Source organism: Mobula hypostoma, chromosome 5 (genome assembly GCF_963921235.1).
Source record: "Mobula hypostoma chromosome 5, sMobHyp1.1, whole genome shotgun sequence".
NCBI lineage: Eukaryota > Metazoa > Chordata > Chondrichthyes > Myliobatiformes > Myliobatidae > Mobula > Mobula hypostoma.
This window is the reverse complement of record NC_086101.1, coordinates 18,009,167-18,252,959: the sequence shown is the minus strand read 5'-3', so window position 1 is coordinate 18,252,959 and position 243,793 is coordinate 18,009,167. Positions and strand designations below refer to the sequence as shown.

The following is a 243,793-nucleotide window of genomic DNA, read 5'->3' as shown; positions in this document are numbered from 1 at the left end:
GAAGATCCATATTGTTTCATGACTAATTAATTATCCAGATTAACTCTTTAGCTTTGAAAATAGATTTAGACATAATGAAAACATTGCAATGGAGTTCACCAAGCCGGTTGCCTGAATCCTAAAACAGGGACCAAAGTATAATGTCGAGCGTATTAATAAGTTAATTTGTAAACTGCACCCCACAGACACACACACACAGCGCTCATTTTCACAACTTCAGTCACTGGTGGACAGGACAAGGTGGGCTCTTTATGAAGACACTAGTCCGTTTTGCGTGCACGTCCCTGGCTTGTTTTCAGTAAATTGTTGGCAGTTTTAGTACTTACAACTTCTCTAGTTACAGTACTTGTACCGATTTTACACTTGAAACTAGGGTTGATTGAAACGCACTGAAGCATCGATACAACATTCATCATTATGTTCTAATGGATTAACTATTATCATAACGGTAGGATGTTAATAGAGGAAAGGTAATCAACAAATCTCTTAAAATGTGTTACTTGAATATGTCAGGTCTTGAATCAGCTTTGATTATCAAGTCTTGATGACTATTGAAGGTATGTGCTATGTGCCTAGTTTTCAGCATCCCTGATTTCCGGTCACGACCAACACCGCCCCCCGCCAACCCCCAGATTAAAAATACCTGTGGATACGCAAAACCCTCTTTAACGGCGCACAGCACTTTACTGAGGTACGAGTCTGTGTATTTCCATGTGGAAATGAAGTTGGCCCCCGTGAAAGAGACATTTTCAAAATGCTAGTTTGATCGTGAATTCATCGCAAGCAGCAGTTCATTCAATCAGTGTGGGTGCAGTTTGACAAATTAACAAGGAACAGCTCCATTGTTTCAATGTTTTATTATTAAAATATAAAAATTAGCAAATACTGTACTAAAGGTACAACCAATTTCACAAAAATAAACTCCCAACATTAACTATGCAGATGCTGGAAATCCAGAGTAACACACAAAATGCTGGAGAAACACTGTGGGTCAGGCAGCATCTATGGAAAGGAATAGATTTGACCCTTCTTCAGGACAGAAATGTCAAATCTATTCTTTTCCACAGATGCTGCCTGACCCACAGAGTTCCTCTAACATTATGCATATATTACTCCAAATATTAATGTGTCTACCAAAGAGACAAACAGCAGGTTTTCACAGAAAACAAATCTCATAACTCACTGACCTTGCAGTAAGTCACATGTTTGAAAAGGTAGATCAGCCATTTTCAAAATACATTTTATTGGTTTATTTAAAAAAACTTCCAGGTTATTTATAATTTTAAAGCACAATGACAAAATTTGTACAATATCCATTTGTTCAAAAGAAAGTGAGCTGTAAAATGATCAGTAGCAGTCATCATCACCACATCACCTATGATGGGGCATTTAGTATATATATTTATATAAAAAACAAAGAGGACAAACATTGGACATATACAAATGTAAATATTAAACAATGTTCTGAAGGGAACTGTCCCATTCTAGAGATTAGGCTGCCAATGTTCACGTACCACAGTACTGTTAGTGCAATGTTGACTGGGTTAGCTGTTCCACCATCTCCCTGCCTGTACAGAGTGCTTGTCCTCCCTCCTCTCTCCCAAGTGCTGTTGAAGCTCAGCCACTCTTGCCATCAGGATGTTTCTACACTGACAAGCATAGTTTATGCTTTTTTGAAATGCCCACCAAATTTGTCAGCCATAAGTTGCTCACTGGAGACGGTAATACCACCCAATCAGGGGTTTCATCCCAAATCTGTTATATGCCAGAAACAAAAGTAACTGCCCCAATCAACTCCCGTGTTGGGTATTCAATTAAAGAAAAAAATGGCTATCACAGCCTCAGTTCAAAACTAAGCCTAATTTTCTCCACCCCCACCCAAAAAAAAGAAAAATCTATACCTTTGCACAAACCCAAGCAAGGACAGTGCCTCTCTGCCTCCTTAACAAACCTCACTAATCGTAACAGATGCCCAATGGAACCTATCACCAAGCTCACTTTTAAGGAGCTTCCACAAGATGTGCTGTTTATAGAAGATATTTACTGATGGACCCTTGGGTCCAGAGTGAGAGGGGTCAAAGCCTAACAGAAAAAAATAACTGCAAGTAGAGATGTCAGTCACACTGTGGGCAACAGGACGAGGGTTCTTTCAGGGGGAAAACCCACTGACTGCTTCCATGGGCTCTCACACTGCCTCAATGAAAGCAGAACTCCTTAATTATCTTCATACAAGCTTAAGGGAGACTGCAAGGTTGTGCTACCTGGCTTTATGTAATGCTTCAAATATCCTTAGAATAATTGTCCCCGAAGGCTTTTGGGGGGTGTCTTGGTGGGTTATAAAATAGCTGTTTCAGAATCGCTGTGCCCCATTAACCAAATGCATTAAAAATCGTTATCAATTGCAAAGCTGTGCTTACACCCTGGCTGGTCATCATTAGCCAGCAACCCCAGGATCGAGGGAGAGGAGGGATTAATATATATATTTTTTAAAAATGAGGTTATGACTGTACTTTTGACAAAGGGGTGTGGTGGATGTCATGGGATTTGCTATGTCAAATTAAGGAGGGAGGGGAGGGGGGAAAAAAAGAGAGGGTAATGCAAAGAGTGACTTCATATTGATGGTTGCTGAACACAGACTTTATGCTCGGCCAGAAGACGACAGCTATCAGGCATACAGCACCGTGCCTGTCAGTCGTGCAGTGCACATTTATTACAAAATAGATATTTACAAAAATAGTTGGAAAAGATTTCAGCCACTACACAGTATGGAAGCGACTGGAAGGTTATCAGCACTTGTGTTGTGGAGATGGGTGGGTGGATGGGAAGGGTAGGAGCCAGAAGGAAAGCAATTGAAGCGACTTGCCAAAGAACAGGTGGTGAACTTGCTGCAGAGAGTGGATCCATGCCACTCAATGAAAAGCAAGAGTCCGGACATTGAGTGTCGAAAGCAGCGCTGAAATAGTTGACTGGCACTTTGCTCATGCAGAGGTAGAGGTTTCGGTCGTTGCCTAGTCCGAGGAGGCACCTCTGCTCTGCCCATCTCCGATGTAACAGACTCACAGACGGGGAGGGTGTGAGGGAAAAGACATCACCCAGCTTTCAGAACACATTTGATGCGCTTCTCTCTGCTTCACCAGCAGTTGCAAATAACCAAATAGGTCGAGGGGAGCTCTGTTTCTTTGTTGTAGTGGCAAAATAGTATTTGGCGCAGACTCGAGGGAAAGCAGTTTGTTTATGTCACCCCTTCAGGAGTTCAGCTGCCTTATGTCAGCCTCACAGAGGCAAACAGGAAGAGGGAAAGGGACAGTGAGTGGAAGGAAACAGCTGAGTCTAGTGTGTCTCTGCAACACTAAACACTTTGTAGTGGTCTAAATCCCATGCCTGATGTCCGTTCAGTTTCATTGTTCTGAAGTCTGTGTAGACTGCGATGGGAGACCCAGACAGGGTCCTGCACACTCATGATACAGCAGTGAACTGTTCAAACTTTCCACAGGATGGAGGGAGACCAGCCCGCTCGCTCCGATGTCAGGAATCTCCACAGGAATCTGAGTGCCTGGTCCAGCCAGAATGCTCTTCAGCAGAGGTTAGCTTAACCGCTTCATAAACCAGACACAGCGGGCCTCAGGGCAGCGGGGGGCCATTCACACCAGGGTGGTAGAAGGCACAGTTGCTTTCGTAGCGGCAACTGCCTTTCATCATGAAGTGCCGACATGGGGGCCTGTTGGACATGTCTGCTCGGGTGGGGGTAGAGGTAGAGAAGATAATCAATCCGTTAACCTGATGTCGAACTGTCACTCTACCGACATAGCCGCTCTTCACTCCTCCACCCAACCCAAACCCTCGTCTTCCTCCCCCCACCCATCACTCCCACTTGCCCCAACCTGCGACTCACTTCCCACACAATTCACCATCCCCTTACCTCACCCCCTCCAACCATCACCTGCGTCCCTGTTCTCACTCTGTCCTCCCACTCACACCCACTTCCATATCTACACCAAAACTTCCTATCACTTCCATTATGTCCCACATCCCAATGGTCCTTGCTCCCCCCTCCACCACACTATAATTGCTCCACCATGGCGCTGTGCTGATACTACCCATTAAAAACCGCTTCCATCTCCACCTACCTCCACCATGGCCACCTCCCATTCCGTTGCCATGTCCTCCCCTCCCCCCGCCATGGGGGGGCCCTCTCCCACAGCGGCCCCTAAAGACTGGCTCATTGTTGCGGCCCCGGCCCCGCTGGTAGGGCCCGCCTCGCATTCCGTGGGGAGGACCCCTCATGTCATTCGGCTGGTCCCAGTAACCATCTCGCTGAGGGGGGCCCATCATCCTCGGGCCGTGGGGTCCTGCAAGGGTTGGGGGTGGGGAAAAGAGTGGAAGGTGAGACAAACAGCAGGAGTGAATGGCCAGGCACGTGCGGAGTGGGGCAAGGGTGTGCACGGAGTGATGGATGCCGAGAGAGGTGTGAAGGGTGTCAACCCACCTGGGAAAGGTCCACCCGGCCCGCCAGGACCACCGGGAGGGAAGTGAGGCATATTGTTGGGGCCTGGGGGAAAACCGTTCATGGCTGGAGGAGGGCCCATCATCTGTGGACCTGGGGGGGTGAAGATAAAAGCATTTAGACAAGACAGAGGGGCAAAATGACCGTTTGGCCAATTGGGTATTCTCCACCATTTAATTAGGGCTGATTCTTTCTCAACATCATTCTCCCACCTCCCCACACTATAACACTTAGCCCCTTATGAACCCCTCCACGACCTCATCAATCTCTGCCTTAAGTAAACCCAATATCCCGGCCTCCACATCAGTTTATGGGAACAAACTCCACTGATTCACCATCCTCTGGCTAAAGAATTTTCTCATCTGTCCTAAACGGACATCCCTTTGTTAAGGAGTCTGTGCACTCAGATCCTATCAATAGAAACAGCCACTCTATCCAGGTCTTTCATAATCTGCTAGGTTTCTAAGGAATTTGGTATGTCACCAAACTAGCACATTTCCACAGCTGTACTGTGGAAAGCACTCCGACTGGTTGCATCACCACCTGGCATGAAGGTAGCACTGCACAGGATCCAAAAAGCTGCAGAGAGGGTTGTATACTCGTCCAGCCTCCCCACCATGCCCTTTTCTCATTACTACCATCAAGATGGAGATTCTGGAGCCTGAGACCCACACTCAAGTGTTTTGGTAACAGCTTCTTTGCATTTGCAGTCAGATTTCAGAACAGTCCATGAATTCATGAACACTACCTCACTTTTTAATAAAAATATTTCTTATTGTATCTCAGTATTTTATGCACTGCTCTGTATTGCTGCTAAATAAGAAATTTCACAAGATACATCAATATAATTAATCTGATTCTGAATGCCACGAAGTACAGGCCAAGAACCAAGCAGAACTGTTCATAAGCGTACACTGAACCTTTCATTCTCTGAATAATACATTTGCAGACAACAGAGGCTTTGCTTCTGATGAGCTGCGGAGCAGATAGAATCTCCCAAAGGTTTATGTTCTACCATTTGGAATAGTAAGTACAAGGGGCTGAATGGGCTCTTTCTGCCATGGAGGTGAACTAGCACAGTATTCTAGTGACAAGCCTTGACAGAGACACTATTGTTCAAGCCTGTGAGAGTAGTTTCAAGGTGAGGAAGGCTATGTCAGTCCTTTTGTGGGTGAAATCTTGTAGGGCAAGACTCCCCAGAATGCAAGAGTATCCAGAGACTCCACTGGTAATGCTGGCCTCAGAACACTCAGACATGATAAATTAAGAGCACTCTCAACGGCAAACTCCAGGTTCCTACTTCACCAAATTCCCAATCCTACTCTTCTCTTCTGAACACTCCACCTCTGCAATTCGCTCTTGGCAGAGGGAGTGAGAGAGAGAGAGAAGAGAGCTGCTCTCCACTCTTCCACTCATCCCCCTTTGCTCAGGGTGAGAGTCAGTGGATCACAGGGATTCCTTTCCATCTTTACCAATGCATTTTTACATCTAGTAGGAGTCACTGGGTAATGACCAAACATTGAGCAAGTTTCTTATCCAGGGGAGAAAGATCTCTCCTCTGGGACCTGTTCAATCAGGACAATAGGGATTAATCTCTGGGCTTTCTGGTGTCAGATGTTTTGAGAAATTCCCCAATCAACTTACTGGGTTAGCAAGGGAAGAGGGGATTTCCAAAGTTCCTTGAGTTTTAAATGCTTACAACACTGGGTTGGAATCAATTGTAACTCTGGGTAACATACCTGAAGGAGCCTGTTGCTGTAGAGGCCCAAGCAGCTGTTTGATTTTATCTGAAAACTCAGGCTGCTTGACCAACTCCTCGATGGGCTTTTTGTTGCTCTGGAATATGTGAGGGGGAAGACAGAACAAAACTTAGTAATTATTAATATTTCAGTAATCCCTGTTACTGTAAAGAATTAAACAAGGTTAGGGTGAACAGAACAACACATATTCAGTAAACTGAACACAAACTGCACCATCTGGGTAACTGTGTACTGAGGGGTAAATACAGGTCTGGACACCAATCACTTCCCAAACAGTACTTTAAGAATTCAACAAGCTGCCTCAAAATCTTTCAATGACCTTGTCCTCAGGAGTGGCAAACTGGAAGAAACTAAGGGCTGAAGCGATGGCTTCTCTTTTCATGATATTCCAACAGGAACGGATCAGGGCAGCACAGAAATGCAGTGAGCAGTGTGTTGCCTCAATTCCAGCATCCGGTGTTTCATTCTGCTCTCTAGTACTGTTTATGTGGAGTCTGCATGCTCTCCCTGTGGGCTTACTCTGAACGCTTCGGTTTCATCCCACATGAAAAAGATGTGTGGGGTAATAGGTTAATCACCCTTCAAGTTTTGAGTGTTAACAAATAGCAATAGTTTAAAAAAAAGTTCGAAGTAAATTTATAACCAGAAGTACATGTCACTATACACAACCCTGAGACATGCTCAAATCCATACTAAAAACAATGAAAGACCGCATCAACTGGGGCATTTAACTAGTGTGCAAAAGACAAGACTATGCAAATACTAAAAATAATGACAATAAACATTGAAAATCTGAGATGGAGAGTCCTTGAAAGTGAGCCCATAGGCTGTGGGAACACTTCAATGATGGGGTGTGAAGGTAACCTCACTGGTTCAAGAGCCTGATGGTTTTTTTTGGGGGTGGGTGGGTTTGAAAACAGCTACTTGTGTCTCTTTGTGCTCCATCTCCAAGGCCCCAATCAGAAGATAATATAACCATATAACAATTACAGCAGGGAAACTGGTCATCTCGGCCCTTCTAGTCCGTGCTGAACTCTTACTCTCACCTAATCCCACCGACCTGCACTCAGCCCATAACCCTCCATTCCTTTCCTGTCCATATATCTATCCAATTTAACTTTAAACGACAACATCGAACCTGCCTCCACCACTTCTGCTGGAAGCTTGTTCCACACAGCTACCACTCTCTGAGTAAATAAGTTCCCCCTCATGTTACCCCTAAACTTTTGCCCTTTAACTCTCAACTCATGTCATCTTGTTTGAATCTCCCCCACTCTCAATGAAAAAAGCATCACGTCAGCTCTATCTATCCCCCTCATAATTTTAAACACCTCTATCAAGTCCCCCCTCAACCTTCTACGCTCCAAAGAATAAAGACCTAACTTGTTCAACCTTTCTCTGTAACTTAGGAGATGAAACCCAGGCAACATTCTAGTAAATCTTCCCTGTACTCTATTTTGTTGACATCTTTCCTATAATTTGGTGACCAGAACTGTACACAATACTCCAGATTTGGCCTCACCAATGCCTTATACAATTTCAACATTACATCCCAACTCCTATACTCAATTTATAAAGGCCAGCATACTAAAAGCTTTCTTCATCACCCTATCCACATGAGATTCCATCTTCAGGGAACTATGCACCATTATTCCTAGATCCCTCTGTTCTACTGCATTCTTCAGTGCCCTACCATTTACCATGTATGTCCTATTTTGATTAGTCCTACCAAAATGTAGCACCTCACATTTATCAACATTAAACTCCATCTGCCATCTTTCCACCCACTCTTCTAAGTGGTCTAAATCTCTCTGCAAGCTTTGAAAACCTACTTCATTATCCACAACTCCACCTATCTTAGTATCATCTGCATTCTTACTAATACAATTTACCACCCGATCATCCAGATCATTAATATATATGACAAACAACACTGGACCCAGTACAGGTCCCTGAGGCACACTAGACACAGTCCTCCAATCTGACCAACAGTGATCCACCACTCCACCACTACTCTCTGACGTCTCCCATCTAGCCACTGCTGAATCCACTTTACTACTTCGATATTAATGCCTAACGACTGAACCTTCCTAACTAACCTTCCATGTGGAACCTTGTCAAAGGCCTTACTTGAAGTCCATATAGACAACATCCACCGCTTTACCCATGTCAACTTTCCTAGTAACCTCTTCAAAAAATGCAACAAGATTTGTCAAACATGACCTTCCACGCAAAAATACAGACCCAATAAAATTTTTCCCGCAATAATTCATTAAAGCAACCAACCAGGTTTAAGCTCACAAGTATACTTCCACGCACTGTTCAAACAAAAGCAGCTTTGGTCTGAACTTGACCAGGCCCAAGCAGCATCTGTGGAAGGAGAAAGAGGCCAACGTTTTGGGTCAGGGTCCCTTTCTCCGCCTTTGTTTTGGATTCCAGCACCCCTGCAGTTTTGTTTTCTACAATCACTAGTAGTCTCTCTTTCCACAGATGCTGCTGGACTTGCTGAGTTTTTGCCCTGACTGCTCCTTCTACTTACCATGATGGAGGTGAGCAGCTCCTGCACGTTGATGCTGGAGTTGGAATTTGAGCCAGCCTGTTGTGCCTTCACACCCATGCTGCCCATGAGGTTGGCTAGCACTGGAGGCAGTTTGGAGCTCCCAGAACCATCTGGGGACTGAGCACCAGTGATTGTCTGCATCGGTTCCTCGTACAATGGCTCCTCCACACCGTTCTCCTGGGGAGAGAAGCCACAAAGAGATTGCCACAGCTGAAGGATTGCAAGCACTTAATAAATCTATTCTCATTAAGATAGAACAATACAGCACAGTATAGGCCCGCTGGCCCACAACACTGTGCCGACTTTGTATCCTACTCCACGATCAATCTAACTCTTCGCTCCTACATCACCCTCTTATTTTTCTTCCATCCACATGCCTACTAAGAGTCTTTTAAATATCCCTAATGTATTTCTTTACCACTAGCCCCAGCAAAGCCTTTTTATACACACACACCATTTTCTATGTATAAAAGCTACTGACATCCCTCCTTTACTTTCCTCCAAACACCTTAAAAGCAGTAGCCATTGCTGCCCTGGGAAATGGGTGCTGGCTGCCCACTCTATGTAGGCCTCTTGTACACCTCTATCAATTCACCTCTCATTTGCTTTCACTCCAAAGAGAAAAGCACTAGTTCACTCAACTGTCCTCGCAAGACATGTTTCTAATCTGTCTGGTACAGCTCCTCTGCATCATCTCTAAAACTTCCATACTCAAGGCCAGGTGCTGCACAAATAACCTTTTCCTCAACATCAACAAGACAAAGAAAATGGTTATCAACCAATATCCTGGGAGTGCACATTTCACACCACTCCTGGTCCCAGAACACATCCTATACTATTCAGGAAAGTTCACCAATGCCTCTTATTTTGAGGCTGAAGAAAGCCGGACTATGCACATCAATAATCATTTCCTTCTACAGATGCACAGTACAGAAACTACACTACTGTGCACAAGCCTCTACAATGGGTAGTCAAAACTGCCCAAGGCATCACTGGGACCCCACCATACAGAAAGATGCTGGGAAAGGGCCCACTCAACCTTTGTCCCACTCCCATCAGGGAAGAGGCTATGTAGCATCCACACCAGGACCCACCAGACTCAAACAGTTACTTTCCCCAAGCAGGGAGGCTGATCAACACCTCCACCCACTAACCCATACCTTCACACTCTCCACCAGCAACACTACTTTATCATTTCCTGTCTGTCACCTTATGCGTCACTTTCTGGACATACATTTGCAAACAATCTTATGTATTTATATTTATTATGTTTTTTTTTATTATTGTGTTCTTTATCCTATTGTGGTTTATTCTGTGCTGCATCGGATCCAGAGAGCCAACTATTTTGTTCTTCTTTACACTTATGTTCAAGAAATGAGTTGTAGGATAATAGTGATACAACCCAACAAGCTGACAAAGTAGTTGGCCCAGAGCACACTGGCTTTCATAGGATACAAGAATACAGAGCTGGGATGTCAAGTTCCAGCTGTATTGGATGTTGTGAGACCATATTTGGGAGTATTGTTCGCCAAACTATAGCAAGGGTGTGAAGATTTACAAGGATGTTGCTGGCACTGGAGGGCTTGAGTTATGAGGAAAGTGGACAGCTGGAGGTTTTTCCTGGCGTGTAGGAGGTTGAGGGGTGACCTTATAGAGGGCCATAGATAAAATGAATGATATTCTGTCCCATGGTAGAGCAGTCTAGAACTACAGGACGTGTGTATATTTAAGATGAAAGGGAAAAGATTTACTATTTAACAGGGTCTGAGAATCAGGGTTTTCCAGAAAGACATGGGTACGTGGAAAAAGCTGCCAGAGGAAGTGGTAGAGGTGGATACAATTACAATATTTATAGGGCCATAAGCAGGAAGTGTCTAGAGGTAAAGGGATAGGTGGGACAAGTGCCTTGGTTGGCATGGGCGAGTTGACTTGAAGCTTGGTTGTAATTGTAACAAATATGCAAAAAGGCAGAAGAGCTCAATTCCATCCAGTTACCGATAACTGTCACCTGAAAGGATGGTGGTTGTCAATTTAGTAGAAATTTTCAAGAACTAGCCTGACGTGGGACAGGATAATTTTGAAGGGGTTCAGGGAAAACAGTTAAGGAATGGGATACTTAGACCTCTTTCTAAAGGTGAAAATAACCAAATACCCCATCCTAAATAACATACCCCAAGACTAAAGGGCCAAAACAAAAAACTAAATTCAAATGTCGGACCAGAGATTGTGGTGAGAGCACTAGTTTGTTACATAATGGGCAACATAGATGGTATGCAAAGACAAATGAAAATCCAATTCCCTCTGAATACAAAACATTTTCTTCAGTAAATAACAGAGCAGAGAAGAGGAAACTTACATCATCCAGCGGAATGACCTTGGGTGGAATAGTTTCGTAGGATTCTGGGTCAGGCTCATGGGGGCTCTCCGGAACACTGAGGGTCCAAACAGAAGCACATCAGTAAGCACAACAAAAACTCTTCCTAAACGGGCACCTTGGTCAGACTGCGTCAGTGAAGAAGGTAACATTCAATTCTGCTGGTCTTTCACCAGCTCTGATCAGATCCTCACACACTAAGTGTGTCTGTCAACACATCCTATTTTTATTTTACACTTCCAGCATCCAGTACTTTACTTTGTGTACTTGAGTTACTGGAAGTCGGGTATTAACTTTTATGTTCTGCAAATGAAAGGACAAGCTATGAGCTAGCAAGGATTAACATGCACATTATATCTTGCGTACATGACCACTGACTCATCATGCACACTGCCCGTTGTTTTGTGGGTGCACTTGAAGAGTGAGGTTGCTACACTCAGGGTTGGGCAGGATGTTAGAGCTAAATCTCAAAGCAAAGGTTATACAACCCCAAGAGGAACACCAGAGGAACTATAACTGCACCATCTGGGTAACCCTGCATTTGGGGGGTAAATATTGGTCTGGATAACTTCCCGAACAGTACTTTACTTGTGACTTGGCGTAGAATTACCAGGATTTTGGCTGTTCACAACCCACACAGATCGCTGACAGGGAACAGAACGTACCAGTCTTTAGACAGGAAGATTTCCTGCAGGATTCCTTTCTCTCGCTCCTCCTGAATGAGCTTCTCCTGACTGTTACTGCCCCGCTCTGCGAGCTGAGGGCCCAAGTCGATTAAAACTGGGCACGTCCAAGGGATCTTCTCCTCCATTGTGTCGTGGCTTAGCCTTCGAGCCGTCTCAAACGCCTGCCGGTCCATCATCATTTCGCGCTTGGCAGCTTCACCAAAGTCTTTGATTTTGTTCACGTTAACTGAAAGGGAGGGAAAAAAAATAGGACCATAAACACCACGCCCTGCTCAAAGTTGGACATGATAGAAAGTAATGCCCAAACAATGGATAAAAAAAGTTTAATCTCACATGTAGAGTTAATCAAGGCTCCATCAGAGAGGCACAGCATGGAAATAAGACCTTTGGGCCACAATGTCTACACTGAACATGATGCCAAATTTTTGCCTGTATATGACCATCCCCCAATCTTCCACATCAGGGGTTCCCAACCTGGGGTAGACAGACCCTTCCGTTAATGGTAGGAGTCCACGGCATAAAAGTTGGGAACCCCTATCTACACATTCTTGTGTCTATTGAAAAATCTCTCAACCACTACCCCGCAGCCTTTCCGGTTACCTACTACTCTCTTACTCATCTTGCCTTGGCAAGTTCAGGGTTGATGGCAACAAGGAAATTTCTTCACTAGATGAGGCTGCTCAAAGGCAAAGATTCAAATCATTGGATGACATCTAAGGCACCCCATTCACCTGTGTATATCTTTGCAATTTTAGCAATGGGAGTCGAAAAGAACAAATGAGCTGAATAATTACACTGCCAGATTTAATACAGGAATGGTCACATTAGGGAAATGAACAATTGGAAGGAGACCGAGGCACAATTTCAGTCTTACCTCGTTCTGTTTCGTCCAGTTCAAAGTAGAAATACTCCCGCAGCTTTGATTCCTCACGCCATGACACTGTCTTCCTTTTCTTTCCCTTCTTGGTCAGTTTGGCTGCTTCTGGCGCTGCCTCAGGGACAGACGGTTCAGCTGCTGATGCGGCCACAGTCGCTGAGTTATCCTCTTCTGCTATCGCTGGATAGAGATAAAGCACAGAGGTTACACCTACCAGAAACAGGCACTGGCTTATAGCAGTTTGACCCTGTTGTTTGTGTGTGCGATGGTGGTGGGTGGACTGGCAGCTAAAGTGGATCAGAAAGACAGCAAAATCTGTGTGGATGCTGGAGATGTTCAGAATTCCTAGATAGTATAGGTTCTTGCATAGACTGCCAGGAGACCATCCTTGTGGCAATGTCAATTTGAGATTGCTTGGCGGGGACATCCCTCCTAGCACCTCAAAAACTTTGACACTAATAAATCCAGATAATTCCAAAGAAACTTTATCCAAGAAGATGGACCTCGCCACAGCATGAGTAAATAACATGTCTTTAAGGGGAAGCGGGATAGACGATGGAGAAAGGAATGGAAAATGGTGGGGGGGAAGAGTACAATGAAGTGGAGATAGGGTGACTGGTGTGCAACCAGCATGACAAAGACTGAGTGGAGAGGAATAGCTTTCCCTGCTGTCACTGAATAACTCCCAATGTATTATTAGAAATGTTACAGAAACCTATACTGCCAAGGGTAATTGAAAAAAGACCATCAAATCCAGAGTAAGAACAGCTCAGGGAACACTTCAGTTCATTAACAATGCAGTGACTGCAGAGAATTACTTAGCTACGATATTTCAAACATTGCAGAGACTATTCTACAGTACTCACTAATCTCTAGAGGTTCGGGCACCTCCTCCAGCGGCACTGGTGTGGCAGACCTTTCCACATCCATGGGCTCAGTGATGGCAGCTTCTGGAGAAGCAGGCTTGGTGCTGTTCTGTTCAGGGCTGGCTTTTGGATCGAAGGGATTGGACTGAGGGGCGAGAAAAAGAATGTTAAAAAACCCAGCATCAGTGATAAAGAATACAAAGCACACCGGTAAAATGATGACATTAGGTGAAGAAGCTGCACCACAGAACAAAGCACATCTGCACATAAGTGACTAGAAGATGCCTGCAGGGTCTGAAATCATTCCAACCACTACTTTATAATACTATTGGCACACCATAACATCACAAGAAATTGAAGCAGAATTGGGTCATTCTGCCCATTGACTCTGCTCCACCATTTGATCATAACCAATTTATTTTCCTCCTCAACCTCATTCTCCTACCTTCTCCCCAAACTCTTTGACACCCTACTAATCAAGAACTTTTCAAACTTTGCTTTAAATATACCCAATGACTTGGTCTCCACAGCTGTCTGTCGCAATGAATTCTACAGATTCATCATCCTCTAGCTAAAGAAATTCATCTCTGTTCTCAAGGGACATTCCTCTATTCTGCAGCTGTGCTCTCTGGCTCTAGATTCTCTCACTACTGAAAACATTGTCTCCATGACCACTCTATCTAAGAATTCAATAGTTCCCCCTCATTATTCAAAACTTCTCTGAGTACAGGCCCAGAGCCATCAAATGTTAATCCTCTTGGTACACTCATTTACTACTACTGGTAAGGCCTTTTACTTTAAGACATTCCCAATGTACACCTTTCTGCAATAATCAACCCCACTTTGCTTGCTTTCCATGACCACATCCAAACGGGAACTCAGCATCCACTCACACTGGGTCTTTCCCTTCTCTTTGAATACATTACTATGTATAGCCTCTTATAAGAACCAAAGCAATCCTGCACTCTATAATCAATAGCTAAGACTTAGCATCATGAGCATTAATCAGAAACCAAGCATAACCCTCCGGTGAATTATAGCCTGCTGCATCTGCTCACACAAGCAAGTTACAGCAGGCATCCATCAATTTAAAAAGTGCCAATGAGATGAAATAGATTAATTCTGGAAGCTCAAATACACCAAGAACTTATTAGCTAGCTAGTGCAGACTAATCACCAAAATTTAAAAACTAAGAGTATTTCCATATGAAAGGAAAATCACTAGCTCAAAAGATTTTATCAAAACCCCAGTCAAAAGTATATATTTTGAAGGACTAACCAAAGAGCTCCTTACAGATTACTCTAAAGGCTACTGAGCTACTCTAATTCATTCATTGATTATAGACAAATAAATAGAGCCCACACTCCCATTGTTTAGTACCTTTACACTGGTTGGGGATGTTATCTTCTTCTTTTTCTTGATTTTCAGCCCATGCACTGGGGCAGAGTTGAGTGCCTCCAGAAATCCAGTACTCTCAATAGCTGTACAAAACAAAAAGCAGGTCAGAATGTAGCTAATCCATTGTTAGCAGCATCTAGTTTATTCAAAATCAAAGGAAAAGTCAATATTCTGGAGTTGGAGGCAGCAATGCATGCATTCACTATCAATGTTCAACAATACTAAAAGCTCAGGCCATTTTGCATTTAGTAAGTTATTAGATTGACAAATTGGTTTAATATTGTCATATATACCAGGGTAAAGTGAAAAACTGGTCTTGCATCCAGACAGATCAATCCACTGGAGTAGCACACTGAGTTAGTACATGGTAAAATAACATCAGAATGCAAGATAATGCTTTACAGCGGCAGAGAAAGTGCAGTGCAGGTAGGTCGTAAGTGGCAAAGTGATAGATGGGTAGACTGAGTTTAAGTGTCCATCTTATTGGATGAGTGGACCATTCAACAGCTGGGTAGTAGCTGTGCTTGAACTTAGTATGTGATTTCAAACTTTTCTATTTTCTGCTCAATGGAAAGGGAAGGGAATGGGATAGTTGATCATACTGGCTACTTTACTGATTAGCCAGAAGTGTAGACAGAGTGAGGCTGGTTTGACAGCACCTTATTTGTTCCCATTCTGCATGGTTGAGAATGCATAGGATCCTCACCCTACTCAATGGATCTGTGTTTAATTAGACACACAGATCCTGAACCTTGCCTGGAATTAACTAGCTGTCCCCACGTGGTGCTTCTAGAACACCTTATCTCATTCCTACGATGACTGCAGTGAGAAGTAGAAATGAGAGAAAGGTGACTACACATTAAACTGCTGAGGATCAGGAAGACCAACTGAACCATTATGCAAACTCAAATACATTTAGCATTTCAAGCATAGTATTGGTGTGTGCACAGCACTCATGAAAATGCATCAACAAGCACTCTCAGACAGGCAGTTAGAAATTTTAAAAGCGCTGAATACTCACGTTGGGGGGGAATGATCTTGACTTTGATTTCCTTGGTGGCATTAGGAGTCACATTCAATGGTTTGTACTTCTTTTCCACTTGCGGTGCAGCGCTGCTTGTTAAAGAGGTGCTAGGAAAAAACAAACAAAAAGGCTGTTAGTGATAGCAAGAGTTCTGGTTCACTAGCAAAACAAAAAGACAGTTGTCTAAAGGAATGAAAACTACAGCTGCGGAAATCAAAGGAACCTAGCTCATTTTGGATCAAGGCTACCTTGAAAAATTACCTCAGTTCAGTACCAAGGGAGCCCTGCTGCATGGAAAAGGTCGTTTCTTTTTATGACATGAACCATGTCTGTGCCTCAGCTGCCGACTTTGAACAAGAGCAGAGACATTTCCAGTGACCTTGTCAATCTTTACTTCTCTGCCTTGTTCGAAATTTTTAATATTAAAATTACCCAAAGCTAGTTGTGAATATATTTGTTGCCATATTTCCTGCCTTTTGACTATACTTTGTATTTAGCTAGATATAAACCACTTTTGTACTGGCTTGAGAATTGAAAAGGTATCCCATCACACTAACGTTTCAATTTTGAATGCAAGAAAAATGGGAGGAGGACATATGGCCCCTCAAGCCTGCCCTGACATTCAATGTGATCTGCCCTCTTTGGCAGCCTCAACTCTTTCTTTGCCAATTCCTCCACAGCCCTTAAATTATTGATATTTCATAACTCCATTTTAAATATTTTTCATGGGTAGCATTTCTCCAATGAGAAACTTCTGTACGTCTTAGTTTTAAGTGATCTGTCCCTCATCTTGCAATCACTTCCGCTATATCGATATTCTCCCATGAGTGGAAACTATCCTGTCAAACCCCCTCAGGATCTTATAAGTTTGAGTAAGGGCTCCCCTCATTCCTATAAACTCCAAGGAATATTGATCTAAACTGTCTAGTGATAAATGCACACAATAAAATAAAGATCTCGATGGATGCTGCCCACCCCAGAATGGGTTTATGCCACTGACACATGAGCACTTAGAACCATTGTTGCAATATTCACCCTCAGGCATGTACAACCCCACGAAGAGAATCTGTTCATAAAGGTACACTCCTACTCTCCAACACTTGACCATTTCTAGTAATGCATGATGAAATGCGCATCACAATAGAGGTCTTACTTTGGTCTCTTCAGAGGTGCTGGCTTGATGTTGTACTTGTCAGAAATGACTGGACCAGGTGTCATCTTCTTCGGCTGAATGGGAGCTGCTGGTTCCATCTCCAAACCTTCAAAAATAATTGGGTGACGTTAACATACACTACATCAAACAATCACATACAGCTGTAAACCTTTAAAACAAAACAGGTTTATCACAAGGCTGTTAACTGCAACTCAGGGAAATTGATAAACTCTCTGCCTACAGAATAGGTGGTATCCAACATATCTCAGTATCACAAACGCTGGTTATGTGACCAATGACGTCAGGCAGCCAATCTCTGAAGAGTATTGCTAAAGGCTGGGGTCACCCATCTTGTAAAGACACTGCCCAGAAGCCTGCTATGGCAAACCACTTTTGCAGAAAAATTTGCTAAGAATCATGGTCATGTGACCATGACCACCTATGTCATATGACACAGCACATAATGGCGAATAGTGGAGCAGACTCGATGGGTTGAATGGCTAAATTCTGCTTCTATGTCCCTTGATCTAAATAAACCGAAAGTTCTGATGTGAGTTGGTACACTATCTGCTCCATTTGCTCAGTAGTAGGTACACATCTTAACATGAGAGTAAACCACAGAGTGATGAGTCAGAGACGTTAGCCAAAAAAAGTCTAAGCTACTTTATCCGGTTCTTTGAGCAAGCACCAAGAACTCACCTGTTGACCGGAACTTAGCGTGACTGGGTGCTGTTGTACGCAATGATTTGGGCTTTTCTCTTTTCTTCTCTGTTTCTTCCTCCTTGACCTCCACTCGGAGGTCTGACTTGGGTTCTGGAACTCTCTCGGAAACTGGTGCCCGAATCTTGCCTTCATCCTTTTTCTCTTCTTTCCGCTTTTTCCTCTCTGGCTGTTTATCTACAGATTTTCAAAGTGAAAACAAAAAAGACTCTAAATCAATTCATCATGCTTTGTACTTGGGACAATTTATCACTAAAGCATTAAAAAAAAATCAGAGACCAAATCAGTTAGCACTTAACCAAGCATCTACAATTGACACCTTGCTGTATTACAGTAGAGTTTTAGCTTTGAACACAAGCTGGCTTGCTCATTTAGACATTAAAGATCTCCGATTAAAATACACTTAGAACTATCAAATGCTTATCACCTAATGCCGTGCCAGTTCTGAGAGGCATTTGTAGAGAATATTTAATCTACTAAAAGCAGCAAATCCCTGTCTGTGACTTCAATCAGAACAGTCAAATTTACGATGACTGAAAAATAAATTGACACTGTCCAAAAAAGGCACAAAGCAAGGCCAGAGGCAAAATACATGTAGCCATTCTGAAAACTAATACAATTTGTGATTTTGCATGTCAAATTAACAGCAATTCAGACTGCATAATTCAGAACCTTCATGGCAAGGCGCAATATTCCTGTCTTGAGAATACTTGAGCCCATGTACAACACAGCTCGCAGATGCAACACACAGAATACTGAAGTCAGGCGACATTTACTGAAGGAAATGGATGCTCAACATTTTAGCAACATACATCAAAGTTGCTGGTGAACGCAGCAGGCCAGGCAGCATCTATAGGAAGAGGCGCAGTCGACGTTTCAGGCCGAGACCCTTCGTCAGGACTGGTCGAAGTCCTGACGAAGGGTCTCGGCCTGAAACGTCGACTGCGCCTCTTCCTATAGATGCTGCCTGGCCTGCTGCGTTCACCAGCAACTTTGATGTATGTTGCTTGAATTTCCAGCATCTGCAGAATTCCTGTTGTTTGCGCTCAACATTTTAGGCTGAGACTCTTCCAAGTGGGTTAAGAGATAGAAGTAAGGGATAGGAGAAACCACCTAAACCAGATGGGCTTCAGTTCCTCCCGGCTGTGCAACAGTAATCTTATAAAGCTACTCAGGTTAAGTTTTAAACTACTGCTCTGAGATCAAGAGTTATATTTTATTAATTACTAGTGGACACAAGGTAATAATGAATTTTAGTAAGTAATCATCTATTTTAACAAGAACTGAAATGTACCCATCATTCCAGGGCCCAGACTTTGAGATCGAATGACAGTCATCCAATGGTCAACCAATACCTGTGCCAACTTCCTGAGTTCTGAAAGAGAAACCAGAGGAGACTGAGAAATACAATTCTCCTAATGAACCCTTCATTATGTAAAAATCTGTACGGGGTGGGGGAGACGGACGGGGACACAGACACAGACACACACACACAGTCGGCCCATGGTGGATTGGTTCCGGGACCCCCCATGAATACCAAAAAACGCGGACACTCAAGTCCCTTATTTAACATGTCTCAGTGCCGTGGACTTTAGGACCCGGCGGAGCTCAGGACCTGCTGCCCGTGGCTGCTGCTGAATCCGCAGTGTTTCTGTTCCGCTGACGGAAAATGATCATGATTGAAAATAAAGTGGAAATAATAAAGCGATTGGAAAGAGGTGAAATGCCATCGGTCATTGGAAAAGCTTTAGGCTACAGTCGGTCAACGATCGGAACAATTTTAAAGGATAAAGTGAGAATAATGGAGCGTGCAGAAGGCCCTGCCTCGATGAAAGCTACAATTATTACTAAGCAACGCAATGGTTTAATTATTGAAATACATATGTTTCTTAAGTGTTTTATATGAAAGGAAAGGTAAAATGTATACTATATACTAAGACAAACATTTGACTAACTAACGCTAAATAATACCGGATGTACCTGTTGCAACTTACGTACAAATCCAACTTAAAGACTGCCTGTACTTTAAATCATCTCTAGATTACTTATGATACCTAATACAATGTAAATGCTATGTAAACAGTTGATATACTGTACTGTTTAGGAAATAATGACAAGAAAAAAAGTCTTGTCATATAATATACCCATAGTGTGTGTTTAATATATATATGTTTGTATGTGTGTGTACATACACACACAAACCTGTGTTTGAAAAGTAGTCTTGCCATCCTCCATTGTGACAAATAAAATCAAATAAAAACTTGTACTAATCACACAAATTTTTCTCAACCACACCACTATTTCCAAGGCAAGCAACTGTGAAAAAATGTGATTAAAATCTATAGTGTACTGGCAACAAACATCAATACTGTTCAGAGCCTGTAGTTTATTTCCTAAAGCTGTTGTGGGAGTCCATTATAGACTAATTAGTAAGATGGACGCATAGCAGCAGTAAAGAGAAGATCGATATAGCCTGCAAACTGATGCAGCCCCAGTATTAATCAGCCAACGTCCATTTTTGGAATATGCAAGAGGATTATTAGCTCCTTTCAACCCACAAGAGCACAAATCAATTTGATTTAAAGTCTAAAACATGCAGCAATTATACAAATATTCCTCACTTACCTTCATCCTCATAGCTCTTGCTCAATTGTTTCACTATCTTAGCTGTGTTATTCTGAAACAGAATGAAGCACAGTTTAACAACCTGCTAACTGCATTTAATATTAAATTCTGCATTCTGGAACTAACCCCTCCCCCAAATAAGACTATAAAACCCATGACTTGTACACTTCTCTCCGTCCCAAAACAAGTCAAGGCAACTGATGCTACAGGTGACAGTTCAGAGGCTGCAAAGTCTACTGTTCTAGTCAACTCTAAGTTTTCAGCCGCAAAGATGTCCATGATGACCACTATGACTTTCAGTAACAACCTCCTTCAAAAAAATCTTTTTATTAGACCCACTTTTCCTAATCTTTTTCTCAACAGCCTTGCAAAGTTTTAATTGAAAACCAAACTCCATTTTTAAAAGCTGCAAATGAAACTATACCTATTACCCTAATAGCATTTTGATTTTAAATAATCTTTTAAGCTTTCAAACCATCTTAAACTTGTTCTCTGGTTAGACCATAAGACAAAGGAGCAGAAGTCGGCCATTCAGCCCATCAAGTCTGCTCCACCACTTTATCATGAGCTGATCCATTCTCCCATTTAGTCCCACTCCCCCGCCTTCTCACCACAACCTTTGATGCCCTGGCTACTCAGATACCTATCAATCTCTGCCTTAAATACACCCAATGACTTGGCCTCCACTGCCGCCCGTGGCAACAAATTCCATAGATTCACAACCCTCTGGTTACCAGTGAAAACTGTCACTCCTTACCAATTGTTCATATTCTGGTTCTGTACCAAGGGTCTAATGTCAAACTACTGCACAGAATGCAAACTTAAGAGAAAGCCATGGTCATTCATTGCCACCACCTTAATGACAGCTGGTTTGTTCAGGGTTTTATTTACCTGTTTTAGGTGGTCCACAGTGAGAGGTAGCAGCTGCAAAGCCAGCAAAATTTGCTGTAACAACGGCACATTGCTGGTAGTTTTGGAATAGGTCAACCAATTATTCAACAGCTTGTAACCACCAATACTGATGAACCTTGAAGAAAGAAAGGAACAGATGACTATTAGCATCTCATGACATAACAGACATTACAAGAAGCTCAGACAGAGCTGAAACGTAATGTAATGGTAGAGTACATGAATTTAAAGGCAAGACCAAGATCAGAAGCTGTAACCACAATGAGAGATTGAGTGAAATAGGCTTCTGTCCGCTAGCATTTTGAATAATAAGAGATGTCACTGAAAGGAACAAAATTCTTAAAGAGGATATAACAAGATAGATGCTAAGAGGGCACTTCCCTCGGATAATGCGTCATTTGAAGCTAGGAGTCACATTCTGAAAGTAGGGCGAAGATTATACAGGCCAATCGGGGAATAATTTTTTAAACTCAAAGAACAGAGAATTTTTTCGATTTTGACTGTAGAGCACTATGGAGATGCATTGATTGAAAGCAGAACAAAAATTGACAGATTTCTAGACATTAAAGGATTTGAAAAATACAAGAATAGGGCAGAACCACTGTGTTTGAGTTACAAGATCTGCAGTGATCTTAATGAATGGCAAATAGGACTCAAGTGGCCATACATGTTTGACTCATGCACTTTACCACGAGTGAATTTACAGAAAACTGCTTTGTGTTGAATGGGTTAGGAGGGCATGTTATTGGCAACAATGCTGAATATAAAGATTACTCATCAATCCTTCTCTTGACATAGAGAAGGAATCCCCCGACGGACTGGCACCATCATCCACCTTGAGATTCACGTGCAAGAGTAACTAATGCTTGTCCTTATAGGAAAGGACATATGCCTTTCACGGGGCAGTGGATTCTCAGTGGTCGAGTATATTCCAGACTGACAAGAAGTATTTTAGTACCAGTGGGAAATTAAAGGATAGGAATATCAAGAAGGAAGATAGACCTGCAGTAGATCAAACATGGACATTAAAAGTTGTACCATTTTGTAAATTTTTGGTACTTTTTTCTCTTGCTGGTGGTTTGATGTTTATCTTTAGCTTTTTGTATGACACATGGCTCCGGGGTTGAACACCTAATGGGGGTCCCCCCCCCCCCCCCCCCACACACACACACACACACACACTTTTTCTTGCTTAGGAGGGTTTTTTAAAATTATCACCAAAAATTTTTCAGTCTTTAAAATAATGTTTTTTTTCTTGAGACATTTTAAGTGTTGCTTACTTCAATGTACTTGTGTTAATTTTGGATAATAATAATAAAGATTTGAAAGGAAAGAAAAGTTGTACCATCTTGAAGGAGAAATGGACAATTCCAATTTGTTCTTAGGTACATTAGACAGAAGTTGCAGGATTACACAACACCTGCTTTTAAGACTGCATTAATTTAGATCTCTATGCTATACCATCAATTTAGAAGTAAAACAAAAATAAGTTGTTTGGATTGGGCACAGGCCTCTATTTAGAATTGTGCTCAGCAGTAACAATAGCCCAAATGTACAATTGAACCTGCACATGAATTTAGCTGCTGACCAAGGAATATGAATTTTACAACTTAATGGAAGTATTGGGTAAAGGTTTGCTAAGAAAAACACCTAATTTTTAAATCAAAGGCAGCATAGTGAAATACTAATGAACCAAGGAAGCACAGAATTGTTGTACATAAAAGGCAGTACATAGAAGAAAACAAGCTTGAAGACAATACCAAATTAGACAAGGCAGAGAATTAAAAGAAGAATACTAATAAACAAGTTATCATGCTTACTGATTTAGGATCTCCTCAGACCTGGTCTGAAGCAGGATATTTAAGTACATACACCTGCTCACTAGCTTTTTTGATTCCTTCATCAACCTAAAAGTAAAAGGCAAGGTGAAAAACAGTTAATACACTTTGCACTGGAAATGTGGCCATTATCCAGACATACAAGTGCAAACGTCTGAAAGACTGAAGTGTTCAGTGAAATGCAGCAATCATAATGAACAACTTTCATGTGGTCCAATGGAATCTAGAGCCTTGTGTTAAAATTCATCATAGAAGAATCTGCCCAGACGCATGAGAATTGGTGGGAAGCAGGAGGTAGGGATGTGTCATCATTTGGTTGAAAACTGACTGGATTAAGTGGAGGACTAATTCTGCACACTTTCTAAATCATTATTAAGTCAATAAAGCCTGTGACGTCCCACTAGATCCCAAGGGATTTCCACTCAACTGATATCATCCCCAACCACTTTGATAGTGAACGTGGTTTATGGAAACAATGTCAGGTTGACAGGTAGGTTAAACTATCATTGCGCACACAAGAGTGGAACGATATTTGCTATCAGCTTCATAAAAATAAAAGGTTTAATGAAAAAGAGTTAGAGCCACACAAAAGCTCATTGGACAGTAGCCAGCTTTTAGCTTGGGTATGACCACCAGCACTACATACAACAGTTACAGCCACATGCCAGCATGGAACCTTAGGAAACTGCACGAGTCATACTGAGGATGCAAGAAGCAGAAACAAAGACAAGTCCCCAGGAACAGCTGTCAAACATCTCCATCACACTCCCTCAGCCTATCAACAATGTAGGTGTGCAGAGAAGGTGTTCCATGTTCAAACATACCACATGCATTACAGAATTTGTACAAAGAAACATGTAGTTTGTGTATAATTACATGGAATGGTGAAGATTTACCTGTAAATTCTAATAACACCATCGGCACTTTTAATTTCCCCATCTTTACCAAGCAGGCAATCCAACCCTATTAGGAGCTCTTTTGGATCTACAGGCCCAGAACCCATTGTATCAATTACCTTAAAAAAAACACAAAATAAAGAGGTCAGTATTTTGTTTTCCTCTGGTCAAAAATGTAGTCAGAGTACCATTTGACTCTGAGGTACATGAACTTTATTAGATTCATGACACCATATGTTCGTTGAACAAGGGGAAGAATTAAATTTTCACCCACCCTGCCTCCTAAATCAGTTTTACAAAAACCTGTGTTCTCCGTGTTATGAAATCATTGTATTATTTCTGAAAGTGTAATTGTTTAAGAAATGTATTTGTTCTATTGGTTGAAAAGTAAATAAGTAAGAAGCAAAAAATCCTGGCAAAGTGACAGGCTTTCTTATGTACCTTATATCAAGACAATTATATAAAACTAAACTCTTGCATTTGCTCAGAGTAGCAGCATGTCAAAACTTAGTACAAAATATTCCAATTTTGGCTCCGGGAATCGAATTGTTACTAGCAATTTACTGGGCCTAAACTTAAATGGATAGCATGAATGAATTTCTTGCAGCTTCAACCAATGGGTAAGACAAAAAAAAGCATTAACGTGAACATAATGCTTTTACAGTACTAGGATACAATCTGATGTGCTGTATCATTTGGTTGATATTTACTGCATACCACCCTGTACAAAGCAACGTTTTTGTATACTGTTTAGATGTGTAATTTAACTGCGCACATCTATTTGTACTATTGTGGAAGCATGGTATCCAATTCAACCATCATAATAGGAACCTCCTCTCTTTATTCTGCTACATACCCCATGCCCCAAGTGCAACACTCCACACAAGAACAAACTTAAGACAGCATCGTGGTTGGTAATTTCCCAGATATAGGCATAGTCTTATTAGCTCCTTCTTGGCTCAGAAATGTTTTAATACTGCACAGTTGACTTAAAAGCCATTGCTGTTACATGTACCCCATGGTTAACAAGACACTGGCTTCTTTAACGATGGCCTACAGAAAACAAATACAACTAAATGCTACTTCAAAGTTGCAGAGAAAAGTTGTACAGATGGATTAATGTGGATGATATTCTAAGTTCAAAAAAAAGCAACAAAGAACTGAATTGTTTTCCATCAGAAGGCACTCATATGTTGCCACATGTAACATTTTCCACATGACTCATACAATATTGTTCTTAGAATTTATGCACTTTCCAGTTAGTCTTGGTTCAGGAGTTCCACATTTAGAAAAAAATGCATCTGCACACATTCCATGATGCTGTAAAATAAAAGGAATTTTGCTTTACTGCACCAGTCCATTAAGGACATGGGCACCAAAACAAAATTCCAGTATATACTGCAAACTTACAAGACTGGGGATACTGATTTCAAATTGACTTGATTTCAGTAGGTGCAAGCAAACTTGGTTAATGAGGTCACTGTAATTAACTGCAGGATCATCTATGCTGATCCCAGCAAAACGATGCCATTACTGCTATAATAGCTATTTTGCCAAAAATAATCAGAGGCTAATTAAGTGATTTAGAGTTTATGTTCTATTTATACAGAGGAGGATAAGGATTATACAGAATAAGGATGTATGTGGTCAAAGTTCATTCAAATTGAGAAAAAATGGCCAACATAAGTGCTCGTCTTTGCAAGTGATGTGCAACTGCTGGAGCCTATTTCAAGTGATTTAATGCCTGTATAATCATGTTCTCAACTGAAACAGCAAGGTATACTGTAATCATATCCCCAACTATAACAGCCGAGGAATTTATTGGGGTAGCATGGTCTGTTGCTAGATGATGCCTCAACCCCAATAATCTAGTTCAGGCTCAGGTGCTGTGGCTTCCTCCAGACCAAATCTTCACCCCAGCTGTAAAAGATCAGCAAACAAGGGAGAATGGACAAAACAAAGAGCAGTCACAGTTCAGCAATCACTAGTAGCTGAATACAGGAATCAGTTCTGCAGATCTCCAGCCAAGGTCCATGAAGACTACAAGGGGGAAGGGGGAAAGAGGATAATATTAATAGTTTTTGCCCCTGTTATCAGAGGGGTCTCTCCACAATGTACAAATGCCATTAAGAACAGCTCGAATAAAGCAGATACCTGCCAATGAAATGTTTAGCTTTAAAACAATTCATGAGGTAACTGGTTGTCTTGTGTAAATATGATTACCCGCATTGAGGTGAACTAGCATTGTCCTCCCAGATAGCAGAATAACTGAACTTAAATTCATTTGAGACTGAACATTACTGCTATTTATACAAAACTGATGTTCTCAAAATATTCTGTGGGTTATAGGACTGAATAGTCAGATTATAAAGTATTCAAAACCCTAGGCACAGGGATTTACAGACTAAAGTAGCACCCACAGACTTTGAGACCAAGCCACTCACAATGACAGGCATTAAGGGTCAGGCCTGCACTTAGTGGTGCAAAAGTCAGGACAACCCAATTTAATCACCTGTATTTTAAATGGAAAGCACAAGACTGTCTACATCACCTTTGAAAATAGCATTGCTAAATATCCAATATCAGAAGCTAGAATTTAGCCTTCTCATATTTGAAAGCCCTTTCCTGGAGTTAGATGGCAGGAAAATATATTGGCTAGTACACCTCACCAATAGTAGTTGGCTTCACCTTCTATTTATATTTCAGTTCTGAAAGGGCAACAAGCCAAAGCTCAAGACACTGCTCAAAACTTACTAGTCTCAGAACAGCCTTGATCAAGATTCCAGAATTTCATTTGACTGAGGCCTCCCATCTAACAAACTAATTTATTGCAGCTTCAAAAGAATACTGCACTATCTAATGGAATAAATGCAGCAATGAATACTGTAGTAATGATTTGTAAACCAAGTCACCTTGCAAGGACCATAAAGCTCATGGATGTGCCTGCGTAGATGCAAATTGCCAAGACTGAATAATATGTCTGCACTGTTTTTTTTATATATATATATATATCATGCAGCTGACAGAAAACAAGCTGTTACCAGGTCCCAAGGTTAACTTGATGGATTTAGTCTCCTATTTTTGACTTTATAGCATGTGAAAACTTGCACCATTATTAAAATGGCACTGTTCATTGGAGAACATTCTCCTAAATGAGTCATCTGCAAATATAATTTCCTAACCTACAGTAGATTTGGAACATCTACTTAAATGGGGCACAAAGTACTCCCATTATATGCTGAATTAATTGACTCACCCCTTCACCATACATGCACTAATCACCAAGGGGTCAGATTTCAATGTGAAATGAAACATGTATGTTTTCTAAAACTACTTCAGAATTAAAGGCTCATCTGCAGTTCAGATGCCCTCTCTTAAAACACATAGCTATAGAAATAGTGCAGTGCAGGGAAAGTGAACTTGTCAGTCTGCTGGCACAGCTAAATGCAGGTTAATTATGCCATTCAAAAGTAAAATGAACCTATACAACTGTAAACTATCATAAAGTCAGCCTTCTCCCACCACTTCAATCTTACTGGTAGACAAAATTATATCTTGTGAGTAATCTATAAGATGCATCCTTTTAAATAGCATCAAGCAAGGCACTGACATCTGTGGGCTTCCCAAGGTAAATTGAAAATCAGTCTAATTCATGGCAAACTAGGGAGTAAACTATTTTGTCTTATTCACAAAGCAGCTCTGACCAGCTTTTGCTCATCTATTTCAAATCAGCTGATGGTTGAGCAGTACTCACAGGAAACACTGCAGCACAGCTTGCATACTATGAAAATGAATGAATATAATATTTGGAAGGGTGCAAGGCAATTGGCTAGATACAACCCTCATGTTAGGTAGTCAGGCCTAGCAAAATGAATTTTTAGGCCTTTATGGCTAGTTGCAACTAATGTAAAAGTTCATGTAATTATTTTCAGTGCTTGAACTATGGTCAGCATGCAACTTATGCTTTTATTGTGTTTTAGTGCTTAAATTACATTGATTACCCATAGCAGTGCCTAACTACTACAGAAATAAATCTTCAATCCCTTCCAGAACTTTGAACAGGACCAATTTCAACATTTGAATATAAAGCAAAGGCTTCCTGTAAAATATGATATATATAACAAACAGCAGCTAATGAGCAACGTTTTTAAAAATGGTTCTTGCTTTCCATTTGCATAATGTAACAAGTGATGCAAGAGATTCTTATATTGTCAGATCCATATCCACCTAGAAAAATGGCTTGTACATCAGTGCAGTGGAGTACAGAGTGGAATACAGTCTAACAAAATTAAACCAATTTTAAGTGAAAGGATCACTGTACCTGTTACCACTGTGCCAGATAAGAGGGTTACAATGATTAATTTATTCAAATGGTTCGATATGCAGGGCATGTCAGCAAGAACTGTTTTCTCCAAACTGCACATTTAGGTCCTTACCTCAGGTGCTGATCTGCCCTAAACCCCTAAAGATAAAAATACTAACACGACTCCATTGCTAGTCTGCAGGGAAGCCGAAATCATTCGTCTTTTACGTGTAAGAAATCATTGGTGGCGCTGGCTTTCCACATAGTTTGTAATGAAAAGGGGCGGTGATTCGCCTAGCGGCTGCAGAACAATAACCTCGCTCCTTCGCACCCGGGAGTGGGCGGGCGAAGTATTGCGAGGTAAAAAAATCCAACTGAATGCCAATTAACCATGTCGGGTTCAAATTACTGACGCTGCGCCGCATGCTGGAGGTTAATGAAATTAATACGAAGAACATTACCCGCCCCTGCCCCATAAAAGTGAACACGCATCGTGGAAATAGCTTAAACGCCGACTCTCGGCATAACCGCGGTACTCTGTAATCCCACTTCTGCCTCCGAAATTGTACCGGCATAAGGGGATGTGGAAAGCAAATGGGTACTTCAGAAATTAAAAATTTGATCGTGAAGCAAGCCCACTGGAACAATGCCGACAATATTTTTTTTATGCATGCAGGTCTCGAATATTTCACTATGGATCTGTTAGAATGGCAAACGTCACACTCGCTCAAGACAGCAATGAAGTCGTGAAATGCAATTAACGTTCAGAAAGGTTTGCTTACCAGTTTGCATGTGGCTGTCACTGATGAGTTTTAAAGTGCAGGATGTTTTTAGCTTCACCTCCCCCTATTCATCAGCCCTACTGTGCTGGGACCTAGACAGTACAAAACCGTGCAAGAATGGCACATAGCTCCAATATGAAAAGTTAAAACCGCTTTCCATATGAAGTTGCTGTCTGACGAGAGTTATACATCTATACAGAAGACACATTAGATTATGGCCTGCAACCCGTTTACCTACGGCCCAGTGGTAACCTGGTCACAGCTACGTTTTTCATGACATTCAATCGATTTTAATTAGAGCTAAGAGGTTGATTGATACCTTGAAGCTAATCGCGTTTTTTTTTATAGTTACACACAAGCTTTCACTACCAACCCCACCGCCAATGAGGTACCAATCAAACCCTTAAAAAAAACAAATTGACATTGCAAAATGGGTCCACGGTTCCTTGATGCGGGAGAAAGAAAATAATTATTTTTATCGCACTACGGCATCTGATCGCCACCTAAGACAAGTAGTTTCCAGTTATTCCTCGAAAGGGGGACGGGGTGGGGTGGGGGGGGGGAGGAGAGAGGGTTGAAGCACCTTCCAATTTAAAATTGCTGTTCTTCCCCACAGAGCAGCAGCTTCCGATGTGGGGCGGACGAGTGTCATTTACAGACAGAGTGGAATCGCCACAGTAAGAGGGGAGAGGGCTATTACTCTCCGGGATTTGCTGCAGACAGGCGCCTCTTCCTTGCTGAGTCCATTGGCTAAGAGAGAAGTGGAGCTGTGGGGTGGGGAAAGGGGGTGGGGGCTGAAGGTTACGTCACCTCGGTCTGATCTGAGTCATCCGGCCTCTCTGTGGCTCGGGTCCTTGTGGCGTTTCGGATAGAGGAAGGAAAACATGTTTTAACAAGGCAGCAAAAAGCAGCCGCCACCGCCATCTTAGGACAAGACGGCCAGCGACCGCCATCTTAACGAGCAGCCACGGCAAAAAATACATTTTAAGCATTAAACCGAACAGCCTGCTGCAAACTTCGTCCCCCGTCTTGCTGCGTTTAAAACGATTTTTCCCCTTCCCTGGGAGAATTACTTGCAGCAATCTTTATTTACAGATTGCACGACCTTCCTTTTTTTAAAAAAAAGTATTTTTAACGCATTTCCTACCCCCCGGTCTCACACACACATACACAAAGCACAATAACTTTACGCTTTTTATTACCACTTAAAAGTGTGTGTGAGCTCATTGTTTTGCAAACCCTACCCCTTCTCCTTTTAACACTGCCCCTCCCGCCTCATCCGAGCCCTTCATTAATAGGCATATAAAGAAAAATATCGATTTCATTGCAACCCCTCCCCAACCCAAAGTAACTTTCCTTTTGTTTGCCAAAAATCGAAACTTACTATCAAAACTCTCCTTCAGCGCCTCGAGTTTTTTTATGTGCAAACACAACACAAGGTTGACAATTTTTTTGTTAAAGAGACTTTCATGACTTTGTTTGCAAAGAACTCGGCTTATTTTTTTGTTAAAAAGGAGCTTATGGGTAAGTAGGTATATTTTTGCTGATATTTTTCTCTCCTTTCGCAAGAATTGCAAATATTTTTTGGAAAAAAGTGTCCCAGTTCATCAAAAGCACATGAAAAGGAATTTTGAGGTGCGGCTGTTTTGTTTTGTTATCCTCACACACACACACCCACACAAAGGAGAGACTTCTTCCCCCGTTGTCTTCGCCAATAGCAAAAACCTGGAGAGAAAGAACAAGAGAAACAAGATTAAGTAAACAAATACGATAGAACATGCTTAGAAGTCAAAGTATTTTTCAAAAATTAACATCAAACCGTTTTCTTTGGGAAAACCCCAAAATTTGCTAGCAGTATACCCTCCCACTTCCACATACCTCAAACCAGACGCGGAATGGCGCTGCCGCATGCGTCTTCCCTTTTATATCAGCATTGCGGACGTCACAGAAGGCCATCACGTCACGTGAAGAAAGCGGTTAGCGTTTGAATCTCATTGGCTAACTGGCAGCATCTCCGGCCACCTCCAAATATTATCGCTCTTTATTTTTCAATATTAACTCCAGAATCTTTATTAACAATCTGAAATAATCGCAATAGTTCCGCGGGAAGACTGAGAAAACCGGATTTTAAAATCATATATCTCTCATCCCATTACGAAACGACGGGTGACGTCAGAATGAATTGCAGATATTTGTTGGCGCACGCGCATTGAAACCGACGTGAGACACTCCAAGTTTATGCTTTAATATCAAATAATTTAGTATGTTTCTTACTTATGTCCAATAAATTGCGCGCAGTTTGCTTTGAATATTAATGGCGTTAATGAATATTAACACTGTTCACGAGCAGAAATTTCCCCTCGGTAAACTGCCGAGAAAAATAAACGAGTCACGTGATACTTAGGCGTTGGTCAAAGATAGACCGACAACTTTTGCACAACTATAACCGAAAGACATTATTACTTCAGATGTTGAAAGTCTGAAGGAAGTCCAATGCAGTGTTCGCCATTATTTTTGAAGCAGAATCGACTTTTTTGAAAGCCTATTTTTGGGCAATACGGCGACGCTGCTGAACTCTCGTAGGTTTTAATTAGGTTAAGTTTCGTTTTTTATTAAAAACAGAAGTAAATCGCGCGTCTTAGGCGGTGAAATCGTTGCAAATGTGCATATTTTAGTTTGGAATTTTTTTTTGAAATATTGGCGGGGAGCGTGACATTTCAACTTTTGGGGCGAGAAGATGGCAGTGTTGGTGAATGGCTTGAGGCTCCAGCTTAGGGCTGTGGTTGGCAGGACTTTACTGGTAAGATATTTGTCACGTGGCTATAAAAGTTGTTTTACCCTTGGCTGAAGACTTTGTGCGGTTAAACATCTTTGAGCTTGCTGCGAGATCACATTTGTAATATTGTGTGCAATTCTAGTCGCCCATTCAAAGGAAGGATGTGATTCAGCTGCCTGAGGTTGTAGAAAAAGATTCATGAGGATGTTACCGGGCCTGGAGGGGGCTTGAGTTATAAGGAGAGGGTGGATAGACAGGGATATTTTCCTCCTGGAGAGTAGAAATCTGAGGGGTGATCTTTAAGAGGTTTATAAAGTCATGAGGGGAATAACTAAAATGAATGGTCAGAAGTCCTATGTTATTGAAAGTCGAGTTTATTGTGGTTATGCACCAGCAGACAGGTGCAATGAAAAACCCACTTGCAGCAGCATCACGGGCAGATAGCATTATGAGGGCAGCATTTACAAGAAAAACGAACTTTTTTTTTACAAGAGAGAACATGGTAGCAGCTGGAACAGTTTGTGGTTGGAGTGACTCGGGTCCCCAACGCTCCTTCAGGCCCTTTTAAATGTCCTGAATAGTGGGAAGTTCACATTTACAGATACACTGGGCTGTCCGCACCACTCTCTGCAGAGTATTGTGATTAAGGGAGATACAGTTCCCATACCAGGCAGTGATATAGCCAGTCACGATTCTCTCAGTTGTGCCCCTATATGTTTGGGAGGCTAAAGTTCAAGGGGGATAGATTTAAATGGGACGAGGGAAAACTTGTTCCACACAGAAGTTAGAAGGTATTGAATCAGTTGCTAGAAGATGAATTTTGGGGGTGAGAACTACATACATAATTTGATAGTAAATGTACCTTGAATCCTTTGAGGAAGCAGTAAAGACATGTACAATGTCAAGACTCAGAAGACATTTGGATAGGTTTGAAGGGCATGGGTCAAATACAGCCATAGAGGACCAGCTCAGGTAGACAACCTGGTCAGCATAGATGAATTGGGCCAAAGGGCCTGTTTCTTGGCTCTAAGAGTCTCAATCTTTAATTTCATGGTTTTCTTGTGATTTCTGCTTGTATCTGTGATTCTGCTGCAAGTTTTTCATTCTACCTGTGTTTGTATTAAAGATTAGCTTTCTTTATATGCGCATACACATATGATAATAAATGCAACTTTGACTTTGTAAAGATAAACTGAAAATGCTTTTGATAAGTTGTTCTGTTTAAAAGATAAAACATCTTTTCTAATTCTGTTTCTTTGTGCAAAGGTTGTATGCAATGTATGTTTTTGTGTGAGCGTTGTGCAGCTGATGGTCTGTGTGTTTGGCATACCGCATTAGCTGTGAATAATGTTTTTCATTGCACCTATGCATATGTGTAAAATTGTTAGATTGGTTTGGAAACAGTGCCAAACTTTGCTTTACTGTTATCCATACAGATCATTTCATCATGTCAGTATATTTAGAACAAAGGGAACAAGCTATAACAGGATACAGAATAAGTGTTAAGACTATAAGCCATTTGGCTCATTGTGTCTGCTATCATGACTGATTTATTATCCTTCTCAACCCCATTCTCCTGCCTTCTCCCCGTAACTGATACTCTTGACTAAGCAAGAACTTATCCACTCCACTTTAAATATATCCACTGACTTGGCCTCCATAGCCGTCTGTGGCACTGAATTCCACAGGTTCACTATCCTCTGGCTGAAAAATTTCTTCCTCATTACAAATGGGCACTACTCTATCCTGAGTCTTAGACTCCCCCGGTATAGAAACGTCCTTTCTATTTGCGCTTTACAGTGTTACATATTTCAGTGAGAGCCCCCATCATTCTTCTAAACTCCAGCGAGTACAGCTGCAGAGCCATCAAACACTCCTCATATGTTAATCCTTTCAGTCCAGGAGTCATTCTTGTGATACTGCTCTGGGCCCTTTCTAATGCCAGCATGTCTCTTCTGAGATAAGTGGCCCAAAACTGCTCGCAATACTCCATGTGTGGTCTGACCAGTGACTTATACAGCCTTCGCATTACATCCTTGTTTTTGTACTCCAGTCCTCTTGAAGTGAATGCTAACATTACATTTGCCTACTTGTACAGAATCAACCTGCAAATTAACCTTCAGGGAATCTTGCGCGAGGACTCTCTGCACCTCTGATTTTCGAATTTTCTACCAAATTCCTTCTACCAAAGTGCGTGACTGTACACTTCTCTACACTGTATTCCTTCTGTCACTTTCTTGCCCAGTCTCTCAATCTGTCTCAGCCCCTTCTCCAGACCCTGTGCTTCCTCAACACTACCTGCCCCACCACCTATTTTCATATTGTCCCTCAATCCTGGCCGCAAAGCCATCAATTTATTCATCTAAGTCATTGACATACTGTATTATGTGAAAATAAATGGCTCCCAACATCAACTCCTGTGGATCACCATTCGTCACTGGTAGCCAGCCAAAAACTACCCCACTTTATTCCCACTCTTTGCCTCCAGCCAGTCAGCCAATCTTCTATCCTTGCTAGTACCTTTCCTGTAGTACCGTGGGCTCTTATCTTGTTAAGCAACCTCATGTGTGCCACCTTGTCAAAGGCCTTCTGAAAGTCCAAGTAACAATATCCACTGACTCCTTTGTCCTTAAAGAATTTCAATAGATTGGTCAGACAAGATTTCCCTTGAATGAAACCTTGTTGACTTTGCCCTACTTTATCACGTGGCTCCATGCTGCCGAAATCATCCGTAATAATAGATTCCAACATCTTCCCAACCACTGAAGTCAGGCTAATTGGCCTATGAGCCAATAGGCTGGTCCTGGACTTAATCTACATATTACTATTTAACTATTTATAGTTTTATTATTAGTATTTAATTATTTATGGTGCAACTGTAACAAAAACCAATTTCCCCCGGGATCAATAAGGTACGACTATAATTTCCTTTCTTCTACCTCCTTCCCTGCTTAAAAGAGTGGAGTGATATTTGCAATTTTTCAGTCCAATAAAACCATTCCAGTAACTAGTGCTTTTCGAAAGATCTGTACTAATGCCTCCACAATCTCTCCAGCTACTTCTTTCAGAACCCTGGGATGCAGTCCATCTGGTACAGGTGACTTACCACCTTCAGACCTTTCAGTTTCCCAGGCACCTCCTCAGTAATAGCAACTGCACTTACTTCTGTCCCCTGACGCTTTTGAACTTCTGGCAGGCTGCTAGTGTCTTCCACAGTGAAGACTAACATAAAATACTCATTAAGTTCATCTGCCATTTCTTTGATCACATAACTACCTCTCCAGCATCATTTCCCAGTGGTCCAATATCCACTCTTGCCTTGCTTGTACTCTATATTTCTGAAAAACTTCTGTTGGTTTTTAATAGCTTCCCACTCATCTTTGCTGTATTATATGTCCTCTCTTTTGCTTTTATGTTGACTTTGACTTCCCTTGTCAGTCACGGTTGCATCATCCTCCCCTTAGAATACTTTCGTTTTCTTCTGAAATTATTTATTTAGTGATGCGGCATGGCATAGGCTCTTCCGGCCTTTTGAACCACGTCACCCTAGTAGCCCCTCATCAGCCGTAACCTAATCGTGGGACAATTTACAGTGAACATTTTATCTTTCCGGTACAACTTTGGACTGTGCCTGGGAGAAGCCACACATTCCATGGAGACGATGTATAGACGGCAACAGAATTGAACTCCGCTCTCTGGAACGCACCAAGCTGGAATAGCATTGCACTAATTGCTACACTACCGTGGCACCCAGAAACTAACCGTTGCATTTCTGCCATCGTCCCACCTAGTGTCCCCTTCCCATAAACTGGCCAGCTTTTTTCTCAGGCCTCTGTAATTCTCTTTACTCCACTGTAATACTGATAAATCTCACTTTAACTTTTCCCTCTCAAAATGTAGGGTGAATTCTATCATATTATGATCACTTCTGCTGAAGGGTTCCTTTACCTTCAGATCCCTAATCAAATCTGGTTCATTACACAACACCCAGTCCAGAATTGCCTTTCCCCAGTGGGCTCAAACACAAGCTGCTCAAAAAACACATTCTTGTAGGCATTTTACAGATTCTGTCCCTTGGCATCCAGCCTGATTTTCCCAATCATTATGATCCAAGATATCCCTAACCCTGGCAGCTGCGAGGCAACGTACCATCTGGGTGTCTCTTTCATGTGCATGGACTCTATTGTCTGCTTCTCTTACTATGGGATCCCCTATTATTACTGCAGTCCTCCTCTCCTCTGCCCTACTAAGCCACAGAGCCAGAGACCTGGTCACTGGTAGGTTGTTCCAAAGCGGTATATTTATTACTGAGGGCCACAGGGGTATTCTGTACGAGCTGCCTATTCCCTTTCCCTCCTGCAACTTGGGCTCCTCTCTATCACCTCATTCTGCCGAATGAGCTGCTGCTCCAGTTCCTTCACCTCGCTCCTCTTTATTGGCCTTTGCCCAGTGCCTAAGAGATCATTCTGATTGCAGCCTGCCAAAATGAGAAAGCTGCGAAGGCAGGCTATAAGGTGTAGACCACAAAGATTCTGCAGATACTGGAAATCCAGAGTTGGAGGAACTCAGCAGGTCAGGCGGCAACGATGGAGGGGAATGAACAGTCGATATTTCAGACCGAATTCCTTCCTCATGATTTATGTGTGTGTTACAATAAGGTGTAAATGTAGATTGTGATCTCAAGAGTCCGCATCTGGTCAATCTAGTGCTCTGTTCAACAGTAGGATAGAAGCTGTCCTTGAGCCTGCTGGTGTGTGCTTTTAGACTTTTGTATTTGCTCAGTAGGGAGGTAGAAGAGGATGACTGGGGTGTGAGGGTCTTCATTATGTTGGATGTTTTCCTGTGGTATTGAGAAGCGTAGATGGTGTTGTGGAGGTTGTAGACAAGAATCTGCAGCAACAATCTGTTGAAAGAACTTAGCAGGTCGAGCAGTGTCTGTGGAGGAAGGCATTGTCGACATTTCAAACTCAAACGTTGGCACTTTCTTTCCTCCCACAGATGCTGCTGGATCTGCTGAGCTCTTCCAGCATATTGTTTGATAACAATAAATTCAACTTTGACTGCTACTTTGGGTACTCTGTGTTTCCACTGTGAAAGAGTGTAATGGGGAATGTAAAGGTTAGGAGAGCAGACTCATTTGTGCTACTTTAAAAAAATAATAATGCATGGAGCACGAAGACGCTGAGGTTTATCATCTGAACATGGAAAATATGGGTAGGAAATAAAGATTACACAAACGTTTACGCCCATCATGGCTGACCCATTTCTCCTCTCAGCCTCAATCTCCTGCCTTCTCCCCGTATCCCTTCATGCCCTGACTGATCAACCTCTGTCTTAAATATACATAAAGACTTGGCCTTGACAGCTACCTGTGTCAATGAATTCTACAAATTCTAAAGAAGTTCCTTCTCACCTCTGTTAAACAAGGATGCCCCTCTATTCTGAGGCTGTGTCTTCTGGTCTTAGACACTCCCAGCAAAGGAAACATCCACTCCATCAGGTCAGGGCATCAAAGGATATGGTGAGAAGGCAGGTGTGTGGGGTTGAGTGGGATCCGGGATCAGCCATGATGGAATGGCGGAGCAGACTCAATGGGCCGAATGGCCTAATTCTGCTCCTGTGTCTTATGGTTGTGGCCCTTTCGCCATTTGATAGGTTTCAATGAGGTCACCCCTCATTCTTCTGAATTCCAGTGAATACAGGTGTAAGCCATAAACGCTCTTCTCATATGATAAGCTGTTCAAACCAGGAACCATTTTTGTGAACCTCCTTTGAACCTTCTGCAGTTTCAGCACATCCTCTCTAAAATAAGAGGCCCAAACCTGCTCACAATACTCCAAGTGAGGCTTCACCAGTACTTTATGAAGTTTCAAAATTACGTTCTTGCTTTTATACTCTAATTCTCTTGAAATGAATGCTAACATCGCATTTGCCTTCCTCACCACAGGCTCAACCTGCAAATTAACCTTTAGGGAATTCTGCACAAGGGCTCTCAAGTCCCCTTGTACCTCGGGGTTTTGTATTTTCTCTCCATTTAGAAAATAGCACTTTCATTGTTTCTAGCAAAGTGCATGACCATACACTTCCCGACACTGTATTCCATCGGCCACTTTTTTGCCCATTCTCCTCATCTGTCTAAGTCCTTCCAGAAATCCATAGAAAAACTACAGCACAGAAACAGGCCTTTTGGCCCTTCTTGGCTGTGCCGAACCATTTTCTGCCTAGTCCCACACACCTGCATACAGACCATATCCCTTCATACACCTCCCATCCATGTATCTGTCCAATTTATTCTTAAATGTTAAAAAAGAACCCGCATCTACCACCTCATCTGGCAGCTCATTCCATACACCACCACTCTCTGTGTGAAGAAGCCTCCCCTAATGTTCCCTTTAAACTTTTCCCCCCTCACCCTTAACCCATGTCCTCTGGATTTTTTCTCCCCTTGCCTCAGCGGAAAAAGCCTGCTTGCATTCACTCTATCTATACCCATCATAATTTTATATACCTCTATCAAATCACCCCTCATTCTTCTACGCTCCAGGGAATAAAGTCCTAACCTATTCAACCTTCCTCTGTAACTGAGTTTCTCAAGTCCCGGCAACATCCTTGTAAACCTTCTCTGAACACAACTGAACACAATACTCCAGATTCGGCCTCACCAATGCCTTATACAACCTCATCATAACATTCCAGCTCCTATACTCAATACTTTGATTAATAAAGGCCAATGTACCAAAAGCTCTCTTTACGACCCTATCTACCTGTGACGCCACTTTTAGGGAATTTTGTATCTGTATTCCCAGATCCCTCTGTTCTACTGCACTCGTCAGTGCCCTGTATGTTCTACCTTGGTTTGTCCTTCCAACGTGCAATACCTCACACTTGTCTGTATTAAACTCCATCTGCCATTTTTCAGCCCATTTTCCCAGCTGGTCCAAGTCCCCCTGCAGGCTTTGAAAACCTTCCTCACTCTCCACTACACCTCCAATCTTTGTATCATCAGCAAATTTGCTGATCCAATTTACCACATTATCATCCAGATCATTGATATAGATGACAAATAACAATGGACCCAGCACTGATCCCTGTGGCACACCACTAGTCACAGGCCTCCACTCGGAGAAGCAATCCTCTACTACCACTCTTTGGCTTCTTCCATTGAGCCAATGTCTAATCCAATTTACCACCTCTCCATGTGTACCTAGCGACTGAAGTTTCCTAACTAACCTCCCATGCGGGACCTTGTCAAAGGCCTTACTGAAGTCCATGTAGACAATATCCACTGCCTTCCCTTCATCCACTTTCCTGGTAACCTCCTCGAAAAACTCCAATAGATTGGTCAAACATGACCTACCATGCACAAAACCATGTTGACTCTCCCTAATAAGTCCTTGTCTATCCAAATGCTTGTAGATTCTGTCTCTAAGTACTCCCTCCAATAATTTACCTACTACCGACATTAAATTTACCAGCCTATAATTTCCCGGATTACTTTTCGATCCTTTTTTAAACAATGGAACAACATGAGCCACTCTCCAATCCTCCGGCACCTCACCTGTAGACAGCGACATTTTAAATATTTCTGCCAGGGCCCCTGCAATTTCAACACTAGTCTCCTTCAAGGTCCGAGGGAACACCCTATCAGGTCCCGGGGATTTATAGCAGTGATAAGATTGGGCCGAGCCAGCATGGATTTACCAAGGGCAAATCATGCTTGACTAATCTATTGGAGTTTTTCGAGGATGTAACCAGGAAGATAGACGCGGGAGATCCGGTGTATGTGGTGTACCTTGACTCTCAGAAGGCATTTGATAAGGTACCACATAGGAGATTGGTGGGTAAAATCAGAGCTCATGGCAATGGGGGGAGGATATTGACATGGATAGAAAACTGGTTGGCAGATAGAAAGCAAAGGGTAGCAGTGAATGGGTGTTTCTCGGAATGGCAGGTGGTGACTAGTGGGGTGCCACAGGGCTCGGTATTGGGACCACAGCTGTTTACAATTTACGTCAATGATTTAGAGGAAGGCATTGTGAATAACATCAGCAAGTTTACTGATGATACTAAGCTGGGTAGCAGTGTGATATGTGATGAGGATGTTAGGAGAATTCAAGGTGACTTGGATAGGCTGGGTGAGTGGGCAGAAACTTGGCAGATGGCGTTTAATGTGAATAAGTGTGAGGTTATTCACTTTGGGAGCAAGAACAGGAAGGCAGAATATTATCTGAATGGTGTGGTTAGGTAAGGGAGAAATACAAAGAGATCTAGGAGTTTTTGTTCATCAGTCTCTGAAGGTGAATGAGCAAGTGCAGCAGGCAGTGAAGAAGGCTAATGGAATGTTGGCCTTTATTACAAAGGGAATTGAGTATAAGAGCAAGGAAATCCTTTTGCATTTGTACAGGGCCCTGGTGAGACTGCACCTGGAGTATTGTGTGCAGTTTTGGTCTCCAGGGTTAAGGAAGGACATCCTGGCTGTGGAGGAGGTGCAGCGTAGGTTCACTAGGTTAATTCCTGGGATGTCCGGACTGTCTTACGCAGAGAGGTTAGAGAGACTGGGCTTGTACACGCTGGAATTAAGGAGATTGAGGGGGGATCTGATTGAGACATATAAGATTATTAAGGGATTTGACAAGATAGAGGCAGGAAATATGTTCCAGATGCTGGGAGAGTCCAGCACCAGAGGGCATGGTTAAAGAATAAGGGGTAGGTCATTTAGGACAGAGTTGAGGAAGAACTTCTTCTCCCAGAGAGTTGTGGAGGTGTGGAACGCGCTGCCTCAGAAGGCAGTGGAGGCCAATTCTCTGGATGCTTTCAAGAAGGAGCTAGATAGGTATCTTACGGATAGGGGAATCAAGGGTTATGGGGACAAGGCAGGAACTGGGTATTGATAGTAGATGATCAGCCATGATCTCAGAATGGCGGTGCAGGCTCGAAGGGCCGAATGGTCTACTTCTGCACCTATTGTCTTTTGTCTATTCACTTTAATTTTCCTCAAGACAGCAAGCACCTCCTCCTTTTCAATCTGTACAGTTTCCATGATCTCACTACTCATTTTCCTTAATTCCATAGACTTCATGCCAGTTTCCTCAGTAAATACATACACAAAAAGCCTATTTAAGATCTCCCCCATTTCCTTTGGTTCCGCACATAGCCGACCACTCTGATCTTCAAGAGGACCAATTTTATCCCTTACAATCCTTTTGCTCTTAATATATTTGTAAAAGCTCTTTGAATTATCCTTTACTTTGACTGCCAAGGCAACCTCATGTCTTCTTTTAGCCTTCCTGATTTCTTTCTTAAGCATTTTCTTGCACTTTTTATACTCCTCAAGCACCTTATTTACTCCCTGTTTCCTACACATGTAATACAACTCCCTCTTCTTCTTTATCAGAGTTGCAATATCCCTTGAGAACCAAGGTTCCTTATTCCTATTCACTTTGCCTTTAATCCTGACAGGAACAACACAAGCTCTGCACTCTCAAAATTTCTCCTTTGAAGGCTTCCCACCTACCGATCACACCTTTGCCAGAGAACAACCTGTCCCAATCCACGCTTTTTAGATCCTTTCTCATTTCTTCAAATTTGGCCTTCTTCCAGTTCAGAACCTCAACCCTAGGACCAGATCTATCCTTGTCCATGATCTGTAGCCTATTTCCTCAAAACTACCTGTCCCTCTGCCTAAATTCATATCGACGGCAAACTTTGCAACAAAGCTATCAATTCTATCATCCACATCATTGACACATAACATAAAAAGAATCAGTCCCATTATAGACCCCTGTGGAACATCACTAGTCATCAGCAACCAACCATAAAAGGCTCCCTTTATTCCCACTCTTTGCCTCCTGCCAGTCAGCCACTGCTTTATCCTGGAATCCTCCCTGTAATACCATGGGTTCGTCGCTTGTTAAGCAGACTCGTGTGACACCTTGTTAAAGGCCTTCTGAAAATCCAAATGCGCAACATCAGCTGATTCTCCTTTGACTGTCCTGCTTGTTATTTCTTCAAAGAATTCCAACAGATTTGACAGGCAAGATTTTCCTTTGAGGAAACCATGCTGACTACGGCCTATTTTATTATGTGCCTCCAAGTACCCCAAAACCACATCCTTAACAATCAACTCCCAACATCTTCCCAACCACTGAGGTCAGACTAACGGGCCTAAAATTTTCATTTTTCTGCCTTTCTCCCATCTTGAAGAGAGGAGTGACACTTGCAATTTTCCAGTCTTCTGGAACCATTCCAGAATCTAGTGATTCTTGAAAGATCATTATTAATGTCTCCACGATCTCTTCAGCCACCTCATTTAGAATGCTGGGGTGTATACTATTTGGTCCAGGTGACTTATCTACCTTCAGACCTTTCAGTTTCCCAAGAACCTTCTTCCTAGTAATGGTAACTTCACACACTTCATGCCCCCGACACCCAGAACTTCCACCATTACTACCTCTCCAGCATCGTTTTCCAGTGGTTCAATATGCACTCTCAACTCTCTTTTACACTTTATGTATCTGAAGAAACTTTCCTCTTTAATATTATTGGCTAGCTAACTTTTGTATTCCACCTTTACCTTCTTAATGACTTTTTTAGTTGCCTTCTGTTGGTATCTGAAAACTTCCCAGTCCTCTTAACTTCCCAGTAATTTTTGCTCTATAATATGCCCTTTATAATATGTTGACTCAGGAATGAGGGTGATCAACCTGGAAAAGAATCATATTTCTCCCGTGTGATTAGGGGTGTGAAAAAGTCAATAGGCGCAGACGGTTATGAATCGAAACAGAGGTGGTACACCTCTTGGTAGTCCCCATTGTTCATCAGCAGAGTAGGAGCTGAAAATAACCAATCGGAGGAGGAGTTGACGATAGTCATAGATGATTGCCTAGGCCACTCGCCGGTCATCAGAATTGGTGATATCCCTCCTCTAACAATGCGGCACGTCGTTCTCGAGGGCAAGGGAAGCAGCCCAGTGGTGGAAAGCAACAACACTCGGTAGTGTTGGATGAATTGATTGCCTGGCTTAGACATCACTCAGAAGTTCCTGTGTGCGATTCGGCCAGGGCAATTTATGGAAGAAGTTAATTTTTAATCATGGATATGGAAATCAAATCTGAAATCCGGACCTGGTGGTGTGGGACCTCCTGCCTCTCTGTAATAGAGAAGAGCGCACTGGAAAAGGCAGGAGAATGGGGTTGAGAAGGAAAGAAATCAGCCATGAAGAAATGACAAGCAGACCTGCTGGGCCAGACGGCCCAATTCTGCTTCTATGTCTGATGTTCTTGTGGCCCGGATGGTGCTGGCGGTGGGCAGGGGGAGGGGGTGTTGGGTGCTGGTTTCTTATGGCAGTGCTCCATGTAAAAATGCTCAATGGTGGGGGGCGGGTTAACCTGTGATGGAGGTGAACAAGATTGAAAGATGATGTACAAATTTATTTTTGTCAAATAAAAATGACCTCCGCGTTAATGATGACTGGGGGCATCCTTTTGTAGTATTTATTTATTTTTACTTAGAGGCATACAGCAGAGTAACGAGCCTTCCAGCCCAACGTAGCTTTACTGCCCAATTATACATGTGTGACCAATTAACCTACTGACCCAGGGGTTTCTCTCGGTTAATGGTAGGGGTCCAGGGCATAGAAAAACCCCTGTACTAACCTAGACGTCTTTGGACCGTGGGAGGAAACTGGAGCACCCTGAGGAAACCCACGTGGTCACAGGGAGAATGTACAGACTCCTTACGGACAATGCTGGGATTGATCCTGGGTCACTGGTGCTGCAGTAGATAACCCCAGTGCTGTTGTGTCTGGTTAAAACCTGGTACAGCAAAGGATTAAAATGTGGCAGTGGCTGTGTAGCAAATCGTGCCTCGTCCAGTGCTCTTACCTTGCGTAAACATGCAAAAAGACTAAACTCGTTACTCACCTCAAAGCTCTTTGGCCTGTTGCTTTGTGCCAAGTCCCTTTTTGCCCCAATAAACTACTTCATTCCATCGGAAGCTGTTCCCTTTATGAAAGACCTTAGAATGTTTTGAGATACAATCACCCTTGAACACGCAAAACTAGGGACTTTTTAAATTGGGGGATTTTTTTCGTCATTTCTAGAGTCATAGTCATGGAATAGCAAATCGCAGCATGGGAAACATGTCCTTTGGCCCATCAGGTCCAGGCAGGTCATCATTTTCTTGGTTCTAAGGGTGACACGCCTGGCTTCTGTAGAACTGAACCCACCCAACCACCCACCCCACCTCCGGAATCCGTTTTCCCTTCTCTCCTCTTCAGAACAATGATTTTGAGTAATCCTAACCCTGAAAGTGTTGTTTACACATTCCCCCTGCGACTGTGTGGGGTTTCCAAGATCCTTTGGGCTCCACCCACATTCCGATGACAGGCATTTGTAAATTGGCACTTTTGTATTGGTGAGGAGTAAAATCTGGAGGAAGTAGGTGTCCCCACCGTCAAGGACATCTTCTAAAGGTGGTGTCCCAAGGAGGCAGCGTCCATCGTTAAGGACCCTCACCAGCCAGGGTGTATCCTCTTCATTACTACCATCAGGGAGGAGGTACAGGAGTCTGAAGACCCAATGCTCAATGTTTAGGTACAACTCAGAGTCAGGGAGCAGTACGGTACAGAAACAGGTCTTTTGACCCATCTAGCTCATGCCGAACTATCTTGCTGCCTAGTCTCACCGACCTGCCCCTGGACCGTAGCCCTCCGTACCCCTTCCATCTATGTATCCGTCTAGACTTTCCTAAATGTTGAAATCAAACCCCCATCCAATACTTCTGGCAGCTCGCACCCTCTGAGTGAAGATGTTCCCCCTTAAACATTTCACCTTTCCCCCTTAACCCATGACCTCTAGTTCCAGTCTCACGCAGCCTCAGAGGAAAAAGCATTTACCCTAAATATACCCCTCATAATTTCATATACTTTATCAAATCTCCCCTCATTCTCTGATGCTCCATCAGCGGACTTCTGAATGGTTCATGAACACAAAGTTCAAAGTAAATTTTATTCTCAAAGTACATATATGTCACCATATACAGCCTGAGATTCATTTTCCTGTGGGCCTACTCATACACCACTTCTCTATTCCTCTTTCACACTTTTTTTGTTGTTTTCTTGTAAGTTAGAGAAATTTTTTATTTCATGCACAGGGCTATTGTCACAAAACAACAAAGTTCATGACGTATGTGGGTGATAAACCAGATTCTGATCGGGTATGTGGAAGAATCAAGTGGAATCAGTGTAAATGGGTACTTGATGCAGACGCTGTGGGTCCAAGGACCTGTTTCTGTGCTGGATTTGTCTGTGGCTCCAGATTAGATTTACTTATCACGTGTACATCAAAACACACAGTGAAATGCATCATTTGTGTTAACAGTTTGAGGTTCTGCTGGCAGCAGCCCCCACGTATTGCTGCACTTCCTGCTCCAACGTAGCATTCTGACGGTGTTCATCATAAAACCATGCAGCCCACGTACAACAAATTGGGGCAGCACAGTAGTGTAGTGGTTAGCACAACGCTTTACACTGCAGGTGACCCGGGTTCGATTCCCAGTGCATGGAAGTTTGTATGTTCTCCCTGTGATTTACTTAAGTTAATTGATCATTGTAAATTGTTTGGTAATTAGGCTAGGGTTGCTGGGTAGCGTGGCTCGAAGGACCAGAGGGGCCTATTCCGTACTATATCTGAATAAATAAAGATCAAAACAAAGCACTTCGCACCCCCAACCCTTCCATCATGAATCACAGGTCCTAGTTCTCGGGGCCCACCAACCACGGTCCTGTTGTGCCTTTAGGAGACCTGCAGAGATTGTTTGTTGCTCTGTGGCTCCTGGAGGACTAGGGCCAGTGATCCCTGATTGGAGGGAGGGGAAGAAGTTTGTTTTGCTGTTGTTGTCTCTGTCTTGTTGATGAACATTGTGGGCACGCTATGTTGGCGACACTTGCAGGCTGCCCCCAGCACATCCTCAGACTGTGCTGGTTGTTAATGCATTTCACTGCGTGACTCAACGTACATGCGAGCAATAAACCCATGCGCTCACATTCTCGTGAGCCTAGAACAGGGGCTCCCAACCTGCAGTCCATGGACTCTTTGCTTAGTGGCTTTGGTCCATGGCATAAAGAAGGTTGGGAACCCCTGCTCTACAGCATCTGTGTTTTGGTTGGCTGGAGCAGTGATTGAACGCAGGTTGGAGACCGGAGATTGCAGATGATGGAATTTGGAGCGAGAAACGAGCTACTGGTTTGCTGCATGGGTTGAGCAGTGTCTGCTGGGCTGGGGGAAGGAATTGCCAAGGTTTTGAGTCAAGACTCTGCATCAGAACCTCTGTGGGGTAAAGGAGGGTGGTGGACCTCGAGGACACATATAAACCAGTCGCTGTTGAGGGAGAGCTGACCAATAGTAATTGATCTGAGATAATTGATTGGTGAGTGTGGAAGGTCAGCCCACTTTGCCCATGCTGATTATCAAGTACCTTACTGTACCGCTCCAATAAACCTGCACTTAGTCCACAGCCAACTTACTAATGGCAATTCAAGTGCTCAATCACATCTTAAATATTATGCTTCCATAGTTAGAGATGTGTAGCAGAGAGCATATTGTCTGGCTGTATCACACCCTGGTATGGAAACACCAATGCCCTTGAATAGAAGATTCTACAAAAAGTAGTGGATAAAGCCCAGTCCTCCCCTCCACTGAGCACTGAGCACTTCTACATAAAACGCAGTGGCAGGAAAGTGGCTTCCATCACCGGGAACCCCCACCACCCAGGTCGTGCTCTCTTCACGTGCTGCCATCAGGAGCCTCAGGACCCACACCACCAGGTTCAGGACAGTTACTACCCCTCAACCTTCAGGCTCTTGAACCAGAGGGGATAACTTCACTCAACTTCACCTGCCCCATCACTGAAATGTTCCCACAATCTACGGACTCACTTTCAAGGACTCTTCATCTCTGTTGTGGTGTGGATGAAATCACTGGAGAGACAGAGTCACTGGTAGATACAAAGCAGCTTCTTTATTTGACACAACAAGGTACAGCAGGCATCATACGGACAGAGACACTTTCGATAGAAAGGTCTGCTAGCCCAATGTGGGCTCCATATTTATACGTTAAACACAAAGGCAATTGCTACTTAAAAAGTTACAGACAAATGCATAGACAATACTTCCTTTTGAAGCTACCTACAAACATCACACCTTCTGACTTCATCGTTTCCTTCCAATGCCAACATGTCTGGGTTAGTATTCACTGCCTTTAGGAATGCAAGTTAAATCCACAATACATTTATTTGGCATTTTACGTGCTAACATAGAAGACAATTAATATTTATAAAGTATAGATAATACTGTCTTCGAAACTACAGCATCTGATCAAACTACGGTGCCAGAAGCATCTGGTATTCACACCTTTTTAGGAAGCGCATTGTTGTGGACTCAATCCACAGTACTTTGTCAAATAGAAGTCTGGTGGCCAAAGCCATTTAAGTGTAAGTGAATCATCTACCCAAAAAACTCACTCTAATGATCTCATGTTCTCTATTATTTATTTTCTTTTTGTATTTGCGCAGTTTGTTGTCTTTTGCATGGTGGTTGAATGCCCAAGTTGGTGTGGCCTTTCACTGATTCTGTTATGGTTATTATTCTATAGATTTATTGGGTGTGCCCGGAAGAAAATAAATTTCAGGACTTATACATACTTTGTACTATGTGTTGGGCACGTGGCCAAGTGGTTAAGGCGTTCGTCTAGTGATCTGCAGGTCGCTAGTTCGAGTCTCAGCTGTGGCAGCATGTTTGTGTCCTTGAGCAAGGCACTTAATCACACATTGCTCTAGTGTCTGTGCGAGGAGTGTCGCCCCACATAGACTTCCAATCTGCACCTTGTAAGGCATGAAAAATGCCCGACGTAGGCCTCTCATGGTCTGAGTCGACATTCCCTGTGCATACTTTGGTAATAAATTTACTTTGAACTTTGAGGTCTTTGCCTCCTCCACCTTCTGAGGTGGTACATTCCAGATCCCCAGCACCCTTTCCAAGCTCTCTGACTCTATATTCCACATCCTCTAATTGCATTTAGCTTTATACAACCTGAATGTGTTTATGAATTTGAATTTATTTGAATCTTACATCCGTCCCACAATGTGAGGGAGTAAAAATCTTTGCGTTGTGACTCCGTTGCAATGTACAGACGTGAATTTATAAGTCTAATGGCTTGCAGAAAGAAGGTGTCCCATAGCCTGTTGGTGCTGGCTTTAATGCTGCGGTATCGTTTCCCAGATGGAAGCAGCTGAAACAGTTTATGTTTGGGGTGACTGGTGTCCCTGATGATCTTCCAGGCCCTCTTTACGCACCTCCTGCTGTAAATGTCCTCAATGGAGGGAAGTTCACATCCACAGATGCGCTGGACTGTCCGTGCCACCCTCTGCAGTGCCCAGCGATCAAGGTTGGTGCAGTTCCCATACCAGGTGGTGATACAGACAGCCAGGATGCTCTCAATGAAATCCCTGTAGAAGGTCTTGAGGATCTGGGGGCTCATGCAAAACTTCTTCAGTTGCCTGAGGTGGAAGAGATGCTGTTGTGCTTTTTTTGCCACAAAGCCGGTGTGTACAGTCCGGGTGAGATCTTCAGTGGTGTGTATACCGAGGAACCACTCACCCTCTCAACTGCAGTCCCATTGATGTTGACCGGGGCAAACCTGTCTCCATTCCTTCTGTAATCTACGATCAGCTCTTTTGTTTTTTGGTCATTGAGGGAGAGGTTGTTACCTTGGTACCACTGTGTCATGGTGTGAACCTCTGCTCTGTAGGTTGTCTCACTACCACGAGATATAAGGCCGATCAAAGTCGTGTCATCTGTGAATTTGATCAGCAGTTTGGAGTTGTGTGTGGCAGCACAGTCGTGGGTGTAAGGGGAGTAGGGGATGTATGTATGGCAGTGATCTGTCTGGATGCTGTGCAAACAAAAGCTAATGACTGTATCTTGGAACATGTGACAGTAATAAATCAATTACGTCTGTTGAAGGTACACAGGACTTGGGTGACCTTGCCTGGATTACATTCTCTGCTTTGCTTTGCTTCCCCCAGAATAACACGGTTCCGCAATGGAGGACCCAGCAACCGAGTCATCGACCCTTCAGCACCGCGGCAGACCAGGCTACCTTCGATATGATATCACGCTACAAGGAAAGGCCGTGGGAGTACCTGGAGAGTGAAGGTAACTGGTACCTTTAAGTCCTTCACACTGCACTGTGCACTTCCTCTGCTGCTCGGTACGATCACTGCCTCAGGGAGAAGCCTCTCTCAAATGCATAGAAAATAATAAAGTGCAGCTCCTTTTATTTTTAACTTGGTGGCACCAACATGGACAAAACCTCTGGGCCAGTCCTTTACAGGCAAAGCCCTCCCCACCATTAAGCACGTTTCCATGGATGCACTGCCACAAGAAAGCAGACCCCCACCATGCACTCTTCTTGCTATTACCATTGGCCTTACATCTCACACCACCAGCCTCAGGAATAGTTATTACCCTACAGCCGTCAGGCTTCTGAACCGGCGTGGATAACTTCACTCAACGCAACTCTGAACTGAGTCCACAACCTACACGCTCACTCGCAAGGATTCTGCAATTCATGTTCTCAGTGCTGTTATTTTGTTTTATTAGCACAGTTTGTCTTCTTTTGCACATTGGTTTGTCATGAATGTTTATGTCTAGTTTTTCACAAATTCTATTGTTTTTTTTAATTTTCCTTTAAATGGCTGCAGGAAAATGCATCTGAAGGTGGTACATGGAAACGTACAAGTCCTTTGATAATAAATTTTCATTGACTTTGAGAGTAACTGCTGTTTCCGCAAACCTCGGGTCTAGAACTGGGAATACAAGAAATTGGACATTTTGGATCAGGATGAGGAGAGATTTTTTTCCATACAGGGTTCTAAGTGTTTGGAGTTGCCACCACTAGGTCTGTAGACACTTGTTCGTCAGTCTATTCCAGGCTAAGGTTTTGCATTTCTAGATGCCGAGGGGATCGGGTGAGTTTTTTTTCTCAGGCAGGGGACAGAAACAGTGGGCCCACTTTCAGGTACCCCACGGGACTTTGCTTGATTCTTCCATGGACTGCATTAAACTAAGGATAAACACGAGATTCTGAAGATGCTGGAAATCTGGAGGATCACGTACAAAATGCTGGAGGAACTTAGCAGGTTAGACAGCATCTATGGATAGTATAAACAGTCGACGATTTGGGCCGAGATCCTTGATCAGGACTGGGAAGGAAGGGGGCACAAGCCAGAAGAGGTAAGGGGAGACAGGTGAGACCACATGTGAGGGAAGGTAGCCCTTTCACCACTTCTCCTCCCTCACCTTAATGACATGCCATCACCTTCCTCTTATTCCCCACCTCCTTCCCCTTTATGCCACTCCCTTCTGTTAGATTCCTTTTATTTCAGCTCTTTACCTCTTCCACCCACCTACCTCCCCCACCCACCTACCTTCCCCCTACCTGGTCTCACCAGTGACCGGCCAGCTTGGACTCTTGCCCCTCCCCCACATTTTATTCTAGCTTCTTATCCGTTCCTTTCTAGTCCTGACTTTTCAGCGCAGTAGGAGGGGTGAGGGAGTCAATTTTAGAAAACCTAGTACATTTATTTTTCTTAGGTTTACACACACAGTCCAGCAGTCGTGGAGCATGTAATGGGAGCGGTATACTCACCTCCTTCTACCTTAGAACTTATCAATCACCCCTCGTAACTGACCCCTCCGACCCACTTACACCCATTTGACCAATTAACCTCTGACCCATACGTTTTATCAATCACCCCTCGTAACTGACCCCTCCGACCTACTTACATTCATTTGACCGATTAACCTCCTGACCCATACGTCTTATCAATCACCCCTCGTAACTGACCCCTCCGACCCACTTACACCCATTTGACCAATTAACCTCTGACCCATACGTTTTATCAATCACCCCTCGTAACTGACCCCTCCGACCTACTTACACCCATTTGACCGATTAACCTCCTGACCCATACGTCTTATCAATCACCCCTCATAACTGACCCCTCCGACCCACTTACATTCATTTGACCGATTAACCTCCTGACCCATACGTCTTATCAATCACCCCTCGTAACTGACCCCTCCGACCCACTTACACCCATTTGACCAATTAACCTCTGACCCATAGGTCTTATCAATCACCCCTCGTAACTGACCCCTCCGACCTACTTACACCCGTTTGACCGATTAACCTCCTGACCCGTACATCTTTGGAACGTAGGGGGAAGCCGGAGCATCTAGAGGAATTCCAGGCAGTCACGGCCAGAACCTAGACACTCCTTAAAAACAACGGCTCAATCGAACCCAGGTCATTTGTGCTCTAATAACTGGAACCACTACTCTACAGTGCTGCCCAAAATTTATGAAGGGTCTCTGTCCAAAAGGTTGACTGTTTATTTCCCTTCATAGATATTGGCTAACTTGCTGAGTTCTCCCATCATTTTGTGTGCACTAAACCAAGGATTCTGATAGGTGGACACCTACAACTTGTTGCCGTCTGCCAAGCTTTCATTGGTTCAGGAGTGAGCTGAGTTGCAGGGAAAGACGGGGAAAAAGGCTAACTGGATTGGACCAATCTGTAATGAGTCTGTGAATGTCTGGCTCAGCGTTTCGACTAAAAACAAACTGCTTTGAACTTGATCATCTTTTTCCTTGCATTAGGCTGGTGGATCATTTAGTTGATTAAAACATTAGGAAGGTACATTGCACACACAATTCTCTCTCCCTCTGGAATTTGGAAGGGGGTGCTTGGTGGCCCAAGGTGGGTCACAGTCTTTTCTTTTCCCCTGTGGTGGAGCATTGGGTTATGATTTCCTATCTCCCTCCATTCGTAGGACATAGACATAGAACATAGAATAGTACAGCACATTACAGGCCCTTTGGCCCACAATGTTGTGCCAACCCTCAAACCCTGCCTCCTATATAACCCCCCACCTTAAATTCCTCCATATACCTGTCTAGTAGTCTCTTAAACTTCATGTTTGTGAAGTTTGTGCATGTTTGTGTTGCTCCGACTTACATCTCAAATTACTTGTTGGCACATACACCTCACCACGTTGTAACCGTATTTTACTCTGCTGCAGAGTACTTGGAGCGATATGGCAACCGGCCAGTGTGGGCTAACTATCGGAGGAACCACAAAGGTCTAATCCCACCGCAGAAGACCAGGAAAACCTGCATAGTAAGATTTGCACTCTCTCTGGTTTCGAGCTCGTCCAGTCCCTGCTGAATATTTGCATTTGCCTGGTTGATGGCATTCCGACCTTGGCCTTGAGAAAGGTGGACTGAGTGTAGAGGAGACTGAGTGGAAACCAGTTAATTCAGGCTGGAATTGGCTTGAGCCTCCTTGGAGTGGACCCACTGAGGCAGTTAAAATAAAGCGTTGATTCGGAAACCGTTTCTGTTCTGTGAAATGCAGAACGGAGGAAATGGCGTGAAAGTGCAAGCTCGAAGTGAAATAAGGAGTCACTCTCACTCTGAAGACACAAAAATTGGGAACATTTCCAAAACGTGTACAACGAGAATATCAATATCTGGTTTATTATTGCGGGCTTGTATGATGTGGAATTTGTTGTTATGCAACCTACTCTAGAAACTGCCTAGAATCTCCCCAGCACATAGCCCTCTATATTTCTAACCTCCATGTACCCATCTAAGAGTCTCTTAAAAGACCCTATTGTATCTGCCTCCGTTGCTGACAGTGCATTCCATTCACCCACCACTCTCTGTGTGAAAAACATACCCCCAACATCCCCTCTGTATCTACTTCCCAAGCATCTTAAAACTATAGCCCCTCGTGTTAGCCATTTCAGCCCTGGGGAAAAGACCTCTGGCTATCCACATGATCAATGCCCTTCATCATCTTGTACACTTTTATCAGGTCATGCCTCATCTTCTGTCGCTCCAAGGAGAAAAGGCCAAATTCACTCAACCTGTTCTCAGAAGGCACACTCTTCAATCTGGGCAACATCCTTGTAAATCTCCTCTGCACTCTCTCTATAGTATCCACATCCTTCCTGTAGTGAGGTGACCAGAACTGAACACAATGCTCCAAGTGGGGTCTAACTAAGGTCTTGTAGCTTTAACATTACCTGAGGGCTCTTGAACTCAGTCCCACGGTTGATGAAGGCCAACACACTATATACCTTCTTAACAATACTGTCAACCTGAGCAGCAGCTTTGAGTGCCCTACGGACATGGACTCCAAGATCTCTCTAATCCTCCACACTGCTAAGAGTCTTAATATTATATTCTGTCTTCAAATTTGACCTATCGAAGTGAACCACTTTTCAGCCTAGTTCTGCATTCTATCAATGTCCTGCTGTAACCACTGACAAACCTCCAGACTATCCACAACACCCCCAACTTCTGTGTCATCAGCAAACTTACTAACCCACCCTTCTACTTCCTCAACCAGGTCAAATTTATAAAAATCACAAAGAGGAGGGGTCCCAGAACAGATCGCTGTAGAACACCATTGGTCACCGACCTCCATGCAGAATACGAACCATGTACAACCACCCTTTGCCTTCTGTGGGCAGTTCTGGATCCACAAGGCAAGGTCTCCTTGGATCCCTGATTACTTTCTGAAGGAGTCTTGCATGGGGAACCTTATCAAATGCTTTACTGAAATCCATATACACTACATCCACTACTCTACCTTCAGCAATGTGTTTTGTTACATCCTCAAAGAATTTATTCATGCCCATGACAAAGCCATGCTGACTCTCCCTAATCAGATTATATCTCTCCAAATGCTCATAAATCCTGCCTCTCAGGATCGTCTCCAATATCTTGCCCACTACTGAGGTAAGACTCACTGGTCTATAATTTGCTGGGTTATCTCTACTCCCTTTCTTGAATAAGAGAACAACACTTGCAACCTCCCAATCCTGTGATACTTCTCCTGTCCCTATTGATGATGCAAAGATCATCGTCAGAGGCTCAGCAATCTCCTCCCTCACTCCCCACAGTAGCCTGGGGTATATCTTGTATGGTTCTGGTGACTTATCTGACTTAATACCTTTCAACAGCTCCAGCACATCCCCTTTCGTAATGTCAAAACACTTTCGGTCTGCTGTAAGTCATCTCCACAATTGCCAAGGTCCTTTTCGCTGGTGAATACTGAAGCAAAGTACTCATTCAGTGCCTCCTCCGGCTCCATGCACGTTCCCACTGTTGCACCTGACTGGTCCTATTCTCACATGGCTCTCCTCACACACACAGTTTTTGTCAATTTCTGACCTCCAAACAGTTCGGGTCAGGAACAGAGCCCTGTTGTAACCTTGAAACTGCCTTTATTTTATCAGAGATATCTTCAAGTGCTCAGATCCCTGAGTGTCTGTCATTGTCTCATTGGAAACCCAGAACATTTGGAGCTGGACAATTGAGAACAACAATCTAAGCCGTTGACCCATCCTTGCAGAACAATGCAGTTTCTCTAGACTCTCCCTGTGACTAGAGTGCCCTGTATTATTCTCCTCCGCTACCTCTCTCTAAAAGCCTGTACTTTCTCAAGGGTAGTGCCCAGATATGAACCCAGTATTGCAGCTGAGATATAACTTGCTAACTGATCTTAAGTACCTGTGGTTCTGGATGCTGGAACTCAATGAGTAACACACACACAATACTGGTGGAACTCAGCAGGTCAGGCTGCATCTTTGGAGGGAGATAAACAGCATCTCAGGCCGATGAAGCATTTCGGCACGAAATGTTGACTGTTTATCCTCCTCCATAATGTGCCTAATTTGCCGAGTTCCTCCAGCGTTTTGTGTGTGTTACTCCTAACCGACCTGCTATGTCAATAAAATTATATAAAATCAACTTGGGGTTGCAGGAGTATTGTACTTGTGACCTAGGCTGTACATGATCATTGCTCATTTATACCACTTTAACAAACTGTTTTTCCTTCTCCTGCAGAGGGGTGACAAGATCAGTGGCAATCCCTGCCCCATATGTCGAGACCAAAAGATTCAGGTCGACTACAGGGTAAGCATCTCTACTTGCATGCAGGATTTATTTGGTAATGGGCTCCCACAAGGCTGCATTACTGACCTTTCTCAATTGTACAAAGAAGTCAGTGTTGGGCTCTAAAGTTTGCTTACAACTGACTGATCACTGTCTGACACACTGTTTGGAGGTGTACGGTTAACCACACATCCGTGGACTCCAGACCGACTAAGCATTTGTTCTGCATGAAGACTATTGGATTAAGACCTGGGATTTGGTAGCAGTCTTGAAGTTTTTGTGATCAAGTGTCCTTTTCTGGAGCCTGTGTGAGATATCCTCCGGAGTGCCTGTCGTGGCTGATTGGAAACTGCACTACCTTCTGAGCCAGAATTCCTGAGCACAGGAATCAAATCACAGTGACCCACGTGCTGACAGATTGCTGCACTATCTGAGGTGCCGTGCTCGGCAGGAGATGCTGATGAAAGGCTCTGGCGACTTGCTTGGGTGAGGCATAACAGTATTTAGAAGGAGAGCACAGATATCATCCCTCATGTTCTTATCAATTTCGGCCGCTCGAAGACTTGCAAATACTTGTGTTCGGTTGGTGGGTTAATTGATTGCTGTAAATTGACCCTAGTGTGTAAGTGAGGGGTGAAATGCTTTGAGTTGATAGGAATGTGCAGCTGCGTCAGGGACAGTCCCAAACCCAGCTGCAAAAGGAGGAGGGGAGCTGTTGTTGGCAGTCTGTGCCACAGTGCGGGTGTTGGGCATTAGAAGAAAATGGGAACATACAGAGAATAAAATGGCATAGGGTTTGTTGAGTGTAAAACTAAATGATGGTTGGCGTGGTTTCAATGGGTTGAAGGACCCGTTTTGGACACCACCTCTCTCCATGACTGGTCTGCACTGTGATTATCACTGTCCTGGTTATCTGGCATGCCACTGAAACTGGTTTGTGTGTCCTACAGAACGTGAAGCTCCTGGAGCAGTTCATTTGTCCCCACTCCGGTGAAACCTACCATTCCACCAGAACCGGTAAGGACCCGATTAATTATTTTGACTGGTATTCAGCAAAAGAAATTTCCACAGAAGTTGTGCGTGATGTTGCTGTGATGATTGGGCCAATCCCAGATGAAAGTGGGGTCTATGATCTTTACAACAGTACATCTTTCTTTCCGCCTCTGGAGAAGTGGGGTGGTGGGCTAGATTTTGACTTGTCCTCATTGGGGACAGGATATGGACTAGGTCAGGTAGTGGGTCACACACTGTCCTCTCCCCCTCGGGGACCGGGTGGGGTAGGGGTCACACACTGTCCCCTCTCCTTCTGGGACTGGGTGGGACAACAGTCACACACTGTCCTGCCCTGTCTGACACTGGGTGGGGTAGTGGGTCACACACTGTCCTCTCCCCCTCTGGGACTGGGTGGGACAACAGTCACACACTGTCCTCTCCCCGTCTTGACACTGGGTGGGGTAGTGAGTCACACACTGTCCTCTTTCCCCCTCTGGGACGGAGTGGGTTAGTGGGTCACACACTGTCCTCTCCCCCTCTGGGATCGGGTGGGGTAGTGGGTCACACACTGTCCCCTCCCCCTCTGGGACCGGGTGGGGTAGTGGGTCACACACTGTCCCCTCCCCCTCTGGGACCAGGTGGGGTAGTGGGTCACACACTGTCCCCTCCCCCTCTGGGACCGGGTGGGGTAGTGGGTCACACACTGTCCTCTCTCCCTCTGGAACTGGGTGGGACAACAGTCACACACTGATCTCTTCCCTGCCCCCGCCCCCCTGCCAGGACCGGGTAGGCCTGAGATTTATTTCTGTTCAGGTGAGGGGTCTGATGGTACATTTGCTTTTGATACAGTGTGGGGCGTGAAGGCGCAGATGTGCTGTGGGGGATATGGACAGACAAAAGTGACTGGGTGAGGATGTGATAGATGGAATATGATTTGTGAAAATCTGGGCACGTTGTCCACTTTGGCAGAAAAATACAGAAATTGTGAGAGATTGAAAGGGGGACTTGGTAGCAGTAGCTGGTAAGTTAACGTTTAGCAAGGGCAAGAGGTAGGATGGTGCAGTGGTTAATGTGGTGCTATTACAGCTCAGTCAGAGTTGGAAGTAAGGAGTTTGTTTGTCCTCCCTGTGGAATATGTAGGTTTTCCCCGGATGCTCCAAAGATGTGGTGAGTAAGCTAATTGGTCATTGTAAATTGTCCCATGATTAGGTTAGGGTTAATCGGGGTTGTGGGGATGCTGGGGTGGTGTGACTTGAAGGTTCTAGTCTGTGCTACATCACTAAGTAAATAAATACATGGTATGTTGGCCTTTTACTGCACGAGGTGTTGACTGCAAGAGTAGAGTTCTCTGAATTCAATCCTTGCTGTGACGGCTACGTGAATACTGTGTACATGTTTCATCTCCCTACTCAAGGAGGATACACCTATGGTAAATGGCAGGCAGTGAAGATTCAGCAGATAGATTCCTGGGAAGAAGGGTGGGAGGAGCGTGGTGGGTTTTACCAACAGGAGGATGATTAAGGGAAAGGGGGATTCTCAAGATTCCTGTAAACAATGGATTCAGTACTATGTCTGTGACTGCAGTGTGTTTGAATAATGTCTCACAGCTGCTTTCTTTGGAGCAAGATGATTAAAGTTTGCCCAGATTCACATCAGATATCTCTGGGCTTTTCACACCTTTTGATTTTGACAAAAAGCAGTACCTGATGGAAATTAGAACATTCCTTTCTTAATTCAAGCATAAATTTGACGGATGTTCTTATCTTTGTAATTAAGTTGTGGCTCCAGCAAACCAGGTAGGGCATTCTTTTCTTTAATTAAGGTGGCTGGAGTGTCTAACAAATTAATTGAACTTTTGTATCAATAGTCCATCGACTTGACCGGAATGGTTATCAAACTGACTGTTCTTTTGTATCGGTGGCCTTATAACTTCTGACATCAGGCAGTGAACTTGTAGAACCGCCAGGGAGATGAGAAAGGGTCTCTCCCTGATGTCGGGTCCGAGTTTACTCGCCGGCTGAGCTCGAAGAAATAAACAGGTGAAAAGATAAGTAACAATCTTTTTGTGCTGTCGTTATTTGATCCAGCAAAGTTACGTTTACAAGGAGATACTGACCTAATAAAAACTGCATTGAGTTTCAGATGAGAAATGGCCTCCTTGAAATGTACAAAAGTCAAGGGGAACCTCACAGGGATGACATCTAGAAGCAGGATCCCAAGAAAGGCAGAGGCAAGGAGGAATTTTTTCAGCCAGAGAGAATTGGATTTTAGTAATTCTGCAATATGGAGGCTGAGTCACACTGAGATTCTAGGCTATAAGGAATTGAGGGACTAGGGGAGAGAGCAGTGTTGCCGAGGTAAAAGAATGGTAGGATCTGCCCCCCGTTCTCTTCCCTGGGATTTAGTTTTACTGATGGTGGTTGGTGGTTCTGTTACTGAGTCTGACTCCTCTGTGCATATCGTTCAATCCTAGGAGTGTGCATGAAACAGTACAAGAAATTGAGCAAAGCAATCCAGGATGCAAAGGATCACGGTAAGATGGGGGAACATGCCATAAAACTGTGCAGTTGCAGGGGGACAGAGCAGTGATTGTGGAGAAATGAATTTAAACTGGACTGCACATTTTGGATGGTCCTGCAAGTACGAGTTTGATTTAACCTTGGACTTGCAAGTTGCCTTTCTGCAGGGATTTGGTTTAAAGCAAGAGTGGAGATAACAGATGTTTGAATCAGGGATTTGTTTCAAGACTAATTGGTGCAAGACATCAGTACAGTTTTCTTATCCACTGAGTACGCCAGTTTGTTACTACTGACATCATTCTATGATCATGTATTACTTCCCTCTCAATCAAACCACACTGATCCTGATGAATGATCTGGGTCAGAAACATCGACTGTTTAATCCCCTCCATAGATGCTGTCCAATCTGAGTTCCTCCATCATTTTGAGAGTGTTGCTCAAAATTTCCAGCATCTGCTGAATCTCGTGTCTCTGATCCCTTATCTAGCTAAGTGCTGTTCCAGCTATTGAACCAGTTGTTGCAGGTAATTAATCACACCTATATTGTGGAAGTCTCATTTTACTACCAATGATTTGAGTTCTAGACTTACTTTCAAATTACTTAGTAGCCATATGGTCATACAGCTACTACCTTCAGGCCAAGCAGTCCTCCCCAAAAACAGTGCCCACCCACTTAATCTGCATGGCCGGCTGGTGGCGCAATGGCATCAGCGCAGGACTCCGGAGCGAAGGCTCCCAAGTTTGAATCCAAGTCCGGCCCCCCTTCCGAGCACGCTTTCCATCTGTGCCGGGTTGAGCGTCGAGCTAGCCCCTCAGCCTCGTTAAAAAAAAGGGGAGGGGGGGTTGAGGCAGGATTGTTAATATTCTGACCCGGTTAATCCAAAGTGAGACCAATCCCAACACCACGCGCCAGACAAGAATGGCTGACCATCTGGTGCGACATGCTAAAAAAAACTTAATCCCAATTTCCTGCATTCAGTTCATATTCTCGCAAGCTCTGCCCCTCCATGTACCTAAACATTGTACCATTTGCCTCGACCACTTCTTCTGGCAGCTTATTCCAAGTAGTCACTACCCTTTGCATTAATTCCACTCTTGCTCTCTGTTGCAGGGTTGCTCAGGTTCCAAGTGCCCCATGTTGAGATACGACTGGAAGACTACTGTGGTTCCCATGGTGCAGTGGGTAAAACACCACCCCCACCGCGGCAGGAGGGACCGTGGTACAGCTGGTATGAGTGGCAGGCACCACCCGAGAAGGACGTTGCTCGGATTCGGCAGATGTACAAACCTTTCCTGAAGGATGATATCATTTGAAATTCCACAGAGAACATGACTTTCAAAGTGATTATGCTACTACTTGTGAGCATGACCACAAGCCCAGAGTGTGGTAGTTACGCTAAGTTAATGTTTTTCAATAAAATTGTGAATGAATCTTTTTATTGCAGTTTGTGAGAGCCAGTGAATGGTTACAAATTGTCCTCAGTTCCATTGTTTGGAAACTCAGCATGTTACTTGACGAAACAAATTTACTGAATTGGAGAGAAGTTTTACAGGTGTCAGATAAGGGAATTTTATTCACAAATGAGGTAATCATTGGTTGATGTGAAATGGACGTGATATTTGGCAAAATTTATAGGAAAACTTATTAATTACATTAAATTGGTACAGACTTAAAGCAAGAGCAACCAGTTTTCCAACTCTTATTCCAACAACATGTGGGTGTGAATGCATTTATTTTTGGTGCGGAGGTATTCACTTACTGGGCAGAAGCTGACAGTTTTGGCACTAGATTTACTGTAGTGTGGCAGTTAGGTGATTAATCAAAACATACTGTTACCCTTGAATACATGCTGTGTGCACTCAGACTCCCCCCCTCGCACTGGTTTTGACCTATTTCTGCACAGCTCGAATGTCAATTAGTGGAAAGTAGGTCGAAATAAAACCAGCAAGGAGGGAGTGAATACACACCGTATATATTCAGGAGTAATAAAGTTTTGATTAACCACCCATCTTCCACACTTTCTTCACTTATGAACTACAGTATGTAAACTGTACTGTAGATCTATAGCCAAAACTGAAGCCTCTTGCCCAGTAAACAAACCTAATGTATCACCGGCCTAAAAATAAATGCAGTTACACCCACACCTGCTGTGAGAAACAGAAGTGGAAAGTTAACCCGAAAGATCCTCCATCAAAGAACCAAATACACTGATGTGGTTGTTTTTAGAGCCTGTGAAATTTAAGCTGGCAAATACAGAGCTATGAAATAGGACATTCAGTGAGATTACAGCCTGCTCAGCTGTTCCTTCTGCACACCAGTCTCACTTTGGTTGGCACCTAGAGAAAAGTCCCTGGAAATGCATCAGGAGAGGGATCTTGCAGAAATTCCAAATCAATGGGTAGTTTGCCTTCTTCCTAACAGTCTCAATTTTACCCAGCGTTAATGAAGTGCTGTGCTAAGTGTTTTATTCAAGTGTAAGATGTGCAATGACAGTCCAGAACCTTGGCTCACCAAAGGCCCGAGTTCATTGTGTACTTTTTATTTTTATGCTATTTATGTGGCATCCATTTGCCATCTGATTAAAAAGCAGTCAAGGGAAGAGAATTTAAATCCAATGCTTGTTTCCACTTTGCATTCACACTAATCCTGTGCCAAACGGAACCATTCCTGGTCATGGAAAAATAAACAAAAGGTCACTGTGCAAAATGCAGATCTGATTGAGGGGGCCACAGATTTCAAACTCACATCAGGTTTTAAATAGGGCCCATCATGCTCCCTTGTGCTGGGGTCCACAAGTCACATTTCACATCTAGTGCACTCAGTACAGAGACCGGAACATCTCTGCCTCATTTCATCCTCCCACTGGTAGCAGGAACCCCAGGGCAGGCACTTTGTCTATATAACATGTACAGGGTATTTCTGGCCAGTTTGACCAGAGTGTCACTTTCCCACGAGCAAATCAGCACCAATCTGTCCTCCTTTGACCCCAATGAAGGTTAATTTGTGCCAAATCTGCGCAAGCTTTTTCACCGAGGAGCAGCCTCCAGCTGGATTTCCTAAATTTCATTGTAACAGATTCTAAGTACCACTTGAGTTCATCCCAATTTTGGTTGACTTAATATTACATTGGGAAAAGTTTGGTATCCAAAAGACCTCAGTGGTGCCACAGCCTCAGAGCTTTCAGTATCTTTTCAGCACATGTGAAATCAGAGCCTGCAACTTGCCACAAAACCCCATGACAGTGCGGCTCTGTTTGGCAGTGTTCCTTTAAGTTGGCGTTGCAATTGCACCATCAGCGAGAGCTCTCCAGCAAAGCTGGGTGCCCACACACTGGGCTGAAAAAGATCCAGGAGCTGAAAACAAAGCACCACAGTCAAGGGACCTAATTATTTAAAGAAAACAAACTCAAATGGATCTCTACGCTAAACCAACTGAGACTGCCCACAATGCACACCAAGTACATCAGTGTCTGTGAAAAAAGATTTAGAATCCCGAATCCATCACTCCACTGTTTAGCTGCTCTTGCCCAGCACTATTTGAATTTACATTTCCAAGCCATCTTTCCCCTCTGACCCCCAGAGGCACTCATCACTCAAAAAAATAGATCATAAAATTCTCCCTTGTTTGGCATGTGAAGTGCAGGTGAGGACAATTGAGCACATGGCTGTAGTTTGTCACGGTTAAATTGCTGCACTGCAATGTGAGGTCCCTGAATTTCCTGCTGCAGTTGGTGTCACTGTTCATTTGCATCGCGCTGCCCGCCAGGTTCGCCATCCACACAGCACCGCAGGCTCAGTCCTTCTGGTGCTTGCGGTTAATGGTCTCTCCCAGTGCTTCCAGCACCTCGCGCTTGTAGTCGTCAAAGTCACCATCAATCTGGTTGATGGTCTGCTCCTCCACCACCCACAGCTGACAATTGGTCTCGGTGATTAGCCGGGCGTCGTGGCTCACAATTATGACAGCTGCAAAGAGGGGGAGGAAAGAGATGATACCACAGGTGACTGCTTGCTCGTACTACTGTGATAACAGCAATATCACAGGCTCACTCCGGGCTATGAATGCCGGATTTACATACACCCCATACCTAACAAGCTCCTACAAATACTAAATTCAAACGAGTCTGTAGCATGGAAACAGGCCCTACAGCCCAGCTCATTCATAAACCTCTCCTATCCCCATCCACTTATGAGTTTTAAATTTTGCTAGTGTGTGCTTGAGCAAGGCATTTAACCACACATTGCTCTGCGACAACACCGGTGCCAAGCTGTATGGGTCCTATGCCCTTCCCTTGGACGTGGAGAGGGGAGACTTGCAGCATGGGCGACTGCTGGTCTTCCATACAACCTTGCCCAGGCCCGCGCCCTGGAAACCTTCCAAGGCGCAAATCCATGGTCTCATGAGACTCACGAATGCCTATATATGTGTGCCCATCTCAACTACTATTTGAGGTAGTTCACTCCAAAAAACACACCATCTCTTGCATGAAGATGTTCCTTCTGAATCTCATGCCTCTAATCTTAAACCAATGCCCTCCTGCTTTTAGCATCCCCTTCCAAGGAAAACACACCACGTGCTTCAAACAATCAGTCCCAGGAAAAAAATAAATGGTTCTATGTAACCACCCCACTGTAATCAGGCACCAGTTTCTTAAGGGCACAGACTGTCAGTTTCACCATGGAAGGCCAAGCAAGAGCTGATTTGAAGATTAACAAGTAATTGCTTCTATTGCTACTGTGCAGCCATACTCTTCAACAACGTACTGTCCACCCATAAAGTGCACGGGACATCCTGAATGTACCACTGCAAGTAGGCAGGCAAGGACAATAAGTATTCATGTTGACTAGCTCCCATCAACACCACTCTACAATACCGTGGAGGTATGGTTAACAAGTGATTGTGTACTTTCTGACTTGAGGCAGACCCTTTAGCCTATCGAGTCCACACTAATTATTGGCCATCCATTTATACTAGTCCTACCTTAATCCCAGTTTGCTACACTCCCAACTCCGCTCACCTGCCACAGATATTTAGTGGCAAATTAACCCACCAACCACATGTCTTTGTGATGTCGGAGGAAGCTGGAGCACCCGGGGAAACCCACACGAGAACCCCACCCAGGGGAAACCCATGTGCTCACTGGGAGAATCAGCAAACTCCACACACTCAGCTCCTGAGGTCAGGACTGTACCCAGATTTGTGGAGCAGTGATGAAGTTGCTATTGAGCAGCTACCCAAATGGTTAGCTCTAGGAAAGTGAGACGTGGATCTACCATCTTCTGTCTCCAAATGCAGCCCATGTTCGAAACCCAGGTAGAGGGAGGGCATTACCTTCCCCACACTCACCTCCTTTGTAGACATTAATTGCATCAGCCAAAGCATCAATGGATTCTATGTCCAGATTGTTTGTAGGTTCATCCTGCATTTGAAACAAACAACATTGTATTAAAATAGAAACTGGAGAGCTGGAAAAGTCCCCAAATACCTAGAGTGGGAGCTGGTTGAATAAATCTGCAGTGCAGGGTGAAAGGGGAAATAGTGAATCAACTCCATTTCAGCTTTTCATTGATTTTACTGTTGTACTGTGAATGGCTGCAAGTAAACGAATCTCAGTGACCTCACTGAAACTACACTGGTGACTACGCTTCGATAATAAATTTACTTTGAACTTCTAATATCAAGCACCTTGACCCCTTCCAGCTGTAGGCCAGGATGCAGAGGGGAGCAGGAGTGGTCAAATCCCAACTTGAAATTGGCAACATTTAATGATCAAGCTATAACTTCAGTAATTCCATAACATCACAGGATACACGAGCAGAATTCAGTCATCTGGCCCAGAGTCTGCTCTGCCTTCCCATCACAGCTGCTTTTTATTTTAAAGCCCCATTCACCTGTCTTCTCCCCATAACCCTTAACCCCCTTACCAGTTAATCTCAGGCTTAAATATATCCAATGACTTGGCCATCTGTGGCAATGAATTACGTAGATTCACCATCCTCTGACTAAAGAAATTCCTCATCTGTTCTAAAGCTGTATTCTGAGGCTGTACCTCTGGTCCTAGACTCTTCTGCTATTTGAAACATTCTCTCCACATCCACTCTATCTAGGCCTACCAGATTCCAATGAGATCTCCTCTCATTTTTCTGATCTCCAGTGATAACAGGCCTGGAAACATGAGGTCATTCTTGTGTACCTCCTCTGGACCCTCTCCAGGGCCGGCTCCCAAAACTGCCCACAATGCACTCACTCCCTGGCTGCAGACACACGGTATTTCTGCCCTTGTGCTGTACTCTGTGCAGCCATCAACATAGAGGAGAAATGCAGAACCAGGCCTGGGCAGTGCTCTGCATGTGAAAGGGAAATGAGTGTTTCACTGGACTGGAACCTCTGGAGAATCTCCTCTGCAACCTCTCTGGAAACTTCATCACATCTCCTTCAACCCTTATCAACTTTTATTGAAGTACCCTATCTGGATGCCCCACAGCTTGATACGGCAAATGCATTGACTGAGACCACAAACTGCAGAGTCGTGGACACAGTGCAGCACATCGCAGCAACCAGCCTCCCCTCTATCGATTCCGGCTATATTTCTCAGTGCCTCAGTAAAGCAGCCAGTGCAACCAAAGATCCCAGCCACACTCTCTTCTACTACCACACTGTGTAATGAATTGATCTCTGTGAACAATATGCAAGGCAAACTTTTCACTGTGCCTCAAGTAAATGTAACAGTAATAAATCAACCCACTGTGTCACTGTGTGGCAATCAGAACTGCACATAATGCTCCCAAGTGCGCCCTGACCAGGAAATGAACGTAGGGAAAGTGTGGTGATTGGGAATGTAACAAAGTACCGGCAGGTTACAGCAACTCAGGTAACTGGAGTGTCAGATTACTTACCAGAATCAGGACGTCAGGCTGTCGACAGGCCAGTTCTGCAAACACCACTCTCGCTTTTTGACCACCTGCAGATAGAAGCAATGATCTGAGCAAGCTGACCCCCACACGTGCATGGACTAATCGAGGCGGCAGAGAATGGTGAGGGAACGGTGTCAGTGAGGCTCCAGGCTGTGGAGTAACCTGACAATGGCAGGTATTACTTCTGAACATTTCCACCCAGCTAGGTCATGGCTGCTAGTCCTAGCCTGTAAATCACTTGCAGAGCTAAGGACCTGGATACAGATGTGGTGAAGAGGGAAATGCATAGCTTGATTCTCAACTGCACTGCAGTGCATTAACTCGTAGATTTTTGGACGAATTTGAAAAGCGAATATGCCTTTTTTCAGAACAAGCCAACAATATTGGCCAAGCTATTGTAAACGGTGTTAAGTCCCAGCCCCGAGGAGCTACAGCAGATTGCCATTTTTTAAAGTGCTGCGGGGAACAGCCATGGTTCCGGTATCCAATTAGTCAGAGGACTTTAACAGTAAGCTGTTACTGAGACACTAGTATAAGCTTCGGAGGCACGCAAGATAATGACACCACTGTTATCAAACTGAAACACTGTTGTTTGTTTCCCAGTTATTTACATTTGGGGAATGTTGGAATTTAAAGGGGGAGAAGTGTTGTAATGTGAACATTATAAAGATAAGTTAACAGACATCCCACCCTGCAAAAACTCATTTCAGGGAGGTGGCACCATCAATTTGCGGGAGACTCCCGGAACTTCAGGGAGAAGTGGGATGTCTGCAATAGAGTAGCTCCTTAGCAGCTAGCCAGCTAATTTAAATAACGTTAGCTATGCTAATGAACGAATGACACCTGTTAAACTCACCTCAACATGTCTTTTACAGTCTTAACCCACCACGGGCAACAGAAAAGTCACTGTTGCAAACAGTGCAGCGAGCAACACTGTCATTATTTTTGACCCTTATTAGGCAGGGGTACACTTTAGTGTAGTCTGGGGTGATGTACGTTTTATATTTTCTTTTTATTTGAACACTCTACCATGGCACTCTCTCTCTCGCTCTCAAAAAAATCGATTTCCAGGATATTGTATATAATTTGCGGGCATCAGGGCGCCACCATCAATATGCGGGACACTCCTGGAACTTACAGGAGAGGCGGGATGTCTCAGTTAATACAAATTAGGATAATGGTAATATAGCAATACTCCCGCTACGGAAAGCTGTTTGTAAAGAGAGGTTGCTTCCAGGTTGCGGGATTTTACTTCCGGTCTTTCCTACCGCGGTGCATGGTAGGGGAGCTACACACACGCGTACTAGGCAGAAAGAACGGAACTAAAGCCCCGCAACCCAGAAAGAATCTCTTTACAAACAGCTTTCAGTAGCGGGAGTATTGCTATTTATCCTAATTGGTATTACTTAATTTTATAATGCTCACATTACAACAGTATTTGTGTATTTATTTTTCATTTTTTTCGGGATCTACTGGGAAAGTCTCAAAGATCGACCACTAGTTGACGACCACTAGTCTAAGTCTTTCTAAAACCCACTAACCCGCACAGATTTGGGATATGGGAGGAACCTGGAGCTCTGGGAAACCCATACAGTTGCAAGAACTATGACCAGACAGTGCCAGAGGTTGGGATAGAACCCAGATCACTGTAGCTGTAAGGCAGCAGTTCTACCAGCAACATCACTGTGCTGTCCAGTGGAAAGAACACATGGAGGAAGACAGATCAGGGCAGAACGAGATTCAGCAGCAAATCCAACATTCAGTGGGGAAGGATTGCAAAATCAGTGAGCTACGGCTAATATTCAAAAGTCCAGGGAGTGGGACATGAATGGTTTTGATTAATAGGGCCAAACTGTTTTAAACATTACTCTGCAGCTGGCATGCACAGCAACCATTTTTCCCAAACACAGACTAAATCAGGTCCCCCAAATTTCTTCCTCCCCTCCCAGGCTGACCCAGCCCATTCAGTACCAGAGAGCTTGCTGATCTGGATGGTGTGGGCATGGCTCTCCAGGCCAAAGCGTCCAAGACATTTCCGCCCGTCCTGGTACGGTAGGTTGAAATTCCTCATGAGGTACTCCGTTGCTGTCTCCTCCATGTTGAGCTGGTCTGCATACTGCTGGTTGAAGAATCCTATTTTCTGTGCACAAGGGAAGGCGTAGTTTTATTAGAAGACCGTAAGTCATACAGTACTGTGCACAAGTTTTTGGCATATATAGCTAGGGTGCCTATGACTCTTGCAAGGTACTGTAGTAATTTTATGTATTCCGCTAAAAAGAACATTTCATGACATATGTGATGATAAACCTGATTCCAATATGGGTCTCTACTGTGGACTGAGAGCAGGAAGAGGGGAATCATGGTTGGGAGAAAGGGGAGGGAGTGGGAGGCACCAGAGAGACATTCTGTAATGATCGATAAATCCACCCCTGTCCGATACTCCTCTGCCACCTGTCCCACACTCCTCCTGTGGCACTCCACCCTCGCTATTCCTAACATCCTTTGCTCTCGCCAGATTCACCCTCTGTTCCATGTTGACAAATACAGCATTGTGCAAAAGTCTTGGGCACATTAACCCTTTCAATCCCAGGATCATTCCATGAACCTCCTCTGGACCCTCTCCAAAGCCAGTACATCCTTTCTTAAATATGGGGCCAAGAACTCATAATATTCCAAGTGCTGTCTGACCAATGCCTCATAAAGCCTCAGCATTAAGTCCTTGCTTTTATATTCCAATGCATTATTTTATTAAAGGGGATGTGTAAAATACGACAAATATTTCCCTGTGGAGTCTCCCCCTACACACCCGAAGAATATATTGAGACAAAGGACTACAGATGCTGGAGTCTGCAGCAACAAGCAAGGCACTCAGATGGATCAGGCAGCATCCTTGGAAGGGAATGTCAGTTGATGTTTTTGTATCAAGCCCCTTCATCAGTACTCAAACTCAACAACTGAGTTTCTAGACCATCTTCTGCCTTGCAGGAATAACTCAGTCAACACCCGAAGCGGGTCAACTCAAATGTAGTCCAGATCATCCCCCACCCAACCCAAGCCCTGTAGCATGACAAATGCAGACTTCCAATTCTTTCCCTGTGGGACAAGGGAAATATTTTTTAAACACTATTCATTTTCACACTCCACATCTGGCATTGGTAAACCAACATCCAAGTGTTTGCTTAAGTGGGCAAGCCAAACTGCAAAGATTCCTGCCTGCTTTAGCCATGAGTGGCTCCTGAGAGGAGGCTGAAGGTGAAAAGGGACAAGTGAACTGGTCTCCACCCAGCCTTTTGGCCATGCGAGCAGAGGGCAAGTACTCTCTCAAGCTTCACTTCACCGGCCACAACACCATTCATCAGCTCTGTAATCACGCTAGTCTACAAGTTGCTCTGAGACACTCACCAGCCTGTGATTTTTTCTCTGTTCACCCATGGTCTGAAACAAAAAAAGGAAAATTATATTTCACAGCTGTTAAGCAGATTCCTACAGAGGTGCAGCATGGAAACAGGCCCTACCTGAGTCTCTGCCAACCAACCACCTACCGGATATCAGAGCTAAATTAGGCTATTTGGCCCATCCAATATGCTCTGCCAGTCAATTGTGGTTAAGCTAGTTCTTTTATTTATTGTGTCTTCTTCCATTTAGATTAATCCACCTCTCTTTTCCCTGCCTACTTTCTTCGACTCAACACCCACTTACCTATACTAGGGACAATTCACAGTGGCCACTTATGACCCATACGTCTTTGGGATGTGGGAAGAAACTGGAGCACCCGGGGAAAACCACACGGTCGCAGAGACCTAGGGAGCATGGTAATGTAGTGATTAGCACAAAACTTTCACTACCAGTGATCCGGGTTCATTTCCCATTGTCGCCTGTAAGGAGTTTGTACATTCACCCTGTGACCATGTGGGTTTCTTCCGGATGCTCCAATTTCCTTGCAGATTCTAAAGACATTAACATTGTTCATTGTAAGTTCATTGGTCATTGTAATTGCTCTCCTGTGATTAGGCAAGGATTAAATCCGGGAATTGCTGGGTGGTGTATCTCGAAACGCCGCAGGGCCCTATTCATGCTGCATCTCAGTAAATACACAAATAAACAAGTAGATAAAGGAATGCACAGATCATACTGGAGGTTAATATTGAATCTCGGTCGCTGGAACTGAAGTACATGTGACAAATAAAACTAATCTCATCTTTACAAACTGGTACCATTGTGACACTTTCCTGGATCCAACTCTTCTCTCATGTGGCTCTACGTGCAGCCCCATTATGCTGCTGCTCTTGTTAATATCCACTCAAAAAGAGAACAGCAGCACAGGAAGCTGTTCATCTGGCTCGCGCTAGCATCCAATGTGCATGTACCCTCCCTCTCTATCACTTCACTATCTCTGCAGAGAGCATTCCTGGTGAGCAGCCAGGATGAAGGTATAACAGATGGAGCCACTAATCTGTATTGGTGCAGATTGACTGACATATTTGCCTGCAAACACCTTCAAGCAGTACAACGTCTGTGAAGTGTTTTGAATAGTTTTTAAGTAACTGAAGCACGCAAAACTACCTTCTTCTAATAGAACAGTTAGACAGCATTCTACTCTTGGATTTTCGTATCCCGCGATGGAACACAAGGTGTCAGAGCACCCTATTCCAACACTAATTCGCCCCACAATCCCATCAGCTGCCACCAACCCACACACCAGGGGCAATCCACAGGAGCCAATGTGAGAGGATGAGAGAAGAAACTGGAGAACCCAGCCAGCCACAAACTCCAGACAGACAGCACCGGAGGTCAGGATTGAACTTAGGTCACTGGAGCTCCACTGGCAGTGTCACTATGCCATCCATAAGGAGGTGTAAAAGATAGGTCACAACTCAGTACGATAAAGCATCAATGACTGGGGCTCTCAAAGAGAGACAGATGATAGCCATGAGTGAATTTGGTTCCCGTAGGCCCTCAAATTAAAATACAATTACATTATCAGACTGTCAATCCAGAAACCTGGAGTTCACACCCTTCTATTCGATGTTTTAATACACTTTATTAAGTCTCGACATATTTATTATGACGAGTCCTACAGAGACACGGCATGGAAACAGGCTTTTTCCGAGTCTGTGCCAACCATCGGGAATGTGTCACGATGGAACCAATTTATAAAGATAAAGAGATTGGCTTTACTTGTCACATGTACATTGAAACAGAGTGAAATGCTTCATTTTTGTGTCAACAGCCAGCCCAGTGCAAGGATTGTTCTAAAGGCAGCCTGCACGTGTCGTCAGGCTCCCAATGACAACATAGCATGCTGACAGCTTACTAATCCTAAGACATACAATTTTGGAATGTGAGAGGAAACTGAAGCACCCAGAGGAAATTCATGTGTTCATGCGAAGAATGAACAAACTCCATACAGACAGTGGTGGGAATCAAACACCGAACAAGTGATGGTTGGCTGGTGCTGTGAAGTGATTGCACTAACTGCTGTGCCACCATGCTGTGTCACATATGCCACAAGAAACCAATATGCTCTCTGAAGTCCTTCAGGATCCCCTCTGACACGATACGTCAGAAGTCACTGAGGCTGACTCAGCTGCCCTCTTAAAGTGGCAAATCAGTGGTTCAGTGTTCAAGGGGGTCCATTATTTATTCATGTTTATTTCTCGTTGTCTAAGCTTACTGAATGAGGCTCTGTGACAGTGGTTCACTTGGCAGGAGTAGATGGCGTAGCACAACTTACAGGGGTCAACTTTCCGCTGAGCAGCAGCAGCAGCGTACTCTTCCCAACTCCATTGGGTCCCACGATACAAACTGAGAGGAGGAAAGAAGGGTGACACATCAGCAAGAGTTCACTGGCTTTTCACTGCAAGTCACAGGAACGAGCCTCTTTCCCCCACTCAATAACTGATGTCACGCGAAAGCCAAAATCCAACGTCACTAAAAACCCCTGAACTTCACCACAGCAATCACTCATCCATTAATATCAAAGAAAGGCCAAAGTCTTTTAGGAGTTGCTAAACAACCATGACTACATTTCAACCTAAAACACACATTCACTCGAATTATTATAACTGTAAATTATATAATTCCTTTAACAAGATGCAGTGTGTAATTCGCCAAAGATATCAGGACATTTATTTATTTGGTTAACAGCCCTTTCCAAACCAACAAGCCTGGGTCACCCAGTTATGTTCATGTAACCCACCAACCCAAAACACAAGAGATTCTGGAAATCCAGAGTAACACACACATAAAATGCTGTAAGAACTTAGCAGGTCAGGCAGCATCTATACAGGAATAAACAGTTGACATTTAAGACCAAGACCCTTAATAAGGAGCTCGATCTGAAACATCAACAGTCTATTCCTCTCCATTGATGCTGCCTGACCCGCTGATTTCCTCCAGCTTTTTGTATGCACTAACCTATTAACCCGTACGTCTTTGTACGTAAAATTCAAAGTCCTTTATTAGATGCATCCTGCGACTCAGCTTGAAAATATTTTAACTTGTCTTTTTGACATTCCCTCAGAGTGGAGGATAATTTGTGTTTGCTCCACCTCTGTGGGCTCTGAGACTGAAGTGGGATCCAATGCCTCTGACACAGACAGGGCAGGTGGGGTTTGAGGGGCTAGGTGGGTATCAGGGAAGGCGATACAACCCTTCCACTGGGTAAGTATCTACTGCTCTTGAAGGGGAGCTTGGTGCCACCCAAAATGTTCTGCATGCAATGCTCCCAAGTGCAGCCTCATCAGGAATTCAGTGAAGGTGGGGAAGGATTGGTGTGGGTGAAGGAGACCTCAAGGCCACAAGACAAAGGAGCAGAATAAGGCTACTCAGCCTATTGAGTCTGCTCTGTCACTACATCATGGCTGATTTATTATCCCTCCCAATCTGCCTTCTCCTCATAACTTTTGACAGCCTGACTAATCAAGAACCCATCAACCTCTGCTTTAAATATACCCAATGACTTGGCAGCCAGCAAGTGCATCAGACATTCCAGTGCCAACACAGCATGCCCATGATGCTCAGAACAACAGTGAAACAGCAGCAGGACAAGCCCCTTGCCTCCCTCCTACCCCACCCAAACGCAAAGACAGTCCTCAAACCCCAGTACATTGAGTATCCAGAAGGCAGGGACCCCCAGGAGGTGAAGAGGACATTAGATCTTTCCAAGGAGGTACCTTGAAATCCCTAGTTTGTCCGCTAATCCCCTAACAATGGAGCACATGTACTGTGTTTGTTTGGGGTGGCTGGTATTGGATGTGCGATGCACCAATCTGAGCTTAAGCATAGCCTGAGACTCCTCACGGGAGACGATGGCTGGGGAAATACATGCTGTGTTGGAGGATTTTGTGGGAACAGCACTGCTAGCATCTCCTTCAGACCCACTGTAGGTGAACAGGAAGGCATGGGCCAGTGATCCTCATTAGACTACCAGATTTAAGCCAGTTTGAAATCTTGATTTTCAAACAGCTGGTTAAAACCTGATAGACTGGAGTTTGCGATGATTGTCTGTCTTCACTGAAAGGATTCCAAAGTGCGGAAACTGCTCAATATGACTTTGAGGGTGTCACTGTAAACTTTCTTCTTATTGGACATAGAGAAGTCAGCATTTCATTGATGTGTTGTAAACACAGCATGTGACTTTGACGTTGCCACACACATGCAGAATGGATCACATGATGCATGAGTCAGAGAATCACACTTCCCCATCTATGCTACTGCCATTTGCCCACATTTGTCCCCTATCCCTCTAAACCAGGATTCATGGATCCCTCAGTTAATGGTAGGGGCCCATGGCATAAGAAAGGCTGGGAACCCCTGATCTAAACCATAGAAGGCAAATTTTTTTTTTTTTTTGAGACTGTGTGCCTAAATTGGTGATAAACTTCTAAAGAAATTCTCTGAAGTGCCATGGGAATTTTTTTCTTTTTCTGGGGAACCATAAAAAGAAAATGAACACATTCAAGCTGGGATTCTTTAGCATATTCCCCGTTACTGAATCATTCACTATGACATTTGATAGTAAGGTTAATCATTATGCGTCTTTTTATTATGGGTGAGGTTTAAAGAATCACTGCATGTCACATGCCAACAAAAACTTTTGTGCCATAGGTTTGCCACCCTAGTTCTAAACCTTTCTTATGTACGTGTTCAAGTTTCCTTTTTTTTTTAAAAATGTACCTGCCTCAACTACTCATCTTTTAACTCATTCTATATATTGACCGCTCTATGGGTGAAAGAGTTGTCCCTCAGGCTCCTATTAAATCTCTCGCTATTAAGTCATTCAACAACAGTTAAATGAAAGTAAAAATGAATGCTTACTCCTGGAATCCATGTCAATACCAAAGTCCAGGTTCTTGAAAATTGGCTTCTGGTTTTCATATGCAAAATCTACAGCTGGAATTTGAGACAAAGAATGCATCAGTTCAGGACTACAACACCCCATTAACCTTGTACACAGAGAGCACTGGGAATGGACAATATACTGGAGTGGCTGCACAGGACAGGAAGGGGGATTGCTAAAGGTTAAAGGTAAAGCATTTCATGGACTTGAGATGAACCAAGAACACAAATGGAAGGTGCTGAGAGCGCACAAAAGTACATTTTTAACCGAATCTGGGGGTGCGAAGCATTGCACTGTAAGAAAACCCAAATAAAGAGTATCACTATGGAGGTTAAAGAGACAATTGACAAATAAGTTGGATGAGCTTCACTTCCCAAATATTCCCTAGGGATACCTACTGGGTATAACCATGATAAAGAACATTAGATATTTGGATATCAAGAGAATCAAGGGATTGATAAGGTGGGGGGGGGGGGGAGAGAGAGAGAGAGTCAAGATAGAAAGATCAGCCATAAATTCACTGGTCTGAGGTGTTTAAGGGGCCCAATAGTTCATTTGTGTTTATTTCTTATTATGGAATGAAGGCCCTGCCCTGTGAAAAGGGAGTATGCCTGAAGAAGAGATATTCCAGGTAGCCCAAGGGAAAATCTTAACGGAGTTTCTTTCATTCACTCCAACGCTTACCATGAAGTCCTAGGATAGGGGGACTCAGCGGAGGCGGATTTGGGAATGTAAACTTCACTGTATACTCCCGGGGTCTTTTCAGAAGCTCAGGAGCTTCATTTGACTCCTCGTCTGTGTTCTTTTTCCGGCATTTCTGCTGCTTGCGTGTTAGTGCCTCCCTGGTTTGTTTTTCCTGCAAAATAAAATTTGCTTGAGGAGGAAGCTTAAAGAATGAGAGCATTCATTGAACTGAAATGAACTGACACTCAGCCAGATTTTTATATTAATACATATACAGAGTGGTGGGTGCCTGGAATGTGCTGCTAGAGATTGCAGTGGGGGCAGATATGAAATATTTTACAGAGGTTCTTAGATAGGCTCATGAATGTGGAGAGAATGGAGGGATGGGGACCACGTGCAGCAGAAGGGATTACTTTAATTACTAAGAACGTCACTGGCCAAAGGAGTGCTCTACTATGGAACATGAAACAATGTTCTACAGAAGTCTGTGTAAAACTACATCCATCTGCTGTGCCTTCAATGGTCACATTAACCAATGGAAAATAGGGGAAGACGACACCATCAGGTGTTATAATCCTTTCTGAGTAACCAAAGAGGCCTGAAGACACTGACAGGACAATTTCTGTTCCTGTGATACAAACAGAAAATGCTAGTAATTCTCAGCAGATCAGGCAACATCTGTGGAAAGAGAAAGAGTTAACAGTTTGGGTCAAAGACCCTTTGTCAGAAGCCTTTAATTTCAGGCTTCCAGCGTCCACAGTTGTTCTGTGATTTTTTAAAAATTCCTTTTAATCCACTTTTTTTTTTTACTTATGATCCAGGTTTTTAAAATGCTACCGTGCTGCCCAAGGTCAAATGGTTTAATGTTATTACAGCACCAGTGGCCCAGGTTCAATCCCCATTTGTACATTCTCCTTGTGACCGCGTGGGCTCCCTCCAGGTCCTCCGCTTTCCTCCCACATCCCGAAGATGTACAGGTCAGGAGGTTAGTTGGTCACATGGGTGTAATTGGGCAGCGTGGGCTGGCTGGGCCGGAAGGGCCTGTTACCCTGCTGCACTTCTAAATAAAATAAATGATATGCACCTGGATTTTCAAAAATCCTTGGATGAAGTTCTACGTAGAAGGCGCCATGAGCTGAACTGAAACGGGAGTATGGAGGTTAAGGCAAAAGGTGGGAAAGTGCTCCACAATGATGAGACTATTTTAACATAAAAATCTGGTCTCAAGTCACAAGTACAAATTCTTCCATCACAGATAAAGTATTCCAGGAAGAATTGCCAACATGTAATACTCCACACAAACCACTTACTGCCTGCTTGGTCGATTTGCCGCCTGCCTTCAGATCTTTAAGCCTTTTCTCTTGTTTCTCATAGAGTTTCAGCTGTTCCTTTTGTTTCTGCTGGTACATCTTCTTAAAGGTATCTGGAACATACACAAGGCACAGGAATCAAAAACAGCACAGAACTTCTCAGAGACTGTGCATAGGCACACCGACACACAGCTGTAAATTGAGGCAGGAGGGGATACCCTTCCAGGCCACTATTCATACCTGTTACTATCATGCAAATTGTTGCTCTATCACCTGAAGTAAAACTGGGAAAGGCAAAATCCGTCAAAGATGCCGCAAATTCTCTTTTGAGCTTGGAGTTGAGGGGAGGAAAGCAGGAAATTTCTGGACTTTTGCTCTTCTGAATTGTCATTGTTGTGTTAAACATCATGGCTGTTCACAGCTCAAACTTTATTTTGAGTCAATTCAATTGCAACCATCTTCTGACTCTCCCAGTATTTGAGTTTATTTTACAATCCAAAAGGATGCAATTATGTGGCACTGTCAGCTTTCCGGAGGGCACTTCAGTATGTTGTTGGGCAGTTCACTAAAATTGTGGAAATGGATGTGGGTTTGATCACAAAATTTAACAGGAATTTGGACAACTAGGTATATGTATGGGAGAGGTACGGAGGGCTATGGTCCAGGTGCGGGTTGATCCAACTGGGCAGAATAACAGTTTGATACGGACTACATGGGCTGACCTCTGTAGTTTGTGACTATGCGAGAGAAATGATGGGAAAAAAAAATAGAAAAGAGGAATGGAGAAATAAAAGATAAAATTAAAAGTAAATGCAGGAGACTAAAACTTTGGGCCAAACAGAGAACATGCCCAGTAATAATGGAGAGAAGTAGAGAAGCAAAGAAAGATTAAAGTCTTCAGAGGTAATTCTGCTAAATGGAGAAAGCAATTTGGTAATAATTCAAGGCAATACACACAAAATGCTGGAGAAACTTAGCAGGTCAGGGAGCATCAATGGAAATTAATAATCGATATTTGCAGCCGAGACCCTTTATCAGGACTGAAAAAGGAGGAGGAAGACGCCAGAATAAAAAAGTGGAAGAAGGGGAAGGAGGGCTAGCTAGAAGATGATAACTGAAGCCAGGTGAGTGGAAAAAATAAAGGACTGGAGAAGGAATCTGACAGAAGAGGAGAGTAGACTATGGGAGAAAGGAAAGAAGGGGCAGAGGAGGAGGAGTAGTAAGAGGCCAAAGGGGGGAATAAAAAAGTGAAGGGGGAAGGAAATTATTTTTACCAGGAGAAATTGATGTTCATACCATCAGGGTGGAGGCTACCTAGACAGAATATGAGGTGTTGCTCCTCCAATCTGAGAGAGGCCTCAACATGGCAAAAGAAGCCAAGGATCAAGATGTCGGAACGGAGAACAGGGATAGGAATTAAATGGTTGGCCACAGGGAAATTACACTTTTGGCGGATGGAGCAGAGGCTCTTTACAAAGCGGTCCCCTAATTTATCACAGGTTTCTCCTACGCAGAGGAGGCCCATCGGGAGCACCAGATACGGGAGACAACTCCCAAATGATTAGCAGAAGTGTTGCCTCACCTAGAAGGCCTGTTTGGGACCCAGAATGGAGGTGAGGGAGAAGATAAATAGGCAGGTGTAGCATTTCTGTCGCTTGCAGGGATACATCCCAGGATGGAGATTAGTGGGGGAGGGAACAGTCCCTGCAGAAAGGGGAGAGTGGTGGGAGGTAAAGATGTGTTTGGTAGTAGAATCCTGTTGAAGATGGCGGAAGTTGTGGAGAATGATGTGTTGGACGCAGAGGCCCATGGGGTCTCTTAACTATCCCAGTTAAGGCTGTGGGAAGATGGGGTAAGTGCGGATGTCCAGACAATGGAGGAGATGCAGGTGAGAATTATAAATTATATCAATTTATATAATTTAATATAAATGTAAATTATAATTCTGTTCATGCAATCATTCAAACACCATCTTCAGTTACTCAGATTACAATGCAACCTCTTTTGTTATTTCAGTATTTTCATTTATGCATCATGTGTGGTGTTAATCTTGTGCAGGGGCTTTCCCAAACACACACACTGGGTATGGAAATTCTGATGCACAGGAACACAGAAGTTGCTCAGAATAGTGCACACAGCTGGTTCATTATGGGCACAGTCATCCCCACCTTTAGTCAGAGTCACAGAACAGCAGCACAGAATTAGGCCCTTCTGCCCATCTATTGATCTACCTAGTCCCATAGACGTGCACCCAAACCACAGTCCTCCATACCCCTCCCATCCATGTACCTATCCAAGTGAAATACTGAAGAAAATGGCATCTATCAAGGATTCACACTTGGGTCATGCCCTCTTTTCTCTGCTAGCAACAGGGCAGGAGGTACTCTGAAGTCCCACTCCATCTGGGTTAGGCAACAGCTACATTCCTACAACCACCTGGTCCCTGAATTGACCTGCATAACCCTAACCCTACCTCAGCAACAGGAAACTGCAGACCACCTCTTGCACTACCATGGACTTCTGTGTTGTACAAAGCAAGACATTAGTGTAAATTCTTTAACGTGTCTTGTATAATTTATGTTCTATGTGCTGCCTGACATCTGTGAAGCTGCTTCAAGCAAATTTCTCTTTCTTTCTTTTCTTTTTAAATCTTTTTATTGAGTAAGTATACAAAAAAGGTAAGCCATATAAACATTAATACAATGTTAAAGTATAATAAAATTCCAAAAGATAACAATACCAAAAAGAAAATACTACAATGTAATTTAAGCATAAGAAACCAAGATAACATAATAGTATACTAAATTTTATATATATCAATAGAAAAAAAGAAAAAAATAAAAAAAACCCCCAAAAGAAAACCCACCGTGCAACTAACTAAAAGCAAGGCAAAGCAATGGGCTAACTTGAAACCAAACAGAGTTAAACTTAAAATCACGTCCTCAATCCCGACCTCCATTAAAACAGTGAAAAAAAAACAAGAAGGGTAAATATTACATTAAATGAAAATATCGAATAAAAGGTCCCCAAATCTGTTCAAATTTAAATGAAGAATCATAAAGGTTACTTCTAATTTTCTCCAAATTCAAACATAAAATCGTCTGAGAAAACCAAAAAAAGGTAGTTGGAGCATTAAGCTCTTTCCAATGTTGTAAAATACATCTTTTCGCCATTAAAGTAAGAAATGCAATCATTCTACGGGCTGAAGGGGAAAGATTACTAGAAATTTTAGGTAGTCCAAAGATAGCAGTAATAGGGTGAGGAGAGATATCTATATTTAATACCTTAGAAATAATATTGAAAATATCTCTCCAAAAAGTTTCCAAAGTAGGGCAAGACCAAAACATATGAGTTAAAGAGGCTATCTGCCCCGAACATCTATCACAGAAAGGATTAATATGCGAGTAAAAACGCGCTAACTTATCTTTGGACATATGTGCTCTATGAACCACTTTAAATTGAATTAGGGAATGTTTAGCACAAATAGAGGAAGTATTAACTAATTGTAAAATCTGCCCCCAATCATCCACAGAAATGGTAAGCCCCAATTCCTGTTCCCAATCTACCCTAATCTTATCAAATGGAGCTTTCCTAAGTTTCATAATAATATTATAAATCATAGCCGATGCACCTTTCTGACATGGATTAAGGTTAATTATCGAATCTAAAATATATATAGGAGGAAGCATTGGAAAGGAAGAAAGTATAGTACTTAGGAAATTTCTAACTTGTAAATATCTAAAAAAATGTATTCTTGATAAGTTATATTTATTAGATAATTGTTCAAAAGACATAAGGGAACCATCTAAAAATAAATCCAAAAACCGTAAAATACCCTTAGTCTTCCAAGTTTGAAAAGCGCGATCCGTAAAAGAGGGAGGAAAAAATATGTTACCTAGAATAGGAATCGCTAACCCGAATTGATTAAGATCAAAAAGTTTTCTGAATTGAAACCAAATGCGCAAAGCATATTTAACTATCGGGTTAGAGACCTGCTTAAGGCGTTTCGAATCAAAAGGAAGAGAGGAACCTAAAATAGAACCAAGTGTATAACCCTGAACAGATTGTAATTCCAATGCTACCCATTTAGGAATAGATAGTATGTCCCGGTCAAGTAACCAAAATTTCATATGTCGAATATTAATAGCCCAATAATAAAATCTAAAGTTAGGTAATGCTAAACCTCCATCTCTCTTAGCTTTCTGTAAATGTATTTTACCCAGTCTCGGATTCTTATTCTGCCAAATAAATGAAGAAATTTTAGAGTCAACTTTATCAAAAAAAGATTTAGGAACGAAAATTGGTAATGCCTGAAACACATATAAAAATTTTGGCAAAAAAAAACATCTTAACTGCATTAATACGACCAATCAAAGTTAAATATAAGGGAAACCATTTAGATGAAAGTTGAGTAATATGGTCTATTAATGGTAAAAAGTTAGTCTTAAATAAATCTTTATGTTTACAAGTAATTTTAATCCCAAGATATGAAAAGTAATTATTAATCAATTTAAATGGAAATTTATAATATAAGGGAAGATGTTTATTAATCGGAAAAAGTTCACTCTTACTAAGATTTAATTTATAACCTGAGAAAAGACCAAATTGTGCTAATAACTCTAAAACAGCAGGAATGGATCTCTCAGGATTAGAAATATATAAAAGTAAATCATCAGCATAGAGTGATAATTTATGGGACTTTAATCCCCGAGTTATCCCAGTAATATTTGAAGATTCTCGAATAGCAATTGCAAGAGGTTCTAATGCAATATCAAATAATAGGGGACTAAGAGGACAGCCTTGTCGAGTACCACGAAAGAGAGGAAAAAAAGGTGAGTTTAAAGAGTTAGTACGAACCGAGGCTACAGGGGAGTAATATAACAGTTTAATCCAGGATATAAATTTCAAGCTAAAATTAAACATTTCAAGCACCTTAAATAAATAAGGCCATTCTACTCTATCAAAAGCTTTCTCGGCATCTAAAGAAATAACACACTCAGGAACATTTTGTGAGGGAGTATAAACGATATTTAACAATGTACGAATATTATAAAAAGAGTAACGACCTTTAATAAAACCCGTTTGGTCTTCCGAAATAATAGAAGGAAGTACTTTTTCTAGTCTATTTGCTAATAACTTAGAAAAAACTTTAGAATCAACATTTAATAAAGATATTGGTCTATAAGATGCACATTGAGCAGGGTCTTTATCCTTCTTTAGTATTAAAGAAATTGATGCTCTATTAAAAGATTCCGGAAGTTTACCAAGTTTCAAAGAAGCCTCAAAAACCTTATAGAGCCAAGGAATCAATAAAGAAGCAAAACATTTATAAAATTCAACGGTAAACCCATCAGGGCCAGGAGCTTTCCCCAGATTCATAGAAAAAATAACATTCTTAATCTCATCCATTGTAATGGAAGTATCTAATAAAGAAGACATATCCTGTGAAATCTGAGGGAAGTCTAACTTATCTAAAAAATCATTCATATATTTAGAATCTCGAGGAGACTCTGATTGATATAAAGAAGAATAAAAATCACAAAAGGTTTGATTAATCCCCACATGATCCAATATCAATCGATCATTTTGGTTATAAATCTGATTGATTTGAGATTTAACATAATTAGATTTCAATTGATTAGCCAGCAGCTTGCCAATTTTATCACTGTGAACATAAAAATCACTTCTTGTTTTCTTTAATTGGTTTACAATCGAGGACGAGAGTAGTAAACTGTGTTCCATTTGAAGTTCAGTTCTTTGTTTGTATAGCTCCTCGGAAGGAGCCATAACATATTTCTTATCAATTTCTTTAATCTTGTCCACAATTGCCATCTCCTCCTGCTTCTGTTTCTTCCTCAAAGCAACGGAATACGAAATAATCTGACCCCGAATATAGGCTTTAAAAGTGTCCCAAAGAGTGTTAACCGAAATATCTTCTGTATAGTTAATTGTAAAAAAAAGCTCAATCTGTTCATTCATAAAATTAACAAAGTCCGAGTCCTGAAGCAACAGCGAATTAAAACGCCATTGTCTATTGTTTGGTATATTGGCCATAATTTTAATAGAAAGCTTAAGTGGAGCATGATCCGAAATGGTTATAGAATCATAATCACATTTAATCACTGAAGGAATGAGACGAGAATCAATGAAAAAATAATCAATTCTTGAATAGGAATGATGAACATGTGAAAAGAAGGAAAAATCTTTTTCCTGAGGATGCAGAAAACGCCAAATGTCCGTCGACCCAGAATCAGAAAGGAAAAAATTAATCAAATTTGCAGATTTATTAGGTAAAGTCCGTAAAGGAGCCGAACGGTCCAAAGCTGGAGATAAACAGGTATTAAGATCTCCGCCCCAAATCAATGAAAACTCGTTCAAATTCGGAAACTGATCAAACAATGATTTATAAAATTCCGGACAATCCATATTAGGAGCATAAACATTAACCAAAACTACTTTTTTATTAAATAGTAAACCACTAACCAATAAAAATCTACCATTCGGATCAGAGATAATATCCTGTTGTATAAAAGTAACTGAGGAATCTATAAAAATAGAGACGCCTCGAATCTTAGCATTGGAGTTCGAATGAAATTGTTGTCCCTTCCAGAATTTGAAAAAACGTAGTCTGTCCCCCCTCCGTACATGGGTCTCTTGTAAAAATAAAATTTGTGCTTTAAGTCTCCGGAACACTTTAAAAACTTTTTTCCTTTTAATAGGATGATTAAGACCATTAGTATTCCAGGAGACAAAATTAATAATAGACTCCATAAATCCTAAAGTCAACCCACAACAAGGAGGATTGACAATAGGCGCGACCCACAAACCCGGAGAGGAAACAGAACATACAAAAGATACCGGGGAAAAGGACGCAACCAGTACTTCAATAATGTATATAGCCCAAAGAGAAACAAACTAAAACGTGAAGCCCCTCCCACCACCCCCCACCCCCCACCCCAAGACCCCAAGGCAAAATCTAAAGCAGACCCGCCAGAAAGAAGCAAGCGCTAAAACTACCCCCATGACTTCCGGTATACGCTCCCTAAAAAAAAGGTATAAATATGAAAAAGATCAGCTAATTGTAAAACAGTAAAAAAATAAGTAAAAAAAAGTTAGCTCAATTAAGATACATACAGAACAGAACAAAAGCCGGAAAATATATATTAAAAAAAAACCACAATAAACCTCAAACTCATGAATAGACACAGCAACAAAAAAAAAATAGGATTATTAACATAAAGTGATTATAAAAAGCAAAACAGAATAAAATTTTTTAAAAAACTACAAAATTTAAGGCCGCACAGGAAATACGTAAGATGACAAAAGGGAAGTAACCACCCAGAATCCCCTGGGAAAAGAAAGAAATGACGCAGTTAAAAAGAAAGTTTAGCAGCCATATTAAGAAATCAAAAGTAAACTTTTCTGCCCAAATAGGGCACAGAAAAGTTAAAACCAACCAATTCACAGCCTCCGATCAACGGAGATAATTAAAAAAAGGCAATTAAGATGTTGAAGATGAAAGTTGATCCAGATAACTCTGGGCATCCGATGGAGAATCAAAAAAACGAAGGGCTCCATCTAACAAGCGAATCCTTAGACGTGCAGGGTACAGCAGCGCTGGTCTTAAATCCATCTTATAGAATTCTGACATCACGGATCTGTAACGGACCCGTTGGTCCCAGATTGGTTTACTGAAATCTTCCACGAATCGGAACTTAAGATCCGAAAAATCAATGAAACCTTTAGATCGAGCGAATCGAAACAGTCTCTCCTTGTCTTGAAAATAATGAAAACGTAAAATAACATGCCTAGGTCTATCTGACCTAGACGAGTATGATGGGATTCTGTGAACACGATCCAGTAGCGGTGGTTGGTCAGGAAATACAGTAGGGAATGCATCTTTTAAAAGTTGAGAGAAATATTTCATGGGGTTGTTGGCTTCAATGGCTTCCCTCACGCCGATCATTCGTAAATTCTGCCGTCGCATTCTAGATTCCAAGTCAGAGTTTTTAAAAGTCAAAAAGTCCAGTTTCTTCTTCATTACATTAATTGTTTCTTCGATTTTCCCCATCTTAAGCTCACTTTGTTGCGCGAATTTTTGAAGATCAGATATAGCCGACTGATGTTCCGCAATACATGTTTGCATCTTATCAATTAAATCGGCAATTTTCTGGAAATTAGTTGAGATTTCCGTATGAATCAGGTCTTTAACAGAGCCTGCAATTTCCGTACAAATCATCTCCCTAACAGAGGTTGAAATTTCCCTCTGAATTAACTCCGATATCGCTTTCAAAGTCACCGGTGATTCAGTCGGGGGGAGATCCGTAGCTTTCGGTTTAACCGGAGGTTTACCATCCTTGCCGTTTTTCCCGTTCTTAGACATAGCAGATCTAAGTATCATCCAATTGTCAGAGAATTCAGTTTAATTCAAAGTATTATAAAAATTGATGCCTTAATGGTTAATTAAAGTATAGCTGACCATAGAGAAAAAAAACTCAGAGGTAATGGAGCGAGTCAAGAACGCGACTTCACTCCATGAGCGCTACCGGAAGTCTCCTCAGCAAATTTCTCATCGTACCTGGATCTCACTGTGCTTGTACACGGGACAATAATCACGACTTGACTTGAATTCTACTTTCCATTCCTCCCTTTTAAAGATCGTGTCTCTTACTGGCTGACTGTCAAAAAGAAACATCAACAACAGCTTCTGCAAGGAGCAAACTTAGCGTTTCCAGTTCTTGATTTAATTTTTCTAGCACGTTGCTTGGTTTCCTGTTCCCCACACTCATGCTTACAACTTTGCTTTTCCTGACACTTTTCGCTTGTTTGCGAACTCTTCACTTTCACCTATTTGATGAATAACACGTTTGGTCAACTTTGAAATGACCTGCATTCATGGCAAGATCAAATCTGTCCAAGCATTTCCCAAAAAGCATACTTCAAAGCCCAAAATCATCCTCATTGCTCATCACTTACTGTAGTTCCCTCTGTAGTAAAAGAGCTTCTGCATGTCCAGGTGAATGATATCTGTGCAGACATCATCCAGGAAACCTTGGTCGTGGGACACAATGAGCAGCGTCTTCTTCCAGGTTTGCAGATAGCTGGTAAGGAGACACATAAGTGGATCTCAAAAGGTATATAAAAGGAGACATACAAAGGCAGTTCCCAGTATATTATTGTTACACTCTATTCCTCCAGGAGTGGGCACAACTCCCAACTTAACCAGAAAGTAACTAGATTTATTGCCGTGGGTAGTGTACGGAAGAGAGAAAATGACATTTCAGATTCTGCTTTTATACTGCTTCAATTTCAGATAGACGTCGCACAAACATTAGGTTTAGGAACAGTCTGATTTGCTTGCTGCAATCCAAGCAAGCTTGATTTTATTACATTCTGAAAATCAACAGTTTGATAATGCCATCTGAAGCAGGAATGGTGCTTGACCATCAGGAGAGAACCTTTAAACAACTTTCAAGCCACATTAATGCAATAGCGTATGTTCTGAACATCAGAACTTCTTCCAAAGGAACTTCAAGGAGAGGAGATTTTCCACTGGTTATCTGTGAATGGCAACTTGAATATCAACTTTAATGGGTTCCTTTGTCAGTATTTGTGGGAGTGTCTGAGGATGCAGCACCTCTGCATGCTGTGTCAAAGTGAAAGCAAAGTGTCTGATAATCCCAAAACCATGCCCAATCCATGAAGGACCAAAATCAATTGACGTGACTTGGCAAAGTAGCTCGACCACATCAACTGGGAGAACTGTTCTCATACCTATGCCTATTGAACTGTTTGACTTCAATGTGCAAGATACACAATTTAATGGATCACCAAAATACCAGGTGTGATTATATTTGAAATAGATCCTCATCACCTGTTCAAAGATTCATGGCTCATTGGTTGTAGTTTGAGGAAGTACTGAGTATTGATTCTGAAACTTTAAACATTAATGACTCTGCAGGTTATAAAGTCATAAACTTACTTGTTAAGCCAGATGACCGCATTAAGGTCCAGATGGTTTGTGGGCTCATCCAACATCAGTAACGTTGGCTCCATAAACAAGGCTCTAACAAAGATAAAGGACACCATAAGGACACAGGCGCATGTACATTGAAACATATGTATTTTGCATCAAGGATTGTGCTGGTAGCGCCTCTCAAATGTCACCCACATAACTTTGCTATGCTGGCACCCACATAGCAAGCCCACAATTTATTATCCCTAACTCACAAGTCTGTTTAATGTGGAAGACTGGAGAACCCAGAGGAAATCCAGACGGCGAAAGGGAGAACATACAAACTCCTTACAAACAGCAGTGGGAATTAAAATCCGATCTTACAAACTGCACTGTAAAGCCTTATGCAAACTGCGTAGCCATCATTCCATCCTTATTTTATGCACAACTGTCACCATTTATTCGTGTAATCCACAGATAAAAACAATTCTACAATTGATGTTAGAGGTGTATTAATCTTATATGAAATTATGTGGGGCATAGATGAGATGAATGGACACAGAAAGGGGCTCAAAAATTAGAGGGCATAGGTTTATGATGAGTAGGGAAACATTTAAAGGAATTCAAGGACAAATTTTTCAAAGGTTCGATGAGATATAGGAGCTGATTTAGGCCATTAGTCCATCAGTTGGTGGGTATACAGTATGGAACAATCTGACCAATGAAGTGGACAGGTAGGTAAAGATAACATTTAAAAGGCATTTATAGTACACAGGTACAGTATATGGAAAGATTTAGCAGGATATGGGCCAGACAGGCAAATGGCACTTGCTTGGCTCAGCACTTTGCTCTGCGTGGTACAGTTGTGCTGAAGGACCTGCTTCTGTGCTGTATAATTCAATTTAAAGGAGTAACCCTAAACCCAAGCAGCTCTGCACAGAAGCAGTCTTTCTATAAAATGCACCGTTCTTTCAGCATTGTCCTTACCTAGCCAGAGAGACACGCATTCTCCAGCCTCCAGAGAATTTCTTGGTGGGCCGGTTCTGCATCTCGGGAGTGAAACCCAAACCTGCCAGGATTCGGCGGGCTTTAGCTTCCGCAGCAGCAGCACCCGTGGCACGCAGCTCCTCGTACACCTGCAGAAGAGTGTGGTTGAACCATGGTGACCAGGATGCCACTGAACAGCAGGGTGCAGGTACAGTCTTTTGCTGGAGACATTCATTGCCTGGAACTTGTGTGACACAAGAGGTACTTGCTACTTATCAGAACTCATCTGAATAAGTAGCAGATCTGATCTTCTTGCAGACAAGCATTACTTTGTTTCTGTTCCTTGTTCTGTGCGGTTAATGAACCTTGCCCACTTTTTATTCTTTTAATCAACGTGGGTCATGAACACTATCCCCACTGATCTCCCTCCTGGCACTTCTCTCTGCAAATGGCTCATTGTTACAGCTGTCCCTACACCATTTCCCACACCACCATTCAGGGCCCCATTCAGTCCTTCCAGGTGAGGAAACAGTTCATGTGCGAGTGGTGTTGCTGGTGTAGTCACCTCTACGTTGGTGAGAGCCGACGTAGATTGGGAGACCACTTCGCTCCATCCACCAAAGCAGGCAGGATTTCCCAGTAGCCACCCATTTTAATTGTTCTCCCCATTTCTGGTTCATGGCCTCCTCTACAGCCACTCCCAGGCTAGAGGAGTAACACCTCACCTGGGCAGATTCCACCCTGATAGAAAGAAAATCAATTTCTCTAACATGGTAATTATTCCCCCCCCCGCACCCCCCCCACCATTCCTCATTCTGGCTTCCCTCTTCTCCTCACCTGCCATCACCTCCCTCTGGTGCCCTCTTTCCCTTTCACCCATGGTCCACTCTCCTCTCCTATCAGATTCCTTCTTCAGCCCTTTACCTTGTCCAGCTTCTCATTTCAACCCCCTCCCCCACCTACCTCTCTCTCACGTTGTCTCAAATATCACCTGCCATCTTGTACTCCGTCCCCACTCTCCTCCAGCACCACCTTATCCTGGCTTCTATCCCCATCCTGTCCAGTCCTGATGAAGGGTTATTTCCCTCTGTAGATGCTGCCGGACCTGCTGAGTTCCTCTAGCAAATTTTGTAAATTTTTTTCCCTGAGGGATCTAACTGGCTGCTAAGCAGAACACAGTCCCTATGGAAATGAATGCTCCCCACGTGTAAACAAATGGTAAATAATGCAAAGAGGAAGACAACACAAACCCCAAGAGCCACCAGTTTACATTCAGCAAGAACTGACAAACCTGGTGAATCACAACAGACACACATCAGGAGTTACAACACTGATTTAAAATTAATGAATGTGTTGAGGGCTTTCTTTTGAAAAGTGGAAGAAAAAGGGTGATGTGACAGATTGCTTTAAAACTTTAATATGGTTTGATCAACCGAACATTCCAAAACCCTTCAGTTTTCAGGCAGATAAACACCAGATTCATAAATATCAGAAAGGAGCAGAAATAAGGGCCCAAATGGACAACTTCTACGCTAGGCATTCTTTACCACAGCATGGACCACATACGTTATTATATTGTTTTATTATAATCGTGCCAGTAACATTATACTGTCTTACATAAACTGCACCTCACACTTCATGTCAACCTGTCCATCTTCAGGCCAGGCCACTCAGGGACCTGTGCTCACATTACTTTGCGACAGTATATTCTGATCGTAACTATACGTCCTGCGTGTGACTATATTAGCATTTTGCACCTCAGCCCGAGGAATGTTTCATTTATCTGTGTATATGTGCATGGATGAATGGCAATAAATTTGAACTTGGATCTGACAACTGCGCACCACATCAGGAATGCCGATGACACGGAATACAAGACAAAGTGGGTTGATGAGTTGGCACTAATGCTATGACATCCAAGTTCTACCAATGTAATTACCTGTTATGTAGATTAGATCATTTGGCAGGTGGGGCTTGTCAGCCATGGTTGGCAGTTCATCTAGAAGGAAACCTCTGATCTCAAACCTCCACTACTACGCTGCTATACCCAACTCCATGGGAAAGGCTTCACGAGTAAACCGAGGGAAAAGTGCCCCTAAGACAGCCCTACATTCAGTGCTGACTGGCAACTCCTGCGACACTGCTGCTGCCGTTTCTTTGGGTTCGTCAGCTACGTGGAGAGGGGATGCTTGCTACATGGGCAAAAGCTTGCTCTCCATACTGGACTGGCCCGGCCTGCATATCTAAACGCACTGGATGCAACATCTATGGTCAACTCTGACCAACGGAGGCCTCAGCTCAGCTGGATTAGACCAGGAGAGGCTATTGATAAACGACAGAAAATCTGCAGATGCTGCAAATCTAAAGCAACACACACAAACTGTTGGAGGAACTCAGGTCAGGCAGCATCTATGGAAATTAGTAAATATTCAACATTTTGGGCTGAGACTTCTTCAGGACTGGAAAGGAAGGGGGAAGATGCCAGAATAAAAAGTTGGAGGGACGGGGAGGGAACGAGGAGAGCTAGAATGTAACACACATAAAAGTTGCTGGTGAACGCAGCAGGCCAGGCAGCATCTCTAGGAAGAGGTGCAGTCGACGTTTCAGGCCGAGACCCTTCGTCAGGACAGCTAGAATGTGATAGGTGCTATTTATGATTTTCACACCTAGGAACCTGAAGCTCTCAACCTCAGCACTGTTGATGTGAGCAGTAACTATGTACCAAACGCCTTTCTGAAGTCAATGACCAGCTCTTTTGTTGACGTTGAGGGGAAGGTTGTTGTCATGACATCATGTCACTGGGCTCTCTATTTCCTTCCTGTACTCTGACTCATTGTTATCTGAGATTTGTCCCACTGTGGTGGTATCAGTTACGAACCTGTAGATGGAGTTAGAGCAGGATCTGGCCATGTAGTCATGACCGTTCAGGGAGTAGAGTAGGGGCCAAGGACACAACCTTGTAGAGCAATGTTTAGAGTAATTGTGGTGGAGGTGGTGTTGGTGCCTCTCCTTATTGATTGAGGTCTGTTGGTCAGATTGAATGTTGAAGTTGCCCAAGGCTTGAGCACTCACCTTCTGCAGTCTTTCACCAGCGCGGTCATCGCCTTTTTCTAAGAGACTCTGGAGCTGGCGCTCTTCTTCCAGAAGCTTCAGCCTCTTTGTATCGGCTTTCAGGACGGCATCGACTGCTGCTGTGTCATCAGCCTTCACCTCTGAGGAGAGATTCCACAAGATTTATTAACTGAGTGCCTCACTCCCGAGTGAAGCAGAAGCTTCTCAACAACCACTCCTTGCATGCCAAATCTTGGGGCACTGTGTTCAGTTCTAGTTGCCCCATCACAGGGGGCTTTAGAGGGGGGGGATTAGAGGGATTTAGCCATAGAGGTTGGGGCACCATGGTAGCGTACTGGTTTGCATGACACTATTTCAGCTCGGGACGTTCCGCAGTTCAATTCCGGTGTCATTCTTTAAGGAGTCTTTGTACATTCTCCAGTGGGTTTTCTCCAGGTCCTCCCACAGTCCAAAGTCGTATTGAGTCATTGTAAGCTGTCGTATTGAGTCATTGTAAGCTGTCCCATGACTAGGTTAGGGTTAATTGGGTTTGTCGGGGTTGCTGGGGCAACGGGGCTTGAAGGGCCGGAAGGGCCTAATCCAAGCTGTATTGTTAAGTAAATAAACACACCAACCTGGATTGTTTCCCCTGGAGCACCAGAGCTAAGTGGACGTCAGATAGAAGTTTATAACATGAGGGGGTAGACATTCAGAGGTAGAAATTTCAAGTACTAGGGAACATCATTAAGGTGAGTTGTGCAGGGCAATACAATTTTAATTACAGAGTGGAAGATACCTGGAAGCAGACACAACCGTGGTGTTTAAGCAGCTGCTAGTACATGGAACACATGAACATGCAGGATATAGACGGATATGGATCATGTTTAGGCAGAAAAGATTTAGTTTAATCTCTCAATTCTTAAAGCATATTCAGTGCAGACATTACAGACTGCAAGGCCCGTTCCTGTGTTGTACTGTTTAATGTGTACACCTTTACCAGCCCCACTGCCCTATCAAAGTGCATTCTGGATTCACGCGCCACTAAAAGCAACAAATAACTGCGATTGAAATATATATGGATCCTACTGTCTTTATATATAATCTGGAAGGAACATTGAAAGCCAAACTTGCAGAATGGCACCAAAGTTGGCTTTATACAGAGAAATGCAAACTGTTTGGGAACGGCAGTTAACAGATAATAAAGCCTGCCCATCTACTCTCAATATCCATGCAGGAACATTTGCCAGGTACACCATGGTCACACAAATAATATGGGTTCAGCTCACCTTGTTCACAGAGGAGCACGTCAATGTTGGGTGGGATGTTCAGTACTCTATTCTGGATGTGTTTCAACAGTGTTGTCTTACCCTTGCTGCAAAAGAAGGGAAAACTTCAGTGTATCAATCCACATTTTCAAGAGTAAATTTTAAAAAGTGGGAATTTTGAGGGCCTGTACTACACCTCTGAATAGCCAAGAGAGTTTGGTTTTCACCAAAGCTTCCATTGATCAAGGCACGCACTCCATGTTTGCTGAACAGAAACTATTGGAATTCCCCTTATCTCTTGAAGATTTCTTTAATTATGGAAGTAAATGGCTGCTCTGTGCACAAGTTCAAATTCAGCTGGTGTTAGTAATACAGAACAGAAACAGGCTGTTCAACCCAACTGACCAAGATACCCACTTAAACTAGTCCCATCTGGCTCATGTACCACCCAACCTTTCCAAAAAGCACACCTGTCCAAATGTCTAAAATGTGACTCTACTTGTCCCAACTGCTGCCCCGGCAGCTCAGTCCGTGTACATATCATCCTCTGTGTAGTTACCTGAGATCCCCTTTAAATCATTTCCTCCCACCTTAAACCTATGCCCTTTAGCTTTTGATTCCCTTTCCTTGGGGGGGGGGGCGGGAATTCATGAATTCACCCCACCTACATCTCTCATGTCTTTATAGACCTCTGTAAGGTCACCCCTCATTCTCCCGTGGTCAAAGTCTTAGCCTCTCCTTTCAACTCGGGCCTTGAAGTCCCAGCAACATTCTTGTAAATCATCTTTGCACTCTTTCTAGCTTAACACTTTCCCATAACAGGGTAACCAAAATAGTAAGGGAATGTTTGGCTCAATAAAAGGGTTACCTAATTTAGTGCTACTTCCTGCTATAGAAATTACCACAAGCTGGTAAGTTTGTTAATATTCAGAAGAAAATACTTGCATTTATGTGGGGAAATTCCATGCCCCTTGGATGATCTAAGGAGCTTTAGAAGCAAAGGAAGCCAGATACAGAAGCAGCAAGAGGTCTCAAGCCAGTTTCACCAATGTGATTTATGATTCATAACCAAAGTACTACCTCTGTAATTGAAATCTATCAATCTAAAATCATGTCTGACGAATCTCATAGAATTTTTTGAGGATGTAACTAGTAGAGTGGATAGGGGAGAACCAGTGGATGTGGTATATTTGGATTTTCAAAAGGCTTTTGACAAGGTCCCACACAGGAGATTAGTGTGCAAACTTAAAGCACACGGTATTGGGGGTAAGGTATTGGTGTGGGTGGAGAATTGGTTAGCAGACAGGAAGCAAAGAGTGGGAATAAACGGGACCTTTTCAGAATGGCAGGAGGTGACTAGTGGGGTACCGCAAGGCTCAGTGCTGGGACCCCAGTTGTTTACAATATATATTAATGACTTGGATGAGGGAATTAAATGCAGCATCTCCAAGTTTGCGGATGACACGAAGCTGGGTGGCAGTGTTAGCAGTGAGGAGGATGCTAAGAGGATGCAGGGTGACTTGGATAGGTTGGGTGAGTGGGCAAACTCATGGCAGATGCAATTTAATGTGGATAAATGTGAAGTTATCCACTTTGGTGGCAAAAATAGGAAAACAGATTATTATCTGAATGGTGGCCGATTAGGAAAAGGGGAGGTGCAACGAGACCTGGGTGTCATTATACACCAGTCATTGAAAGTGGGCATGCAGGTACAGCAGGCAGTGAAAAAGGCGAACAGTATGCTGGCATTTATAGCGAGAGGATTCGAGTACAGGAGCAGGGAGGTACTACTGCAGTTGTACAAGGCCTTGGTGAGACCACACCTGGAGTATTGTGTGCAGTTTTGGTCCCCTAATCTGAGGAAAGACATCTTTGCCATAGAGGGAGTACAAAGAAGGTTCACCAGATTGATTCCTGGGATGGCAGGTCTTTCATATGAAGAAAGACTGGATGAACTGGGCTTGTACTCGTTGGAATTTAGAAGATTGAGGGGGGATCTGATTGAAACGTATAAGATCCTAAAGGGATTGGACAGGCTGGATGCGGGAAGATTGTTCCCGATGTTGGGGAGGTCTAGAACGAGGGGTCACAGTTTGAGGATAGAGGGGAAGCCTTTTAGGACCGAGGTTAGGAAAAACTTCTTCACACAGAGAGTGGTGAATCTGTGGAATTCTCTGCCACAGCAAACTGTTGAGGCCAGTTCATTAGCTATGTTTAAAAGGAAGTTAGATATGGCCCTTGTGGCTACAGGGGTCAGGGGGTATGGAGGGAAGGCTGGGTTCTGAGTTGGATGATCAGCCATGATCATAATAAATGGCGGTGCAGGCTCGAAGGGCCGAATGGCCTACTCCTGCACCTATTTTCTATGTTTCTATGTTAATTGACCCTTTCATGGAAATAACTCAAATTTTTACTATCCTTTGACAGGCAAAAGTATGTCCAACTTGCCAGGTGAAAGAGATAGCTTTCATATTCAGGAGATATTCCCTTGTTCCTAACTTTGAAACCAGTTTGTACCATGTTTCTGGGAGCTCTTAAACTATTTGCAATTGAGCAATCAAAGTAGCAGTTTGCAGAGCTGGGCCCACAATCAGAAAACAATGCCCTGAGCGAATGCCCTGAGGCAAACACTCCAGCCCTTCCTTGAGTAGCACCCCATGATCTTTAATATAAAGTTAAGTGGAGGGGCGGAGTGGGACACATTGTTAAGATTTATTCCAGTGTTAATAATGCACGATTCATCAGCACTAAATCTGTGTAACAGCCAAGGGATTACTCTACATGGCACAATAACTCTTTACACCATAATAACAGCAGATAATTGTTACAATAGTTATTCTTGACACCAATACAAGATTAAAGATTAGCTTTATTCGACATATGTACATCGAAACAGTGAGATGAGCTGCTTGTGTTAACTGACACAGTCCGAGGATTGTGCTGGGGACAGACATGCTGTCGACATGCTTCTGACACCAATAAAGCATGCCCACAACTTATTAACCCTAACAGTACAACTTTGGAATGTGGGAGGAAACCAGAGCACCCGGAGGACACCCAACAGAAAGTACAAACTCCTTACAGACAGTGGGGGAATTGAATCATAATCGCTTTCTCTGGCACTATAAAGAGTTACACTAACCGCTACACAACTGTGCCGCCATAAATAAACACATGCAAGCCTATTATAAAGTTGACAAATGCAAGAGGTACATTTTTCCCTATTAAACTAAAAACTGCTTAAGCATTGAGACACAAAAGACTGAAGATGCCAGAATCTGGAGCAACAAACAATCTGCTGGAGGAACTCAGCAGGTTGAGCATCATCTGTAATTGTTGACATTTTGGGTTGAAACCTTGCATTGAAAACTCCTTCCCCATTCTTCACAGGCGCTATTCAATCCGCTGAGTTCCTCCAGAAGAGTCCTGGTTGCTTCAGGTTAAAGTTCTCAAGAAGCCTCATTTTCCAACTTACCCGTTAGGTCCAACCAGACCATATCTTCTCCCAGCCACAATGTACAAGTCAGCATTGACGAACAGTTCTTTCCCATGAGCTGAGATGCTGAACCTTTCCAGCTGAAAATTACAAACATGGTTTCATTACGAGCAATGCAAACTGACCGCACGGGTTTTGGGTGGCATTGAAGATGAGGCTCAAATAGTCACAATAACAGCCATGATGAGTCTAGGATCAGAGTAGAAGGACATCCCATCAGATAGAGGAACTTCTTCAGCCAGAGAGTGGTGAATCTGTGGAATTCATTGCCACAGGTGGTTGTGGAGGCCAAGTCATTGGGTGTACTTTAAGTGGAGGTTGGTAGGACCTTGTTAGTAAGGGCATCAGGAGACAGCAGGAGAAATGGGTTGAGGGGGATAATAAATCAGCCGTAATTAAATGGCAGAGCAGACTTAATGGGCCAAATGGCTTAATTCTGCTCTCATGTCTTATGGTCTTAAATCAGCCATGATCCAATGGCAGTACACGCAATGGGCCGAATGGCTTAAATCTAATCTATACCTTTCTGGCCTATTTTTGTTGTAATGAGTACCAGGAGGAATATTGGCAGAGGCAAAATGAACAAAGAAATCAAATCTAAATGAGTGGTATTTCCCAAAACCATGAATGAGAGATCCAACCATCATTTAACATGAGTTTTGGAAAGAGATAGAAATTAAACAGCATTCTTATCAATCAGAAGCCAAACAAGACCCACATTTGTGTATATGTCAGGCAATTAGCACACCAAGGGGATTGAAAAGAGAAATTGTATGTATCCTTGGCTTCTACTAAGCTACACTCCCTTCAGAGTGCTGAAAATTGTTCTTCAGCCTTTCCATTTCCATCCCAGCTTGTCTACTCCAGCAGAGCTGACTTGTCTCAATAAGTAGATTCCCTGTGATATTGTGCGCTTCATGCTCAGACAATGAAATCTAAAACAGCTTAATGGTTCCACTACCCTGCAAAATCAGACTTTATAATAGGCACCTTGATATCTGATGCGTTCTCCAGCATTGCTTGTCTTGATGACTGCTCAGCTTGTGACACAGAGAAGTCACCCTCCGCATCATTTGAAGCTTTTAGTATGTCCACTTGCCGTTGAAATTCCATCTGAGAAGATGAAGAGAAACAAATGTAGATACTAAATTTTTCTGGAATAGATAATCCAAGTAAAAAATTTCAGGAATAACTTTTCTGGGTTTAATCAATGCTGGCTTATCCAACAACTAGTTAGGGTTCAGACACTTGATACTTTTAATAAGGAAACACTAGAGACTGTGCAAAAGCTGGAATGTGCATGCTCCAGATTAAACGGTCTCGATCCGAAATGTCAACCATTCATTCTCTCGATGGATACTGCCCAACCCGTTGAGTTTCTACAACAGTTAGTTTTAATAAGAAATTATAGTGGGGGCAACTTATTGATCTTTGCACAAGTTAAAAAACTAACCAAGGCATTGCAGCAAAACAATTCCTCTGTTATTTTAATGTTTGGTGCAAAACCCATGAAGAGGACTTATTTACATACCTATACATCATAATTATTGCTGAATCCGTAAACTGACTGTAAACTTTGCTTAGGAAAGCAAAATAAAAATTAGTACTTAAAGTAATTTGCCGATCTTACCTGTTTCTTCATTTTCTTTTTCTCTTTCTTACTTAAATTAGCATATTTGTCATCTGCTGCCTTTTTGTTTTCTCCCTTTCCTTCCTCCTCCACTTCATCCACATCATCTTCATTCTGCAGTATTAGGAAGCACAAAAAGATTGTTCTTATTCAGTGCATTGGTACATTTTATACCCAGACTACTAGTCTCATGGGTAGGGATCAATCCCCGTTCTAATCAGTTCCAAATGCATGTGATGGCATATTCCTTCCATGATAATCACACCGTTTAAAACAACTAGACAATGGGGTGACCCGTTGGGGCATCTTTCAGAGAAGGATAGTGCAGTCTGATGTGACCAGAATGAACATTAAATTTTCCTGAATGCTATTGGTATCGCTTTGCTTTGGAAACTGAAGTAGAAAACCTCAGCTTATTAAAGAAGGACGACACATAGCAAAGCAAATATAGCTGCTCCTCATTTAACAAAGCACACTTTTGATGGCATTATTTCTGGTTTATCTGCCACCCTTGTGCCTCTTGTTGTCATTCTGGAGACATGCAGCCCTTTCATCCCCCATCTCTTCATCTCTGCTGCTGTTTGTTGTTTGTCTCTGATCCTGGAGACGTGCATGCCTCTCCTCCTCTGTCTCTTCTTCTCTCATCTTTTTTTGTACTGACTCTTTGATCCTGGAGTCGTGCGGCCCTGGCCTCATCCAATTCTTGTTCTCTCCCTCTCCTTGCCGCTTCCCGACGACGTTTAGTGTCATCCCTTGACCATAATGCTCCCCTTCCCTTTCCACGCGGCATAATTAGGCTGACCTTTCTTTCATGCTAATGCTGGATAGAAGATATGAAGCAGTAACACCAAAGGATGCTGATTATTCTTGATGATGTGGTTGGCACTCTCCTAAATGGACGTGATATAGTCACCGCTGTCCTTTGACTGCAGCAAAGGGTTTTATCGGTGTCTCGAAGTACGTCATTACAATAAGATGTAATTATCTCTTATTGATGGGTGGCAGTTAGATCTGTCCCAATCCTGCACATGCTGATGGTGATTAGCAGAATGTGACCCCGCAAAATAGAGCTGCCCTGCCCTTTTGCTCCGGCAGGTGTCGCTGCTGAGACTGGCCATGCGCATGCGTCAGGCTGTCGCGTCCCAAGTTCCATGATGGCCGATCGGGTCTTGGGTTAAAAGGGAGCCTGTTTATTTTGGTGAATGAGCAATTTTATAGGAATATATAACCCTGAACTTTGCCTGCATTCTGTAAGTTAGCGCATTTTAATTCGATTTAGCCAAAAAAAGTGCCGCTGTAGCACTGTTTGCACTAATTGGAGGTCACAAACAGATAGACAGAGCATGAGAGTTTTAGTAGTATATAGATTATCAAAATTCGGAAAACTGTTTTGTGTACTTTCAAATGTTTAACTTCCCTTCTTTTATGCTAAGCCAAGTCTAGCAACCCTGCAGCAATGACATTCCATGAATGAAAAATCTACACTGCCTTTGGTCTTGCATCAAAGCTTTGTGTATGTGTTCTAACCTTAACTTTTCCTTCGCCCTTAGAACTCTCTTCTTCATCCTCGTCCAGCTCCTCCTCATCATCCTCCACATCCAAGGCACTAAAGGAATTAGCAGGCTGTTGGAAAACAGAAATTAGTTAACATTGATTTATACTGGTAAACTAGGCAAACTGCTACAAAGCAGTTTGTGTGATCATCATTCCTGTAAATACGCACACACGTATGCACGGAGGTCAGCGCAGCAGTTAGTGCAACTGCTTTACAGCAACAGTAATCACTGGTCAGGGTTTGATTCCCATGGCTAAGTGTTCTCTCATGACAATGTGCGCTGCTTTCCTCCCACATTCCAAAGCTGTACGGATTAGGGATAGTGAGTTGTGGAAATGCTGTACTAAGGCTGAAAGTGCAGTAGGTCTTGTGGGCTACCCCCAACATAATCCTTGAACTGCGATGGTCATTGACGCAAAACAGCACACGTCACTGTATATTTTGATGTACGTGACAAAGGAAGCTAACCTGAAAGCTTAACTGACGAAGGAAATCATCTCATCTCAGTTCTAACTGGACAATTCCTTATTCTGAAATTACATCCCGAGTTTGAAATAAACCCACTAACAGAATACATCCTCTGTCAATCCTTGCCAAATAAGGAACAGTTCCCACCATCACATCAATGAAAATAAATTTAGATTTTCCTCAACTCCTCATACTATTTGGGATAAATACATTCAGTTTGAAAGGTTTTTCCACCAAAGAAAGATCAGTCACTTTAACTGTTAGCCTTGCCGATTTATTACAGGAAACAAAGAATCAAGATTGAGTTGTTAACTTCTGGCTCCTTTGCATCGGGGAGAAAGGGGACTTTCTTTGGGAAGCAAGTTCAAATCTGTCACAGAAAGACCAGTGAGATTCACAAAATTCAACCATTCTAAACAAGGAATGAACATGCAAGATTGATCATGAAACAAAATCTGCCTGTTAGCAAGAATTATTACCACAATGTCTTCTACATGGAGTTAGAAGTTATTTATCTGCATGAACTGCTTTGTTCAGTGATTTTAATGAGCAAAACAGGTGATTCTTTACTTCCATGCATCTTATTTACTGACAGTTCAACAGTTCTGACTCTTAGAACCGTACGTGCAAGGTATCAGTTTTCCTCTTTACTAGTGTAGGTCACAGCATCACCAGGTGCAAAGGAATCAAACTGGATGAAGTGAGGTTATCAAAGTTAGTGCGGAGTAGTTTAATCTTGAACTACTAAACACACTAGGTTATGTTAAGTCATGAAACGGTTTTCACTTCAAGCTCACATCATTCAATGTACCTTTCCTTTCCCTCCCTGGGGCTTTGATTCTTCTTTATGCATTCCTCCTCCTCCATCAGTCTGCTTCACAGTAATGGCACTGCTACCCTGCAGATGAGTAGCAGCAGGATGCGGTGTTACACTGATTATGTAACAGAGCATCAACCATGCATCAGCTGCAATATAATCAGACTACAGCCACAATACATACATGTCACATCCATGATTCGAGGGGCATTTAAGCTGGCCAGCTGGCCACGGTACCAAGTCAATCATTTCTCCATTGGACTTCATTGTGCTCAACAAGAAAATGAAAAACCAGCAGGACTACATCTTGTCATTTATAGTTTTTATCATTATGCATTTCAATGTACTGCTGCAACAAAACAACAAATTTCACGACATATGTCAGTGATATTAAATCTGACTGATTCTTGCCTTCTTGGTTTCCATCAGAGCCCAAAACTGAACTTTCGAGTAGTCAGTACTGGATCATTTTGGGCTGAGGCCCTCCTTCAGGACTGAAAAGGAAGGGGGAAAGATGCCAGAATAAAAAGGTGCAGGGAGGGGAAGGAGGATAGCTTGGAGATAGGTGAAGCTTGGCGGGTAGGAGATAGGAAAGGCAAAAGGCTGGAGAGGAAGGTATCTGATAGGACAGGAGAGGGGACCAATGGACAATGAGAAGAAGAGAGGACCCAGGGGAGGTGATAAGGAGGTGAGAAGCCAGAGTGGGGAATAGAAGAAGAGGGGAGGGGGAGGGAAATTTTTTTCCCCACTGGAAGGAGAAATCGATACTCATACCATCAGGTTGAAGGCTACCCATATGGAATTATAAGGATTCATCAACACAGCAAAATTATTTTAGTGGAATTTTCCAAGCTCATGGTCTTCACCAAATGGGAGTGATTTCAGGATGTAACCACATAACACACTAACCACAAGACACAGGAACAGAATTAGACCATTCAGCCCATCAACTCTGTCCACTATTCAATCATGGCTCTTTAGTTTCCCCTCTCAACCCTATTCTGCTGCCTGATCCCCATGACCACTTACTTCCTTAGTAATCAAGTGCCCATCAACCTCCGTTTTAATACCCAGTACTGTGGCAATGAATTCCAGAATCATCATCTTCTGGCTAACGAAATTCCTAAAGGGATGTCCTGCTATTCCGAGATAGTGACCTCTCACTCAAGACTCACTCACTAGTGGAAACATCCTCTTAACATTCATTCTACATTGGCCTTCCAATATTTGGTAGGTTTCAATGAGACCTCTTGCCCCCACCCCCACCATTCTCGTGAACCCCCTCTGGATCCTTTCCAGCGCCAGCAAATCCTTTCTTAGGTCAAAAACTGCTCACAATACTCTTCATGTGGTCTAACCAATGCCTTATAAAGCCTCAGAATTACATCCTTGCTTTTATATTCTAGCTTTCTCAAAATTAAATCTAACATTGAATTTGCCTTCCATACAACCAATTCAACCTGCACTAGGACTTCAAGCCCCTTTGCACCTCCTCGTTCTGAAATTGCTCATTTGCTCCTTCTACCAAAGAGCCTGCCCTGTCGTTCTCTGTTATTTCAGCGCTGCTAAAATTTCATCTTGGAACTTCCAAACTGGAAGTTTCAAAGGAGCACCTTCATAACACAGTTGAAACAGTATAAATTCTATCCTTACATTTACTTTAAGAACAAATAAATTAAGAGCTCAAATAGTAGCAACCTTTCCTCCACAAGCCCATGTACCTCGAGCTTGAGAAATATTTTGCTCCTTCTGTGTTTATAACTAATGGACAAAAGACATGGGAAGTGGGATAGCATCGTCCGTCTTAGCCCTTTCATTAGTCTCAAGGTATAGACTCTAAATCCCCCAAGAAGACCACAACCTTGTCGTGGTTTGGAGGCTTGCGTGCCTCAATGACCTGGAGTGCTATGCTAGCTGGAGTCAAGGCTTTATGCTTTGGCTCTTGGCAGGGTTACCCATGCCAAACAAATCAAAGGGTAGAGGACAGACTAAGAATGTTCTACTGGTCCTCCAGGTTCGGGGATTCAGCTCAGCGCCAACAACCCTGACTAGCAACAAAACTGTTACAGAAACAGCAATGAAGAATCCTTGTACATCTGAGTGTGACAGTATTCCTGAGTCTCCACTTGCAAGACTGATAGTAATGAAAACTGAGAAACATGATAAAGGAAGCCGTGAACACTGCCAGAGATGGAGGACCTTCATTACTGCCCTAAACACCAGCAGTGTAACAGGGACCCAAATCCAAGTTAGAGTCTGAGTGGCATATACTCATATACTAACCCATGCAACCTCTGATTTAAATCAGCCACACTGACAGTAATTGAATTTTCTACCTTTTGCTTTCCTTTTGTTTTAGCATGTTTTCCCTTTTTCGTCCACTTTTCATCCTCATCTTCATCATCGTCAGAAAGCGCCTGTGGCAAAAGAAAAAGAAACCAAATGCTGAATATTCATAGGATGTTGATTAATAAGGGTGTCTAACATTACCAGGATAACGAAGGAGAATGAGGCTGAGAGGGAAAATAAATTAGTTGTATGGTGGGACAGAATAGATGGGCTGAATGGCCCAATTTGTACTCCCAACTTATGGCTGTAGTTAACTTTGCATTTAGAAACAATCAATGTTATTAAGGTACCCTGTATTTCCTCACTTTCTAGGACAGGGGCCTATCTGGCACTCGTTCACACTCCTTGTCAATACAGGTTTCCTTTGTTTCACTGTTCACTGAAGTGTTATGAAAGGCTGAGTGAAAAGGCTTCTGAAAATCCTCTTTACATAACTGTTTATGCAGTCTGAGCTGAACGTCTGACTCTTAGTTGAATGGAACGTGCACACCATGGGAAAGAGGTAATACAAAGCACAATAAGTTAATTCAGCTCCGTTTTAAACAAGGTTGCAAAATTGCAATTCTTAGCGCAACCCACAAAATTTAGATTGCTCAAAATTCCAGTTATAATTTAAATCCTCACAGATATGGGTTTACCGTGAATGCAGCCAGGTTTCCTACAAAAGATGAAATTGTAGAAACGTCATAAAATTTTGGTTAGGGCAGATTTGATGTACTGTGTCCACTTTCAGTAGTGGCATTACAGTACAGATGTGGAGGTGGAAGAGGTTCACAGGATGTTGTGTGGATTGGTGAGTATTAGCTACAGGGAGAGGTTGGACAAACTTGCACTGCTCCCTCAAAAGCATCAGAGGCTGAGGGGTGACCTGATCGAAAATAAAATTATGAGAGGCACAAACAAGTAGAAGGGTCTTGGCCTGAAACGTCAATTGTTTATTTAACTCTATAGATGCTGCCTGACCTTCTGAGTTCCTCTAGCATTTTGTGTGTTGCTTTGGATTTCCAGCATCTGCAGAATTTCTCATGTTCATGATGTGAACTTTTTCCCCCATTACAGATACATCAAATGCCAGAGGGCAAAGGTTTCAGATGAGATGGAGAAAGCTGAAGGGCAATTTATAGGACAAGTTTTTTTTAAAATCCTTTACAGAGTCTAGAACACACTTTTGGGAGAAGTGGTGTAAACAGAAACAAAAGCAATATTTAAGAGGCATTTACACAGGCTCATGAACAGGCAGGGAATGGAGAGACAGAGGCAGTCAGGTAGATGAATCTAATACAATTAGCATCATGGTTGGCTCAACGTCGTGTGCTGAAGGGCCTGTTCCTGTGCTATACCGTTTGACGTCCAACATGGCCTTCTGGTTTAAATCTGCAGCAGCCTAGACGGAGAGGCTTCCTTTCTCTCAGTATATCACTGAATTTCATATCAGAATTACGTGTGGTTGTGACTACAACGACAACTACTTTAGAACTCATACAAACACAGCCTTAACATTAATCACAAGAAATTCTGTAGATACTGGAATTCCAGAGCACACATACTAAATGCTGGAGGAACTCAGTCAGTCAGGCTACATTTTTGGAAGGGAATAAACAGTCAATATTTCAGGCCAAGACCTTACATTAATCATGACGTTCTGATGTTACAGTGAAAATAGCATGCAGTGAAAGACATACAATAATAACTTTATTTGTAGAGTATTTTTCATACTGATGATGTAGTTCGAAATGCTTTACAATGGGATAAAACTACAAATATGAAAACAAAATAAAAATAAACATAAAAATAAAAGACAAAGCGATGTTAGTTAAAATAAGATTAAATAAATATGTTTAGAGCTGGCATTTAATAATGTCAACTGAGTCTACATCCCTTACAATTAACCTGCCAATTATCTTTTGAGGAAGATGGCTTGAATTTAAGAGACTGGCAGAAGACGACCCGGGAGCTCGAGCAGGATTTAAAAAGATGAAAACAATTCTGTGATGTGCCCCAGTAAGAGCATGAAAAACAAGCGAACTTTAAAATCAATTCTGAAAGATGCAGGAAGCTAATGCAGTATAGCAAGCACAGGAGTGATATGTTCCCTCATCCTGGTTTTAGTTAAAAGTCTAGCAGCGTTGTTCCGAATGAGTTGAAGTTTGTCAATAGATTGCTTTGGATGGCCAGTAGGAAGTGCACTGCAGTAATCTAGTCTACATGATATAAAGGCATGAATTAGTTTTTCAGCAACATTATGTGACAAAATCGAATGTACCTTTACAATATTTCATACAACGTAAACAGTAAAGCTACAACAATTTATAGATACAAAACAAAAAATAAAATTATTACTCCAAAACTCGGGAAAATATCCATTAGCTTTGGAGTAGGAAATGCAAATTCCCCATGATTCTGCTTAAGTTTTTAAAGATGGGCTGTACAAATTATTTTCCATTCCTTTCATCTCAAAAGCATTAAGGATGCCGCAACAACTGCATTGAAAATGCAAAAAGGTAATTAAAAACAAGGATAAACTCTTCCTGCAGAAGGGGAATCCAGAGTAACACACACAAAATGCTGAAGGAAGTTAGCAGGTCAGGCAGCATCAAAAGAACAGAAGAAAGAGTTGATGTTTTGAGCCAAGACCCTGATCACATTTTCAAACAAAGGCTAGTGAAATATAGAAAATTCTCTCTGAAAGCAATACAGATGCCAGGACAACTGCAGCTCTACTCTTCGAAATTTCAAAGCTTGAGGAATATGGAGCACAGATATGTGCAGGAGGCTTAGCTACAGAGCGAGCAGCGATGATCTATTCAAGATGTGGAATTGGGTTACTGGGATAAATTGTTCAGTCATTCTTCTATAATATGTGGGCACTTTCCCTGGACTTTAACATGATGCTGTCATTGAACAATATCGGCCCTTCAGCCCATGATGCATGCTTCCCAAATCAGCTTTGCCTGCTTACCCTTTGCCTTGCTTTTGATTTCTCAGTTATTTTGCTCTTTTTACTTGCTTTATCCTCGTCCTCATCTTCTGATGTTACCTGTAGCAGGAGGATTGAGACCCAATTTACTGTGATTCATTTGACCCAAGCCTTGCTCATTAGTATAAATGCACGAATTTCCCAGATACTTTGGGGTTAAAAGTTTTGAATGTTTGCCAGTAATGTGATCTCATCCACCCAAAACAAGCTGCAAAGCAAAAGAATGATATGCCATTCAGTTTTTTTTCTATTTGTAAAGCCACTTACTGCAATTGTAAGGCGGATCCCCATATACAATTCACATCAGTTTTTTTTTCCAAGTTAGGAAGCAAGAAACAAAGGCACAATTCAATATATCAGGCATCCTCCACCTGAGTGTTACTTTTTATTGTCGTCAAACAATTGATACTAGAGCGTACAATCTTCACAGCGATATTTGATTCTGCACTTCACACTCTCTGGAGTACATATCCATAGTAAATATAGTAAAAATTTAAATTATAAATCATAAATAGAAAATAGAAAATGGAAAGTAAGGTAGTGCAAAAAAAAACACCGACAGGCAGGTCCAGATATTTGGAGGGTACAGCCCAGATCTGGGTCAGGATCCATTCAGCAGTCTTATCACAGTTAGAAAGAAGCTGTTCCCAAATCAGGCGAGGATTAAACCTTTTCATTATCATGGAATTTGAAGACCAACTAAAATATTAACTAAGCATATTAGGAAATGCACATAATTCAGCAAGTAAATTCCTCTTGGGCATGGTGGCTTTCCACACTATTTTTAATGGTGTAATGGTCTTCTGGTCAGGAATGTCATTGTCCCAAGTGATGTCTCCCAGTATAATCCAGATGTGAACATAGAACAGTACAGACTCTTCAGCCCACAATGTGGTGCCAGTCTTTTAACCTACTCCAAGATAAATCCAACCTTTCCCTCCCACATAGCCCTCCATTTTTCTGTCATCCATGTGCCAATGTGAACAATGAAACTTGTAATGATCAAAACTACAGATCTGTGAAAGATACAGAATCCAGCCTTTTCAAAGACCTGGCAAAAATGTTTCAGCAATGAGTAGTTAAACTTGCTTTAAACACAATTGAACAAAAGCAATCATAAATAAATCCCATCTTGGCCCAATCAATTATTGTTCGCTTAGCCAAAAATCTAATCCTCAATTCCTGAAGGAAAAGCTACGACCCTTCAGAGTCTGGCCAATGTATGTAACTTTCCTCTTCACCAGTTCTGGATAGCTGCGACCACCCAGGTGTTCCTTTACCTCCTTCAGTTGTTGGGAATGGACAATAAATGGGGATCTTGCTAACATAACACAATTTATACAACAGGCATATGGCATATTGGTACCTTTTGCTCTTTTGCTTTTCCTCGTTCATTCTTCTTGCTTTTCTTACTTTGCTTCTTGTCATCTTCCTCAGGCACAGGCTGTTAGACAAGAGCATGATTGTAAAATTAAATTCAGATGAAGAAATTTGCAATTTGTAACAACCGATACCCTTCCCTAGTTAAATACATCCTCCCTTGTCACACCACTCAACTAGGACATTACATCGGGATGTTCAAAGGTACAAACGTACAATAAATCTTAAAAGCAGGTGGGAGGGAGAGACAGGGTTTGTTTCTGCTGTTGTTGTTTTGTCATCTGTGTTCTTTCTTGTTCTCCAAGCATTGTGGGAACACGATGTAGGCACTAGAATGTGCAGCGAGATTTGCAGGGTGCTCCCAGCACACTCTTGTGTATTGGTTGTTAATGCAAATGACATATTTCACTGTATATGTGGCAAATAAACTTAATACTGAATCTTCTCTTCTTCCAGCAACCTTCAACTGAAGGAATGTGCTCTTCTCTGAAGCAATTAACACTAGTCTTAATGCCCTAGGAGAATGTAATTCACAAGCGGCTCAGAAGATAACTCTGGGTACACAGCTCACACTGGGTGGAACAATTCTTTCAGGCTGTTGAAGCAGTTGACTGTGGCAAGCATTCTTCCCCCCCACTCTTAAACTGTTTTCAGATTTGAAGAAAGGCTGCATCTGAAAAAATAAAAATTTCTCTAACCTGCATATCACCAACATTTCTGTTTCTGTTTATGAGAACTTCAATTACTTACACGTGACACACGGACATCCCACAGTATTTGGGCGATCAGTGGGATGGATGGGTTTGGATTTGCTGGCTGCCGCAGGCATTTTCTACTGAGTTGGAATGAAATATTCCCGTTTGCTTTCTCATGTGACCAAAGATGTAACAACCAAGCAACTATGATTTTTTTGGGGGTGGGGTGGCGCGGGGGGAAGGAGAGTGGAGCAGAGTTGAGAGGACTAAGTCAGTGAGGCTGGCTGGCAGCCACTTTTCCCATGCTTGTTCGTTCTACCATTATCGCTGTTTCTGTGACACACTCCCTCCACACACCGTTTCTGTTCATTTCTGACATATAACAAAATTGGGTGACTAACAATTGGCATCTAGTTCACAAGAATAGAACCCTGTTGTAATGCACAGACACAGATTCAGATTTATGACCCATGTGTTGGGGTCGCAAGTGTTGCCACACATTCCTGTGCCAACATAACATGGCCACAATGTTCAACAGAACAACTAGAAGCAACAACAGCTCTGGCATAATTAATGGAAAGAAACTCATACAGATGTTCTGGAAAAAGGAGGAAACTCCATCACTGACAACGGCTGGCTGCATTAATGGATACTCTGCATCTAGAGAGGATAAGATACATTACCAAGGCCAGACTCAAGGAATTTGAAAAAATCTGGCAACTATTACTGTTGTATTTAGAACAGACTAACAGCTGAACTAAGTGTGCGCGGGGGGGGGGGGGCGGTAGGACCTAAACAGCACATACGGGAGGGATGAGGGGAGAGGAGGACTGGGAAGGGGAAATGAGACAGGGTGGTAGGGTTTCCTTTGCTTCTTGCTTGTTTACTATACGTACATTCTTTTGACTTTCATTATGTTGTTATAAGAAAGAAAAGAACAAAGAAGCATTGTACTTTAGGACATTGTCAGCTGTGGTTAAGCTGATGTTGCTTCACAATAAAAACATTTGAAAACAAAGTAACAACAGCAAACCAAGCCCCTTTCCTGCCTCCTGCCCACATATAGATAGCCCTTCAACTCCAGGACAGACCTCATTTTCCCTAGAACCTGGCAAGGTACCATCGAGGTTAATGCAAGGTTCAATTCCTGCTGCTATCCGTAAGGAGTTTGTACATTCTCCCCATTACCATGGAAGTTTCCTCCACGTGCTCTGGTTTCCGCCCACAATCCAAAGACGTATAGATTAACTGTGTGTAATTGTACGCCACAGGTTCGTTGGGCCAAAAGTGCCTGATACCATGCTGTTCCTCTAAATAAAAAGTCATCTCCTCAAATACTGGTCTCAACTTCAAACATAATTGCTCTGCCTTTGGTAGATGGGCCACGAGCTGCCAAAAACATGAGCTCTTGAATTCCCCCATCTCTTTCTCTTGTGACCAAGTATCTGGTCGTTTCAACTTCAAGTCACTTAGCTCGCTGCTTGAGATGTTTTCTAGATTTAAAAAAAGCTGCCAGATGAAGAGTAAGAGCAGAAAATGCTGGTAAAACCTAGGTTGTGCCTGTGGAGAGAAACAGTCAGCATTAGAGATCTACAACTCTCCATCAGAAACACTGACAAAGAATGGTTCTAAAAAAGGTCACCAATCCAAACGGTTCTCTTCCCACAGATGCTGCCTGTCCTGCTGCTTATCCAGCACTATTTGTTTTGTTTCAGCTTTCTATGTCTGCATTTTTTTACCTCCACCCAAATGAACATTTTAAATTATAGCTAGTGATATTGAAGTCACAAATGAGTGAGATTAAGCACCCCTGCTGTGATGTGGCACTGCATTCTCTGACAAACAGTGTTTGATCTGAAGCACCAACTTTGTTTCTCTTTTCAGATGCTGCCTCCCCTGCTAAATGTTGCCAGCATTTTCTGTTTTTTTAAATTTCAGATTTCCAGCATCTGCAGATTTTTCATGGTTTTCATTTGAGAAGGTTAATTCCCAAGTGCAAAGTTGAGAATGCCTGGCAAAAACTAAAATAGCAAAACGTGCCGCTAAAGCTTAATATCCTCCTCTGCTAGTGGCCAATATCTGCCAGCTGAACAATTGGTTAGCACCATCTAGTGGCAGCTGTCATTTTTGTCCAGAGTTCTGGCATTTGCAATTTTTTGGACTCCCACATTTAAGCCTTTGAGAATCCACAGAGCTTTCATAATACGTGGCTAAACTATAAATACAAAGAAGGTCGTGCATGGATTACACAAACTGATATAAAAGATAGATCTTTGGTGAAGAGGGCACAATTCCATTCAGTGATGCCAAACCTAGTTCGTCATCCACAAAAGTAGATCAGCATACGAACTAGAAGCCGGAATAAGAAACTCAGCCCCTCCAACCTGGTCTACCCATGGCTGATCTCACTGACAACTCTGCCTTCCCAGCATCCCTGATAACTGACACCCTTTGTTTATCAAGTATCCAAGCACCTCGACCTTAAAAATAGCAAAAGTACATACACTGCTCGAGGAAGGAACTAATTTGCTTCATGCATCTTAATGGTCTGTTATTTACCCATAGCTCTAAATTCTCCTACATAAACATTCACCCTATCAAGCCTGTTTAGTCACAGCTTCTCAAACTCATTTAAAACTCCAGTGGATTCAAGCTCAGTCTGTCTAATCTTTCTTCATATGGTGGCCAGCTAGGTAGTAGTTTAGCGCAGTATTTCCAAAATGTGTTCAAAGTATAGTTTCTTTAAAGTAGGAGACCAGGACTATTGACAATTCTCAGGATGTTGTCTCACCAATACCATACACATTCAACACACTAACCTTATTTTTCAGATTTTTCTCCTTCTTGGTTTGCTGCTTCTCCTCTTCATCATCATCTTCATCTTCACTCTGCTCTAGACAAAGTGCTGCAAAGACATTGCCACCCTTCAAATAAAACACACAAAAAAAAAAGACTAAAAACTACATGGGTCCAGCAAGAATAACCATAAATTCTTCAAAACAGCACATATACAAACAATTTCCAATCTCTCAACAAATAAGACTTCCAATTTGTACCTTGTAAGGCATGAAAATGCCCAACACAGGCCTCTCATGGTCTGAGTCGACGTTCCCTCCCCCCCGCACAACAAACAAGCATACACAACACTTGTGGATTATCACACACAATGTTGAATAAAAAAAAAGAAAAACACAGGAAAAATGGTGGTCAAAATCCTAACCTATCTGCTCAGTAAATTTATACAAATCGATACAAAGTGAAGGCAGAGTTAAGAATCCACAAGAGAGATTTAAATTTGATAGGTATTATGGTGGATAGGATGATAAAGTTTTACACAGGCAGGTAATTCTGACAGAAAACATGAGGGATGATATAAAACACTACAACCAGGGAACCAATTTAAAATGGTGCTAGAAAGTTTACGAACAATGCAGAATTTTCTCTATTTCTGCATAAATACGACTTAAAATTTGGTTAGATCTTCATGCAAGTCCTAAAACCAGATCAAGAGAACCCATTGAAATAGAACAAAAATTATACTTGTTCATTTATTTATTGAGAAAAATGATCCAATATTACATGTTGGAATAAAAGTACGTGAACCTTTGCTTTTGACCCCCATGTATAGCAATAACCTCAACCAGGCATTTCAGATAACCATTGATCAGTCCTGCACATCAGCTTGGAGGAATTTTAGGCTATTCCTTACAAAACTGCTTCGACTCTGGAATATTGCTGGGCTTCCTTGCATAAACTGCTGCTTCAGGTCCTTCCACAACATTTCTATAGGACTACGGTCAGGGCTTTGACTCGGCCATTCCAAAACACGAACTTTCTTCTTTTTAAACCATTTTGTTGTTGATTTATTCTTGTCTTTAGGATCATTGCTTGTTGTATTATCCAACTTCTATTAAGCTTCAGGTGACGGACTGCTACCCTGACATTTTCCTGTAAAATGTCTTGATACAATTTTGTTTTTGTTGTTCCGTCAACGATTGCAAGCTGTCCAGGCCCTGAGGCAGCAAAGCAGCCCCAAATCATGATGCTCCTTCCTTCATGTTTCACAGTTGGGATGAGGATTTCGTGTTGCTGTGCAGTGCCGTTTTTGTCTAAACGTAACAGTGTGTATTACTGGCAAGTTCAACTTTTTGGGGGAGAAGCAGCGGTCGGTTGGAGGGTTGCAAATGATGTTCCCTTGTTCAAGGGAGTAGAGATAACCCAGGAAGTTATAGACCAGTGTTTCCTGACAGACCGGATTTATGAGCATTTGGAGTGACATCTAATTAGGGATAGTCAAGGGCAGGTCGTGCCTTAAGAACCTGAAAGAATTCTTGGAGGATGTGACAAAACACACTGATGAAGGCAGAGCAGTGGATGTAGCGTATATGGATTTCAGTAAGGCATTTGACAAGGCTCTCCATACAAAGCTAATGCAGAAATTAATGAGGCACAGGATCCAAGGAGACCTTGCTTTGTGGATCCACAATTGGCTTGCCTGCAGAAGGCAAAGAGTGGTTGTAGATCATTCGTATTCCACATAGAGGACGGTGACCAGTGGAGTTCCACAAAGATCTGTTCTGGGACCCCTCCACTGTGATTTTTATAAACAACTTGGATGAAGAAGTAGAAGGGTGGTTCCTAAGTTTGCTGATGACACAAAGGTTGGGGGTGTTGTGGATAGTGTAGAGGGTTGTCAAAGATTACAGCGGGACATTGATAGGATGCAGAACTGGGCTGATAAATGGCAGATGGAGATAAACCGAGGTAAGTGTGAAGTGGTTCATTTTAGTAAGATTAATGGTAGGACTCTTGGCAGTGTGTAGGATCAGTCAGATCTTGGGGTCCATCTCAATGGGGCACTCAAAGCTGCTGCGCAGGTTGACAGTGTTGTTCAGAAAGTGTATGGTGTGTTGGTATTCATCAACCTTGGGACTTAGTTCAAGAGCCATGAGGTAATGCTACAGCTATACAAAAACTTGGTCAGATCCCACTTGGAGTACTGTGTTCAGTACTGGTCACCTCACTACAAGAAGGAGGGGGATACTATAGAAAGAGTGCAAAGGAAATTTACACGGATGTTGCCTGGATTGGAGAGCATGCCTTATGAGAATAGGTTGCGTGAACTTAGTCTTTCTCCTTAGAGGATGAGGGGTGATCTGATAGAAGTGTATAAGAGGATGAGAGGCTTTTTCCTCCCAAGGCTGAAATGGCTAACATGAGGGCACATAGTTTTAAGGTGTGTGGAAGTAGGTACAGAGGGGATGTCAGGGGTAAGTTTTTCCCGCACAGAGTGGTGGATGTGTGGAATGCACTGCGGCGACAGTGGTGGAGGCGGTACAAAAGGGTCTGTTAAGAGACTCTTAGGTATGAACATAGAGCTTAGAAAAATAGAGGGCTATGTGGTAAGGAAATTCTAGGCAGTTTCTAGAGTAGGTTACATGGTCAGCACAACATTCTGGGCCAAAGAGCCTTAAATGTACAGTAGATTTCTATGTTCTATGTTTTGTCTCATCTGCCTACAGAACATTGCCCCAGAAGTGTCGTAGAACATCCAGGTGGTCTTCTGCAAACTTGATACATGCAGCAATGTTTATTCTGGAGAGCAGTGGTTTCCTCCATAAGGTCCCTCCATGAACACCACTCTTGTTTAGAGTTTTTCATAATGGACACATGAACAGAGACTCTAGAAAGCTCTAGAGATTTCTGCAGGTCTTTTGCTGTTATCTTTGGGCTCTTTTTCATATTCTTCAGTATTATTTTATGTTCTTGGTGTGATCTTTGCAGGATGCTCACTCCTATGGAGAGTAGCAACAGTACCGAGCTTCCACCATTTGTAGACAATTTCTCTCACCACAGACTGATGAACCCACGTTTAGAAATGCTTTTGTAGCCTTTTCCAGCTTCATGCATCTTAATTCTCTACAATTCTTCTTCTAAGGTCTTTGGAAAGTTGTTTTAATCAAAGCATGGCACACATAAACATATCTTTCTTAAGAAGAGCAAGCTCTGTCAGTAACATGACTTTATGTGTCTCTCTTTTTATATTTACGACATCTCAACAACCACACATCTAATCTCATCACATTGATTGAAACACCCAACTCCAAATTGCTTTTGTTGAAGACATTACCTCAGAAGTTCACACTTTTTCCAACAAATACATGCAATATTGGATAATTTTTCTCAATAAATGAATAAGTATAATGTTTTTTGTGTTATTTATTAATTGGGTTCCCTTGATCCAGTTTTAAGACTTGCGTGAAGACCTGATTACATTAGGTCATATTTATGCAGAAATGGAGAAACTTCTACTGGGTTCACAAACTTTCTAGCACACTGTATACTCTTAATATCATGTCTTTGCTGCAAGTGTGATACATTTGATAATTAAACAGACAAGAAGTCTTTATGCTATTTGCTTCCAAATCAAATCTACTACCTTGTGACCAAAGTTATCATGATTTATAGCTTGAAGGGCCAGTACATCTCCGCTTTAGGTAGTGTAATCTTCTCAACATCATAATACAAGTCTTATATTTTAGTCTGCACTGTATTTCTAAACAATTATAACTTGCTCACTATTGTATTAGATTTGATCACCCAGAACCACCAATTCACATTTGGCACAACAATGTTATACTTGAAACTAGACCCTCCCACCCACTCACTGTGAAATTTAAGTTACAACTAGAAACATTGCTTTAAAAAACAGAAATAGTAACAAAGCCAGATTGTATATGACTCACCAACTTTTTGGAGCCTCGCGCTGGTTTTATCACTGTGTGGGAGAAAGGGAAAATGACATAAGAGGTGCTGCAGAGTTTCAAGTCAAGTCACTTTTTATTGTCATTTCGACCATAACTGCTGGTACAGTACACAGTAAAAACGAGACTTTTTCAGGACCATAGTGCTACATGAAACAATACAAAAACTACACTGAACTACATAAAACAACACAAAACTACACTGGACTACACACCTACCCAGGACTGCATAATGTGCACAAAACAGTGCAGGCATTACAATAAATAATAAACAAGACAATAGGCACAGCAGAGGGCAGGAGGTTGGTGTCAGTCCAGGCTCTGGGTATTGAGGAGTCTGATGGCTTGGGGGAAGAAACAACATAGTCTGGTCGTGAGAGCCCGAATACTTCGGTGCCTTTTGCCAGATGGCAGGAGGGAGAAGAGTTTGTATGAGGGGTGCGTGGGGTCCTTCATAATGCAGTTTGCTTCGCGGATGCGGTGTGCGGTGTAAATGTCTGTAATGGTGGGAAGAGAGACCCCGATGATCTCCTCAGCTGACCTCACTATCCGCTGCAGGGTCTTGCGATCCGAGATGGTACAATTTCCGAACCAGGCAGTGATGCAGCTGCTCAGGATGCTCTCAGTACAACCTCTGTAGAATGTGGTGAGGATGGGGGGTGGGTCTCAGCCTTCGCAGAAAGTAGAGACGCTACTGGGCTTTTTTTGCTATGGAGCTGGTGTTGAGGGACCAGGTGAGATTCTCTGCCAAGTGAACACCAAGAAATTTGGTGCTCTTAACAATCTCTACGGAGGAGTCATCGATGTTCAGTGGACAGTGGTCACTCTGTGTCCTCCTGAAGTCAACAACCATCTCTTTTGTTTTGTTTACATTCAGAGACAGGTTGTTGGCTCTGCACCAGTCCATTAGCCGCAGTACCTCCTCTCTATACTGACTCATCGTTCTTGCCGATGAGACCCACCATGGTCATGTCATCGGCGAACTCGACGATGTAGTTCGAGCTGAGTGTTGCAGCACAGTCGTGGGTCAGCAGAGTGAACAACAGGACTGAGCACACAGCCCTGGCCCACCCCCCCCACCCCCGTGCTCAGTGTGATGGTGTTGGAGATGCTGCTTCTGATCCAGACTGACTGAGGTCTCCCAGTCAGGAAGTCTAGGATCCAGTTGCAGAGGGAGGTGTTCAGGCCCAGCAGTCTCAGCTTTCCAATCAGTTTCTGAGGAATGATTGTGTTGAATGCTGAACTGAAGTCTAAGAACAACATTCGAACATACGTCTCTTTTTTGCCCAGGTGGAGGGCGATGGCAATGGCATCTTCTGTTGAATGGTTGAGATGGTACACGAACTGCAGGGGGTCCAGTGAGGGGGGCAGCAGAGTCTTGCATGCAAGTAAGAACTATCTCCTTAGATTCATATTTCATTTTCCTACAGGAGTTAGTGATGGTTCAATAACTGAGAACTATCTGTTGCAGATGAACAATGCAAAATTAGAGTACTGCTCCCAAAAGGTATGATGGGGTGGGATGGGGGTAGAAACAAACATCCAGTTGAGGCCTCATCTTGCCAGTTATTGTGCAGATGACATTCAGATCTGAGAATCGAAGAACCAGCTCTCAAGGTAAAAAAAATCAGCAAGGGTTCCCACATAAATGAAAAATGTTTTCAGACATAAAATCAAAGAGCACTGTAGCATAGAAACAGGCCCTTCAGCTCATCAAGTCCATACCAAATTGTTATTCTACCTCAACCTGGACCATTATCCTCCCATCCATGTACTTACCTAAACTTCTCTTAAATGTTCCGATTGAACCTGCATCCAGTACTTCCGCTAGCAGCTCGTTCCACACTTTCACCATCCTGACTGAACAGGTTCCCTTAAGTTTTTCACCTTTCATTCTTAACCTGTGATATCTAGTTCGAGTCTCATTCAATCTTCATGGACAAAAAAAAAAATCCTACTTGCATTTACCCTATCTACACCGCTCATAATTTTGTATACCTCCATCAAATTTCCCCTCATTCACCTATACTCCAGAGAATAAAGTCCTAACCTATTCAACCTTTCTCTGTAATTCGGATCCTGAAGTCCTGGCAAGGTCCCTGTAAAACTTTCTCTGCATTCTTTCCATCTTATTGACATCTATCCCATAGGTAGGTGACCAGAACCGCACACAATACTCCAAATCAGGCTTCACTAATACCTTATACAATTTCGACATAACATTACAACTCCTATACCCTATGAAAGCTACTGTGTCAAAACCTCTTTACAACCCTATCCACCTGTGACACCTCTTTCAAGGAATTACAAATCTATATTTTTGGATCCCTCTGTTCTACCACACTCCTCAGTAACCTACTGCTCACTGTGTTAAAATTCAACCAAATTCATCAATGAAGCTCCATCCTCAGTCACTGCAAAGTACCGCCTTGGCTGATCATTAACTTAAGCTCAAACTTCTCACTCGATTCGCATCAAGCTCCCCAAAAGAAATGCAAAATAAACATTTAGGGAAAAATAAGAATATATTTAGGGTAATTGCTGCACTTTTAGACTATGTACTAACCTTCAATATTCAGTTAAACACATTTGGGCAAGTACGTGGAGAGGATGGGTTTCGAGGATATGGGCCATACACTGGCAAACAGGACTAGTTTGGTGGGCACCACGGTCAACATGGACAAGTTGAACCATAGGGCCCATTTCCATGCTCTATGACTAACCCATTCTCATCTCAGAGATGAATCTGCAACCTAGTCTTACGCAGTAGAAAACCCTTGCAGGAAGAATGGAAGCTCAAAAGTGGGTGACCAACTATATAACATGTGTTTCAATAACCTTTTCTCTTACATTCTGGTGATGATATTCATCAACTTTAACGTAACCTCTCTTGACATGTTCAATCATTGAGAATTTTCATCTCCGTAGGTTTACCACGAACACTCAAAGTTCCTGTATATAACAGCAACCTTTTACAATCTCCCCTTCTCACCTTCATCCTCCTCCTCCTCCTCCTCATCCTCATCACTGGCCTGTACTGAAAGTTTGTTTAGCTTCTCAATCACAGCATTGTCACCATCGTCGTCATCCTTCTTCTTCTTGCTTCGTTCTTTCTTTTTGTCACGCTTTTTCTTTTGTTGCTGTGAAAAGGAAAAAATAAGAGAAAGCATGGAAAGGCATGCAGTTATTTGTGCATCAGGGACATCATGACTTCCATCAGGTTCCTTAAGGTTGGCATAGCCAGAGGTGGCGTGCAATAAGCTCCCACCACCTATTAAATGCTCTCAAATAGCCTCTGGCAACCAAGTCCAGTTACCAGCCTTCACGTGTGGCTTACGTGCTAAGCCCAGCTGAACCATTTCTACTGACAGGGGACAAGGTGGGTTACTGGCACCTTAAAACCAGTCTGTTTGGGCAGATAGGGTTCATTAGCTGTAGTTGGTAGCTCATCTAGGAGAAGGTAAACTGTTCACAAACCTGCGCTGTCTTGCAGCTATACCCACTCATGCCCAAGGCTTTGGGAGTAAGCCCAGAGGGAAAATCCGGAGCTGGAGCCCCTGAGGTGGTCCCACATTGAAGACAACGCTGACTGGCAACTCCTGCACCACCACTGGTGCCAAACTGTATTGGTCTCTGCCACTCCTTTGGATTCATCAGCTATATGGACCACAGCGCTGGCTTGCGTCTGACAGCCTGGATGAAACACACATGGAGGGCCTCTCTTCCATCAGAAAGGAGAAGTTCTGAGCCATCATGACTGTTCAGATGAGGTACGAGTTTGTGCGTAGTATCTGTAATATAGCTGCATTGCAGTCACTAATCCTGATTTTATCAGTAAATGTTGCTGAGTTTTTGGCTCTGACTTATTGCAATTGAAACAAGCACTGAACCTCCTTTGCTGAGCAACTGACTTTCCTGGCAACAAAAAACAGACTTCACTGTGGGCCAAGCTGGCCCAGTGGTGTTGACAGACATGGATTTACTGTACCACCACTGTTGGAACTCCTTAAAGCACTTCACATGGTGAATTACTTCCAAGTGCTGAACTTGCACTTTGGTACAGAATTAGATATTAGGCCACCGTCATTTACCCCATCAAGTCAGTGACAGCTCTGAAGTACAGAAATCCCGTTTTAGAGTCAGAGCCAGACAGCACAGAAACCAAACCTTCTGCCCACCTGCACCACATTTACCTGCATTCCAACCATACTCTTATCCATTTACATGTTTGTCTAAATGTCTCAAACATGGTTAACTGTATCTGACTCCACCATTCCTCTGGCAGCACATTCAAGATATCTATAACAGTGTAAAAATATACCCACAGATCCCTTCTAAAACACCTTCCTCTTACTTAAACCTATCATCATTCTGTGCCATGACATATGACGTGGTTGATCGTAGTCTATGACCATGATTGCTCTTGGCAAATTTTTCTACAGAAGTGGTTTGCCACTGCCTTCTTCTGGGCTGTGTATTAACAAGACAAGTGACCCCGGCCATTGAGAGTTTGTCTTCCTGGCGTCAGTGGCCACATAACCAAGTCTTGTGATACGCACCTGCTGCTTATACGACCATCCATCGCCTGGTCCCATGACTTCACGTGATCCTGATCAGGGGACTAAGGAGTTGCTACACCTTGCCCAGGATGAGCTGCAGGCTAGCGGCAGGAAGGAGCACCTTACACCGCTTCCATCCTGCCACACATCCTAAAACCTATACCCCCTCCATTTTGATACCACTACCATAGGAAGGGGATTTTAGCTACATCCCTTATAACGTTATATACCTCTAACAGATAACCCCTCAGCCTCTAAACAAGCCCAGCCTATCCAATCTCTCCCCATAACTAATCCAGACAACATCCTGGTGAGTCTCCTCAGCACTCTCTCCAGCAGTCATGTCATTCCGATAGTATGATAACCAGAACTTCATACAGTACTCCAAGTGCAATCTCACCAGTGGATTGTGAAATTGCAACTTAATAACCCAACTCTTATATTCTATTCTGCGCTCTGACCTATGAAGGCAAAAATGCCATATGCCTTCACCACCCTACCAACCCAAACTGCTATATCCAGGGAACTACCAACTTGTTTGCTCCCTAAGTCCCTTTGTTCATGGACATCCCTCAGCACACGACCATTTGCTCTACTATCCTACGCCTATTCAACTACACAAATACATCACCTCACATTTGTCAGGATTAAATTCCACCTGCCAGTGCTTCGCCAAACTTTCCATCTGAGCCATGACAACCGTAGCCTTAGACAACAATCCTTGCTATCCACAACACCAATTTATGTCACCTGGAAACTTAATGATTCTTCCCACATTCAGACAAGTTGCTTTTAAATTATCACAAAGTTCTTGGCATCGACTTTAGCAGTAGTAGTCATGTGATCGCTTGAGTAAAGTCTAATCACAAACTTGCGACGATCTTTTCATTTTACCTGCTGCTCTATGACAACTGGCTCTTCTGTTTTCACTGACTTCTCGTCTGCCGCCAGCTCTTCAAAGAACTAGAGAAAAGAAAAGCAAAACAAAACATAAAATAACCAGAACAAAGCTCATGTCGACACAGAAGGCCTGTGGCCAAACCTATCAAGATGCAAACCATGCCTTCGATATGAAGACTACGATGTACTTTCAAAGTTCAAAGTAAATTTATTATCAAGCTACATATTTGTCACTATATACAACCCTGAGATTAATTTCCTTGCGGGCATACTCAATAAATCCATAATGAACTAATAACCACAACATAATCAATGGAAGGCTGCACCAACTTGGGCACTCGACCAATGTACGAAAGACTACAAGCTGTGTGAATACAAAAGCAAAGAAATAATAATAATAAATAAGCAATACTGAGAACATGTGAAGATGAGTACTTGAAAGTGAGTCCAGAGGTTGCGGGAACACTTCATTGATGGGGGCAAGTGAAGTTGAGTGAACCTTTGGTTCAAGAGGCTGATAGTTGAGGGGTATTAACTGTTCCTGAACCTCAACCTTGGTCATTATAAAGGATAATAGACAATAGGTGCAGGAGTAGGCCATTCGGCCTTTCAAGCCAGCACCGCCATTCACCGTGATCATGGCTGATCATCCACAATCAGTACCCCGTTCCTGCCTTCTCCCCATATCCCTTGACTCCACTATCTTTAAGAGCTCTACCTAAAACTTTCTTGAATGTATCCAGAGATTTGGTCTCCACTGCCTTCTGAGGCACAGCATTCCACATATCCACCACTCTCTGGGTGAAAAAGTTCTTCCTCAACTCCATTCTAGATAGCATACCCCTTATTCTTAAACTATGGCCTCTGGTTCTGGACTCCCCCAACATCGGGAACATGTTTCCTGCCTCTAGCATGTCCAATCCCTTAATAATCTTATGTTTCAATCAGATCCCCTCTCATCCTTCTAAATTCCAGTGTATACAAGCCCAGTCACTCCAGTCTTTCAACATATGACAGTCCCGCCATCCCGGGAATTAACCTCGTGAACCTACGCTGCACTCCCTCAATAGCAAGAATGTCCTTTCTCAAATTTGGAGACCAAAACTGTACACAATACTCCAGGTGTGGTCTCACCAGGGCCCTGTACAACTGCAGAAGGACCTCTTTGCTCCTATACTCAACTCCCCTTGTTATGAAGGCCAATATGCCATTAGCTTTCTTCACTGCCTGCTGTACCTGCATGCTTACTTTCAGTGACTGATGAACAAGGACACCTAGATCTCGTTGTACTTCCCCTTTTCCTAACTTGACACCATTCAGATATTAATCTGCCTTCCTGTTCTTGCCAAAGTGGATAACCTCACATTTATCCACATTAAACTGCATCTGCCCACTCACCCAAACTGTCCAAGTCACCCTGCATTCTCATAACATCCTCCTCACATTTCACTGCCACCCAACTCTGTGTCATCTGCAAATTTGCTAATGTTACTTTTAATCCCTTCATCTAAATCATTAATGTATACTGTAAATAGCTGCGGTCCCAGCACCGAGCACCGGGGTACCCCACTAGTCACTGCCTGCCATTCTGAAAGAGACCCGTTAATCCCTACACTTCGTTTCCTGTCTGCCAACCAATTTTCTATCCATGTCAATACCCTACCCCCAATACCATGTGCTCTAATTTTGCCCACTAATCTCCTATGTGGGACCTTATCAAAGGCTTTCTGAAAGTCCAGGTACACTACATCCACCGGAAGGAGTTTAAGGCAAACACAAAACAAGAACATCAGCTGATGAAACAAAGGAACGAACAGATGCTACTTCACTTTCACTAACCAAGACCAGAGTTACTGATGTTAATCCAGACTCCGTGACTACATCTCTGACTACTCTGCTCGGCCAAGACCATGTCTGCTGACTGTTGGATTAGACTGCTTTCTTTGCAGCTAGCAATTAATGCCTGCTAGTGTTTTTTTTTAAATAGCTACTTATATACATGTAGCTATTTAGTGTGCTTCCTAGTGACCACAGTATGTATAATGTTTAATATGTCGCCTAGTGGTACATTTATTTGATTCTGGAAAGCTCTGGAAGCTTCTCTGGTGCTACATTATTTGAATAGGGGTATCTGATTGGCTGATTCTTATCTGCAAATCTGAATGGAAATTTTCCTTATGTATAAAAAGAGCTGACCTCAAGGCAGCACCAACTTTTCTCTTTCTTTTGCCTCTCCTTCTTTTCACTTAACAGACGTCTAGCACTGTCTGTTTTCTACTGTTTTATTAATGCTTCATAAAAATGAAGCAATAGGTTTTGTGCCACTTTCCTGACTTCCCAAAGAACCTTGGATTAAAAACATTGGATTCTAACATGACGTTAATCCAGTCCCTCAGTGGCTGTTTGGATTGCGTGGATCTTGGCAAATGCTTCCATTCAGTTCTTCCTTACAACTTGCTTAAATTGCTCAAGACATTCTGACAGGTCATCATATATCTACAAACGTAGAACATCCCACCAGTGCAGCCTCCAATAGACACTGAACTATGGGGAGGCATCCCACTTAATAGGTTACTGAAATATAGTTTAATACAGTAAGGAATAGTGAAAATTTAGATCAGACGGATGAATTATAATCCATTGTATTAAAATTCAGACACTCATGCAGGAATATGCACTGAATAGCCAATCCAGTTTAAAAGGCAGCCTCAGATGTATAAATAAAAGTTCTCCAAATGAAAGATGGTGTTGATAAATAGTCTTACAACTGGAATTTGGTAGGCCCCAGGGGGCAGCAGTGACACTGCCACAAGTGTGAGTGAGTGGACCAGTCATCCCAATGACCTGCCTCGCCTGTGCGCAGAAATAATCCTGCAGATCGTGCTGCACCCTGTAAAAACAGATCCAGACAAGGTGTGTACGTACCGATTTCTTGGCTTTCTTGTCTTTTTTACCTTTTTTCAGGACTGCGAGGAAAAACAATGAGAAATATAGTAAAGCAAGGTGGTGACAAAATAATTCAGCTAGAAACATCTGCAGCCATATCACAGTCATAAGGTTGTACAACACCAACACAGGCCCCTTGGCCCAACTCATCCATGCTAACCATGCTGAGTATTTGAGCTAGTCCTATTTCCCTGCATATGGGTCATCTCTCTCTAATTCTTTCCTGTGCACCAATTGATCAAAATGACTTCTTGTGACAGATCGTTCTAAATACCTACCACCCTCTGTGCAAAAGTGTTTCCCCCTCAAGATCCCTTTAAATATTTCCTCTCAAGCATTAAGCACATGCTCTTCAGCACTGCATATGCCTAACTCTGGCAAAGATCTAACAGGGATTGATAAAAAGCATGAGGGACATCAATAAGGCTGAAAGAGTTTTAACTCTATCCTGTACTTCAGCATCAACATGTAGTCATATCAAACAGGACAAGATTGCATTGCCAAAAAATTCTACAAATTTACATCTGCAGTTGTATCTTCAAGTTAAAATTCATTTTCATTCAACCATGTGTACAAGGTTCCAAGCCTGGGGTCCACAGACCCCTTGCTTAATGGTATTGGAAACCCCTGGTTTAGATGTATACGTATGTATGGTTGAATGAAAATAAACTTGAAGAAATAACTGCAGGTGTAAATCTGTCGATTCTAAACAAGATTTCATTCCTTCTGGGCCAGGCTGCAAAATGCAGTACATACAGTACTGTGCAAAAGTATATTTATGTGCCTATGACTTTTGCACAGTGCTGTATTTGTCAAACTTTGAGCACCATGGGAGGGGTGTAGGAGAGAAGTACCACCGGGGGTGGGCGGCGCAGGTGGAAATGCACCCAGCCCTGAATCCCCAGCTGAGGTGATTCTAAACAATTGGTTTATTGATCATTATAGAATCTCTCTCTAGTGCTTCCCACTCCCTCCCCCCTTTTCCCAACTATGCCTTCTCCCGGCCCCCTTCCCACTCTCAGTTCACAATAGAGACCCATATCAGCAGGTTTATCAAGATTCACGTCATTTTTTTTTGTGGCACAGCAAAATGCCATACCTATAATTACTATAGTACTCTGCAAAAGTCTAGGCTCCCTAGCTATATATAAGCACCTTAGACTTTTGCAAGTACTGTATAATCACACTCAGTAGATATAGTTAGATCCAAGACCTACCGTCACAAATTAATATTGGTGCAAAACCGTCAGTGGCCTGGCCTGATGATTGACAGGATGACAAAGTGCGAGATGCGTGTTTATGTGAGTATAATGTTACTGGTACTATTATAATAAGCAGTTGTATAAGCAGCAGCAGTAAAAGATGAAAAGTGTCTAGTGCAAGATGACTGTATCAGTGGGGGTGGGGTGGGGGTGGCAGACAGTAGAGTATTCAGACAGGATGTACGTCTGTGCTGGGTGGCAGCAGGACCTTAAAATCTAACAGCCTGGGGAAGGAGCTGTTACCCAGCTTTGACAATTCTGGATCTTAGGCTGCTGTAACTTCTGCCTGATGGCAGGAGGTGAGAGACCTCCTGTAGCTCCACAAACGTTGAGAAGCTTAGCATTGCCTAATATCGAATTCCAAGATGACATAACCCAGGGAAGAGACAATAATGCTCTTTGGTAGCCAGAACTGGAGGCTTGGAGCCTTTCCAATCTTTCAGAAAGCAGATTGAGTGAGACAAGGGCAAGTGCGAAACAGCTTCTTTACAGCACTTGCCCTTACCAAGCACCGGCTGCCGTGAAAAAGTGGCTTTCAACTTGTTTTCCCATAAAGAATGAATTTGCTATGCTATTCAATAAACGGGAATTTCCTTACTCACAGATTTAGAATTTTTACTTTTTGTGTAACTATTAGCTACAATAAGACATGTGAGCAGGAACAGGCCCATTCAGCCCATTATCCACTCCATTTTCCATCAGAGCTGATTTATTATCCCTCTCAACCCCATTCTCCTGCTTTCGCCCCAAAACCTCCAACACCCTGACTACTCAAGAGCTCAACCTCCAATTTGCATCGACAGCTATCTGTGCCAATGAGTTCCTCCTCGGCTGAAGCAATCGCTCATCGCTGTTCTACAGGGGTGCTCTCCTATCCGGAGGCTGTGCCCTTTGGTCCCAGACCCACTATAGAAAACATCGCTTTCACAACCACACACAAAATGCTGGAGGAACAAACTCAGCAGGCTAGGCATGAGTCCTGAAGGGTCTCAGACTGAAATGTCGACTATACTCTTTTCCATAGATGCTGCCTGGCCTGCTGAGTTCCTCCAGCACTTTGTGCGTGTTGCTTTGCATTTCCAGCATTTGCAGATTTTCTCGTTTGTGCCTCCACATCCACTCTTAGATTTCAGTCGACTTTTTGGGCCGAGACCCTTCGTCAGGATCCGCAGATTTCCTCGTGTTTGCATTTTTAGATTTCCATAGGTTTTAATGAGATCCACCTTATTCTTCGAAACTCCAGTGAGTACAGGCGCAGAGCCATCAACAAATGCTCCTCATACCATACATTAACTCTTTCATTCCTGGAATTATTTCCGTAAACCTCTTCTGGGTCCTCTCCAATGCCAGAACATCTTTTCTTGGATAAAAGAACAAAACTGCTCACAATACTCCAAGAGTGGTCAAACTAATGGCTCATAAAGCCTCAGCATTACATCCTTGCTCTTATATTTTCATCATTTTGAAATGAGTGCAAACATTGCATTGGCCTTCTTTACCACAGACTCATTCTGCAAGTTAACCTTTAGGGAACCCAGCATGAAGAAACCCAAGTACCTTTGCAACAAATTGAAATGCTGTATCAGGGCAGGACCACCTCTCTGTGCACTTTGTTTATCTCCCCTAGTTAGCAAATTCCACTCTCAGCTTTCAGATGGTTTAACCCCTCCAATTCAAGAGGGGCCATTTTGCCTGCTCAACAAGCAACATCAGGATTGACTCTGTGCAGAGCGGAAGCCACTTGGGCTGTTGTATCTGGCCTATTTCATATATGACAGAAGCTACATTGTTCCGCTCTTGGTCCATTGTGTTTCAAACATTTCCAGTTCAAATATTAAACCAAATCCCTCCTAAAAGTTGCTACCATTTCTGATCAGCCTATTCCAGAGCAGCACGAAGTTAGCCTTCATGTTGTTTCTGGTTCATCCACTCACAACCTTAAACCTGTCATCAACCCTACTGCCACTGAAAATATTTCCTCCTTTCTTAACAAATCTCCCAGTAACCACCTCTACTTCAAAACAGAAAACCCCAATGTCTACTAACACTCCACACAAATGATGATTTTATATCATGGTTAATCTCTCAACCAACGTGAATGCCAATTTCACACTGATCCTTTTAGATCCACTGTGGGATTTTATACCTTGAATATAAAATCAAGAATATAATGCTGAGGCTTGAAAAGGCACTGGTCAGCCTCGTACAGTATTGGGTAGTTTTGGGTCCTTTGGGTCGTATTGTACTGTGTTAGTACTTCTATATTTGCGTGCTGTAGCACTTTTTTTTATTCACAGTTATTTTGTAAATAACACTATTCTTTGCATTTCTGGTCAGATGCTGAATGCATTTCATTGGCTTTGTATCTGTACTCGACACAATGACAATAAAGTTGAATCTAATCTATCTAATTTATCAAAGAAAGGATGTGTTGACATTGGAGAGAGTTCAAAGGAGGTCACAAAAATGATTCCAGGAATGAACTGCTTATCATCTGAGGAACATTTGAAGGCTCTGGGCCTGTACTCACTAGAATTTAGAAGAATGGGGATTGGGAGGGGGAGAAAAACCTTACTGAAACATATCAGATGTTGAAAGGCCTAGATAAAGAGTGGATATGGAGAGGTTGTTTCCTATACTGGGAAAGTCTAGGGCAGGAGGGCACAACTTCAGAATAGACGGACATTTAGAATGGAAATGAGAAGGAATTTCTTTAGCCAGAGGGTGGTGAATCTGTGAAATCTGTTGCCCCACTCAGCTGTGGAGGGCAAGTCATTGTCTGGATTTATTGCAGAGATCGATAGATTCTTTTACAAGTCAGGACATGAAAGGTTACGACTGAAGGCAGCAGAACGAGGTTGCGAGGGAAAATCAGCCATGATCAAAGTGCACAGCAGAGTCTACGGGCCGAATGGTCTGGTGCTGCTCCACTGACTTATGGTCAAATACGTACCAGGATACTCCTCCACAGAAAGGCCAAGCACTCTCACCACCCTCTCCCACAATAAAAAAAATCACCCTCACTTAACTCACTTTAACAGTGCACCAGACTATGCCCGTCTTCAACTCCGTTGTGATTTGGTCTGCTAGTTAGGTCACTCTAAATAACAACCCAGCCTGGACCCCACCAAACAATCAATCTTTACCTTTCCGCATCCAACTCCAGATCACCAGTCCTATCCCCACAACCTAGATCCAGGCCCCAACCCTCCCCAGGAGACCCGCCTCCTCCAGCATCCTCCCCAACCCTCAACCCTCTTGCCCACCCCACGTTGGCCTCCTCCCCTCCAGCCCCTTTCCCCGCACAGACCCGCCCCAGACCCCTCCCCCTTAACCCGGCCCCGACGTGACCAACCCAGGCCTCGATCCCAGCCCCACCGCTTACACCGCCACGCTGAAAGACACGCACTACGACAGCGGGCAGGAACTGACCTTCCGGCGGGGGTGCCGGCGGCTCGTCACCGTCCACCCACTCCTCGACGGTCGTCGTCGTCGCCGCCGCTGCCTTGCCTTTGGCCCGCGGCATCGCTCCGCGCCTCGCCGCACAGTCACCACCGCTCACGCTGCCGCCGGCCCGGCTCAGGACCCGGATGTTCTCCTCACGTGGAGCAAAAGGTGGCGCCAGCGCAGTATTACCCCAGCGGAAGGCTTCCAACTGCGGCTGCGCATTGCCCTAATGCAACCTCACCCGAAACATGGTCCGACACGCATTGACACCCCGGGTTGGCTTCTTCCTCCAGATAAAATGTTCCAATACGCCATCACCTCCACCCACCATTGAATGGTATAAGCGCATATTAAAAGTCAGAATCAGGTTTATTATCAATCGCATGTGTCGTGAAATTTGTTAACTTAGCAGCAGCAGTTCAATACAATACATAATGTAGCAGAGAGAAAAAAATAATAAATATGTAAATCAATTACAGTATACGTTTATTAATAGATTAAAAATCAAGGAGAAACAAATAATATATATTTTAAAAAGTGAGGTAGTATTCAAAGTCCATTTCGGAATCGGATGGCAGAGGGGAAGAAGCTGTTCCTGAATCACTGACTGTGTGCCTTCAGGCTTCTGTACCTCCTACCTGATGGTAACAGTGAGAAAAGGGCGTGCCCTGGGTGCTGGACGTCCTTAACAAATGAACGCTGCCTTTCTGAGACACCGCTCCCTGAAGATGTCCTGGGCACTTCGTAGGCTAGTACCCAAGATGGAATCAAATAAATTTACAACCCTCCGCAGCTTCTTTTGGTCCTGTGCAGTAGCCCCTCCATACCAGACAGTGATGCAGCCTGTCAGAATGCTCTTCACAGTACATCTATAGAAGTTTTTGGGTGTATTTGTTGACATACCAAATCTCTTCAAACTCCTAATGAAGTACAGCCGCTGTCTTGCCTTCTTTTGAACTGCATCGATGTGTTGTGACCAGGTTAGCTCAGAGATCTTGACACCCAGGAACTTGAAACTGCTCACTCTCTTCACTTCTGATCCCTCTATGAGGATTGGTATGTGTTCCTTCGTCTTACCCTTCCTAAAGTCCACAATCAGCTCTTTCGTCTTATTGACGTTGAGTGCCAGGTTGTTGTTGCGACACCACTCCACTAGTTGGCGTATCTCGCTCCTGTACACCCTCTCATCTCCATCTGAGATTCTACCAACAATGGTTGTATCATCAGCAAATTTATAGATGGTATTTGAGTTGTGCCTAGCCACACAGTCATGTGTATATAGAGAGTAGAGCAGTGGGCTAAGCACACAACCCTGGGGTGCACCAGTGTTGATCATCAGCGAGAAGGTGATGTTAACACCAATTAGCACAGATTGTGGTCTTCCGATTAGGAAGTCTGGGATCCAAGATGGGAATAATATATGGGTGCATGGAAACTCCCAGCCTCCCGGACGGCCACATCTGCGCCAGGTCCATTGAGCTGCAGCTCCTTAGGGAGCGGGTTAGGGAACTGGAGATGCAGCTCAATGGCCTTTGTCTGGTCAGGGAAAGTGAGGAGGTGATAGAGAGGAGTTATAGGCAGGCAGTCACTCCCGGCCTTGGGAGACAGGTAAGTGGGTAACAGTTAGGAGGGAGAAGGGCAGGAGTCAGATACTAGAGAGTACCCCTCTGGCTGTCCGCCTTAACAATAAGTACTCCTGTTTGAGTACTGTTGTGTAGGACGGCCTCCCTGGGGGAAGCAACAGTGGTCACACCTCTGGCACAGAGTCAGGCCCTGTGACTCAGAAGGGTAGGGAAAGGAAGAGGATGGCAGCAGTGATAGGGGACTCTATAGTTCGGGGGTCAGACAGGCGATTCTGTGGATGCAGGAAAGAAACACGGATGGGAGTTTGCCTCCCAGGTGCCAGGGTCCGGGATGTTTCTGATCGCGTCCATGATATCCTGAAGTGGGAAGGAGAACAGCCAGAGGTCGTGGTACATATTGGTACCAACGACATAGGGAGGAAAAGGGAAAGGGAGGAGGGAGGAAAAGGGAGGAGGTCCTGAAAACAGGGAGTTAGAAAGGAAGTTGAGAAGCAGGACCACAAAGGTAGTAATCTCGGGAATACGGCCTGTGCCACATGACAGTGAGTATAGGAATAGAGTGAGATGGAGGATAAATGTGTGGCTGAGGGATTGGAGCAGGGGGCAGGGATTCAGATTTCTGGATCCTTGAGATCTCTTTTGGGGCAGGCATGACCTGTACAAATGGACGGGTTGCACTTGAATCCCAGGGGGACCAATATCCTGGTGGGGAGGTATGCTAAGACTATTTAAACTAGAATTGCTGGGGGATGGGAACCAAACTGAAGTGACGGAGGAAAGGGCAGTTGGCTCACAAATAGAGAAAGCTCTTAGACAGTGTGAGAAGGAGGATAGGCAGGTGATAAAGAAGTGATACGCTCAGACTAATGGTTTGAGATGTGTCTATTTTAATACAAGGAGTATCATGAACAAAGTGGATGAGCTTGGAGCATGGATCATATGGAGCTATGATGTGGTGGCTATTACAGAGACTTGGATGGCTCAGGGGCAGGAATGGTTACTTCAAGTGCTGGGTTTTAGATTTTCAGAAGGACAGGGAGGGAGGCAAAACAGATAGGGGTGTGGCACAGTTGATCAGAGATAGTGTCATGGCTGCAGAAAAGGAAGAAGACATGGAGGGATTGTCTACGGAGTCTCTGCGGGTGGAAGTTAGAAACAGGAAGGGGTCAATAACTCTACTGGGTGTATTTTTATAGACCACCCAATAGTAACAGGGACATCGAGGAGCTGATAGGGAGACAGATTCTGGATAGGTGCAATAATAATAATAGGGTTGTCGTGTTGGGAGATTTTAATTTCCCCAATATTGACTGGCATATCCCCAGAGCAATGGGTTTAGATGGGGTGGAGTTTGTTAAGTGTGTTCAGGAAGGTTTCCTGACACAATATGTAAATAAGCCTACAAGAGGAGAGGCATAACTTGATCTGGTACAGTGCTGGGAAATGAACCTGGTCAAGTGTCAGATCTCTCAGTGGGAGAGCATTTTGGAGGTAATGATCACAATTCTATCTCCTTTGCCATAGCATTGGAGAGAGATAGGAACAGACAAGTTAGGAAAGCGTTCAGTTGGAGTAAGGGGAAATATGAGGCTATCAGGCAGGAACATGGAAGCATAAATTGGAAACAGATGTTCTCAGGGAAATGTACGGCAAAAATGTGGCAAATGTCCGGGGGTATTTGCGTGGCGTTCTACATAGGTATGTTCCAATGAGACAGAGAAAGGATGGTAGGGCACAGGAACTGTGGTGTACAAAGGCTGTTGTAAATCTAGTCATGAAGAAAAGAGCTTACGAAAGGTTCAAAAAACTAGGTAATGATAGAGATTTAGAAAATTATAAAGCTAGTAGGAAGGAGCTTAAGAATGAATTTAGGAGAGCCAGAAGGGGCTATGAGAAGGCCTTGGTAAGCAGGATTAAGGAAAACCCTAAGGCATTCTACAAGTATGTGAAGAGCAAGAGGATAAGACGTGAGAGAATTGGACCAATCAAGTGTGACAGTGGAAAAATGTGTATGGAACTGGAGGAGATAGCGGAGGTACTTAATGAATACTTTGCTTCAGTATTCACTGCGGAAAAGGATCTTGGCGATTATAGGGATGACTTACAGTGGACTGAAAAGCATGAGCATAAAGACATTAAGAAAGGGGATGTGCTGGAGCTTTTGGAAAGCATCAAGTTGGATAAGTCACTGGGACTGGACGAAATATACCCCAGGCTACAGTGGGAGGCAAAGGAGGAGATTGCTGAGCCTCTGCAATCTTTGCATTATCAATGGGGACGGGAGAGGTTCCAGAGGATTGGAGGGTTGCAGATATTGTTCCCTTATTCAAGAAAGCGGGTTGAGATAGCTCAGGAAATTATAGACCAGTGAGTCTTGCTTCCGTGGTTGGTAAGTTGATGGAGAAGATCCTGAGAGGCAGAGTTTATGAACATTTATGTCTAGGAATATTCAGCATGGCCTTGTCAAAGGCAGGTCGTGCCTTACGAGCCTAATTGAACTTTCTGAGGATGTAACTAAACACATTGATGAAGGAATAGCAGTAGATGTAATGTATATGGATTTCGGCAAGGTTTTTGGTAAGGTACCCCATGCCAGGCTTATTGAGAAAGTAAGGAGGCATGGGATCCAAGGGGACATTGCTTTGTGGATACAGAATTGGCTTGCCCACAGGAGGCAGAGTGGTTGTAGACAGGACATATTCTGCATGGAGGTTGGTGACCAGTAGTGTGCCTCAGGGATCTGTTCTGGAACCCCTACTCTTCGTGATTTTTATAAATGACCTGGATGAGGAAGTGGAGGGATGGGTTAGTACATTTGCTGATGACACAAAGGTTGGGGGTGTTGTGGATAGTGTGGAGGGCTGTCAAAGGTTACAGCAGGACATTGATAGGATGCAAAACTGGGCTGAGAAATGGCAGATGGAATTCAGATAGAGGTGTAATAAGATGATGAGAGACATTGATTGTGTGGATAGTCAGAGGCTTTTTCCCAGGGCTGAAATGGCTAACACAGGGGGGCACAGTTTTAAGATGCTTGGAAGTAGGTACAGAGGAGATGTCAGGGGTCAGTTTTTTTACTCAGAGAGCGGTGAGTGCGTGAAATGGGCTACCAGCAATGGCAGTGGAGGCAGATACGATAGGGTCTTTTAAGAGACCCCTGGATAGGTACATGGAGCTTAGAAAAATAGAGGGCTATGGGTAACACTAGGTAATTTCTAAAGTAAGTACATGTTCGGCACAGCATTGTGGGCCGAAGGGCCTGTATTGTGCTGTAGGTTTTCTAGATTTCTGGAAGATAGTCCTTGGTGAGAGGAATCTAGGACAAGGGGGTGGGGCAACAGAAAGTGAGAGGTCAAAATATTCTGAGATGATGTTGGGAACCCAAGGGGTCAAAACAAAATCCGTGAGTATTTTTACTTTCCACGTGAACTGAGAGTCTTTGTTTTTTTAGATCAGGAGTGCTGTCCTGGGGCTCTAAGTATCTACCTGAACAGGCTTAAAAGTATAATCCGAAGACAAAGTTGAGTTTATTGTCATAAGCACAGGTACAGATGGAATAAAAACCTGACTCCCAGCAGCATTGTGTTGTAGAAACAACATCCACAAGAAATGTTGTAGAATTCATGTTTTTCTAAATGTTATGCAACGTCGAAGTCGTTTATGGTCAAATGCACAAGTAGATTTGAAGATAAACCTGCAATAGTTTTAGTTGGCCCTAAATCCCAAAGCGATAAATTTCCTGATAACATTGGGAACTTGGCTCCCCTTGTGAAATCAGAAGTAATAAGCCCAGATGTTATCATAGATTCAGCTTTGAATTTTAAACCTGGCATTAGGAGAGTGACCAGACCAGCATTTCACCACTTAAGAAATATTGTAAAGGCACGTCCGTTTCTGTCACGTAATGATGCTGAAAATCTAACTCACGCCTCTATATCATATAGTCCTGCCAAAGGGTGTCGGCCCAGATCATCAACTGTACTTTTTTCCAACTGCCTGGCCTGCTGAGTTCCTCCAGAATTTTGTGTGTGTGTTGCTTTATATCAAATAGACTAGATTACTGCGAATTACTTTTTTCTGGCCCTCCAAAGCAAACTCTTAATAAAGCTCAACTCATTCATCATGCTTCTGCGAGACTTTTACGTAAACCAAGATGAAGAATCATATCACTTCCTGCCCTAACTACTCTGTATTAGCTTCCTGTATCTTTTAGAATTGTTTGTAGAATTCTTTTACTTGGATTTAAGGCTCTCACTGGTCTGGGACCAGAGTGTCAAGACAAAATCGCTTTCATTTGATAATCTTGCTGAAGCTCACAGGTCTTCTGCCAGTCTCTTAAATTTAAACAACGTCCCTCAAAAGAATATTTGCAGATCAGCTTTTTTTTTACTACGCTCCTAAACTGTGAAGGGCAACACCAAAAACCAAAAGGGATGCAGACTCTTCTGAACACCAGCTCAAAAACTACTTATTTAACCTTGCTTTTAACTGACGTCATTTCATCTTTTATTTTAGGTTTGCACTTTAGCCCCTTGTAAAGCACTTTGAACTGAATTGTCTGTATGAAAAGTGCTGTATTAATAAGTTATTGTTATATAAGCAAGGACGGGTGCAATGAAAAATGTAGTCGCAGTGACATTACAGGCACCCAGCTTCAGATAAGCAGCAGTCACTAGGAAAAAAGATTAACTATAAACAATGCAAGTTTAAAATGTAACACTTTGAACTGAGTACAGTCTCGCATTCCCTCAACACCACAATAAATTCTTAACCAAAGTCTTCTCCTGGCTGAAGATGACAAACTTCTTCCTTGTACTGCAACACAAGACAATAGGAACAGGGGTAGGCCATTAAAGTCTGGTCCACCCTTTAATAAGCTCATGGCTGATTTTATTCTGATACAGGGTCCTTATGAAAGGTCTCAGCCCAAAATGTTGACTGTTTATTCCCTTCCATAGAAAATAATAAATAAATGTAACCCTCACTTCAGCTAGAGGCTTAATATAGGGGGAATGATAGCCCCTGGCCTGGCCAAACTTGAGAAATCTTGTTTGGCTGGATGTTGTGCGATGTGTCCCCATTACAAATCAGTACCGCAAAATAACAAACAGTACACAATACGTAATTAAACGATTGAGCTTTATAATTCTTAATTTGACTAAATGGTTACTAAAGAGAGAAAAAGAAAAAGGGCCCATTCTCATGAAACAAGCCTATTGTGCAAGGTTGGAGCTCACTGATAAGGCCGTTCGTCCACCATTGACCTCCTCCGATCGTCACTGACCTTTGGACCCTCGCTTCAAGTCCACTCCATCTGGCGGTCTACCAACTCTCTCCATTCACCCCTTCTCTCCTCCTCTCTCCCCGGCAAAAGACCCGCGAATTCCCGGCTCCCAGACACACAAAGAAAGAACAACATCCTGCTCATTGGCTAGCATGCCCCATTATCTCTAGTCATAACCCAAACATTGCTGCTACAGAGAAACCATTACCTCAGCAGTGGAACATTACAGAGAAGCCATTACATTAGCAATGAAACCTTACAGCATGTTACGTAAATAAGTAAATCAATTACAGCATATATATTGAATAGATTTAAAAAATGTGCAAAAAGCAGAAATACTGTATATTAAAAAAGTGAGGTAGTGCCCAAGGGTTCAATGTCCATTCAGGAATCAGATGGCAGAGGGGAAGAAGCTGTTCCTGAATCACTGAGTGTGTGCCTTCAAGCTTCTGTACCTCCTACCCGATGGTAACAGTGAGAAAAGGGCATGCCCTGGGTGCTGGGGGTCCTTAATAATGGATGCTGCCTTTCTGAGACACCACTCCTTGAAGATGTCCTGGGTACTTTGTAGGCTAGTACCCAAGATGAGGCCGACTAGATTTAGAACCCTCTGCAGCTTCTTTCGGTCCTGTGCAGTAGCCCCTCCATACCAGACAGTGATGCAGCCTGTCAGAATGCTCTCCACAGTACATCAACAGAAGGCCTCTGCGCATCTTTCCTGATGGTGAATCTTACGTGTTTCAATAAAGTCACCACTCTTCATTCTTCTAGGTTCAAAGGAATCCAGGCTGCATCTACATAGTCTTTCCTGATAGGACAATCGTTTCATCCTCGGAACTGGCCTGCGGATGCTCCTATGTATTGCCTCCCATGCTACTATATCTAGGAAAGGGACCAAACCAGGGAACTGTATTTCAGGTGAGGCCTCACCGACACACCACACAACTCCAATTCACCATCCCTAATTTTTAAACTCCAGCCATTTTGCAGTGAAGGCCAAAATATTGTTTACCTTTTCAGCTGCTTGGTGGACCCGCCTGTTTAGTTTTTGTGGTTACTAACCGAAGTGTGTTAGTGATTCAAGCACTAGAGCACTGAGATTCTTTTGTACTTCTCAAAATTTCTGCCTCCGTCCATAGATAACGATCTGCCATTTGATTTAATTTACTGAAGTGCCTGACTTCACACTTCCCCATGGCCAATTATTCTGCCCACTCACTAAATGTATGTGTCCTATTGCAGAATCACAGTGCCATTTTCACAATATTCCCTCTGGGCTAAGTAGGTATCATTAGAAACTTTGACAAACTTACGTACTTGTTGCCGTAGAAAAGCAGCACCCAACATCAAAGATCCTCACCAGCCAGGCCGTGCTCTTTTCTCATTGCTGCCATCAGGTAGAAGGTACAAGAGCCTCAGGACTCGCACCACCAGGTTCAGGAACAGTTACCACCCCTCAACTATCAGGCTCTCGAACAAAAAGGGATAGCTACACTCATTCTACTTCTGGTGTTCTCACAACTGATAGTCTCACTTAAATGACTCTTTATCTTGTTTCTTCATGCTAATTATTTATTGCTATTTATTTATATCTGCATTTGCGCAGTTTGTTGTCCTGTGATCCCGTTTACAGTTACTGTTCTATAGATTTGCTAAGTATGCCCGCAGAAAAAGAACTTCAGGGTTGTATGTATGTACTCGGATAATAAATTTTACTTTGAAGTACTTTGAATTTTTTCCCTTCAGGCCATTAACACAGAACGACTGTGGGCCGATAACACATCCCTGCAATACTTCACCAGTTACCTCCTGCTGGTCTGAAAGAACCCATTTCAAAGTTCAAAGCAAAATTATTATCAAAGTACATATATGTCACCACATACAACCGTAAAACTCATTTTTTTTTTCAGGCATACTCTATAAATCCAATAATCATAGCAGAATGAATGAAAAACCAGTGTGCAAACAGTGCAAATAGAAAAAGAAAGGAAATAATAATAATAATATTCACAATATCAAATTTCAGAAAACACTACGTACACTTGAACATACTTAGATTAACACTATCTAGGACAGAAGGAGGAAGAGGAATAACAGGCTTTGAAAATTTTTACACAACAGTCAGATAAAACTTCTCAGGATATATTTTCATCGATGAAAACAGGATTCAGCACTCCACGTGAGCATATGCAATTCTGATAGGAAGTACGCACCACTAAAAATAAAAGAGAGCACAACCTGAAAATCTGAAGAAATTATCACTGTCGAAGAAAAAGTTAAACAAAGGGAGAGAAAGCCCCTCCATTGAAGACATCCTTGCGATCTGAGCGGACTAGATCTCGACAAGAAAGCATGGAACATCTGGCTCAGAGTTGGAGACTTTTTCCCAGAAACAGAAGGGTTCTTTCTGGCAATACAGGACCAGGACAAAAATTTGTCAAAAATACCTAATAAAAGACCAACAAATTCAAGACGATAAATGCAGAAAATGCCAAGAAACGATCCAACACATTACAGGATCCTGTAGCAGTTTAACTCAATCTGATTACTTACACAGACACAGTCAAGTGGCAAACATCATTCCTCAAAATCCTGCTTTAAAATACAAGCTTATAAAAGACACCATACACCACACTATAAATACAAGCCTGATCCAGTTTTGGACTCAGGAGTCCCACAAATTATATTATGACCGATCCATTATTATACACAACATAATCCATAATAACCGTCAGGGTATAATATCACAGGGTAAGCGAGCAAGAACAACTTACTTAGTAGCTATAGCAATTCCAAACATGCATAACATACAGAAATCAATAAAATGAAAAACAAGCAAAATTTAAAAAGGAAATTGAAAGACTATGGAAGATGAACAGGTTACATTGTCCTAATTGTAATATCTACAACTGGTATCATCCCAAACTCTCTGCACAGAAGTATTAAACAATTAGGCCTACACAGCAATATTTATATAAATCTCCAGAAAGCCACAATACTAAACACCACTAGAATGGTCCGAAAGTTCCTAGCAATTGAAAACTGAGTGCGCTTGGCTTTTCTCGTGCATCAGGTTTTACCAGCTGAAGATGAGAAAAAAATAAAAATTATAGTAATACTAAATAAATAAGCAATTAATAGTCACAAGGTGAGATGAAGAATCCCTGAAAGTGAATCCATGGGTTGTACGAACACCTCTATGATGGGTCAAGTGAAGTTATCCCTCTGGTTCAAGAGCCTGATGGTTGAGGGGTAATAACCATTCCTGAAACTGATAGTGTGAGTCCTGGCTCCTCTACCTTCTTCCTGATGGCAGCAGCATGAAGAGAGCATGTCCTGGGTGGTGGGGAGTCCCTGATGACAACACTCCGTGTAGATGTGATCAACGGTGGGGAGGGCTTTAGTTGTGATGGACTGGGCCACATCCACTACTTTTTGTAGGATTTTTCATTGAAGGGCATCTGTGTTTCCATGCCATGCTGTGATGCAGCCCATCAAAATACCCTCCACCATACATCTACAGAAGTCCGTCAAAGATTTAGATATCATGCTGAATCTTCACAAACTTTTTAAGGAAGTAGAGGCGCCACCGTGACCCCATGACAAGTCCCGTGCTGTGGACCTGTTGTGCTGGTAGGCAAATGGGAGCTGATCCAAGTTGCTTTGCAGGCAGGAGTTGATATGTTTCATTACTGTGAATGTAAGCGCTACTGGATCTTCTCAGGCACTGCTTTAAGCATTTATTCAAACTCTCTGAATTATATGAGACAGCTGGATTTCTGTCCTTTCCAAAACACCTTCCTTCGGTGATTTAGACTTTTAATTTATGCACCAGCCTCCCATGTGGCACCTTACGAAATGCCTTTTGGACATCTAAATGCACTGCATCTGCAGCTTCCCCTCTGTCAACCCTCCCCGTTCTGAGCAAATTTGGCAAGCGTGCTTTGTCTCCTATGAAACCACGTTGGCAGTATTTCTACGGGGCGGCACGGTAGTGTAGCGGTTATCGTGCCAGCATTTGGGGTTCGATTCCGCTGCTGACCGTCAGGAATCTGGACGTTCTTCCTGCAACCACACGGGTTTCCTTTAGGTGCTCTGGCCCCCCCCGCCAACACATTTCGTAGGAAGGGTTGGCGAGTTGTGTGGAGGCTACATTGGTGCCTGAAGCCTAGCGGCGACACTTGCGGGCTGCCCCCCCAGCGCACCCTCAGATTGTGTTAGTTGTTGGCACAAGCACCACATCTCACTGTATAAACACAAGGAATGCTGCAGGTGCTGGAAATCCGAAGCACCACACACACAAAACGCTGGAGGAACATCAGCGGGTCAGGCAGCGTCCATGGAGATCAACAAATAATTGACCAGAGACCCTTCTTCAGGGCTGGAACGGCAGGGGGAAGATACCAGAATAAAAAGGTGGGGGAGGGGAAGAGGGAAGCTAGATGTCGATAGGGTGAAGCCAGGTGGGTGGGAAAGGTGAAGGGCTGGAGATGAAGGAATCTTTTAGGAGAGGGGAGTGGACCGTAGGAGAAAGGGTGGCGCCCTAGGGGGTGGTGACAGGCAGGTGAGGACAGTTAAGAGGCCAGATTAATTTAATTTGGTTAATTAGTTTAACTAAATTAGTTTAAACTCTCTCCGAAGGTTCCAACAAATCTGCCTGCAAGGATATTGGTCACCCTCAGGTTCAGGTGCAACCTATCCTTTTCGTACAGGTTATACCTTCGCCAGAAGAGATCCCAATGACCCAGAAATCTGAAATCCTGTCACCTGCCCCACTCCCTCAGACACTCATTCATCTGTGCTGTTCTGTACTCATTTCTGCCCATTTCTGCACGTGGAACTGGGAATAATCCAGATATGACTAGCTTGGAGGTCATGATCTTCGGCCTCTTTCCTGACTGCTTATACTAACTGTGCAGGACCTCTGTGTAACTGTGCAGATACCTACTGAAATGGTGCCAATGTGTACTAAAACCTCCCTCTTGAGAACCTTCTGCAGCCACTCTGAGATATTCTGGACCTGAGCACCTGGGAGGCAAGACATTATCCTGGCATCGTTTTCGCAGTCACAGAATCTCATGTCTAGCTCCCTAACTATCAAGACTCCTTCACTAATGTTCTACCTGACATTACCTTTCACTTCTGAGGCTCAGAGCCAGCCACACAGCCACTGATCCGACCACAGCTGCTGTACACTGATAGGGCATCTCCCCAGCAGTATCCAAAGGTGTACACTGGTTGCTGAGGGAATGGGCACAGGGGAAGCCTGCAGGACAGCTTACTCAATTTACTTCTCCGGGTGGTAACCCATCTACTATTTGAAGCCTGCACTCTGAGAGTGAGCACCTCAGTAAAAGTCTCATCAATGACATTTTCAGCCTCCCGGATGGTCATTCTAGCTACAGATGTACCGTGGAGAACAGTCTAACTACAGATGTACTGTGGAGAACAGTCTAACTACAGATGTACCATGGAGAATATTCTAACTACAGATGTACTGTGGAGAACAGTCTAACTACAGATGTACCGTGGAGAACAGTCTAACTACAGATGTACTGTGGAGAACAGTCTAACTACAGATGTACTGTGGAGAACAGTCTAACTACAGATGTACCATGGAGAACAGTCTAACGACAGATGTACCGTGGAGAACAGTCTAACTACAGATGTACTGTGGAGAACAGTCTAACTACAGCTGTACCATGGAGAACAGTCTAACTATAGATGTACTGTGGAGAACAGTCTAACTACAGATGTAGTGGAGAACAGTCTAACTACAGATGTAGTGGAGAACAGTCTAACTACAGATGTACTGTGGAGAACAGTCTAACTACAGATGTACCATGGAGAACAGTCTAACGACAGATGTACCATGGAGAACAGTCTAACTACAGATGTAGTGGAGAACAGTCTAACTACAGATGTACTGTGGAGAACAGTCTAACTACAGATGTATTGTGGAGAACAGTCTAATGACAGCTGTACCATGGAGAACAGTCTAACTACAGATGTAGTGGAGAACAGTCTAACTACAGATGTACTGTGGAGAACAGTCTAACTACAGATGTACCATGGAGAACAGTCTAACGACAGATGTACCGTGGAGAACAGTCTAACTACAGATGTAGTGGAGAACAGTCTAACTACAGATGTACTGTGGAGAACAGTCTAACTACAGCTGTACCATGGAGAACAGTCTAACTATAGATGTATTGTGGAGAACAGTCTAACTACAGATGTAGTGGAGAACAGTCTAACTACAGATGTAGTGGAGAACAGTCTAACTACAGGTGTGTTGTGGAGAACAGTCTAATGACAGCTGTACCATGGAGAACAGTCTAACTACAGATGTAGTGGAGAACAGTCTAACTACAGATGTACTGTGGAGAACAGTCTAACTACAGATGTACCATGGAGAACAGTCTAACGACAGATGTACTGTGGAGAACAGTCTAACTACAGATGTAGTGGAGAACAGTCTAACGACAGATGTACCGTGGAGAACAGTCTAACTACAGATGTAGTGGAGAACAGTCTAACTACAGATGTACTGTGGAGAACAGTCTAACTACAGCTGTACCATGGAGAACAGTCTAACTATAGATGTATTGTGGAGAACAGTCTAACTACAGATGTAGTGGAGAACAGTCTAACTACAGATGTAGTGGAGAACAGTCTAACTACAGGTGTGTTGTGGAGAACAGTCTAACTACAGATGTAGTGGAGAACAGTCTAACTACAGATGTGTCGTGGAGAACAGTCTAACTACAGATGTAGTGGAGAACAGTCTAACTACAGATGTACTGTGGAGAACAGTCTAACTACAGATGTACCATGGAGAACAGTCTAACGACAGATGTACCGTGGAGAACAGTCTAACTACAGATGTAGTGGAGAACAGTCTAACGACAGATGTACCGTGGAGAACAGTCTAACTACAGATGTAGTGGAGAACAGTCTAACTACAGATGTACTGTGGAGAACAGTCTAACTACAGCTGTACCATGGAGAACAGTCTAACTATAGATGTATTGTGGAGAACAGTCTAACTACAGATGTAGTGGAGAACAGTCTAACTACAGATGTAGTGGAGAACAGTCTAACTACAGGTGTGTTGTGGAGAACAGTCTAACTACAGATGTAGTGGAGAACAGTCTAACTACAGATGTGTCGTGGAGAACAGTCTAACTACAGATGTAGTGGAGAACAGTCTAACTACAGATGTACTGTGGAGAACAGTCTAACTACAGATGTACCATGGAGAACAGTCTAACTACAGATGTATTGTGGAGAACAGTCTAACTACAGATGTATTGTGGAGAACAGTCTAACTACAGATGTATTGTGGAGAATATTCTAACTACAGATGTACCGTGGAGAACAGTCTAACTACAGATGTACTGTGGAGAACAGTCTAACTACAGATGTACCATGGAGAACAGTCTAACTACAGATGTACCGTGGAGAACAGTTTAACTACAGATGTAGTGGAGAACAGTCTAACTACAGATGTACTGTGGAGAACAGTCTAACTACAGATGTACCGTGGAGAACAGTTTAACTACAGATGTAGTGGAGAACAGTCTAACTACAGATGTGCTGTGGAGAACAGTCTAACTACAGATGTACTGTGGAGAACAGTCTAACTACAGATGTACCATGGAGAACAGTCTAACTACAGATGTACCGTGGAGAACAGTTTAACTACAGATGTAGTGGAGAACAGTCTAACTACAGATGTACTGTGGAGAACAGTCTAACTACAGATGTACCGTGGAGAACAGTTTAACTACAGATGTAGTGGAGAACAGTCTAACTACAGATGTGCTGTGGAGAACAGTCTAACTACAGATGTATTGTGGAGAACAGTCTAACTACAGATGTAGCGGAGAACAGTCTAACTACAGATGTACTGTGGAGAACAGTCTAACTACAGATGTACCATGGAGAACAGTCTAACTATGGATGTACCATGGAGAACAGTCTAACTACAGATGTACTGTGGAGAACAGTCTAACTACAGATGTACCATGGAGAACAGTCTAACTATGGATGTGTTGTGGAGAACAGTCTAACTACAGATGTACTGTGGAGAACAGTCTAACTACAGATGTACTGTGGAGAACAGTCTAACTACAGATGTATTGTGGAGAACAGTCTAATGACAGCTGTACCATGGAGAACAGTCTAACTACAGATGTAGTGGAGAACAGTCTAACTACAGATGTACTGTGGAGAACAGTCTAACTACAGATGTACCATGGAGAACAGTCTAACGACAGATGTACCGTGGAGAACAGTCTAACTACAGATGTAGTGGAGAACAGTCTAACTACAGATGTACTGTGGAGAACAGTCTAACTACAGCTGTACCATGGAGAACAGTCTAACTATAGATGTATTGTGGAGAACAGTCTAACTACAGATGTAGTGGAGAACAGTCTAACTACAGATGTAGTGGAGAACAGTCTAACTACAGGTGTGTTGTGGAGAACAGTCTAATGACAGCTGTACCATGGAGAACAGTCTAACTACAGATGTGCTGTGGAGAACAGTCTAACTACAGATGTATTGTGGAGAACAGTCTAACTACAGATGTAGCGGAGAACAGTCTAACTACAGATGTACTGTGGAGAACAGTCTAACTACAGATGTACCATGGAGAACAGTCTAACTATGGATGTACCATGGAGAACAGTCTAACTACAGATGTACTGTGGAGAACAGTCTAACTACAGATGTACCATGGAGAACAGTCTAACTATGGATGTGTTGTGGAGAACAGTCTAACTACAGATGTACTGTGGAGAACAGTCTAACTATAGATGTACTGTGGAGAACAGTCTAACTACAGATGTAGTGGAGAACAGTCTAACTACAGATGTAGTGGAGAACAGTCTAACTACAGATGTACTGTGGAGAACAGTCTAACTACAGATGTACCATGGAGAACAGTCTAACGACAGATGTACCATGGAGAACAGTCTAACTACAGATGTAGTGGAGAACAGTCTAACTACAGATGTACTGTGGAGAACAGTCTAACTACAGATGTATTGTGGAGAACAGTCTAATGACAGCTGTACCATGGAGAACAGTCTAACTACAGATGTAGTGGAGAACAGTCTAACTACAGATGTACTGTGGAGAACAGTCTAACTACAGATGTACCATGGAGAACAGTCTAACGACAGATGTACCGTGGAGAACAGTCTAACTACAGATGTAGTGGAGAACAGTCTAACTACAGATGTACTGTGGAGAACAGTCTAACTACAGCTGTACCATGGAGAACAGTCTAACTATAGATGTATTGTGGAGAACAGTCTAACTACAGATGTAGTGGAGAACAGTCTAACTACAGATGTAGTGGAGAACAGTCTAACTACAGGTGTGTTGTGGAGAACAGTCTAATGACAGCTGTACCATGGAGAACAGTCTAACTACAGATGTAGTGGAGAACAGTCTAACTACAGATGTACTGTGGAGAACAGTCTAACTACAGATGTACCATGGAGAACAGTCTAACGACAGATGTACCGTGGAGAACAGTCTAACTACAGATGTAGTGGAGAACAGTCTAACGACAGATGTACCATGGAGAACAGTCTAACTACAGATGTAGTGGAGAACAGTCTAACTACAGATGTACTGTGGAGAACAGTCTAACTACAGCTGTACCATGGAGAACAGTCTAACTATAGATGTATTGTGGAGAACAGTCTAACTACAGATGTAGTGGAGAACAGTCTAACTACAGATGTAGTGGAGAACAGTCTAACTACAGGTGTGTTGTGGAGAACAGTCTAACTACAGATGTAGTGGAGAACAGTCTAACTACAGATGTGTCGTGGAGAACAGTCTAACTACAGATGTAGTGGAGAACAGTCTAACTACAGATGTACTGTGGAGAACAGTCTAACTACAGATGTACCATGGAGAACAGTCTAACTACAGATGTATTGTGGAGAACAGTCTAACTACAGATGTATTGTGGAGAACAGTCTAACTACAGATGTATTGTGGAGAATATTCTAACTACAGATGTACCGTGGAGAACAGTCTAACTACAGATGTACTGTGGAGAACAGTCTAACTACAGATGTACCATGGAGAACAGTCTAACTACAGATGTACCGTGGAGAACAGTTTAACTACAGATGTAGTGGAGAACAGTCTAACTACAGATGTACTGTGGAGAACAGTCTAACTACAGATGTACCGTGGAGAACAGTTTAACTACAGATGTAGTGGAGAACAGTCTAACTACAGATGTGCTGTGGAGAACAGTCTAACTACAGATGTACTGTGGAGAACAGTCTAACTACAGATGTACCATGGAGAACAGTCTAACTACAGATGTACTGTGGAGAACAGTCTAACTACAGATGTACCATGGAGAACAGTCTAACTACAGATGTACCGTGGAGAACAGTTTAACTACAGATGTAGTGGAGAACAGTCTAACTACAGATGTACTGTGGAGAACAGTCTAACTACAGATGTACCGTGGAGAACAGTTTAACTACAGATGTAGTGGAGAACAGTCTAACTACAGATGTGCTGTGGAGAACAGTCTAACTACAGATGTATTGTGGAGAACAGTCTAACTACAGATGTAGCGGAGAACAGTCTAACTACAGATGTACTGTGGAGAACAGTCTAACTACAGATGTACCATGGAGAACAGTCTAACTATGGATGTACCATGGAGAACAGTCTAACTACAGATGTACTGTGGAGAACAGTCTAACTACAGATGTACCATGGAGAACAGTCTAACTATGGATGTGTTGTGGAGAACAGTCTAACTACAGATGTACTGTGGAGAACAGTCTAACTACAGATGTGTCGTGGAGAACAGTCTAACTACAGATGTATTGTGGAGAACAGTCTAACTACAGATGTGTCGTGGAGAACAGTCTAACTACAGATGTGCTGTGGAGAACAGTCTAACTACAGATGTACCATGGAGAATATTCTAACTACAGATGTACTGTGAGAACAGTCTAACTACAGATGTGTCGTGGAGAACAGTCTAACTACAGATGTGTCGTGGAGAACAGTCTAACTACAGATGTACCATGGAGAACAGTCTAACTACAGATGTGTCGTGGAGAACAGTCTAACTACAGATGTGCTGTGGAGAACAGTCTAACTACAGATGTACCATGGAGAACAGTCTAACTATGGATGTGTTGTGGAGAACAGTCTAACTACAGATGTAGTGGAGAACAGTCTAACTACAGATGTATTGTGGAGAACAGTCTAACTACAGATGTACCATGGAGAATATTCTAACTACAGATGTACCATGGAGAACAGTCTAACTATGGATGTGTTGTGGAGAACAGTCTAACTACAGATGTAGTGGAGAACAGTCTAACTACAGATGTAGTGGAGAACAGTCTAGCTACAGATGTACTGTGGAGAACAGTCTAACTACAGATGTACCATGGAGAGCAGTCTAACTACAGATGTAGTGGAGAACAGTCTAACTACAGATGTAGTGGAGAACAGTCTAACTACAGATGTATTGTGGAGAACAGTCTAACTACAGATGTAGTGGAGAACAGTCTAACTACAGATGTAGTGGAGAACAGTCTAACTACAGATGTGTTGTGGAGAACAGTCTAACTACAGATGTAGTGGAGAACAGTCTAACTACAGATGTAGTGGAGAACAGTCTAACTACAGATGTATTGTGGAGAACAGTCTAACTACAGATGTAGTGGAGAACAGTCTAACTACAGATGTATTGTGGAGAACAGTCTAACTATGGATGTGTTGTGGAGAACAGTCTAACTACAGATGTAGTGGAGAACAGTCTAACTACAGATGTATTGTGGAGAACAGTCTAACTACAGATGTGCTGTGGAGAACAGTCTAACTACAGATGTACCATGGAGAACAGTCTAACTACAGATGTATTGTGAAGAACAGTCTAACTACAGATGTAGTGGAGAACAGTCTAACTACAGATGTATCGTGGAGAACAGTCTAACTACAGATGTAGTGGAGAACAGTCTAACTACAGATGTATTGTGGAGAACAGTCTAACTACAGATGTATTGTGGAGAACAGTCTAACTACAGACGTAGTGGAGAACAGTTTAACTACAGATGTAGTGAAGAACAGTCTAACTACAGATGTATTGTGGAGAATATTCTAACTACAGATGTGCTGTGGAGAACAGTCTAACTACAGATGTACCATGGAGAACAGTCTAACTACAGATGTATTGTGAAGAACAGTCTAACTACAGATGTAGTGGAGAACAGTCTAACTACAGATGTATCGTGGAGAACAGTCTAACTACAGATGTAGTGGAGAACAGTCTAACTACAGATGTACTGTGGAGAACAGTCTAACTACAGATGTACCATGGAGAACAGTCTAACTATGGATGTACCATGGAGAACAGTCTAACTACAGATGTACTGTGGAGAACAGTCTAACTACAGATGTACCATGGAGAACAGTCTAACTATGGATGTACCATGGAGAATATTCTAACTACAGATGTACTGTGGAGAACAGTCTAACTACAGATGTACCATGGAGAACAGTCTAACTACAGATGTATTGTGAAGAACAGTCTAACTACAGATGTAGTGGAGAACAGTCTAACTACAGATGTATCGTGGAGAACAGTCTAACTACAGATGTAGTGGAGAACAGTCTAACTACAGATGTATTGTGAAGAACAGTCTAACTACAGATGTATTGTGGAGAACAGTCTAACTACAGACGTAGTGGAGAACAGTTTAACTACAGATGTAGTGAAGAACAGTCTAACTACAGATGTATTGTGGAGAATATTCTAACTACAGATGTGCTGTGGAGAACAGTCTAACTACAGATGTACCATGGAGAACAGTCTAACTACAGATGTATTGTGAAGAACAGTCTAACTACAGATGTAGTGGAGAACAGTCTAACTACAGATGTATCGTGGAGAACAGTCTAACTACAGATGTAGTGGAGAACAGTCTAACTACAGATGTACTGTGGAGAACAGTCTAACTACAGATGTACCATGGAGAACAGTCTAACTATGGATGTACCATGGAGAATATTCTAACTACAGATGTACCGTGGAGAACAGTCTAACTACAGATGTATTGTGGAGAACAGTCTAACTACAGATGTACCATGGAGAACAGTCTAACTACAGATGTATTGTGAAGAACAGTCTAACTACAGATGTACCATGGAGAACAGTCTAACTACAGATGTATCGTGGAGAACAGTCTAACTACAGATGTAGTGGAGAACAGTCTAACTACAGATGTATTGTGGAGAACAGTCTAACTACAGATGTATTGTGGAGAACAGTCTAACTACAGACGTAGTGGAGAACAGTTTAACTACAGATGTAGTGAAGAACAGTCTAACTACAGATGTATTGTGGAGAATATTCTAACTACAGATGTGCTGTGGAGAACAGTCTAACTACAGATGTACCATGGAGAATATTCTAACTACAGATGTACCATGGAGAATATTCTAACCACAGATGTGCTGTGGTTAGTTTCTAAGTGGCGGCATCACTGTCTGGTATGAGGGAGGAGGCTGCTGCACAAGATTGGAAAAAGCTGCAGTGGGTCACAGCTTAGTCAGCTCCATCATGGGCACTAACCTCTGTAGTATCCAGGGCATCTTCAAGGTCTGATGACTTACGAAAGCGACACCCATTATTAAAGCCCCCATCACCCAGGCCATGCCTTGTTCTCATTGCTACCATTAGGAAGGAGGCACAGAACTATCAAGGCAGACGCACAATGATTCAGGAGCATCTCCTTCCCCTCTGCCATCTCACTTTTGAATGGGCATTGAACCCATGAACACTACTTCACTTCTTCTTTATTTTTGTTTTTCACTACTTATCTAATGTAACTATACACACACACACACATACACACACATATTTTCTGCAATTTATGTTTTTTTTCCTATTATTATGTATTGCATTGTACTGCTGCCACAAAGACAACAAATTTCATGGCATACTGTATGCCGGTGATTTTGAACCTGATTCTGATTGCTGCATAGGTCGTCATCAGGGAGACTGTCAGTCCCACATCTGAGATTTTAGGTTAAAGTCTGTCACGAGACTTGTGGCCCATCAGACCGGTGCTTCTGCCGGATTCGAACCCCACATCTTACTGGAGGAGCATTCCGCTGTCTGCACTACGATCCTGCCTGTACTAGTTATACCTCTAACTTCTTAAGCTTAAGTTCTAGCCTGTGCCTATTGAGCCAAAGCCTGACCACTCTAACACTAACACACTTATAATGATTGTGTATAATTTGCATTTATGAATTGTGTGATTGCGTGAATGCTGTTTATATGATACTCTGTAGCTATGATGCTGCAGCAAGCAAGTTTTTCATCGTACCATATATTCAAGTACCTTTGTACTTGTGACAATAAACTTAACTTTGACTATGAATAGAAATCAAGGCTGATCAACAAGGCCTATTCAATGTCATAACTATGACGTAGGACGGAAGTTCAAAAGCTGATGTGGATGAATCAATTACTGCAACAAAATCCAAAATTAAAACCATGGCAGCAATTAAAGACCCAATCAGCGCAAATTCAAGTAAGACTACATCTCCCAGAATCCTACAGCATTAAAGTCATAACAGCCCCGCCCTCCGAGTCACCAATTCAAGTGCGTCACAATCATCACGCTGACTACACCAATAGGCGCGTTGCTTTCTTCCTGCGGCGGTTCCAGCCAATGGGAAGACTCTTTTGAGACGGCAGCGGCGACGTCTGTTCTGGAAGTGTCGGCGGCGCGGTGCGTGAAGGAGGTGAGCGCATGCGCGCGGTGCCAGTCTTCCCGGTATCCAAGGGCAAAGGGGTGGAGAGGGGAAGGAGCCGGACAGCGGGAGAGGGCTTAGCGGCGGCGCGGCGTGACCGAGTTCTGCCGATCGGATAGCGGAGGAGATGCTGGCGGCGGTGGAGTAGGAGGCGGTTCTGTCCGATCGCGCTGCTCTCAGGTGAATTCTGCATCCCCGGCTGCTCCCGGAAAGGGAAGGCGGGGGTTAGTTGGAAGCGATAGGCGGAGACGGGACCAGGCGAGGGCAGGGCGCTGGGGCTGGTGAATTAGGTTGGGTGGTGTCGAATGGGATGAGGACGCAAGGTAATGTAGCAGACAAGGCAGCCTATTGTAGTGGACGATGTGGTCACAGCAGTGCGTTTTGTTTGGAAGTCTAAGGCGAGCTCTTGTGTTAATGTTAAACACGAGATTCTACGTATGCCAGAAATCCTGACCAGTGCCTACAAAATACTGGAAGAAGACAGCAATTCAAGCAACATCTACGAAGGGAAACAAACCGGTCCTCTAGAAGGGTCTCGGCCTGCAATGCCGACTGTCTATTCATTTCCACAGATACTCAGTTCCTCCAGCATTTTGCTTTGGATTATTAGCATCTGCAGACTTTCTTGTGTTTTAAGATCAAGTTTTGGGCCGAGACCCTTCATCAGGACTGGAAAAGAAGGGGGCAGAAGCCAGAATAAGAAGGTGGGGAGATGGCATGTGATAGGCAAGACTGCGTGAGGGGGGATCTAGGTCTCTGGGTGGCGGGGGGGGGGAATGAAATAAGAAGCTGGGGGGTGTTAGGTGGAAGAAGTAAATGGGTGAAGAAGAAAGAATCTGATTGGAGAGGATAGAGGAGCGTGGAAGGAAGGGAAGGAGGAGGGGAACCAGAAGGAAATGATGGGTGAGTGAGGAGAAGAAGAAGGGATGAGAGAGTAACCAGAATGAGGATCTTAGGAGAGTGATCCCTATGGAAAGTGGGGAGGGAAAGATGCACTTAGTCCTCTGTGATAGTGAAAGAGCAGAGTGCTGCTGTGGGGTGAGTTTAACTGGAGACGCAAGAGACTGCAGATGCTGGAATCTGGAGCAATGGGCAAAGTGATGGAGGAGTTCTAACATCTGCTGTTTCTGGTCTCCTAAGGTGCGCCTTTTGAAGCTTTTGATGGCTCTGGGCTTGTATTTTCTGCAGATTAGAAGAATGAGAGGGGGGATCTCATTCAAGCATACTAAATAATGAAAGGCCTAGATAGAGTGGACATGGAGAGGATGTTTCAAATAGTGGGGGAGTCCTCTAGAGGTTGTAAGGCACAGAAGGATATGGTCCTAGAGTAGATGGGCAGTAAGTTTGGCATGGCTGTGGTAGTCTGTTTCTCTGTCATATGACTCTGTCTCTCAGTGGTTTTTTTCCCACCACAGTGGCAGTGGGCCGTCTATATGCATGGCTGGCGCAGTGAATTGTAGGCAGAGTGCAGCCAGGGGACTGGCAACGTTTGGACTCGGGCGATGGAAACCCAGCAGTGGCGCTCGGATCAGGATCCGAGGGAATGACCGCAGTGCTTATCACAGTTTTGACTATCCGGTCAGGAAACAGAATTCCTCCTCTTGCTGCCAAGTGCAGGTGAGCCAAGGGTACCGCTGAAGTTTTGACTCTCAGATTTGATCACTGCTTGCAGAAGCTTGGTGTGTGTCCATCGAACGGTACAGGCCTTTTGTCCTCTGACCTTTCACCCTGCTCCAAGATCGGACGAACCCCTCCTTCTCACATAGCCCTACATTTTTCCTTCCAATCTATGTGCCTACCTTAAATGTCCCTAATGTATCTTCCTCTCCCACCATCCCGGCAGCGAGATCCACGCATTCAGCACTCTTAGTGTGGGGAGAAAAGGCCTGTCTCTACATTGTCACCCTGTGAGTAAGTCTCTGGCTGTCCACTCTATCTGTCCCTCTTATTGTCTTAAACTTTATACAGCTCTATCAAGTCTCCTCTTACCCTCCTCTACTCCAAGGAGAAAATCCCTAGCTCTCTCAACATTTCCTTTTGATTCAAGATCCATTCTTGAATGTTGACCCAACAGATTGCAAGCTCAAGACCTTCTCCAGAAAATTGAGTGTGTGATCCATGGTGGTGGTAGTGTTGCTGGAGGTTCTACCATTGGAGTAAATTGTTAATGTGAGATGGCAGCTGCCTTTTTGTTTTGTTGATGGATTTCAAAAATTCGGTGTCTTTTCACCAATGCACTGATCTCATCCTCAGATCAGATTCCATCATCTTCTGCCTCTTGTCAACTCCATCTCTCCTTCCAGCTTCTGTCACTGTTTCCACTCTCCCCTCCTGTTCATACTTAACTTGTGTTCTTTATAGTTATTTCTTATTTGTTTATTATTATTTTTTGTATTTGCATATTGGTTGTTTATTTGCCTCTGTCATGTGCAGTTTTTAACTGATTCTATTGTGTTTCATTGTATTCATTGTGAATGCCTGCAAGAAAATAAAACTCAGGGTAGTATACGGCGACAGTTTATATACTTTGATAATAAATTTACTATGAACTTTGAAATGGGCGCTTGTGACATTTACTTTAAACCCATTTTTCAGAGCACCGTGGTGGCTGTAGTTAGCCGTAGCAGGTCTGGTTGAGGTTGGCTGAGTAAATGCAAGAATCGTGCTGAAAGCAGGACTGACCTCAGTGCTGCAGTGGAACACAAAATGATACGGCTGCTGCAAAGATCCAGCAAACCAGTCTCAATCCTGACCTCCGGTGCTATCTGTGTAGAGATTGAATGTTCTCCCTGTGACCACACCATTGTCCCCAAGCTCTGATATGCTGGTTAGCAAGACACTTTAAATTGGCTACTTTAAATTACACCCCCTCCCCCTGTTTGATGGGTAGGTGTGAGAGAATAGCTCACAAGGAAATAAATGGGAATAGGACAAGTGGAAATGTTTGTTTCTTGATGGGCTGAATGGCCTCCTGAAAATGCTCAGTGGATCAAGCAGTGTGTGGAGAAACTGTGGCTGCTTGGGTAATCAGAAAAGTGTTTTGTGTAAACTTTATATTTTCAAAGAACAGGGTGCAGAAGTTCATAAGTAATAAAAGAAAAGGCACACTAAGGGAAAGGAGCGAGTGATTAACACTCCTGGGACATAGTCTGTATGACTCAGCTCTTTCAGAAAGATATCTCATTAATGCATAATGGGGAGTTCAATTTCCTATCAGGGCTGGAAATCTAAAGTTAAAATACACTGCCAGAACCGAGGTCTGTGGAATAAGAAATGGAGTGAATATTTGGGCTTGAATCTTTTGTGGCGACTGGGGAACAAAGATGAGAAAAGGGGTGGTTTGTGCAGTAGGGAGGGACAGAAGATGGAATGAGGTTGGTAGGAAGAACAGACGAGGATTGTGCTGGGGTGGGTGGAACAGAAATGGCAAAAGGAGGTGATAGTGCCGTGAGAAAGGCGAATAATAGGGCAGAAAGAATAATCTAGGGTTAGAGTTACAGCAAATGTTTTGGGAAAGGTATCACTGGATTGGAAAGAGGGCAAAGAAGATTAGTGTGAATGTTGCCAGGACTCAAGGGCTTGAGTTACAGGGAGAGGTTGGGAAGGCTCAGACTTTAATCCTTGGAGTTTCCAGGACTTGGGTGACATAGCGGTGTGTATCATCAGTAGGGTGAATGTGCGCAGTGTTTTCCCAGAAAAGGAATCAAGAACTAGAGGGCATGGAGTTAAGGTGAGAGGAGAAATTTAAGAGGGACCTGAGTTGCAACTTCTTCACACAGAGGGTGGTGTACATATGGAATGAGCTGCTGGGGAAGGCCGCTCCTTCCACGCTTGGATTACCAGCATCTGCAAATTTTCTCGTGCTGCCTGGCCTGCTGAGTTCCTCCAGCGTTTTGTGTATGTTGCTTTGATTTCCTGCATCTGCAGGAGTTGAGATAGGTACATTAACAACATTTAAAAGACATTTGGGTAGCTTATGGGTAAGAAAGATTTAGAAGGATGTGGGACTACCTTAGGTGGCACCTTGATCGGGATGGATGAGGGGCCTGTTTCTGCTCTGTTGGACTCTGACTGAAGGCTGAGAAAATGGGAGTGGTGGCTTGCATGAAGTTTTTGACCTTCAGCGTGAGTCCAAAAGGCACTGAAGGGAAGATTGAAAGATAAGTTGATGCTGTTCGTGTGTCTTGAGCAGTGCAGGAAGCTGAGGTCAGAGGGTAATGTAGAATTGAAACTGTACGATGGGGCGGTGCCTCTCAAGGAGTTTTGGATATAGCTCTGACCCTACCTTACTCTTCAGAAAATATGTCAGCAATTTTCCAATGCTGCTTGAATTCTATTTGCATAAGATTTACATCAAGCATAGTCCTGTTTTTTTTTGGTTCTTCCTTAAAGGACTTTCTCTACTTCCTTCTGCCCAATCCATTTACTGTTGCATACCCTCCTCATTACTACTCACTTGTTGAGAGAACATGGATATCAGGGTAGGCCACTTGGCACCCTCAGCCCATTCGACATTCAGTTCGTAGCTGATTTGTCATATGTCAGGTCATCAGTGGCTAACAAAAATGTATAAATATCGGAGCTCAGTGTTAATTGCCTTTGCAAAAGAGTTCCAAACATGAGCGCTGTTCCTGCGGGAGTACTACTTCACTTGATGAGGGTGCGGAAGAGACTTACCAGGATGCTGCCTGGTTTAGAGTGTTTTCTCTGGAGCGGCAGAGTTTGAGGGGAGATCTAGCAGGTTTATAAGGTTGAGAGGCATTGATGGAGTGGACGGGGAATTTCTCTTTCCCAGGGCTGAAAGCTCTCATACCAGAGGGCATGCATTGAAGATGAGAGGGGGTAGGTTCAAGGGGAATGTGAGGGGTAAGTGTTTTTTTTTTAAACTCCGTTGTCAATGCCTGGAAAGCACTGCCTGGTATGATGGTAGAGGCCAATACATTAGAGGCTTTTCAGAGATGTTTCGATAGGCACGTGAATGTGAGGAAGATGGAGGGATATGGACATGGTGTAGGTAGGAGGGACTGATGTTTCAATGTTTCTGATTTGCTTTTTAGCTGGTTCGGCACAGTATTGTGGGCTGAAGGCATGTTCCTGTGCTCTATGCTCTAATCCTGATCCAAGGTTCTTCACCAGGAGATACACCTCCTCTTCACTTACTGTATCAATTCAATCAAATCACATCACATTGGTGAATGTGTAATCTTTGGAACGTCATAATTTCAGTTGCTGGAAAAACAAAGGAGCTATTAAATAGGGCTCCTGTGTTTTCTTCATCCTTCCCACAGGAAAGTTCCAATCTTCCAATAAACTGTCTACAGTGGGAAGATTGGACTTGGGAGATCTCCAAGTGTTAGGACCACATGCGGATGCCCGTAATTCTGCTTATTAGTTTTTCTGAAAGGGTCCCTTGCTTTGTAGACTTTTGGGATTGTTTTCTGGCATACGGTGAGTGAATTTGGTTAATTCTGATTTCACTGGCTTCCTGAAACATCCAGAGCTGAGGTGACAATTGTTCAATTTGATCCTAAAGACATTTCAAATGTTGTAAACTCCTAAACAACGTAGTTCATAAAATATCCCCCTTTCTGTTTCTGTACTGGCCACAACATTTTTGTGTGGGTTTTGTCTGTTCACAGGTTAGGAATGGGAGAGTTGATGTAGGTGGATCTTCTATTATCTATGCAGTGGCATCTGACTTGTTCAACTAATCAGGTTATTTCTTCTTGAATCTGCTGTGTGTGCTCCACATTGCATCTCGACTACCTGTGGGTGTGTTGCCATGTGCCCATTCATCACTCTGAATGTAATGTCCCCCGAGTTTCTAAGCATTCTTTGAGATGATGTTCATTAGTATACTAGCATTGGAAACCTTTCTAATAGATTTCAGCTTGGAGATATTAAACAACTGATGGAACGTTCATTGGCTGTGTGCAACTGGGAACATGCTTTGAGCTAGTCAGGGCTTGTTAGTTGATATCCATGTGAGAGCTTTTTTTTTTGTGTTTGTTCGATATTTTCATGGCTTTTTTTTTCCCCAAACTGACGAATTTCAGGTTCATTGAATTGACTTTAGATTGAGTTGAAGTGGTGACATCGGGTTGCTCGTTCCTGAACCCTTTTGATAAACATTATTCATTTATACCCTTTCAATGCGGCTTGCGTGTAGTAGCTTCAGAATTGTCAGCTGTAAGTAAAAGTGGGTAAGTCAATGAAACTCTGCTTCAAGTTACTAATTAAGCATGAGTTTGTGTTAAAAGGTTATATTGTCCATTATATCAGAGTAATTGATTCTAGATCAGTGGAAAATTGAGAAGCCATTACTTGTAAATTTCAGTTTCTTTGAAGTGATATTTGTTTTGATTGCTACTAAAAGGTAACTCTGACTTTCATACAGACTTAAATGATGTGATGGTCAAACGTGGAGCTTGCAATCTGATGGAATGGCTAAGATAAATACAGCCATGTTTACTATCATCCTTTGCAATATCTCGTGATTTTTTTAATATAATTGAACAGGGAATTGGTATGTGAAGCCAGTTCAACTTGGCAGGTAAATTTTGTAAAGCTAATCAAAGTCTTTTCTCTACCTCATTAAAGCTATCTCATTTGCTTCTGCAGAAGTTCGAGATGTGTCGTGGCAGATTCTTTCGGCATATCAGTACCACCTCATGGACCACGCCTGTTTGCGTGTGGCACCAAAACAAAAGGCAGATCGGCGTGGAGACTTACACGGCAGCAGACCGCAGTCCGAGCCTTGTGGCGTGCGACGTGCCTTACTCGCAGTTCTCTCCCAGTGGTTCTTTGCAGAGCGCTTGCATTCAAGGGGCACCTGCAGGTGATGTGCATCTGCAGTCCCTCATCTATACCCCAGATCAGAAGATCGGCATGCAGATGATCATCCGTGGCCAGGGCAGGGAGCAGGCAGCCCTTGTGGAGAGGCTGTGTGTACGTATGGAGCAATTGGCAGTCTCCAGAGTAGAGCGTGAGCCCTGTGAGCTGGTGGAAGGGCTTGGTGCCAAGCAAGAAAGAGCTCTTCTGCTGTCTCAGCTTCTGAATTCAATCACCACAGTTGATGGGCGCAGCTCAGACGACATTGTGGTAGAACATGACTCCAAGTCCCACTTCCCTGTGAGAGAGCTGGCGGCTGAGGCCATCCCTGAGACACTGGCGGGGCGATTTGCAGGGGCAGAGGTGCCCTCTGTAGGCAGGCCAGATTCCAAGAAACAGCAGCCCCAGGACACAGTGCTGAGCCTCTGGGACATGAATGAGGGGCACCTGGACTCTTTCCGGACTCTGTTTGACAGTGAGTGCCTTGCAGGCCTCCAACGTCTAACTGCGACCGCGTCTCAGCTGCAGGAGCTTGCTTTTCGCAGAGCAGGAGAGCTGAAGAAGACAAACCCGCAGAAGGGAGAGCCCAGTATGGAGGAGCATCTTGCTGTGCTTTACGAAAAGCTGAGGTTGGAGGTAAAGAAACTCTTTTAATCGAACCTTGCACGTGGGTTTGTACTAGTTGTAGATTGGTAAATATACCAATACACTTGCAATATCGTGCTCTAGTGGCAGAACAAATCCAAAATCAAAACAAACCAATTGCTGCTGGGCTGCCTGTGACTACCACAGTCTTGACGCACCCTCAGGTCCAAAAGAAACGATTGCTCCAAAGAGTCGAATCCTTTATTCCATTCAGTTAGCAGACACACAATCCCGAAGCGATACGGTGGTTAGCAAAGGTGTGACCTCTGCTGGTCCCAAGCTACAAAATGCCACGAAATGATCAAGAATACGTAACTTATTCCCTTTGCTTTTACCACACCCCAACTCATATGACTAGTTCACATAATAAACATACCAAGTGTGCAACACAGAATATAAAGCAGAATGAGACTAGATACATGGCTCCTACACTTGCATTTAATGTAGTATACCATTTACCAAATATCAGACAAAATTCAGTAGATGAGAGGTAAGTTTTAAACAGTTTATTGAAAGCAGTGACGTAGAGGGGTTTGGACAGAGAATTTGTTGTTTAGAGCATTGACAATATACTCAGCATTTGGGGTCGGGGAGGAGATCAGAATGTTTATCGGTATAGACCGCTCGGGGAATTATTGAACTAGGAACAGGTTACAAATGGGGAGAAACGAGGCCTGCTTTCAGTCAGGGTATAAGATAGTGCTACTGTCCTTGTGTGTTCATTATGACACAGGTCTAAACCAAGAGCAACTCCAATTTATATTATAGTGTGGAGATGGTTTCTGAGCTACAGGGATATGCAAGTTAGAATAAAAGTCTATAAAGATCTGTCGAAATGCCTCCTAAATGTAGTGATTGTACCCGTCCATCACCTCTAGCACATATTCCAGATACCAATTAATTTTTTGTATGTATTTCCCCGTCAGATCTCCATTTAACCCCCTCACCTCCCACCTGCATCCTCAGGACTTAGAGACACCTACGATATGAAGGGTGGTGGGGTTGCGATAAGTCTCTTCCAAAGGAGGTGTAAGGCACTCCTTCCCTCTGCTAGCCTGTAGTCACCCTTGGGCAAGTTGTAGCACCAGCTTAGCCCCCTCTCTCCCTCTCTCCAAACACCCTCCCACCCCGGTCCGATCAGGGTCATGTGAAGCCATGGAGCAGCTGGTGGATGGCTGTATGAGCAGCTGGTGCATATCACAAGTCCTAATTCTGCAACCACTGACGCAAGGCAGACAATCTCTGAAAAGTATTGATGATGGCTGGGGTCACCCGTCTTTTAAAGATACTGCTCAGAAGATGGCAATGTCAAGCCATTTTCTGTAGAAAAATTTGTGAAGGACAGTCAAGGTCACCATGGTCACCTACGTCATACAACATGGCACATAATGACAACCATGTGAAGCAGACACTGACTCTACCCTATCCATGCCTCTCGTAACTTTATACAGAATATCTTCATTGTGCCACCTCTCAGTCTTTGCTTTGTGATGACCCACATAGGAGAATAATTTGGTGACATTTCCTCTCTAGGTTCAAGAATCAGCATCTGAATGAACTAATGGAAGACGTCAGACAATCCATTCTATAATATAGTTGCAAAACGCTGTAGTTTGTCCTGTTTTCCATTTCATTGAACTGCTTTGTAGTGACAGCTCACAAATGAGTCACCTGATACTGCTATTATAGGGGCCTCCTGTCCTGGTTTTATAAAACCATAAGATAAAGAAGCAGAATTAGGCCATTTGGCCCATCGCGCCTGCTCTGCCAGTTCGTCATGGCTGATCCAGTTTTCCTCTCAGCTCCATTCTCCTGCTTTCACCCTGTATCCTTTCACGCCCTGACCAATTGCAAGTCTATCAACCTCTGCCTTAAATATACAGTTGCCTGTGGCAAAGACTTCCACAGGTCACCACTCTGTGGCTAAAGAAATTCTTCTTAATCTCAGTTCTAAAAATCATCCCTCTATTCTGAGGCATTGTCCTCTGGTCTTGTACTCTCCCACCATAGGAAACATCCTCTCCACATCTACTCTATCAGGACCTTTCACCATTTGATAAGGTTTCAATGAGGTCACCCCTCATTCTTCTGAATTCTAGTGAATAGAGGCCCAGAGCCATCAAACTGTCATCTTATGACAAGGCATTCAAACCTGGAACCTCCTTTGAACTCTGTCCAGTTTCAGCACATCCTTTCTAGGATAAGGGGCCCAAAACTGCTCACAATACTCCAAGTGAGGCCTCACCAGTACTTTTATAAAGTCTCTACATTATATCCTTGCTTTCATGTTCTAGTCCTCTTGAAATGAATGCTAACATTGGATTTGCCTTCCTCACCACAGACTCAACCTGCAAATAACCTTTAGGGGGTGCTCCCAAGTCCCCTTGCACCTCAGTTTTCATTTTCTCTCTGTTTCGAAAATAGTTAACCCTGTCATTCCTTCTACCACTCACTTCTGGATACTGTATTCCATTTGCCACTTCTTTGCCCCTTCTCCTAATTTGTCCTTCTGCAGCCTCTCTACTTCCTCAAAGCTATCTGCCCCTCCACCTATTTTCATATCATCTGCAAACTTTGCACCAAAGCCATCAATTCCTTCATCCAAATCACTGACATGTAATGCAAAAAGAAATGGTCCCAACACAGACCCTGTGGAACACCACTAGTCACCAAAAAACCTTTATTCCTACGCTTTGCTGCCTGCCAATCAGCCATTGTTTTACCCATGCTAGAATCCCGCCTGTAATACCATGGGCTATGCCTTATCAGCGTATTCTCATTCATTCTCTGGTTGCCCTTGAAGGTAAGGGTGCAGTTCACTTACCAAAGAGCCCTTTGAAAACTGATCGAGATGCTGGAGTGTTGGATTCGTACCTTGCACAAAAGGAGATTGTTGTAGTTGTTGGAGATCATTCATGCTAAGACTGCAACAGTGCAAACTCACCACCACCACCTTGCTGTTGAATTCAGAGTCTGTAGTAAATGTTCCCTTTCGTATTGGCACCCACATTCTGAAGATAAATTTAAAAACAAATCTGATTCTGACTTCCAACATTTTCACTTTTTTCAATGTTAATTTTGATCTACAGCTTTTACACCTGATTTGAGGGTTTCCTTTGTATAAAGATCCAAGTGTTCTGGATATAATGTCAAGGTTATGCCCTTGCTCTGGGTTCTCACCACCAGATTTTTCTCTATTAGTCCTATGTGGGTTTCCTCCGGGTGCTCCGGTTTCCGTAAACATTCCAAAGGGTTAGTAAGTTGCAGGCGTGCTGTGTTGGCGCCGGAGGTGTGCGGACTCTTGCAGGCTGTCCCCCAGCACACCCTCTCACTCTGTTAGTCATTGACACAAATAATAGACATCAAAACATATGATGAAATGTATGTGGCAAATCTCTATCAATCTCTAAAATCATCCTGGCGTGAATAAACTGTTGTGCCAAGCTGTCAGACCTGAACTGAGCCCTAATGTTCTGTTGCAATGTGTTCCCTTGCTGAAGGAACACAGGCATGTGTGCGCACAGAACTTCAGTCTCATTTGGTAGCCAGGTTTCAATACATCTTGTCAACTGAAACCTTATTTGGCGCACTCTTTCGCCATCTGACGCAACTGACCTCTTAATTTAACCTTCGAGAACAATGCATCCTTCCTGAGGTGCAGTCTCCCAGAAGGCCTAACTAAAGCTTAGTTTAGTTATAACTTCTAGTAGTTTACATTCCAGCCTTCTCAGGTGATTAAATCTTAGCTTTATTTGTCACATGACATCAAAATATAGAGTGGAATACATCAGTTGTTTCAAATACACCCTATCCTCGTTATAGGCGAAGGATACGTTCCTCGAAGTTGACGCATAATGTGAATAATTATTTAAATGGAGAAAATAGGGATGCGTTCCAGAGGGCTTCCTAAATGTTTTATCTGTAACTTATTCACATTTTTATACCAATACGACACAAAAGCAGTACTACAGGACAACGTTTGTATTATATTTAATCAATTTAAGGTAATATTCAATGTAATACATTATAGAAAGTTATCATCCTCTGGTGTACAGTACTCACCAACAGTGGCAGGTGTGTTCGCTCTGGGAGATGAGTGGTTGTTGTGGTCTCGGGCAGCTTTACATGGATAAGGGGGATGGTTGTGGTCGTCAGGATAATATCAAGCACAGCAAGGGGTGAAGGAAGACTCACAAACTCTTAGAACTGCCGGCAGCAGCAGATTACAACGATTTGCATAAAGTGGTGAGGGTTGTTTGCTTGGCAGCATTTTGTTTTTTAGCATAAATTTGCTTGTAGGGAAGAAGGGTTGACGGCAGGGAACGACTGAAATGCTGACTCCATTCTAAACGTGGGTCCATGTCCATCGCCATTTGTGCCAAGTGTTCCGACTTCTACCATTCCCTCACTCCCTGTTGGTAAACTCCCGGGATTTTCAAAATCATCTGCTGTTTGCAGCATCTGAGAGATAATTCGCGGTAAAAAAAAGTACGTATGCCTGGAATGTGGATTACACCTTGGTCAAGTGGTTGAATCAGCGATGTTGTGTTAGGCGGCAGGAAACGCACTGTTACGTTAGGATGAATGCTGTCCAAATGTTTAGGATGGGTTGGCGCATTGTCAAGCAATAAAAGAACTTTAAAGGCAGGATTCTGTTCCCGGCAGTAGCGTCCCACGGCTGTGTTACCTTCAGCTGATGCCGCACTGTTTATAATTTCCAACTTTTTTCAAGTGTTAAAGTGGTTCTCTGCTGCTCGGCCGACGGCCCAAGACATGATATCGGATGCTTAGGAGGCATAATTGAATATTTCAAGCACAAAATCACTGCACCGTAGGTAAAACCAACAAAAGTTTAAGATCGCACATCCACACCTTGCCAAAACCAATGCGAGAGTGGCGGGAGAGAGATTGTGAGGCGCGCGCATGTGACTTGTATTGGCGGGAAGGCAGTGCTCCTTGCATAACTGTGAATTTTGGATGCATATAATGAGACGTTGGTAGAAATAGGTTCCTCGCATAACTGAATCCGCGTAGTCTGAAGACGCATATAACGAGGATAGGGTGTAAAATCAGTGTCGATTGTGCTGGGCAGTTGCAAGTGTGTGCGCACTTTCAGTGCCAACCTAGCATGTCCACAGCTTACTAACCCTAACCCATACGTCTTTAGAATGTGGGAGGAAAGTAAAACATCTGGAGAAACCCACGCAGCGATAGGGAGAACATAAAAACTCCTTACAGACAGAGGCAGAAATAAAACCCCATCTTGCAGTCGACTCTGCCTTTCCACTCTCTTTGTGGAACGTGAGGCCGTTTGTTGGTCAGGATTGACCATGGATGTTGCGATACAGCTGTCTGTGCTGTGCAAGCCAAGGCTGTATGATATTGACAGCAAGCTGTCACCGTGTAGCAGGCTTCCCCCGCCCCCCAACCTGATAAATCGAAAGGAATGGCAGAGACCAATACAGCTGTCTCGCACGAGCTGTCACCATGTAGCAGGCTCCCTCTGCCCCCCGACCTGATAAATCCAAAGGAATGGCAGAGACCGATACAGCTGTCTCGCACGAGCTGTTGGCGCGGAATTTTCCTTGGAGTTTCCTCCTCCAGCCTTCTCCATGAGTGGGCATGGCTACAAGGCCGTGCAGGTTTGAGATCAGAGTTTTCTTTTTCCTATATGTGTTACCAACCATGGCCCCAGCTGCTCTCAGTGACTGCTTTTAAGGTGCCAGTAACCAGCCTTTGCCCCTTTTCCTGTCAGTAGGAACTGTTCTGTTGGGCTTAGTAACTAAGTCACATGTGAAGGCCAGGAGCTGGAATTGGATATCAGAGGCTATTTGAGACGCAAGGCACTTGTTAGGGAGTGAGAGCTTATCCCCACTGCCATTCCGGACTATAACAGTGTTAAGGAACCTATATGGAATATAAAGACCTATATTCCACTACATAAACACAGTCTTAATGAAGAGTCTTAGCTTAAAACATTGACTGTTTATTCATTTCCATAAATGCTGTCTGACCTGCTGAGTTCCTCCAGCATTTGGTATTATCTATGTTCCAATGTTCTTCAAGTAACTTTTTTATTTCTTTCAAGTGAGGGTTATTGTAGGAATGATTGTATGGTTGTAAGGGTGTGAGCTTTGACCTTGCGCATGGTCTGTTCACATCAGTGCAGATCTGTTCTCTCTGTAGAGTGTGATACAACTTTGTCACTGGTGGTTCTGTTGCAGATATACAATAGCAGTTCATCCATCTGTTTTATTTTAATAGCAGGAGGACTTCTATCTTTTCTTAAATGGAGACTTAGAGGCTTTGCACTATATCTGCATTCACACTTTCCAATATGCTACAACAGCAGCTACATTTGAAAAGACTGTCAATAGTTTCCTGAATGCTGTGGAAGCCACTGTTGAGTGCTTGTTCCCACTGGGGAAATTTCTGGTTAGGAAACAGTTGTGATCTCAACTGGAGAAATGAAAGCAAAACTGCTTAGGGTGAGAGGGTCTGAGAGCAGGTTGTCCCTATCTGCAGGACCTATGGTAAGTGGTGACTTAACTGTCTTTAGAACCTTCCACAACCACCTCCTTGAATCTAATGGAGCACAGTCGGTATTTCAATGCAGTAAAGCAGCCATCAATCTGTGCACAGCAAGATTCCACAAGGTAATAACCAGATGAACCCTTTTCCATGAAATTGGTTGAGTTAAATATTTGCTGCCTTGTGGGACAGTATTCCTCTGATCCAAGTAAATCTCATGACAAGATTTTGGAGAGAAGGATCAGTGCTCCCTCTGTGTTTCTATATTTCCCTCTCTGTTTTGTATTTGTATGCTTAAGTGGGAGAGCTTGAATCCATGACCATTTGAGCATGTGCCATTGAATCACAACTGATGGAGATTTCTTGTTAAAATATGGAATTTTGGAACTTGGGTACCAAATCTCAATAATCTGTCCCACTACTGTCTTTGGCTGTGCCAGACTGCAGGACTTCCCAGATTCTGACTGCCTACCCAATCTATGCCTCAAGTTTTATAAGCTTCTGTCAGCTCTCCCCTCAGTCTTTGTTGCACAAGTTTTGTTTGACCTTTCCTTGTAATTCATTGCCTCTAGTCCAGGCAGCATTCTGGTAAACTTCTTTCTAAAGCCTCTACATCCTTCCTGTAATTGGGCAATCAGAATTGCACAGGATGCACTGAGTATGACCTCAGCAAAGTCCTATACAACTGCAACATGACTTCCTGACCTTTGTACTTAATGCCCTGACCAGTGAAGGCAAGCGTGTTAGCATACCATCCTGCTTTACCACCACATTCACTTGATTGATTATTTTTAGTGATAGATAGGTTTTGGATCACAAGATCATTATTGATGTCCTGAAGAAGGGTCTCTGCCCAAAATGTCGACTCTTTACTCTTTTCTCTAGATACTGCCTGATCTACTGAGTTCCTCCAGCATTTTGTATTAGTTGCTTTGGATTTCCAGCATCTGCAGATATTCTCGTGTTTGTCATTATTGATGTTACTGCTTTTAATACCCCAAAACATTAACTGGGGCCTTGATGAGGACAATGGAAAATAGGAGTTGTGCTATAATCAGTATCGGCATGAGCAAAGCTACGTTGCATGTCCTCTTGGTATAGGACTCAATCTTGCTGCTCTGTGCCAAGATGCAGTGTTAAAACAGGCTTGTGCTAAATTTAAGTTTTGAGGAATGCTTTCTGAATGTTCCCATACAAGAATTCAGGTGACTTTTTGCAACATGTGCTGAACAGGTTCCGATTTTACGGATGTCCATAGGTCGATATTGTCTGTAAGTCATAAAACACATTAAAATCACTCTGGTAACTGCACTAAGTATTGTACTGAATGACTTTGAAAGCACATAAAACTGATGTGAAAGAATTACTAAAAGTAAGAGAGATGGGATGAAAACTCATTCTGTTCTTCCTAGGAATGCATGTCGGACCTCTGAATTTAATATGGGAGTTCGTTCATATGTGGATTAGTTCATAGGTTGGCAAGTGTGTCTTTAAGTTGGGCATTCTTAATCAGGGGTTGCCTGCATAAACCTCTCTAAGTTTGAGCTCATCGGAAGCTTTGTCATCCATATTCCAGCAGGCACCAAGTTGGGTTTGTTTGTCTACCTGAACCCTTCACTCTGGCTGTGGTTTACTTGATATTTACAAGTTCTCACCTTCGTACTCAAATCCTTCTCCTCCCTGTCCCTGTAATCTCTTTACCCCGCATGCAACTCTTCTGTCCCCATCTCTTATTTCCTAATTTTGTGCATTCCCTACTTTTGTTTGATGTGTTTTGTTTTTGCATCAAACAAAATTTCAGAGATTTCTGTGTTAGAGAAACTAAAGTACAGGAATGCGTCAAGTAGGTAGCTGACAGTGTTTGAATTTTGATGGATGGTAAACTACAAATCTGAAATAACGATGGAAAAACTGGTCGGGTCAGGCAGCATCTGTGGAAAGGGAAACAAGATTATGGTAGTTCAACACAGACACACAAAACGCTGAAGGAACTCAGCAAGTCAGGCAGCACCTTTAAAAGGAGAATAAACAGTTGACATTTGGGGCCGGGAGCCTTCATCAGATGTTCCTTGACTGCTCCAGGACAGCACATTTCATGACATTCTTGTCCGGTATCCCTTTAAACATGGGATGCAAAAGTTTTTGAAAATGCTGCACGATCTCCTTATGTGAGCTGTGTTACTGCGTTGCAAGGATAGCAAATGTAGCTCTGACACTCTGTACTTGGCCAGGATACAGGTAACGAGCCGGTCATTGATGTGAGAACACAGATCATTGAATTTAAATGAAGTGAATGATTTTGAGCAGTGACACTTCCACGATTGATTGGAAGCCTTTATTGGAATTGGTCATCATTGAGCTGGAATAAGGTAAAACAACAATGTAGAATAAAGTGCAAAAAGTTACCAAATGAGTGCAAATGAGTAAACAATAAAATGCAAGATCACAGCAAAGTAGACCGTGAGGCTAAGAGTTCATCCCATCATACAAGAGTCTAATAATAGGGGGATAGAAGCTGACCTTGAGCCTGGTAGTACGTGCTTTCAGGCTTTTGTGTCTTCTACCTGATGGGAGAGGGGAGAAGAGAGAATGTTTGGGGTGGGTGGGATATTTAGCCCTATGATCTCTTGCTAAACATAGCTGTGTACAGCTGGAAGTGCCTGCAGTGGTGACCTACATTCTAGAACTGCATTCCTGACGTAAAGTTCGGTAAGAATAATGTATAGGCTCACATTCTTTAGGCTTGGACTGTTTCTCTGAACAGAAAGGTGACCCCCCCCCCCCGCTGCCCCGATTTGCTTTAATTCCCATCATAATTTTAATATGTATTTAAAAAAAATCAATCTGCTTGTTTGCAGTTCAAAATTAAATGCCTTAAACATGAGAGCAGTTCAAGAGAACCTTTATCCAGAAAACTGTGGGTCAGCTGTCTAAGAAAAATAACAAAATGGCTTGAGTCGCAAAAATAGATTGAGGTGCTTTTATTTACAAAAATAGTGGAAAAACAAAAACTTGGACGTCCACATCAAAACAAGAAAAAAACTGAAAAAAAATACAATATATATACAGCTTGCAATTGTCACCCGTCTGGTTAACAGCCGCCCTCAGACTAAACACAAAAAAAAACACCCAAAGCCTTGGTAACCCGAGGCTTATAACTGCCAAGTCCCTCCCCCTTGACCAACCAAAAGCTAATTAACTCAATTATCTTCCATTTCACACAATCTGAAACTCTACTGCTAGTTCTCACAATAAACACATATACCGCATTATAGGATTCACCATTTCCAGATTAAATAAGTTAAGTAAACCCCAAAACTTTACCACAAGATGAGTAATTAGGTAATATAACCCTTGACCCAGTTAAAGATGGTATCCTCCACCATCAGCACACCTGTGCAGGTTGCTGCTGCCTCGATATAAGACAGCTCTGTGCAGCAGCTCTGTTTCAGACCCAGTGACTGTGGAGGAGAGAAACGTCAGATTATCATGACACTTCGGCAAAACACTTACTGGAAAGATGAATACGAATAAATTGACCTGAGATAATTAACCTGTGACATAGTGTGTTTCTTTTTTTCATACCTATTACTGCTAGGGATGAGGGTAAAGTTGTGACTGTTGATTTATTGTGATGCGTGCACTCACCACAATAACAGAGGGGAATAATGTGTGGAGATGACCCTTTGAGTGTTTTACTGAGTGTGCCATGTGCCGTCCGTAATCAGCTCTGCCTTGACCAGTAGTGGACATGACTAAAGTAGCATTTAAGGGAAAGCTAGATACAGTGCCTTGTAAAAGTATTCAGCCCCCAACCCTTTATTCACATAATGAGTATTACAACCAGGGATTTTGATCAATTTAACAGAGAATTTTTATTTGTGAATTGCATGCTCCTTTTTTCCACAGAGCCCCCCAAAAAAACAGGGAAAATCGTAAAGAATGAAAAACTAAAAATTCAACAACTGAAATGTCAGCAGTTCAAAAATATTCGTTCTCCTTTGCTCAGTACTTAGTTGAACCACATCGTACAGCTGTTACAGACAGTAGTCTTTTTGTATAAGTTTATTAGATTTGCACAACATGTTAGAGCAAGATTTGCCCATTCCTCATTGCAAATTTGCTCAAGCTGTGCCAAGTTGGTTGGGGATCAGCAGTGGACAGCAATCTTGATGTCTTGCCAGAGTTGTTTTATCGGGTGAAGGTCAGGACTCTGGGCCACTCAAGGACATCAATTTTCTTCTTTTTGAAGCCACTTCATTGTTGCTCTAGCAGTGTGCTTCGGGTCATTGTTCTGTCAAAAGATGACCTTCCTCCCCAGTTTCAGCTTTCTGGCAGAGCCTAGCAGGTTTTTATCAGCTATCTCTCTGTAGTTATCTTCCCCTCAATCCTGACCAGGTTTCCGGTCCCTGCTGCTGAAAAGTATCCCCACAGCATGGTGCTGCTTCCACATACTTTACAGTAGAGATGGTGTTACCTGGCTGATGCGGAGTATTAGATTTATGCCACATGTACCGCTTGATGTTGAGGCCAAAGTGTTCCACTTTAGTCTCAGCTGACCACAAGACCACCTTCCTCATCCTTACAGTGCCTTCTAAGTGACACTTTGCGAAGTCTTTACAGACAAGCATATATTTTGTTTTAGCCAGAGCTGCTTCCTTGCCATTCTTCCATCAATGCCTCTTTTGTGTAAGATCTTAGAGGTTGTGGAGCCATGACCTTCATCTCTAGTTGCAGCCACTGACTTCTGCAGCTCACCCAGAGTGATGCTGGTGTCACAGTAGTCCTCTCTTACAAGTGCTAAGTTTAGAGGGGTGGCTTGACCTAGGCAGTGTGGCTGTGGTTTCACAGTTTTCAATTGTTTCATGATGGACTGCACTGAGCTCTGAGGTATGCTCATTGCCTTTGAGATGGTCTTGTACCCTTCTCCAGATTTGTGTTTCTCTATTATCATTTCCCAGACTTGTCTTGGATGTTCTTTTGTCTTCATTTTGGTTTGGTCTGTTGAAAATCTGCCATGCTGGTGTGCCTTTGTTACATACCTCATGGATATCTTATGATCATGATGTAATGGTTTTTTTGTTGGAGGTCACTTGATGTAATTTTCCCGCCGATGTGAGATCACCTGATGACCTGTTCTCAACAGGTATATAAAAGGGAGACCCCAGTGACGCAGTTTAGTTTTTCCAGCTAGAATGTTGGCCACAGACTCTGTTCCATTGCGTATTTGCTTTATGACGCAGTTTCGATTTAAAACGGAGTTTTACTTTCTATTGTAAGGTACAATAGTGCTGGACTGGCAGTTTACCCATTTCTGCCAGATTTGTTGATGTACCTTTTCAGTAGTATTGGAGAGTGAAGACTTTATTGAAGTACAGGACCTGAAGGAGTAAGAGAAGTTGGTATTGTTTAATAAAGGGTCGACCTTATTGAGTCTTCGTTGAAGACCTAGCGACGTGCATGGAAGATAACTCCTGCCAAAAGAGACAGGTAGCTCTTGCAGGATTTGCTCACCAGAAGAAAGGTCAGTTGCTTTTAAGCCGTTTATTTCCTTCGTCATGAATCCTTTGGACAGAACCAGCAGGAAAGTCACGTCTATGAAGAAATCCTTCTCCAGAGAAGTCTCTCCCAATTGACTGTATAAATCTGTTGGACTTTCGAATTCACCATTTTAAGAACTGTGTTTGACTTTACCGCTGTAAGAACTGTTTTCGCATTTATTGCTTTTAAGAACCAGTACTGAGTGGCGGTTTGTGGAATGGCCACATAGTGGTTAATTTCCAGTTAAGGTATTCGTTTGTGTTTTTTATTGTTTATCAGTGTTTAATAAATGTTTGGTTGTTTTTATATAACCTGACTCAATTGATATTCACTGTTGCTAGTTACGTAACAGCCTTACAGAGAGAAGGGGTATTTATTCTTATGAATTCTCTATGTCAGTGGTCCCCAACCACCGGGCCGCAAAGCATGTGCTACCGGACTGTGAGGAAATGATATGATCTGGCGATATGAGTCAGCTGCACCTTTCCTCATTTCCTGTCACACCCACTGTTGAGCTTGAATGCACGTGAGGTCATTACCCGCGCGTCATCCATCTCAACGCGGGAAGAAGATCAACTCCTTGAGCTTGCAATTGACGGCGGGCTGAAAAGTATGTTTGACATAACATGTCTGCCGGCATTCTGGATCAAAGTCAAGGCTAAATATCCTGACATAGCCACGAAAGCAATGAAAACGTTGCTTCCATTTCCAACATATCTCTGCAATGAATGCAACGAAAACTAAATTGCGGAATAAACTGGACATAAGGAACCCTGTTCGAGTATCGCTGTCTCCCATCACCCCTCGATGGCACCGTCTTGTTGCAGGGAAACAAGCCCAGGGCTCCCACTGATTCAGCGATACTGGTGTGTTGCAATGATTTTATATGTTCGTACAAGGAAAATATGTGCTGTGTGTTTAATATCCAAATGTTACTTAAAATGTTATGATGCTATTGACTTATAAGTGACTTATACAGTAACTGACTTATCACTATATTCATGCGAGGAAAATATGCGCTATGTGTTTATTATTAAATTCGTTTAGAAACGAAATTGAGTGTATTAGCCACTAAAAAGTGACTTATAGTTGACTGATCTTCTATATTCTGGTGGTGATTAACACCCCCCTCCGAACAGAATCGCCAAAAATGATTTGTAGAAAAAAAATCGGCACGTACACGTAGTCACGCATGTGCACACAGGTGCCCACGCAAGGCTTCATGGTAATTGTAGTCTTCTAGGGGTAAACACAACGTATTTGATGGTTACTCTTGTCCATTGGCAACCCTCCCCTCCCCACAACTGGTCGGCCAGTCCACAAGAATATTGTCAATCATAAACGGGTCCGCGGTGCAAAAAAGGTTGGGACCCGTGCTCTCTTGTCAATACGTTGGGTGAGTTGCTAAGTTAATATACAGCATTGGACCTGGGGAAAGTTAGTGTAGCAATTACAAAGAGGATGAATACTTTTTCCAGATTCAAAGTTTTCATTTTTAATCTTTAGTAAATTGTTGACAGGCTTTGAAAGTTTTCTTTTGATTTGACATGATGCACAATGTTTTATAGATTAACCCAAATCCTACTTCAGTATATTTTAAATTTAGAAAATGAGTCAGTAAAATGTGAAAATAGTTGTGGGAGCTGAATACTTTTTCAAGACATTGTAAGTACTTGAAGAAGGAATAGATGAAGTGGTCTGAGGAGGCTTAAATTGGGTATAAATATCTGGAAAATGTTTCTTGGCCTTCTCCATTTTCTTGTGTCCTGAGACATCATCCTTTGCTGACTTCTGTTGCAGAAGCTTTTCAGCGTGGCTGTTTGACAGAAGAGAACTGGAGCTCCAGGCTAATTTTAATCTTTTATCAATCTGAAATCAATTGCATAATCTGTGCTAAAGGGCGCTGTCTGTTGTAGAATCTATTGTAAACGTTTAGGGTTTGCCTTTTCTGTGATCTTTGAAATAGAGAAAAACAAAGATCAAAAATTTGTTCCTTTGGGCATATATATAGTGAGTCCAAGACAAGATTGTCAGTTAATGTGTGTCTGTGATATTTAAATAGAGATTGTACAAAATGCTTGTCAAATACTTGTTGATTCTCAGTTTAATACCACAGAGACCTTCCCTTTTTACTATCTGAGCACTGAGATTGAAGAAAAATTATCTGTCAATTACATCTTAACCATTTCCTTGGGACGTTTCCCTATCTGATTATTGCAAAATCCACACAGCATGTTTCCTAACCTCAGAATTGCTTTCTGTCATACTGCAGCACAGAAACAGGCCCTTTGGCCCATCTAATTTGTGCCGAACTATTAATCTGACTCGTCCCATCGACCTGCATCTAGACATTGGCCTCCCATCAATGCACCTATCCAAATTTCTTTCAAATGTTGAAATTGAACCGATATCTACCACTTCACCTGGCAGCTCATTACTCATTCTAACCACCCATTTGAATGAAGAATTTCCCTCCTTAATGCATACGACATGGCTGTTTAGAACAACTCGTGGTTGAGGCCACTGGGGGACCAGCTATTCTGGATTGCGTATTGTGCAATGAACCGGAATTGATTAGAGAGTTTTAAGGTAAAGGAACCCTTGGGGAAAGTGATCATAATATGATTGAATTCACCCTGAAATTTGAGAAGGAGAAGCTAAAGTCAGATGTATCAGCATTATAGTGGAGTAAAGAACTGCAGAGGAATGAGAAAGGACTTGGCCAGCATTGACTGGAAAAGAACACTGTCAGGGATGACAGCAGAGCAGCAATGGTATTAAAGGAAAGATTCTAGCATGGATAAATGTAGAGAGGCTGATGGCAGGAGGAGAAGAGTGGGAATGAAGGGAGTCTTTTCTGATTGGCTGCAGTGACTGCTGGTCCATTAGGGGTCTGTGTTGGGACCAATTCTTTTTACGTTGTATGTTAATAATTTGGATGATGGAATTGATGGCTTTGTTGCAAAATTTGCAGATGATACAAAGATAGGTGGAGAGGCATGTAGTTTTGTGGAAGCAGAAGCTACAGAAGGACTTAGACAGATTAGGAGAACAGGCAAAGAAGTGCCAGATGGAAACTAGTGTTCGAAAGTGTATGGTCATGCACTTTGGTAGAAGAAATGAAAGGGAAGTCTATTTTCTAAATGGAGAGAAAATACAAAAACTGAGGTGCAAAGGGACTGGGGGTCCTTGTGCATGATTCCCTCAAAGTTAACTTGTAAGTTGAGGACTGTAAATGCAATGTTTATCATTCATTTCAGGAGGACTAGAATATAAAAGCAAGGATGTAATGTTGAAACTTTATAAAACACTGGTAAGGCCTCATGGAGTATTGTGAGCAGTTTTGGGCCTCTTACCTCGAAAAGGAAATGTTGACCTTAGAGAGGGTTCAAAGGAGGTTTATGAAAATGATTCCAGATTTGAATGGCTTGTCATATGAAGAGCGTTTGATAACTCTGGTCCTGTATTCACTGGAATTCAGAAGAATGAGTGACCTAATTGAAACGTACCAAATGGTGTGAAGGCCACTATAGAGTGGATGTGGAGAGGATGTTTCCTATGATGAGACCAGAAGGGAGAACCTCAGAATAGGGGCGTCCTCTTAGAATGGAATGAGGAGTTTCATTAGCCAGAGAGTGATGAATCTGTGCAGTTCATTGCCACAGACAGCTGTGGAGGCAAAGTCTTTATGTATATTTAAGGCGCAGGTTGATAGATTCTTGATTGGTCAGGGCATGAGGGGATATGGGGGGAAGGTAGCAGGTTGGGGCTGAGAGGAAAAATGGATCAACCATGATGAAATGGCGGAGCAGACTCGATGGGCCAAATGGCATAATTCTGCTCCCATATCTTTTGGCCTTAAATGTTTTGCCTTCCACCCTTAATCCATGACCTCTAGTTCTAGTCTCAACCAATCTCAATGGAAAAAGCATGCTTGCAGTTACCTGAAAATGTTTCTTAGAATTTTATATACCTTTGTGATCTCCCCTCATTCTCCTCTGCTCTGCAGAATAATATCCTAACCTAACCTATTCAACCTCTCACTAACTCAGATCCTCAAGGCCTGGCAGCATCCTTCCAAATTTACTCTGCACCTTTCAGTCTTATTGATATCTTACCTGTAGGTAGGTGACCAGAACTGCACACAGTACTCCAAGTGAGGTCTCACCAACGTCCTTCACATCTTCACCAACGTCCTTCACATCTTCACCATAACATCCCAACTCTTGTACTCAATACTTGGATGTATGAAGGCCGTTGTGGTAAAAGCTTTCTTCATGACCCTATCTACCCGTGATGTCACTTTTAATGAATTATGGATCTATATTTCCAGATCCCTCTGTTCTACTGCTCGCCATGCAAGCTCTATCTTGGATTGTCCTCCCAAATTGCAACACATCGCACTTGTCTGCATTAAATTCCATCTGCCATTTTTCAGCTTTGATAGTCTACACCCACTGTCCCCGCCCTGCTCTTGGTGTCATCTGCAAATTGCTGATCCAGTGTACTACGTTATTATCCAGATTATTGATCTAGATGATGAACAATAACACACCAACTGATTCCCGTGACACACCACAGGCCTCCAGTCAGAGAGGCAACCATCTACTATCAATCTCTGGTTTCTCCCGTGAAGCCAATGTCAAATCCACTTTACTACCTCATCCTGAAAGCCAAGCGACAGAACCTCCTTGACCAACCTCTCACGCAGGACCTTGGAAAACTTGCCTTGCTGAAGTCCATGTAGACAACCGCCACTGCCATGCCTTCATTAATTTTCCTGGTAACTTCTTCGAAAAATTATAAGTTGGTTAGACATGACTTACAATTTGTGACTATCCCTAATAAGGACCTTTCCTATCCCAATACTCATTTATCTGGTCCTTTAGATTACTTTCCAATAACGTACTCATGACTATTGTTCTTGGATCCTTTCTTAAACACCGGAACAGCATAAGCTACCCTCCAACCTTCTGGCACCTCACCTATTGCAAAGGATGCTTGGAAATATCCCTGCTGGGGCCACAGCAATTTCTGCACTAGCCTATCCGGATTAGGTATATGTAGTTTGCCTGGTTCTTTAATTTTAAAAAAGGTAAAACTGAAGTGAGGTGGGTAATAACATTCATTAAAAATACAACAGACACGAAAAACACTTGAACCTCTCTCAATATTATCTATCAGGCTGATCAAAATGAACTGAGTCCTCTGTCTTGGTTGTAAGTTTGACCAGCTTGAGACCCCAGTTTATGTATCCTTTTTTTCCTGCTGTGGCCTCTGTGCTCATGGATAAATACAGTGCTACTCAAAGCTATAACCATATATGGCTCCTGATGAAGAATCTCAGCCTGAAATGTTGCCTGTTTATTCCTTTCTGTAGATGCTGCCTGATGTACATTTTGTGTGTGTGTTACACATTTCCAGCTTCTGCAGAATCTTGTGTTCATAACCATTGTGAGACATGCCTCCCACCGCTTCACATAATTATCCTGTTTGGAGAGCAGAGCTTGGGCTTCTAATGAGCCTGACCTACACCTCCACCCTCACTCCTTGCCACTGCTGGGGTTCTCTGACTCCCTTGTTCATGTTATTTGTGGTCATCTGTTTCTCTCCTGTGTTTGATTGTACCTCATAATCAGGCTCTGTGTACCCATCACACTTGGACATGGAGTTGTAGATATGGAAACAGTGCCTGGGGCTCATTGAGTCTGCGCCAACCGCCAGTCACCCATTTTGTTTTGCCCACACTCCCTTTATCTTCCTCAGATTCTCCCGTTTCTCTACACACTTGGGCCAGTTACCTAACCCACCCATGTATATTTGGGATGTGGGAGGAAACTGAAGCACTTGGGAGACCCGCGAGGTGACGGGAGAAACTCCACACTGTACCAGAGGTCAGGATTGAACTGGGGTCACTGGAACTGTGAGGCAGCGGTTCTACTAGCTGTGACAATGTATAGCTCTTCAGTGTCCTACATCTTTTATTAGTAATAACAGGCTTAGGAGAATAATCATCCCAAGTTTGTTTAACTAATAAAATCAGTGTCCATCTCACAAAAGGTATATTCCCCTGCATCTGAATTCCTAAACAGAAGGGTTGCTTGCCATACTATTACAAAATGGTGGGAGATTCTGGCCATGGAAGTACTACGAAGCACTACTTGTCCTCTGCCATCTCACTGCTAATCGTACGTTTAAAACAAATATGCTGCCTTATTTTTAATCTATTGTTTCCAACTGTAATCGTTTCTTTTCCTCTTGCGCTTTCAGTTGCCGAACTTCTTCCTGAAGCCACATGATTATGAGATGTACTCCGAGAATGTGGAATTCATCAGCGCATTTCCACGGATGAAGATACGGTGAGTTGCTGCTCACTATGTGTAGGCCAGCATCCTGCAGTATTTCTCTAGTTCCTCTATGCCCCGCTCATTCAGGTACACGTTAAGGCACTTTCCTACGCCAGAAGGATATTGAGTGCAATTTCTGTTGAATCTGGATTTGAGGCACCATCTAGTGGTGAAGCATGTAACTACAGATGTGCCTGGTAATGCCTGATTCTACTGAGATGCCTTGTCAACGATTGATGAAAACATGGCTGAATTTATTTTACATATATAACAGGCCAAAGTATTCACATTTCTGAATAGTCAAGTCATAATTAAAGATTGTTGTGAGGATGATAAAATGGCAGCAGACTTCATGGGCTAAATGGCCGAATTATGCTCCTATACCTTATGGGAAAAGATGTTGAATATATAATCAATTTCCATATGAAAATGATTGTCTTAAATTGGCTCCTTCACTTACCCTAGATCTCAGCTGACAAGCAATAGTGATAAATCCCTACTAATTTTGCACATTGAATCAAAGGCTGAACATAAAGTTGAAACCTTGAAAAATCTACTACGGCGTGAGTCACTTTCAGTGATTACTTTTTAGTTAATTGTTGGAAAACTTGGCATTGTTACTAAAAATGCTTATTGTTTATGATTGTCATTTTTATCCATTATCATTTCTAAATGTATGAAGGAGTTGACATTTAAACCAATAATTTGCTGCCTGATAGTAGTGATTTTACTACTTTAATTGTGTCAGTTTTCCTTGATTGAGGTCCATGATAGTTTGTGGGTAAAACAGCATATATTTAAGCCCAGTATATACTCCTTACCTGAATGTCCAATCATTGAAGTTCTATCCTCACGATAAATTTTAAAATTGTAAATGTTGATTTGCTGTAAAGGTTGGTGCATTGACAGCAGATCAGAAATAACACAACAGAATTTCTCAAGGGTTATTGAGAAATGGGATTATTGGGCAATGACTGCTTCATTGCAGACAGCAATACAACAAGCTGGAACATTCTCCACAGTACAGGAAAGTTTTTACCAGGAAAGTTGACGAGGGTAAAGTGTAGATGTTGTCAATATGGACTTCAGTAAGGCCTTTGAAAAGGTTCCACATGGAAGGTTGGTTAGGAAGGTTCAATCGTTAGGTATTAATATTGAAGTAGTAAAATGGATTTAGCAGTGGCTGGATGGGAGACGCCAGAGAGTGCTGGTGGATAACTGTGTGGCAGGTTGGAGGTCGGTGACTAGTGGTGTGCCTCAGGGATCTGCACTGGGTCCAATGTTATTTGTCATATACATTAACGATCTGGATGATGGGGTGATAAATTGGATGAGTAAGTATGCAGATGATACTAAGATAGGTGGCGTTGTGGATAATGAAGTAGGTTTTCAAAGATTGCAGAGAGATTTAGGCTGGTTAGAAGAGTGGGCTGAAAGATGGCAGATGGAGTTTAATGCTGATAAATGTGAGGTGTTACATTTTGGTAGGACTAATCAAAATAGGACATACATGGTAAATGGTAGGGCATTGAAGAATGCTGTAGAACAGAGGGATCTAGGAATAATGGTGCATAGTTCTCTGAAGGTGGAATCTCATGAGGATAGGGTGGTGAAGAAAGCTTTTGGTATGCTGGCCTTCATTAATCAGAGCATTGAGTATAGGAGTTGGGATATAATGTTGAAATTGTACAAGCTATTGGTGAGGCCAAATTTGGAGTATTGTGTACAGTTTTGGTCACCGAATTATAGGAAAGATGTCAACAAAATAGAGAGAGTACAGAGAAGATTTACTAGAATGTTACCTGGATTTCATCACCTAAGTTACAGAGAAAGGTTGAACTAGTTGGGTTTTATTCTTTGGAATGTAGAAGGTTGAGGGGGGACTTGATAGAAGTATTTAAAATTATGAGGGGTATAGATAGATTTGACGTGGATAGGCTTTTTCCGTTGAGAGTGGGGGAGATTCAGACAAGAAGACATGAGTTGAGGGTTAAAGGGCAAAAGTTTAGGGGTAACATGAGGGGGAACTTCTTTACTCAGAGAGTGGTTGAGGCAGGTTCGATGTTGTCGTTTAAAGTTAAATTGGACAACTATATGTACAGGAAAGGAATGGAGGGTTATGGGCTGAGTGCGGGTCAGTGGGACTAGGTGAGAGTAAGAGTTTGGCATGGACTAGAAGGGCCGAGATGGCCTGTTTCCATGCTGTAATTGTTATATGGTTATATTACTGAATCTATTCTGTTGGGAAGGTGGCACTGGTCTTGGGCGCGTTCTCTTTTTTTAAAAAAATGAGGATGAGCTGCTAGCTTGGTGCTCAACCCAGCATGGATGGAAAGGTGCCAGCCGCCCGATGCGCCACAAGGCATGGAAAGGAACTACAGCACCAATGTCATAAATGACCAGGTTCTATTTTAAAGATTCTTTTGTTGAAGTTCTGATATTGGTTATGGCACCAGGTATGATTTCCATAGTCCCTTATACATTAACAAAAGTGCTATGCACTTAAAAAAAAAACATAGAAGAGGGCACACAAGGCCCCTGTGATATTTCATCTGAAATTCAGCACTATCCGTACTAGGGTGTGCATCAGGGTTATGCGCTTTGTGCTGTGGGCTGAGACCTGAGCCCTCGCTGAGCACAGTGCGTAGCTAGAAACTACTGACAGATCAGTTACCTATGTAAATCTGGAATTCGACGCTTATTTACTTGTCTCAGTAGTGGTGACCAGGAATGTATTTACTGTTCCTTTGTAAATCCATCTGGTCCACTAGTTTCCTGCACTGACGAGGTAGTTGAGGGTGAATCACATTGATGCCTGGATTCACATGAGCCAAGCTGAATGAAGATAAGATTTTTGATTGTCCTTCATTAAAATACAATTGGGAAACAACTATAATCACTGTGGTGGCATATTTCCCCACCTCTGCTTGAGATGAGCACTAAACTTGTGCCTTTCTGGAGACAGTAAAACCCATTTTGGCTTCTAATTTGGCTCTTTTCTTTGTGTTCTTCCACCACAACTGCCTGACATGTTTGTGTTAATCTTTAAATTGATCTTACCGACTTGATTAAGAAAAAGAAATAAGGTAGTGTTACAAACTGTAACAAACTATTACATAGCGTTAAACTATTTCTGTCAATAATACTCATTTTCCCTTGCTCCTATCTGTAAGAAATGAGAATGTCACGCATTGCTTCAATCCATCACACTGGTTTTACTGATGGTGTCTGAAAGTTGAGCTCAGATGCCTTAAAATAATGGCTAACCATCAGGACAGATGGGAGAAGTGTATCAGCTCATCAGGCTGTGAAATTTTACCCCAATGGCTGTGAATATGCAGTTTTTTTGATGGATTGATGTTGATAGACTTTTAGAAAAAACATAGAAACCATAGAAAAAACTACAGCACAGAAACAGGCCTTTTGGCCCTTCTTGGCTGTGCCGAACCATTTTCTGTCTAGTCCCACTGACCTGCACACGGACCATATCCCTCCATATACCTCCCATCCATGTATCTGTCCAATTTATTCTTAAATGTTAAAAAAGAACCCGCCTTTACCACCTCGTCTGGCAGCTCATTCCACACTCCCACCACTCTCTGTATGAAGAAGCCCCCCCCAATGTTCCCTTTAAACTTTTCCCCCCTCACCCTTAACCCATGTCCTCCTGTTTTTTTTTATTTCCCCTTGCCTCAGTGGAAAAAGCCTGCTTGCATTCACTATCTATACCCATCATAATTTTATATACCTCTATCAAATCTCCCCTCATTCTTCTACGCTCCAGGGAATAAAGTCCTAAACTGTTCAACCTTTCTCTGTAACTGAGTTTCTCAAGTCCCGGCAACACCCTTATAAACCTTCTCTGCACTCTTTCAACCTTATTAATATCCTTCCTGTAATTTGGTGACCAAAACTGAACACAATACTCCAGATTCCGCCTCACCAATGCCTTATACAACCCCATCATAATATTCCAGCTCTTATACTCAATACTTTGATTAATAAAGGCCAATGTATCAAAAGCTCTCCTTATGACCCTATCTACCTGTGACGCCACTTATAGGGAATTTTGTATCTGTATTTCCAGATCCCTCTGTTGTACTGCACTCCTCAGTGCCTTACCATTAACCCTGTATGTTCTATGTTGGTTTGTCCTTACAACGTGCAATACCTCACACTTGTCAGTATTAAACTCCATCTGCCATTTTTCTTTTTTCTTAAATTTTATTTTTATTTGGATAAGGAATTCACAAGTATCATGTACTTTTTTCACACGTATAACCTTTTATCTGCCATTTTTCAGCCCATTTTTCCAGCTGGTCCAAACCCCTCTGCAAGCTTTGAAAACCTTCCTCACTGACCACTACACCTCCAATCTTCGTATCATCAGCAAATTTGGAGACTAGAATGAAGAAATGGCTAGCCTTAAGAATTTAATCCCATTGAAGTTAATGGCAAAGGAATTTCAGGCTCCTTTATGCTGCACCTCTGCTCCCATTTTGTTTTACTTTAACTGTGGTTTTGCTTCTGTTCCTGCAGGGGCCGAAGCATCTATCGGGTCCTGGTGACGTTGTCTCGATTCATCGCCTGGAACTACTATGCCGACCTTCAGATGGAGGTGATGAAGATGACGCAGCACCCCGAGGACTGGACAGTCCAGGTGCGCTGGCGGGTGACTGGCATCCCGCTCCATGTACTCATACTGAAGTTTTACAAGAAAGACAAGACTGAACTATACAGGTGAGAAATACAGCAGGGAAACGGGGCCCTTTGATCCACAAGGTCCGCACCAAAGTCATCAGACACCCATTTATCTACTCACTTTACTCATCAACCTATTTCATTCCGCACACATTCCCCTCAAACATCACTCCCTCCCCCACCCCCACCAAAAATTCTGCTGGTCATCTACACTCCCAGTGGCAGCTTTTAGTGGCAAATTAACTACCATGGGATATAGGAGCAGAATTAGACCATTCATGGCTGATTTATTATCCCTTTCAACCCCATTCTCTTGTCTTTCCCCCTGTAATATTTGATACCCTAATCAAGAACCTATTGACCTCTACTTCAAATATGCTCAATGATGTGGCCTCTGTGGCAATGAATTCCACAGATTCACCACCTTCTGGCTAAAGAAATTCCTCCTCATCTCTGTTCTAAAGGGATGTCCTTGTATTCTGAGGCTGTGCCCTCTGGTCCCAGACTTACCCTCTATGGGAAACATCCACTGCTCATCCACTCTATCTAGGCCTTTGAATATTCAATTGGTTTCGGTGAGATTTCCTCCCTCATTCTTCTAAATTCCAGCAAGTAGCGGCCCGGAGCTTCCCAATGCTCCTCATGCATCAACCCTTTCTTTCTTGGATACATTCTCGTGAACCTCCTCCCCAAAGCTAGCACATCCTTTCTGATCACAATACTCCAAGTGCAGTCTGACCAATGCCTTATATAGCCTCAGCCTAATGTGTATCATTGTTAGGATATGGGAAGGAACTGCGTGCTGTTGTTTGTCTGGAAGCTCTAATGTATATTTATTTCTCTGCCTCTCCTAGAACCTACGATGCATATTCAATCTTTTACTTGGGCCCTGATGGACTTATTCACCGACACAAAGTCAGCAAGGTGAGTCTGGAGTAATCAGAGATTACTTGAAGCTTGGTTGGAAGTATTCTGTCCATCCATTGGAATTTCTGTCCGCACAAACTTGTATAGAAACTCGTGAGCTAGTGCTTGGGGGATCAATAACTCGATTAGCTGGTGGCTTGGGCTGCTTTTTAGCTCTTAGATTGTTGGGAAGGCATCTAAAGGATGGACACTTCATTAAGTCCCAGAAGAAATTGGGAAGGTGACCATAATGTATAATCCTTCTCGTAGCTTGTGGTTCAGGGAAATGGTCTCGAGATACTTAAGGAAGTATTGTCTCATTGATAAAGAACAGACTAGAGGCACATGCCAATGGGAAGAAATAAAGAAGAACCGAGGAGACTTGCCTGTAGCCTAAGTACTTGATTTGGATCATTTGGTTTAAAGGCTTGTCTTTTGTGCTCTGCTTCATTTGAGCAATAGTAAGTGTGCCCACCTTCTTCCTTTCCACCACCTTGCCCAACTCTGTTGACCAGATGACTTTCCCACCTTGTGTCCTATCTACCCTGGTCGTTTTGTAGAGCCTCCTGGATTGAAAGACAGTTTAGATGCACATTGTGTGGATTATATTTAAAATGTGCTGGAGCAGATGTTTTTTTTTCCCCTTTCAGATTTCCTGCTCCTGTAGTTTCATAAGGCATAGGAACAGAATTAAGCCATTTGGCCCATCAAATCTACTCCACCGTATGATCATGGCTAATTTATTTTTCCCTCTCAACCCTATTCTCCTGCCCTCTCCTGGTAACCTTTGATACCCTTACTAATCAAAAACTTATCAACCTCTGCTTTAAATATACTTATTCACTTGGGGTCCATGACCATCTGTGGCAATTCACCACCCATTAGCTAAAGAAATTCCTCCTCACCTCTGTACTAAAGGGATGAATTCCTATTAAGGCTGAACCCTCTGGACCTAGAAATCTCCCATTATTAAAACATTCTCTTTACATCCACTCTGTCTAGGCCTTTCAATATTTGGTAGATATTTGGGGTGACGTCAACTTTTTGGGTTGAATCCCTATTTTGACCTGAATGCTGGGTCTCAATCTGAAACATCAACCATTTCTTCCCTCCCGCAGATGCTGCTCAACCCACTGAGTTCCTCCGATAGATCGTCTGTTGCGTTTTAACCAACGTAATACAAATGTAATAACATTCCACCTCAGTACTTTGAGCATGGAGCGTGAGCATGCATTCTGTCCCTGTGTCTCACCACTTCATGTAATTTCAATTTAATGGCTTGCTGTGTCCCTGCTGATGTCTTGCCTTGCTCTTTCCACAGATGATTCCGACCCAGCCCCCCGTTGTCAAGGTGAAGAGGCTGCTGCTGGGAGCCCTGGTTGCCCTGGGGCTGGAGGAGCACCGCCCGGCATTGAACTTCCTCTTTGCTCAGCTCACTGACAAAGTGGGGCAGAAACACTGCTGAGAGAGCTGGGGAAGCACGTCCACACAGAGCTCACCGTGCCTGGGTGAAGGCAACGCCGACACCTCGCATCTCTGGGCTGCTTCAGCTACTCCCGCGATTTGAGGCATCTTTGGAAATCCCTTCCGTCCGTATCATGTTCTGTACCACCCTTGCTCTGAATCTAGCACATCGTTTGGCTGAAGAGACTAATCTGATGGGTGAGGGATATGTCAGACTACATGTGGATTGAATAGAGCTTTATATGACCAAGTTATTTTGTGTCATTGTATCAACATTTTGTCCCACCATTGCAAACAACTGTTGGGCAAAGGTCCAATGTTGGTGTTTGTTTCCCACTTGCACAATGGGTGACCAAATTAACGGATGGGGTTTAGTTGTTAGAGCTGTTGGATTGCCTGGGGAGATGCGTCCCGTGTTTTCACCATTCATTGCTTCAGGTGGAGGACCTCCTGCTTATAGTTCTGGAAACCTGGATTCGATCCTGATCTTGGCTGCTGCCCTTGCGTGGAGTTTGCACATTCTCCCTGTGACCTGGGAACTTCGGTTTCCTCCCACGTCCCAAAGGCTTGGTGATTGGAAGGCAAATTGGCTGCTATAAGTTTTCCCTACTGTGCAGGAGAGTGGTGGAATTGGTGGTAGTGTGGGAGAATGAAATGGAATGATTTGTAGTGGTCCAAGTGACTTGTTTCTTGGCTGTAGGACTCTATATCATCACGGGTGTAAAGGTTAGAAAAGTGCAGAGGAATGTATACATTACCCAAAGATTGATGGCTATCTGGACGTTGCTACTTGATAGTACTAATGAGAAACTCGGACAAATACTCTTAACAACATGGATTTCACAAAATGTAGTGACTGGGTTTTTAGTGCAGTGTCAGTTGGTTGCAGGATAAACAGTGGTCAGGGCACCAGGGGAAATTGGCCCTGCTTTTCATCGAATAATTTCGTGCGATCTGTTTGTATCCTTCTGTTATCATTGATCCAAGGTACAGATCCTGAGCCAGAGCAACACTTGGTACTGTCCTGTGGTGTCAGCTCATTTGCCTCGCCTGGTTTTATATGCTTCCCCACTTGGCAGCGTTCTCTCTTCATTGGCCCTTTGAATCGGTCGGCTCAAGTAGTGAGAAGTCTCCCAGATGAGAAGTACGTGAGAGAAAGGGGAACGGGAAGATACAGTAATGGCTGTGATTATAAACCAGCGGATGTCAGGGTGTCACAGAGACTAGAGACATTGCTTCACAGCTCTGGAGAGTCGGGTCCAATCCTGACCTCCTCTGTGTTGACTGTGTGGAGTTTACACATTCCCCTTGTGGCTGTGTGGGTTTCCATCCACATCCCGAAGGCATGTTTGTGGGTTGATTGGCTGCAAATAGTCCCCAGCGTGTGACTGGGGGTGCGAATTGTTGGAAACACCAGAAGAAGTGGGATTATTGTCAACGGGCGCTTGATGTCTGGTGAAGACTCACTGAGCTGACACTGACTCGCCCTGATGCAAGTTCATAACAAAAGGATTGTGCTATGTGTACTGCGGTTCCCTGTGTTTGCTGGATGCAAGAAGAGGAAATTTCGGCCCGGTCTGTGCAGGGTTTGCTTCGTGTCCACATCCCCTTTAGGATGGATAAAGTTATTGACCCTCAGACCAACAGCAGAGGCAGAACACTGGAAATTGGAAATGTAAGTGGAGTTCCTGGAGCAGCATCAGTAACTGGAGAAAGGAGCTGGTCTTTCAGGCTGGTGGCTTCGATTGCTTTTCCGGTTCCTGGGATCATTGGATTCTGAATAGATCTGAGAGAAGTGAAATGGCTTTAAGGAAATGGCATGTGATTGTATTTTTCTGCCTGTTTTTCTCCACCCTCCCCATCCCCATACAGCTGAAACACCCACCTCTGTCTGAGATGCTTCCTGATGTGCTGAATATGGTCAGGTTCCATTCTACGAGAAACGTCCCACTCTCCAAATAACGCTTTGTGACGTTAAGCACTTGAGGATAAGAAAATATATCAAAACTTGATCGGTGAGGGTTTGGCTGGCAAAGATTTGATTTTTGCTTTATGGGTTTCACTGGTCACCTTGTTTAGTTGTTCCGCTGCTCAAGTGCAGTCTGCCTTTAATCCTGTGGAGTAGAGCTGTAGCATTGCTATGCTGAGAGATGGCCTCCTTTGGATGAAATGTTGATCTATTGAATGATGAATTATGTTGAACTGTTGGAGGGAGATTCTGTGGTACTTCTGAGCTGGTGTATCTTGCTGCCGTGTCTTGCTTCATTAAAGAGGGTACACTGCAGAAGTAACTAATTGCTTTGGCATACTCTGGAGAGAAATAGAATCAGTTCCCTACCACTTCATTGTATTTTATCTCTTGCAGTTGTTGTTTAGATGGGCAAACTTGTGACCCTTATCAATGGCGAAGGATCTGAGGGAACGATGTGATTTAAAGTGAGCTGTCTCCAATGGCCCATAGGAGTAAGAGTGAATGAGGTTTCTTCATTGTGCTTCAGTTGCTCTGTGTAGTGCAAGTTGTTCCACAGTGCAGACAGCCTTTGCACCAGCAGCATTAGTGCAGTTTCTCTGACCTTTTTGACCTTTATGTCCTCTACCTTCTAGATCTGTAAGACTTTGAAGGCCCACCAAGTGTCCAAAGTTCATAAGACAAAATGATGGAAATAAGCAGCCTGGTCAGGTATTCATCAGTTACTCCAAGTACTTTGGGCTGTGTGACTCGATAGCATGCAATAAGTTCTGATGAGGGAGTTTGTTTGCAATTTTGAACTGAGTTTCGTCAGTCAGTGGACTGTGCTCCTTGTATGAGGGAAGGATGTGCTGTGTCCTAAAACACACCACAGAGGGTTAAGAACGTAACTGGAGAAAGGCTGTAGAAGAAGCAATGCATTCCAGATAATGGTAGCCACAAAAAACAAGGCAAAGGGTAAAGTGAAACCAGAGAGGGGAATCCCTTTACCATCTGACACTCAGTTTCACCCAAAGTTGTCACCACCAAGTAGAGATTCAAATACAGGACTGTGGATTCCAGCTAAGAAGTTCTCTTCTAGTCATTCAATGGAGGTAGGTTCTTCCAGTGGTTTGACATTCATCAGCATGAAGAAACTAAATTAACATTTCAAACTTGGCTTATTTGTGACCCAAGAAGGGGAATTTGGTGACAGGAACATAATAAAGAGTAGGAGTAAACCATTGGCCCCTCTGAGCAATAGTCCATCTGAACCTCAATGAGTTGGCACCATAAGCGCTCTGGGGGAGATGCTTTCAAATTTAGTAACCTCCTGAGAGGAACCAGTGAGAATTGGTTCCAGATTTGCTCACCAATGAAAATAAGAAACGGAGACAGGAGTTTTTTCCCTCCTGCTTGGAGCCTGTTCAGTTAGATCCTGGCTGATCTTCATGGCTTTTCCCAATAGTAATCACTTTCCTTTGATTCCCTCAATATCCAAAAATGAGGCGTGCAGTTGTTGGAACACCCATGATCTTGTAGGGTTTTCCTTCACTGTTTTCACTTTTCCTTGTACCTTGTTATTTCTTTGTGACGACCATTATCTGGAATACATTGTTTCTTCAATGGTCTTTCTCCAGAAAGCTGTGATGGGTTACTTGATTATCATTCTGCTGTGAGTATCAAACTGGGAAAATGTTGGGGTGAATAACTTCTAGAGCAGTTGATTTTTCATTAGTCCATGGGGTGGGGGAATCATGTAGTCAAACTGAATGCAGGTCATATGTCGACAGTTGTCCTGGAGCAGGTATGGTGGTTAACCGTGGTTAATGGCTTTCTTGAGCTGTTGCTATCCATCTGAAGTTGCTTCCATTTTAACTTGCAATACGACAGCACTTTTAGTGGAAGAAATAGAATTATCTCTCTTTGTTTTATATAAATGATTGGAGGAGACACATGTAGAAAAACAATTGACATAATCAAAGCAAGATGTTTGGATGTCATAGAAAATTGTACCTGGATCTTAAGTGACCAGATGTAAATGTTATCTCCTGTTTTCATGCAAATAATGGTGTCAAATCAAAGTGCATTATGATTAGTTTTCCCCTGGCTGATTGCAATAACAAGTATATTTAATCTCAGTGATTTTTTATATACATTCTGTAAAAAATGTTTCAAATTCCTAAAAGCATAAAACCTGCAGTTGCTGGAAATCTGAGATAAAAACCTGTCAAGCAGCAACAGTGGAGAGCAAATCACGTCAGCATTTCTGGTCTATGTGAACTTTTGACCCTGTTGCTCAAAACAAACAAGGCTGGTTTCTAATGTGCGACATGCTAGTTTGTAATGTCACCATTTTAATGAACTCATGACCCAAAATTATTTGAAGTGATAATGCAAAGGAAAACATGAATGCTGGAGAAAGAAAAGCAAATTAGAAAATGCTGACGGTACGCTTCAAAGATCTGTTGTTTTCAGGAATTCATGGGTGTGCTCTGTACTTTAGTGACAGATATTGAGGTAGAACCATTCTTTCTATGCCATGACCAACAATGTCAGTCTTACTGACATTGCCTTGATTATCATGCCTCACAGGCTGGCTTTCTACCCACTGCTATGCTTTGGTCCTCTGAGAAAACATCTTGCATTCTGACATACCTCTCCTGCATTTTAACAAACATTCAAGTGAGCAGTCACCTGGTGGAGTACTTGTGAGTACATTAGCCATTGGCGTTAGCAGCCATCTCAATTCTGTGTAGGCAAGCTGCCAGTGGTAGTGCCAAGCTCCAAGAGCGGTCGTTGTTGGTGATATTTATAAGGGATTGAAGTGGCTTAGATCGCAAACCAACTCTGAAGATGCCCTGTTCCCAGTCCTGAAGCCCATTGTGGCCCCTCCACTGAATAATTCCACATGGGCTTCATGAGAGAGGCAGGTGGGCAGTTGAAATTCTTGCAAGCGGGGTGCTTGTTTGCATCTTTGAAAACTGCTTTGTGTTCTGCATGAATGCATGTTTCATTGTGAACTGATTGTATAAACAGCTGCATAATTTGACGGTGTATATAGTTCTAATATATATGAGAAAATATATAAATAAAATTAGTACCAAATCTCAGACTTTGAACAGTCTTTCAATATAATAAAAGAATTGTTTCAATTATACTTGATAAATGCTAAAAATGGTTTTATTGCAACTCATCTCTGTAAGTAAATCTTTTCATAGCGACTAGACCAAGTATTGATTTTTTTGGGTATGTTGAAGCTCTTGTCTGCTCTCAATCCAGTGCAAATGCACTTGCTGGGGATTTATAACTGACACCAGTTACTTGGCTGAGTGGTTATTGTGATGGGAAAAGATGTCTCCACAGCAGACGTACCTAAATTCAGAGGACACAGGCTGATGAGAAAGAGGGTTAGAGAGGATCTGAGGTATTTTTTAAAATACCCAAGAGTAGTTGCAAGGAATGTGCGACCTGAGTAGGTGGTGGTGGTGGTGGTGGCAGGGATTCTTGACATTTAAGAAGTATTCGGATGAGACTTGAACTACCAAGGCATAATAGACCACAGACCAAGTGCAGGTAAATAAGGAAAGTGTTGATATGTGCTTCATATTTGGCATGTATGCGATGGGATGAAGGCCTAATTCCATGCGGGGGCTTCTTGTCATGAAGTGTCTTGCTTGTATATTTCCCAGATCACCATGCCTTTATTACAACCCTGAAACAAGAACATACAAGTTTAAACCATTATTCAGTTTAGGTTAGGCTTTGAACATCACATAAAGCCCAGCTAATTTTGAACTTGTTGTCCACCAGAATCGCCTTGTAGATGTATTTAAATAAAAAAAATCTAATTATTCACCACATGGATATTTGATGAGGCTAAAACTTGGACTTGCAGTCTCTTAGGCTTGGGCCAGTGGGGGAATTAGCTTGCTCAGAGGGTAGTGAATGTTTGGCATTCTCTATCCTGGAAGTCACTGACTGCATTCAAAGCTGAGAATCCATTGAGTGGTACAGTGGCCCAGCTAGGAGAGATGCTGTTTCAGATCTTCAGGGACCCAGGTTTGGCTCTGACCTCTGGTGCAGTCTTTGTGCAATTTGCACATTCTCCCTGTGATGTTTACTTTCCCCATCGATGCTCTGGGTTCCTGCCACATCATAAAATGTGTCTGCTGTAAAATAAATTTGCTCGCTAGTGTGTAAGGAACTAGTAGAATTGATGCAAATATAGGGGAGAATAAGATGAGATTAGTGTGAGTTCTTCATGATAAGTGCGATGGAGGGAGAGCCTGTGGGACTCTATAACAACACAGTTTGAAGATCAGAGGAGTACTGAAGACTGCCACAGCGGTCTCGTCACTGGGACAGTGAGCTGTTTACTGTACTGTTAACTGTTTACCAGTGGGGGGCACTACATGCATTTTGAATTAATTTTATTAACCTAAGGCATATGTTGGTTTGTGTGCAGTATGTGTTATGTTTTGTGGGTGCACCGTGATCTGGAGGAGTGTTGCACTGTTTGGTGGTGTATATATATGTACAGTCAGATGACAATAAACTTGAACTTGTCTGATGTGTTTACACATTCTCCTAGTGACTGCATGGGGTTTTCTCCCACATTCACAGTGATGTGTGGTTAGTGAATTAAATGGCTCGTAAGTCACCGCATCCTCCCCCATCATTTATTTTTGTTTTCACTGACATATGTTGTAAAGCTTGTTGTTTTGTGGCAGCAGTGCAGTGGATGAGACAAGAACTACTATAAACTGAGAGTAAATAAATAGTAGAAAACAGGAATAGCGAGGTGGAATACCATTCAGAAATCTGATAGCAGATGGGGTTGGGGTTGGGGTTGGGGGTGGGGGTGGGAGAAGCTGTTACTAAAATATTGTGTGCGTCTGCAGGCTCTGTTACGGTAGTACATGCGGGGTAGAATCAAGGGGAGAGTCATGGGAATAGAACATCGAAAGGCCCTGTATCCATGCTGTATGACCTCTCCTTTTGAAATTCACTGCTCTGGAAGAGTGGGGCAGGCATCGAGCATTACAGCAAACCTCGCACTGATATCAGTCTTCCTCTGGTCGGCCTTTGGAGCAACCGCCTAAACTGCCCGATTTCCCACAACGCCTGGCCTGCCATGGGATGAGGAGAGAATGAGGTGTGATTAATGTGGCTGTATCCTGACTCCATGAAATGTTTTCCAGGAAAGCATTCTATTTTGTGAATCCCCTCCGACATAAAGGCACACTAATCCTACATGATAAAGGGGAGGCTCGTATTGAAACACAATCCAATTCCCTTACAATAGTTCCAGGCAGAACTACACCAGGGAGTGCAACATCAAACGCCAACTAGCTAGAGGGAGCTTCTTCTGACAGAACGGTGAGATGGGGTGTGAGGGAGAGGCTTTGGGGACAGAAGAGAATTTCTGAAGATGGGATGAGGTTTAAAAATGCCAAACCTGTCTCCCTTACCTCCACTTAAATTATTTAACTTCGCTGCTGCATAGAACAAAAGTAACAATCAGAAAATTGGTGATACTCTGCCCATCAATAATAAATTGTGTTAATGCTGGAACTTTCTTACATAGAACATAGAAATCTACAGCCTATTACAGCCTTTCAGCCCACAATGTTGTGCCGATCATGTAACCTACTCTAGAAACTGCCTAGAATTTCTCTACTGCATAGCGCTCTATTTTTCTAAGCTCCATGTACCTATCGAAGAGGCTCTTAAAAGACCCCAATATATCTGCTTTCACCAGTGCATTCCACATACCCACTACTCTGTGTGGAAAAACTTACCCTTGACATCCCCTTGGTACCTATTTCCAAGCATCTTAAAGCTGTGCCCCCTTGTGTTAGTCATTTCAGCCTTGGAGAGTAAATGAAATTAAACTGAAATTCTAACACAAGAGCCTGCAGGTGCTGGAATTTGGAGCAACAAACAAACTGGAGGAAATCTGTGTGTCAAACAGCATCTGCAGAGGGAAAAACAATTGTCTTTTTTTTAAGTCTAAATCCAAAGGGTCAACATTCCCCCCCCCACCCCACATTGAGTTCCTCCAATAGATTGTTATAATCTGAAATGCTGGTTAATAAATTGCAGCGGACTGTTTATAGAAGACAAAGGCATGAGTCTTGGTTGACCTGATACCTGACTCCCATTGGATAATCTGATTTTGGGAATGTCCATAGAGTTACAGTCATAGACCACTGCAGTGCAGAAACAGAATCTTCGGCCCATCTAGCCTGTGCTGAAACATTAATTTGCCTAGTCTCATCGTAGCCCTCCATATCCCTCCCATCCCTGTGCCTCTCCAAATTTCTCGAGTGTTGAAATCGAACCTACATCCACCACTTTTGCTGGCAGCTCATTCTACACTCTCACCATCCTCTGAGTGAAGAAGTTTTCCTTAAACAGTTCACCTTTCACCCTTAGCCCATGATCTCTAGTTGTAGACTGACCTGACCTCAGTGGAGAAAGTCTGCTTGCATTTGCCCTATCTACCACACTTGCCCTATTTGCTACACTTAGATCCCCTCCAGTTCGCCTACCAACCCCGACTAGGAGTTGAGGATGCCATCGTCTACCCGCTGAACCATCTCTATGCCCACCTGGAGAAGCCAGCGAGCACTGTGAGGGTCATGCTCTGCTGGGGGAGAAGCTGACCGCGATGCAGGTGGATGCTTTCCTGGTGTCATGGATTCTTGATTACCTGACTGGCAGACCACAGTACGTGTGCTTGCAACACTGTGTGTCTGACAGAGTAATGAACAGCACTGGGGCTCCACAGGGGACTGTCTTGTCTCCCTTTCTCTTCACCATTTACACTTCAGACTTCAACTACTGCACAGAGTCTTGTCATCTTCAGAAGTTTTCTGATGACTCTGCCATAGTGGGATGCATCAGCAAGGGAGATGAGGCAAGTACAGGGCTACGGTAGGAAACTTTGTCACATGGTGTGAGCAGAATTATCTGCAACTTAATGTGAAAAAGACTAAGGAGCTGGTGGTAGACCTGAGGAGAGCTAAGGTACCGGTGACCCCTGTTTCCATCTGGGGGTCAGTGTGGACATGGTGGAGGATTACAAATACCTGGGGATACGAATTGACAATAAACTGGACTGGTCAAAGAACAGAGGCCGTCTGCAAGAAGGGTCAGAGCCATCTCTATTTCCTGAGGAGACTGAGGTCCTTTAACATCTGCCAGACGATGCTGAGGATGTTCTATGAGCCTGTGTGGGCAGTGCTATCATGTTTGCTGTTGTGTGCTGGGGCAGCAGGCTGAGGGTAGCAGACACCAACAGAATCAACAAACTCATTCGTAAGGCCAGTGATGTTGTGGGGATGGAACTGGACTCTCTGACTGTGGTAATCTGAAAAGAGGATGCTGTCCAAGTTGCATGCCATCTTGGACAATGTCTCCCATCCACTACATAATGTACTGGTTGGGCACAGGAATACATTCAGCCAGAGACTCATTCCACCGAGATGCAACACAGAGCGTCACAGGAAGTCATTCCTGCCTGTGGCCATCAAACTTTACAACTCCTCCCTTGGAGGGTCAGACATCCTGAGCCAATAGGCTGGTCTTGGACTTACTTCCTGGCATAATTTACATATTACTATTTAACTATTTATGGTTTTATTACTATTTATTATTCATGGTGCAACTGTAATGAAAACCAATTTCCCCTGGGATCAATAAAGTATGACTATGACTATTCCGTTCATAATATTGTGTACTTCTATCAAATCTCCTCTCAAGTCTTCTAAACTCCAGAAAATAAAGTTCTAACGTATTCAACCTTTCCCTATAATTCAGGTCTTCACGTCCTGGTGACATCCTTGTAAATTTTCTCTGCACTCTGATATTATTGGTATCGTTCCCATAGGCAGGTGACCAAAACAGGATACAATACTCCAAATTAGGCCTCAACGTAGTCCTACATAACTTCACAGTAACATCCCATCTCCTGTAGTCAATACTTTGATTTATGAAGGCCAATGTGCCAAACGTTCTCTTTATGGCCCTATATTCCTACATACTTGTGACGATACTTTCAAGGAATTATGGAGCTGCATTCCTAGATCCCTCTGTGTTACAGTATTCAGTGCCCTGCAGCACACTATGCAAGTCCTACCTTGCTTTGTCCTTCCACTTCACATGTGTCTGCATTAAATTCCACTTGATATATTTCACCCTATTTTTCCAGCAGGTACAGATACCACTGCAAGCCCTCTATTTTCCTAAGCTCCATGTACCTGTCCAGGAGTCTCTTAAAAGACCCTATCGTATCCGCCTCCACCACCGTTGCCGGCAGCCCATTCCATGCTCTCACCACTCTGTGTAAAAAAAAAACAACTTACCCCTGACACCTCTTATCCAACTTGATGCTTTCCAAAAGCTCCAGAACATCATTTTTCTTAATAGCTACATGCTCAAGCTTTTCAGTCCACTGTACGTCATCCCTACAATTGCCAAGATCCTCTTCCGTAGTGAATACTGAAGCAAAGTACTCATTAAGTATCTCTGCAATCTGTTCGGTTCCATACACACTTTTCCACTGTCACACTTGATTGGTCCTATTCTCTCACGACTTATCCTCTTGCTATTCACATACGTGTAGAATGCCTTGGGGTTTTCCTTAATCCTGTCCACCAAGGCCTTCTCATGGCCCCTTCTGGCTCTCCTAATTTCTTTCTTAAGCCTTATAATCTGCTAGATCTCTATCATTGCCTAGTTTTTTTGAACCTTTTGTAAGCTGTTCTTTTCCTCTTGACAAGATTTACAACAGTCTTTGTACACCATGGTTCCTGTACCCTACCATCATTTCCGTCTCATTGGAATGTATCTACTCAGAACTCCATGCAAATATCCCCTGAACATTTGCCACATTTCTTCTGTACATTTCCCTGAGATCATCTGTTCCCAATTTATGCTCCCAAGATTCTGCCTGATAGCCTCATATTTCCCCTTTCTCCAATGAAACACTTTCCTAACTTGTCTGTTCCTATCCTTCTCCAATGCTATGGTAAAGGAGATAGAATTGTGATCACTATCTCCAAAATGCTCTCCCACTGAAAGATCTGACACCTGACCAAGTTCACTTCCCAATACCAGATCAAGTACAGCCTCTCCTCTTGTAGGCTTATCTAAATATTGTGTCAAGAAACCTCCCTGAACACACCTAACAAACTCCACCTCATCTAAACCTCTCGCTCTAGGGGCATGCCAATCGATATTTGGCAAATTAAAATCTCCCACCATGACAACCCTGTTATTATTACACCTTTCCAGAATCTGTCTCCCTATCTGCTTCTCAATGCCCCTGTTACTATTGGGTGGTCTATAAAAAACACCCAGTAGAGTTATTGACCCCTTCCTGTTCCTAACTTCCAGCCACAGAAACTCCGTAGACAATCCCTCCATGTCTTCCTCCTTTTCTGCAGCTGTGACAATATCTCAGCTGTGCCACGCCCCCAACTCTTTTGCTTCCCTCCCTGTCCTTTCTGAAACATCTAAATCCTGGCACTCGAAGTAACCATTCCTGCCCCTGAGCCATCCAAGTCTCTGTAATGGCCACAACATCATAGCTCCAAGTACTGCTCCATGCTCTAAGCACATCCGCTTTGTTCATGATACTCCTTGCATTAAAATAGACACATTTCAAACCACTGGTCTGAGCATATCCCTTCTCTATCACCTGCCTATCCTTCCTCTCAGACTGTCTCCAAGCTTTCTCTATTTGTGAGCCAACTGCCTCTTCTCCCGTCTCTTCAGTTTGGTTCCCAACCCCCAGGAATCCCAGTTTAAACTCTCCGCAATAGCCTTAGCAACTTCCCCACCAGGATATTGGTCCCCTGGGATTCAAGTGCAACCAATCCTTTTTGTACAGGTCACACCTGCCCCAAAAGAGGTCCCAATGATCCAGAAATCTGAATCCCTGCCCCCTGCTCCAATCCCTCAGTCATGCATTTATTCCTACACTTACTGTGACATGGCACAGGCAGTAATCCTGAGATCACTACCTTTGTGGTCCTGCTTCTCAACTTCCTTCCAAACTCCCTGTAGTCTGCTTTCAGGACCTCCTCCCTTTTCCTACCTATGTCGTTGGTCCTAATATGTACCATGACCTCTGGCTGTTCTCCTTCCCAATTCAAGATATCATGGACACGATCAGAAACATCTCAGACCCTGGCACCTGGGAGGCAAACTACCATCCGTGCTTCTTTCCTGCGTCCACAGAATCACCTGTCTGACCCCCTGACTATAGAGTCCCCTATCACTGCTGCCATCCTCTTCCTCTTCCTACCCTTCTGAGCCACAGAGCCAGAATCTGTGCCAGAGGCACGGCCACTGTTGCTTCCCCCAGGTAGGCTGTTCCCTGCAAAAGTACTCAAACAAGAGTACTTACTTCATTCTCCTGACTATTACCCACTTATCTGTTTCCCGAGTCTGACTACCTGCCTATAACTCCTCTCTATCACCTCCTCACTTTCCCTGACCAGACGAAGGTCATCGAGCTGCATCTCCAGTTCCCTAACGCGGTCCCTAAGGAGCTGCAGCTCAACGCACCTGGTGCAGATGTGGCTGTCCGGGAGGCCAGGAGTCTACAGGACTTCCCACATCTGACACTCAGAACAGAACACCGGACTCAGACACATACTTCCTGTCTGTATTCTACACAGGCAACCTGCCTTGCCTCATCCTGTTATTGCCGGAGCCCCGTTGAGCCAAAGCCTTCCTACTCTGTCTCCCTCTACTCTGTCGGCAGCTCCTCCAGCACACACTCTATAATGCTGTCTCCTTTTAAACTCTTCTCGCTGTTCTCACTGGCTGACGTCCATGCGCATGCATCAAACTGCTGAAGAAATAACCATTGACTTTCCACTATCTCTTCCATCACCTTCCTCCTTCCCCAGCTCTGGAGATCCCAATAAGTCACTCTTACCGAAGTCCCGATAGGAGATCTGGAGATCTGAATGAAGGGAGTCATGGCAAGTCATTCACAGATGCATCTGGAGTAGAGTTTCTATATGTATATACACACACATTTTTGATAGATAAACATTAAAAAAAAAGCAGGACATTCATCCCCTTGTGATTGCCCTACCACCCCATCACATCAATCTGACCTTCTGTTTCAGCATCACTTTCCTGTCATTGCGTCTTTGGTTCAGTTAGTATCTAGAAATCTTTCATATTTGTGAATAGTCTCACTATGTGGAGTTTACAGTCAGGTGGTCTGCAAGGACAAAATTAACCCAAGTTGAACTAATACAGTGAAGATCCTGGTGCTGGATTGGTCATCGAGTTTATGCGAGAGCACCATTGTGTATAGTATGGTTTTCTTTTCCTGTAAATACCTGGCAGAAGCTGATTCAGAAACTAAACTTCAAGAGCTACTCACTATAGTGGCAGCAGAAAGTAATCGCAGAAGCCTCTCAATCACGAAGAAGACAGAAAGCATGGTCACCTCCAGAAAGACAAACATCCCACAATGTGTGATCAAGATCGGAAATACAAACATCAAACAAGTCAACAAATTCAGATATCTTGGCAGCCTAATAACAAGTGATGGCAGGTGCGATACAGATATCAAGTACAGAATAGCAATGGTGAAAGAAGCTTTCCAAAAAATGAAGACAATATTAACAGACAGAACGATGAGAACGTACACTAAAAACAGAATACTGCAGTGCTACATTTATTCTATCCTGACTTATGGAAGTGAATGCTGGACCATTTCCCCAGCAATGGAAAAGAGACTAGAAGCAGCTGAATTATGGTTCTACAGGAGAATGTTAAAAATATCATGGACCACACACACATCAAATGAAGAAGTTCTCAGAAGAGCCCAAGCAGTTCGATCACTCGTACCAACAATAAGAGAAAGACAACTCAGATTCCTAGGACACATCATGCGGAAAGATGAACTAGAAAAACTCATGCTCTCTGGAAAGATTGAGGGGAGCAAACCTAGAGGAGGACCTCGGCTTATGTACATCAAAAGCATAGCCAGGGTGGCTACACATCGAGGAAATGGAAGTCATCCAAAGAACGGGGGATAGATCTATATGGAAAACCATGGTCACCAACGTCTGCATCGGATATGGTGCCTAGACAGACAGGCCTGGCAGAAACTGAGTCTCATTGTAGTATATGGAACTATTGATTGAACTGTTAATTTAGCCTTGATTTCAGATGGAATTTTCAGAAGCAACACAAGATTTTAGTGGAGTGAATAACCATGTAGACACCACGGCCAAGAAACCTTACCAACGCCTCTGCATCCTGAGGAGACTGAAGTAATCTGGCAAGTCCCCATCGACCCTTACCGATTTTTATTGACGCACCATCTGAATGCAGCATGGCTTGGTACAACAACTGCAGAGAGTTGTGGGCTCAGCTCAAAACATCAAGGGAATCAGCCTCCCCTCTATGGACGGTCTAGATTTCTTGCTGCCTAGGTTAAGCAGCCATATAATCAAAGACCCTCCCCTCCCCACCCCCATCCAAGACGTCTCTCTTGTCCCCTCTGTTAGAAGACTACTTTATACTTTATTGCCACCAAACAATTGGTACTAGAACGTACAATCATCACAGCGATATTTGATTCTGTGCTTCACACGCCCTGGATTACAAATATTAAATATTAAAGACATTAATATAGTTAAAATTAGTAAATATTAAAAATTTAAATTATAAATCAAAAATAGAAAATAGAAAAATGGGAAGTAAGTTAGCGCAAAAAAACCAAGAGGCAGGTCCGGATATTTGGAGGGTACGACTATTAAGTAATTCCCTGGTATGATAAGTTGGACTCTTGACCTCATGATGATCTTGCACCTCATCATTATCTGCACTGCACTCTCTTTATAGCTGTTACATTCTATTCTGCATTGTTATTGTTTTACATTTTTCTACCTCAATGCACTGTATGAACTGTATGCAAGACAAGCTTTTCACCGCTTGAGACAATAATAAACTAATTCAAATTGCAAGTGGAGTGGGATATTCACTAAAGAAGCATGTGTGAGGCAGTGTAAAGTTCTCAGTTTCCATTTTGAGTTGGGACGAAGCCCCAAGACTGACCATTCCATTTTTGAGATCCCTCCTGGTCTCAGTGATTGGCTTACCTTCTAACTTTCGACAGGTGTCAACTGTTGGAACAGGAAGAGATACGGAAATCTGGTGAAGCCCCCTTCAACTGAAGCTGAATCCCCATTGTTTCCTGGGTCCAGGGTAACACATTCCACTTCCTAACCAATTGCCTCCATTTGATGGGCCGTTTATATGATCGACGCCAAGCAGAGAAAGTAGGTTCTTCCTGGTATATTTCTTTAGTGGGCAATTATATGTCATGTTTTGGGACATGTGGTCACCATGTCACTTTGGGTCATCTTACACCCTTCCTCTGGTGGAGATGATGCCCACATTCTCCATAGCATCTGTGTGAGTGGATTCAGATGAGGATTATTCATTTGCCTCCAGGGGAGGTCCAAGCTGGGGACCTCTCTGGAGGGGCCATGACCAAAATGTTTCCCTACCCATTACCCTGATGCTGGCTGCCGTACCCATGCCCAGATGCTGGCTGCCATCTCCATGGCCCAGATGCTACCTGCCATTTCCCCGAGTGGCCGCACCCACACCCAATTTGCAGCGAGCTCCTTTACCGAAGTTCTTCCGAAGCTTTTCCACTTCTAAAAGAGAAGAGGAGAGGTTTAGCTTGCTGAATTGCACCAATTGCCTGACGTCAATGAAGGCAGGGGGCTGGAGAGCAGAGACCTGGTTCACTGATGTGGAGAGACAAGAGTTCAAATCCCAACATGGTAGCTCCAGTCTTTATAACCCAGTAATTAATAAAGACAGGAAGAAAAGAACTAGCCTCAGCAATAACCCTGAAACCATCAGACTGTACTCAAGACCCAACTGGTTTGCTATATCCAACAACAAAGGAAACGTCACATCCTTATTTAACCTGAACACGTGTCCAAAGGCAGCAGCCTGTTTGACTCTGAGCAGCCCAACTGGGTTCTGGTGTTCGTGGATGGACACTCAATGCTGGTATGGGATGTCCCTAGATAACGAAAGGATTGAATGTCCTTAAATCGACTTCATCCGCAAGTCGGAATACACACAAGATATCACTCGATATGATGAACGTTCCTCTACACTGTAAAGAATATCAGAATCAGTAAGACTGACAAGAAAGAACAAATGCTACAAGGAGAGGGGAAGAATGAATATTAATTATTCTGTTAGTGGAAACAAATGTTATATATGCAAACCAGCTATGGGAATATAATAATATTACAGGAGCTTGTTCGTACGCACAGGTGTCTGGTGTTTGTAACCCAGGAACACCCTGTATTGCCACCAATGTCCACATTCCTGGCATTGAATAAATTACCTAGGGAACCTTGGGGGAAAGATTTGAAGCATATCATTCTGTTCCTGGGTTTGCTGTCCCCACAGGCAAATGTTTCCTTGGTTGGATTTTGAATGGAGCACTGGGGTTAAACAACATTGAAAGGAATAGTCTTGACCTACCTTGTTCAAGATTAGACTCTGGGGTTCAAGACCAAAGGCAGAAAAGGGAGAGAATGTGACTGTGACATATATTATCTTAAGCAATAGTGAATAATATTTTAAAAACAACTCCCGTTCTTAGACACGTTTCACAGTTATCCGCCCCATCAACCCAGGTGCCACATTACAGTCTGTCTGATAGTCACTACTACAAATTAGCTGCTGATTTCAGTGTCATACAGCATGGAAAGAGGCTCTTCAGCCCATCTGGACCATATCAGCCAAGATGCCTATCTGAGCCAGTTCCATTTGAGGAATGTTAGAAGACTGGGAAGGTTTGGAAGCCAATAGAAGACATCTAAAAAAGCCACAAGGAGGAAAAAGTTGAAATATGAAGGTAAGCTAGCCAATAATATCAAAGAGGATACCAAAGGTTTTTCCAGATAGATAGAGTAAAAAAGGAGGTGAGAGTAGACATAGGATGGTGGGAAAACAATGCTGGAGAGGTAGTAATGGGGGACAATGAAATGGGGGACGAACTGAATAAGTATTTTGCATCAGTCTTCACTGTGAAGACACTAGCAGAATGCTAGTAGTTCGAGAGTGTCAGGGGGTAGAAATGCATGCTATTGCTATTTGTAGGGAGAAGGTCCTTGGGAAACTGAAAGGTCTGAATGTAGATAAGTCATCTGGACTAGATGGACTACATCCCAGGGTTCTGAATGATAGCTGAAGAGATTGTGGAGTTATTAGTAATGTTCTTTTAAGAACCACTGGATTTTGGCATGGTCCAGAGGACGGAAAAATTGCAAATGTCACTCACCTCTTCAAGAAGGGGAGGGAGGCAGAAGAATGGAAATTATTGGCTTGTTAGCTTGACCTTGGTGGTTAGGAAGATATTGGAGTTGATTGCCAAGGATGAGGTTTTGGGGTACTTGGAGGCACATGGTAAGATAGGCCAAATTCAGCATGCTTTCCTTTATTGAAAATCCTGCCTGACAAATCTGCTGGAATTCTTTGAGGAAATAACAAGCAATGTAGACAAAAGAGAATCAGTAGATGTTGAGTGCTTGGATTTTCAGAAGCCCTTTGATAAAGTACCACACGAGATTGCTTAACAAATTAAGAGCCCATGATATTAAAGGAAAGATTCTAGCATGAATAGAGCATTGGCTGATTGGCAGGAGGCAAGCAGGGAGCTTCTTCTGATTGGCTGCCTGGGGGTCTGTATTGGGACCAGTTTGTTTTGCGTTGTACGTCAATAATTTGGATGATGGAATTGATCGCTTTGTGGCCAAGTTTGCAGATGACATGAAGGTAGGTGGAAGGGCAGGTGGTACTGAGGAAGCAGGGAGTCTGCAGAAGACTTTAGACAGATTAGAAAAGGGAAATAAGTGACAGATAGAGTACAGTGTTGGGAAGTGTATTGTCATGCACTTTGGAAGAAGGAAAATAAAAAAGTCAGACTATTTTCTAAATGGGGAGATAATTCAAAAATCTGAGCTGAAAGCAGATGAGGGAGTCCTTGTGCAGTATTCTCCAAAGGTTAACTTGAGGGTTGAGTCAGTGGTGAGGAAGGCAAATGCAATGTTAGCATTAATTTCCAGCGGACTAGAATGTAAAAGCAAGGGTGTAATGCTGAGGCTTTATAAAGCCCTGGTAAGGCCTCACTTGGACTATTGTGAGCAGTTTTGGGCTCCTTATCTAGGAAAGGAAATGTTGACATTGGAGAGGTTTGAAAAGAGGCTCACAAAAATGATTCTGTGAATGAACGGCTCATCATATGAAAAGCTTTTGGTGGCTCTGGACCTCCACACGCTGGAGAATGAGGGGGGACTCTCAGTGAAACCCATTGAACGTTGAAAGGTCAAGATAGAGTGGATGTGGAGGGGATGTCTCCTATAGTGGGGGAGCCTAGGACCAGAGGGTATAACCTCAGAATAGAGGGATGTCCATTTAGAATGGAATTTCTTTAGCTAGATGGTGATGAATCTGTGGATGCTGGTCGTTAGGAGCTTGATAGATTCTTGATAAGTCAGGGCATGAAAGATTATGGGGAGAAGACTGGAAGGGCTGAATGGCCTCACTCTGCTCCCATGTCTTTTTGCCAGCTTAGTCTACATAGATACTACCTGCTGTGTTCAAAACGTTGCCCCTCAAATTCCAAATACCTCTCTCTCCCCTCACCCTTTGGATACTTTCCTTGCAACGCACATTTAATTCACTATAGTTTTCGATTTAACGGAGTAGAATAATACATTTTCCAGTCAGCCTGCTACGATTAAAGGGTGCACGGGAAACAAAGCCCTGGTAATTGGAACTGGAATTAGTTTGTTATTGTCACATGTACTGAGATACAGGGGGAAAAAAAACTCTTGTTTGGCAGAAGATTCCAAAGCTTGGACACACGAAGCACCAGGCTCATGTTTATCCTGCTGACATCAAACTGTGGAATGGACCTCTTTTGCCATTCAGAAGAACTTCTAATCTCTCAATCTAAAGTACCTTGGCATGGCTGCTGCATCTTATTACTTACTTGCTTTGCAATCTCTCTGTAACCGTAAAGCGATATTCAGCATTTTGTCATTGCATTTCCCTTTGTACTACCTCAATGTACAGCAAATACCTTTTGAAATTATCTGTTTGGCTGACATGCAAAGTAAAACTTCGCTATACCTCTGTACGTGTGGCAATAATAAACCAGTAACACTGAGGTTGTACAAAGAGAAGTGTAATGATAAAATGCTGAGTAATGGTTACAGTTGCAGAGAAATTGCAGTTCCCAATTACCAAATGATCAGTTGGAGAACTTATCCTGCTGATGGACTTGGAGTACGATGGGAAACTTGCTGATGCCAATATACAAGAACATTTATCAACATTAATAGAGCCACACATCTTATTGTAAAGTTTGTAGCAAGACAAAATAATATCTGATTTTGCCTTACTCAGAGCATTGGTGGCAGTGCAACCTGGAAGCAGAGAAAAGTAACACAAATATTAATCTCAGAAGTTAGAAGTGAGATTGCCATTATCCTTAGGGAAGTTTTAACCCGACCCAGGAACTTGCAGGTTTGGCTAAAGTCTGAGTTTCTAACTGAGCTTCTAGACTGAGCCTCTAACAAAGTCGAGAGAGATTTTGGACCAGTTGACCCTCTGACTCCATTGCACACTGTCCACAATGGTCATCGTGGATTCCCAGTAGTGACCCTACACAACGCCACTCCCCATTCCCACTCTGGTCTGACGTCCTCAGCCTTCTCCACCAGGAGCACAAGGCCAAATGCAAACGCGAGGAACAGCGCCTCACAATCCACCTAGGTAGTCTATAACCCAATGGCATGAGCATGGGTTAAGGCCATAAGACACAGGAGCAGGATCAAGCCATTCGACCCATCTTTTCCGCTCTGTCATTCGATTATGGCTGATTTATTTTCCTTCCCAACCTCATTTTTCTGCCTTTTCCCCATAACCGTTGACACCCTGACTAATCAAAAACCCTATCAACCTCCACTTTAAACATACCTAATGATTTGTCCTCCACAGACGTTCACAGCAATGAATTCCACAGGACAACTAGCCCCTGGCTAAAGAAATTCCTCCTTATCTCTGTTCTAAATGGACGCCCTTCTATTCTGAGGCTGTGCCCTCTGGTCCTAGACACTCTCACTAATGGAAACATCCATTTTATCTAGGACTTTCTATATATGATAGGTTTCTTCTAAACTTCAGCAAGCAGAGGCCCAGAGCCATCAAGCTTTCCTTACATGAAAGTTATTTCCTTCCGCAAATCATTCTCATGAACCTCTTCTGGACCCTGTCTAGTGCCAGCACATCCTTCCTTAGGTAAGGGGGCCAAAGTGCTCTGAGTACTCCAATTTCATTTGCTTATGCATCTGAGATGGGACACAACAAAGATGCTCCGAAAAGGATCATCTCTGTTAGGTCCCAATGTAGATGCAGCAGCCAATGTCTGACAAACGCTCAAGTCTCAGCATTACATACTTGCAGTCTTCTGGAAATAAATGCCAACTTTGCATTTGCCTTTCTCACCACTGACTCAACCTGCAGCTCAAACTTTAGGTCCAAATCCCATTGCACCTGCAATTTCTGAATTTGCTCTCCGTAAAGGAACAAAAACCTTCCAGTTTCAGGTAACCAGCACCCCTTCTGTTCCTTTCTCTCTACTTCTGATCTAGTTAACCCCTTTCACACCCTCATTTATTTTTCCTGTTCCAAACACCACAGCCCCACCAGCCCCACTTTCACCCTGTTCGTCCAATGATGTGGCTCAACCTGCTGAGTTTCCTCTACCCTTTTGGTCTTTGCTCCATGATATTCCCTCCTGAGTTTGGTTTCATTCATTTGTAGTGTAGATGTTTGCTCTATCCATCAACTGCTTCCAATTCCTACTCCTTTATGACTTTTAGTCCCAAGGACAAATGGACATGTTGTTCCGGGATCTTGGTTATTGTTCCCACCCTAGGGCTTCAGGAGACCCAAGGATCCTAGCAGCAGAGGATTAGAAATGTGAGCAGTTGGCCACTCAGCCCCTCGAGCCCAGCCTGCTCTTCTACAAGATGGGGATATCAGGAGAATGGGATTGGTATAAGAATGGTTAGCATAACCTCGATGGGCTAAGGTGCTTCCTTTTACTTTAAAGTCACAGACCATGCAAAGAGGCCCTTCAGTCCTCTGAGTTAATGCTAACAATCAAGCAATGATGATTGCTTCAATCCCATGCTAATCCATTTCATTCTCCCTGTATACCCACCAAGTCTCCACAGGTTCTCCTGATTGTGATGGAGATGAACTGAGGTGAATCCAGTGAACTGGTGTTGGTTGTGACCCGCCATCCTCATTTATACAGGCGTGCTTCCACCAATCCAGCATCTGTCACCAGCCCTAGCGCTTTTCTCGATACCCCAGGGGAGCAGTGACTAAATTTAGATTGTTAAGCCCCTCCCTCATCCTGGTCACCAAGCTCCAGGATCTTATTCTGTCTCTGGCAAAGCTACGGGAGATCCGTCCATCATTATACTGTACTGCAGTGGTAATGAAAATGTACCTGGAGAACCCAACGCCAATTGTGCCTCTGTGAAAAGAAAGACAAACTGAGCAGGGATACATAATGAACAGGCAGGCAGGATAAAACCTTGGCGTGAAGCAGGAGTACATTTCAAATTCAACCATATTGTGAAGGAGGCAACACTGCCACTGTCAGATGCTGGAATCCACAGCAAACAAGCAGCATCAGAAATGGACTCAGAACTGGTGCACTACCAAAACATCCTGATCTGAGTGATGAGTCATCAGAAATACTGACCAGACTCTTTTGCCTGATCTGAGTGATGAGTCATCAGAAATACTGACCACACTCTTCTGCCTGATCTGAGAGATGAGTCATCAGAAATACTTACCAGACTCTTGTGCCTCATCTGAGTGATGAGTCATCAGAAATACTGACCAGACTCTTCTGCCTGATCTGAGAGATGAGTCATCAGAAATACTGACCACACTCTTCTGCCTGATCTGAGAGATGAGTCATCAGAAATACTGACCAGACTCTTCTGCCTGATCTGAGAGATGAGTCATCAGAAATACTGACCAGACTCTTGTGCCTGATCTGAGAGATGAGTCATCAGAAATACTGACCAGACTCTTGTGCCTCATCTGAGTGATGAGTCATCAGAAATACTGACCAGACTCTTCTGCCTGATCTGAGAGATGAGTCATCAGAAATACTGACCAGACTCTTCTGCCTGATCTGAGAGATGAGTCATCAGAAATACTGACCAGACTCTTGTGCCTTTCTTGTTTATCTTTGTCACCTCACCTGCCCTTTGAAGGGCTTGTTGCAGTCTTTGGATCTCTGTAACAAAGAGAGAGCACAGTGAGCTGCTTCAATAGTGTGAGACTGAGACATTTGGGCTGGTTTTCCTCACCAGCTCCAGCCCAACTCTAGAAGTACACAAGCAAAAAAAAACCTTCCTAAGACTCCAAGAGAGAAAAGTGACTGCACATGTTAGAATGTGGAGCTGGAGAAGGAGCTGCCAGAGGAACTCCGTGTGCCAAGCAGCATCAATGGAGAGAAATGGACAGCTGATGCTCTGGGAACCTTCCAGATGAAGGGATCCACCCAAAATGTCAACTCCACCGATGTGCCCAACTCGTTTGCTTTATGTTAAGACAAGCAAGGTAATCATCCTAAATGATAGTGAACTATGGATGGTTAATAGAACAGCACACGTCCAATGCTCCTTAGCTTCATCATATCCCAGGCACTGTGTAGGCAATAACACTCTCCAGATGTGTAGTCGTGAAAGTGCAGCATAGGAAAGTTCCCAAAGAACTTTACCAGTTGACAGAAGGGTTAACGTAACGCTTTACAGTGCCAGTGACCGAGGTTCAGTCCCTCTACTGTCCGCAAGGAGTTTGTACATTTTCCACGTGACCATGTGGATTTCCTTCGGGGGCTCCAGTTTCCACCCACATTCCAAAAATGTATGGGTTAGGGTTATTAAGCTGTGGGAATACTATGTTGGTGCTGGAAACACAGCGACACTTGCGTTTCGGACTGTCTTGGTCATTGATGCAAAGTGATGCATCTCACCGTGTTTGATTTGATAAATAAAGCTAGTCTTCTTTCCCCAGCAACTGTAACGTAATCAATAATTCCACTGCTAATCAGCACCATGGGATATTTTACATAAATTTCTCACTTTTTGCTTAAGATCCAGCACCTCTGAGGGCACAGCGCTCGTCAGAACTGCACTGGAATATTGACCTGGATTGCCGAGGTCCAGTGGGAGGCTGGGACCACCGCCTTCTTCCCACATATGGTGGAAATTTACAACAATTGTTTCTGGATCATTATTTGTTCCAATAATGGTTGGAACATTGACTCAGGGGTTAACAGCAGCCAACATGTTGGCAGCAGTTCCTTTGTGAGCAGCACTTAATGATCCTTCACATCAGGGGCAGCTTTTGGCTGACTGAAGGAATTAAAGGAAAAGGTAAATCTCAATTACATAGAAGTAGATCACAGGATCTACGATCCCTAAACCCATTAATCTGGCATGGTAGGGAATCTAATGGTGCAGATATTCTGGACTATTGGACATTATTTATGTAATGCTGAAATGCACGAGGGTTGGGTTAGGGTTGTCCCTCCCCCTTACTCTAAGTACCCCATTAACCACACACACACCCCACCAACTGTAGCTGACACCCCCACTAGAACTGCCCCTCCTAATCTGAACTGCATGCCCCATTCCAGCAACGCAAGGCAACACCGTCATTAACCCTGTGCATCCCCAGCAAAACCTCCCTGACCCCGAGCAACACCTGATTACTAACCCCCTCCCCTTACCCCCACAGTCATTCCCACGCATACATCATCCCAGACAAACCCCCGTACCCCAAACCTCCTGCCTATTTGACCTTCCACCTTGCACACACAAACTTACAACAACACCTGGCACCACTTCCCGCTCTTAATGAGATAAACGATTAGTAACCATAGATTCGAAGAAGGGCAAGTGGGGTTGGACCAGATGAATGAAGGCTTGGGGCCACCTCATAGTGGCAGGGTTTCCAGTGAAGAGATTGATGAATGAAAGAGGGATAATTTTCCACTGCCCGTACACTAACACCTGAATCCTGATGAAGACTTTCGGGCAAGAATTGAACCCGGGTCGCTGGTACTGAAATAGCGTCACACTAACGACTATGCTGCTGCCCCCCACATTAGTTCTGTATCGTATGTACACTCAGTGGCCACTTTACCGGGAACAGGAATAGAACCCGGTGTGGTCTCTGTTGCCGTAACCCATCCACTTCAATTTTCCATGTGTTGTGCTTTCAGGGATGTCCTTCTGCTCGTCACGGTTATAACATCTGGTTACTTGAGTTACTGTTGCCATCCAGTCAGCTTAAACCAGTCTGGCCATTAACAAGGCCCTTCTGCCCACAGAACTGCCACTCACTGGATTTCTTTTCTTTTTTATTTGGGGTTTTCTCTGTAAACTCTAGAGAATGTTGTACGCGAAAATCCCAGAAGATCAGCAGTTTCTGAGATACTCAAACCATCCTGTCTGACACCAACAATCATTCCACAGTCAAAGTCACTTTAGATCACATATCTTTCCCAATCTGATGTTGGGTCTGAACAACAACTGATCCTCTTGACCATGTTAGCATGTTTTTAGGCAGGAGTTACTACCACGATTGGCTGATTTGATACTGTCATTAAGAGGTGCACTAAAAAAGTGGAAACTGAGTGTATTTTTATGAAGGAAGTGTTTTTGCAAGTAAGAACTGGGTGAGTTTAAAGCAGTACATGGAATTACTAGACATAGATTGGATAATCATAGACTCTACCTGCATCTTTCCCCATTGGTTCTGTGAAAAGAAAACACAAAGTGATGATGCCCAGAAATGGAGGGAGAAACGACTTTGAACTGGAGGATTTCTGAACAAGATGACTTAATATTAGTTATGGTTTATTATGGTCAAAGGTACTGATATACAGTGAAAAACTTGCCTTACTTTGCAAACAGATTTACAGTGCACTCAGGAAGGACAAGGTAAAACTATAACAGCACAGAGCAAATATAGTGCAGGTAAATAACAAAGTGCAAAGTCAACCAGGACATGCCCCCTTCTCATTGTTACCGCCAGGAAGGAGGTACAGAAGCCTGAAGGCATTCACTCAATGATTCAGGAACAGCTTCTTCCCCTATCATCCAATTTCTACCTCAATACTTTTTATTTCTATATTCTTGCACTACTTATTTAATTTAACTATTATATATACAATTACTGTAATTCAGTTTCTTTCTCTATTATTATGTATTGTATTGTACTGCTGCCACAAAGTTAACAAACTTCATGCCAAATGCCGGTGATATTAAACCTGATTCTGATTCATTACGAGGTAGACTGTGAGATCAAGTCTGTCTTGTCGTACTAGGGAACCACTTAATAGTCTGATAACAGTTGGTAGAAGCTACCTTTGAGCCTATCTCTCAGGATTTTGTACCTTCTGTCCGATGGGCGAGGGGGGACGAGGTGGATGGGGTCCTTGATTATTCTGGCTGCTTTGCTGAGGCAGCTAGAAGGTGCAGACAGAGTCCATCAGGTGGAAATTGGTTCCTGTGATGTGCTGAGTTGTGTCCAACACTCTGGGGAGAGCAGCCAACATAATTTTAAGGGCGACTCCCCCCCCCCCACCTGGTCATTCTTTCTTCTCCCCTCACAAGGGAGGATCCCAGGGTATATCATCCAAGATTATGTGGTATGGCAGGGCAGGTTTGAGGGGCCCAGTGGCTAACTCCTGCTCTCCTGATGTTCTTGTGACGGTTCTGGGTGGACTACCACCAGCAGGCCCCCTTTCACGTCGTACACCACAATAAATGGGAAGTGGGAGCAACCGTCCCCTCACTGTTGCCATGCCTGACCACTGGAACACCGTCCGCAACAGCACCTTCGCCGGAAAGATTACAGCGATTCAAAAAGGCAGCTCCCCTCCACCTTCTCAGGGGGAGCAATTAGGGAAGGGTATGCAGTACTAGTCTTGGCAGAGATATAATTACGAGAGAAAGAGTTAACATTGTATAGCAGCAAGCAACTTGTGACAGAGAAATTAATTTTACCGTCGACTTTGTTGTCATCTGCAAAAAGAAAGTGGAGATGCCATCGTTATCTGGACTGATACAACCTGCAGCACTGAAAGGTGCGAATGTAAAATGGCCATTCCTACTCTTCGAGGAACTATCTATTTGCCCTGCAGGGTGGCCTGAGCATCTCTTCCCCCCAGATACTCCACTGTTTTGTAGGAGCTTGAGGATGGTACAAAGGTCGAGTTACTGAACTCTAGCTCGACAATCCAGAAACCGTGAGCTCAAATTCCACCGCGGCAGCTGCAGAATTTAACCCAGTTTAAACCAGACATTTGGAAACAGACAAGTTTGGAATTTATATCTGGTGCAGCCACCTCTACATCGGTGAGAACTGACGCAGATCAGGGGCAAGCCCCCTAGTTGAGCACTTGTGTTCCATCCACTGCAACAGCCAGGATGTCCCAGTGGCTGGCCACTGCAATTCCACTTCCCAGTCCCACATCGATATGCCTGTTCACGGCCTCCTCTGCTGCCACGATGAGGCCAGATGCAGGCTGGAGGAGCAACACCTCAAATTATATCATGGTACTCTCCAACCTATCGGCAAGAACATTGATTTCTCTAACTTCTGGTAACCACTCCTCTCCGATTCTTGCCCCCGTTTGTTTTTTTTGTTCCATTCCCCCGTTTCTTGCCTCCCCGTTTTGATGGCCTCCATTGTAGTGGTCCCCTCACCCTTCTCTTCCCTTCTCCCATCCACATGAGCTGCTCCCGACACCTCCCTCTGGTTCCCCACCTCCTTCCCTTTCTCCCATGGTCCACTCTCCTCTATCAGATTCTTCCTTCTCCAGCCCTTTAACTCTTCCACCTATCACCTCCCAGCTTCTAACTTCATCAACCTCCAACCCCATCTCCCACCCACCTTCCTCCTCACCTATCACCTGTAGTTTGTACTCCTCCCCCCTACTCTTGCTTCTTCCCATCCTGTCCAGTCTTGATGAAGAGTCTCGGCATGAAAGATTGACTCTTTATTTCCCTCCATAGATGCTGCCTGACCTGCTGAGTTCCTCGAGCATTTTGCATCTATATTGTGTTTGAAAATAACAGCTAGTGTCAATATTGATAACCTAAAAAAAAGAAATCACGGTGTTGTTATAAAAAGCAACCTGGTTCACTAATACCCATCCTTAGGGGAGCAAAATTCTTACCTAGTCTGCCCTACATGTTTCTCGAGCTTTCTTGTGACAAAGAAGGTAGCTATTTGGCTCATTGGATCTATCCCAGCTCCCATTTCTCTGAAACCCACTCCCCGCCCCCCCCATTACCTCAGTTGCTCTTCATTCTCCGACCAGGCTCCAACATGGACAGAAGTTAATCTCCCAGCCCGCGCAAGTTGGGAAGAAGGAGGAAGTTGTAGCTCCTGGAGGAAATGGTCACAGGAAGAGTGTGCAGTTTCCACACGGTCATCCCCAAGGGCTGGGATCAAACCCGGCCAGCAGCTCTGCTCACACTACCTCTGTCTGCTCTGTATTGTTGAGGTTTACAGATGGCACGAAGGTTGTTGGCGTTATGGGATAATTCAGAAGGCTATTCAGTGAATGTGGCAAAGACTGTAACGGTCCACCTTATCTCCAAACTTTATAATTTAATAAACATCTAACTGTAACCTTCCACCTTATCTACGCCCCTTCAGGGGTGGTGAACCTTTTCAAGAGCATGTCCAAATTTACAAATAATCTCTCACGTGCCATGGTGATTTTGAGCAGAGATTAGCATTGATAAATGAATTAGTTACAATAATTATGGACTTAGTTAAGGGAAAAGGATGAGTCCTGTGGCTTATTTATATGAGTTCATTATTTTACTATTAGTAAAAGTATAACAGATTGAAATAAATAAAGCATTTTTGAAAATCAGTTCAATAGTTAATATTCAGCTTTTAATATTAAAACAATTGAAAAATTACATCATTTAGAGATAGTATTGTTATTGTAACTGGTTACTCTCCAAACACTGATGAGTGCACAAGACCTGGGAGGATTTCAAAATGCATCGTCCAACATCACGTGTTCCTGCAACCATCTGGCTAGCACCAAGCCAGCGTGAGACGTTTCCTGTGAAAATGTCTCCCTGCTCTCAAGTTGTAAACAATCATTTTATGCTTCACTTGGTAGTAATATTATCAGTATTTACCGTATCTTTTTATTATGAATGGGGTTTAAAGAATTGAGGGGCAGCTCTGATTTCCATGTGGCAACAATCTTTTTTTTGGTGTGTTTGTGCCACCCCAGGCATGCGTGCCAAAGGCTTGCCACCCCTCAACCCAGTATACTCTAGGGAAAACTGTCCCAGTTTATCCAATCTGCCCTCACAACTCATCCTCTAGTTCCAGTTACATCCTCGTGAATCTTGGATTTCATTCAGATTCATTTATTTATCATATATAAATCAAAACATACAGTGAAATGTGTCATTTTCGCAAACCACCAACACAACCTTGAGATGTGCCAGGGACAACCCATCAGGTGCCACCACATATTCCAGCACCAATAAAGCTTGGCAGAACAACAGAAACAGGCAAACCAAAACAAGAAGTGCAAAGCAAGCACCTCTCCTCCCCCGACCTGCTCACAGGCTAGCCTTTGAACCCAGGAGACCCCACTTCCAGTCCTTGGTCATGGCCTCTCAGACTCACAGAGATCGGACATGGCGACCCAGGAGCTTCAACTATCAGGCCTCGACTTCTGCATACGATGAATTTGGTCTCTGATCTTTGGGCCTTGATATCCGGGTTCACTTGTACATTGGGAACTGTACAAGCACAGTGACTTCACTTTGCATTGCTGTTGGCTTGGAGTACAATTAAGGAAGGTATAGACAGGCGACATTTACACCCCATCGTCTAGGACTTCCCCGTCCCACACTGTGCTAACCGTGTCCTTGTATTCCCACAATGTTTCACTGTCCTGTGTTAGGGGGCATCTCACTGTGGCTCAGGACTCACCTGGTTTATTGTAACAGCCACGCAGCTCTGGAAAAGGGAAGCAAAACCTGGTTGAATGTCCCAGCTAAAACTGTGACGGACCTGTCTCCCTGACGCGTTCCCAATAATTTCTGATTCCAGGTGGCTTTCCGACTGCGAAGCCACAACGTTCAATGGCAGCTTTTAAAACTATCTGAGCAGAGTAACGAGGTAGCATGTAACTCGGGGACACAGGAGACTGCTAATGCTGGAATCTAGAGCAAAACACAAAAAGCTGGCAAACTCTGTGGGTCAGGCAGCACCTATGGAGAGAAAGTGAACAGTCAACATTTCGGATGGAGACCCTTTATCCAGAGGAGAGGTCCGGACCCGAACCGTCAATGGTCCATTTCCCTTCAGAAATGCTGCCCGACAGGTAAGTGGCTCCCCATTGGCTGTGTGTCATTTAGATGGGGGTGGGACACAGGTGAGGGAGAGGCAGGGAGACACAACCAACCCTGGAATGCACTGTCTGAAGGGAGAACAGATTAGGATTTCAGCATCACAGATTTACGCACAGCATCAAAACAGGCCCTTTGTCAGACTAAGTCCATGCCTCTCCATTTACACCGATGCAATCAACTCCCCCCCACATTGCCATTAGAACACAAGACATGGGAGCAGAATTAAGCCATTTTGCCCATTGAGTCCTCTGATATTAGACTGTCCCACCACAGGAATCATCCTCTCCACATTCACTCTGCTGAGGCCTTTCACCATGTGATGTTTCAACTAGTTCATAAGATATAGAAGTAGGCCATTCGGCCCATTGAATCTGCTCCGCCATTCAATCATGGGCTGATCCAATGCAGGCTCATTCACATTGAGTTAATCACCTAAATTGCACCTAGTGGAGAGATAGAATCTCGGGGATTTTCTTCAGAAGGTGGGGAGAATAAAGAACTAAATAGGTGGTTGATGGTTGGCATGGAATCTATGGGCCGAAGGGCCTGTGTCTGCTCTGTGTCTCTCTGTGATTCTACCACGGTTTACAGTTCTGGGCATTGTGCCAACCTTTCAGCCTACTCCAAGATCAATCTAATCCTTCCCTCCCACAGGCCTACCATAGAACACAAACATCTACAACACATTACAGGCCCTTCGGCCCACAATGTTGTGCTGACCATGTAACCTACTCTAGAGACTGCCTAGAATTTCCCTACCGCATAGACCTCAATTTTTCTAAGCTTATGTACCTTCCTAAGAGTCCCTTAAAAGACCCTATTGTATCCACTTCTACCACTGTCACAGGCAGTGCATTCCACGCACCCACCACTCTCCGTGTGAAAACCTTACCCCTGACATCCCCTCTGTACCTGCTTCCAAGCACCTTAAAACTATGCCTCCTCGTGTTAGCCATTTCAGCCCTGGGAAAAAGCCTCTGACTATCCACACGATCAATGCCTCTCATCATCTTATACACCTCTATCAGGTCACCTCTCATCCTCCGTTGCTCCAAGGAGAAAAGGCCAAGTTCACTCAACCTATTCTCATAAGGCATGCTCCCAATCCAGGCAATATCCTTGTAAATCTCCTCTGCACCCTTTCTATGGCTTCCACGTCCTTCCTGTAGTGAGGCGACCAGAACTGAACACAGTACGTTCTCCAAGTGGGGTCTGACCACTTTCCTATCCTCCACATGCCCAAGAGTCTCTTAAATCCCCCTGAGAACTGTGGTTTAACGTGGTGATGGCAGAAACGCAGCTACTCTCTCCACCATGACCAGCAAGGTGTTTGCACAATTAGGGGTGGTGCAGTAGTGTAGCGGCTAGCACAATGCTTTACTCTACAGGCGACCTAGGTTCAATTCCCGTTGCTGCCTTGTAAGGAGTTTGTACATTCTCGCCGTGAACAAGTGGGTTTCCTCCGGGTGCTCCTGTTTCCTCCCACAACCCTAAGACTTACCGGTTGGTAGGTTAATTGGTCATTGTAAATTGTGCTGTGATTAGGCTAGGGTTAAATTGGGGATTGCTGCGCGGCGTGGCACGAAGGGCTGAAAAGGCTTGTTTCTCGTTGTATATCAATAGATAAATAAAATAAAATCCCAGGCGCAAGAAGTGTCTGCCACAGTTTACAGTGTTCGTAGCACTGACGAACACTTTCCAGAACTCCCACTTCCTTCACCCTTAAAAAATAATCTAGGATAAATCATCTGCAGAACTCACCTATCTCCAGGTGGAATTCCAAGAGCGATTTAAGTGCTGTGAGGAATTAATTTCATTGGAATGAGCCCATAGTGGAAGTAAAATATTCGTCAGTAACATTCGCGATGCAAGGAACATCTTCTTACCTACCAATCCCAGCTTCCTCTCTTTCCTGGTGATCGCGGGGGTGGAAGGATTAGACTGCAAGGGCAACACATGAAAGTGGGATTTACATTCCCCCAAAATAGGAGCGTCCGTGCGGGATTGAGGAGTGACTGAACCAGCTGAATGGTCAGAGCTTTGAACACTTGACCTGGAGTCTTGAACTTGCATCCTCCCGGGGTCACAGGTGAATTTAGATCCAAAGAACTAAATAATATAACTTCTTGTGTTAATATGAGGGGGCATGACTCTTTTTTAAGAAGATTGTAGGAAAATATAGGGAAGATATCAGAGTTAAGTGTTGTTTTCTTATTAAAAACACAGAACATGGTGGTACCTGGGAATGCACTGCCAGGGGTGGTGGTAGGGGCAGATACATTAGGGACATTTGAGAGACTCTTAGATAGGCACATGGATGATAGGAAAATGGAGGGCCATGTAGGAGTAAACCATTAGATTGAACTCAGAGGAGGTTGAAAGGTTGGCACATTGTGGGCCAAAGGACCTGTAGCATGCTCTAATGTAGTGAAGACAGATGAGAAGGAATTTCTTAAGCCAGAGGGTGGTGAATCTATGGAATTCATTGCCACAGCTGGCTGTGGAGGCCAAGAAATTGGGTATAAGTAAAGCAGAGGTTGATAGGTCTTGATTAGGCAGGGTGCCAAAGGTTACGAGAGAAGGCAGGAGAATGGGATTGAGAGGGATAATGAATCAGTCATGATGGAACGTGGAGTAAATTGGATGGGAGGGACAAATGACCTAATTTTGCTCCTATGTCTCATGGTGTTATGTCTTATGCTCCAGCAAAATAGTAAATTAGTAAACTGATAAATCATCATAAAAAGGGCAAATGCAATCTGCCTCTGTCTCTGATCGTGGTCTGAGTGACACTTAAGTGCCTTCTCATCTCTTTTACCTTTCTAAAACTCTGGCCTCACTGGGAGTATTGCATTCAGTTCTGGTTGCCTGCCCAGCCCAAGGAAGGATGTGGGGTCTTCAGAGAGGGTGCAGAAGAGGTCTACCAAGAAGTTGTCTGTATTAGAGAGTACAAGACCACAAGATAAAGCAGTAGAATTAGGCCATTTGGCCCATCGTGTCTGCTCTACCATTTCATCATGGCTGATCCATTTTCCTCTCAGACTCAAGCTCCTGCCTGCTCGCTGTATCCCTTCATGCCCTGATCAATCAAGAATCAGCTGGTCCAGGTGACTTATCTGCCTTTAGACCTTTCTGTTTCCCAAGAACCTTCTCTCTGGAAATGGTAACTTCACACACTTCACGATCCCTGGCACTTGGAACTTCCACCACACTGCTAATGTCTTCCACAGTGAAGAATGTTGCAAAATAATTATTCAGTTCATCCACCATTTCATTGTCTCCCATTACTACCTCTCCAAGGTAATTTCCCAGCTGTCTGTTATTGACTCTTCCCTCTTTTTTTACACTTTATATATCTGAAGACACTTTTGGTATCCTCTTTGATATTATTGGCTAGCTTACTTTCGTATTCTATCTTTACCTTCTTAATCACTTTTTTAGTTGCCTTCTGCTGTTTTTTTAAAAACTTCCCAATCCTCAAACTTCCCACTATTATCTTTTCTCTACCATATGCCCTCTCTTTGGCCTGTACTTTGGGTTTGAATTCTCTTGTTAGCCATGGTTGTGTTATCTTTCCTTTAGAATACTTCTTCCTCTTCCTCTGTGCCTTCCAAATTATTTTCAGAAATTTCAGCCTTTGCTGTTCTGCTATCATCTCTGCAAATCAATTATTGTTTTTCCCAATTAATTCTGGCCAATCCCCCTCTCATGCCTCTGTTATTCTCTTTAGAACATAAGACCATGATTCACAGGAGCAGAATTAGGCCATTCAGCCCATCATGGCTGATCCCGGATCCCACTCAACCCCATACACTTGCCTTCTCGCCATATCCTTTGATACCCTGACTGATCAGGAAACGATCAACTTCCGCCTTAAATATACCCAGGGACTTGGCCTCCACTGCAGCCTGTGGCAGAGCATTCCACAGATTCACTACACTCTGGCTAAGAAAATTCTTCCTTACCTCTGTTCTAAAGTGTCGCCCTCAATCCTGAGGCAGTGCCCTCTAGTTCTGGATACCCCCACCATAGGAAACATCCTCTCCATGTCCACCCTATCTAATCCTTTCAACGTTCAATAGGTTTCAATGAGATCTCATGCATTCTTCTAAATTCCAGTGAGTACAGACCCAAAGCTGCCAAATGCTCCTCATATGTTAACCCTTTCATTCCTGGAATCATCCTTGTGAACCTCCTCTGGACTCTCTCCAATGACAACACATCCTTTCTGAGATATGGGGCCCAAACCTGTTGGCAATATCCAAGTGCGGCCTAACTAGTAAAGGCTCAGCGTTATCTCCTTTCTTTTATATTCTTTTCCCCTTGAAATAAATGCCAACATTACATTTGCCTTCTTTATCACAGACTCAATCTGTAAATTAGCCTTCTGGGAGTCTTGCACGAGGACTCCTAAATCCCTCTGCACCTCTGATGTTTGAACCTTCTCCCCACTTAGATAATAGTCAACACTATTGCTCCTTTTATCAAAATACATTATCATACATTTCCCAGCATTGTATTCCATCTGCCACTTTGTATCCATTCTTCCAATTTGTTGAAGTCCTGCTGCAATTGTATTGCTTCCTCAGCACCACCTACCCCTCCACCTATCTTCGTATCATCTGCAAACTTACCTTCCACTGCACTCATGATACATCTAACTTCCTCAGATTTTAGGGTGAATTCAATCATATTATGATCACATACCCCTAAGGGTTCTTTTACCTTAAGCTCTCTAATCAATTCCGGTTCATTGCACAACACCTAATCCAGATTATATGATCCCCTAGTGGGCTCAACCGTGACCTGTTCTAAAAAGCCATTTTGTAGGCACTCTGGAGATTCCCCCTCTTGTGATCCAGCACCAACCTGATTTCTCAATCTGCCTGCATATTGAAATCCCCCAGGACTATTGTGATGTTGTCCTTTTGGCATACATTTTCTATCTCCCATTGTAATTTGTAAATACACCTTTATTACTTGGGGGTTTGTATAGAACTCCCATCAGGTTCTTTTTACCATTGCAGTTCCTTAGCTCTATCCACAATGATGCAACACCATCCAACCCTATGTCACCTCTTTTTAATGATTTTATTTCATTTTTTTACCAACAGAGCATCGCCGTCCACTCTGCCTTCCAGCCCATTCTTTACATATAATCCTTGGACATTAAGCTCTCAGTTTAATCCTCGGAAATGCTCCCAGTAATAATCTTCTTTCAGCCATGATTCAGTGATGCCTACAACAGCCTATCTGCCAATCTGCAACTGAGCTACAAGGTCATCTACTGTATTCATATATTGTGCACAAATACCCTGTATTCACCCTTTTTGATTTTCTCCACCTTTTACATTGCAACTCATCCCTTTGACTGCAATTTCGCCCTATCAACAGCCTCTCCTCACTACACATTGCCTCTGTTTGTAATCTGGCTAACTCATCTTCAGCACTATCATCCGCCTTTCCTACGATACTTCTTGCATTGAAATATACGCAGCTCAGGACACTAGTCACACCGTGCTTTTGATTCCTAACCAATATCTGCCTCCACAACCTCTCCACTATCTGTTCTGATGCTCAGGTTCCTGCAACTCTAGTTTAAACCCCACCGTGCATGTGCTATAAGGAGCGTTCGGTCAAACTTGGGTTGTTTTCCTGGAGTGGCAGAGGCTGATAAAGGTTTATTAGTTTATGAGGGGTATAAAGAGAGTCGACAGTTGGTACCTTTTTCCCAGGGTGGACAGTAGAGAGCATGCAATTAAGGTGAGAGGGAGTAAGTTCACAAATGAGCAGGGCCGGATTTCCTTTTACACAGAGTGCTGGGTGCCTGGAATGCACAGCCGGGATGGGGGTGGAGGCTGATACGACAGAAATGTTCAAAAATGCTCTTAGAACAGTACATGAATGTGCAAAGATTGGAGGCGAAGATGTACAATGATATACAAAGATCTTGTAGGCGGAAGAGATTTGTTTAGGCGGGCGATTAATTACCACTTAATTAGCTTGAGACAACATTATAGGCTGAAGATCTGGTTCCTGTGATGCACTGGTCTATATTCCATTTACTAGAGATTGGCTGAAGAGAAAATTCAGAAGAAACGTCTTCAGCTAAAGGAAAGAGAGAATATGGAACAAATACCCTAATCCACAAAGGCTGGTGGTAACGAGGCCGAGGGTTGATGGATTGTATTGGTTGGGATACTAAGGGGCAGTGACACTTCAAGAAGCAAGGTTACTAGAGGCAACACACACAAAATGCTGGAGGAATTCAGCAGGTCAGGCGGCAGTTATGGAGAGAAGTTAGCAGTCGACGTCCTAGGCTGAAACCGTTCATCAGGACTGGAAAAGAAGGGGCCAGAAGCCTGAAAAATAAAGAGAGAAGAGGGAGGACTATAAACTGGCAGATGACAGATGAAACCAGGTGGGGGGGGGAGGTGGGTAGGGGAGGGGGCACAGAAGCTAGGAGGTGATAGGTGGGAGAGGTAAAGGGATGAAGAATGAGGAATTTGTTAAGAGAAAAGAGTAGACCATGGAATAAAGGGAAGGAGGTGGGAACCAGAGCGATGAGATGGGCAGGTCATGAGGGTGGAAAGCGGAGGAGAGGTGTAAGAGGGCCACCAGAAGGAGAGAAAACAGGGGTGTGGGTTGGGGTCTGGGTGAGTTGGGAAACAGTGGTAACCGGAAGTTCGAGAAGTTAATGCTGATACTATGATGTTGGAGGGTACTGTGAGGGAATATGAGGTGTTACTTCTTGAACCTGCAATTGGCCTCATCATGTCCATGCCACCAAGTTTACTAGACGCAGTCAGAACTGCAAAGTCAGGACGGGGGAGGCAGTGATATCTCGTGCTTCAAGCAAGAGCAGTCAAGATGGTAGATTCAGTCTGGTTTCTCTGCCCAGCAAACTGCTCATGACATGAGACATGCGGGCAGCGTAGTAGCGTAGCTGGTTATGGCACCGGCAACAGGGGTTCAATTCCCAGCACTGCCTGTAAGGAGTTTGTACATTCTGCCTGTGATGATGTGGGCGCTCCAGTTTCCTTCCACATTCCAAAGATGTATGGGTTGGTAGGTTAGTGAGCTATAGGCATACTATGTTGGTGCTCGAAGTGTGCTGACTCTTGCAGGCTGCCCCCAACACATCCTTGAACTATGTAGTTGCTGACACGTTTCACTATATGTTTCAATGTTTTGGCATAGACGTACCAGATAAAACTAATCTTTAATCTTCCCATTATAAGATAAAAGCAAAGCAAGCATTCTTTAATACCTGCAAGGTTCTGCGGAACCTTGAGCCAGTTTTACGAAACACAAGGAACATTCCCCTCCATGGATGCTGCCTGATCTGCCGAGTGTGTGTGTGTGTGTGCGCGCTAGTTTTACTGCTCTGATGCACTCACCAGTCTCTGCTCGGAATAACTTTGTTGCTGCGAATACAAGCACAAAAGGACATTCCCTAAATGTTACACACACACACAGAGTTCTTTTTCCACTGCAAATATTCCGACACATTCTTCACTCATCTCGTTTAGGATAACGTGTTTTTGCACTGTGACAAGAATACACATAGATTACGATGTAGCTGTCCTGTGCTGGCACCAGTGGAATCAGCAGTTGATCTGCCACCTGTCTTCAGGAGAGAGAGATAAGGAAAACAATGGAGCAGCATTTGGAGATGTTAATGAAGGAAGGAGAGCTGTCAAGAGCGGCTCCCCCTTTGAACCCTGAACTGTTTGAAGTGATGGACAGGCGATACCCCAGCAGGGGGATAAAAAGGGACAGGTTCGCTAAGGCAGGACACATACACGACACCCGAAGTAACAAGACCCTGGAAGCGGTGCGTCTCCCACAAGTCGGTGGGAAGTACCAGGCCATAGACGCACAGAGTGGAAAGGCACGATCGGCGGGAACCTGGTGTGTGTCCACCCTTGCCTGGGTGCCAGGTTCACTGCAGGGAAACGATTGTATCTGGAAACGGAGGGGTCACGGTTAGTGACCTCAGATGACATCACAAAGGACTCGCCCGACAGCTGACTGCGAAGGTCTGTGTGGAAGTCGTTTTGAATATTCATTCGTTTTGTTCTCTCTCTCCTTCCTCCCACTGTCCATTGCCACAGCAGCAATTACTGCGAACTGAACTGAACTAAATTGAACTGAACTTTGCGTCACTTTGAAACTGGTCATTTACCCCTAGACAACGATAGAGCTTGATTGATCCTGTTATCTTAATTCTGTGTACATGTGTGTTTATCATTGCTGAACTGTTGCATTCATTATCCTTTTGATTAGAGTACTGTGTTGCTTGTTTCTTTAATAAAACTTTCTTAGTTCCAGTAATCCAGACTCCAACTGAGTGATCCATTTCTGCTGGTTTGGCAACCCAGTTACGGGGTACGTAACAGCACTAAGATCTGGTTTTCGCAGCCCTCCCTCCTTTACTGTCTTGCATAACTTATGTTCTGTGTGTTGTCTGAACCTATGTGCCTCTGATGCTGTTCCAAGCAAGTTTGTCACTTGTACCTGTGCTTCACAGTTCTTGTGTACACATCAATAAACTCAATTTAATCTACTGAAAATTCGCTGGAAGCTCCAGTGACAAGCTCAAACCCTGTTCACCCATCAACCCCGTGTACAGCAAATCATCAGGTTCTCCTTCTGACTTCCAGCCCCTCCAAGACTTTGCTCCCCACATCCATGCAAGCTCCCCATGCCCCAACAGCCACAGAAATCTCCCCAATCCATCATATCACTCCACCGCTGATGGCCATGAAGTTTAATGTAAAGGACTCTAGATTGCGAATTTCCCCTCCCCCCCATCCTCTCCATTTCCTCCTTTCCTTGATGCTCTCTACAACCCCGTGCTTTAGCCAACTTTTGGTCCCCTGTGGTATGTGTTGCTTGGGGCCAGTTCAGGTCTGATGATTGTCTCTTGAAATCATCTTTCCCTACACATCAGGAGTTTCCTTTTGAAGTTGGTGCTGGAATGGAAGGGGACTCTGGGTGGGCAGATAATGGGTGTCCAGTGCACTGCTGTTTGTGTGAATCCCTATCCAGGTTCTGTGGGAGGGGGATGAGTGTGTGGTGGGGTGTTGGGCTCCACTCTGAGTGTGCATCATGCACTTGTGGCATGTGTGAATAGGGACTTGAATCTTTGTGAGTATACGCATATCGATGTAAACACATACCTCCGGTGTCCCTGACAACGACACCTGCAAGAAGTGCATCCAGCTGCAGCTCCTGACAAACCACGTTAGGGAACTGGAGCAGGAGCTGGATGACCTGCGGATCATTCGGGAGAATGAGGAGCTTATAGATCGTAGCTACAGGGAGGTAGTTAAGGAGCAGAGGACAGGAAATTGGGTCACTGTCAGGTGAGGGAAGGGGAAAGGGCAGGCAGAGCAGGGTTCCCCTGTGGCCATTCCCCTCAACAACAAGTATACCGCATTGGATACTGTTGGGGGGGATGACTTGCCTGGGACTAGCTGCAGTAGCCGGATCTCTGGCACTGGGTCTGGCTCTGCAGTGCAGAAGGGAGGGTGGAAAAAGAGGACAGCGGTAGTGATAGGGGATTCGATAGTTAGAGGAGCAGATAGGAGGTTCTGTGGTCGTGACAGAGAATCCCGGATGGTTTGTTGCCTCCCGGGTGCCAGGGTCAAGGATGTCTCTAATCGATTGCATGACATTCTGAAGTGGGAGGGTGACCAGCCAGATGTCGTGGTGCACATCGGTACCAATGACATAGCAAGGAAGAGTGAGGAGGTCCTGGAGAGTGAGTATAGAGAGCTTGGTACGAAGTTGAAAAGCAGGACCTCAAGAGTGGTAATCTCAGGATTGCTACCTGTGCTAGGTGCCAGTGAGGGTAGGAATAGGATGCTCTGGAGGAGGAACAAGTGGCTGAGGAACTGGTGTAGGGGGCAGGGTTTCAGATTTCAGGATCATTGGGACCTCTTCTGGGGCAGGTGGGACCTGTACAAGAGGGACGGGTTACACTTGAACTACAGGGGGACCAATATCCTTTCAGGGAGGTTTGTTAGTGCTGTTGGGGAGGCTTTAAACTAGATTTGCAGGGGGATGGGAACCAGAGTACCAGAGCTGACAGTGTGGCTGTGGCGAAAATAAATGATGTGGAAAGTTTAAGCAAATCCGCTGATAGGAAGGTTGTGAGTGGTGGTATTGAGTATAAGAGCTGGAATGTTATGATGAGGTTGTATAAGACACTGGTGAGGCCGAATCTGGAGTATTGTGTTCAGTTTTGGTCACCAAATTACAGGAAGGATATAAAAAAGGTTGAAAGAGTGCAGAGAAGGTTTACAAGGATGTTGCCGGGACTTGAGAAACTCAGTTACAGAGAAAGGTTGAATAGGTTAGGACTTTATTCCCTGGGGCGTAGAAGAATGAGGGGAGATCTCAGAGGTATATAAAATTATGATGGGTATAGATAGAGTGAATGCAAGCAGGCTTTTTCCACTGAGGCAAGGGGAGAAAAAAAACCAGAGGACATGGGTTAAGGGTGAGGGGGGAAAAGTTTAAAGGGAACATTAGGGGGGTCTTCTTCACACAGAGTGGTGGGAGTATGGAATGAGCTGCCAGAAGAGGTGGTAAATGCGGGTTCTTTTTTAACATTTAAGAATAAATTGGACAGATACATGGATGGGAAGTGTATGGAGGGATATGGTCCGTGTGCAGGTCAGTGGGACTAGGCAGAAAATGGTTCGGCACAGCCAAGAAGGGCCAAAAGGCCTGTTTCTGTGCTGTAGTTTCTATGGTTTCTATGGTATGTGCACATGTGAATGTGTACGCGTGTGCATATACATTTCTGTGTGTATATATATGCATGCACACACATGTGCATTTCCCTCTCAAGGGTTATGGTTAGGCTGTTCACCAATATGAAAGGACCTTGCTGTGACTGTTATGTGTTCAACTCCACTTACCCATATCCAGGGACTGCCACTTCTCTTCTGCAAGAGGAAAAAAAGCAGACACTGAGGCAGATTTGGCAAGACAGACCCTGAAAGCTGCGTGCAATCAGAATACCATCCTTCCTCCAACACTTGAGGACCACGTGTGGTGACAGTGATGGCCAGGACCAGGAGAGAAACAACCTGGACCAACACCCTTAAGCTTTAGTGAAGGGAAAATGTGGTGCAAGGCCCAGTAAATATGAGCCGAGGCTGAGACTTGCAGTGTGGAGCAGAAAGACTGCTGTTCTCCCAGATGCAGTTGTCTTTCTGAGGGCTCACTAACCCGAGCCTTCGTCAGGAGTGTTGTGCAGCTTATAGCGAACACAGACAGACAGACAACAATGAAGAAAGCACGGCTGGATCTTTACTTTTTCCAAAGTCTAAGGAGATTCAGCATGTCAGCAAAGACAATGGTCTAATTCTGCTCCTTTGTCCTATAGTCTTCTAACTCCCACAAAATCTACTTTTATTATTATTTTTTATAATAATATACTATTATTATTGTATATTACTATCATTGTTTTTCTGAGGCGTTTTCTCTGAAGGGGAACTTTCGCAACTAATGATCGGGTTGCATCATCTCACCACCACTTGTCAGCAGGTCTTGAAGTTCTGGAAAATGAATAAAATTATTTTTTATGAGTTCTTCTATGAGTGCAATGGATAACCTGATGCAAATCAACAGTGGAGACCTGAGGGGTGTTGGCTGGTGACATATAGATAGAGAGTGAGAGTAAACAAAGCTTATCTGCTTTAGGAAGGCCGATTTTCTTCACCACCAAACACAGTCAAAGTTGAGCTGATCGTCAGATGCACAAGTACACGTATGTACAGGTGCAATGCACTTACTTGTAGCAGCATCACTCGCACATAACTTTAGAAACACATTCTTAAGACATAAACTAAACATAAGTTACACAGAAGAAATACAATCTCCATTGAAGTCCAAAGTGGTCATAGTGTGGATAAACACTTGTGATTAGCATTCTGCTGGTTGGTTCAAGAACTGAAGAAAAGAACAGATGTACATTACTGTTGAAAGTTTCCTGACCTGGTTACATCATGGTCTGATATGACAACTTAAATGCACAGGAAAGTAAGAAGCTGCAGATTAGTGGACTCTGCCCAATGCATCACAGGCACATCCCTGCCCAGCAATGATAGTATCTATAGGAGGTGGTGCTTCAAAAAGTCAATATCCATAGTCAAAGATCCCCATCATCTGGGCACTGCCATCTTCTCACAGCTCCCATTGGGCAGGAGGTTCAGAAGCCTGACATCGCAACCACCAGGTTCAAGAACAACTACTTCTCTTCAACTGTTTGGTTCTTGAACCAACCTGCACTACCCTAATTATCACAGCTTAGTAACACTATGAACACTTTGGTAACTTTGCAATAAAATAGACTAATTGTACTCTTTCCTGTATAAAAGTGAAGTATAACTGGAACCTTGATCTTTCTTATAAATATTTTGCTTAATTTATGTTTAACCATAGAAACCATAGAAACTACAGCACAGAAACAGGCCTTTTGGCCCTTCTTGGCTGTGCCGAACCATTTTCTGCCTAGTCCCACTGACCTGCACACGGACCATATCCCTCCATACACTTCCCATCCATGTATCTGTCCAATTTATTCTTAATTGTTAAAAAAGAACCCGTATTTACCACCTCGCCTGGCAGCTCATTCCATACTCCCACCACTCTCTGTGTGAAGAAGCCCCCCCTAATGTTCCCTTTAAACTTTTCCCCCCTCACCCTTAACCCATGTCCTCTGGTTTTTTTCTCCCCTTGCCTCAGTGGAAAAAGCCTGCTTGCATTCACTATCTATACCCATCATAATTTTATATACCTCTATCAAATCTCCCCTCATTCTTCTACGCTCCAGGGAATAAAGTCCTAACCTATTCAACCTTTCTCTGTAACTGAGTTTCTCAAGTCCCGGCAACATCCTTGTAAACCTTCTCTGCACTCTTTCAACCTTATTAATATCCTTCCTGTAATTCGGTGATCAAAACTGAACATAATACTCCAGATTCGGCCTCACCAATGCCTTATACAACCTCATCATAACATTCCAGCTCTTATACTCAATACTTTGATTAATAAAGGCCAATGTACCAAAAGCTCTCTTTACGACCCTATCTACCTGTGACGACACTTTTAGGGAATTTTGTATCTGTATTCCCAGATCCCTCTGTTCCACTGCACTCCTCAGTGCCTTACCATTAACCCTGTATGTTCTACCTTGCTTTGTCCTTCCAATGTGCAATACCTCACACTTGTCAGTATTAAACTCCATCTGCCATTTTTCAGCCCATTTTTCCAGATGGTCCAGGTCTCGCTGCAGGCTCTGAAAACCTTCCTCACTGTCTACTACACCTCCAATCTTTGTATCATCAGCAAACTTGCTGATCCAATTTACCACATTATCATCCAGATCATTGATATAGATGACAAATAACAATGGACCCAGCACTGATCCCTGTGGCACACCACTAGTCACAGGCCTCCATTCAGAGAAGCAATTCTCTACCGCCACTCTCTGGCTTCTTCCATCGAGACAATGTCTAATCCAATTTACCACCTCTCCATGTATACCTAGCGACTGAATTTTCCTAACTAACCTCCCATGCGGGACCTTGTCAAAGGCCTTACTGAAGTCCATGTAGACAATATCCACTGCCTTCCCTTCATCCACTTTCCTGGTAACCTCCTCGAATAAACTCCAATAGATTGGTCAAACATGACCTACCACACACAAAGCCATGTTAACTCTCCCTAATAAGTCCCTGTCTATCCAAATGCTTGTAGATTCTGTCTCTTAGTACTCCCTCCAATAACTTACCTACTACTGACGTTAAACTCACCGGCCTTTAAATTCTGTTTTTTTTTTCTTGTGAAGGTTGTAAGAGTAGGCTCCCTCACCTCCAGCTCTCTGACTCTCAATACAGGAGCCCCTCAGGACTGCGCACTGAGTCCCCTCCTTTACTCCCTGTATACAGAAGTCTGTATCGCCACCCACATCTCCAATCTGCTAATTACATTTTCTGACAGTACTACATTGATTGGCTTATCTCAAACAATAACGAGGTGGACTAGGGAAGAAGTCATCTCTCTGACACAGTGGTATCAAGGAAACAACCTCTCCCTCAATGTCACAAAAACAAAGGAGCTGGTTGTGGACTACAGGAGGAATTGACATCAATGGATCAGGGGTTGAAAGGATAGCCCCTTGGCGATCACATTACCGAGGATCTCATGTGGTCTGCACACACCAGCTGTGTGGTGAAAAAGGCACAGACGGTTGAGGAAGTGGGGTATGGGCCCCCAAATCCTAAGAACTTTCTACAGGGGCACAATTGAGAGCATCCTGACTGGCTGCATCACAGCCTGGTATGGGAACTGTACCTCCCTCAATCGCAGGACTCTGCAGAGAGTGGTGTGGACAGCCCAGCGCATCGGTAGGTGTGAACTTTCCATGATTCAGGACATTTACAAGGACAGGTGTGTAAAAAGGTCCCGTAGGATCATTGGAGACCCAAGTCATCCCAACCACAATCTATTCCAGTTGCTACCATCCGGGATACGGTACCGCAGCATAAAAGCCAGGACCAACAGGCTCCGGGACAGCTTCTTCCACCAGGCCATCAGACTTATGAACTCACGCTGATTTGAGTGTATTCTATGTTACATTGACTGCTGTATTTATTATAAATTACTATGATTGCACATGGCACATTTAGAAGGAGACGTAACATAAAGATTTTTACTCCTCATGTATGTGAAGGATGTAAGAAAGAAATTTAATTTAATTCAATTCTTACGTTATACTCTACCCCTGAGACGCTACTGCATGTGAATTTTTCGTTGCACAGAATCCATTCTCAGAGAGATTTACGTGAGCGGATGGAAAAGCATAAGGGTTCAGCCCGACCCTCTGGTGCAAAGCAGAGGAACAGAGTACCTATTCACTCCATTCCCATTCTGTCATCTGATGAGTTGTAATGCTTCCTTTATTGCAGGCAGTCACCCGGTAAGAAACAGGTTTGGTTTTTACAGATGCCCTTAACTTGATTTACCCATAAATTGGAAAATACAGAAAAAAAAATCGCATGAAATATGTAAAATGTAATGTGTGACACCAAAAGCACAGAACACTGATGAGAAAGAACAATCACTGAAAGTGGAGAGAGCAAGTGAAAGCTAACTCCACCACTCATTGCAACAAATTTGCATTGGACATCTGAACATAATAACACCAAGAGAGCTCGATTGTGTGTAGGGATATCCATAAATTGGGTGTTCGTGACCCGGGATGGTCATACAGAAAGAAAAGTATTTAATTAACATAGTGCAAGTAGTTATCTATAATTGCAATCGTACACAAGCTCAGTCTGGAGTTTTTGTAAATATTTCACCATGGCAGTTCACCGTCCAGCTAAACAGTACACTACACTGGAGGAGTTCAGACTCTTTTTAAGCTGTGGTATTAGGGCAAAGCATCCACAAACAAACCACAAGCTTTTCAACAGCACCGAACATCCCGCTGTGGCAGTTACTTAAGTTCATTGCAAACAGTCACAGAAGTGCCATAGTTGCAGCATAGAGAGCGTGCTATCCGAATGGATCATGGCCTGGTATGCAATTGGACAAGACTGCAGAGAGTTGTGCACACAGCACGTCACAGTCTCCCTTCCATAGACTCATTTTTCATTTCTCGCTGTCTTGGTAAAACAGCCCTCCCACCCTGGGCATTCTCTACTGTAACCCCTCCAAACGGACAGAAGAAAGCACAGAACACCAGGCTTAGGGGCAGCTTCTATCCAGCTGCTATAAGACCACTGAACGGACATCTTATGTGAAACGACGGGCTCTTGACTTCACAGTTTACCTTGTCCTGGCCTTGAACCTTATTGTCAACCTGTTCTACAGCTTTTATGTAACTGTGGGGGTATATTCTGCATTCTGATGCTGCTTTCCCCTTGTACTACTTCGATGTATTGATGCGATAAAATAATGTGTACAGTATGTAAAACAAAGTTTTTTTTCGCCGTGCACGTGACAATAATAAACCAATTATCTCTGTTCATGGCAACACTACAGTCTACAGCAGCGGTCCCCAACCACCGGGCCGCGAGGAAACGCTATGAGTCAGCTGCACCTTTCCTCATTCCCTGTCACGCACTGTTGAGCTTGAACGCACGCGCGGTCATTACGCACGCGAGGTCATTACTCACGCGTCATTCATCTCAGCGCGGGAAGGAGATCAACTCCTCAAGCTTGCAAATGACGGCGGGCTGAAAAGTATGTTTGACATGACATCTCTGCCGGCATTCTGGATCAAAGTCAAGGCTAAGTATCCTGAGATAGCCACGAAAGCACTGAAAACGTTGCTTCCATTTCCAACACACCTCAGACATCCCACACTGCAAAAACTGATTCAGTGAGGTAGCACCATCAATTTGCTTGCGCTTGCTTGCTCTCTCGCGCTCTCGCTCTCTCGCAAAAAATTGATTTCCGTGATGTTGTACTGTATATAATTTGCAGGCATCAGGGAGCCACTATTCAAATGCGGGAGACTCCCGGAACTTCCGGGAGAGGTGGGATGTCTGATATCTCTGCAATGAATGCAACGAAAACTAAATTGCGGAATAGACTGGACATAAGGAACCCCCTTCGAGTATTGCTGTCACCCATCACCCCTCGATGGGACCGTCTCATTGCAGGGAAACAAGCCCAGGGCTCCCACTGATTCAGCGACATTGGTGTGTTGCAATGATTTTATATGTTCATACAGGGAAAATATGTGCTGTGTGTTTAATATCCAAACGTTACTTAAAATGTTATGATGCTATTGACTTATATAACCATATAACAATTACAGCACGGAAACAGGCCATCTCTGCCCTTCTAGTCCGTACTGAACGCTACTCTCACCTAGTTCCACCGACCTACACTCAGCCCATAACCCTCCATTCCTTTCCTGTCCACATACCTATCCAATTTTTCTTTAAATGATAATATCGAACCTGCCTCTGCCTCTTCTACTGGAAGTTCGTTCAACACTTACTTCAAGCTCCCCTGACAATTGACTTATCACTATATTCATGCGAGGAAAATATGTGCTGTGTGTTTAATATTAAATTCGTTAGATAAACCCTTTTAGAAACGAAATTGAGTGTATTAGCCACTTATCACCTATATTCCGGTCGTGATTAACAGCCCCCCCCCCCGAAAAGAATCGGCAAAAACGATTTGTAGAGAGAGAAAAATATCGGCAAGTCACGCATGCGTACTGGTGCCCGCGCAAGACTTCATGCTCATTGTAGTCTTCCTCGGGGTAAACCCAACGTAATTGACTGCTACTCTTGTCGGTTGGCAACCCTTACCCCCCCCCGGGTCGGCCGGTCCACAAGAATATTGTCAACATTAAACCAGTCCGCAATGCGAAAAAGGTTGGGGACCCCTGGTCTAGTCAATGTATGTAGTAGCAAATTGTTTAGAACGTGCTTAAACTGCATGTCAGTAAACAATCACCACGGTCTGTTGGAACGGCTGAAGTGTCTAAAGGGGTTGTTTTAAATGTCCACAACATCAAAATTACCAGAATTTATTTAAACAGTGGGGTGCAGCCAAAAGTTGACAATCTTTAACTACCAATAGTAGGCAATGGAACTTACCGAGCGAACGACAGAAATCACAGTCCATGTTACAGGAAAATTTTAGTGTGATATCTCCAGCCAGGTGCAGGAGAGAATAGTTACGTAACGGAGAACACATACCTGTCTGTCTGTCTGTCTGTATCTTGTTTTACGGCGGTTGGCATCCAGCTTGATGGTGCATTACCGCCACCCTCTGCTCCAGAATGTGCACTAGACATACATTCTAAATCCCTTTACCCAATCGCGCGCGTGCACACACACACACACACACACACACACACACACACACATATATACAAACCTACACTTCACCCTCCCATCTTTGACCATCCTAGTATACTATTCCTGTTTATTCGTCATATTCTATAAAAAAAACCCTGTACCCCTTAAAAACGCTAAAAATACCCGGACTTGTGCTCTCTCACCCATGCCCAGCAACCCTTTTAATGTGAATTCCTGCATCCCCAACTCCCTTAATTTATTTCTCATCATCTCTCTCTGTATCCCATACTTCCTGCAACACAAAACTACATGTTCTACTGACTCCTCTTCCTGACATTCCTCACACAATCATGTCTGGTGTTTCCTTATCATTTTCAATGTTTTGTTTAATGCTCAATGCCCCAGCCTTAACCTAGTCCACACAATTTCCTCTCTTCTGTTTCCATTACCTACCCTAGTAACTGCAACACTCTTTTGTATTTGATATAAATGCCCCCTTTCCCCTCCCTGTCCCATCTTTCTTGCCACATTCGGTTGACTTTTTCCCAGATTACACACTTAACCTCTGCTTTACTGATACTAATGTGCATTTCCACATTTTCTTTCTTTAACGCCCTCTTTGCCAACTCATCCACCCTCTCATTCCCCTTCACCCCTACATGTGCTGGAACCCATAGAAATTTTAACTGACCTCCCTGATTTGCAATTCTTGTAACTAACTGAAGGATTTCATAAAGTACATCTTGCCAACTGTTTGTGTGAAAAGACCTTAAACTTGCTGGAACTGAGGATGAATCTGAACATATCAATGCTTTGGCTTGTCTGGCTTTCTGCACCCATTGCAACGCAACCAACACTGCCAGCATCTCCACTGTAAACACCCCTAACTTATTAGATGTTCTTCTGCTGATTCCAATTTCTTTTGCTGGTATTACCACCCCAAACCCTGTCACTCCTGTTTCAGGTTCCTTCGCACCATCCATATAAATGTGAGTATAATCACTATACTTTTCCATCACATGACAGTTAAATGCATTTACCAAATCTGTTTTATATCTTTCTTTCCTTTTTACCTCTAACAAATGCCAGTCTATGTCAGGCCATACAAGCTTCCATGGAGCTACAACCGGATAAACTACTGAAGGACTTATCCTCAGATCAAATACTCCACATTCTTTCGCGATATCATTCCCTACCAGACTAAAGATATCCCTCTGAAACCTCCCATTTTCCCAGCACTCCTGCAACACTCCTTTAGTAGGGTGAGAATCATTGTGCCCCTGCAAGTTAGCCCAGTAGTTTGCCATCAGTTGCATCCTTCTTAGTTCCAAAGGCACTATTCCCATTTCTACCTGTAGGGCTGACACTGGTGACGTTTTAAAAGCCCCACTGCACACTCTCAAGGCCCGAGCCTGAATCACATCCAGTTTCCTTATAAGAGACCTAGCTGCTGATCCATATACTATATTTCCATAATCCAATACAGATCTTACTAAAGCCACATATATTCTCTTCAAAGCTGAACAACTTGCTCCCCATTCCCTACCAGTCAAACATCTCATCACATTTATTACTTTTTTACATTTCTCCTCAACTTTCCTGATATGGTCTGCACATGTTAATCGTGAATCAAATATAACTCCCAGAAATTTAAATGATGCAACCCTTTCTAATTCAACCCCATACATCCTTAACTTCTTCCCTACCTCAACCCTTTTCCTGGTAAAAAATACAGTTTGAGTTTTGTCTACTGAAAATCTACATCCCCAATCATAACCCCACTCCACCACTTCATCAATTGCTTCTTGTAGTTTCCTGATTATATGGTCCATGTTCCTGCCTCTTTTCCACAAGGCCCCATCATCCGCAAACAGTGACCTACCTATATCCACTGGTACCTTTGTGAAGACATCATTGATCATAATGATGAAAAGTAACGGGCTAATCACACTACCTTGAGGTGTGCCATTTTCCACTATGTACTGTTTTGATAATTCTGATCCAATTCGAACTTGAATTTTTCTACCAAACAAAAAATCTTTAATCCAATTAAAAACTCTCCCACCAACCCCCATCTTGTGCAGTTTAATTAATAATCCTTCCTTCCACATCATATCATAGGCTTTTTCAATGTCAAAGAACACTGCCACTACTGACTCTCTATTTGCCTGGGCCTTCCTTATTTCAGTCTCTAACATAATCACTGAGTCCATGGAATTCCTTGCCTTTCTAAAACCACTCTGATAACTTGCCAGCATTCCCCTTTTCTCAAGCTCATATGATAACCTTTCTGTTATCATCCTTTCCATTATCTTACATATACTTGATGTTAATGCAATTGGTCTGTAGCTAGTGGGTTTTGACAGATCCTTGCCAGGCTTCCCTATTGGAATTACTACTGCTTCTTTCCATGCACTTGGTAATCTTCCCTCCTCCCACACTCTGTTATAAAAATGCAGAAACTTCAAGAGCGCTTCTTCTCCTAGATTTTTTAGCATCACAGAGCATATCAGATCTTTCCCTGAGGAGGTTGGTCTCGATCTCTTTATTGCTCTCACCATTTCTGCTAATGTAAATGGATCATCAATTATTTCATCTGTTCCTTCCCTCCTGCTTAACACACCTGGGTGTTGGCTCATTATTCTTTCCCTTCTTCTTCTCCCTTCTTCAGACAAATTTTCTGAACTGTGTATCAGTACAAATGACTTGGCCATGACCTCAGCCTTATCCCTACTGGAGACTGCAGTTTTCTCCTCAGATATCATTACTGGATATTCCCATTCCCTTCTATCTCCTCCCATCCTCTTAATCATTCCCCATATCTCTCCCACAGGTGTTGTTCTTCCTACCTTGTTGCAAAAACTCCTCCAACTTGCCCTTTTAGCTTGACGTATAGTTCTTCTCACCACTGCCTGTGCTTTCTTATATTGAACCAAATGCTGCATATTATGGGTCCTTTTAACTAGCCTGAATGCTCTATTTCTGTTTTTTTACAGCCTGACAACATTCCTCTGTCCACCATGGTACCAGTTTTCTATTCATCCTAATTTTACTCCTAGGTATAGATCCTTCTGCTGCCATGATAGTTGCTGAAGTCACCTGACTGTTTAATTCATCTACATTTCCAGAAATATCAATCTTTGTCAACCCTTCTTCACTCAATTTCTGGAACTTACCCCAATCAGCTTTTTCAAACACCCACTTTGGGGTTCCGCCACCTGGTCTTACTTCAATTCTTTCACCCACTGAACACAAAACTGGGTAGTGATCACTGCCTACTGTTGAAGCAGTCCAAACTCCCCAGTTACTAATGCCAGCCAAGGTATTAGACACTAACGTAATATCTAACACTGACTCAATTCCTGTTGTTATATCTATCCTTGTGCCGCTACCATCATTCATACACACCAAATCCCTTTCTTCCATCAAATCTTCAATTACCTTTCCATTTGGATCTGTAATCTGATCCCCCCATATTGTGCTATGAGCATTGAAATCTGCACACCACACTACTTTATGTCTGTTTTGTCCTTGTATCTTTAATAGGCTGTCCAAATCCAACCTTTTACATGGATTGTAGTAGTTAATTATAACCACTCCCTCTCCTCTCTCCCACACTATGTATTCCTGATCATCTCCTTTTTCCAGTACCCAATAAGGTATACCTTGCTTGATTAACATAGCACAACCCCCTCCTCCCCCTAGATTTCTATCTTTCCTTATCATTGTATACCCATATACCACAAAGTCTAAAGTTGGTTTTAACCAAGTTTCCTGAATACACACTACATCCGGTTTTACAACCATTTCTTTAATAAAGTGCTTGAATTCCTGGCTATTGGCCAGTAAGCTCCTTGCATTCCATTGTAAAAGAATCACCATAATTAGTATTAACCAACACATGACACTTCCTGGCTTGACTGATTACTGAGGTTCTCCCTCACTTCCTCCCATGTCAGTCCTACTAACCCCAAATGGTTTACTGCTGCTTTTACCACCAGCTGAATTTTGTCACTTTTTGACTTTACCTCAGCCGTACTATTAATCACTCCTGCAATGAATGTTACTAGAGCCTTTTTGTCTACATAAATCCTGTCATTTGTTCTTTGTTGCATCTCTCGTATCCCTATTGCTCCCTGTTCATTAGGAGCATTATTCTGTTCTCTTGACATTCTTACAGCTTCTGCATAAGTGATCTTTCTTTTCACTCTTATTTCTTGAATTTTAGTCTCCCGTCTGACAACCTCACACTCACTATATGCAACATTATGAGCTCCTCACAATTGCAGCATTTTGGTTGAACTCCTGTTCCGCACTTTCCATATTCATGATCACCCCCACATCTAGCACATCTCCTCTGCCTTTTACAGTTTTTAGCCACGTGTCCAAACCTTTGACAATTATAGCACCTCAGTGGCTTTGGCACATACACCCTTACTGGGTAACTCATGATACCCAGGCACACCTTCCTTGGCACTCTTTCTTCTTCAAATTCAATCCATACTGATTCACTTTCCTTTTTCACTCCCTCCTTTGTCGTTTTCAGTCTTTGAACATTCATTACTTTCCCTCCTTTGATATTCCTCTTCATCTCCTCCATATTTATACTCATTGGTATCCCCGTGATCACTCCTTTACAACCACTGTTTTGTGCTCCCACCCTCCCAGTGTATTCCACCTTGCATTTTCCTATCTCTTTTAGCTTGAGTGCTTTCTCAAGTTGTTCCTCATTCGCACATCTTACCAATAAGTTGCCATCATTAAGGACTTTTGCAAATACTATTTCCCCTATCTTATTTGTCAGAGTTGTTGTTAGCACAAACGGGTTAATTTTCTTCATATGTCCCTGAGCCTTCTCATTAAACCTAATTATGACAACAACACCTCTCTGAGCTTGTTCATCTTCCTCACTTTCAGAGCTTTCTCCACCATCATTTCTTATTCTTTTATTCCCTTTGTCTTGGTTTTTATTCATCCGACCCCTCACTACCTCCTCATTCCCTTTATTTCTCCCTTCAGAATAATCCACCTCTCCCCAGCTGCCTACCTCTGGTCCCAAGTCTCTATCCCTCTCCTTCTCCACTTTCTTTCCCTCAACCCCGCCTCTTATCTTGTCTGCCATTACCGGACCCACACGACCCCCTCCCAGCAATTTCCGTTCCTTCCCCACTCTCTTTCCCTCAACAGGTTCCAAAACACACTCACGCATCAAGCAAAACACAGCCAGCTTCCAGTCAAGCCAATTCAGCCGGCCTCCCGCGAACGACGTCCACCGATCAAAACACATTCCTAGTCACTTGAAAGCAATCTGGGCTCTAGACGTCATTGGCAGGCAAATTAGCCAATCACCTTCGTCCTGGCTGGGACTAGCGTACTTTAAAGCAGTTACGGAGGCAAAGGGACGGGGTGTAATCTGCCCGTCTCATTGTTCTTCAGGTTACAGAGAAGGGAAAATTGGACAAAACACCTACCTTCCTCTTTAATCGCCAACTTTCCTATTAGAAAATAAAACATTGTGAACAATACACGCATTATTAATATGTCTTGAAGGAACGCTCCGTTCTCTATTCAATCTAGAAGGTGAACCAGTGGTGAAAGAGGTAAAGCTGTCGAAGGGTCTAGGCCCGAAACTTCGACTGTACTTCTTTTTATAGATGCTGTCTGGCCTGCTGAGTTCCTCCAGCATTTTGTGCGTGTTGCTTGGATTTCCGGCATCTGCAGATTTTCTCCAGTTTGTAAGCGACCAAGTAGAGTTGCTGCCTCACAGCTCCAGCGACGCGGGCTCGATCCTGACCTCTGGTACGCTCGTTGCTTCGTGGATTTTGCCTGTTCTCCCTGTGACTCGATGGGTTTCCGCTGGATGCTGCAGTTCCCCCCACAACCCCAAGACAAGCAGGTAGATTAATTGCCCTTTGCCCCATAGTTTAACAGCAAACGAATCACAGGTGAGTTGGCGATGATGTGACAGTGAAGGAACGGGCTGGGACTGTTAGAATTCTCTTACTACTGTTTAACAGATGGGCCAAATGGCCTCATCTTGTGCCACCATGTTTCTAGTGGATGAAAGAATAAATTCATTATTAACCAAAATTTATGGGAACCCTTTTAATCATATCATAAAACCATGGATCAAGAGCTACTGGAGTAGATTTACGACATTTCTGCGCATCGGGTCTGCTCCGCCATTCAATCAAAGCCGATTTTTTCAACCCTATTCTTATGCCTTCTCCCCGAAACGCTTAATCCTCTTCCCCTTACCAATCGAGAACCTTTCTCTCTCTGCCGTAAATAATGTTTGGCCTCCACAGCCGTCTGTGATAGTGAATTCCACCAATTCAACACACCCGGTTAAAAAAAAAGCCCTGTTCACCTCTGATCTAAAGGGATGTTTTTGTATTGTGAGGCTGTGCCCGGCGATTGGAAACATCCTCTCCACATCCTCTCTATTCAGACCTTCCCGTATCCAGCAAGTTTCAATGAGATCCCCCGCCCTCCCCCCCCCACATTCTTCTGAACTCAATCGAGTACAGGCTCAGAGGCATCAAATGCTCCTCATAATATGAAAAGCAGTTTAGAATTTCCCTAGATCAGGCGAAATCTCTATATCACACCTGCCAAAGTGTCAGCCTTCAAAGCATCTGCAAGACAAAATAGAAATTGGTACAAACAAGAGAAAATAAGAGAAAAGAAGAGAAATAGGTTACTTTTAGCATTTGAAATAATTCCTGTGAAGTCTTTGAGATGCATGTACGTAATGGTCTTAATCATCCTATTAAAAGGAAAAAAGTTTTTAAAGTGTTCCGGAGACTTAAAGCACAAATTTTATTTTTACAAGAGACCCATGTACGGAGGGGGGACAGACTACGTTTTTTCAAATTTTGGAAGGGACAACAATTTCATTCGAACTCCAATGCTAAGATTCGAGGCGTCTCTATTTTTATAGACTCCTCAGTTACTTTTATACAACAGGATATTATCTCTGATCCGAATGGTAGATTTTTATTGGTTAGTGGTTTATTATTTAATAAAAAAGTAGTTTTGGTTAATGTTTATGCTCCTAATATGGATTGTCCGGAATTTTATAAATCATTGTTTGATCAGTTTCCGAATTTGAACGAGTTTTCATTGATTTGGGGCGGAGATCTTAATACCTGTTTATCTCCAGCTTTGGACCGTTCGGCTCCTTTACGGACTTTACCTAATAAATCTGCAAATTTGATTAATTTTTTCCTTTCTGATTCTGGGTCGACGGACATTTGGCGTTTTCTGCATCCTCAGGAAAAAGATTTTTCCTTCTTTTCACATGTTCATCATTCCTATTCAAGAATTGATTATTTTTTCATTGATTCTCGTCTCATTCCTTCAGTGATTAAATGTGATTATGATTCTATAACCATTTCGGATCATGCTCCACTTAAGCTTTCTATTAAAATTATGGCCAATATATCAAACAATAGACAATGGCGTTTTAATTCGCTGTTGCTTCAGGACTCGGACTTTGTTAATTTTATGAATGAACAGATTGAGCTTTTTTTTACAATTAACCATACAGAAGATATTTCGGTTAACACTCTTTGGGACACTTTTAAAGCCTATATTCGGGGTCAGATTATTTCGTATTCCGTTGCTTTGAGGAAGAAACAGAAGCAGGAGGAGATGGTAATTGTGGACAAGATTAAAGAAATTGATAAGAAATATGTTATGGCTCCTTCTGAGGAGCTATACAAACAAAGAACTGAACTTCAAATGGAACACAGTTTACTACTCTCGTCCTCGATTGTAAACCAATTAAAGAAAACAAGAAGTGATTTTTATGTTCACAGTGATAAAATTGGCAAGCTGCTGGCTAATCAATTGAAATCTAATTATGTTAAATCTCAAATCAATCAGATTTATAACCAAAATGATCGATTGATATTGGATCATGTGGGGATTAATCAAACCTTTTGTGATTTTTATTCTTCTTTATACCAATCAGAGTCTCCTCGAGATTCTAAATATATGAATGATTTTTTAGATAAGTTAGACTTCCCTCTGATTTCACAGGATATGTCTTCTTTATTAGATACTTCCATTACAATGGATGAGATTAAGAATGTTATTTTTTCTATGAATCTGGGGAAAGCTCCTGGCCCTGATGGGTTTACCGTTGAATTTTATAAATGTTTTGCTTCTTTATTGATTCCTTGGCTCTATAAGGTTTTTGAGGCTTCTTTGAAACTTGGTAAACTTCCGGAATCTTTTAATAGAGCATCAATTTCTTTAATACTAAAGAAGGATAAAGACCCTGCTCAATGTGCATCTTATAGACCAATATCTTTATTAAATGTTGATTCTAAAGTTTTTTCTAAGTTATTAGCAAATAGACTAGAAAAAGTACTTCCTTCTATTATTTCGGAAGACCAAACGGGTTTTATTAAAGGTCGTTACTCTTTTTATAATATTCGTACATTGTTAAATATCGTTTATACTCCCTCACAAAATGTTCCTGAGTGTGTTATTTCTTTAGATGCCGAGAAAGCTTTTGATAGAGTAGAATGGCCTTATTTATTTAAGGTGCTTGAAATGTTTAATTTTAGCTTGAAATTTATATCCTGGATTAAACTGTTATATTACTCCCCTGTAGCCTCGGTTCGTACTAACTCCTTAAACTCACCTTTTTTTCCTCTCTTTCGTGGTACTCGACAAGGCTGTCCTCTTAGTCCCCTATTATTTGATATTGCATTAGAACCTCTTGCAATTGCTATTCGAGAATCTTTAAATATTACTGGGATAACTCGGGGATTAAAGTCCCATAAATTATCACTCTATGCTGATGATTTACTTTTATATATTTCTAATCCTGAGAGATCCATTCCTGCTGTTTTAGAGTTATTAGCACAATTTGGTCTTTTCTCAGGTTATAAATTAAATCTTAGTAAGAGTGAACTTTTTCCGATTAATAAACATCTTCCCTTATATTATAAATTTCCATTTAAATTGATTAATAATTACTTTTCATATCTTGGGATTAAAATTACTTGTAAACATAAAGATTTATTTAAGACTAACTTTTTACCATTAATAGACCATATTACTCAACTTTCATCTAAATGGTTTCCCTTATATTTAACTTTGATTGGTCGTATTAATGCAGTTAAGATGTTTTTTTTGCCAAAATTTTTATATGTGTTTCAGGCATTACCAATTTTCGTTCCTAAATCTTTTTTTGATAAAGTTGACTTTAAAATTTCTTCATTTATTTGGCAGAACAAGAATCCGAGACTGGGTAAAATACATTTACAGAAAGCTAAGAGAGATGGAGGTTTAGCATTACCTAACTTTAGATTTTATTATTGGGCTATTAATATTCGACATATGAAATTTTGGTTACTTGACCGGGACATACTATTTATTCCTAAATGGGTAGCATTGGAATTACAATCTGTTCAGGGTTATACACTTGGTTCTATTTTAGGTTCCTCTCTTCCTTTTGATTCGAAACGTCTTAAGCAGGTCTCTAACCCGATAGTTAAATATGCTTTGCGCATTTGGTTTCAATTCAGAAAATTTTTTGATCTTAATCAATTCGGGTTAGCGATTCCTATTTTAGGTAACATATTTTTTCCTCCCTCTTTTACGGATCGCGCTTTTCAAACTTGGAAGACTAAGGGTATTTTACGGTTTTTGGATTTATTTTTAGATGGTTCCCTTATGTCTTTTGAACAATTATCTAATAAATATAACTTATCAAGAATACATTTTTTTAGATATTTACAAGTTAGAAATTTCCTAAGTACTATACTTACTTCCTTTCCAATGCTTCCTCCTATATATATTTTAGATTCGATAATTAACCTTAATCCATGTCAGAAAGGTGCATCGGCTATGATTTATAATATTATTATGAAACTTAGGAAAGCTCCATTTGATAAGATTAGGGTAGATTGGGAACAGGAATTGGGGCTTACCATTTCTGTGGATGATTGGGGGCAGATTTTACAATTAGTTAATACTTCCTCTATTTGTGCTAAACATTCCCTAATTCAATTTAAAGTGGTTCATAGAGCACATATGTCCAAAGATAAGTTAGCGCGTTTTTACTCGCATATTAATCCTTTCTGTGATAGATGTTCGGGGCAGATAGCCTCTTTAACTCATATGTTTTGGTCTTGCCCTACTTTGGAAACTTTTTGGAGAGATATTTTCAATATTATTTCTAAGGTATTAAATATAGATATCTCTCCTCACCCTATTACTGCTATCTTTGGACTACCTAAAATTTCTAGTAATCTTTCCCCTTCAGCCCGTAGAATGATTGCATTTCTTACTTTAATGGCGAAAAGATGTATTTTACAACATTGGAAAGAGCTTAATGCTCCAACTACCTTTTTTTGGTTTTCTCAGACGATTTTATGTTTGAATCTGGAGAAAATTAGAAGTAACCTTTATGATTCTTCATTTAAATTTGAACAGATTTGGGGACCTTTTATTCGATATTTTCATTTAATGTAATATTTACCCTTCTTGTTTTCTCTTCACTGTTTTAATGGAGGTCGGGATTGAGGACGTGATTTTAAGTTTAACTCTGTTTGGTTTCAAGTTAGCCCATTGCTTTGCTTTGCTTTTAGTTAGTTGCACGGTGGGTTTTTTTTTTTGGGGTTTTTTTTTTCTTTTTTTCCATTGATATATATAAAATCTAGTATACTATTATGTTATCTTGGTTTCTTATGCTTAAATTACATTGTTTGTAGTATTTTCTTTTTGGTATTGTTATCTTTTGGAATTTTATTATACTTTAACATTGTATTAATGTTTATATGGCTTACCTTTTTTGTATACTTACTCAATAAAAAGATTTAAAAAGAAAAGAAAGAGATGCATGTACGTACATATCATCAGGGTTACTTAACTCTCCCCTCTCTGTAGACAGAGGGAGAGACAAGAGAGAGGCAGAACAACATTGGGTTGGTAATGTTAATGTTGAATGGACCTTGGAGTGCTTATAACAAGTCATTAAAACTACATAAATGTGTAGAAAGGGATAAAGAATGCAAGATGAAGGATCTCGACCCATAACATCGGCTGTCCATTCCCCTCCATGATACTTTCCGGCCTGCCCATCCAGCAACTTACGTGTTGATAAGGAAAGCAAACTGTGTGCTGGCCTTTGCTTTACGAGAACTTGGGTACAGTAGAAAGATATCTTACTGTGCTTGTAACAACGCTTGGAGTATCGTGCACTGTTGTTGCCTTTCCTAAAAAGGATAAACTTGCCATGGATACACACGAAAGGCTCTGCAGATACTGCAAATCCAGAGTAATGCACACCAAATGCTGGAGGAACTCAGCAGGTCAGACAGCATCTATGAAAAGGGATAAAGAATCAGCATTTTGGGTGGAGACACTTCATCAGGATTTGCCATGGATGCTGCCTGACCTGCCGAGTACCCTCAGTGTTTTCCAATACTCATGCTTGACAGTTGCAGGGCTTATTTAAAGGAAAATCCATTACTAACAACCCTTTCCGTCCATGAACTTGCTAATATTCTAAGACGGTCAGTGTCACTACACAGGACAAAAATCCTTCAGAAGCCTGTTTTATTCATTAACCTTTATCACATCGGTTCATTACTGTGTATACAAGGCCACTCTTTGATGGAGCCAGAAATCATTCAGTCAGGAAATAGAAATATTGAAGCAAGAAATTGTGCAGGCAGAAAATCTTGAGCAACACACACAAAATGCTGCAGGAACTCAGCAAGTCAGGCAGCGTCTATGGAGGGGAAGGATAAGTTGATGTTTTGGCTGTTAGTCTTTCAGTTGCAGGTGGGTCTTAGTGATATATAGAAAACAGAACATAGAGCAGTACTGTACAGTACTGTCCCTTTAAACCACGATGCTGTGCCAGTGTTTTAACCTGCTCGTCTAATCCTTCCATGTCGCATACAACAGTATGCAAAAGTTTGGACACCCCTGGTCAAAATTTCTGTAACTGTGAATAGCTGAGCGAGTAAAAGATGACCTGATTTCCAAAAGGCATAAAGTTAAAGATGACACATCTTCTTTAATATTTTAAGCAAGATTACTTTTTTATTTCCATCTTTTGCAGTATCAAATGTTACGAGAATACACATAAAATTAAGATGTTTGCTGGCCTGGGCTAGCATCAGTGGCATCAGCAGTTGGTCTGCCACCTGCCCTCAGGGGAAGGAGAGATAAGGAACAATGGAGCAGCGTCTGGAGATGTGTAATGAAGGGACGTGGGAGAGAGAGAGCTGTCTGGAGCGGCTCCCCCCTTTGAACCCTGAACTGTTTGAAGTGATGGACAGGCGATGCCCCAGCAGGGGGATAAAAAGGGACAGGTTCGCTAAGACAGGGACACACGCCACCCGAGGTAACGAGACCCTGGAAGCGGTGCGCCTCTCACGAGTGGGTGAGAAGTATCAGTCAACGACCAAGGTGGAAAGGTACGATCAGCGGGAACCCGGTGTGTGTCCGCCCTTGCCTGGGTGCCGGGTTCACTGCAGAGGATCGACCGCATCTGGAGGAGGGGTCACAGTCGGTGACCTCAGGTAACATCACCAAGGACCCGCCCAAAAGTTGCTTGTGAGCCATATCGCTGGTCTGTGAGTGAAGCAGTGTTCTGAATGATCAGTTGTTCCTGTTCCATCTCTCTTCCCCCCCACGTTGTCCATCGCCATGGCAACAATTACTGCGAACTGAACTGGACTGAACTTTGAAATTTGGTCATTTACCCCTAGACAACGATAGAGCTTGATTGATGCTGTTATCTTAATTCTGTGCACATGTGTGTTTATCATCGCTGAACTGTTGCATTTATTATCCTTTCGATTACTGTGTTGCTTGTTTCTTTAATAAAACTTTCTTAGTTCTAGTACTCCAGACTCCAACTGAGTGATCTATTTCTGCTGGTTTGGCAACCCAGTTATGGGGTACGTAACATAAGTGGGGGCTTGTCCGGGATTTTGAACGCTAAATTTGGGACGGAGTAATTGATTGGGTTAAAATTCCCGAAAGAAAGAAAAGACAAACAGCAGAAATGGAGGCTGAGGAATTTATAAAGGCGCCGACCTTGGAGGCATTAGAGGATGCCAGGAAATCGGAACTGATAGCTGTGGCCAAACGGTTGAATCTTGCTAAGGTGAAGTCGACAATGAGGAGAGAGGAGATACACAGAGCTATTGTAGAGCACTATGTATCTAAAGGTGTGTTTCCCCAAGGTGAGCTGGGGGTGGTGTCTATGAAAAACCTGCTGGAGACGCGGTACAGGTACAGCTTGAAAAACTGAGACTCGAGCACGAGTTCCGGGTATGACAGTTGGAAAGAGAAGAGAAAGAGAGAGAGAGACAGTTAGAGAGAGAGGAGAAGGAGAGGCAATGGGAGCGAGAAGAGAGAGGGAAACAGAGGGAAAGGGAATTTGAGCTGGAGAAGTTAAGGTTAAGGGCCGAGCAGGGGCTCGTGCTGAACCAAGGTGGAGGGTTCCGGGCGACCCAGGAGGTTAGGCTGGTTCCCCCATTTGACGATACCGACGTGGATCGGTACTTCCTCCACTTCGAAAAAGTGGCTATAAGTCAGGAATGGCCGAGGGATAAGTGGGTTGTTTTACTTCAGAGTGTACTGAAAGGGAAGGCCCAAGAAGCTTACTCAGCTTTGTCCGCGGAAGATGCCCAGAGGTATGAGGTGGTGAAAGAGGCCATCCTCAGGATTTATGAGTTGGTCCCGGAGGCATACCGGCAGAGGTTCCGGAATGCGAGGAAGCAGTGGGACCGCACGTATTTGGAGTTTGCCCGTGAGATGCAGACATATTGTGAGCGTTGGTGCGCCTCGAAGGGGGTAGAGGGGTATTATGACAGACTGCTACAACTGATCCTGATTGAGCAATTTAAAGGTTGTGTCCCTGAGGGTATGAGACCCTACCTCGATGAGAAAGAGGCAGCCACGTTAGCCGCAACTGCTAAGTTAGCGGATGAGTATGCGTTGACGCATAAAATGAAGTTTGCCCCGAGTAAAGGCTACCGGAAGGGTAGTCAGGACGGCGGGGAGAGTCCGCCGGAAAAGTCAGAAAGTAAGCCGGGGACTAGTGAAAAGGATAAGGTAGACCGGGAGCAGTCTGGTAGGAAGTCTCCTGGGGTCGTCTGTTATAATTGTGGGAAAGTCGGACACTTTGCGTCCAGGTGCTTTGCCCCAAGGAAGGAGACGGGGAAAGGAAAAGCGGAAATTTGGAATGGCTGTATCGAGCTGTTAAGCGAACCGCTAGGGAAGGACAGGTCTGAAAAAGTCCAGGAAGGGCGCGAGAGGTTTATCTCGGCCGGATTGGTGTCAGTGAAGGAGGGGTTAAAACCAGTTCCAGTGCGGATCTGGAGAGACACGGGAGCGTGTCAGTCACTAATACTGAAGAGTGTATTAGAGTTTAGCTCAGAGACCCAGACTGGGGAGGTAGAGGTCAAAGGTGTTGGGGAAGGGACAGAGTCAGTCCCTTTGCACCAGATGCACTTACAAAGCAACCTGGTCTCTGGACTAGTCACGGTCGGGGTGAGGTCCGAATTACCGATGAAAGACGTGGAAGTCTTGCTCGGTAATGACATCGCCAGGGGAATCGTGTTCCCCGCCGTGAGGCTGACAAGTCAGCCTGCCAGCATGGAGGCCCCGCCCGTGGACTCGCAGGTTTATCCCGTTTGCGCAGTAACTCGGTGGATGGCGAGGAAAGCTGCAGAGGCCGACATGAATTTAGCTGAAACATTTCTGCCAACCTTGTATGAGACAGGGTGTATTGAGATAAGAGGTAGTGAGGGAGCTGGGACGGACGTAGCAGTAGCCAGGAAAGAATTTGTGCAGACGCAGGAGCGAGACGAGGGGCTGATGGTTTTGGCAGAGACAGCTCTCTCTGACACAGCTTTAACAAGGGAACTAGTAGGCTATTGTGTAGCGGAGGAAGTGCTAAGGAAGAAAGGGAAATCAAGTACAGTATCCGCAGATGAGGAGTGGGGGGTGGTGCAAAAGAGTTATGGGGGTGAGGTTTTTAACATGGCCCACGAGGTACCCCCCCGGTGGACATTTTGCGGTGCTGGAGGAAACAGTTGGTGGAATCATGAAAGAGATTTACCGGCTGCCCAGGGGGAAAAATGTTATTGATCATGACCGACGCGAACTGAGACGGTCACCGGCTTTTGATATGCTAACAAACCTAGTCGGTGTTAGCGTGGAAATCAATGAAGCTAGGGGCCCCCTGATAAGAGGAAAAAACCATTTTGAAAAGATTAGGATGGGATCGATCAGATGGGAGAAGGCTATTGTTTTGGCCAGGTCTACTGATAAGTTCTCTCCCTTAATCCCCGAACAAAGCGAATCTTTAGAAGGAGTAATTAAACGACTCGCACCCATGTGTTTGATTGTCCCGAG

General features: G+C 43.1%; 4 protein-coding genes across 9 annotated transcripts; 2 read left to right on the top strand and 2 right to left on the bottom strand.

Annotated features, from left to right (window-relative positions):
- Window positions 1-850: 850 nt before the first annotated feature.
- ppp1r10 (protein phosphatase 1, regulatory subunit 10) lies at window positions 851-31,099 on the bottom strand. Of its 2 annotated transcripts, none has more exons than XM_063048129.1 (19): window positions 29,859-31,099; window positions 24,191-24,309; window positions 23,277-23,363; window positions 21,439-21,574; window positions 20,548-20,599; window positions 19,217-19,297; window positions 17,902-18,099; window positions 17,203-17,308; window positions 16,047-16,156; window positions 15,008-15,108; window positions 13,628-13,772; window positions 12,759-12,941; window positions 11,864-12,110; window positions 11,181-11,256; window positions 8,804-9,001; window positions 6,244-6,340; window positions 4,487-4,597; window positions 4,128-4,349; window positions 851-3,731 (listed from the first exon to the last, which is right to left on the bottom strand). In XM_063048129.1, exons 1-19 carry the CDS (start codon window positions 29,925-29,927, stop codon window positions 3,622-3,624), a joined length of 2,448 nt encoding a protein of 815 aa, XP_062904199.1. In that variant the 5' UTR covers window positions 29,928-31,099; the 3' UTR covers window positions 851-3,621. The 2 variants fall into 2 exon arrangements, with proteins under 2 accessions (XP_062904199.1, XP_062904200.1); XM_063048130.1 differs by having other exon boundaries at window positions 30,660-31,099.
- Window positions 31,100-31,654: 555 nt separating this feature from the next.
- On the top strand, window positions 31,655-59,920 carry mrps18b (mitochondrial ribosomal protein S18B). Its single transcript, XM_063048128.1, has 7 exons — window positions 31,655-32,075; window positions 49,134-49,263; window positions 52,194-52,291; window positions 55,030-55,098; window positions 56,028-56,094; window positions 58,544-58,603; window positions 59,701-59,920. Exons 1-7 carry the CDS (start codon window positions 32,013-32,015, stop codon window positions 59,901-59,903), a joined length of 690 nt encoding a protein of 229 aa, XP_062904198.1. The 5' UTR covers window positions 31,655-32,012; the 3' UTR covers window positions 59,904-59,920.
- A 2,451-nt stretch (window positions 59,921-62,371) lies between these two features.
- Window positions 62,372-126,503, bottom strand: abcf1 (ATP-binding cassette, sub-family F (GCN20), member 1). 4 transcript variants are annotated; one of them, XM_063048124.1, is made up of 28 exons: window positions 126,325-126,502; window positions 121,610-121,650; window positions 118,679-118,747; window positions 116,218-116,365; window positions 113,208-113,239; window positions 109,281-109,385; window positions 105,753-105,830; window positions 104,369-104,446; window positions 101,397-101,477; window positions 99,055-99,141; window positions 97,748-97,843; window positions 96,221-96,334; window positions 95,581-95,703; window positions 94,570-94,670; window positions 91,116-91,201; window positions 89,851-89,990; window positions 86,779-86,927; window positions 85,819-85,902; window positions 84,813-84,937; window positions 75,837-75,949; window positions 74,527-74,698; window positions 73,821-73,895; window positions 71,236-71,306; window positions 68,904-68,936; window positions 67,473-67,641; window positions 65,484-65,548; window positions 63,934-64,006; window positions 62,372-62,552 (listed from the first exon to the last, which is right to left on the bottom strand). In XM_063048124.1, exons 1-28 carry the CDS (start codon window positions 126,416-126,418, stop codon window positions 62,383-62,385), a joined length of 2,772 nt encoding a protein of 923 aa, XP_062904194.1. In that variant the 5' UTR covers window positions 126,419-126,502; the 3' UTR covers window positions 62,372-62,382. The 4 variants fall into 4 exon arrangements, with proteins under 4 accessions (XP_062904194.1, XP_062904195.1, XP_062904196.1 ...); XM_063048125.1 differs by lacking the exon at window positions 104,369-104,446 and having other exon boundaries at window positions 126,325-126,503; XM_063048126.1 differs by lacking the exon at window positions 99,055-99,141.
- A 21,550-nt stretch (window positions 126,504-148,053) lies between these two features.
- On the top strand, window positions 148,054-186,080 carry c5h6orf136 (chromosome 5 C6orf136 homolog). Of its 2 annotated transcripts, none has more exons than XM_063048121.1 (7): window positions 148,054-148,218; window positions 149,454-149,655; window positions 154,660-155,505; window positions 173,857-173,945; window positions 178,473-178,673; window positions 179,489-179,558; window positions 180,862-186,079. In XM_063048121.1, the coding sequence occupies exons 2-7, from the start codon at window positions 149,476-149,478 to the stop codon at window positions 181,003-181,005; spliced, it is 1,530 nt and encodes a 509-aa protein (XP_062904191.1). In that variant the 5' UTR covers window positions 148,054-148,218; window positions 149,454-149,475; the 3' UTR covers window positions 181,006-186,079. The 2 variants fall into 2 exon arrangements, with proteins under 2 accessions (XP_062904191.1, XP_062904192.1); XM_063048122.1 differs by lacking the exon at window positions 148,054-148,218 and adding an exon at window positions 148,271-148,742 and having other exon boundaries at window positions 180,862-186,080.
- Window positions 186,081-243,793: the final 57,713 nt, after the last annotated feature.

Bases quoted from the DNA above. Each gene is read 5' to 3' on its own strand.
- ppp1r10 (XM_063048129.1), bottom strand. From the start codon at position 29,927: ATGACACTCGTCCGCCCCACATCGGAAGCTGCTGCTCTGTGGGGAAGA. The intron at 20,600-21,438 runs GTAAATAAAACC...ATTCTGTTTCAG, and splicing joins CTGTGGACCACCTAAAACAG to AATAACACAGCTAAGATAGT. The intron at 17,309-17,901 runs GTGAGTTCTTGG...TTATTTTTGAAG, and splicing joins CGCTAAGTTCCGGTCAACAG to GTTTGGAGATGGAACCAGCA.
- abcf1 (XM_063048124.1), bottom strand. From the start codon at position 126,418: ATGCCGCGGGCCAAAGGCAAGGCAGCGGCGGCGACGACGACGACCGTC. The intron at 85,903-86,778 runs GTAAGGACAATG...TATCTTTGTTAG, and splicing joins ATGCGTGTCTCTCTGGCTAG to AGCCTTGTTTATGGAGCCAA. The intron at 71,307-73,820 runs GTAAGCATTCAT...TCCTCCTCTCAG, and splicing joins TATTGACATGGATTCCAGGA to TTTGTATCGTGGGACCCAAT.
- c5h6orf136 (XM_063048122.1), top strand. From the start codon at position 149,476: ATGGCTGGCGCAGTGAATTGTAGGCAGAGTGCAGCCAGGGGACTGGCA. The intron at 173,946-178,472 runs GTGAGTTGCTGC...CTGTTCCTGCAG, and splicing joins TTTCCACGGATGAAGATACG to GGGCCGAAGCATCTATCGGG. The intron at 178,674-179,488 runs GTGAGAAATACA...TGCCTCTCCTAG, and splicing joins GACAAGACTGAACTATACAG to AACCTACGATGCATATTCAA.
- mrps18b (XM_063048128.1), top strand. From the start codon at position 32,013: ATGGCAGTGTTGGTGAATGGCTTGAGGCTCCAGCTTAGGGCTGTGGTT. The intron at 52,292-55,029 runs GTAAGATTTGCA...CTTCTCCTGCAG, and splicing joins AGACCAGGAAAACCTGCATA to AGGGGTGACAAGATCAGTGG. The intron at 58,604-59,700 runs GTAAGATGGGGG...TCTCTGTTGCAG, and splicing joins CCAGGATGCAAAGGATCACG to GGTTGCTCAGGTTCCAAGTG.